Raw genomic sequence first — 234,671 nt, forward strand, 5'->3', positions numbered from 1 at the left:
ATATCAAGTTAGAAATATGGTCGAGCATAAAAAGTCGTATGAAACTCGCCTATAATGGTAATTAAGAAGCTCGTATGAAAATTATGAAACTCGCTTGCGCTCGTTTCATAAATATCCATACTCGCTTCTTAATTACCTTCATTATAGGCTCGTTGCATAATGTACTATATTATGATTGCTATTTGATGAAAGGGCAAAGCCTGGATCAAAGAAGTCCAAAGTGAACAACAGTTAACCAGAAGCTGGAATATTTTTATAAATTCAGAATTTGAAATTCGTTATAAAGCGACACAATAGTGGTAACTGACCATAGGCGCCGAATACGGGCATGCTCGGTCGCTCGGGCAGACCCTAGAAAGAAAGTGGGCGTTCCCAGCATACCCGCTGATGTGATTTCTAGTTCTTGATATTATTATTATCAGTGGCGGCTCGTGAACTTGTGAATTGGGGGAGCTGCAGTAGATTTTGGTACATACAAATTTCACTTCTTGATATCATTACTAATAACTAGACTTCGTTGAATTGCCACACGCAGCATGCAATCAGGTTGCCGATGTACGGTAGTATAGAAGAGGTGAGCGACCGCCCGGTCTTGTAGTATAAGCAGTTCATGTTAAGAGATGTGACCGGTCCAAATAGATAGAGCAGCTACAGATAATGTATACCTACGTAAGCACTTGTTTTTGCATTATTGTGGTTGGAATAGTCAAAACTTAACATTTGTTCAGCGCAGACAAGAATTCAATCAAACATACTACAATGAGAGTGTTGCTGTTCCAAATAATTGCCCCTGGAATACCCTTACCCCCGCAGCCAGTACAACTCTCAGAAGCCCTTAATATAGTGGATAAAGTATCAAAAACCGTTATCCAAAATAACAATTCACTAATTTCAGAAAAAGTGAAATGTAAGTTGAGAAACATTATTGCTAAAAATTCTGCCTATTCACAACTTCGTATTATAAATTATGTACTATCAGGTCACGACAAGATGTCCGAAGTTGGTGTACTAAAAAGCAGTGACTTTCCGTTCTTCAAATATGCATCTATTACATCGTGTGATGTTGAACGTGCATTTTCCCAATATAAAAACTGTTTGAGTGATCATCGGAGGAGGTTCACTTTGCAGTCGCTCAAAATGTACGCAACTCTTCACTTCAATGCACATATTCAAGGATGATGTGAGTATATTACATTAAATTTTAAGAGTTAATATATCTCACTACAAAATAATTGTGTATTTATATGTTTAGACATTTCCTACTTCAATGATCATTCATTATATTTCTTGAATGCAGGATACAGGTTTTATTGTAACCGCAGTATACTGCTCAGTGTTTACTCTATCCTTTGCACGTCCCCTTCTCATACAGTCTATACCGCGTGCGCAGTAAACCTTGCGATTCTCGTGGCAATTCCACGAAGTCTACTAATAAGTATAGGACAAAAATAAGTGCACTACATATCGAAAAATCAAAACTTCCTGACTTAGTTGGGAGATGTCTGTGGCATCATTTGCCATAATCGCTAAAAAAAAAAACTGATACCATCGATTTCAGTCTGAATTTCAAATCGGCAGACACTCAACATGTAATCTACCAGTTCATCCTGAATTGTTTTAGAATTACCTTTAAACAGTGGCATGTTCCAAATGATTTGTGAGAGACTAGTTTAGATTACTTACGAAATACACCAGAGTTCTTCAAATCGTTTTTTCATCGTGTCCCCTAAGGGGAAGTTCATATTGGCCACAAAATTTGATACAATCAATATTTTTTAAAATAATTTCACGATTTTTTTCTCATTTCTTGATTATGTTTGAGAATGTTTGTTCTGTTCATTTCACTTAATTGCACAGCAATATTAGTTTTGTCTAACATAGCCAATGAAACAACATTTTTCAGGTGAGATTGCGAAGATTCGTGCTTTTTAATTTTTAGGGCCAAATGTCCTAAATCTATCACACCATTCCTAGTCCATGCAGCATCACCACCGAAGAGGAGGCAAGGAAAACAAAAATACAGATTTTTTTTTTGTTCACATCCACGTAACCACAAATGCTTAGCGTAAATTTCATTGTTATACTTGCTTACATATATGCACTATTTCGGCTGGATGAAGCTTGAGTAAGATTAAAGTTGGGTAACGGACGAACCTGTAATTTCACTTCATTATATCAGTCTTCTCCGCGAGGGAAAGTTGAGAAAAATAAAATTAATATTCTGTAATTCACACACTCTCATGCTTGCACATTTGCACTGGTTATGTTACGGTACTATGAAGTCACACCAAAGCAACACTCAGATATACTGATGGTCAACAATGTTCTAAAACTGGAAAAGAAGTCTCTTTCGTATTTTACGTGCTATATCAAAAGGATTCTACTCGTGCAATCATTTTGAGTGAAGGAAAATCCTAAGGTTCTACTGGAGACTGGATATATACGTAATAATAATGCAAAAAAAAAAGAATATTAATTTCGTTATATTAACTCGATAAGATTCTACAACAATAAGTATGTGAAGAGAAAATAAAAATGTTGTCATTAAGTTTCAAGGGAGTAGAAAATCCATTGGATGTAGCATTACAATAGCGACGTAGGAGTGGAGGAAAGATCTTCCCTTACGGCCTGGCTCTGCAAGCCACTGCAGCGAAATATGGGTTTTAAACAGCGGCAGTTTCCCTCTGCTTCCCTTCACCTCTCTACCCCCCGACCATGCAAGAGACATTCTCTATGAGCTGCCCACTCTGCAGATCCCAGGACGACTTTGAATGCAGTGTCAATTCCAATACAGTCGTCGCGCAAAAAGATTATACATAAGATAATAGTACATATTCCCGGCCAGATGAAATATAAAGCAATTTACCAATAAAAGCTGTAACAATTCTTCTACAAATTAAAACAAATATTATTATTATTTTCCTGTCAAAGCAGGGAGTGCTACAGCTCCGTAGCTCTTATGGACGAGCCGCCCCTGATTATTATTATTACTTACTTACTTACAAATGGCTTTTAAGGAACCCGAAGGTTCATTGCCGCCCTCACATAAGCCCGCCAGCGGTCCCTATCCTGTGCAAGATTAATCCAGTCTCTATCATCATACCCCACCTCCCTCAAATCCATTTTAATATTATCCTCCCATCTACGTCTCGGCCTCCCTAAAGGTCTTTTTCCCTCCGGTCTCCCAACTAACACTCTATATGCATTTCTGGATTCGCCCATACGTGCTACATGCCCTGCCCATCTCAAACGTCTGGATTTCAAGTTCCTAATTATGTCAGGTGAAGAATACAATGATTATTATTATTATTATTATTATTATTATTATTATTATTATTATTATTATAACTTTACTTATTATGACAATTATTCAAAAAGTTTCACTAAATCATCGCTTAGCTTGTACTTCTATACTGTTTTCGCTGTAAGAAAAATCCTAATGTAAACATAAGCACGTTGCTGTCATACCCGTGATTGGCTCCTAGTCGAAACACTCACACGACGCAGGAAAATATAGTTCGTATTTGGAAACCATAATCTTGTATTATTTGAAAATAAAAAATTGAATTCTAGTTGTCAAATACCATGAAACATATAACTTCACTCATATGTAAAATGCTATGTAAAAGAAAAACTAGTTTTATATATTATTATGTACAATGAACGCGGATGAATACCAAAAGTAACACCGCGGTAGTCTGTTCTTGTAACAAGCTGGCGTCACTTGAGCTCGTAGTTGTCATAGTATGGCTTCTGTATCCTCGGTGTGTGTGGTTATTAATCATAAGAGTGGAAATCCTCTCAAAAGCGGAAAAACAAATAGTCTTAAAGGTATATAATAAGTTATGTGATAATTTAATTGCAGTCATTATAAAGTAAATGTTTCCTAAGCAAACGAATGCATAGTAGTGAGGTTAGGCCTACTGGATGAGTAACGGGAAATGTTTAACAAGAGACAGAATGTACAACAGTAGGCGGGAACACGTACTGACAATCTATGGCGCCAAACAGCGGCCAATGAAGCCTCACTTCAGTCACGTGCTATTGTTTACATTAGGATTTTTCTTACAGCGAAAAGATTATATAGATACTATTTTGTCTTCTATAAAAGAAGCCAGAAATACTGATGCATTTTTGTCACTTTGTAAAGATGCTAATGAAAACTCTCATATACTGCAATTAACCCTGGGATGGTAACGTGGGAGTCCACCAGTCCCCCACATACCTATTTCCTGGAATAGCTCAGCCGAATGGACAGTTTTATTGTTTTTTTAAACCAACATGTTTTCTTTTTTCAATTCTATTGTTGCAAGCATTTTGGTTCTATGTAGTATTAAAAAATATATTACATTTCTTTCATATTTCAGTCTTCAAACTTGAATATAATAAGGGGTCTAATGACACCCCACGTTACCATTTATGTTAGGAAATTTCATGTTACCATTCCAGGGTTAAGTCCCTTTAAACTTTCACAGCCAAGAAAAATCCCATTAAGGTTAGGAAGTGGTGAGACATGTACCTTCTCAGACATTCAGGAAAGGTTCCGCGATTTATATTATGAGGTAGTGGATCAAACAACAAGCTTGAAAACCCGAATTCCACCCGAAACAATGTCACATCTCGTAAAAATGGAACAGTTTTTACTAGTGTGATGTAGTTTATGCTGTGGGCAATTTTATTGTTTATGGTGGCTGTACTGTTTGGTTTATTTTTCCTGAACGTACCCTGATCTTCTCCTCCGCTGATTGGAGGAACGACACGCACCGCCGGTCTCGGCTTGGAGACCGAGCGAATGTTCAGTTGGTGAGAGAATTCGACGCAGTTACGACTTCGAGAGAGAAACGGGCAGTCTCCCGTCTCTGACGAGATAGTCAACTCATCGTATTACGTGGTTCCGGTGGTCAAGGTGACCCCGCTGATTTGGATAGCTGCGACTATCGTCTGTGTGGTATAATTCATCGGTGGAACATCGTTTGGATATCATCGTTTTACAGACTAAGGGATGGTCTGTTTCATTCCCAGCATTCCTGATTTTCATATTCTGCACTACGAGGGATCATTGACGTCCATAAACCTACAGGGAAGTTCTCTGGGGTCGTTACGCCATTAATGCATATAACGGCTTACTTGGTTACCGTGTGCTTTCCGTGGATTTTAACTTTGATTCAGCTAAAGGTTGGAGACTACAACTTTATATGTCTTATTTGAGCCGAGTCTATTCAGACTGTATTTTCAATGAGTGTTCAGTTTGCTCTGTTACACATCGCCATTCTTACATTCATTTTGATGGCAGACATTAATTTTCTCTCTTTCATTATCTCACCACTTTATATTGTTATTAGATCTATAATTCTTTGTTTTTGTATTTTTACATTAATTTATCTCTCTCAGCTTGTTAACATTAAATTGTTATAATTATCATGGTATTTACATTATTTGTGAAAGACAGCCAAAAATACCTAAAGTTACGATCCTTTCCCCTTTCCTGGGTTTTACTCAGGCACGCTGAAACAACACTAGACTTAGAAGGTAATAGTTATGTTATTTATATATTATGGTGACGATTTTGACGGTGTAAACTTAACATCGATAAAATAATTAACGAGTTCATCAGTAAAACAGCTGTCAGGAGAAACACCTTCCAGGTCCTATCATCGTAGGTGAGTGATTAGGCCTATATAATGTTTGCAAATATTTATTGCATATTTTCACAACAAAATTGTATCAATAAATAATAATCCGTGGCGCTACAGCCCTTTAAGATCCCAGACCGACCAGCCGGCTGCTGGCCTCACGTCCACATGCCGAAGCAGAGGTGGATGATCACCCAACTAGAATAGAAATATCGTGTGGTTAGCACGATGATCCCTCCAGCCGTTATATTGGCTTTCATAATCGGATTTTCCTACCTATCGTAGCTCCTCAACTGCATCACGATACTGGGTGAGCACCGGTCCCATACACTAGCAGAAATTTCATGAGAAAATGTCTTTCCCCACGAGGACTCGAACCAGCGCGCATTCCCTAAGGCAGGATGCCTTAGACAACGACGCCACGGCGCGGGACACAGAATTATATTACGAATTTATAAATGTGGGCAGCGCAGTTTATAACATGGACCTCAGATTTTTTGGCTCGTTTAGTGTAGGTTGAAACATACGTTCTTTAATGCACCTAGTTTTAGGCAATATCATCGCTCGAGAGTTTCTCGTGTTGCATACGTTTAGGAATTTTTACATAAAATTGTTGCAACCTATTCTATTCGAGACTAAAAATCCGAGATCTAAACATGAGCGTGTCCCAAGAATTTCGAAAGTCGGCGCCTATGTAACTGACGATTATAGGTCTATATGTTATGTTTCGTTATTAGGGTACTATTTCACAAAATTTCTATATTTTATTGCCTAAAAAGTAACTTTAATGGACGATGTATTCACGTCAAACTTTTCGGAATCAAGGTTACACTACTAACATTTATTATTTTACACATTTAATTTGTGATAATCATGTTTGACAGGAAGATACTCGAAAATGCAGGAATATTTTCTGTATCTCTTCTCAGCAAGTCCAGCAGACTCTCGTACGTACATCTTTGTACAGCAGAGATAACCCCATGTCATGAACTGATGACGTAATATGACAGCAACTTTTATTATCCGCTCAATTCGCCGAAATCGTGAGACGAAAACTAGGAACAACAAAAACTTGCTAGCGACTTATCAACAAAGATTGAAACTTCTGGAGACAGTGAACATTAGCATGTAAACGGTACACAGACTCTCTATGTTAACATCACCAGACAGGGCAGATAAAAATAATCAGAACGGCTTTTTTTCACCTACATACGAAAGTAGAGTTGACCTTCCAAACTCTGTGAAGTACTAGGTGTTTTTATTTTATACTATAGGCCTACTATAATTTTTAATAATTTCCCACAATCCTCAAGGTCAGCTACAGGATAGGCTTACAAGCCGTATGACAGTGACGACCGCTCTCTCTTTACATCAGCGATCTCAAGGTTACGGGACTCGTACCGCTAAGACAGCGAACTCACACAGCCCAGGCGAATACAGAGCCGGCATGCTTCGTATTTACATGTTAACATGTCCCAAATATTTAAAAACAGTTGCAGGTGACGCAATATGTCTAACAATCATATGTGACAGTAAAAAAGAAGAGCTACTCACTAGAAGACTGAGTTAAAAGTATAACAAATTGAGATAAATCCGAACAAAACAAAAACTGAAATATACAAGACGTTTTTAATAAATACAGGGTGTAAAAAGGTATTCAATATTTTAGGAGGTTCTATTATGCATCAAAACAAGAAAATAATGTCTAATAAACATGAGTCCTGCAACATATACTTTCTGAACACTTGTTCATAGGAGGTGCTCAATGTGACGTCCATTCATGGCAATGCATTCCTCTGCCCTTCGGCGTAAGGAATCACGCACTCTTTGAAATTTGTTTTAATACGTTAATAAGAAAGTCCTGATAACGATCCCCAGTTAATCTCAGTGGTAGCACGTATGGCCCTATTAATCTATCACCAAGAACTCCTAACCATAAGTTGATTGAGAATCGGTGCTGATGCCTTGTTTCTTAATTAATAATTATTTATTTATTTATACTGACAGAGTTAAGGCCATAGGGCCTTCTCTTACACTCTACCAAGGGACAAAGTATACAAGGAGTGAAAATTTAACAAAAAGTTAAAGAACAGGATACTAACATATTACAAAAAATAATAGCATAACAAAATCGACACTAAACAACATGAAAATAATACCATAATACTTACTTACTTACAAATGGCTTTTAAGGAACCCGAAGGTTCATTACCGCCCTCACATAAGCCCGCCATCGGTCCCTATCCTGTGCAAGATTAATCCAGTCTCTATCATCATACCCCACCTCCCTCAAATCCATTTTTTAATATTATCCTCCCATCTACGTCTCGGCCTCCCTAAAGGTCTTTTTCCCTCCGGTCTCCCAACTAACACACTATATGCATTTCTGGATTCGCCCATACGTGCTACATGCCCTGCCCATCTCAAACGTCTTGATTTTAAGTTCCTAATTATGTTAGGTGAAGAACACAATGCGTGCAGTTCTGTGTTGTGTAACTTTCTCCATTCTCCTGTAACTTCATCCCGCTTAGCCCCAAATATTTTCCTAAGCACCTTATTCTCAAACACCCTTAACCTATGTTCCTCTCTCAGAGTGAGAGTCCAAGTTTCAAAACCATATACAAGAACCGGTAATATAACTGCTTTATAAATTCTAACTTTCAGATTTTTTGACAGCAGACTGGATGATAAGAGCTTCTCAACCGAATAATAATACGCATTTCCCATATTTATTCTGCGTTTAATTTCCTCCCGAGTGTCATTTATATTTGTTACTGTTGCTCCAAGATATTTGAATTTTTCCACCTCTTCGAAAGATAAATCTCCAATTTTTATATTTCCATTTCGTACAATATTCTGGTCACGAGACATAATCATATACTTTGTCTTTTCGGGATTTACTTCCAAACCGATCACTTTACTTGCTTCAAGTAAAATTTCCGTGTTTTCCCTAATCGTTTGTGTATTTTCTCCTAACATATTCACGTCATCTGCATAGACAAGAAGCTGATGTAACCCGTTCAATTCCAAACCCTGCCTGTTATCCCGAACTTTCCTAATGGCATATTCTAAAGCGAAGTTAAAAAGTAAAGGTGATAGTGCATCTCCCTGCTTTAGCCCGCAGTGAATTGGAAAAGCATCAGATAGAAACTGACCTATACGGACTCTGCTGTATGTTTCACTGAGACACATTTTAATTAATCGAACTAGTTTCTTGGGAATACCAAATTCAATAAGAATATCATATAATACTTCCCTCTTAACCGAGTCATATGCCTTTTTGAAATCTATGAATAAATGATGTACTGTACCCTTATACTCCCATTTTTTCTCCATTATCTGTCGAATACAAAAAATCTGATCAATAGTCGATCTATTACGCCGAAAACCGCACTGATGGTCCCCAATAATTTCATCTACGTACGGAGTTAATCTTCTCAAAAGAATAGTGGACAAAATTTTGTACGACGTCAACAAAAGTGATATTCCTCGAAAGTTACTACAGTTGGTTTTGTCCCCCTTTTTAAAAATAGGTACAATAATACCATAATACAAAAAAATAAAGGAAAATACAGATCTAAAGATTGGAATATAATAAAAGCAACTTAGTTAGTACAGAGAGTTAACGGGGGAAAACGTAAGGAAGGATACAACAAATGGAATGTAATAAAATAATACGAAATTTAAACAGAATCAACAATAAAAAGGGTACGATAATAAATTCATCTGGCGATAAAAAAAAAATACTGTATATATTTTTACAAAACTATCGCAACTGCATGGGGATATTCATCAGCCCACACATGCTGATTATGAAAATTCACAACACCATCTCTGCTGAACCCCGCTCATATCCGCAACCAAACTTTTGTTTTCAGTATTCCTTGCGACGTATCATTATTCTATGCCAGGGGTGTCAACTACGATATGATTATCTGGTAGTCTGCTGTATTGTAGGGCAGAGAAATGCATTGCCATGAATGGACGTCACATTGAGCACCTCCTATGAACAAGTGTTCAGAAAGTATGTGTTGTAGGACCCATGTTTATTAGACATTATTTCCTTGTTTTGATGCATACACCCTGCAGAGGCCTACATAATATAAAATAATTAAGATACCTTAAAGTCTGAGTTCATCGTAGAAGAAAAAATTCTAGTCACTTTCTATTGATTGAAATAGGCTATATCTGGACAAATGAAAAGAATCCTTAAGTGCTCCCAGCTCTGTGCGTCTGTTAAATTGATTTCTAGTCATTCCAAAGTCATCTTAGGAAATTTATTTTGGTTTGCTTATTACAACTTTATTTTTACATCTTTGTTTGCGAAACACCACGCATAATTCTACAGATAGTCTGGGAATGGCACCATGAGTTCTAACACAGGCTTCTAAGCATCGCATCAGAAACTGCCTTACTCTCTCCCATACTTTTTTACTTAGCCTAGTTATTTAACGACGTTGTATCAACTACTGGGTTATTAAATTTAGCTTCGATGGCGATGGTGATAGCGAGATGGTATTTGGCGAGATGAGACCGAGGATTATCTGACATTCGTTTTACGATTGAGGAAAGCAGGTAATCAGCCCAAGCGGGAATCGAACCCACGCCCGAGCGCAGATTTGGACCAGCAGGGAAACGTACCACCACCTGAGCTACGCTATATAGGAATTGATAAAGGAAAGACGTAATTAAAAATTAGTTAACAATTCATTAGTATATCAAATAATGCTACACAAGAAGCATTACACTGGTACATTGACTCACTGAAGAGAGTAATATGCATTATATTCATTTTCAAACAAATGTTGATTGTGTTTTATTTAAAAAAAATACTTACTACTTACTTGGCGGCCGGGTAGCTCAGTTGGTAGAGCAGCTGGCTACGGACTGGAAGGTCCGGGGTTCGATCCCAGGTGGTAACAGGATTTTTTCTCGTTGCCAAACTTTCAGAACGGCCCCGAGGTTCACTCAGCCTCCTATAAAATTGAGTACCGGGTCCTTCCCGGGGGTAAAAGGCGGTCAGAGCGTGGTGCCGACCACACCACCTCATTCTAGTGCCGAGGTCATGGAAAGCATGGGGCTCTACCTCCATGCCCCCCAAGTGCCTTCATGGCATGTTACGGGGATACCTTTACCTTTTTACCTTTTACTTACTACTTACTTACAAATGGCTTTTAAGGAACCCGAAGGTTCATTGCCGCCCTCACATAAGCCCGCCATCGGTCCCTATCCTGAGCAAGACTAATCCAGTCTCTACCATCATATCCCACCTCCCTAAAATCCATTTTAATATTATCCTCCCACCTACATCTCGGCCTCCCCAAAGGTATTTTTCCCTCCGGCCTCCCAACTAATACTATATGCATTTCTGGATTCGCCCATACGTGCTACATGCCCTGCCCATCTCAAACGTCTGGGTGTAATATTCCTAATTATGTCAGGTGAAGAATACAATGCGTGCAGTTCTGCGTTGTGCAACTTCCTCCATTCTCCTGTAACTTCATCCCTCTTAGCCATTTTAAAAAGTTACTGTAGGAAAATATTGCCTGGAATAATTCTGTATAAATATATATTTTTACGTGAATAATTCGAGAAATAAACAGCAATTGGTAATAGTTAAATGACGTAATCCGTCATTACCACACTTTGTGATTTGTATCAGCTACCTCTCCGTCCTCACTCCTCAAACGTAGACTGAAGTCATGCGGGCTGCATTCAACAGTGACTCGGCGCTACTTAGTGCTTTGGACACGTCTGCTGTATACCGTAACTGAGTATTATTATTATTATTATTATTATTATTATTATTATTATTATTATTATTATTGGAGATTTATCCTTCGAAGAGGTGGAAAAATTCAAATATCTTGGAGCAACAGTAACAAATATAAATGAAACTTGGGAGGAAATTAAACGCAGAATAAACATGGGAAATGCGTGTTATTATTCGGTTGAGCAGCTCTTATCATCCAGTCTGCTGTCCAAAAATCTGAAAGTTAGAATTTATAAAACAGTTATAGTACCGGTTGTTCTGTATGGTTGTGAAACTTGGACTCTCACTCTGAGAGAGGAACATAGGTTAAGGGTGCTTGAGAATAAGGTGCTTAGGAAAATATTTGGGGCTAAGCGGGATGAAGTTACAGGAGAATGGAGGAAGTTACACAACACAGAACTGCACGCATTGTATTCTTCACCTGACATAATTAGGAACTTAAAATCCAGACGTTTGAGATGGGCAGGGCATGTAGCACGTATGGGCGAATCCAGAAATGCATATAGAGTGTTAGTTGGGAGACCGGAGGGAAAAAGACCTTTAGGGAGGCCGAGACGTAGATGGGAGGATAATATTAAAATGGATTTGAGGGAGGTGGGGTATGATGATAGAGACTGGATTAATCTTGCACAGGATAGGGACCGATGGCGGGCTTATGTGAGGGCGGCAATGAACCTTCGGGTTCCTTAAAAGCCATTTGTAAGTAAGTAATTTATTATTATTATTATTATTATTATTATTATTATTATTATTATTTTAGTCGCTAAATGGTCGGAAGACAATGGTATGAAAATTAACGTATCCAAAACTAATGTAATAACCTTTTCTAGAAAAACTTCTTCACTGAAATTTAATTATTATCTGAATAATGTTCTAATTAACAGAACAGATTGCGTAAAATATTTGGGAATATTCTTTGGCAGTAAATTGTATTTTCATAGTCACGTTGATTACATTTACAATCACGCAATCAGAATGTTAGGAATAATACGGTCAATAACTTATTCTTTTTCCACGCCCGATTCTCTTTTAATGCTTTACTACACATTGGTACGACCGAAACTCGAATATGCATCTGTAGGTTGGAACTCGATTACAACTACGGACTCGGCTAAATTATAAAATTTACAAAGAAAATTTATATCTTTATGTTCATTCAGATTTCTGCCCATTAATTCCGGGTACAGTTATGAGAGAAAATGTGAATATTATAATTGTCAAAATCTATATGCTAGACGCCACGAGCTAGATTATCTGTTCTTTTGTAAAGTCCTCAAAGGTGATATATCCTGTGACTCTTTCTTAAACAATATTATCTTACGTATTCCAACAAAAGATATGAGAGCCCACAAACTTTTCTATATTAGAAATTAGAAATTTCTTTCACCAGTCTCCAGTTGCATTAAAAATGCCAACATGCATAGCTGCGAATTCGATCCCTTCAATGTATAGACTTAGTTTGCTCTTGGCAACGATTTATCATTTATGTATTCTTTTAGGCATTATACTCAATTATCATTGTCTCATAGTATTCTTAGTTATGTATTTTAAAGTCATCCATTATTTATCCATTCATCGTCATTATTGTCATTAATTGTAATTGTATTTATGTGTACCGGTAATAATTATTTTTGTATTATGTTTTTGTTATATTTGTGCTGAACTGTAATTGGCCACTGGCTGTTGTATAGCACATTAAAATTGGAATATAAATTAAGTTCGTTGTAACTTAGATTTTAGGCTATATGGCATTCAAAATACGTTATTTAAAAAGGGGGTTATAAGGGGCCCTGAATTAAATAAATCGAAATATCTCGCTTATTATTGATTTTTGTGAAAAATGTTGCATAACAAAAGTTTCTTTAAAAATAATTTGCGATAAGTTTTATTCCTTGAAAAAGTTTGATAGGACTGATATTTAATGAGATAAATGAGTTTTAAAATTAAAATAACTGCCATCTAAGGCCGTATAATGAAATAAAAAACAAATGACTTCATCTATAAGGGGCCTTGGACAGCAACAATCGAAAACTATGAAAGATAGCCTACAGAGAATGTTTCTGTGTTTGTATGAAATAATATCGGAAGCTAAATTAACTGATTTGTATAATAAATTATTATTTCACCATTGGAAAGTGTAGTTTCTCTAGATGGACATAATGCTATAATGTTATTATAGTAACTTCTGATATAATATAATATAATATAATATAATATAATATAATATAATATAATATAATATAATATAATATAATATAATATAATATAATATAATATCTATACTAATAATAAATCTGTAGCCGAAATTTTTCTGGTAATTTTCGATTTTCCAAAAATAATTGGTCCTAACATATATAATTAACCACCCTGAAACCGAAAACCGCTTTTTTGAAATTTTTGTTTGTATGTCTGTCTGTATGTTTGTTACCTTTTCACGCGATAATGGCTGAACGGATTTCGATGAAAATTTGAATATAAATTATGTTCGTTGTAACTTAGATTTTAGGCTATATGGCATTCAAAATACATTATTCAAAAGGGGGCTTATAAGGGGGCCTGAATTAAATAAATCGAAATATCTCGCTTGTTATTGATTTTTGTGAAAAATGTTACATAACAAAAGTTTCTTTAAACATAATTTGCGATAAGGTTTATTCCTTGAAAAATTTTGATAGGACTGATATTTAATGAGATAAATGAGTTTTAAAATTAAAATAACTGCCATCTAAGGCCGTATAATGAAATAAAAAACAAATGACTTCGTCCATAAGGGGCCTTGGACAGCAACAATCGAAAACTATGAAAGATAGCCTACAGAGAATGTTTCTGTGTTTGTATGAAGTAATATCGGAAGCTAAATTAACCGATTTGTATAATTAATTGTTATTTCACCATTGGAAAGTGTAGTTTCTCTAGATGGACATAATGCTATAATGTTATTACAGTAACTTCTGATATAATGTAATGTAATATAATATAATATAATATAATATAATATAATATAATATAATATAATATAATATAATATAATATAATATAATATAATAGGGATGTAATGTTATATAATATAATTTAAGTTATTTGAAAGGTTCAGAACCATAGTGGGCCAAGCGCCATTTACTGAATACGTAGAAAACAAGGGTTAAAATTAAGTTCTTACCATAATTCAATGGAAACCTATAACAAGTAAAATAAAATATACACATGAAATCTAAATGATGTCAATGTTCATTAAACTATGGTTGCATGTAATAAAAATTAGAAACATGTTAAAGGAATTGTCATTGCACCAAATGGGTGCTCTCTGGACCAAAATGATCGCATTTTAATTATTTGGATGCAATTTAAATTAAGTAACATATTAAACGATTTATCCTTCTATCAAACACGAATGTTCCCTGGATCAAACGTCCTATTTCAATTATGTAATTACTTTATATTTATTTCTAACGGGTGCAGCGGAGCGCACGGGTACGGCTAGTTAAATATAAATAAATAAAATAAATAAATTATTATTATGTTCTTAATTTTGAGCATTTCCGTCTATACGTGGACTCGTACAGCTTGCACTTGCATGAATCACAACAGGATATGACAGCCATTGCTTTTTATACAAGTTTCGTTTAAAAACTGCCATTTATCGGCTGATGTAGTAATGCAAAGAGGTGAACTGCAGGAACATAATCTTATAGAAAGTATAGCAATTTTCCCAGTTTGCAGGTCGAATATAGAAGTTTTTCGTAAAAATATCGTTCAGGTTCAATTTAAGAGGCCGGATTCAATTCCCGATAAACTGAATCAGAATTTTTGTAAATGAAGATAGCGTCTGAAATAGTTTCTTCGAGAAATATTTTCATTTATCCTGCAGTATTTCACTACTTCTAATAAACAAGATATAGACAGATTAAATATCTTTGAGAGAAAAATACTAAGAGCAATTTTTGGACCAGTACAAGTAACGACGAATGGAGAATGCGATATAATTAGGGACCGGATTTTTATGTAATCACATATTATATTCCTTTCAACCTAACCGTATATAAATAAAAAATCTTTGCGAATCTTGTAATTACCATTAATATATATGAAAATTTGATACTACATATTTTTACATATTTACCCCACATTACATAGCCTATTATGGCTCGGTATTACATTCATCTACATATTTAGGAGTTTTATTCATTTTTACTTCTCTAAACGGAAAAAAAAAAAAAAACTTCTGCTGGGAAAGTTTAGGCCTACAATTTGAAATACACAGATTTAAAAAGCCTTTTTACCTATCAGAGAAAAGATATAATTCGGGACGAAACATAACGTCCTTAGTTCCAGGGAGTAATAGAGGCACTCACCCCATTCCGTCCACTGTAAATATGAGTTAACAAAAGGCAACCTTTCTCATACAACTACCTTGTATTGTAAAAATGACTCAGAAAGTAGCGTTGCCTTCATGCGGTGGAGAGGGACGAGGATGACATGATTTCTCTCGAACTCTAATTGTTCTGCACACGTCTTAACAAGCCGTTGTCCACACCTGCGGAGTAACGGTCAGCGCGTCTGGCTGTGAAACCAGGTGGCCCGGGTTCGAATCCCGGTCGGGGCAAGTTACCTGGTTGAGGTTTTTTCCGGGGTTTTCCCTCAACCCAATACGAGCAAATGCTGGGTAACTTTCGGTGCTGGACCCCGGACTCATTCACGGCCTACTTGATTGGAAGGCCACCGCGCTGTAATTGCGGCAATGCAGCTTGGGGGCTCAGATTTGTGGCAGATTGGGAAATCCTGACAGATGTTATCACTGTCATCAGTAATATTAATTCTTTGTCATTTCAGACATGTTGATATTTTAACGAAAGGTATATGTAATTTAACTTTGTGGAACAAGGATCACATGAGGATGACAATCTTAGTATAATCATTTCAGATGTCTGCCATTGTGACAAACCAGTGTTCGATATTCGTAAACACATTTTATCTACCGTAACAAACTACTCAACAATTACGCCTACCGTAAAATTTAAATTGATCTTGCAAGTATTAGCAACTCTGGCAAGAAGGGAAAATTAGAAACACGAGTAGAATTCCATGATATATTGCAAAATCCTTACTTTCTTACTTACAAATGGCTTTTAAGGAACCCGGAGGTTCATTGCCGCCCTCACAAAAGTCCACCATCGGTCCCTATCCTGTGCAAGATTAATCCAGTCTCTATCATATCCTAGCTCCTTCAAATCCCTTTTTATTATATCCTCCAATCTACGTCTCCCAAAGTTTTTCTCCCCCCGGCCTCACAACTAACACTCTATATGCATTTCTGGATTCGCCCATACGTGCTACATGCCCTGCCCATCTCAAACATCTGGATTTAATGTTCCTAATTATGTCAGGTGAAGAATACAATGCGTGCAGTTCCACGTTGTGTATCTTTCTCCATTATCCTGTAGCTTCATCCCTATTATCCCAAATAATTTCCTAAGCATCTTATTCTCGAACACCCTTAACCTCCGTTTCTCTCTCAAAATGAGAGTCCAAGTTTCACAACCATAGAGAACAACCGGTAATATAACTGTCTTATAAATTCTAACTTTCAGGTTTTTGAGAGCAGACTGGATGACAAAAGCTTCTCAATCAACCGAAAAATAACAGGCATTTTCCATATTTATTCTATGTTTAATTTCCTCTCGAGTGTCATTTATATTTGTTACTGTCGCTCCAAGATATTTGAATTTTTTCATCTCTTCGAAGGATAAATTTCCAATTATTATATTTTCATTTCGTACAATTCTGGTCATGAGACATAATCATATACTTCGTCTATTCGGGATAGACTTTCAAACCTATCTCTTTACTTGCTTCAAGTAAAATTTCCGTGTTTTCTATAATAGTTTGTGGATCTTCTCCTAACATATTCACGTCATCTGCATAGGCAAGCAGTTGATGTAACCCGTTCAATTCTAAACCCTTTCTGTTATCCTGGACTTTCCTAATATCATATTCTAGAGCAAAATTAAAAAGTAAAGGTGATAGTGCATCTCCCTGCTTTAGTCGTCAGTGAATTGGAAAAGAATCCGACAGAAACTGGCCTATACGGACTCTTCTGTACGTTTCACTGAGACATATTTTAATTAATCTAACTAGTTTCTTGGGAAGGAAGGAGTCCATAATTGTACCTATTTTTAAAAGGGGGACAAAACCAACTGTGGTATCTTTCGAGGAATATCACTTTTGTTGACGTCGTACAAAATTTTGTCCAATATTCTTTTGAGAAGATTAACTCCGTACGTAGATGAAATTATTGGGGATCATCAGTGCGGTTTTCGGCGTAATAGATCGACTATTGATAAGATTTTTTGTATTCGACAGATATTGGAGAAAAAATGGAAGTAGGCTATAAGGGTACAATACATCAGTTATTCATAGATTTCAAAAAGTCATATGACTCGGTTAAGAGGGAAGTATTATATGATATTCTTATTGAATTTGGTATTCCCAAGAAACTAGTTCGATTAATTAAAATGTGTCTCAATGAAACATACAGCAGAGTCCGTATAGGTCAGTTTCTATCTGATGCTTTTCCAATTCACTGCGGGCTAAAGCAGGGAGATGCACTATCACCTTTACTTTTTAACTTCGCGCTTGAATATGCCATTAGGAAAGTTCAGGATAACAGGCAGGGTTTGGAATTGAACGGGTTACATCAGCTTCTTGTCTATGCGGATGACGTGAATATGTTAGGAGAAAATCCACAAACGATTAGGGAAAACACGGAAATTTTACTTGAAGCAAGTAGAGCGATCGGTTTGGAAGTAAATCCCGAAAAGACAAAGTATATGATTATGTTTCGTGACCAGAATATTGTACGAAATGGAAATATAAAAATTGGAGATTTATCCTTCGAAGAGGTGGAAAAATTCAAATATCTTGGAGCAACAATAACAAATATAAATGACACTCGGGAGGAAATTAAACGCAGAATAAATGTGGGAAATGCGTGTTATTATTCGGTTGAGAAGCTCTTATCATCCAGTCTGCTGTCCAAAAATCTGAAAGTTAGAATTTATAAAACAGTTATATTACCGGTTCTTCTGTATGATTGTGAAACCTGGACTCTCACTCTGAGAGAGGAACATAGGTTCAGGGTGTTTGAGAATAAGGTGCTTAGGAAAATATTTGGGGCTAAGCGGGATGAAGTTACAGGAGAATGGAGAAAGTTACACAACACAGAACTGCACGCATTGTATTCTTCACCTGACATAATTAGGAACATTAAATCCAGACGTTTGAGATGGGCAGGACATGTAGCACGGATGGGCGAATCCAGAAATGCATATATAGTGTTAGTTGGGAGACCGGAGGGAAAAAGACCTTTAGGGAGGCCGAGACGTAGATGGGAGGATAATATTAAAATGGATTTGAGGGAGGTGGGGTATGATGATAGAGACTGGATTAATCTTGCACAGGATAGGGACCGCTGGCGGGCTTATGTGAGGGCGGCAATGAACCTTCGGGTTCCTTAAAAGCCATTTGTAAGTAAGTAAGTTTCTTGGAAATACCAAATTCAATAAGAATATTATATAATACTTCTCTCTTAACCGGGTCATATGCCTTTTTGAAATCTATGAATAACTGATGTATTGTACCTTTATACTCTCATTTTTTCTACAATATCTGTCGAATACAAAAAAATCTGGTCAATTATAATCGACCTATTACGCCTAAAATCGTACTGATGCTCACCAATAATTTAATCTAAATAAGGAGTTAATCTTCTCAAAACAATATTGGACAACATTTTATACGACGTCAACAAAAGTGATATTCCTCGAAAGATACTGCAGTAAGTCTTTTCCACTTTCATAATAGGTACAATTATGGACTCATTCCATTATTCTGGTACAATTTCTTTCTCCCAAATAGCAAATACAAGCTTATAAATTTCGCTAGATAATGTGCTTTCACACTCTTGTATTAATTCTGCTGGAAGATGATCGATAGCTGGAGACTCTTACTTTTTCAGATTTTCTATCACAATTTCTACTTCAGATAGTGTGAGTTCACGTGTAAATGGCTCAGCAGGTTGTATTTGAATTTCTATTTGGCCTAAGTATACAGTATTTAGTAGTTGCCCAAAATATTTTTTCGACCTGTTCAGGATTGAATGAGTGTCCGAATCCTATTGAATAAAAATGTAAGAATTACGGATAATTTTTTTTTAAATACATTAATGTGATGTTTGCAAGTTCAGTCTGCAGGCCTGCCAAGAGAAGATTTAGACAATAAAAAAGCTTGTGATACCTCAATGCTGTATTATTATTATTATTATTATTATTATTATTATTATTATTATTATTATAGTTTGTAAAGTTCATAACAAAACTATTTCGGACAATAAGAATGAAGCCTAACATTAGCGTGCCTACATGCCGTTAAAAATTTAATTATTTCCTTAATTGTGAGATATTAAGTGGGCTATCTGCTGGAATCGTCTTTTAATTTGCACACTGATACAACATGGTTAATGGTTTATGAATACGTATCCAACAAAATTTAAGAATCTACTTTTATTTCATGATAGAATTTAAAACATTTAAATTCAAGCAGACTATAATGTGACAGATGTCGGCCCCCAAAAATGCATTGTAGCGGTGTTGCCACATTCAGTGCGGTGGCCTTTCATCAAGTAGGCCGTGGGACTCATTTCACCGGCATTATCACCTTCATATCATTCAAACGCTAAATAACCTAATGTTGATACAGCGTCGTAAAATAACCAATAAAATAATAATAACAAGCCGTTCCCATGCAATTTGCAACCTTATCCACCCTCTTCCTAATTCTTCCAGGGAAAACCCGTGTCAAGTCTGGCATGAGCCGCAATAAATTAGCCGACTTTTGAAAAGAAGCTGAAGTAAAGGAACAAACTGGAAAGATGTTGAAAGATTAAAATACTGTAGATAGCTTTTCAGGTTATTGCTTGACCTCTTTACTTTAAATTTAATAGACCTATACGTAAAGGGGATTTTCCGAGCAATTAGAAAGTATGGTTCTCGGTTAGAATAATCCTACCCTTCTGAATGAGCCAGGAATGTCACTTTTCAAACAACAGTTTGTAAATACCTATAGTTTGAGATATAGTAGGTACTTTGTTTCTTACAGAGGGCAACAAAAATGCATGTGTCCCACATCTCTCATTTTCTCCTAATCCAGTAAAGCGAAACAGTGCTTGCAGTACTGTTGTGTCATTCATTTCACTCAGTTCTCTAGTTTTAGTACGTACAGTATAAAGTGCAAGTGAGTTTATCTGTTGTTTTAACTAACTAAAATGGCCCCTGTATCTTCAAACCTAACGACAAAAATAAAATCATGGATTGCGATGGACGAAACTTTCAGTACAGATGGAAAAATAGTAATGTGTCAAGTGTGCGGTAAAAAAGTCGGGCGCTATATGAAATCATAACTGGAGAGTCTTACCTATCCTATACCTGCCAGATATTGATATTAAATATTTTCATGATTTTACATATTTTGGTACATATTCAGCTTATTTTTCTCACATAAATATGTACATATTTCACACCTTGATATTACATAAAAATCCGGTCCCTAGATATAATGCTGAACTGTATAAGGAACCAAACATCATTACAATAATAAAAACTGATCGTTATGATGGCCGGACATTTGGCAAGAATGAAAGACTCACGACCTGCTAAAAGAGTATTTTTATATAACCCAGGAGGACAGAGGACTAGAGGAAGACCGAGAGCTGGATGGGAGGACGACATAGAAAAGGATGCTAAGGCCCGATTGTATAAACCATTTAATCTTAGATCAGAGGTTAAATTGATCCTTGTTTTAGCTGAACTTGGAATTTTGTGTTGTATAAAGTCTAATCTGAGATTAATTTGTCTCAAATTAAAGTCAACTTTGACTGAAGAAATTTCTCCGAATAAGTTAGATGATCCAAGTTCAGTTATTTATTTTCTATTTGAAATATATGAGTGACAGATTGTGCAAATAAAATATCCATTATTATTAATATTAATAGATATGGTAGGTACATTTCATACATTTCTTTCAATTTCTTCCCTTAATACACAAACAATCTTATATTTTATAAGGCTGTATCGTGTTCAGCAGTATCAAATAACATAACCTATAATTATATTATGTTTATAACAACCATTAATTATTAATGGATATGATAGGTACATTCATAAATGTTCAATTAACTGTATTACTAAACGAAAATTGTCGTTTTATAAAGCTTTATTATGTTTAGCAGTATCAAACACCATAACATGATAACAACTTGGAGAACAGTCAGCCTTCTTCTTATTGTCCGCCATTATTTACATTGCAAAAAAAAACAGTGTCTCCAACAGAGTGTAATACGGAAAGTCGCCAAAAAGTAGTTGTAAAGTCGCTAGATTTCTCATTATCAACAAAGAAAGATTAAATTTGGTCACTATGGGGTGCTAAAAAGGTCACTAAATCCCTATTTAAGCAATATAAAAGTTAAAAGAAATTGTTGTTGAAAAAGAGTTAAAGTCGCAGATTGGCAACACTGAACAAACCTGTATAACATTGTCCGCGCATCACGTATTTCACCTGTTTATGCGATGTTGCCAAATCCTTTTCACGTGAACTTAGATTGCATTTGAACCAAGGTAATTTGATCGCAGAAAAGTTTTATACAATAAAAGAAGTGTCTGAACTCGGTTCACTTTTCGATCTTCGATCAAAATTGATCTTTAGTCAGGGAGTTTTATACAATTGGGCCTACAAGTATTGGATTGCCTGACTGGACTGGTAGAACGAAAACAGAGAGGAATGGCGAAAACTTCTTGGGACAGCCAGGACTCTTGATGGGTTGTAGCACTGATGATGATGATTTCACTACTTCATCATTGTTCTTGTTTAGTCAACTGTCCGAAGACAGGTTTGAACCTCTTGAGTAACACCAATAAGGCATCACTCATGAGGTGACTAGCCCAAGAGATAAGTAGAAGGCCAGTTCCTTTCCCCCTCTAATGCATACATCGCCGACTAGTTACATATTACACCAGTGATGTCAAAGCAAGCGCATTTTTCTGACCTTGACGTCGTGCGCGGGCATCAAGCGCTAAGTATTGAAAGAGGAAGGGTTGTGTATATGAATAAGAAACCTGTTGGATTAAGAAAACAGTGGTGCACAAACTTCAAACGGAACGTGAAATTTTATGTCGTTATTTTTATATGGCTTCTTTCTGTTTAATATTATCTATATTGTCTGTAAAACAAAAGTACTAACACTGATTTCTTAATATTGCAGTTGTGTTTTAAATCTTAATAACATAATAGAGAGTTAAGAAGGAATATTCACTTAAATTCCGTAGTAGTATAATATTATACTGTATTAAGTGGATGAATCACACCATTCATAAAGAAAGTGATATTCCAAAGAAAGAGATTGAGTATGACATGATAAGTTGGAATTTATATTGATGGTATCTTTAGCCTTACAAAAGTAATCAATAAACTAATGAAAACAATATTACAGTACAAAGCAAAGTTACCTAGGTACTGTATCTGTTTTAAGTGTAACTAATAGTACATAACAAAACTCTTATCGCATTATGCTTTTACGGTGATATTGGTGCGCAACTTCCTATCATCAGAATATTAAGTTATTTTCTCGAAATCTGCTGAAGCTATAGAGCTGACATTTTTACAACACATGGGCACGTATCTTTTGCTTATGATGTAACAGTAGTTGCTCTGTTAATTCATTTCCTTACAAACAATTTCCATGCGAATATTTTAAAAATTTTCAATACGTTATCTTCAGTAATAGGTATTTACGGTATATTAGATTTACGAAAACATTCTGTAAGGCTACTAAATAAATAGGCCTATACCTGAAAATTTAACTTTTCTATACGAAAAGTTGAGAAAATATTTTTTTGACTATATAAAAATCAAACTTGTGAAAAATGAGCATTAAAATTAAAACTTACATTCTTTTAATGCACTCATACTCTCAGGCAAATCTAAAAATTACCATTGATACAGTTTTAATAAGTTCTCTTCCCTTTATCTATTGAATCATGTGCTGGCCATTCCTGAATATAGCTCGACCAAGCGGCATATACCACCTCTTTCGTCTGTCTCTTTCCTTTCCTCTGTAAAGCGCTCAGGCTCTCCTGGGCTCTAAAGGGCGCGCTTGCTCCTGTGGGCATCAATTGGCATGCCTGTATTACACTAATCGGACTTCAGATGCATACAAACAATTGTTCTTCCTCTGACACATATCGTCAAGTGGGCTGTACTGCCAGATAATAGATGTACATATCAGCCATTTTAATAAATAACCTCCAATGGTGCACCGGGGAAAAATTTTAAACACATGAAAGTGATCCATAGCTAGGGTGAGTGACTCATAGAAGGGACGCTTGGGTGAAATAGTCGAGGAAAAAAATGAAAACTGTTGGGCAAGCGTTGAAATATGGTTCATTTACCTCAGTGTAGATACGTTTCGTTATTGTCAAAGGGGAGTCACTTCTGTCTCTCTTTTCTCCCTCCCACTCTTTCTGTCCCCTCCCCAAACTCTCTTTTTTTGTGTTCAATTACGAAGCACTGCAATAATAATAACTATAACTATAACTATAATAATAATAATAATAATAATAATAATAATAATAATGATAATAATAATAATAATAATAATAACATTATTTGAAGAGTCCACTGCAAGAATGATAGATGTCATCTGCAATACATTTTGCAGGAGAAGCAATTGAAAGTTTGAAATGCTTAGCGCTCAAAGCTTAACTGTAATTTTCCGATCATTACTGGACAATGACTATCAGTGTTAATGCCATATAACTCTCTAAGTACATTCTACTGGGTGTTCATTTCAAAGTGTGTCATGACGTCACTGTTGTTGGGTCACCGATTTGAAGCGAGTTTCACCTTTTATGTTAGAGAAGTTGCCTATTATTTAAGGCGTTCTTCAATCTGAACTTGAGAACGTGTACGGTATAACTTGAACGTCGTAGCAACAGATGGCGGTCTGTACGGTCTGTGTGCTACCATAACCTCTTTCGAACTGTGTTTTGCGCCGGCAAGTCGTACGCAGGGTATTTGTTATCATCGGTTGCGTACGGTAACACTCCACAACACAAATCAAATGCTCCGTGTCCATGTTGACCGTCGAAGTTAATGTCAACCAATACGTAAGTAATCGTCTTAACCCTCTCCCCATATCCCGACAGTACGTATTTCCAAACAGTTCACATTCCTGCCACTACCGGCGTTACCGTACGTATCGGTACGTACTCTTCAGAATGAACGCCGTACTTGCTAGGCAACTTCTCTCGCATTTAGGTAATACGCCTCTGCGGAAGTGTAGGAAGATTGAATTCTCTAGGCTCATCGGCTAGCCACATGACGGCATACAGCGAGCCATGACACACTTTGAACTGAACACCCAGTATATGTCTTAAGCTATGCATTGACAGTCTTGGTTCATTTTCGACAAGAAAGTGACATCCATCATTCTTGCAGTGGACTCTTCATTTATTAACTACCACCACCACCACCACCACTTTGTCGACTCACTGTCGATAAAAATAACGTTCATAATAACAATTAGCATTGTTGACCGACTCGTATTGCAGTTGCGTTCAACTAGGAAGTGTAACGCAAGTAATATCATTAAATTCAGAGGGTTATTCTTTGAGATATTTCAAACACAGAAAAGTTTAGTACAATTTTGCTCGTTTTTGCTTAATTTACGAAATAAAAATTGTTTTATATAAAACATTTCATAGCGTGTTTTGGGAATGCAATTGTTTTAAATCCCAATATGCTCAGTCAATTTAAGAGAGCAGTGTATTATGATAATAAATTATTGAAACAATTTTAGTTTTGATCTTTAAATGTGCAGAAATTTGATGGGAACAAATGTAACCTTGAGAAATTCCTTTGCAGAACGAAAAGTTATATTTGTTCGGATCAAATGTCTGCACATTTAAAGGACAAAACTGAAGTTCTTCCAATTATTTATTTCATCTTCATTTCATTTATTGTATTCCATACATCTTACATTAGCAATGAAGCTTTAAGATGTGTAACAAGTCAAAAATTTTACAGGCTTAAGGCCCATTCACAATGAAAATTAAACATAACCGTAACATAAACACAGAAGTTTGCGCCCAGGCTACCAAATGGGATCTTTCACAATGATTCACATAAGCATTGACATAAACATTACCGTAAGATGTTAACATGAAAGTTTGCAAACTCCAAACTTTCATGCTTATGCTTACGTGATTTGAGAGAGAGAGAAAAAAACTCATCCGGCCTTAATTAAGGATGACCACGAGGATCCGGAAATGAATAGCAAACAAATACAATTAATTAAATATGAATAGTGTTATAAAAATAAAGTGTAGTAATTAAGCACCATTGATTATCAATTGTAAAATAAAATCTTAGAAGATGACTAAATTATACTGATAAAAAAATAGCATATCCTTAATTAAGGCCTTCTGGGTGGTATAAATGAAACTGTATAATCTGCAGGAATCTTTGAGAATTTGCGAGATGATTTTTTGAATTTCAAAAGATGATATTGCTAATTGTTTTAAAAATGATATGTAAATTTTGGTAAAGAACTCCGAGCACCAAAAAATAAACCTGTCACTGACCAATTGAAGAGGGGGATGTTATACCTTGGCACTAAGGTAGGGAATACAAGGTTCATAAATGGCCCTCTTTTCCTGATCAACCTGATGAGCTTGGTTTAGATCTCTCTCCATGCGTATAGTTGGATCTATGATAACAGCCTTTTGTTGTTGCCTGTTTGTTGCTATTATATCCGCTCTTCTGTGAGAGTCGTCTTCAGAAATGCAGTGGACCTCTTCATGAACTTCCCAACCCTTGTTCCGAAGAAGACAGGCGATAGCTCCACGGACTCTATGATGCCTTTTGTTACGCAATAACTCTCCTTTCCGACAAAAGCCCAACACGTGGCCAAGAGTTTCTGTCTCGTTGCAGCCTGGTTGACGGCAACGGGTCGTGCTGAAAGCTCTGCCAGGAACGGAGCGCACTGCAGTAAGGTTGCAGGACATCTTGATTGCAGAACACAATCGTGGAGCGCTGAAATATACGACAGGATATGAGGAAATGGCGTCGTTGTTATGTTTCCATGGTTACCAAGTTTGTTTGCGGTTATGTTTATGTTCCCATCATGAATGATGGTATGACTTCTTGATTTTACCGTAACGTTTACATTCTTAAGTTAACGCTTACGTTATGTTTAATTTTCATTGTGAATGAGCCTTTATAATTACAATATCACAATTTTTACAATTTTTTTTGCGAGATATAGTGAGATGAGGTGAGGCCGAAGATTCGCCATAGAGTACCTAGCATTTGCCTTATGGTTTGGGAAAACCAAACGGGGATGAAGTGAGATGAGGACGAGGACTCGCCATAGACCACCCGGTATCCGCTCTAGGGCTGGGGAAAACTTCGGAAGAAACCAACTAATTAGACCAAATCCGAGCGCAGCTCTGAATCAGCAGGCCAGCGAGTCTGCCGACTGAGCTACTCTCGGCTCCACAAGTAAAGAACCCTGGTCTCACACCACTTCTACACAGATGACAGTGACTGACAGGCCAGTTAGGGGAGGTAAACTTGCTAAAACTTTCAGCTGTTGCCATGTTTGCGCTTGGCTTGACTCTTTAAATGTATTTTCTTTTGCAACTGGTTGGATTCTTTCAAAAATGGAAAATTCACAACACAGCATTCTCGGCGGTCTTCTGGCGGCATCTTTGTCCACAGTTTCACTAATTGGGGGAGCGTGTCAGTCAGATTTATGGCTTCCTGAACCCAACCCTGCAACGAAGTTTCTTTACTTGTGAAATCAAGAGTACATTGGTGGACCTACTAAAAATATGTAGTTATCAACAGTAATCTCACTAGAGGTTTTGATTTAGCTAGAGAAAATCAAAAGTCGAGTGGGATTTAATTGACTATTACACGATTAGAAGAAAGTATATAAAGATTACAAGTAACAAAGTACTCCAATACAATAAAATATTAATTGACTTACGAAAATACAACTGCCTTCAAATGTATTATTGTACCATCTCAACATTACGCTAGATGGCAGTAGCTGTTTTCTTGTCATCAGTTGTGCCAACTATGGAATCTTCATTGAACTCTGTGGACGGTTACTAGTCAAGAAGGCTATGTTGATTTAGTTTCATTTTTATTAAAACAATTGCATTCCACTTCAATCATCCGGATGCCAGTAATCAACGTCACTTGACAGATGATTTTCAATAAATCTTAGTAAGTTATTAAACAATCTCTGATACGTGACTATCCATAATATCATATAGCAGAAGCTATAACAAACATAACCTAAATAATATAAACAAGTGTTAGAAAAGTTTTAATTAGGGATGATGAAATAAACAAGAAACGTTTTAAGTAACGATGATGAAATAAAAAAATAAACATGAATAATTTTAAAAGAAACAATTATTGAAACTACAATTTTCAAATTTGAATGTTTTAGTGGTTGGTGATTCAGTTGATGTTATATTGGACGTGTGCGTAAAAGAAGTGAACTCGTTGATATACATGGTGTATTCCTCAACTTATTCAGGGTTTCCGAATGGTGCTCTTCATTTATTTGTAAATAGGGTTTCAGGGAAGATGCATAGGTATGTCCGGTGATCTTTATTAATTCTTGTTCTTGAATGCCAATGCGAGTCATATTTGAAAGTGCTGTGCATCGACTGGAGTGGTTTGTAATTTTCTGTTTTTTTTTTTTTTTTTTTTTTTTTTTGGCATACAGATCAGTGCAGTTTGAAATGTTGGCAAACAAAGAAACAAATGCTAGGGTAGTGATAAAAATAAACAAATGCTAGGGACGGGATAAAATTGTGCCATAAGCAGTGATTGGTGGAAAGACGTCCTTTCGTATCGTTTTATTGGTCAAAAGTAGTGTGACGTAGTAAAAGTGTAATACTCATAACTAGACTTCGTGGAATTGCCACGAGAATCGCAAGGTTTACTGCGCACGCAGTATAGACTGTATGAGAAGGGGGCGTGCAAAGGATTGAGTATGCCTCTGATGTAAACACTGAGCAGTATACTGCGGTTACAATAAAACCTATATCCTGCATTGAAGAAATATAATGAATGATCTTTGAAGTAGGAAATGTCTAAACATGCAAATACACAATTATTTTGTAGTGAGATATATTAACTCTTAAAATTTAATGTAAGATACTCACATCATTCTTGAATATGTGCATTGCAGTGAGGAGTTACGTACATTTTGAGAGACTGCAAAGTAATCTCCTCCGATGGTCACTTAAACAGTTTTTATATTGGGAAATGTACGTTCAACATCACACGATGTAATACGTGCGTATTTGAAGAACGGAAAGTTACTAATTTTTAGTACACCAACTTCAGACGTCTTGTCGTGACCTGATAGTACATCATTTATAATACGAAGGTTGTGAATAGGCAGAATTTTTAGCAATAATGTTTCTCAACTCACATTTCACTTTTTCTGAAATTAGTGAATTGTTATTTTGGATAACGGTTTGTGATACTTCATCCACTATATTAAGGGCTTCTGAGAGTTGTAGTTTAGACGATTCTAACAGAATGATGCTTTTGGACACGATTTTAAAATTAGAATCAATGAACAGAATATCTTCCAATAGCTGTTCAGAAGGCAATGATTTTATAGCTGCAACAGCGGAACTGTCTGTCCTATCCAATGCATCAATTACCTCCATTATTTTGCTGTAATGTTCTGCATAATAATTAACAGCATCCAACCACTTTCCCCAACGGGTCAAGACTGGCTGCGGGGGTAAGGGTATTCCAGGGGCAATTATTTGGAACAGCAACACTCTCATTGTAGTATGTTTGATTGAATTCTTGTCTACACTGAACAAAAAAATATAAACTTTGACTATTACAACCACAGTAATGCAAAAACAAGTGCTTACATAGATATACATTAGCTGTAGCTGCTCTATCTATTTGGACCGGTCACATCTCTTAACATGAACTGCTTATACTACGCGACCGGGCGGTCCCTCACCTCCTCTATACTACCGTACATCGGCAACCTGATTGCATGCTGCGTGTGGCAATTCAACGAAGTCTACTCATAATAATACATTGCTCTCTTGAACTGACTGGCAAGGAAGGCTCACCAAGTGATAATGGATTTTCACAACGATTTTTCACTCATAATATGTTCCATTTGAAACATTAAATCTCCCTATAAATTTCTAAATCCGGAGAACGCCTATCCTTCGAGATATGAATTTTCAAAATAATTGCTTGATACTCATATAAGTGAATTTAAATGAATTTAAATACTATTACAGTCACAATCATGCCATGGTATGAAAGAAAAATTTCACAACCTCGAGCGGGATTCGAACCTGCGACTTCCTGTACTCCGGTCAGGAAGTCGCAGGTTCGAATCCCGCTCGAGGTTGTGAAATTTTTCTTTCATACCATGGCATGATTGTGACTACAATAGTATTTAAATTCATTAATATGTCACATCAACGGACGTATATACGTCATCCAACATCGTAAGATGAAGATTTCATATAAGTCTCATATCTTCATTGCCATCGTGAAGAAGAAAATGTTTAACGCCTCAAATGTTTATGCATTGCCATCAAAATGAGTTAGCCTTATGAAAACTCAGCTCTATAAGTTGTTTCAAGAAGTATAGCTTACTTCCCAAGTGTCATAGCATTCTTTCGGTGGACTCGTGGACAAGTTGCCGAGGTAGACCGGCTGTGAAAGAGTAACTCCAGAAGGTAAAACGGTGGAAGTGATAACAATTTACAAAGCACATAGCTTCCATTGTTCAGCTTCTTGACGTTTATGGCTTTAGGCCTTGGGAAAATTTCATTCGAAAGTTCGCTGATAGTGTTTTGTTACTTGGCACGAATATTATATTGCATCAGAGAGATAATGTGATGAAATTGCAGTCCTTAACACATAATCAGTTTTCATCTCCTAGATATATGAATATGTTCAAATAACTTATGGCTGGCGTAAATCCGGGTACGTTGACAAAGAAAACGGATAAATTCGTCACTCCTGTAGAATTCTGTTTTCACGTTGATGTATAGAACTGCTCTAAAACTGACTGTGAGAAACTCATTTTTCTGAAATGTTCGTGATGCAGAATTCCACTGTGTTTTGAGCATTTTTACAACGATTTCCACTACTGTGATCAGTACAGTGAGTAATTTCAGATATGCTTATATTTCCTTATTATTTTTTCATAGACTATTCTGTAGTCAATTTCATGAATAATATACAGGGTGATTCACGAGGAAAGGTAAAAAATTTAGGATACGATATCTTAGGCCATTTTGAGTGAAAAAGTTCATATGAACATAGGTCCGTTTTCGAACAATGGCGGAGCTAGATGCATTTTTTTTTTTTTGGTAAAACGTCTCGCCCGAATGTGACTCAGACGTTACCATATGCTGCTGACGTGAGACAAGATCACCGATGAATGACGTAACATTGGAATCTGCATTGTGAGCGATGTAGAGAAGAGAAGAGAAGAGAAGAGAAGAGAAGAGAAGAGAAGAGAAGAGAAGAGAAGAGAAGAGAAGAGAAGAGAAGAGAAGAGAAGAGAAGAGAAGAGAAGAGAAGAGAAGAGAAACAAACCGGGTGGTGGGGCATTACAAATGTCACAACAAATACGCTATCACTTATCGGTTCACAGCAGTTCACTCAGCTACCTACAGTACAGTAGTTATACAGGTACAGTTATCGGAAGTGTTAAGTTGTGTTTTTCAAGATGCCTTATAAATTTTCTACTGCAGAATACGCTGATATTGTGTATGTTTATGGTTTGTGCGATAGAAGTTCCTTGCGTGCCGTCGCTGGATGAAAGACTTGGTATAGCAAAGGAACGGGGAAACGAGAGAGGCGCTAATCGACCTATTTTGGATGCGGCATAAAGACAGCCACGAGCAACTCTGCCGAGCGATGAGCGCGATTCACGCCCGAGCGCAACATTGCATTGAAGCAGAAGGAGGTACCTTTGAAAATGTGCGAAAACATCGACCCCGACTTCTAGAATATTAGGTATTTATGCATACGTGAATATAAACTTTAAATTTGTCCGTTATCTGTGTCTAAATGCGAGTTAGTACAATGGAATCTCAGAAGTTTTTGTGAAATCAAAGAGCCATATCTCCGTAACCGTTCGAAAACGGACCTATATTCATATGAACTTTTTCACTCAGAATGACTTCAGAATTCACATCCTAAATGTTTTACCTTTCCTCGTGAATCACCCTGTATATCTGGTATGACATTTTCATAACTTATATTATTCAAGGAGATTTTGACAGCAATTACGGCATGTAACTAGATGAGGTTTATTGCCTGATATATCTAGCATATAGCACTGTTTGCATTAGCTGTTATAGCTCTGGATTGAAGAATTTGAAAAAATCATATCTCGAAAACTAGGTCTTCTCCGGATGTAAAAATTTGTAGGGAGGTTTGTCACTTCAAATGGAACATATGGGGGGAAAATGGTTGTGAAAATCCATTATCACTTGGGAGCCTTCCTTGTGAGCAAAATGGGAATTCAATCAATAGCTTTCTCAAAACACGCTATAAAATATATTACGTACTACGATGTCCCGAAGTACATATGATATTTCAGTGCAGACTTTCTGCGTCATCATATGGTGATGGAAGAGTGGAACAGAGAAAAATTGTCTCCGGTACCGGGATTTGAACCCGGATTTTCAGCTCTATCCACTAACTAAGCTACACCGGATTCCCATCCCGATGTCGGATCGAATGCTTTCAGCTTAAGTTCCGCATCTTGGGTTCCCTCTAGTGGCCTACCCTCATGCACTGCGTCATAGATGTATGACAGTGGCACAATGTGCAGAGGTGCACTGGTTATGAGTGACTAAGTGGCCGGGATCCGACGGAATAAGCGTCGTCTTAAATCACAAAGTGATGAGTAGGGCTAGGATTTTGATGACCTATAAATCATAAAAAATGTCCTAAAAACAATGCATTTATGACCTACAAATCCTTCAAAAATTCCCTTAAAATGCCCTAAAAATTGATCTTACATTCTAAAATTGGCTTAGTAGGAAAAGGAGTTTTGTGCTACTTAATATTTAGACTAGTAATTAAATTAAATTCTAGTACCAACATTTCAGTTTATTTAATTTTACATAGTTTTTTTTAAGTGAAACACTTTAATTAGTTATTTTACCTGATGCAGTTTCCATGTAGTCTACCACAAGGCCACTCTTATACGGAATTAGCAGGTATAGAGGAGTCTATATTGAAGGGATGGTTGGACTGATCCATTACAGGGGGGGTGTACTACGTTAAAAGGGCAATATTTGTGTAGAAAAGCGATTAAAATATTATACAAAATAATGGGCATTAGCCACCGGTGTAGCTCGGTCGGTTAAGGCGCTTGCCTGCCGATCCGGAGTTACGCTCGGGCGCGGGTTCAATTCCCGCTGGGGCTGATTATCTGGTGGTTTTTTTCCGAGGATTTCCCAACCGTAAGTCAAATGTCAGGTAATCTATGGTGAATCCTCGGCCTCATCTCGCCAAATATCATATCACTATCACCAACTCCATCGACGCTAAATAACCTCGTAGTGGGTACAGCGTCGTTAAATAACCAAGTAAAAAAATAAAGGGTATTAATGGAGAAAATATGTAGACAAAATAGCAAAGGAAATAAACATTATTTTATATTAAAAATGGGGATTTGTGGCCAAAATTAAATGAAAATGCCTCAAAAATGTCCGAATGATAAGTACAAAAGATGCTCTTATGGAAAATGCTATGGAAAAAAAATGCCCTAACAAATACGTTTGAAAACATTCAGTTTTTCACATAACATAAATACTAAAGCAGCAATGTTTCTGGCTTACTAGAAAAAAGATGCAATTTCATCAAAATCCTAGCCCTAGTGATGAGGGTAGGCCACTAGAGGGAACCCAAGAGGTGAAACTTAAACTGAGAGGATCCGACATCGGGATGGGAATCCGGTGTGGCTTAGTGGATAGAGCGTCAGCACGTAGAGCTGAAAACCCGGGTTCAAATCCCTATGCCGGAGAGAATTTTCCTCTGTTCCACTCTTCCATCATCACGCTATGAAATGTTTCATATAAAACAATTTTTATCTCGGAAAGAAAACAAGAACGAGCGAAATAGCATTAAACTTTTTGGTTGGAAATATCTCAGACAATAGCCCCCTGGATTTAGTGGCATTATTTACAGTTCATTGTGCATAAACAAAAATCATTGTTGCATAAGTAACATACACAGTAAGGAAACTGTAAGTTAGGTACCTAACGAACATGAATGGTGTCCCTGGCAGGGATAAATTAACACCATTTCACCAAATTCTCGAAAGGGGACAATCACCGGCCTAGTTCTACATAAAAAAAACCTTCTGTATGAGAAATGTAAAATTCAATGATGGCACAAAATGATAAATATTTAAGCAAATGCTATGCTTACTAATTTTCTTTCATTAAAATGTTGAGCCACACTTGCGTTTATCTCGTTTGGCTAAAATCTTACGAGACAGCACGTGGACGGGCGCCGGGTGGGAGAGCCCCCGATAAGCGGGAAACCAGGGCACGCTCCACTTAAAATGAGGGTGAGTTGCCACAATTGAGTCCTTTGGCTAAACACAGAATGCATGACAAAGTTGCGGGAGATAGCCCAGTGGCGGCTGGTTGACTGAGGCAAGTGAGGCCGGGCCTCAGTCGCTTGGCTTAACTGAAATCAAATTTTGTGTTTTTATATAATGTATTAGTTATTTGAATGAAACATATATCGCTGTAGAAGCATTTGAAAACTTTGTGATGTAGATAGACCTGTTTTGCAGTAAAATTTGTTCCTGAGGTCAGGCCGGGTCTGGCTTGTGATGTATATATGGGTAGACCTGTTTTGCAGTAAGATTTGTTCATTAGGCCAGGATCGCTCGTGCCGGGTCTGCTTCTGCATTTTCGTGTGTCTTCGCGAGCTTTGAGGTTGCGCTTAAAACGCTGTAGCTGAGGCACAATTCCTCTGGCCTGGTCGTGGTTTTCCTAAGGCGTAAGACAAATGTCGGGATGAGCCCTGTAAGAAATGGGCCACGGACCTATATGCCCTTCCCAATATATATTCCCCTTTTCTTGTAAACGACGTATGCCCGTTCAGAACCTATAAACTGTCTATTAATTGTACGAGGTCACTCAATTAGTCGCAATTTGAAAGGACAGGGACCTCTCAAATTGCAGATTTAGATTTCACGGCGCTTCTTCCGACGGCCTTCACATGCCTTGTCATCGAACAACAGATGACAGCGTCTTGCCATCCTACCGGCAAACACCAGCCATCTCCTCTTCGCCCCGTCCCGTGATCACTTGATCAATTCTCCGTCCCCCTCGCGTATGTGGTACCTAAGAGGTTACGTCCAATTTCGGCTTAACCTTCAAAATTTTCTAGAGCTCCTTCAGTGGAGCAGCGTAAACCGGAGTGAGACCAGTGGCCAACAGGCTTGGAGCTCACATATTTAGTTTTGTACAGCCCCCAACCCCTTGCAAGGACGCGTTTTGCGTACCTTTTAAATTTGTCCTCCCAAATCTCTTTCGATTTTTCGTCTCTGGCCTGGTCAGGTTTAACTCCTCCCAACCGTGGGCCGGCCTCAAGGGTAGAGTGGGGTGGGAATAGCAATGGTGACTTATCTTCCTAAATAGGCCATAAATAACAAACATTCCAGCTCTTTGGCAGACAGAGACCCACACTGTTCTCTCCCCTTATGTCTTAGTTTATGACTTAAGCGAAGGTGTTGTACTATTGTACTTCGTAGTACAGTAGTGAATCTGGGCCAATGTCGTTATGTATTTCCGGAAAATATAAACAGAAACAAATGCGAGAAATAATGCCGGTGTAGTTAATTCATTGTTAGAGTGTCCTTTTTCGAGAAGAAATAATACTGAAAGAAAGGAAGTTTAAATAAAAAGAGAGCGTACCGAGATACCTACGACATCGCTGACAATTTTTCTGACACATAATCTTAAAACGCGAGTTTCTATTGCATCCTGGTATGGGCAACATAGATGGTTAAGTGGTAATGTGATGCAAAATAAACTTCAGCGTTGGCCTTGTTTGTTGCTGTCAAGGGAAAAAATAAAAAGAAAAGAAAGAAAGGGAAATTTCAACACATAATATGGGTTGCTTCATCATACTGAAACAATCGCTGAAACTCACAGCATAACAGCTTATTTGGTGAGTGAAATTATTTTTCATTACTAGTAGTAATAATAATAATAATAATAATAATAATAATAATAATACAGTAATCATGGTATCTATACTAATAATAAATCTGTAGCCGAAATTTTTCTGGTAATTTTCGATTTTACAAAAATAATTGGTCCTAACATATATAATTAACCGCCCTGAAACCGAAAATCGCTTTTTTGAAATTTTTGTTTGTATATCTGTCTGGATGTTTGTTACCTTTTCACATGATAATGGCTGAACCGATTTATATGAAAATTGGAATATAAATTAAGTTCGTTGTAACTTAGAATTTAGGCTATATGGCATTCAAAATATTTTATTTAAAAGGGGGGTTATAAGGGGGCTTGAATTAAATGAATCGAAATATCTCCCTTATTATTAATTTTCATGAAAAATATTACATACCAAACGTTTCTTTAAAAATAATTTCCGATAAGTTTTATTCCATGCAAAATTTTGATAGGACTGATATTTAATGAGATAAATGAGTTTCAAAATTACAATAACAACGCCATCTAAGGCGGTGTAATGAAATAAAAAAAACAAATGACTTCGTCTATAAGGGGCCTTGGACAACAACAATCGAAAGCTATGAAACATAGCCTACAGAGAATGTTTCTGTGTTTGTATGAAGTAATATCGGAAGCTAAATTGACCGATTTGTATAATTAATTATTAATTCACATTGGAAAGTGTAGTTTCTCTAGATGGACATAATGCTATGTTATTACAATGACTTCTGAGTGAATCGAGGACAGGTAAGATTAAAATAGTTTCTTATGCACAGAAAACTTGATAGGCTATTCTGTACATTCGTTTCCTGTATTTCCTAAAATAATTTTTATCACCAAATGAGTGGTCTCTGGATCAAAATGATCGCATTTTAATTTTTAATACAATTTAAGTAACATAATAACCGATTTATCCTTCTATCAAACACGAATGTTCCCTGGATCAAATGTCCTATTTTAATTATGTAATTACTTTATATTTATTTCTAACGGCTGCAGCGGAGTGCACGGGTACGGCTAGTTAATAATATAATAACAATAATAATTAATATCATAAAACCACATTTCCTATCTGAGGCACTTAAACTATTTGCATCTGGCCTCACCGAGGATTTCGATCACCGGCCGCTATTGCTATCCAAAGCTTGAGTCATTTATCTGGATAACACAATGAACGACTCCTTCCAAGTCCCTTCCTCTTCACTAAACCGAGACACAGTGCTTACGGATTTTGTTTATTTTCGAATGTTAATTTATAAACAGATAGTCACGTGTCGCAAGCGTGCCCCGACCAGTGACGCAACGCGTTACGCTCGTCACGTGACCCTCCCCCGAGCAATTGCCCCAATCTGCGGCCGGACGCGGCAATCAAGCCGCAGTTTCCGAGCTGGCGTGATGTGGAGCCTGCTGCTGCCGCTGCTGCTGGGCGCCCTGGCCGGCGCCGAAGTCGTCCAGTTCCAGCCCTGTCCGCAGTCAAGTCAGTACCTACCCATACCGTGCAGTCTTTACTGCATGTTTTCCAAACTTCGCTTCAAACGGTGAACATAGTAAAATTTGATTTTTTTTTTACGTGCAATTTTCATTTTTGTATGTGTAGAAATAACATTGCTGCAACAACTTCAATTCCATATTAATTTCTGCAAACAAAATTGGGCCAAATTTTGGAAAATAAAATATAAATAAAATAAAAATTGCAGGAAACAGTAATTCACGAATAGAGATCAGGGTTGGCATGATTTTCCCCGACTGAGAGTGCTTTTTTTTAACTTATAGAACAGAGCTGCAAGTGGTAAAAAAGTCTTTCTTTATTAACAATTCCAATCATTTTTATTATTTTATATTGTTCTCGAATCTTTGCTTCATTCATTTATTTAAACGGTGAACTTAGAAAAATTTGAATTTTTTTCTTAATTTACGCACAATTTTCATTTTTGCGTGTATAGAAATGCCATTACTGCAACAACTTCAATTCGACATTAATTTCTGCAAAAAAATTGGGCCAAATTTTGGAAAATATAAATAAAATAAAAATAGCAGGAAACAGTAATTCATTAATATAGATCAGGATTGACATGATTTTTTCCGACTCACCTGAAAAAACCCGAGGGTTTTTGACAGATTTTTTTTTTATTTTAATTACATAAAGAATTGTAATAAAATTGCAAGTGGTAGAAATCTTTCTTTAGTAACAATTCCAATAATTCTTTATCATTTTATACAGTCTTCGAATCTTCGCTTCATTCATTCATTTAAACGGTGAACTTAGTAAAATTTGAATTTTTTTCTTAATTTACGAACAATTTTCATTTTTGTATGTGTAGAAATACCACTGCTGCAACAACTTGAATTCGATATTTATTTCTGGAAACAAAATGGGTGCAATTTTGGAAAGTGCAATAAAAGTACCAGAAAACAGTAATTCACTAGTATAGATACTTCTCAGCCATTTTTAACAGGGTTGACATGATGTTCCCCGGCTCACCTCAAAAAACCCTTGGGTTTTTGTTTTTAATTTACAGAAGAAGAATTGTAATAGAGCTGCAAATGGTAAAATATCTTTCTTTATTAACAATTGCAATCATTTTTATGATTTTATACTGTTTTCGAATCTTCGGTTCATTCATTTATTTAAACGGTGAACATAGTAAAAATTTTTTTTTCTTAATTTACGCGCAATTTTCATTTTTGTATGTGTAGAAATATCATTGCTGCAACAACTTCAATTCCATATTAATTTCTGTAAAAAAATTGGGCCAAATTTTGGAAAATATAAACATAAATAAAATAAAAATAGCAGGAAACAGTAATTCACTAATATAGATGCATTTCAGCCATTTTTAACAGAGTTGGCATGATTTTCCCCCAGCTCACCTGAAAAAATCCGTGGTTCTTTGACTGAGAGTGTTATTTTTTTATTTACATAAAGAAGAATTCTAATAAAATTTTGTAAGTGGCATGATTTTCTCGGCTCACTTGGAAAAACCCGTGAGTTTTTGTTGACTGAAAGACTTTTTGTTTTTACTTTACATAAAGAAGAATTGTCATATAAGAGTGCAAGTGGTAAAATCTTTCTTTATTAACAATTCCAATCATTTTTATTATTTTATGCTGTTCTCGAATCTTCGTTGCATTGATTTATTTCAACGGTGAACATAGTAAAATTTGAATTTTTTTCTTAATTTACGTGCAATTTTCATTTTTGTATGTGTAGAAATACCATTGCTGCAACAACTTCAATTCCATATTGATTTCTGCAAACAAAATTGGGAAAATTTTTGGGAAATAAAAATATAAATAAAATAAAAGTACTAGAAAATAGTAATTCACTAAAATAGATACATCTCAGCTATTTTTAACATGGTTGGCATGATTTTCCCAGCTTACCTGAAAAAACCCGTGGGTTTTTGTTTTTAATTTACAGAAAAAGAATTGTAATAGAACTGCAAATTGTAAAGAAATATTTCTTTATTAACAATTGCAATCATGTTTATTATTTTATACTGTTCTCGAATCTTAGCTTCATCCATTTATTCAAACGGTGAACATAGCAAAATTTGAATTTTTTTTCTTAATTTACGCGCAATTTTCATTTTTGTATGTGTAGAAATACCATTGCTGCAACAACTTCAATTCGATATAAATTTCTGTAAAAAAATTGGGCCAAATTTTGGAAAATATAAACATAAATAAAATAAAAGTAGAAGGAAACAGTAATTCACTAATATAGATACATCTCAGCCATTTTTAACAGCGTTGGTATTATTTTCCCCGACCCACCTGAAAAAAAAAACCGTGCTTTTTTGACAGAGTGCTTTTTTAATTTACATAAAGAAGAATTGTAAGAGAGCTGCAAGTGATAAAAAGTCTTTCTTTATTAACAATTCCAATAATTTTTTATTATATTATAATGTTCTCGTATCTTGGCTTCATTCATTTTTTTAAACAGTGAACATAGTAAAATTTGATTTTTTTTTTAAATTTACGTGCAATTTTTATTTTTGTATGTGTAGAAATACCATTGCTGCAACAACTTCAATTCGATATTAATTTCTGCAAACAAAATTGGGCCAAATTTTGGAAAATAAAAATATAAATAAAATAAAAATTCTAGATAACAGTAATTCACTAATATAGATACATTTCAGCCATTTTTAAAAGGTTGGCATTATTTTCCTCGACTAACCTGAAAAAACCCCGTGAGGTTTTGACTGAGAGTGCTTTTTTTAATTTACATAAAGAACTGTAATAAAATTGCAAGTGGTAAAAATCTTTCTATATTAACAATTCCAATAATTTTTTATTATTTTATACCGTTTTCGAATCTTCGGTTCATTCAATTATTTAAACGATAAACATAGTAAAATTTGAATTTATTTTCTTAATTTACGCGCAATTTTCATTTTTATATGTGTAGAAATGTCATTACTGCAACAACTGCAATTTGATATTAATTTTTGCAAAAAAAAATTGGGCCAAATTTTGGAAAATGAAAATATAAATAAAATAAAAGTAGCAGGAAACAGTAATTCACTAATATAGGTATTTCTCAGCCATTTTTTGACAAGGTTGGCATGATTTTCCCCGATCCACCTGAAAAAAAAACCGTGCTTTTTTGACAGAGTGTTTTTAAATTTAATTTACATAAAGAATTTAATAAAATTGCAAGTGGTAAAAATCTTTCTTTATTAACAATTCCAATAATTTTTTATTATTTTATACCGTTTTCGAATCTTCGGTTCATTCAATTATTTAAACGGTGAACATAGTGAAATTTGAATTTGTTTTCTTATTTTACGCACAATTTTCATTTTTATATGTGTAGAAATACCATTGCTGCAACAACTTCAATTCCATATTAATTTCTGCAAAAAAAAAAAATTGGGCCAAATTTTGGAAAATAAAAATATAAATAAAATAAAAGTAGCAGGAAATATTAATTCACTAATATAGATACATCTCAGCCATTTTTAATAGGGTTGGCATGATTTTCCCCGAGCCACCTGAAAAAAAAACCCGTTTTTTTTTTTGGCTGAGAGTATTTTTTTTTAATTTACATAAAGAAGTTGTAGTAAAGCTGCAAGTGGTAAAAAATCTTTCTTTATTAACAATTCCAATAATGTTTTATTATTTTATACTGTTTTCGAATCTTCGCTTCATTCATGTATTTTAACGATGAACATAGTAAAATTTGAATTCTTTGTTCTTAATTTACCCACAATTTTAATTTTTGTATGTGTAGAAATACCATTGCTGCAACAACTTCCATTCGATATTAATTTTTGCAAAAAAAAAAAAATGAGCCAAATTTTGGAAAAGAAAAAATAAATAATATAAAAATTGCAGCAAACAGTAATTCACTGTAATATCCCATTATTAAGGAGTCCTTTTAAGTGAAATATTTAGGCGTAATTTTCGACAATAATTTAAAATGGAACCAACACATTAATTACCTTTGTAATAAATTACGTAAAATAATATATTATTTCCTTTTATTGAGAAATTACTTGTCAATAAGTTTATTAAGCACAATATACTTAACTTTATTTCAATCGGTAATTATGAAGGCCTATGGAATTATAGGATGGGGTAGCTTATTTAAAACAAATTTTAATCCACTTTATTTATTACAGAAGAAAATAATTAAAATATGTCTTCATAAACCCATTGATTTTCCATCTTAAAAATTGTTTTTAGACTTCAATGTTTTAAAAATCAAACAAATTAATTTATTATATTGTATTGATAAAATTCATACATAACAATCGAAATAATTTTGAATTTTATTCTCATAGTTAAGAAACAAAGGTATGAATTCTTTCAGATTGTTTGAACCAAAATGCAACACTACTACAGTATTTAATGATAGAAGTAATTTAGGCCCAAGAATATATAACAAATTTATTTTTAAATATCCTAATCTTGTCAGTTCTAATAGTTCTAGTATTACAATTAAAAAGTTAGGTATAGATTTTAGAAATAATGTGAAGTTGTACATTTAAATTTATCTATTCTTATTGTGTAGCGGACATAAGACAAATTCTATTATACACTTCTTAATTTAAATTCAGGAATCCACCACTGAGCAAGAGTTCTACTCTTTCAGGGATGAGCTAAAGTTTTATCTGTTTATATTATATTTTGTTACAATTATTAGCAAAATAAATACATAAATACTAATGTAGATACATCTCAGCCATTTTTAACAGGGTTGGAATGATTTTCCCCGACTCAGGTGAAAAAACACGCGGGTTTTTGACTGAGAGTGTTTTTTTTTAATTTACATAAATAAAAATAAATTGTAATAAAGCTGGAAGTGGTAAAAAATCAATTCCAATCACTTTTATTAGTTTATACTGTGCAAATCATTATTAAGTAAGTGCCTATCCTATAATAGTATACCGGTATCAAATTTAACTTATTGATTAATTCTTGTAAGCAATCATTAAAATGCCTAAGTAATTGTTGTTTGTTTAGTATCTAATTAAACAATCCAGCAACAATTCTTAGAATTTACATAGTAGTAGCCACTGTAATAATTAAATCATATTAAAAAAATGTCAGATATTTCAAACAAGTTTGCAAACAAGAAAAAACCCGAAAAAAAATTAAGAACACCAGATGTATATTGATTTTGTCAACCCTGATTTTCAAGAGGACACATACTTTTTAAAACTTCTACAGTTTTCGTCCAAAATTTTTTAAATTTAAACTACATAACAGGCCTACAATGCTATCATCTGTACAAAATTTGGTGCCGTCAGGGCAAACAGTTTTGAAATTATATATTTTCTTAATATATTTTATATTGACGTCACTAAAAACGCTCCTTGCGACAAAGTTTTCAAAATTTTTAGTTCATATTAGCCCAAGAGCTTGAAAATAGTCATGAGAATAAAAAATTAAATACCTTTTTGAGTTCAGTCTAAATAGAGAGTCGCATATACAGGGTGTTTCCGAGGTGGTGTTACAAACTTTCAGGGATGATGGCAAAGGGCACATGTATCAATTTGAGATAAGGAACCCTGGTCCGAAAATGACTGAGTCGAAAGTTATAAGCAAAAATAGTTGTGTGGGAATGGAATTGTAATTTGGCACCACGTGCACTCCTTCCCTTAACCTTTGGAACAGTCGTGGAAAAATGATATGGGCGGGATGTCTCCTACGTGGGTACTTGTTCCCGATACAATGTGTGAGCTTGTCTACTGTTCCCATTGGCTCATCCGTATTCGAAAATCAGGTCTGCTTATTCCGCTCTCGTGTACTCCTCCATTTCACTAGGACTGATCGACTGCACACTGCAACTTGTACACATACTCTGCTGTCTACAGACGTGCATATCAGGACCGACCATGTCCGTTACACATTACGCCATCTGCATTACTTTAGTGTAGTTTCCTGTCCCCATCCCTCAGACAGCGCACTGAATAGAATACTGTAAGTAGACAACGTAAACAACGTCAGATGAATACAGTATGTGTAAGATGTACAGATAAATACACATAAATAAGGTGTACAGAGGAATAAAATTATTTCATTTTCAGAGAACTGTTTTTGCTTGTAACTTTCGACTCGGTCTTTTCCGGACCAGGGTTCCTTATCTCAAATTGATACATGTGCCCTTCGCCATCATCCCTGAAAGTTTGTAACACCATCTCGGAAACACCCTATATAATTTCATGAATTTATCATTACAGCATATTTTTTGTGCGAGATCGTGCGTATTTGCTTGTTTTCCGCACAGAAACAATACGCGGTAAGTGTGAAATACCACATTCAATATTCCCAACGTAACACATAACAATTTCCCTCTTCTTACCGCTTAAGCGCGACATTCATTTTACTGCTTTAGGCTTTTAACATATTATTTTTAGAGACGTTTAACACAGTAATAATTATAAATTGGAAACTTACCACTGCAATTTCACCTAAATTGCACTGTTAATTATTGTTTTTAAATATTTGCAAAAATTAAATAATCTCTACAACACCACAAAAGTTACTGCATTTGTAATGCAAGTAACATTAAGGAAGCCGTGAAAAAATCAACAAGATTCCAGATGCCGATGTTATTACTGCAATATGTTATATAAATAATATTGTTAAAATATTAAAATGAAAAATAAATCATTACATAACCTTACCGTTTGTTTTAAGTTCGCATTTATAGACTGGGGGCGGGGGGGGGGGGAAAGACAGACGTATGTCACGGCCTGCTGGAGTATAGTAAACACAGAAAACATTTTACAGCAACAATGTTGAAGAAAGATATTTTGGTGTTCCGAAGTTGGCGTCATTAAACAGAAACCAACGTGGAGATTTCATTGCAACTAATTAGAAATTCGTCTTTCAGGTATGTAATAAACGATCTTCGCACAAAATAATGTACGATACACGAGCGATATGTTTGTTTTCATGTTCTCGGAAATTAAAAAAGCTCAACTACGTTTCGCTTTTTCAATCTTTTCCTCGATCATGAAAACGTCAACATACCGCTCTTGTAACGTATATTACTATTATCTAACAAGCAAACGTTCTGATGGGGGCAGATAAAAAAGTTAAATTTTTTTCTTTCACCATGTTAATAATGTTAAAAGAAGTGCTTATACAAATTTTGGCCACTCGACCGCAATTACGAGACCGTCCAGAAAGTGATTTTCCCTGGGGCCGTTTATAGAAAAAAGCAGAATTGCATGGAAATATTTACTGAAACAGATACAGCAATTGTTCCGCTATTTGTCAACATATCCCCCCTGGAATTGAGACATTTGTCATACCATGGGATCAATTTTTGTGTCGTAGAAGTCAGCCGCCTCAGATCTGAACTAGCGTTTGACTGCGTCTGCATCTCTCTCCTGCGAGCCCATGATATGAGAAATGTCTCAATTCCGATGAAAAATATGTTGAAAAATAGCTCAACAATTGCTGTGTCTGTTCCAATAAATTTGTCCAATGAAATTGTGTTTTTTTTCTGTTAACGGCCCCTGGCGTACTTATTTTTTTACGGCCCTCGTAATTGCGGTCGAGTGGCCAAAATTTGTATAAGCACTTCTTTTGACATTATTAACATGGTGGAAGAAAAAAATTTAATTTTTTATCTGCCCCCATCAGAACGTTTGCTTGTAAGTGCAATATGAATATTTCCGGAAGGAACTTGATATTAACACTTCATACGAATGCGTTTAAATTTTCTTGATCAACATTTCATTTCCCTCTGTGAGAAGTTTCAGATCAATCTGATAATAACTGTTGCGCAAGAACAGTTTTTATTCAATAAACTGCTTAGTTGTCAAACAAAGTAAACGCAAAATGTGATTCGATATTTTAATGAAAAAAAAAATAGTAAGCATAGCATTTTCATAAATATTCATCATTTTGTTACATCATTTTATGTTACATTTCTCACACAAAATTTTTGACGTAAAACCAGACTGAGAATTGAACAGGGAATACCGGGGATTGCCCCATCTGGAGAATTTGGTGTTCCCTGCTGAAAGAGTATTAATTTATCCCTGCCAAGGACACAAGATAAGAAAAGAAATTTACATTCACTTCTCCTTCTCTTCGAAATCTTGAACTCTTCTATTCCTTCGTACCTGTCGTCTCGCTTCACTTACTTTTCTTCCCACCACAATCTGAACACACGCTCTCGCCATGAAACAATACTAACAATACCATCCCATCGCACCTCCTCATACTCATCCTCTTTCGCAATAGCCCTGCCAAGACTCTGGAATTCGTTACCTGCTAGCATCAGGGACTGTCGAAATAAAATTCAATTCAAACACAAACTTACTAGGCACTTGGTCAGTAATTGAAACTCGTTCAGACATGGTTTCTTGTAAATAGTTCTCTTAATCTATCACAAAATATTTCAATATCCGGTAATTTCATTACTATAGATTTTTGTTATTGTAGGTTTAATTTGCAATTCAGTAAATACAAAAAAATATTCTTTGTTCTTAACTTCTATGATAAAATGTCTAGCTTTCATTAATCAGGTAATCTTGTCGTACTTTAATTTTTATTGTAATTGTAATTGTAAATTTAATGTTAATTGTAATTTTATTGTTCATATTATAGTTGCAATCCCCTGGTAGAGGGGCAGAGAAGGCCTGACGGCCTTATCTCTACCAGGTTAAATAAATAAATACTAAATACAATTTATCCCCGTTAGGTACGCAACTAATAGTTTCCTTACTGTGTATGTTACTAGTGCAGTGAATAATTATATTTGTTTATACAGGGTGAACTGTAAATAGAGTAATGTCATTAAATTCAGGGGGCTATTGTCTGAGATATTTCAAACCAAAAAGTTTAATGCAATTTTGATCGTTTTTGCTTTCTTTTCGAGATAAAAATTGTTTTATATGAAACATTTCATAGCGTGTTTTGGAAAAGTCATTGATTGAATTCCCAACATTATTAGTCAGTTCAAGATAGCAGTGTATTATGGTAATAAATAACTGAAGAATTTCAGCTTGTCCTTGAAGTGTGCATTTGATCCGAACAGATGTAACTTTTCGTTCTGCAAAGTAATTTTTCAAAGTTATATTTGTCCATATCAAATATCTGCACATTTCAAGGACAAAACTGAAATTCTTTTAATCATTTATTATCATAACAAACTGCTCTCTTAAATTGACTGAGCATATTGGGAATTAAATCAATGACTTTCCCAAAACACGCTATGAAATGTTTCATATAAAACAATTTTTATCTCCTTAAGGATGCAAAAACTAGTAACATTGTATTAAACTTTTTGTTTAAACTATCTCACAGAGTGACCCCCTGAAATTAGTGATATTACTTACGCTTCACCATATATATATATATATATATATATATATATATATATATATATATAATTTGAACTGGTAATGAAAATTACGGGTAAACGGCTGAACAGATTTTAATGAATGACCAGTAGCGTAGCATGAAATTTTGAGTAGGGGAAGCTAACTCAAGTTGTCTTTCATGCAATATGAGAAAACGTATTACAAAAATACAGTCTTAAAATAAATAGTAGTCAATGTCATGTCAGCAGTCGAAGATTGGTTGGAACATCGTAAGTAACACCAATAAGGCATCACCTCAAATGATACGTAGTAAAATATGATTTCATGGTTTACACATATCTCTAACAAATAGACACGTATACGTATAACATTAGCTCACTCCCTGTCATACTTAGAGAAATCACAATATTAGTATCATTACGTAAGTATGCGTCTGTCTTTTGGTTGTGTCCTTCATTGACAGCAAGGGAGTCGGTCATTTGTTTTTTAAATCACACTTTTGTTCGTAAGTCAGTTTTGATAATACAATTGTCCTAAAAATATTCAAGTAAATTAGTGTCAGGAACTGTTATTTCACTCATTATCTATTATATCAGCCACAATGCACACTAACACTTCAACTGAACACAACTGACGAAAAGGGATAACTCGGAAACTACTTATTTTAAATGTTAAAGCTAGCTTCTTGCGAGCCTTGCGACTAGGGTAGTTTAGTTAGAAAATCTGTGGGGTGGATTACACAGAAGAAACCGGTCTGCTTGGAAGCTAGTGTGTGCAGGCTTCTTGTTTACTGCTGCATCACAAATAATCCTGAGCTGCCGCATCACAATATTTAACGCGTAAATATAAATTCTATTAAAATTAATAAATAATTTTCTTCATAAACTGCAGGTTTATTATGAAATTATTATTAACTGGGGCAGCTGAGCTTTTTAGCTTACATTAACGCTACGCCACTGTGAATGACCCGCCATTTTGCAGGTCGGCATCCAAGTATTTTCAGCAAAATAGTAACTTTCGTTGAAGCGTTAGTTTTCCTACATGATTTTCCTATTTTCCAAAATCCATCTTTCGTCAGTTTTGAGAACTAATTGCATTTCAGTATAAAACAAAACACACACTACAATAAATAATAGGCTATTACACGAAGGCCATGACCTGCAGGAATGCTGACATATTTAGAGCTCAAATAAATGCAATTGGTTATTAAAAACTTCACGACTTACTAAAAGTAATTCACAGGTCTGATTCTGCTGTGTGTAATTTTCTGAGTAGAGTTATGTGTTGGATATTAAAATCTACAAAACTTGAGGTGGCTTTGATGACATTATTACGATTACAAATGAAATATTATTATAGTTAATACCATGATGTGACTATTTTTCATTAATTATACATATTAATGCTATATTGATGTTATGAAAGTGAAACGTTTTGGGGTTATGTAATTAGATGTAAAGAATATCTTAAATTAAATCTTCATTTCTATAATTTACTGAGTGGCGGCTATATAGTATATAACTGCAAAACTTACGTAAGATAATAATATTGTTATTAAAAATCGAATATTTGTATAGTTATTAATCAAGTGGGGTTGCGTTTTTTTTTCCATATACTTAATGGCGGTGTGGTGTAGATATTTATACGCGTCATTTTCTTCAGTATTGGCTCGAGAGAGCGCAAAAATTACAGTTTCTAAGATAAGACCATAAGGTATTACTTACTGATAAAATAAGAATTCTGTAGTCTCCCGATCATTTCAGAAAGATCTCTTAGCACAATAAAATGATTTTACCCTCTATATTTCAAGCTCTACATGCAGCAGCTATACCAAGATGCTATCTACGTCTATTGTTCGAAAGCATAGCAAACCTGACTTTTTTTTTAACTTTCATCTACAATCCACAATGACCTGAAATAGCTACTGCATTATTCCCACATGAAAAACCCACTGATGGTCCTGACATTGTTACTTGCGTTTTCGCGTTGAAACTCAAACACTGAAGGTGGATAGATTCAAGAAAAAGTATTTGGCATAAAAAAACCATTCAGAGGGAGTATGTTTCATTATTACGGAAGCAAATAACTTTCAAAATGTCTGGTATTCTTCGTTGAAAATAAATCTGAAAAATTTTTATTTGAATATCTACACTGGTGGCCATAATTCTGGAAATTTTTTGTTTTTGTACTGAATTATTATAACATCTGCATTGATTCACAGATTTATACAATTGAAAATGTTACTCGTGACTGATTCGTTAATTATGGGGTTATAATAAAGGTATTATATTAAATCCTGAATATTTTAACAATAAATAATCAATACTATGTGGGAAACTATGTTCTTGTCGTTTAAGATCTAAATATTAATTTCAGATTTCATAATGATTTTTCCAATATTTACTGAAATAAAAACTAGTCCATTGTTGATTTTAAGATTATTGTTGATCGGTAGAAGCATTGTTGAGCACTGGTAGCATAAAATATGTACATTATTAATTTGCTTCTATCATTAGTCTGACTTAAGATTTCGTTAGGTTAACACCTGATTGCTTTACAACAAACTTTATTGATCATTTTATCACAATGGATCCACGAAAGAACTGAACACCTTCTAGGGCAGTCACACTTCGAGAAGAAGGCTACACAATCAAGGAAATTGCAAGAAAACTTGGTAATGGTGCTACATTGTCTAGCGTCCAGAAGGTATGGCAGAAGTACAAATCCACAAAATCTTGTAAAACAACACTTAGGACTGGTAGAAAACCTGAAGTAAGTCCAAGAGATGTGAGGCAGATTTGTCGAATAGCATTGAAAGATCGAAGGAAATCTTCTAAAGAGATATAGGAAGTTCTACACAACAATTGACTTAGTATTTTATGCTATCAGTGCTCAACAATACTTCTACTGATCAACAATAATCTTAAACTCAACAATGGACCAGTTTTTATTACAGTAAATAATGGGAAATTATAATGAAATCTGAAATTAATATTTAGATCTTAAACGACAAGAACATAATTTCCCACATAGTAATGATCATTTATTGTTAAAATATTCAGGATTTAATATAATACTTTTATTACAACCTCATAAGTAACGGGTCAGTCACGAATAACATTTTTAATTGTATAAATCTGTGAATTAATACAAATGTTATAATAATTCAGTACAAAAACAAAAAGTTTCCAGAATTATGGCCACCAGTGTAATGAACTTAGTTTGCAGCATTTGCTGCACAAGCCACTAGTAAATATATAAGTTGACCACGACTGCAATACGAGTCGCCCAACAATGGTAATTATTGTTATGAACGTTATTTTTATCGACAATGCGGTAGCGAACTGTTGTTTAGAATTTACACTCAAATTTATAGAAGACGACCCAGACGTATCAAACACGAAAAAGAATTTTCTATTATAAGGGAAGAAGTAGAACTAGCGCTTAAGGAAATGAAGAATAAGAAAGCAACAGGAGTTGATGGAATCCCCAGTGAATTGGAGAAATGCTTGGTGCTTGATGAAGACAAGAAGGGAATTCTATCATTATGCAACTACAGAGTGATTTATATAGAACTGACACATTTCTTTCATTAATTGTTTCAAAACGAATTGTGCTAGCGACAACTTATTATACCTAAAATGTAGAGGAATTTTGGGAGATTATTTACCTCTATAGCAAATGTTGTCCGGCGTTGTCAAATCCGGAGATCTCGGTGGCCACAGGTTCCTGGAAATTATTCGGTCGTCACATAACCGGATAAATGGAACCATGCTTCATCTGTGAACCATGTGATGGACAATATGGCAGGATTTTGCGCAATGAACGTCTGAAACCAACGACAATAATTCAATCTTTTATCCTTATCTGGTTCCTGTAGCTGATGAACAACCGTAACCCTATATGGCTTTAGGCTCTCTGACACTTTGAGTAGGTGTACCCTGTCTCCTGCGACAGACGTCTTAATGATTTTTGGGTGACTGCTCCATCAATTACAGCTACTCAAAGGGCATACCAGAGAGAATTTGGTGTTCGCAATCCTCCCAAAAGAAATACAATACTGGGACTGGTAAACAAATTGGAAACAACTGGATCTCTGGTGAGTGAAAAGGGCAAGCATCGTTCATATAGGCTTCCCACGGTCGTTGTTGACGTAAGAGCACGACTGGAGCAGTCACCCAAAAAATCATTAAGACGTTTGTCGCAGGAGACAGGGTACACCTACTCAATGTGTCAGAGAGCTGAGAAAAGTGCAGGCCTAAAACCATATAGGGTTACGGTTGTTCATTAGCTACAGGAACCAGATAAGGATAAAAGGTTGAATTATTGTCGTTGGTTTCAGACGTTCATTGTGCAAAATCCTGCCATATTGTCCATCACATGGTTCACAGATGAAGCATGGTTCCATTTATCCGGTTATGTGACGACCGAATAATTTCCAGGAACCTGTGGCCACCGAGATCTCCGGATTTGACAACGCCGGACTTCTTTCTATGGGGTTACTTAATCTCCCAAAATTTCTCTACATTTTAGGTATAATAAGTTGTCGCTAGCACAATTCGTTTTGAAACAATTAATGAAAGAAATGTGTCAGTTCTATATAAATCACTCTGTAAATATAGCTATGGGAAAGTCGAAGGGCCTAAAGATTTTACAGAGACAGTGTCGCTTCCAATACCGAAGAAAAATAATGCAAAGAAATGCAACGAGTTCAGGACTATCAGCCTGATATTACACTCGGGGAAGATTCTCCTGCGAATACTGAATCGAAATTTATATTCTAAGATGGAAGAACAATTGGAAGAAGAGCAGTTTGGCTTCATGAAGAGAAAAGGTACGAGAGATGCAATTGGAGTGCTACGAACAATCGGCGAAAAATTCTTAGAGAATAATAAAGAAGTGTATGTAGTATTTGAAGACTTAGAAAAGACGTTTGACAGAGTGGATTGGAATAAATTGGTGGAAATCCTAAAGAAAGCTGATGTGGATTGGAAAGAGAGAAAACCGTTCAGTAATATTTATATGAAACAACAAGTCAAAGTCAGGATAGAGAAGAAATGTCTGAAGGAAGTGAAATAGGGAGAGGAGTACGTCAAGTATATCCTTTATCATAGACACTGTTCAACATCTGCTTGGAGGATTTGGTGAAGAACTGTTTACATGTGAGGAGTGTTAGTAGGAGGAAGAAGAGTAATATATATATATATATATATATATATATATATATATATATATATATATATAAAATAAGAGAGTTGGAGTTACTTACGGTTAAACCGGAAGTAGAAAAAAACTCGGTAATACCATTATTGAGTTCTTTGCATATGGTTATCCTCACATACCAAGTTTCATATCACTGAACCGTATGCTTCAAAAGTTATTTAGGTGGTGCGGGACTTTTAACTAACCCTGTATACGATACACGTCAAAATATATCATGAAGATAATATAATATATTTCCTTGCCATGAAGTTTTCGCAATAGTTCATTTCCTTTATCGTGTTGTGAATAATAGTACTGGTCCAGGTCACAGTTCAACTTCTTGAGCTATTATTTAACAAGCGTACACAGACCTATATGAAATCATATAGCATAAACATCAATAAGAAAATGAACTTTCGCTCTCCCGATTTCACGCAAAAGATAATATTCATAATCCCGGAAACGAGTCATTTGATTTAATTTGAATATTTTGTAAACGAAAGCACAGAAAAAAAAAATCTTTATAAATTTGTTTATATTTGAAACTTGAGAAGCAGAAAAATATGCGGTCGTATTTTAGGAATGTATTTTATACATCTTGATTACACAACTTTTAACACTGTATCACTTCGGAATATTTGTGTTAAATTTTAACGTACCTTGTTAACATGTTTCGACCTATTTTGGGTCATCTTCAGAACTGGTCGTTGTTGGTCTTGGCGCCTCTTGTTTCCTGTGAGGGTGCGTTCGTAGTGTAGAGTCAAAGAGTGTGTGTGTTTTGAAATTGAGTTGTGTGTTGAGAACATCGTTGGAGTGTGTTTTCGTGTGTCTGTATATTTCATATTGTTCTAGTGTGTTGAGTTTCTGGCTTTTTGGTTGGATGTGCAGTATTTCCATGTCTGTGTTGATGTCTCTGTAGGTGTGGTTGGCATTTGTGATGTGTTCTGCATATGTGGAAGTGTTTTGTAATTTTGTTATGGCTGTGATGTGTTCTTTGTAACGTGTTTGAAATGATCTGCCTGTCTGTCCTATGTAGAAGTTGTTGCAGGTGTTACATTTGAGTTTGTATACGCCTGTGTGGTTGTATTTGTTTGTTTGTGTTGTTTGTGTGTTGAGATGTTTTTGTAGAGTGTTATTTGTTCTGTATGCGACGTTGTAATTTAATTTCTTGAATGAGGTTGCAATTTTATGTGTGTTTTTGTTTTCGTATGTTAGTGTGATGTATTTTTTGTGTTCTTGTGTTTGTGTTGTATTCTTCTGTTTTTTGTGGTTTTGTTTTGTCTTACGTAGGCTATTATGTTGTCTATTATGTTGGGGTTGTATCCGTTTTCTTGTGCTATGTATTTGATTGTGTTTAGTTCTTCGTTGTAATCCTGTTGGTTCATTGGTTCAATATATTTCAATATATTTTAAGTCGTGAGGTCGGCCTGGGTAGCGTGGTTGGTATAGCGCTGCCCTCCTATGCTCGTGGTTGCGGGTTCGATCCCAGCCCAGGTCGATGACATTTAAGTGTGTTTAAATGCGACAAGCTCATGTCAGTAGATTTACTGAAAAGAACTCCTGCGGGACAAAATTCCGGCACACCGGCGACGCTGATATAACCTCTGCAGTTGCGAGCGTCGTTAAATAAACCATAATTCAATTTTTTAAGTAATGATTTATGACTTTTAGATGCATATTTTTTAGTGCTGTTGATCGATCAAAATATTTAATCGATTAACTATTTGAATTTAATCGATCAATCGACAGATTAATCGAGTTTTGATTTAGTTGAAAAAAAATGTTTTAATACTGTAGGACACAATTATTGTTAAATTTAACTTGTGTTCGGTGATAAGCATTAGTAATAATTAATATTGTATATCTGTATATATTTTATCATTATATTACTAAACAACTATTTTAATTACTACGCTGCGAATTTTTAGGCATTAAAACAGTTTAAATAGGCAGGCAAAATAGGCATTCAAAATTTATAATTTGAATTTATAGTGAATATATGTATTATTGTTCAGTCTCTTAGACTGGCTGATCTCTGTATTACTTCTTGTGTGAGATCGTGCGTATTTGCTTGTATTCAGTACAGAACCAATACGCGGTAAGTGTGAAATACCACATTCAGTATTCCCAACGTAACACACACAACAATTTCCCTCTTCTTACCGCTTAAGCGCGACATTCATTTTACTGCTTTAGGCTTTTAACATATTATTTTTAGAGACGTTTAACATAGTAATAATTATAAATTGGAAACTTACCACTGCAATTTCACCTAAATTGCAATGTTAATTATTGTTTTTAAATATTTGCAAAAATTAAGTAAAGTCTACTACTCCACGAAACTTATTACATTCCTGACACAAGTAACATTACGGAAGCCGTGAAAAAATCAACAAGATTCCAGATGCCGATGTTATTACTGCAATATGTTATATAAATAATATTGTTAAAATATTAAAATGAAAAATAAATCATTACATAACCTTACCGTTTGTTTTAAGTTCGCATTTATAGACTGGGGGAAAAAAAAGACAGACGTATATCACGGCCTGTTGGAGTATAGTAAACACAGAAAACATTTTATAGCAACAATGTTGAAGAAACATATTTTGGTTTTCCGAAGTTGCCGTCATTAAACAGAAACCAACATGGAGATTTCATTGCAACTAATTAGAAATTCGTCTTTCAGGTATGTAATAAACGATCTTCGCACAAAATAATGTACGATACACGAGCGGTATGTTTGTTTTCATGTTCTCGACCATGAAAACGTCAACATACCGCTCTTGTAACGTATATTACTATTATGTATTACTTAAATTAGTATATTTTAACTCCAATCTGAAATGGCAATAAAATTGCTAATCAATTGAAAAACGGAATTTTTGTTAACTTGTTAAATAGCTGATAATTATTAAAACAATAAGAGTTCTGCGTCCATATTTAATACTATAGTTTCCAGTGTTCTACGAATGAAAAATGTCTGCAGTTAACACAATTCCCGGTGTGATCTCAATAATATCACTTAACTTTAACAATCTTTTCCATTTTTGGTGACTGGGAATTTTTGGAAAATATTCTCGATGACAAAGTTCCCAGAATTTACCCATCACTACGTGCTACCCACAAAAATTCACCCAAGTCTTTTTTTTTTAATTACTGCAGATGATAGATGAGAGAAGAAATGGGGGATGTTAGTGGAACGATAGAGGGAAACGGGAGTATCCCGAGAAAAACTATCTGCAACGTCTGCTGTGTCCGCAACGAATTCCATGGCCGGGTACCAAACCCGGATCGCTTGGATGAAAGACCAGAGCATTAGCACTCGATCCACATGAACTGAGAGTGGATCTGGCGTCGGTAAATTGTTGATAGCGAGATATTTTGAAGAGATGGGACAATGAGAATACCTGACATTCGCCTTAAGGTTTGGGGAGAGCCTGGAAAAATCCACGCAGCTAATCACCTATAAGGGATTAGAGATCCTTATCTCATGGCATTACTTATTTTGGTTAGTATTAGCTTGTTGTGAACTGTGTACTGTTAACATTAAGTCTAAAACGTGCTTCTTAGGCCCGATTGTATAAACCATTTAATCTTAGATCAGAGGTTAAATTGATCCTTGTTTCAGCTGAACTTGGAATTTTGTGTTGTATAAAGTCTAATCTGAGATTAATTTGTCTCAAACTAAAGTCAACTTTGACTGAAGAAATTTCTCCGATTAAGTTAGATGATCCAAGTTCAGTTATTTCTTTTCTGTTTGAAATATACGAGTGACAGATTGTGCAAATAAAATATCCATTATTATTAATATTAATAGATATGTTAGGTACATTTATATATATTTCTTTCAATTTCTTGCCTTAATACACAAACAATCTTATATTTTATAAGGCTCTATCGTGTTCAGCAGTATCAAATAACATAACCTATAATTATATTATGTTTATAACAACCATTAATTATTAATGGATATGATAGGTACATTCATAAATGTTCAATTAACTGTATTACTAAACGAAAATTGTCGTTTTATAAAGCTTTATTATGTTTAGCAGTATCAAACACCATAACATGATAACAACTTGGAGAACAGTCAACCTTCTTCTTATTGTCCGCCATTATTTACATTGAAAAAAAAAAAAAAACAGAGTCTCCAACAGAATGTAAGACGGAAAGTTGCCAAAAAGTAGTTGTAAAGTCGCTAGATTTCTCATTATCAACAAAGAAAGATTAAATTTGGTCACTATGGGGTGCTAAAAAGGCCACTAAATCCCTATTTAAGCAATATAAAAGTTAAAAGAAATTGTTGTTGAAAAAGAGTTAAAATCGCTAGATTGGCAACACTGAACAAACCTGTATAACATGGTCCGCGCATCACGTATTTCACCTGTTTATGCAACGTTGCCAAATCCTTTTCACGTGAACTTAGATTGCATTTGAACCAAGGTAATTTGATCGCAGAAAAGTTTTATACAATAGAAGAAGTGTCTGAACTCGGTTTACTTTTCGATCTTCGATCAAAATTGATCTTTAGTCAGGGAGTTTTATACAATTGTGCCTTAATGTAAAAGATCTTTGTCCACACTATATATGGAAGAAAGATTTTGGAATTGACCGTCATATAAAATGCAACCCCTTTTACCTTGTTCGCCTTGATTTCCACTTATCCTCGTCTTCCCTTTGTTTTCCTTGTGTTCCTTTCTTTTCATTGTCTTCCCTTTATTTTCCTTGATTTACACTCTTCTCCTTCATTTCCCCTTGTTCTTCTTGAATTCCTCTTATTCTCATTATCTTCCTATTGTTCTCCTCGGCTTTCCCTCATTCTCTTTGTATTCCCCCCGTTCTCCTTGTATTCCTATTTCTCTCCCTGTTTCCATCTTGTTCTGAATCTTCTCGGTCTCTTTGTATTCCCCTCGTTGTTCTTGTATTCCCGTTGTTCTCTTTATATTTGCCTTGTTCTCCTTGTTTTGCTCTTGACCTCAATTTCTTTCCGTCAACCTCTTCCCCTCGATCTCCTTTTATTTCCCTAGTCGTTTTTCTATTTTCTGTGTTCTCTTTGTATTTTCTTATTCTCTTTGTATTCTCTCGTCCTTCTTGTATGTCCGTTGTTCTCTATGTCTTCCCTTTGTTCTCCTTGTTTTCATCTTGTTCTACTTATATTCATTTTATTCTCAATGTATTCTCCCTCGTTCTCCTTCTATACCCCTTATTCCCTTGGTATTCCCCTTGTTCTCCTTTGTTTTCATTCTATTTCCATTTTATGCTTGTATTGCCCTCGGTCTCCTCGTATTACCCTTGTTCTCCTTGTATTTCCCTTTTTCTACTTGTATCCCCTTGTTTTCCTTGTCTTCCCCTTTGTTTTCATTGTATTTCTCTTTTTCTGCTTGTACTGCCCTCGTTCTCTTCGTATTACCCTTGTTCTCCTTGTATTTCCCTTTTTCTACTTGTATCCCCTTGTTTTCCTTGTCTTCCCCTTTGTTTTCATTGTATTTCTCTTTTTCTGCTTGTACTGCCCTCGTTCTCTTCGTATTACCCTTGTTCTCCTTGTATTTCCCTTTTTCTACTTGTATCCCCTTGTTTTCCTTGCCTTCCCCTTTGTTTTCATTGTATTTCTCTTTTTCTGCTTGTACTGCCCTCGTTCTCTTCGTATTACCCTTGTTCTCCTTGTATTTTACCTTTTCTACTTGTATTCCCTTGTTTTCCTTGTCTTCCCCTTTGTTTAATTGTAGTTCTCTTTTTCTGCTTGTACTGCCCTCGTTCTCTTCGTATTACCCTTGTTCTCTTTGTATTTCCCTTCTTCTACTTGTATTCCCTTGTTTTCCTTGTCTTCCCCTTTGTTTAATTGTATTTCTCTTTTTCTGCTTGTACTGCCCTCGTTCTCTTCGTATTACCCTTGTTCTTCTTGTATTTCCCTTCTTCTACTTGTATTGCCTTGTTCTCCTTGTATTCCCCTTGTTTTCCTTGTCTTCCCCTTTGTTTTCATTGTATTTCCCTTTTTCTGCTTGTACTGCCCTCGGTCTCCTAGTATTACCCTTGTTCTCCTTGTATTTCCCTTCTTCTCCTTGTATTCCCCTTGTTCTCCTTGTTTTACCCCTTTGTTTTCATTGTATTTCCCTTTTTCTGGTTGTAGTGCCCTCGGTCTCCTCGTATTACCCTTGTTCTCCTTGTATTTCCCTTCTTCTACTTGTATTCCCCTTGTTCTCCTTGTCTTCCCCTTTGTTTTCATTGTATTTCCCTTTTTCTGGTTGTAGTGCCCTCGGTCTCCTCGTATTACCCTTGTTCTCCTTGTATTCCCCTTCTTCTACTTGTATTCCCCTTGTTCTCCTTGTCTTCCCCTTTGTTTTCATTGTATTTCCCTTTTTCTGGTTGTAGTGCCCTCGGTCTCCTCGTATTACCCTTGTTCTCCTTGTATTCCCCTTCTTCTACTTGTATTCCCCTTGTTCTCCTTGTCTTCCCCTTTGTTTTCATTGTATTTCCCTTTTTCTGGTTGTAGTGCCCTCGGTCTCCTCGTATTACCCTTGTTCTCCTTGTATTTCCCTTCTTCTCCTTGTATTCCCCTTGTTCTCCTTGTCTTCCCCTTTGTTTTCATTGTATTTCCCTTTTTTTGGTTGTATTGCCCTCGGTCTCCTCGTATTACCCTTGTTCTCCTTGTATTTCCCTTCTTCTCCTTGTATTCCCCTTGTTCTCCTGATCTTCCCGTTCTCGATGGCAGGAGGGGGTTGTATCTTTTCGTGATGATAAATTTGTAATTTCCAACCCTCATATCTAGCTCAGATAATGACGTAATTTTACGTCTAAATTTACAACACTCCATCTTATGTACTTTTCATACTAAATCTGTTCCATCCCGCAACCATAAAATGCGTGTTGACAGATAATATTAGAAAAACTGCCGCTTAGCTTGGTCTCCTAGCCTGCAGAATAGGAGCGGATGCCCTTAACATTAACAGATCCAGCCGGATTTGATTGCTTTGCGCTATGAACAAACTTAAACACCGTCCGTCGGTACGTTTTGGGTGCGTCTGCACTGGGCGAAGTTCGCGACCCGCTTATCAGGGCAGCCAGGGGCGAACCGGGTGGCCGAGGGTTCACAGATAACCCTGACGTCAAGCACAGCTCGGCTTCATGCTTTGGCTGCGTCCCTGCGTATGCGTAACATTTTCCTGTTGCTAAAGGATGACTTTAAGGTGAGGACGTCAGAATATGGTTACTGAACTTTTCTCAACAATCACAGTTAAGAACCACTCATCGTGAAAAAATATGCTAGATGGGTAAAAAAATAAGCTCTTTCGTGTAAAAAAAATAAATTGCAAAATTGAATCGAAATCAAAATACAATTTTTTAACAATGATAGAATATGTAAAAAAATTTTACACGCTATAGTGGAATTCAAGTGAGATTAGTTCCGAAAAGATAATATGACTGTCTTTTCACTGTTGGTAACTGTTACTAGATATAGGCTACCATAGCAGATAAAATTACGAAGCTATAATGGAATAAAAATATTATGATTACGACTACGACGATGACAATAATAATAGTAATAATAATAATAATAATAATAATAATAATAATAATAATAATAATAATCTATTTTTGGCAACTACTAAATGTACATAGGCCAAATACAGTACAAATGATCGGGACGAAATTGAAATACAAACTGCTGAGTAATTTACACCCGAACCCACACTTTCTGAAGAAATTGCGATAGAAAAGCTGAAAAATTACAAGTCTCCAGGTATCGATCAAATTCCAGCAGAATTAATACAAGAGGGTGGGAGTGCATTATATAGCGAAATTTATAAGCTTGTACCACAGTCTACTATATACAGTCGCTAAGCTCAATATGTAGTAAAAATGCAAACATGGGTAGTTGCCCACCACTAGGATCGCTACTATCGCCTCATCATCGCAGATCTCTCTCCTAGCAGACGACAAAATATGTTACACTTTCGTTGTCGTGTTCTTTTGGAAAAATTAACACCTTCCTTCCATTATTGAAATATTAAATGCATAAAGTTAATTTATTATTTTAATGAAGTATATTAAATTTCACCATAAACTCGAAGATACCTGCAAGAAATAGATTAATATTATTTTTGTTTGTGCAAAACGAACTGAAATTTACTATAATCGCTTCACTCATTCAAGATTATAGCGATAATTAACTATGAAACCAATAAATATTAATTTGCATTTCCCTTTACAATAATAATAATAATGGAAATATGAATTAATGGAGTAACGTACGTGTACCGGTACTTGTAGTGTAGGCTTACGTAGTTAACAAAGTGGGATGAGGTTAAGCAATAATAATCACACCAGAATTGGAAATAAAACGTGATCAATAAATTTTATTGTAACAGACTTTTTCTACGTCTCTAGTAAAGTAACAAATAAAAATAACAACAAAATTAACAGCTATAATTAAAAACATATCCTTTGAAAAAAAAAAGTAGGCCTAAGCAATAATAATCCCACCAGAATTGAAAATAAAACGTGAGCAATAAATTTCATTAAAACAAAATTTAATTTTTCTATGTCTCTAGTAAAATATTATTATTCCAATTATTGTATTTTAGCCATTAACATTTTTATTACAACCAATAACGAACATTTCACAAGCATCAATGTGAAATACGCAACGAGCTAGCACTCGATGGAAATACGACACAGTCCAAAGTCGACCGTGGACAGTCTATTGTTTCTAGTTGCTAACCGCTTGGAGCGCTTTGTCACGAGATTTGCAAAAAATCACCTCAAGCTTCGCGACTGTATATAGTAGACTGTGCTTGTACTTACTATTTGGGAAAAGGAAATTGTACCAGAACAATGGAAGGAGTCCATAATTGTACCTATCTTTAAAAAGAGGGACTAGACTAACTGTAGTAACTTTCGAGGAATATCAATTTTGTTGACGTCGTACAAAATTTTGTCCAATATTCTTTTGAGATGACTAACTCCGTATGTAGATGAAATTATTGGGGATCATCAGTGTGGTTTTAGGCGTAATAGATCAACTATTGATCAGATTTTTTGTATTGTACAGATATTGGAGAAAAAATGGGAGTATAAGGGTACAGTGCATCAGTTATTCATAGATTAAAAAAACAGGCGTATGACTCAGTTAAGAGAGAAGTTTTATATGATACTCTTATTGAATGTTGTATTCCCAAGAAACTAGTTCGATTAATTAAAATGTCTCAGTGAAACGTACAGCGGAGTCCGTATAGGCCAGTTTCTGCCAGATGCATTTCCAATTCACTGCGGGATAAAGCAAGAAGATGCACTGTCACCTTTACTTTTTAACTTCGTTCTAGAATATGCCATTATAAAAGTTCAGGAAAAGAGAGAGTTTGGAATTGAACGAATTACATCAGTTCCTTGTTTATGCGAATGACGTAACTACATTAGGAAAAACTCCAAAGTATATGATTATGTCTCATGACCAGAATATCGTACGAAATGGAAATATAAAAATTGGAAATTTATCCTTTGAAGAGGTGGAAAAATTCAAGTGGAGCAACAGTAACAAATATAAATGATACTAGGGAGGAAATTAAACGCAGAATAGATATGGGAAATGCCTTTTATTATTCGGTTGAGAAATTTTTACCATCCAGTATGCTGTCAAAAAAGCTGAAAGTTAGAAACAATTTATTATATTACCGGTTGTTCTGTATGGTTGTGAAGCTTGGATTCTCACTTTGAGAGAGGAACATAGGTTAAGGGTGTTTGAGAATAAGGTTCTCAGGAAAATATTTGGGGCTAAGAGGAATGAAGTTACAGGAGAATGGAGAAAGTTACATAATGCAGAACTGTATGCATTGTATTCTTCACCTGACATAATTAGGAACATTAAATCCAGATGTCTGAGATGGGTAGAGCATGTAGCACGTATGGGCGAATCCAGAAATGCATATAGAGTGTTAGTTGGGAGGTCGGAGGGAATAACACCTTTGAGGAGTTCGAGATGTAGATGGGAGGATAATATTGAAATTGATTTGAGGGACGTGGGATTTGATGGTAGAGACTGGATTAATCTTGCTCAGGATAGGGACCGATGGCGGCTTATGTGAGGGCGGTAATGAACCTTCGGGTTCTTTAAAAGCCGTAAATAAGTAAGTAAGATATTAAAATGTATTTTGTCTTGGCACAATGAAATTCATTGGTTTGACTCTTCGCTTTACAATTTATTCATGAGACCTAACCTAAAAATGTATTGTCTTTGATCAGATGAAATGGTTAGTACGAATTCCGAAAACCGAATACCACTTTAAAATATTATACTATTCGTTTATTACTGGATTATTTATTAATAATATTATTAATAATTATTAATTACGTTCAGATTTGAGTAATATTGGCACAAGATTTAACTATTTGAATTATTTATTTATATTACCAGTCTTCTTCTTCTTCTTCTTCCTCACAAGATTTATGCCTTTAGACCTGTTCCGAAGCTAACTAAATTGGTCGCTCCATCTCCTCCTTTGTCGTCCAACACTTCTTCTTCCTGAAGGTTTATAAAGTCGAGCTTGCCGTGGATATCGTGAAGGGGGCATTCGTTGGACATGTTCTTTCCAGCGTTTTTTATACCTCTGTATTTCTTCGATAATGTTTTCTTCCATCAATTGCTCTCTTATTACAGTATTTTTAATCCTATCTCTTCTAGTAATTCCCAACACTGGTCGTAGAAACCTCATTTGGGATGCTTCCAATCCTGTCCTTTCTCTGGTTCTTAGTGTCCACGTTTCACAAGAGTACGTCAACGCTGGTTTTGATATAATATTGTGGAGTCTCTGTTTTATTTCCGTCCTCATGTTTTTACTTAAATGACGTTTTATACATCCATTTAATCTATTATATATTTAAATATTCTCTTCAACATCTACCTTGGTATTCAAAATCGATACTTTTGACCCCAAATATTTAAATGTTGAAACTTGTTCTATAACTTCTCCATCAATAACTATTTTAACTCTTCTTTGTTCCTTCCCTATCATTGCCATGGATTTAGTTTTCCCACCAGAAATTTTCATATTATATTTTTTCCCTATTTCATTCAATTTAGTTACTGATCTTTGCAGTTGCATTTCATTTTCTGCTAATAATATCTGATCATCTGCGAAGAGTATTGTGGTTATATTTACATTGTTTATGGTTATCCATTTTGGTTTAAATGTATCTTTCCATTCTTCCATAACTTTATTTATATATATCGCAAACAAAATAGGCGCTAGTCCACACCCCTGTCTTAATCCTGTATTAACTTCTGTACTTCTATTTATATTACCGGTATTATATATAAATAAGATTTCCACGAAGAAAAAATTGTTGCGTTTCTATCCAAATATTCGCTGGTTAGTGTCAACTTATTTACAGACGTCCTATCCAACCAGTAAGGTCCGAATTTTAACGTCAACAAAACCACTTCTACGGAGAGACTGAACTGGACTGTCGAGCGTGCGGGATGCGGTTTGCCGCGTGTTGCATGGCCTTTAGTGCCAGTCGCGACGGTTGCAAGACGGGTCTCTGCATTTCGTACGGGTCGGAATGAGACGGCACATATGGCTCGCACAGGTCGCCCGTCCATTTGTGAGACTCATCATGCAACCGTCCGATACGGCAGTACATCGTTGCCAGAAGCTTCAAGTAACCTTTGATGACATTGGCGTGCATTTCTACCACGGGCTACCTCGATTTTTATCAACGATCGCTGCTCAAGTTTAGTAAACATGCTTTAGAGTAGTTAAGAAAGTGGTCTGCATTTAACCACGTACAACAACAACATCTGTTGTCGTAGCAACCAGTTTTATCATTCAATACATCAACAATATCTCCAACTACGAATACCAATTGTCTCGTATCGCATGCAAATGCGCGTGACGCATTTCCGGCAGTGTTGCCACTATTTTATTTACAACGCATGTATATTGTGTAAATTGTGTAGCCTACTACTAAGTCACACACAAAATGTCACACGGAATTCACCCCAATCCACGTACTGGGGTTCTGTAAGAAGGGAGAGCTACTACGTAACAACAGACACCATCGTGCCCGTACAGCAGTTGCCAACCTGCTAAGAAACAGAGGATGGGAAGTACATGAGGAGATTCATTGTGTGTCTGAAGGTGATTCTCATAGAAGAGTCGTTATAATTGCCATCAATAGAAGAACCCAGAAAGCGATGGTCTTAGATCCTACGATTTGCTTTGAACGAGACACGAATCAAGCACTGCAGATAAATGATGACAAGCGAGCTAAATATGTACCTTGTCTTCCATACCTCAGTGAAAAATATGGCATTTCGCTTTACAACTGGGATGTTACAGGCTTACTATTTGGAGCGAGGGGTTGTTTACCAAAATTTACATGTAATATCCTTAAATCCTTTCAAATTCCCTTTTATGAGGTTCAGAAGATTGTAATGGAAATTCTGAAGGCCTCTCTTCAAATTCTACAATATCATCTATATGTTAACACGTAAATTTTTGTTTTAACGTACAAATCAAATCATTATTTTGCTCGTTTCATTTCCCTTTATCTTTTATGTTCGTTAATTCCGGATCTCAGTGGTCAACCTCACTTGAGGACGGATGATTTGAAATAAATCTTAGTAGTGCATCAAATATCTAAGTATGCTTTCGTGATTGTTATTGTGAGCATGGTTAGGATAGTAAGGATTTCAGGATTTGAAATGAAATTTTAATATTTCTTTTAATTTCCGTCTTCATTTTACCAAGGCGAAGCCTTCTTGTTAACTTCATAAACGCTTCCTCATTCCATGAGACCTAGTCTCGCGATAACAATCCAATCGATAGTCGAAACGATTCACACATCAATATGACGCCAGTGAGTTGTTTGAAATTATAATAATAATAATAATAATAATAATAATAATAATAATAATAATAATAATAATAATAATGTCATTACAGAGAATTGGGTTTATTTGGAAATTAATACCACAGTTCGTAATCAACAACCTGATCATTTCAAATAACTTCGAAGTGAAGTATACTCGAACATTCCACAACACACAATACAGTCTTATGCTCAGAGTATTCTTTCGTATTACACGACCAAGGCCAGTGGAGTCCTGCAGCCCGGAGCGCCACTTGTATTTCTCCTGCGTTCGTATAATGTCATCGCGATAGTTCACCTTACGCCCGCGTCTCCACTCGCCTCGGTCGAGTTATACCTCCAGCTCATTCGTTGGTTACGGAGTTCCATTGCTTTTTGGCGTAGAACTATGTCTTCCACCTCAGTAGGTATAGCGGTAACTTCGGAAATGACTGTCACATAGAAGACAACAGCGCTTCTTCTCCATGTACTCCCTTTGTTATCCTTGTATTCCATTTGTTCCCCTTGTATTAGTTTTCTATTCCTCTAGTTTTAATTATATTCCAATTTTTCTTCTTGCCGTCACCTTGTTCTTTTTGCATTCCCTTGTTCTCACTGTATCTCTCTTATACACCTGTATTTCTCTCCGCTTCTATTCCTCTTGCACTCCTCGTCTTTCTCTCGATATCCTTCTTTTCTTTTCTATTGTACTTGTTCTCTCTCTTGTGTTCCCTTTCTTTTGTCTTTATATTTCCTTTCTTCTCCTCGTACTCCCTTCCGTTCATATACCCCTTGTTCTCCTTGCACTTTCCTTGTTCTCCTTCCCTTCCCCTTGTTTTTCTTGTATTCCCCTAGTTCTCCTTACATTCCCCTTGTTCTTATATTCCCCTTGTTATTCTTGTATTCTTCTTGTTCTCCTTGCATTTCCCTTGTTCTCCTTCCCTTCCCCTTGTTTTCCTTGCATTCCCCTTGTTCTTATATTCCCCTTGTTATTCTTGTATTCTTCTTGTTCTCCTTGCATTTCCCTTGTTCTCCTTCCCTTCGCCTTGTTTTCCTTGTATTTCCCTAGTTCTACTACTTACATTCCCCTTGTTTTTATGTTCCCCTTGTTTTCCTTATATTCCTCTAGTTCTCCTTGCATTCCCCTTATTCTTCTTGTATTTCCCTTGTTCTCCTCGAATTCCCTTTGATACACTCGTATCCCCTTGGTTCTCCTCGTATTCCCCTTGACTCCTTGCCTTTCCCTCGTTCTCCATGTATTCCCCTTGTTCTCATATTCTCCTTGTTTTATTCCATTCCCATACTGCTCCATACGTCTCTTTGTTCTCCTTGTATTCACTTTTACTCCTTTATTTTCACATGTTTTCTCTGTATTCCCCTTGTTCTCCCTACATTCCCTTGTCCTCTTTCTTCCACACGCTTTTCGTCAAGCTATACATACCTATCGGTATCTATTTTATTTAGTCTGGATTGCGTAAGATCCACTTTTCATCGCATGTGACAATCTTCTTTGAATTTCAATCCTTGGCTCGTCTTGTGTATTCGTACGAGCTTTGCAAGGCCAGTTTCTCATAAACTGGAAGTGATTGCGAAATGCCACGTGTTGTTGACATTTCCCAGATGTTTGATAATGCTTCTTTCATTGCAATTCGCAGAATTTAGTAAAATACGTCATATGGCCGCCCCGACCGAGGTTGTCAGGCTGGTTCATCTTCACTGAACCTCTCGCATCAGATCCATACACAGTGAAACTTTTCATTAGCTGACACATACCGGATATTTAAAAAATGTTCGATTTTGAGAAGTGCCCGCTACTTGGAAAATAGCATAAAATGAAACTACCACATTTTATCACAGGTTTTATTTACTTATTTTTTAAATTTCTTAGTAACAGTGACAATTTAAAAAACAGAATTTGTGTACAGCAATACTTCTATTAAAAATTTTGTTTTGTATCAGGGATACATCAGTACGTATACTGAGGATCACGTAAGAGCAGTTCCTAAAAAGCTCATTTGCCTGTCTCTTCAGTGTTGCCAACTAATACTAGATATCACCAAAAGAGAATAAAATCACAATCCCATATACTGTAGTAGTAATACTAATAATAATAATAATAATAATAATAATAATAATAATATTAACAATAACGATGTACGTGCGCATAATTCCTTCTTCATTATCTTCTTTCTTCAGTTCCTTATACATATGAACTATAGATTTCTGAAGCTTACTCTGAATGCACACGCTTTCTTTCTTGGAGGAGTCACTGTCATGCTTTTTCCTCTCTTTGACATTATTGTAATAAAAATTCTAAACACGAAAAAAATTAATTAAAATGTGAAATAGTATTTCTATCAATCACCCTAGTGCATGTATCACATTGTATGTTATATTTATTTACACTTATTAGACTGTAATCTTAAATTGTAGGCCTAACCATAACAAAACACACAAATACAGAATATCATCGAAATGATAGCCGTCCAAATCTTGGATTTAAAATATCGACATCCTAATCAATTCAAATGAACAAAAAAGAAAATGTAAATTAATGTTAAAAAAATACATAATGAAATTTAAAAAATAATATGCTGCGACAACATTGGGTAGCTATCAAAACGATAAAAATTTATTGAAAATAAATAATATACATTGAATATTATAAAGATGAATAGAGATGGTGATTGATGATGTTCAATGAATATTTTAAAATGGTTGATGCAATTGTCTGAAGAGTCTCATCTAGAACCTTTAATTTTCTGAGAATCTCCAATGTAAATTTGGGAATTGTTCCTCGCGCACCAAACATAAGTCCAATGACATTCCAATCTTGAATATTATATTTATGACTGAGATCATCACAGCATGGGAGGTAAATAGCGCGTTTCTCTTCATGTACCTGCTTTGGTTGATCTTCATTAATTTCGAACCTTACAGTGGGGTCAAGAATGAGACCAGTTTTTTTTTATCTCGGTCAATTATGATGATGTCAGCACGCCGTGTAGATCCTTCCGTAGAAAGACATTGAACTGTTATGTGTTAATATTAATACTGATATTAATTAATTACTAATATGTTCAAATTTCACTAGCTTCCAGTAATCGAATTAGAAATCTAGAACATTTTAATTTTAAAAACTTTCACTACTGCCAACAGCTGTTACTGCTGCCAACCTAAGTTACAAATTCACTACCAGTTGTAGTATTTCTTAGTACCGAAATTCGAAACGTAGTTGGCAAAAGAAAAAACAACCTTCAAACTAGAAAAATCGCCATAATCCACTAGCATACGTAGTAATGGAGGAAAAATAGTTAGGTTTCACCCTTAGGGTATGAAGTAAGCTGATCCGGTCTACATGGATTGTGACTTGCTAATAATAGAGTTTTAGGTTAACTAACAAAATATATTTAATTATTTAACGTGTTTAATGTTATATGGATCATAATTACGGAACATCGAGGATCCTTCCACGGATTAGTGGTAATGTAAAATCCTTAACAGGCGAAGCCTCCCCCTCAACAGTGTTGCCAAAAGTAGGCTACAAACATTTTCCAAATAAAAATGCAGTCAAAAACAACTAAAATTTTACGCTAAAGAACTAGTAGATTAAATTCCAGAGGGGGAAAATCAAGCAAATCCACCCCAGGAGATGATATAAATTAATCTCAACCGAGCTTTGCCAGTCTTATTAAGTACAATAAATGCCTTTCTTGGAAATAACGAAATTACGTTTTAGCAGGCTCCTATGATTTTCACGTAATTGCCCTTGGCATCGGAAAGGGTCGCAATGTATCCGTCCCAAAAAGGCTCGATTTACTTGGTCATTGCTGCTGTGAGACACCGTGCACTCTATGAGATCACTCCTCCTTGGGGTCTGTTTCACAATGTTTACAATCTTTGTAAATTGTAAACTTTGCTTGTAAATTGTAAACTTCTGTTTCACAATCTTTGTTTGTAATGTTGAACTTTACAAAGGAAATCAAATCTTTACAAATTAAATTTTGCTCACTTTACAAGTATTCTGTTTCACAATGAAGAGTAATTTTACAAACATGTAAATTTTACTTGTAAAATTAGCACATTTTCTACAATACCTCTGAGATGTGTAAAGTTTGATTTTGCAACAAATTATGAATAAATACAATAAAGACATACTTATTAAATTAATTTTTGAGTAACTGGATAATATTAACAATTAAACTAAAGCAGTTTTGATGTTATTAAGGAATTCTAATGACTCAGATAAAGATGTTGAATTTAGGCCTAATCAAACGAAGAGTATACTTAAAATTCTCCGGGCAAGAATTAATAACACTTTCGTATCATTGTATAAATTTAATGAAAGGTTTCGAATGAGTCCCGCGCTATACTTCAGAATACCGCGTAAGTATTTACATACGAAGACTGTATATAATAAATACTCGCACTTAATAAAGAAGTTCCCTGCACCAAAAATAAATAATTCAATAATGCAATAGCGACACTACTTACGCTGTATTCTAAAGTCGTTTCGAGTCCCGTTTCGCTGGAATCTCTCCTACAAGATATGGGACATCATATCCAACATCCAAAAGAGAAAAATGATGCCCTAGCCCCTAACCTCAAAGCGAGAACTGTATTGTTTTGCATTGGATGCATACTAGCTGTCAGTTCCGTGGGTTAGCAGATAAGCACGGAATTTCTAAGATATCAGTGTGCAAAAGTGCCCACAGGGTAGTTGATGTTGTTAAAAGAGTTAAATTCGGGGCAGGTTTTTGATCACCAAAATGTTATTTACTAGGCTATAGCACAGAATTTTTATGCTGCTGATGGGATCACTAATGTTTGAGAGGTTAGGAATGCAACATTAATAAATACTGATGGATCAACACAAAAAATTAACCTGATTTTGTAGTTAGATATCGTAATTATTTTATCAATTGCACATGTGTACGTGAACCAAATCTGTTATTTACTTATTTGACTGAATTTTGTGCTAACTTTGGTTATTTGAGTAATAGACGTATTGGTATACTCGACCAATCACATCACATGAAACTCCATTGTCGCCAATATATAAAAATCTAAATACTTTTAATTTTTTAACAATACTTTATATTTTCTGTTGTTGAAATATGAATCAGCAAGCTTAGAATAATCTATTTTAGTACAAAATATAAACATATGTATCGATAGTAGTAAAAATACAGCGACTTTAGCTCTGCTCCTTAGCGATTTTAGTAAACTGTCGTTGGCGATATTGTGTAACCAATAATGCGTATTTGTAAATTTCTTTAGCTGATTTTGTAAAGTTCGTCAGACTTTACAAACTAATAAAATAGCATTGTGAAACACAATTTACAAACATTTGTATTCTTTTACTTGTTATTTGTAAATTGTTAATTTGTAATTTGTAAGGATTGTGAAACGGGCCCCTGGTCTGTCACCTCTCACCACAGTTCAACTATCGTGTGATTTTGACGCACATAACGTCATTCAAAAATCGTTTCCAGAGATCGGAAACAACCCTGTATTTAGGTCATGGTTTGAACATAAGCTTGGGGTTGAGATGCGCAGAATTTGAAATAGAAGAGAAAGACAATATTATTAAGTTCTACGGTCGTTGAGACGGAGCAAAGAAAAAGATTCGAAAAATGGTGAAACATGATCGTATCGTCGGACAATGCACACATTATCTTATACACATACTATGAATACGTAATTTGTTCTAGAGTTCGATGCCTAAGTCAGTGAACAAAACGTCACAATAGTCCAAGTGCGGCATTACGGTAACTTACTTCTTCTTCTGCCTGACAAGTGTCAGGCCACAAGGCCTGTTACGGTCTGACATAAAATTTTCACGCCATCTCTTAGCAGGACGACCCACAGATCTTTGGCCATGTGGTACATAATCATAAATTGCCTTTGGGAGTCTACTATTACTCATTCTTTCCAAATGATGTTTCCAATTAGACTGATATTGAACAATGTAATCTAAAACTGGTTGAGTTTTTAGTTCCTTTAAAATGTCACAATTTCTTTTCAGATCCCATTTAGTATAGCCCGCTGTTCTTCGCATGAATCGCATTTCACAGCCGTTATTCTGCTTTTATCTGCTTTCCTCAGTGTCCATAGCTGAGCATCGGTCGTGCCAATGTGTTGTAGAGCCGTATGCGGGTGTATTTCTGAACCAAGGATGGTTTCATCACACTATTTATCATGTCCATAGCTCTTGTGTATTTATTAAGTTTCTGTGATATGTCCAATTCTTCAAAAATGGAAAGATTGTAACCCAAATATGGCAAACTATTACATGTTTCTAATATTTTATTATCGAGACAAATTTTACTTTGTATTGGGTATTTCCCACAGAATGCCATAATTTTTGTTTTATCTGTTGAAATTTCCATATTTTATCATAATATGAGCCGTTGAGAGCAGAAGTGGTGTAAGTCAAAAATGGGTAATGAGGGTTAAAGTAAACATTCTGTAAAATACAGCGCAAAGTAGCAATTCATATTCAATTTATTGAAACTATTAGTAGTCAGTAGATAACACGAAGGACACGAGTGCCACTCTTTCAGGGGCGAGCTAAAGTTTCTCTGTATATTTTATATTTTATGTTACAATTATTAGCAATAAATAAATAAATAAATATTAATTGCTACTTTGCACTGTATTTTACAAAATTTTTACTTTAAACCTCATTACCTAACTTTGACTTACACCACTTTTGCTCTGAGCGGCTCATATGTAGGCTACACTAAAAAAACTGAATAATAGTCATTCCTTGGTACTGAATCAGCCTGTACATCTAAAACATCATGCATACGCTACGGATGACTTCACTGTTGTGTGGCTGATATTTCACAAACTGATATTTTGTCACAGGTACTTTTTATCACAGATAAACCTGTGACTGATGACGCGAAATACCTGTGACAAAATATCGCTATCGAAATCTGCTCCGTATTCAATACTCTGTGACTGATATTTTCTCCTCTACGTCGTAGGTTTGCGCGTGCGTATGATACAATAACAGCAATCTGGCGGCAGTTTCTCCATCTTATTATAAACTAGCTGAAAGCACCCGGCGTTGCCCGGGTTTTCCTTTCTGCTTCTATTTTTAATTAAGCTGGTTATTAAATTTTCGGAAATCTCGGAAACCTAACTATACACAACCAAAACGAATTGTCTTTACTAAGCTTTCCTCGCCCATAAAGATGAATCTTTACTTATCGTCATTTACATGAATTTATGAACTCCTTAGCCAAATGCCTGCCAGGGTTAACTCAATTTAAAACAGTTATAAATCAGACACCGAAAAGAAAACATTTCATCATGTGCCTGACAAACTGCTGTTTTAAATTTATATATTTATTTGTTTTTATTTATTTATTTATTTATATTTATTTATTTGTTTTTATTTATATATATGTATTTATTTATTTATTCTGGTTTAGCTAAGGCCATTAGGCCTTCTCTTCCACACCGCCAGAAATACAAATAAAGTAATAGAAAAATCAAACTATAAACAAAGTAAAACCCAACGAAAATCTAATTCCTTCTCCTCTTTCTGATCAGTTTCAGCATCGAATCAATATATACATATATAATTTAATTTATATTGGAAGATTTTTTATCTCTTGACCGCTGTACACCCACTTATATCATATCCAGTTTTTTTTTTAATATACTTAAAACTATATCTCATAAATTCAGAACATATTATATTATTTATAATTTTATATACAGAATACAGATACATATAAACTATCAATAAGTCATTTTTTTTTTACATAAAGACTAATATTCTGAGAAACGTATAGGCTTACTGATATTTTAGAAATTAAAAAGAGTTTTATTTCCACAACGCTTAACATACTAAATTTTCAATATAATTTCGCAGCAACACATTTTCGGACGTGAACAACAATATTTTGAGAATCAATACAATGTTATTTTCAGTGGGCTTATGTACATTCACATATTACATTAACATGACAAAGTATCATTGAATTGCTTGTTGATATATGTACAATATATTTTTTTTAATTTCTTTGTGTAAAATATAATTGAGGATATGAAAAACACGCAGTTTTTAAGTTAACGTCTGCAACTTTGAGCGACTGTCCTTGAGCTTCATTTTAATATGGCTATTACAAATGCTAGTGACATTGAAATTGCAGTTACTTAAAATTGAATGAGTATCCTAGCAATACGTGGAATAAAAACATCTCCATTTATTTTTGCAGTTAATATTGCCAATTCTATTACGTTTCGTATGAGTTTTTCACACCAATTCTTATTCTTGCATAATTTTGGTGGGTCAATATTTCGCAATAGTACTATTTGTTATTCTTTATTAAGTAAATTATGTGGTAGCGATCCTTGTAGTTTCAAAGAATTCTATAATTCAGTTGTATAAACCAGTATGCTCACTATCTACAAAACTGCATCGAGGAATTCATAATACGGTCCTGGACTGCGTAAAGATACTTATTGCTTGAATTATCTAGTTTTAGCCTTCATGATATGTAACAACAATGTAATTTAATTTCGTGTTAAAATTTCCAAGGCCTCGTGAAAGTCGATGTTGAATACAACAGACAATAATATAAAAAAAAACAATTGACTGTAGAAGATTTTGCATTTGAATATTACACATTAATATTTGATCTATTTATTTTTAGTTTTTTACAATTTTAATTAATTTAACTTCCATTTGCACAATTTTAATGTAGCCTATGTTCTTCTCCTGGTTATGAAGGTTAAATGTGCAAACTTTGGCACATATCGGTCAAAGTGTATGGGTTTGTATAGAGAACATACAACACATACATATATACATACATACCTACATTCAATTTTATATATTAAGATGATGTAGTGATTACACTATTTAAATAATAACACCATTGGTTACCAGTACTTAATCTTGTGTAAAATCCTGTCTGAACAACTGTTTTGTTTTGTAATTATTTTCCAATGTTTTTCCGAATAATGATCAACTGGTTCAATATCTATAATATAACCTCTTGGTACATGAGGTTAACTTTTTACGTGTTACTGTTCAGTTAGGTAAGTATTTATTTGTTAATGGTACATGTACATAATTTCTTTGTTGGATTTTCCCATATAAATCACTGATGAGTGGTGTGTATAGAGAAATCGTATTCATATTTCATTGCTCTTCAATATTTCCTGCTAATTTTTATCGGTGTGACAAAATATCGGTGTAATTCATGCTACGTATCGATATAAATTATCGGTGTGACAAAATCACCGATAAAAGTCACAGATATTTAATTGTCACACTCACAATTGTCCAGATACTTGAAAATATCGTTTAAGCTCATCTCTAGTTGTGTACTATAACAATTAAATGGAGAGATTTAAAGAGCACAAGAAACTGAATGACGCACTACATTGATCAACATAACCTCAGTTATCCGGGTTAATGAACCAACAGTAACAGAACTCGAGACAGTAAACATTATCGCAGCTACTTTCACAACGATCATTACAGGTTTTAAATTTCATTGTTATCGCCAACTGAAAAGGTAACTCTTGATAACCTACAGTGCCACTTAAGAGTTCAGGCCATCTTACTGTGATACAAAAATCGTCATATAATATTTAATTCCTGGTATTTACTCATATTTTTTTTTCATTAACTAAATAAAAATAAATTGTTTTGCGTCGTTGAAGTTTCTGATACCGATTAAATTTATTAACATTTTCACATGAACATGTTCTGCATCAACAATGTATCATCTAATAGTACATTATGCAACGAGCCTATAATGAAGGTAATTAAGAAGTGAGTATGGATATTTATGAAACTCGCTTGCGCTCGTTTCATAATTTTCATACGAGCTTCTTAATTACCATTTTAGGCGAGTTTCATACGACTTTTTATGCTCGACCATATTTCTAACTTGATATTATTAATTTTCTTTGTATCTGACCTTGACCAATGTCCCGTATGTTGTGAGATGTGCGCAGACGCGAAAGTATTGATTTTTTCCGAGGAACAGATGTTCACATTGACCTTGCTAGGCCATAAGAACCTACAGAGATAACATTGAAATTAAATTAGACATTGAAAAACGGGATGACAAATTGAATTTATTTGAATATTATTTACAATTAACGCTAATTATTATAGTAACAGAACATAACCTTCTGCGACAGTATTGGATTTCCAGCCTCCGTGACTTTTCGCTAATTCTCTTTCGATTGCATATCCGAGAATAATCGATACTTGCGGTTTTATAACGGTAGAAAGCTGACCTGTCATTGGCTGAACAGTTGTAACCTGAGTCGTCATTGGCTGAAAGATCTGACCTTTAATGAGTAGGTGTACTTTAATGACATGCATTAAAGGTCTGCTACCAGGTGTATAATTACTACATTTCGGCATGGTCGAGCATAAAAACCTTTTAAAGCCGGCGACTGACTCGAGCCGAGCATTTTTATGTAATGCTCACAGTGAGAAAATGTTACAAAGCGAAGGTTCGCGTGTACGGAGAATGCTCGCTTCAAATATTCGACTCAGAATTCTCCATATTTCATTCTCGTTTGAGATGTCGGATATAAAAGTCGCGAGTACTGCTTTCATTGTTATGGGATGGTGCTATTTACAGAAGAAAAAGAAAAAGGAAAATCAGAAGTGATGGTGGCAACCGAATAAACAGAGGCAAAACTGTTAATGCAGCATCGAACTTACGGAATATTTTGAAAAATCAATGAATCAGTGGTCAATTTTAAAATTCATTAGAACGTTTTCTACAGATTTCGAGTACCTACTTGAAATAGGTAATTGAGCCAAGAGTTTCAAAATAAAAAAGACATTGCGTTCAGTCTCATGAAAATTTGTTATATCAGAGAGAATTTATTAATTATCTCCAAAACCACCCCATATAAAAGGACAGTTCCTCTTACATAAAAGTGACAAGAGTTTGCACATAAAAATATTACACCAATAACCCCTTTAAACAGTTTAATACATATCTGTTACATAGGAGAGAAGCTGTTAATTTTGTCTAAATGCACCCCTGTAAAGGGGTAGCTAATCTTATACATACGTAAACAGAGTTTGTACACAAAAAATGCATGCTAGCTGTAGCGCCTGTACAGTGTTTGATACAAATCTGCTACATTCAGAAGTTACTAATTTTGTCTAAACGCACCCCTGTAAAGGGGTAGCTTATCTTATAGAAACGTAAACAGAGTTTGTACACAAAAAAATTCATATTACCTTTAACCCCTTGTACAAAGTTAAATACAAGTCTGTTACACAGAGAAGTTGTTGATTTTGTCTAAATGCATCCCTGTAAAGGGGTGGCGTATCTTATACAAACGTAAACAGAGTTTGTACACAAAAAAAAATGCATGCTAGCTGTAATCCCAGTACAGAATTTGATACAAATCTGTTACACAGAGAAGTTGTTAATTTTGTCTAAATGCATCCCTGTAAAGGGGTGGCGTATCTTATACAAACGTAAACAGAGTTTGTACACAAAAAAATGCATGCTAGCTGTAATCCCAGTATAGAATTTGATACAAATCTGTTACACAGAGAAGTTGTTAATTTTGTCTAAATGCATCCCTGTAAAGAGGTGGCGTATCTTATACTAACGTAAACAGAGTTTGTACACAAAAAATGCATGCTAGCTGTAATCCCAGTACAGAGTTTCATACAAATCTGTTACACATAGAAGTTGTTAATTTTGTCTAAATGGATCTCTGTAAAGGAATGGCGTATCTTATACAACGTAAACGGAGTTTGTGCACAAAAAATGCATGCTAGCTGTAATCCCAGTACAGAGTTTGATACAAATCTGTTAGATAGAGAAGTTGTTAAATTTGTCTAAATGCACCCCTGTAAAGGGGTACCTTATCTTATATAAACGTAAAGAGAGTTTCTACACATTAAAATGCATGCTACCTGTAACCCCTGTACAGAGTTTAATACAAATCTGTTACATAGAGAAGTTGTTAATTTTATCTAAATGCACCCCTGTAAATGGGTAGCTTATCGTATAGAAACGTGAACATAGTTTCTACACATTAAAATGCATGCTCACTGTAACCCCTGTACACAGTTTTATACAAATCTGTTACATATGTAAGTTGTTAATTTTTTTAATGCACCCCTGTAAAGGGGTAGCTTATCTTTTAGAACGTAAAGAGAGTTTCTACACATTAAAATGCATGCCACCTGTAACCCCTGTACAGAGTTTAATACAAATCTGTTACACAGAGAAGTTGTTAATTTTGTCTAAATGCATCCCTGTAAAGGGGTGGCGTATCTTATACAAACGTAAACAGAGTTTGTAGACAAAAAATGCATACTATCTGTAATCCGAGTACAGAGTTTGATACAAATCTGTTACACAGAGAAGTTGTTAATTTTGTCTAAATGCACCCCTCTAAAGGGATAGCTTATTTTACAGAAACGTAAACAGAGTTTGTACAGAAAAAAATGCATGCTAGCTGTAATCCCAGTACAGAGTTTGACACAAATCCGTTACACAGAGAAGTTGTTAATTTTGTCTAAATGCATCCCTGTAAAGGGGTGGCGTATCTTATACTAACGTAAACAGAGTTTGTACACAAAAAAATGCATGCTAGCTGTAATCCCAGTACAGAGTTTGATACAAATCTGTTACACAGAGAAGTTGTTAATTTTGTCTAAATGCATCCCTGTAAAGGGGTGGCGTATCTTATACTAACGTAAACAGAGTTTGTACACAAAAAAATACATGCTATCTGTAATCCCAGTACAGAGTTTGATACAAATCCGTTACACAGAGAAGTTGTTAATTTTGTCTAAATGCATCCCTGTAAAGGGGTGGCGTATCTTATACTAACGTAAACAGAGTTTGTACACAAAAAAATGCATGCTAGCTGTAATCCCAGTACAGAGTTTGATACAAATCCGTTACACAGAGAAGTTGTTAATTTTGTCTAAATGCATCCCTGTAAAGGGGTGGCGTATCTTATACTAACGTAAACAGAGTTTGTACACAAAAAAATGCATGCTAGCTGTAATCCCAGTACAGAATTTGATACAAATCTGTTACACAGAGAAGTTGTTAATTTTGTCTAAATGCATCCCTGTAAATGGGTGGCGTATCTTATACTAACGTAAACAGAGTTTGTACACAAAAAATGCATGCCAGCTGTAATCCCAGTACAGAATTTGATACAAATCTGTTACACAGAGAAGTTGTTAATTTTGTCTAAATGCACCCGTGTAAAGGGGTAGCTTATCTTACAGAAACGTAAACAGAGTTTGTACACAAAAAATGCATGCTAGCTGTAATCCCAGTACAGAGTTTGATACAAATCCATTACACAGAGAAGTTGTTAATTTTGTCTAAATGCATCCCTGTAAAGGGGTGGCGTATCTTATACAAACGTAAACAGAGTTTGTACACAAAAAATGCATGCTACCTGTAACCCCTGTACAGAGTTTGATACAAATCTGTTATATAGAGAAATAGGTAATTTTGTCTAAATGCACCCCTGTAAAGGAGTAGCTTATGTTATAGAAACGTAAACAGAGTTTGTACAAATAAAAATGCATGCTACCTGTAACCCCTGTACAGAGTTTGATACAAATCTGTTACATAGAGTAGTTGTTAATTTTGTCTAAATGCACCCCTGCAAATGGGTAGCTTATCGTATAGAAACGTAAACAGAGTTTCTACACATTAAAATGCATGCTACCTGTAACCCCTGTACAGAGTTTGATACAGATCTATTACGTAGAAAAGTTGTTAATTTTGTCTAAATACATCCCTTAAAGGTGTAGTTCCTCTTACAGAAACTAAATCAGAATATGTGCAGAAAAAATTATATGCTACCTGTAACTCTTGTACGAAGTTTAATAAACATCTGTGATATCGAATGGTTATTAATTTTATTCAGTTAGATTTGCGTTCTGACCCTTCGTGCGACTGTTTGATGTCGATGTGATGCAACCGTGCTCGCTTGAACGGGTCGCTTAATCTGTACTGACTTGTAATGTAACACTCAAAGGGATTCGCGAAAAAGTAGACAAGCGAATGGAGCAATCATGCTCACATTGAGCAGCTCGACTCAGCGCTCGTTTTCCTGCACTGACTAGCAAATGCTCGTGTTACATTACAATGCCCGTGTCAAGTCAGTCGCCGTTTTAACTCTTCATGATCGTCTGTACACAGTACAGGCAATCACGAAAGTCTAATCTGAAAATCCATGAGAACGATCATCCTTACAATCCGACGAATCCGATGAATTTTTGCCCTGATCTTAAGATGGATTCCTGATTACTTTAACAACTGGACAGAGTGTTAGCCAGGAAGCAGTTAAGTGTAGCTCAAGTAAATACAGTTGGTCTTACTGCTAACAGATCGATCGCGACAGTCGAGGGAGTAGTATCTACCAGAGTGCTGCATTGGAGTTAAATCGCTCGCTTGAACTCGGTCGAATGTCGCACCCTCGAGTGAGATAAGATCGGTCGTGATACGCTCGTAATAAATAGAAGCACAGTACAAGGTCATCTCACCGACATGTCTTATCTTGTATGGAAGGCGACAGATAAGATACACATATGTTTTGCCCACACGGTAAAAATAAGGCTTTATTTTCTGCGTTTATGACAAACGTTTAATGGAACGTACCAAAACAGTAACATGAAGTTATAAATAAAATATTATGAAAAACTTCGATATACAGTTATTATTGCTAATTAATAAATATCCATTTTTTAATTTACCACATATATAATATGATAGGTCCATACATAGTGTTCCGTCTATATACTGCGACAATGTAGAAACGTTTTACAAAATATTATTGATATAGCAGTAGATTAATAACAATATTAGTACAGAGATAACGTCACAGAAAATATAATAAAACGAATAATCATGCAGCACAACTGTTACAGACGCAAAGATTGATACACTAATTATTAGAGATTATTATTATTATTATTATTATTATTATTATTATTATTATTATTATTATTATTATTATTATTACTAGAAAACTTGATACGGTTCTTGCATTATCGTGATTGTGTTCTCCGTTTATAATAATTATATTTACATCCAATAACATCTATCAGATATGGCAAAAACAAATTATCATCATCATCATCATCATCATCATCATCATCATAAGTTCAGTACATCTAATTGTAATTTCATCTGCTTTGGTGATATCTAGTAACAGTTGGCAACATTGAAAAGACGGCTATATTAGCTTTTAGGAACTAACCATAGAGTTAGTACTGTATATAGTGTATATACTGTACATAAAACAACCCAATATTTTATGTAATTTGTTTTAAAAATAAGGTAAATCACCAACATAATGTTATTAGCTGGAGTGTACAATCTGTCATGCTACAGTGCCTGTCCTTCCAACCCCCACCCATCCATCCACAGACTCTGACCATCTCTGAATTCACTGTCTATATCAGTGATGTCAAAGCAAACGCATTTTTCTGACCTTGACGTCGTGCGCGGGCAGCAAGCGCTAAGTATGGAAAGAGGAAGGGTTGTGTATATGAATAAGCAACCTGCTGAATTAAGAAAACAGTGGTGCATAAATTCAAACGGAACGTGAAATTTTATGTCATTTTATATGGCTTCTTTCTGTTTAATATTGTCTATATTGTCTGTAAAACAAAAGTACTAACACTGATTTCTTAATATTGCAGTTGTGTTTTAAATCTTAATAACATAGTAAAGAGATAAGAAGGAATATTCACATATATTCCGTAGCAGTACAACTATACTGTAAGTTACTAAATGGATGAAACACATCATTCATAAAGAAAGTGATATTCCAAAGAAAGAGATTGAGTATGACATGATAAGTTGGAATTTATATTGATGGCACCTTTAGCCTTATAAAAGTAATCAATAAACTAATCAAAACAATATTACAGTACAAAGCAAAGTTACCTAGGCGCTGTAAAAATTTTAAGTGTAACTAATATTCCATAACAAAACTCTTATCGCATTATGCTTTTAAGGTGATATTGGTGAGCAACTTCCTATCATCAGAATACTAAATTATTTTCTCGAAATGTGCTGAAGCTATAGAGCTGACATTTTTACAACACATGGGGGCAAGTATCTTTTGTTTATGATGTAACAGTAGTTGCTTTGTTAATTCATTTCCTTACAAACAATTTCCATGCGAATATTTTCAAAATTTTCAATACACTATCTTCAGTAATACGTATATACGGTATATTATATTTACGGAAACATTCTTCTAAATAAATAAATAAGCCTATATCTGAAAATTTCACTGTTCTATTCAAAATGTTGAGAAAATATTTCTTTTGAACAAAAAAATCAAACTTGTGAAAAATGAGCATTAAAATTAAAACTTTCATTCTTATAATGCACTTACACTTCTCAGACAAATCTAAAAATTAACATGGATACAGTTTTAATAAGTTCTCTTCCCTTTATCTATTGAATCAGTGCTGGCCATCCATGAATATAGCTCGACCAAGAGGCATATACTACCTCTTTCGTCTGTCTCTTTCATTTCCGCTGTAAAGCGCTCAGGCTCTCCTGAGCTCTAAAGCGCGCGCTTGCTCCTATGGGCATCAATTGACATGACTGATCTAGAGCATTCACCAACCACTGAACAAATATTGCACACTTTTGTCACTACCAATGTGGCGCTATAAACCAATTTTCAATACTTTCATCACAACCACAACACATTTAAAATCTTATTGAATCATATATAGAGATTTATTATTACTACATTGACACATTTAGTATAGCCTATCACGAAACATGTAAAATGTAGTTATTATGAAAGTCGCTATTGCTTCTTCTTCGAATTAGTATTCTTCCACTAGATGGAAACCAACACGATTGGCAGAGCCGGCAATACGTGAAAACGAAATGATACTAATTGAGAGGAATGTCAATACAGATGTGTAGTATTATGTGACAGGTTAGGTTAGGTTTGATTAGGTGTGTATTATGTGACAGGTTAGATTAGGTTTGTAGTATTATGAGAAAGGTTAGGTTAGGTTAGATTAGGTGTGTATATTATTACTATGTTGGCAACACTGAAACCCACTGTTACATTAAAGAAATATGGCGGTATTCTTCGTTCACGCATGACGATTTTCGTATATAAGTAAGGTACGTATTTAGGGCGGGTTGGGTGAGCTTACAGCTCTCCCAGTGATCACATCAGTTTCTACCACTCAATACTTCAAATCCAACGTATTTTTTATTTATTTATTAGTAGCTGGGACATAAAAAGATTCACCCCAAAAAAATACAACTAGATTTGAGAAATAAATACTTTATAACTTGACGTGGTATTTAAAGATCCTTGGCACGGTCATTTAAAGGCAACCAGGGGTATTTAAAAATGTCGGAACACAGATGACAAATTTAATGGAGGATTTTAGAAGTTTTTTATTATCAATTTACGATGCAAGCAGATGTTTTCTAAACTGATTATTGTCATATCAGTGACGCGATAAAAAAAATAACGGACAAGCATCTTACTTCTTTGTTGCGATATTCTACAAATTTAAAATCCCGATATACATACAATAGATAAACTAGAGGCAAAAGAAGGGTGCTCTCCCAATGATCACATCAGTTTCTACTACTCAATACTTCAAATCCAACGTATTATTTATTTATTTATTTATTAGTGGTTGGGACATAAGAAAGATTCACCCAAAAAAATACAACTAGTTTTGAGAAATAAATACTTTATAACTTGACGTAGTATTTAAAGATCCTTGGCACGGTCATTTAAAGGCAATCAGGGGTATTTAAAAATGTCGGATCATCGATGACAAATATATAAAACCACTCAGAATTTAATGGAGGATTTTAGAGAGTTGTTTACTAGCAATTTACGATGCAAGCAGATGTTTTCTAAACTGATTATTGTCGTAACAGTGAGGCGATAAAAAATAACGGACATGCATCTTACTTCTGTGTGTTGACGTTCTACAAATTTAAAATCCCGATATACATACAGAGATAAACTAGAGGTAAAAGAAAGGTGCACATAATGTGACATAACCTATTTTTAAGTTCAATTGGATAGATAGTGTCTTTTCTTTAAAGAAAATTTAAAAATCTACTGCTGCCAGAGATCTGTAATAAAAAATAATAATAATGTAGACCGAAAAGAAACTTTTTCGTTAGCCTAAATGTTTAACGCGTTTCGAAAAAAAAATTATTTATTACGTTAGCAATCATACAGAGTCCAAGAGGAACTAGTCTCAGCGAATGTTCACGTGATATACGTACGTCGGCCGATCAGCTGTAAGTCCGCTCCACGCTACTGCGCGTGTTAACCCAGCGAAAGCTAAGCTAAGCTTCGGCGGATTGAAAATCAAGTACTAAATATTAAATAACAGATTTCGGTACTCACCCTCCTTGTAACAGAGGCTGGAAATGTTTTCCATTTTCAAGTCTTCTATGCAAAAAATCTCAGAACCTTCGAGAACTACGTTGCCAGACAGTTCCTATTTCATCAAGTACACAGGATTTACGTTGACTTTTCCGACTATTCACAGAATCCATTTTGTTAAACCTAAACACTAAATTCAATATCGTGCTTCTACACGGAACTGGGCTGTTAACACATTTACGTTTAAATTTTCGTCATCTTTTGTCAAACGATTGCTTAATCTTTGTATAAGTTTCCAATGTATGTATATACGTATATATTAACTATATCACAACACAAAAGACTAACAGGAAAATAAACACTGAATCACTTCCGCTTCATCATTGGCTTGGGCCAAGACCGTCTCCAATATTGGAGACGGTCTTGCTTGGGCGCACTTATCCACGGCCATCTAAAGGCTTAAGAATAAAAATGATTAAAGATGGTCATGGCTCGTCAAAACCAAGATGCACCTGCCGCCGACAAACAGGTCACATCAACGGAAACTGTATATGCAGCGATTCAACTGCCACCCGACGTACATTGCGTCAACTTTCGCCCAGATTTTGTATTAAGTAGTTTATTTCTATGAACTAGGCTATCATTAAAAACCGCACAAAAATGAAAATACTATGTAAAGGAGTGAGACGATAAAAAATTCCATATTCAACCTATATTTTTAATCCCTAATATAGGCTATATCGACGGCCCAGTTTAAAAGGAAAACAACTAAACATTAAGTTTTGAGAACACTGCATTTTAAAGTTTCGTGTTAGTAATAAGCCCGCCATCGGTCCCTATCCTGAGCAAGATGAATTCAGTCCCTACCATCATATCCCACTTACCTCAAATCAATTTCAATATTATCCTCCCATCTATGTCTCGGCCTCCCCAAAGTTCTTTTTCCCTCAGGTTTCCCAACTAACACTCTATAAGCATTTCTGGATTACCCATACGTGCTACATGCCCTGCCCATCTCAAACGTCTGGATTTAATGTTCCTAATTATGCCAGGTGAAGAATACAATGCGTGCATTTCTGCGTTGTGCAACTTTCTCCATTCTCCTGTAACTTCATCCCTCTTAGTCCCAAATATTTTCCTAAGCACCTTATTCTCAAACACCCTTAACCTCTGTTCTTCTCTCAAAGTGAGAGTCCAAGTTTCACAACCATACAGAACAACCGGTAATACAGAGTGGGGCATAGGAACCAAGTGTTTTTAAAATAATCATAAAACAGTTAGTGTTTGTCTTCAGCGGCGGTTCCTCTATATGAGCACAGGAGCACGTGAACACCTTAAAAACCAACAATAATCATACGTATTACTGTATTAATATTACTACCGGTACATCTATTACTTTCCAATACGCAATGACGTTCCTACATTTTTCGTCTCGAGAGAATGTCCTGTTCGTGCGTCGTGTGTCTTTAAATCCCCATTGGATTGCAAGGAACTTAGAATATTGGACCGGTTGACAGCAGTTCGCACAATTTTTCTCTAGCAGGGTAAAATAGCCTGAGGCGAGAATATTTTCTGGTTTGGTACAATGGTTACAACAGCTCTGGCTCGCACAGGTCTTAACGTGCTAGTGACAGAGAAAGAGACATGCTCCATCTCTCTTGGGTCTGGCATCCTGTTCCTTTCTCCCTCTTTCCTCGTTTTCTCTCTTTACTTTTTCTTTTCAAAATACCATTATGCGCGGGGGCTGATTCTGTTGTCTTTTGTTCATCAAAGTAAGGACAATACAAGCTGCATTGGTGCGTATTGAGAGTTGAAAGAGTAACATTTCAAGTTTGGAAACGGACGTGTGTGAAATTGTGAGTGTGTGGAATTACAAGAGGATTAAAACATTCCTCCGCAACACCATGGCAGAAGACCGATTAAGTACATTGGCTATGTTGGCAGTGGAAAAAAAAAAACTTGCTAACATGATTAGAGACTTCAATAATAAGTTATCGATAAGTTTCCATCTCTCAAAACTAGGCACATGGAGCTTCTCTACAAATAAATCCAGATCTTCAACACTATCTACAACAGCAGTGAAGATGAGTCCTATGAATTAATTTTACTCTACTTTTGTTTAATGGTTTTAATTTTGGTTTCATATGCGTAGATTTGGTGCATGAATATTAGAACTCGTTTATCTCTGACGCGTGATTCAGCTATATGAGGATATATCAGTGTGTTCATTACTCATATTATTTGTGAACACCCATTCAAGAAAGGCACGAGCCGCCACTGTTTGTTTTCAACACATTTTATTGATAGAACAACGTCTGTGAGAACTTCAATTATGAGCGGAAAATTACATCTGGCACGTGATGTCCGTCTGTGTTGACGCATTGTTTAAGGCGCTGACGAAAATTCACCTCTATTCTTTCCAGGGGATCTCTGTTGATTCGGGTGATGTGTTGACGTACTGTGTCCTTTAATTCTTCTAATATTCGGGCTTATCCTCGTAAACACGTGCCTTTAGGTACTCGCATAGAAAACAAATCACGTGGACAGGTCAAGGGACCGAGGGAGCCATGGAACATCACAAAATCTCGAATTGAGACGATTGGAAAACAGGAGGCAAAGAACTGCCATTGACGCTCTGCAGATATGCGCCGTGGCCCCATCTTGCTGAAACCGCCTATCTTGTTTGGGTGTAAATGTAAATCGCCATGCAAAATCCGTCTTACCGTACGATTGGTGAGCGGCCTGGGCTGCGCATTATCGCTTGTCTGACTGAAAATTTTCTGGAGTACGCACTCTGTGTTGGGGGCCGGGAGATTTATTCTTCAGTACTGCGCCTTTTTTTTTTAAGATTTTTTAAAGCAACATAAGATTGTGTCACGCACGGGAACAGAATCATTGCGATTAATATTGAATCTGTAGCAAAACTCACGCCGTATCGAGCTCACCGACTCGCCATTTCTAACAAAACAATCATACTCAAACATGCGTCCACTGCTCCATGATGCCGACTGCAGGTGAAATGCTATGAGCCACGGAATGGAATGTCACATGCCGCACGTCTCTCCCTTTCATAATGACCGAGTACAAGCCATTTCAAAAACACTTGGTTCCCATGCCCCACCCTGTATAACTGTTTTATAAATTGTAACTTTCAGATTTTTTGAGAGCAGATTAGATGACAAAAGCTTCTCAACTGAATAATAACAAGCATTTCTCATATTTATTCTGCGTTTAATTTCCTCCCGAGTGTCATTTATATATGAGTCGTTCAGAGCAGAAGTGGTGTAAGTCAAGAATGGGTAATGAGGGTTGAAGTAAACATTCTGTAAAATACAGCGCAAAGTAGCAATTAATATTCAATTTATTTAAACTATTAGTAGTCACTGGATAGCAAGAACGACGTATTAATTGCTATTTCGCGCTGTATTTTACAGAATTTTTACTTTAAACCCCATTATCCAATTTTGACTTACACCACTTTTGCTCTGAACGGCTCATTTGTTACTGTTGCTCCAAGATATTTGAATTTTTATACTTTTCAAAGGTTAATTTCCAATTTTTATACAGGGACATAACTTTATTTTTATCAACATTTTTAATATTAACCTGGCTATACTCGGAAACACTGTTGCCCCCTTCCATTTCAGGAGTTTGATGTTACTAGTGCAATATGTAAACAAATCATTTTACTAGGTATAGGAGGAGAGAAAAGTAGTGTATCCATTTATGTTGTAGGGAAATATGATATTACGATTTTCAGTTTGATCATCACTTTTACGGAATTTATCAAAATACAGTAGAGTAGTAACATTTTTTTTTTTTAAAAACTCAACTTTTCAGGCGGCTATGTTCGTTATGTAATGTCTACTATATTTAGCATATTAATTATTGATGTTAACATACAATATAGAGAGTGCATTTAAATTGAGAGGGTCATAAGTAAAGGGCTGGAAGTGCACTTAAGTTACTTTTGAGAAAATGAGGTTTAAATATTTAAGCTTTCGTAAAATCGGTGAAATTTTTATTTAAATTTTAATGTGTGATGCGATTAAAATATCCCTTTGCCACTAACATTTTAGATACTTTTGCTTACACTGGATGCACTTAACTCATGTTATCACTAGCATTCCTTTGCTTCTAGCCACCTCAATTCAAAATAAGCTAATATGAATTTTTAAACAAGTTGCTGAAAATGGTTGCCGTTCATTACAATGCAGGCTTCAATTCTTTACGCATATTATTAAAAACATTTTGAAGCATATTCTCTGAAATTTAATTTATCGTTTCTTCAATATAATTTTTAGTACGATATTATTAATATAGGTTCTTTCTTCTATAGAAAACGCAATCATATTTCTGAAACACACTATACACTGCAGTGTTTACTTCACTGCTTGAAGACTTCGAATGCAACAGCGGCTGTAAGTTTGTGTGTCTGACGGGAGCAAGGACATTAGTGAAGGGGTGAGAGTGAAGTACATTCAGAAATGCAGGTACAATAAAAATGCAAGTAAAAATAAAATGATGTCCCTGTATTTCCATATCGTACTATATTATGGTCACGACACATAATCATATACTTTTTCTTTTCGGGATTTACTTCCAAACCTAGCCTATCTCTTTACCCTAGATTATAATACTCAGATTGCTCTGCGTTATAGGTAAAAACTTTTGTCGGGTTTACTATGCTGCCATCTAGTTGTTATATAAGGAGTCACGTCATACTGTGATTGCATTAGCGACTGTACTTATTTGTTTATTTATTTTTGTAAAAGGCAAGGGTCCAAGAGACCTGGTACTTTTAATAAAAACATCTTTAAAAAAAGCGATTGTACTGCCATCTCGTGTTCGTTTACGGCGGGCGGGTGGCGATCCTGGCGGTTGTTCTCTTCAAAGTGCAGCCGATTTTAACATAGGAATGAGCAGTCTATATGTGATCTGGGATCTTTACTTGCTTCAAGTAAAATTTCCGTGTTTTCCCTAATAGTTTGTGGATTTTCTCCTTGGATTGGCGCGTCCTCAAGTTGCGGATAGAGGAGACGGCCTCCAGATATGGAGGATAGCTGCGAATATATTGAATGTTTAAACAACAATTCAGTTGAGTAATCTTTCTGCTTTTTTAAACATATTTTTAATACTTTTTTCTGTAGTAAAATTAACGGCTAAAGATTGGATTTATAAGTTCCACCCCAACCTATAATGCCATATACAAATATAGATTGAAATAATGCTAAATAAATTATATGTAAACAGTTAATATTAAGCTATGATAGTAAATTATTGAAAGAATTTTAATTTTGTCCTTTAAATATGCAGAAATTTGATCTGAACAAATGTAACTTTTCCATCTGCAAAGGAATTTTTCGATGTTACATTATTTTGTTGGAATCAAATTTCTGCACATTCAAATGATAAAACTAAAATTCTTTCAATCGTTTATTATCATAAAACACTGCTGTCTTAAATTGACTGAATATACAGTGAATTAAATCAATGGCTTTCCCAAAACACGCTATGAAATGTTTCATATAAAACAATTTTTATCTAAAAAAGAAGCAAAAACGAGCAAAACTGTATCAAACATTTGAGGAGCTTGGTAACAAAGTTGGACGACTCCACTTTTGCGTTTTTTTTTTTTTTACAGGAGAGGCGAAAAACTAGATCCTTGGAAACCAATGTCATTGTTATACGTACTTTTTTTTTTAACATTCTTATGGGTCATAGAAACATTTTTTCAGTCTCAAAATGTGAATAAAATTAATATTCAGGTCGCAATTTAAGTTTAAGAAGTGGAGTTGTTCATCTCTGAAACTAAGTCATGGAGTTATCTGTATTTGAAATCAAATGAAGTCATATTTAAAGTGGAGTTGTCTGTTTTTGAAATCAAACGAAGCCATATTTAAAGTGAAATCGTCTACTTTTGAATCTAAGACTCTTCTAACTCGGTTTCAAAGCAAATTCACATAAAACTGTACTTAATCATCCACAAATCGATTACATAAACAATCGGCCATATTGGATTCGCGATGGGTGATGGGTAAAGATAGTACGAATCTGGGCTTCTCATTGGCTACTGAAGGAATTGTCCTAATTTGAAACCAAGCCACAGTGGAGTTGTCTACATTTTGCACAATTAAGTGCTATTTTCGCTCTGTTCTGCCCGTTTTTGAACCTAAACAGTTCCAGAATCGCATTCAGCGCACAAAATTCTATGAGAAACAATCGATATCTCGAAATCGCAAAAAATGGAGTTGTCTAACTTTGATATTATGTTCCTCATTTTTGTTTGAAATATCTCAAACAATAACTCCCTGAAATTAATGACATTCCTTAAGATTCATCCTATATTACATTTTAATCAAATGAATTTCTTTGGCGTAATTAACTTTAGACGCAGCATTTCTGTCGTACCCATAACTTGTGTCTGCAATGTGCGCGTTTCTGGGATATGATTACTTGTAGAGTCATTGGTCTGGATTTGATATCAGTAGCAACTGTTCAATGTCCACTTCCTTGATAATACTATGCTGTTATATTTTTCTCGAAAAATAAAAATAAAGAAAAAACAGAGACAGCTCAGCTGATAACACTGCCTACTAGTCTGTGTAGATAAAGGCTGTGACAACACCACCAGATGGAAGTTCACTTCTGTTTCACGAGATATTGTTCCAAAAAGATATGCCCTAAAGATTTACTTAAGATATAGTCCTGCAATTATTGGGCTTCGTCCTCTTATTTTCTAGAATTCTGCCGGCATACCACACCCCTATCTCTTTACCATACAATGGAACCTCATTCACGATTCTTGGCTTGCCTGCTGGCCAGTATCTGTTAATACGTGATGCAACATGGCTAAGCAATTGAAATCAAGCTTCAGTGGAAAAGAAAATCGATCTGAGATCGATTTCCCCGTTATTAAAGTTTTCTAACAAAAGTGGCATTCAAAACAAGTGCCATTGTCATATTTGCTTAACCATAACATCGATACTGATTAACGTACAAGCGCTGACGAATATCATTTTGTAAGAACTTTGATGATCTATAGCTCGACCAACGACAAAAAGATCTTCGACTTTTCCAATACTCACGTGACCATGGAGGTGGAGACGTCATCACTATACCAGCAGCTCGGTAGGCCGGGTTACACTAGTCGGACTCCAACTGTGGTAGACAATGACACTGCTCCTTCCTTCAAAACGTTTTTTATCAAGTTGGCCGAAACTCCCGTAGCTTCCTTGTTGATGTGACAACATTATATTTCAACTTAAATTCATATGTTTTTCTCTCTTTTAAGGGGTTACGTACATCTTACAGCAGTAAAATTTTGGAAATATTCAACATTTTTTTCTCCATTACTGTATCTTGTACAATTATGAAAATTGGTATGTGTAAAACACTGTCCTTCTGCTATATGAAAAAATATATATATTTTTTTGCGATTAAAAAAAATTATTTACATTTTTTTCTTTTCAAAATTCATTTCCCTGTGCAGTGATGAAGCATTTCCCACATAACTAAAAAAACTACCAACATTCTGTGATGAAATTTTTTTGTATTTATGTATGTTATATCTACAATATGATGTCCACACCTGTGGAGTAACGGTTAGCATGTCTAGCCGCGAAACCAGGTGGCCCGGGTTCGATTCCCGGTCGGGGCAAGTTATCTGGTTGAGGTTTTTTCCGGGGTTTTCCCTCAACCCAATATGATCAAATACTAGGTAACTTTCGGTGTTGGACCCCGGATTCATTTCACCGGCATTATCACCTTCATCTCATTCAGACGCTAAATAACCTAAGATGTTGATAAAGCGTCGTAAAATAACCTACTATAATAAAAAAAAATAAAATCTACAATATGATTCAAGATCACTTCTCTACCTTTGATAGATTGTCTGATAAAAAACAAATTCATTTTTAAAAATGGTCAAGTATCAGAACTTTCTTCTAAAACAAAATAAAAAAAATGATTTACTGTATTAAGGCCGTGTCTCAAAGCTACATTTTCAGCTGAAGTGAACTAGATTGTTGACTAAATAGCCGGATGTGACGTCAGAAGTTATAATCCAAAGCTACATAGTGAATAGCAATCAAGTCCGTAGTAGCTAGTAAACGAAAATGCTTGCTTGATTGTTGACTCGTTCACTAAACAAACATGGATACCTCATCAGTAATTGGGGTTATGAAATCTGAAAATGCTTCGGAAGTGAAATAATGTAAATATAATGTAGAATAACACGTTAACTTTGAACACTGACATTGTTAGTACCTTCTGTACAACGTTTTAAACATTATTGTAATATATTAAGCCCTTATCTTTCACACATAACTCGTAATGAAACTGCATTAGGACACTGCCTTCTTATTCAGTTCTGCACCATGATGTCATGGTTTTTAGAAAAATAGTCTATGAAGAAGGCCATGTTTCAAGCATACATGTCCAAAGCTCCCTAGTGTGTAGTTTACAAGTCACCTAGTTGCTAGTCATTAGTGTGTAGTATAGACTTGAGCTTTGAGACACGGCCTAAGGAATGTAGTTGAAAGAGCATGATATTGTAAACATGAGTTTCAGTAATAAAATAAAAGAGAGAGAACGTGAAAAAGTTAAAAAGTGTATGAATTATGAGGGAAACGCTTCATCACTGCACAGTGAACTGCAACCATTTTGAATTTGTAAAAAAAAAAAATATAAATAATTTTTTTAAATCGTAAAAATATTGTTTTAATATAGCAGAAGGACAATGTTTTACGTGTACCAATTTTCATTACTGTACAAGATACAGTAATGGAGGAAAAAAATGTTGAATATTTCCAAAAATTTTACTGCTGTAAGCTGTACCTAACCCCTTAAATACTTCGCAACGTTACAAATAATTTTACGCGAGTCACTTTTCAAAAGTCTGCCGCGCACATTTGGTTCCCCTTCCATTATTATAAATTACGATCTGTTTCAACTATATACAATACGTCGAAATGGAATATTAATAACTGATTGAAAAGTGAAAGATTGGACGCGGACACGAGTGCTGTTTCGAATAGTTTAGAACAGTGGCCGGCAGATGCTGCAGTTATGACGTAAGAGCCAGTCAGGCCTCAAGAGCTTGGAAGCGCGAGCAGTTGAGTCGTATTACTGTTAACACGCACCAGCGCAGTGGCGCCAGTGCAGCAATGATACGACAGTTCTTGGAGATAAATTGATGGAATCACATTCCTGTATTTTGCTAGGGGATAACTACTCTGCGGTCATGATGGCAACATTCTTGGAAAATTCCCCGTCATTAAAAGAACGCATGTTCTTTGCAATGGCTAATGAAATCCTATATCTTAAGCCTTACGCTTACCATTGATTCACTGACAGTGTGTTCCCTAGCTTCACTTAACAATTTATCTTTCAATTGCTGCACTAGTACTTGTCGATAATCATTTGTGTGGCATAGAGAATAATGGCGTTGTATATTGAATTTCTTTACATGCTGAAACAGCTTGCCACAAATCAAACACTTCGCCATTCCTCCATACTCCATAACACAGTTTGATCTCGACAAAGCATTTAACTTGGGCACGGTAGTAACACAAAGTGATGGTGTGTTTCAAAAGTTGAAATATACTTTGCATACTACTCACCAAGTTAGGGCCTATATAGTTCAATCTGTATATTGTGTAGGAAAATGTCTGTTAAAAACACTTGAACTGTTTTCAAGTTTCTGAGTAGACAAAGTGTTGTAGTACTGCTTAAATTATTTTTTCTATATTTGTATATTTACAGCAGTTTCGGAGCCTCATTTACATAATGCGAACGCTTCTGCAGCTGGCTGTATATGCTACGAAAATGATAAATTTGCTTTCGAAGGGAACAAGAGTAAGATGGTCCGCGGAAATGTTCTGACTTAAAAAAGTGGTCCTCACTTCTAAAAAGTTTGAGAAACGCTGGCAGAGAATCTGTGTACTGTTTACATGCTAATGTTCACTGTCTCCAGAAGTTTCAATCTTTGTTGATAAGTCGCTAGCCAGTTTTTGTTGTTCCTAGTTTTCGTCCCACGATTTCGGCGAATTGAGCGGATAATAAACGTTGCTGTCAGTATTACGTCATCAGTTCATGATATGGGGTTATCTCAGCTGTATAAAGATGTACGTACGAGAGTCTGCTGGACTTGCCGAGAAGAGATACACAAAATATTTCGAGTAGCTTCCTGTCATATATATTTGTATATTGACTCAAATGGTAACATTGTAAACATAGAGGTAACCCGCGGAAATTTATGGTCTGTCCAAAACAACTTCCGACCTGACATATGGCGCCTTTAGCATGTTACCATGGCAACCATTCAAATCAACCAATCACGAGAGACGCGTAACCATGGTAACGGGACTGTGTTGCCGTGTCTATGTTTACAAGTTGCACGTGCATACCACGGCCCGGAATGACTGAGTTGGCTGGTTAGCGCGAGCTTTGTGTGAATTAAAAATATTAATTAGTTATATTATTGTTTTAGTATATCGATAATCATTGTGTTTGAATTTTATTACACGTATTATCTTCGTTGTCATTGGCGGAGTGTGTGGTTAGTGTGTGATTTCTAGTTTCTACAAGAATTTCTAAACAGGTGACTTGTGCAATGTCGGAAGAAAGGAAAGGCAGGCGGAGAACAAAGAATATTGTAGAAGGTGCCCCGTTAAAGAGTTAAGCGTGAGATGGTGTGTTATGTAAGAGAGTATTTTGAGAGGGAAAAAGATAATGGCGGGCCTCTTTTACCTTTGGCGCAAGTCGTAATGAGAACTGCTGCTTGTGTCAAAATTAATAAGAGCACTGTTATCGATATTGGAAAAGAAAAAGACCGTGCAGATTTTTAATCATAAATATAGGCTATTTATAGTTTACAATTTTTTCAACGTCTTTCTAACAATATTACATAAAAGAATACCGACGTTCATAAAAGTAGAGGCTTCGTATTAAATTTAAACCTGTTTTTACAGCTTACAGTCCTTTCGACGCTTTATACTACTACTACTACTACTACTACTGCTACTGCTACTGCTACTGCTAATAGATAATAGACTAATAAAAATAATGTACACAAATTTTAATGCCTAGTATTCAACAAATGGTTAGAAATGTATGTGTTCATGTCAGCCGTTCATTACTGCACTCTATCGGCAGCGCGCTCGCTTACACGAAATATGGACAACATGACAACACTGCTCCCCCTTCTCTGTAAACTGTCAAGTCGGAAGTAGTTTTGGTCAAGGTATAGTAAGTCTATGAGGTAGCCCAGCCGATTGCCGTAAGACAACTCTACTCGCAAGATAATAGTTCCCCTAGTTCTACCGCATTGTTGATTAATCCGTTTCGGTACCTAGTTGCTGCTCTCGCAATTAATAAACATCGTGTGTTTTAGGTGCGTTGAGTGACACTAAAGATACCGTTTTGATATCGTACTTTATACTAATAACAGACATATAAAATTGGTGCGTTTTATAGTTTAGTAAACCATGTTTAAACATGGATTCATCGTCAGATGTACTGTTGCAGTACCGGTTCCGGAAAATAAAAGTTGCAAAGTTAATTTAGTAGCGAATGGTTAAAACATATTCGTGGTTAATAAAAGAAAAATCGATTAGCCTATAGTATTCACTGTACTGTGTGTCCGTATTTTAGTGTTTCTCAAGGAGGCGAATATTACATTAAAAGCACGCGAACACTACATTGCAGAAAACAAAATAAATCTGCAGCGATATTTCGTCAGCATCTTTATGGTGTACATTCAATTTAAATTACACTTGGTTCTATTTTTTTTTTCTTATGTCTTATTCACTTTTGTCTGAAACCTGTTTATATAATTTTTCATTTAAAATTTTATTTTGAGCTATTCTGTGTCGCAGGGCAAACCCAAAATATTGGGTCAGACTACTAAATTAAAATTAAAGTTTTGATAAGTCTAACATCTTAAGTTAGCTTCTGATATCCCGATTTCCCTCGCAGAAAACCTAGTAACTCTGCTGACAGCAGAGGTATATCGCAAAGGGAGTATTGTTCCTTTAAACAAAAACATTTAGCTCTCGGACACGCAATACAATTCATATTCAAATAGTGGTTTTGAAATCTCGCCCGTTTCCTTCCAAACAAATGGCGGCTTTCCGCTGCTTCAATTTGGGAATATATTTCTCACTTCTCCGCTACGGCGTGGTAGGGGCTCGGACCTAACCTAACATAACCTAACCTACAATCTGTAACTGAGCAATGCTTGCCTTCTTGTCTACTCGTATCGGACCAAAACATTACATTGTATTAAAAAAAAACAACAGATAAAATTAATATCCATAAATACCGGTAGGCCTACCTGTCCATTTCATTAGACATGAATATGTTTCGAATCACAATTGCTTTATTTATCTTGTCTTGAACTTTGAAAGTCATTAATGTTTGAAGTTGCATCTTGCGTAAATATAGACTCCTATATACTTCTGCCTCAGTGTATTCATTAACGAGAAATCAGTAAAATATCTTAATATGACGATGCACTAATTTCTCTCAATTTTTATTATTGAGAAATTCGATTTTCCTGATATATATATTTTGGGAAGTTCACACTTTCTTATGCCTTCAATTTTCATAACCTCTTGCAGGATCTTCGTGGTTTTCCAGGTTTATATCATTTAGTATCATTCGTGTTTTAATTACAGCAGGATATCGAACCATTTAGTTTTTGTTATTTCCGCTTAGTTTCACAACAACCTTCAATCATACATTGAGATCTTCTGGACTGCAATTACACATTTTGTGAATTAATTTCCGTTTTTAATTGCTGCAAAGTCTCTGTCGCATGTCAGAAAAGAAGTGCCAGAACTGCTCTGGACCAAACTATAAAACGTCTTTGCTCTCGACATTCTGAACTTTTTGAAAGCGACAGGAGTTCCGAACTTTTACACCATGAGGCTGAGGCGCTGGAGAACGGCACTATGTACTCCTGCCATCTTGTGCTGTCTGTAGTAACTACTACGAACTTTATTATTTTCTGAAACTTCGAATCAGTGGCCTCGGCGAAGACATTTTTGTTCCATATTTATGTAAGGTGCTTTTTGTTCAAGTTTTATAATTTATATCTGCTAGCCAATTTATCTGCAAAGTGAGTGCACGAAATTGAGGTCTATTTAAGTTTATTCTAAAAATAATAGGCTGCGTTAGAATATAAATTCTGTGGAAAATGAGATACAAATTTATTTTTGTAAGAGTAGGGTTGCTTGGACCAGGACATGAAAACCATATTGATTACCGCAAAAGGAAAAATTGTTTTTTAAGTAATTAAACTAGTCTATGTTTAATACATTTTGCAAAATTTTAGCAAATTTTCATATACAGTAGTCCAATTGAAATAAGTCTGCCTATATTTATTCCTAATTAATAAATTGGAATGATTATTGCATTCTTTAAATTATTTGAATAGTTACCTTGAGATAAACATAGATTAAAAAATAAAACAAGAACACCAGACCTTTTGACAATATTATTATTAATAGGCTACTAGGAGTCATTGTAACAAAAGAAGACTCTGGAAAGGAACCATGTTCTTAAATTCGTCAATGACTTTATCTATACCGATGGATGGAAACCAGTCTGCTTAGCGGAGGGAGAAGGGGAACCGAGTTTGTTGAAAAACACATGAGCTACCGATCCGGTCCAGAATTAGTCTTCGTGCGTAACTAAATTTCAATTAGAAGAAAAACAAGGTTATTTACGGAATATGTTTCTTTCAGTTTGTTACATTTTCGAGGCGTGTTCTACACGCCTCCATTTTCAAGAGTCCGCAGGTTCATTAGGGGTGCCCAGGCACAGCTGCTACCCTCCGTAGCTCTGTCTGTGAATTTAAATATAGATATTGCAGACCAACTTTCATTTGTTCATATTCGTTATAACAATGTAACTTCTAACGGTCTTAGAAATTCTATATTTGCCTAGCTGAGAAATGTTCGTAAATTATTAGGGACTGTATTCATTCGCGAAAAATGAAATAGTTCTAATCATTTTCGTACATTTTACAGTTTTCCTATGAATTTCATTAGCAAAATGCATCGACAAATAAGCATTCATTATTGAACATTTCGAAACACATTATATGTCAAGGATATTTTTAAGAATAAAGAGAGTTACTGTTACATAACATTGATATTTACATATTTCTGCCTGCTTCTTCACAATAGGCGTATGTGAATGTATGTCACCTTTCTCTCGCTTATGAGTTTATATCAATTTTATCAGCATGACTATTTTTGGTCAGTCCACTGTCCGAAGAGAGGCCTGAACCTCACAAGTGATACCAATAAGGCGATACCTATGTATAATGTTTATTTTTTACTCTATGTTTAAACTCTGATTACTACATCAATGACCGGCGGTCATGGAACTTCGTACAGTGGCTCTGTAGAACTCCGGAACGCATCTTGACATCTACCGGTAAAGCTCGGAACTAGGCGCTTATTTGCCCTGTAGATGGCAGTGGCGACTTTAAGTATATTTATGTGAAATTATAATTACAGTAACTAAGAATTTTATGTTAATTGTGTTAAATTATAGAAAGACGCATTTCGTTCGTGAAAAAGTATATTCCACGCAAATCTTATATCAGAAAGTTTGAGTCTAATTTTAGTAATAAATTACATTAACATGTTTTGTGTAGAGAGCTCCTGTGAGTAGTTAAACAGAAGGCAGGCATAAGAGGGCTGAGTGACGTATGAACCCTTAGCCCTCTTAATGTCTGCCTTTTACGGCAAACATACCTAGCGTGGGGGTTATCGTGATCATGAAGGCGGTGCCCCCAGGGGTTTGACCCCCTGCGATTGCTCTATTAGTGAGTAACTCGGACGCGTAATTTTTGGTAGTCGGGACTACAAATGGTAGTCCCGGAATTATAATGACTAAGAGAGTATTGCGTACAAACGTGGATAGATGTCACTGTAGTAATGATGGGAAATTCAATTAAATTTACAGATTCGTTCGCGGCGAACTAGTTCGACAGTGAGATTTAGGGATGTGACAAGCGGTTATTTTCTTGTAACTGTTATAAGTGTCTCCGTTACTTTTGTTCAGTAGTTACAATTTCCTGCCGGGGACAAGATAGCAGTCACATAAGAAGTTATATTTAACGGTTAAATAACTAGCAGAGGCATAGAAGCAGTTAGTTACCCACGAACAAGTTATACTTGAATGTTAAATAACTTATATTGTAAAAATGGTTGAAAACGTTGACAAGTACATTTGTAGCAGAAATACTGTACCATAAATATAAAACATTGGTTTCATTGACCTTTCAACACTCGTAACAAACACTATTATGTACATTATGAATTTATTTATTATAATAAATACGCATATAGCGTAGATCAGTGATTTTCTAGCAGAGGTCCGCGGCCACCTGAGTATCCGCACAGCTATTAATGAGGGATCGCGAACAAAATAATAATAATCAACACGCCACAGAACCGACTGCTATTTAACAAACACAATCATGAATCATATTATACCTCAAATATTATGTATATTATGAATTTATTTATTATAATAAATACACATATAGCGTAGATCAGTGATTTTCAATCAGAGGTCCGCGGCCACCTGAGTACCCGCACAGCTATTAATGGGGGATCGCGAACAAAATAATAATAATAATAATAATAATAATAATAATAATAATAATAATAATAATAATAATAATCATCATCATCATCATCATCAACACGCCACAGAACCGACTGCTATTTAACAAACACAATCATGAATCATATTATACCTCAAATATTATGTATATTATGAATTTATTTATTATAATAAATACACATATAGCGTAGATCAGTGATTTTCAATCAGAGGTCCGCGGCCACCTGAGTACCCGCACAGCTATTAATGGGGGATCGCGAACAAAATAATAATAATAATAATAATAATAATAATAATAATAATATTCATCATCATCATCATCAACACGCCACAGAACCGACTGCTATTTAACAAACACAATCATGAATCATATTATACCTCAAATATTATGTATATTATGAATTTATTTATTATAATAAATACGCATATAGCGAAGATCAGTGATTTTCAATCAGAGGTCCGCGGCCGCCTGAGTATCCGCACAGCTATTAATGCGGGATCGCGAACAAAATAATAATAATAATAATAATAATAATAATAATAATAATAATAATAATAATAATAACAATCAACATCATCATCATCATCATCATCAATACGCCACAGAACCGACTGCTATTTAACAAACACAATCATGAATCATATTATACTTCAAATATTATGTATATTATGAATTTATTTATTATAATAAATACGCATATAGCGTAGATCAGTGATTTTCAATCAGAGGTCCGCGGCCACCTGAGTATCCGCACAGCTATTAATGCGGGATCGCGAACAAAATAATAATAATAATAATAATAATAATAATAATAATAATAATAATAATAATAATAAATAACTCTTGATCTTCAAATTAGCTCCACCGATGCGATGATTTCTCAAACAGGATAGCACAAACTGGAACCTGTCCCATTATTTCATAGATTTGCCGATAGTTTAATTGTCATTAAACTGGACAAGTGGGAGATTGTAAGCTACTTCTTTCACAAGTGACAATGTCATTCATTACACTGAAGTCTCTTACAGCTTCCGCACTGCTAATGGTGATGTAATTCGTGGCTTTGGCTGTAGTGAATGACAAAAGGGCAATTTTTTACTATTAAGTTATCCACGAAATCTCGGAAATCATAATAAGCTGTAGAGAGTCTCCAACAAGCAGTGCAAAAGCCACTAAATTTCTGTATTTTCAATGGATCGCTTTAGCAGAATGTAGAATAGTAGCTGGTTACCTAAATTAGAAAAATGCGTTTATTGATTGATTTTTCCTTGCGAGTTATTTTAACAAAGGGCTTGCGCGAGCCTTTGCGAGTGCCCTCCACACATCCCCGGCTGTGGTACAATGTTGGTGACGTCAGAACGGCGGGGGGGGGGGATAGTAACTGAATAGTATGGATTTGTGTCACATAGTTTCATTTTAATATTAGACAGGTTTTCTAAAATGTACCTTGTTATCAGTTTACTTTTTGTATTTATTCAATGCTAACATATATTTTTTAAATTTTCTTTTGAGATTGAGGAAGCCAAAGCCTCTCCCTGACCTACCCAATTGCTTACGCCCATGAAAGCATTGTAAAAGGATAAGATATGACGGCTTTATAGAAGTGTAGACAAAGTCTAAGAAATTATTTAAAGTATTTTTATCGGTACCTATATAAACAAGCTCAAACTTTCTCCCCCCCCCCCCACACGATATTGAAAGGCTAGCTCCACCTATGAAATTAGTAGGCCCCTAATGCGACAAATCATGCCATAATGGTTTATTTTAAATATTTGAAAACTTTATATTATTACGAAGGACATCAATAGCTTATGATATATAATAAACTAAATTGATTTATTCATCATTACTAATTTTTGTGATGCTTTAGCTTGCATATACACATTCCACTTCTGGTGGAAATATTTTATGAAGAGTATAGAATTTTTAATACATTTTCTTACAGATTTAATAACAGTAATATTGTGAAATATCACATTCTCGGCTCTGATCGAAACCGTGCTCTGTGCTCTGCTTTAGGGAACAGACTTAGTTGATATTTTTGTAACCAGATGGTGAAACACATTAGTAATGCCGCGCTATCTCGTGGACCGGTTGAACACTACGTAATGACGTTATTATAACTAGTTTCTTTTGCAGAAGTTACATCCAGACGAAAGTAACAGTGTAACAGCGAGTAACTAGTTATTTCGTGTCCAAGTTATTTTTGTAACCGTTACAATTAAGTAACTGTTACAAAGTAACTGCTACGTTATTTTTCGCCCATCCCTAGTGAGATTAGTTCGTCTGAGAAAAACTGACGCATATAATCATTAAGTTCGCTTAGTTTCTTTGAGAAAAGCTGATGTAATTTAACCATTTAGTTCGCTTGAGATGGAGAGGAAAGCCGACGCAAAGATATAATCAGAAAATCAATATTATTTTAACTTTGAGGAATATATACTTATGCGATAATTGCTTCCTCTTAAAGAATAACTGATTTTAGGGAAATATGATGTTATATTACTTACTGTAGGCCAGTGTTTATTTATCACATTTATTTTGTGAGAGAAAGTAACAGCAATGCAGTATCAAAATATTTCAGCGTTGCAAACGTTGATTATTATGATTAAAACTACGGTAAAGTGAAAGCTTGAAAGAAAAGAAATATTATTGAACTGTAAACTGTATAATCTAAATCCAATCCTCAAATTTCTTAATAATAATAATAATAATAATAATAATAATAATAATAATAATAATAATAATAATAATAATAATAATATAAAAGCAGAAAATAAAATAATCTCTTTTCAGACATACACATTTGGGGGACCGCACAAAAAATAACATATAATTGAACAAAATTGTATTGTCAGCAGAGGAACAGATGGAGTCTCTCATTAAAAGCATATTAAAAATATGCTCCCTTATCACATCTGTCATGCGGAGGGACGCCATTAGCAATGGGGGCACAAAGAGGGCGTGTCCCCCAATATTTGGTCTAATTGTTTATTATTATAATTTTTTTATTATTAACCTGTTTACATGTGTTTAATAAGATGTGTTGTATTATGCAATCAGCAGTACAGATTTAAATAAATAGCGCCCTTAAACTTTATGCAGTCTTAAAGATTTCAATTTTCTTTAGTTTATAATATCCCCCCCCAATAGCTAACGGCGCCGCTGAAGGGAGGAATACTCTATATAACAGATATTATTAAGAAAACTTTTTCCATAATTCATTCCCTCACTTAACCAATGTTTTACCTCTCAGCCTTAAAAAGAACCTGATCCAAACTTTAGTGATGCCCCACTTCGATTATTGCGATTTTTTATTCACAAATCTAAATACTGATCTTGCCCATAGACTACAGCGTGTTCACAATATCTGCGTTCGTTTCGTTTGTAACATTAGAAAATTCGATCATGTAACACCGTCACTAGAATTGTCTTGGAGTCCACTTAAAGAAAGAAGATTCTTCAACTCTCTCTTATTACTATTTAAAATCATCCACACCTCCACAACCTCTTACCTAGCATCTCGTTTTGTTTACGTTTCACTACCTCGAACCCGGAACATGTACCTTCTCTCTATTCCTCTGCACAGAACATCCTTCTACTCATCATCTTTCAGCATATCTATTCCACGCCTCTGGAATTCTCTCCCTGACCACGTCAGAGACTGTCGGACAATATCAAAATTCAAATTTAAATTAAAAAATCACATTGTAGTTCATGGAATTGCTTGTTGAACACATGTCAGGTTGCGCAACTTCACCTTAACCCATGACATATAGTAAATATTGTAACTATGCTGTTGTAAAATTGAAAATTAATATGTAATGTATTTATTATTATTATTATTATTATTATTATTATTATTATTATTATTACTACTACTACTACTACTACTACTATTATTATTATTATTATTATTATTATTATTATTATTATTATTATTAGTTATCAATATCATCATTGCTATCTCTGTTTTCTTTCTTTTTGTTGTATTAACTCGATGAGAGCTCTATAATGTACTTTTGACTCTGTTGACCCTCTATAGGGCTTTAACTTAATTTGTATCATTTTCATCAGTGTTTGTATTTGTTTTTTGTATTTATATGTGCTATCTGGTAGGATGGAAGAGAAGGCCTTATGGCCTTAATCCTGTCAGATTAAATAAATTATTATTATTATTATTATTAAATTATTATTACATTCGAAAAATAGATCGAATGAAATTTAGGACATGAAAATCCGTTCATTAACTGTTTTCAACATGAAGTTTCGAGTTACGAATTCGGGACCCCAGTGCAGTGGTAGAGTTCGAACATGCTAATTATTCGTACACAGTATCAATCTAAAAAACTGTAAACTATTACAGTTATATTACTTTTAAAGAGAATTTCAACTCACATTTAAAGGAAAATGTACGTAATTGGTCACTAACGTAGCGATTCTGAGTGTAGAAATTAGGAATGTGTGTTGGAATGCTTACATCCTGAATCCTACTACTTACTTCAATTAATTAAAGACAAGTGAATAATGTATTTGCGGATGTAATATCGGAGAGCATTATAGTCGACGTGAAATTGTGATTTTGTAATGCATTTCCAAGAAACGATAACGGATAATATATAATAATAAAATTTTATTAAGGGCCAGTATCGCTTAATGTTTGTCAGACTTAACCTCAAACCATATCTTAATATTGGCTACGAACGATATAAACACAATGTAACCAGACTGAACCACTCTGTGCTCTTAACCTCAAATAGAATCTGGTTGCGAGGGTTTCATCACTCCTGAAGTCCCGAAGTCAGGCAGCCTTGAATCCCAACAATTGTTTATACAGGGACATCATTTTATTTTTACTTCAATTTTTATTGTACCTGAGTTTTTGAATGTACTTCACTCCCACCCCTTCTACTAATGAAGCTCAACCGTCCTCCATACAGATCCAAAACCGTATATACAGTCAAAGTAGCTTTATGTTCAGCGTAAACAGTACGTTCCAAAAATATGTTCGCGTTATCCAGTGACGAAAGAGCTTTCAATATTGAATCATTTTCGCACAGGTACTGTCGTCCATTTACCTACGTCGCATCCCGGTTTCCCCCACCTGCTTCTATTCACCTTTCTGTTAAAGCTAGTAGCTGGGCTGTCTTAGCTCTTTTCTGAGAACATTAATTTCTGTTAGGAATTGGAAGTGTACGTAATATTATGCCCATACAATTGTTTAAAATAACTTAAATAAAAGGACCTCGTTAAGTAATTAACTGTCACGTGATTTCCTCCCTTTCTACGACCCTACGACATAAGCACTTGGACGGACAGTAGATAGTATGTCTGAGTAATTTTATCTTTTCGGATCGGGCAGAAGTGAAGATTGAATTTACAGTACGTAAGGTATTCTTTTATAGAGTTGGTACGGAATTATTTCAACATGAGTTACTAGTTACGAAGGACGAAACTGGTAACTGGAATTAGGTACAATAGTCTATAGTGCGATAACATGCACATTAGAACTGAAGCCTGTATCGAAATGAACGGCCACCATTTTAAAAAATGCGTTTAAATATCCATATTATGATTATTTTTCAATTTAACTTCATTCTCTATATTGTACGCTAATGTGCTGTAGACAGTATAATATACACTGCATAATAAATACGTCCACATGGACAGCTCAGTTCGTGAGTAAAAACACTCATTGTTAATACAGTACTGTATTTTGATTAAACAAAAACCTAATGAAAATGATCAAACTCAAAATCGCGATATTTCCTAGTTTACGTAAATGGATGAACTACTTTTCTTCCCTATTATGTTTTCGCGGGATATCAGCCGAGTTAAGATTTTGGAATGCTCCAAGCTTTCGACTGCTATCTCCGCAGCCATCTTCAGGGAAGTGATGTCCGAACAGAAAGTCGAAAGGTTATATAGATGTGGCTGTCTCAGGCGAAACGGGATTGGTTGGCGGATCGGCCAATCCGGGGCCGGGAATTGTCATCGCTCGTAAGCTCCGCCCCTCCCGGGATTACTGCGTGAAGTTTGGCGGGCGGCGAGCCCTGTTCCGCCGGTTGGAATCGGTTGCCGTCCTCGGTCCGTGATCTTCATGACCTTGATTGTAAGAGGGCCTGAGTTGGTCTAAGGCCGGTGTCCATGCCTGACTGAGCTGGAGTCCACTGTCTCTGTTAAAGTTGTTTTTCTCCAGCTTGATCTCTATGGCCTCCTTGATTGTACGATCCCAGTAGTGGCTTGATTTGTTAATGACCTTGGTGTGGTCAAACAGTATTTTATGCTCCTTTTCTATGCTGTGTTGCGCCACTGCAGATTTTTCCGGGTAATACAGCCTCAGGTTCCTCTTATGTTCTTTGATTCTGTCTTCTATTGTGCGGCCAGTCTGCCCTATGTATACTTCGCCACACTCGCATGGAATCTTGTAAATCCCTGGAGTCCTTAAGCCCTGACTGTCTTTAACCTGACGTAGATGACTCCGGATTTTGCTCTGTGGTTTATGGATGGTTTTGATATTAACCTTCTGGAGGATTCTGCTTATTTTGTGTGACACGCTCCCGCAGAATGGAATGAAAGCTTTCTTTGTCGGTTCTTGCTTGCTGTCTAAGTCTATTGTGTTACATCTCGTGGTAACTTGTTTGAGGGCTTTGTTGATGTCTCTCCGGCTGTAGTTGTTTTGTTGTAGTGTTCTACGAAGATGGTCCATTTCTGCAGGCAAGTTGTTGATATCGGAAATGACTATGGCGCGATGTAGTAGACTAGTCAGGACGGACTTCTTCTGCGAAGGGTGGTGGAGGCTGAGTGCATTCAAGTACAGATCTGTGTGCGTCGGCTTTCTATACACGCCATGTCCGAGAGTACCATCTGCTTTCCTGTGTATGTGGATATCCAGGAACGGCAGTGAGCCCTCTGACTCCACCTCCATGGTGAACTGGATATTCGCGTGGATGCTGTTGAGATGTTGTAGGAACTCTTGTTCTGAAGATGGCTGCAGAGATAGCAGTCGAAAGCTTGGAGCATTCCAAAATCTTAACTCGGCTGATATCCCGCGAAAACATATTAGCGAACCAACGCCGAGAAAGCCTCAAATCATACATACTTTTCTTCCCTCCTATACCTAGTAAAGTGATGTGTTTGTACATTACGACAGTATCATCGAACTCCAGTCGTGGAAGGGGGGTAGCAAACGGCGTTGATCCAAAGGTATAGCCAGGTTAATATTAAAAATGTTAGTAAAAATAAAATGATGTCCCTGTACCTGACTGAACTTTTATCTACTTTGGCAACTGTTTTATATGTATGAACAATCAAGTAGCCTATTTGAAACATCATCTCTACTTTTCAGTGTATAATAATCCGTTCCCCAGTCTTTATTTAATTACTAGGCCCTTATTAAAAGGCTAGGAATTTTCTTTTCATATGTTTGAGATCAAGTGTGCAATCTCAAGTAAAAAGATATTAACGTATGTTTTATGTTTCTTAAAAATGCAAATATGTTTGAGAATTTTTTCTTTCTATTTATATAACCACTGGTAATATTATATAATAGAACCACAACATTTTGGTAACTAAGATACTGTTCTGTTTTGTCTTTAATGGCCAGTTTTTCCAAGTAATGTTTAATTTGGCTTAACAAATGTTAAATTAACAGCTGGTTTATTTTTAACGTTTTGTTAAGATGTTTTCCATTTTGCCAACATAATTTTGTTTAAAATAACCAACACTTAACTTTAACTGTCGTTAATACTATTCTAACTAATCAACAGCAGTTGGTAATGATTTTTCATATATAAGACAACTTCTTATTGGCTGATATTATTATTTAAATTCTGTACTGTAGAGTAAGTCATGAAACCTGTGTAAAATCGTAACCTGTTACAGTAGCCATGATTCATACAGTGTAGAGAGTTGATAAATGAAAGTTGCATTGACTACTATTGAATAATAATTATTATTATAAGTATGGTTATATTTTATAATGACTATTACACTCTTACTACATCATACTATTTTTGACCAATAAAACGGTACGAAAGGACGTATTTCAACCAATCATGTCTGCTTATCGCACAATTTTATCGCGTCCCTAGCATTTGTTTAATTTTATCGCGTCCCTAGCATTTGTTTAATTTTATCGCGTCCCTAGCATTTGTTTAATTTTATCGCGTCCCTAGCATTTGTTTAATTTTATCGCGTCCCTAGCATTTGTTTCTTTGTTTGCCAACATTTGAAACTGCGCTGGTCTGGACGTCAAAATATATATATATATATATATATATATATATATATATATATATATATATATAATTACAAACCACTCCAGTCGATGCACAGCAGTTTCAAATATGACTCGCATTGGCATTCAAGAACAAGAATTAATAAAAATCACTGATCATACCTATGCATCTTCTGAAATCCGATTTACAAATAAATGAAGAGCACCATTCGGAAATCCTGAATAAGTTGAATACACCATGTAGGCCTAAATCAACGAGTTCCACTTCTATTACGCACACGTCCAATATAACATCAATTGAACCACCAACCACATTCAAATTTGAAAATTGTACACTCAATAATTATTCCTTTTAAAATTATTCACTCGGAAATTCTGAATAAATTGAATACACCATGTGGGCCTAAATCAACGAGTTCCACTTCTATTACGCACACGTCCAATATAACATCAATTGAACCACCAACCACATTCAAATTTGAAAATTGTACATTCAATAATTATTCCTTTTAAAATTATTCATGTTTATTTTTATGTCATCGTCGTTAATTAAAACTTTTCTAACACTTGTGTATATTAGTTGGGTTATGTTATAGCTTCTGCTATATGATATTATGGATAGTCACGTATCAGAGATTGTTTAATATTAAAATTTATTGAAAATCATCTGTCAAGTGACGTTGATTACTGGGATTCGGATAATTGAAGTGGAATGTTGCATTTTAATAAAAATGAAACTGAATCAACAAAGTCTTCTTGACTAGTAACATTGCCATCGTGTATAATAGATCGAGAACTTCTCGACTCACTACTGCCATCTAGCTTGCATCTAGCGTAATATTTGTAATATTGAGATGGTACAATAATACATTTGAAGACAGTTGTATTTTCGTAAGTCAATTAATATTTTATTGTATTGGAGTACTTCGTTACTTCTAATCTTTATATACTTTCTTCTAATCGTGTAATAGTCAATTAAATCCCACTCGAGTTTTGATTTTCTCTAGATAAATCAAAACGTCTAGTGAGATTACTGTTGATAAATATGAATTTCTGTTTACAAAAATCTCAGCATTATGACCACCAGGTGACAATAATTACAGGAATGTGTGTGTAGTCAACTGTACACAAAACTCCGAGGAGAATTCCTTATCATATAAAATTCTCTAATTCAGGTCCATGTATAAATTATATGTAATTTCGTCCTTAAGAAGCAATTGCTGCTGAAACATTTTATTATTTACTCATTGCGTATTTTGAAGCACTATTGACATCGGCTATAGTTGAAGAGCCAGTAACATAGAATCTAGAGTTAATAGTAGCTGGTGAATTGAAACAAGTGGCCTATTTCAACTAGGTAACATACAACTGAGTTTTATTTTAAGACATGAAAGTGATTATTATAACTATATACCGGCACCTAAGAAATATTAGTAAATTAATACATAATGTGCATTCAAACAACGAAACTTAATTGGTATATTAACGTTCACTTATTAGAATTATATTATAGCTAGCGATAAGATATGTTTGCACTGGCTTTAAAACAGAAGCGAAAGAGCTGGATTCTTGGAATTTATAATCTTTTTCTTTCCGATGGAAATTTAATTTTCCAGCAGGATAATCACCCCGCGCACACCGCCATAAACGTTCAAAGACGGTTCACGGAAAAGCATGAAAAAGAGGAGGATTGACAAATATCGAGATATTCCACCTCAAAATCCAGATCAGTTCTGGGATTAAGTTCTGATTACCCGGGAAGATTTCGCTAAGGACCAGAACTATTTCCGCGATCTGGTGGACTCAATGCCCCGAAAATGCCAGGCAGTGATAGACGCCGGTGGCATGTGGATGAAGTATTAGATCCAGATGTGTATTTCTTTTATTTTTCTTTAATTTGTTTGTTTATCTTTGTTTTATTTCGGGAAGAAAATTGATCTCCCAAGAGTTTTTTAAATTCTCCTAGTGGAGCCAGAGTTGCGAAATAATTCGTTCCAGTACACAAAATTAAAAAAAAGAAGAAAGGTAACATGTATAAAAATTAGTTACGTTAATAAAAAATAAGTTATCGCCGAGAATCGAACACGGGCCCCTAAAATGACAAGCCAACTCGCTACTGACTGCTCCAACGGAGAGATATGACGCAACCAGCGCGACGAGGCAGATATAGTTGCTCGGCTTGAAGTCTACGGAGACAACTCACATCAAAGAGAAACATTACATGTTATTTTCACAACTTTTGTCTGAACAGCTGTTGTGGTGTTATCCGCCATGTTTAACTATTTGTTAAATGAGTTAACGGCCTGAAATCCTACATTTAAAGTTAACAAACGGTTAAGAATCTGTTAAGCCAAACTGGTCCCTATCCTGAGCAAAATTAATCCATTCTCTATCATCATATCCCACCTCTCTCAAATCCATTTTAATATTATCTTCCCATCTACGTCTCGGCCTTCCTAAAGGTCTTTTCCCTCCGGCCTCCCAACTAACACTCTATATGCATTTCTGGATTCGCCCATACGTGCTACATGCCGTGCCCATCTCAAATGTCTGGATTTAATGTTCCTAATTATGTCAGGTGAAGAATACAATGCGTGCAGTTCTGTGTTGTGTAACTTTTTCCATTCTCCTGTAACTTCATCCCTTTTAGCCCCAAATATTTTCCTAAGCACCTTATTCTCAAACACCCTTAACCTATGTTCCTCTTCAAAGTGAGAGTCCAAGTTTTACAACCATAAAGAACAACCGGTAATATAACTGTTTTATAAATTCTACTTTCAGATTTCTCGACAGCAGGCTGGATGATAAAAGTTTCTCAACCGAATAATAACAGGCAGTTCCCATATTTATTCTGTGTTTAATTTCCTCCCGAGTATCATTTATATTTGTTACTGTTGCTCCCAGATATTTCAACTTCTCCACCTCTTCAAAAGATAAATTTCCAATTTTTATATTTCCATTTCGTACAATATTCTGGTCACGAGACATAATCATATACTTAGTCTTTTCGGGATTTACCTCCAAACCTATCCCTTTACTTCTCCCAGTAAAAGTCACGTGTTTTCCCTAATCGTTTGTGGATTTTCTCCTAACATATTCAGTCATCCGCATAGACAAGCAGCTGATGTAACCAATTCAATTCCAAACCCTGTCTGTTATCCTGGACTTTCCTAATGGCATACTCTAGAGCAAAGTTAAAAAGTAAAGGTGATAGTGCATCTCCTTGCTTTAGCCCACAGTGAATTGGAAACGCATCTGACCTATACGAACTCTGCTGTACGTTTCACTGAGACACATTTTAATTAATCAAACTAGTTTCTTGGGAATACCAAATTCAATAAGAATATCATATAAAACGTCTCTTTTAACCGAGTCATATGCCTTTTTTAAAAGTATGAATAACTGATGCACTGTACCCTTATACTCCCATTTTTTTCTCCATTATCTGTCGAATACAAAATATCTGATCAATAGTCGATCTATTACGCCTAAAACCACACTGATGATCCCCAGTAATTTCATCTACATATGGAGTTAATCTTCTCAAAAGAATATTGGACAAAATTTTGTACGACGTCAGCAAAAGTGATATTCCTCGAAAGTTACCACAGTTATGGCCAGTTTGTCCAAGTAATGTTTAAATTTGCTTAACGAATGTTAAATTAACAGTCTGTTTATTTTTAACGCTTTGTTAATATATTTTCCATTTGTTCAACATAATTTTGTTTAAGATAACCAATACTTAACTATAACGTCTGTTAGCACTATTTTAACTACTCAACAGCAGTTGGTAATCATTCTACGCATATAAGACAATTTTTATTGGCTAAAATTAATCTCTAAATTCTATATTACAGAGTGAATCATGAAACTTGCATAAAATGACAACCTGTTACAGTAGGCCACGCTCCATAAACAAACAGTTGACAAATGAAAGTTGTAGGTGACGTGCTGAATAATAATTACAAAGTAAGGTTATATTTCCACATTGCTATTATGGATACGAAATACGAAAGAAATAAAATAACACTGATGTATTTAAACAGCCCAAAATATTTTTTAAGTATTATATTACCAGTCATATGCTAAACATTCCCTACAGAGAGACACAAAATATTAATTTCGCAACTTCTGTTCGAACAGTTGTGGAGACATCGGCCATATTTAACTGTTAAACGAGTTAAACTGCCCAAAATTCTACATTTAAAATTAACAAACTGTTAACAATCTGTTAAACCAAACTGGTGTTGAAAACATACAATTTTATTAATTAACAAACTGTTTAGAATTTAACAGTCGTTAAATTTTCTAACAATACTTGGAAAAACCGGCCATTAGTCTTGTCCCCCTTCTTAAATATAGGTACGATATAGAGTATTTACTATTTATATTATTACTTTTAATGTACATGCGGATTTATTCCTATAAATAATGCATATATTATTATTATTATTATTATTATTATTATTATTATTATTATTATTATTATTATTATTATTATTATTATTATTATTATTATTATTATTATTATTATTAGAAGAGTATTCTTTTAAACCTGCACACCCCTCAAGTTTGAACGCGGTGCGTGGTGCATTTGTTTTGCCTCGTGCTCGAATTTCAATTCCGCCTATCTTTCAAAACTGAACATTCTGCGTCCCGCGATGGGTATGAGCGGGACGGGGAAGTTTCGAGAAAATCGAGACATCTGGTGACCCTGTCTTATAATGGGTATTTCAGAAACAATAATTAGTTCATCCACCGATGAAAATAAGAGATGGGTACAATTAGGCTATTATAAAATCTAGCAACGACAGTAACCTAAAAAAAATTGCTTAATAAGTGGAAAATGTTCATCACTACCCACGGGTTCTGAACCACGCTAGATGTTGTGGATAAGCTCCCTTGTGAGATCGTTCTTAGTGAAAGAACTTTGGACAGAATTTTAATACGCAGTTACAGTCTTTAGTCTTCTGAGAAATACATCGTTGAGAATCAGACGTTTGCGCCAAGACACACGAAACGTAGTCCTGCCCAGATATGGCCGCCTACGATCAGCTGATTGGGTCGTGAGTCTTTCAAGGTCGCTTACGACTTAGGCTCGTGCGGCTAGGTTGCAATGAAACATTGGCATTCTTTAATATGCAGTGAACGTTTTACACTGAAGTAGAATCTATCTAATAAGTACTGGTAATTCATTAAATCATTAAACATTGATTATTCACTTATCGTGGATTTTCTCCTAACATATTCACGTCATTAACAAACGATTAGGGAAAACACGGGAATTTTACTTGAAGCAAGTAAAGAGATAGGTTTGGAAGTAAATCCCGAAAAGACAAAGTATATGATTATGTCTCGTGACCAGAATATTGTACGAAATGGAAATATAAAAATTGGAAATTTATCCTTTGAAGAGGTGGAAAAATTCAAATACCTGGGAGCAACAGTAACAAATATAAATGATACTCGGGAGGAAATTAAACACAGAATAACTATGGGAAATGCCTGTTATTATTCGGGTGAGAAGCTTTTATCATCCAGTCTGCTGTCAAAAAATCTGAAAGTTAGAATTTATAAAACAGTTATATTACCGGTCGTGCTTTATGGTTATGAAACTTGGACTCTCACTTTGAGAGAGGAACATAGGATAAGGGTGTTTGAGAATAAGGTGCTTAGGAAAATATCTGGGGCTAAAAGGGATGAAGTTACAGGGGAATGGAGAAAGTTACACAACACAGAAATGCACGCATTGTATTCTTCACCTGACATAATTAGGAACATTAAATCCAGACGTTTAAAATGGGCAGGACATGTAGCACGTATGGGCGAATCCAGAAATGCATATGGAGTGTTAGTTGGGTGGCCGGAGGGGAAAAAGACCTTTGGGGAGGCCGAGACGTAGATGGGAAGATAATATTAAAATGGATTTGAGGGAAGTGGGATATGATGATAGAGACTGGATTGATCTTGCTCAGGATAGGGACCAATGGCGGGCTTATGTAAGGGCGGCAATGAACCGTCGGGTTCCTTAAAAGCCAGTAAGTAAGTAAGTAAGTGAGTAAGTAAGTAAGTAAGTAAGTAAGTAAGTAATAATAATAATAACAATAATAATAACAATAATAATAATAATAATAATAATAATAATAATAATAATAATAATAATAATTCACAAGGAGGAAAGCAATGGCAAAGGAAGCTTTTAATAGAAAAAGGAGCATCTTCTGCGGACCTCTTGAAAAAAAAAACTAAAGAAGAGACTAGTGAAGTGCTTTGTGTCAAGTGTGACGACATATGGGGAAGAAACATGGACAACGACAAAGTGAAGAGAAGCAAATATAAGCATTTGAAATGAGGATATGGAGAAGAATGGAGCGTGTGAAGTGAACAGACAGAATAAGAAATGAAGATGTGCTAGAAAGAGTGGGTGAAGAAAGAATGATGCTGAAACTGATCAGAAAGCGAAAAAGGAATTGGTTGGGTCACTGGCTGAGAAAAAACTGCGTAGTGAAGGATGCGCTAGAAGGAATTGTGAACGGAAGCAAAGTTTGGGGCCAGGAGAAGGTATCAGATGATAAGACAACATTAAGATATATTGATCGGAGACAAAGCCCCGGTTCACACGAGCGGAATGTCTGCGGAGCGGCGGCCGCACCATTTTCTATGGCTATCCCTATTAGGGATATCTTATGCGAAGTTTTACCGCTAGATGGCAGGAGCGTTCCATGCGGCGCAACATGTAGGGCATATGTTATGTCATATGCTACAGTTGATTACGTTTTCCCGCTTTTTGGTTTTCTGTGAGTGACGAAATTATATTTACAATTATTTTGTATGATTTAATATTTTCTTACCTCATAATTTAATACAATAAATAATAACGTAAACCTGTATAATATTGAGCGATTCCCCGAGATGGGTGGAGAAATCTGCAGTATGCAGGATATAGATTCGAGTAAATTGAATGTTCATGAACCTAAACGAGAACTTTGAGAATGAGATGAATGAATGAAAAAATATGCACTATGTCGAAGGTGAATATTGCCCTCTTTAATCATTAGTATTTAAGAACCGTACGCTGAAAACAGGATATGCAGCCACCAATGTGTTTTTTATAGGGAAGGGTCTATCGAGATTGAATTCCTTGCATTTTTTCTGTACTTGCAGAAAGATCAAATGCAATTTTAATAAGATATAATATGATCGCAATAGTATCACGATTAGTAGTGTGTTTTGTAGGTTAAGGACATGCATTTTTGAATACTGTGTGGGACGATTTTGAAAATTTGAATTTAAAACACGGCTTTAATAATTAGGGTACAGTACATTAAAAACATTATTCACGAAATGGATTTCACTAGGGATCGTCCTGGATAATAAACATCTCAGTTTATCGAGAGTTTACTGCAGGCGTAAACTTCGGAGACTCCTACAACTACTGCATAATATAATATAAGCTAACATAGCTCGCTGTCGAGGTTGCATATGTTTTTATTAATTTTTCTTTTTCCTCTTCCAAAATGAAACTATAGTCAACAATTCCTTACTTGAAGTAGTTACTTTTATTTAATAGCTAGCACTTTCGAGGCGCAATTTAATTACTTATATTTTTTAAGGTTCAAAGCATAAATTCAGAATATTTCGGGACCTGATTGAAGACAAAAAGCTTCCCCTGGTTTTTACACATAGGAAATTTGCCATTTTTAGTTGTTTTTAAGAGTATTTAATATACTAATACACTACGTATATCCTCAATGTTTATATACAGAAAAAGAAATGCACACGCAATGCCCATCCCTCATAGTACACGTGCGCTATCTGTTGGTGCTAGTTCAGGATATCCATATTGCTAGCTTTCATCAGCTGGCAGCATGGTAGTCCATATTGGCAACACAGCACTGTAGTTCCAAGGTCGGCCGCTTAACTGTCATGTCCCATCTTTAAAAAAAAACAAGTATACTCTTTCCAATAGAGTCTCCCTCTCCATCTACTTGCACGATTGTATTTGATTTCATTTTATTAATACGATTATCAACCAGTAGTTTATCAAAGAATACATATTGCTTTGCTTTCTGATGTGATGTACACAGAGTGCAAATGGACCGATGCACCATAATTTAATACGTGATTCCATATGTTGAATATAACGAAACTTTTATTATACATTTCCTTTGATCAAGCACCGTTAAGCAGGAAAAATATGTCTTTGCCCAATGTTTGTAGCGCTCTATTGTGGTAACAGCCCCAGAGAAATGGTTACTATACAAGCAGATAGGTAAACGTAAACTGAATAGTGCGTGTCTTCCATTTTTTTTTTTTGCAAATTAAACCGTTTAGTTATGATTTTAAATCAAATAATTGCGAAAATCGTTCAAATAAATCTTGCAACGCAGCGCACAGTCTTATGTCACCGACTGAGTATAGCAGAGGGAGAGAGGAAGGTAAGGAGTGTAGGACGCACTTACTAGAGTGTATTTGGTAATACTGCAGTGGGCGCGATGTTGCCAAATGCTTCATAACATAACGATTTCCTCTGAAACGGTGAATGTTAGAAAAAGACATTTTGATTTTTCAGATCTCTTCTCATGATCTGTTGCCAGTTTCATTTTGGTGGAGAGATTACCATCCATTCTGTATATGACTGTGTTTATTGTACTTTTTATTTGCATTGTAAGTAATGTTTTTTTTTATATCAATGCAAGGAATACAGGCTCGACTCCTATTTCGGTACACTAGTAAGTGATTATATTTGTCTACTTTTTTCGATAGTAGTTCAAAAAATGAATTGTAACTAGCAATATCATTTCCAACATAAAAAACAAAGAAATTCTCACGAAACTTAAAAAAAATGAATAAGAAAAAAATATGTGTTACGATTTTGAGCATATGTAAATATATTTTTATCCTATTGTTCACATAACGAAATTTGTTTCCTTACATAAATGCCGATTATATGTTATGTGAATTAATAAAACAGTTCAGACAGAACGCTATTTGTTACTAAAGAGCAAGGACTGTTTAAAATGTAGGCGTAATCCTTGTAATGCGGAATTGGTGATAGTATTAGCATTAGTTTTTTAGTAGGTTATTTTACGATGCTGTATCAACATCTCAGCTTATTTAGCGTCTGAATGAAATGAAGGTGATAATGCCGGTGAAATGAGTCTGTGGTCCAACACCGAAAGTCACCCAGCATTTGCTCATATTGGGTTGAGGGAAAACCCCAGAAAAAACCTCAACCACGTAACTTGCCCCAACCGGAATTCGAACCCGGGCCACCTGATTTCGCGGCCAGACGCGCTAACCGCTACTCCACATTAGCATTAATTTGTATATGTGTATCAGTTTTAACATAATTAATAATGCAGCTCTTCGCTTGTTTCATTCTCTATGAACTGAAACAACCCAGAACTCACCACGTGGAGGTGGCTGCATGTCGAGTTCCGCCCTGCCCATCCCAACCTCCCTACCATGTGGACAGTGCATCTTATTATTCACTTTATTTTTCAAGTATTGTCAGTAAACTTTCTCATTTCCTTGCCAAAATCATTTTACTTTATCTTTCTTTCTTTCCTTTTCTTTTCTTTCCTTTCATTTTCTTTCTCTCCTTTTCTTTTCTTTCCTTTCCTTTTCTTTCTTTCTTTCTTTCTTACCTTTTCTTTTTCTTTCTTTCTTTCTTTCCTTTTCTTTTATTTCTTTCTTTTCTTTTTTCCTTTTCTTCTTTCTTTCTTTCTTTTTCATTTCTTTTCTTTTCTTTCCTTTACTTTTTTCTTTTTTCTTTCTTTCTTTCTATCTTTCTTTCTTTCCTTTTCTTTCTTTCTTTATTTATTTCCTTTTCTTTTCTTTCCTTTTCTTTGTTTGTTTCTTTCTTTCCTTTTCATTCCTTTCCTTTCCTCTCCTTTCCTTTCTTTCTTCTTTTCTTTTCCTTTTTTCCTTTCTTTCTTTCCTTTTCTTTCTTACTTTATTTCCTTTTCTTTCTTTCTTTTTCTTTTCTTTCTTTCTTTTCTTTTATTTCTTTTCTTTCTTTCTTTTCTTTCCTTTTCTTTTCTCTCCTTTTCTTTCTTTTTTCTTTCCTTTTCTTTTTTTCTTTTCTTTCATTCTTTCTTTCCTTTTCTTTTCTTTCTTTCCTTTCCTTATCTTTTATTTCCTTTTATTTCTTTCTTCCTTTCTTTCATTCTTTCTTCTATCTCCTTTTTCATTTATCTTTTCCTTTTTCTGCTCTTCTTTTCCTTTTCTTTCGTTCTTTTTTTCCGTTTCCTTTTTCTTTTTTACTTTCTTTTTCTCATACTTTCCTTGTCATTTTTCTATTACCTTTTTCATTCCACCTTCTTTTCTTTTCCATCTTTTTTCATTTTGCCTATTTCCTTTTCCTTTTTTTCTTTTTTTCTTTTCCGGTTTAGCTTTCCCTTTTTTTCTCTTTAATGCTTTTGTTTTCCTATTTTCATTTTTGTTCCTTTTTTATGCTTTCCTTTTCCTTTCCATTTTATCTTATTTATTTTTTTATATGTTCGTTCCTTCTTTTCTTTCCTTTTTGTCTTTCATGCTTTTCTTTTTCTTTCTTTATTCTTTTCTATTTATTTTAGTTTATTTTATTTTATTTTACTTTCTATATTCTTTCTTTTCTTTTTTCATTTTATTTTATCTTTTCTATACTTTTCCTTTATGTCTTTTTCTTTTTTATGTTCCTTTCTCTTTTTTCTTTCCTTTACTTTCTTTTTTCTCTTTGTGCTTTTCCCATTCTTTCTTCTTTCTTTTCCTATTTTCATTGCCCTTTTATTTTGTCGTTTCTTTTCTTTCTTTTTTCTTTTCTTTAATTTTTTCTTTTCCTTTCTTTTATCTTTTTCATCTATCTTTCATTTTTCTCATTTTACTTTTGTCCTTTTGTTTTTTTCTCTTCTTTACTTATGTTTATTTTTCTTTTCTTTTCATTTTTCATTCCACTTTTTCTTTTTCCTTTAATGCCTTTCCTTTCCTTTTTTACTTTACTTATTCCTTTATATTCTATAATTTCCTTCCCTTTTCTTTTTCTCTTGTCCTTTCCTTTTTTATTTTGTTTTCTTTTTTTCTTTTCGTTACTTTCTTTTTTCTTTACTCTTTTCATTTTACTTTTCCTTTTCTATTTTCTTTGTTTCCTTCTTGTCGTTATACTTTTCTTTTACTTTCTTTTTTTACTTGCATTTTTATCACTTTACTTTTTTTCTTTTTTCCTCTATTTCTATTTCTTTTATGCTTTTTACTTTTCCTTTTTCATTTCACTTTTCTTTTTTCTTTTCTTTTCTTTTCTTTCCCTTTCTTCTTTATTTTTCTCTTTCTTTTTTCATCTTAATTTTTCCTTTTTGTTTTCTTTTCTTTCCTTGTTTTTGTTTTTTGCTTTTCCTTTCTTCGTCTTTTTTCAATTTGTTTTATTCATTTCAAATTTTACTTTTCTTTCTTTTCTCTTTTATGTTTTTCTTTTCCTTTTTTCGTTTTACTTTTTCTTCTCTTTCGTCTTTCTTTTCTGATTTTCTTTTTTCTTGTTTCCTTTGCTTTTCTCTTTTTCTTTAATACCAATTGTTCCTCGTGCGTCAAAGCCTGTTACTGCATGTTGAGGCTTGTTAAAATCGTAATCTACTGTAATAACGTGTAAGAAGAGCATATAGAGCCCGAAGGGAGTATTTTTAAAATTCAGCAGTGCCAAAGCTAAAGTGCAAATACTGGATACACTGAACAAATGTGCTTACCTTTTTATTTTCATACAACAGATGTTTCTCGGCTTTTCTATCAAAGTTTGTTTGTGACACTGACTCTAGAAGCCGATGGTGACCACTCGTTTTATTTTCCTTTCTTTGTTCTTTTTTCCTTTCCTTTTCTTTTCTATTTTTTTTAATTTTACTTTTTCTTTTCTTTTCTGCTTTACTTTTCTTTTCCTTCATTTCACGTTTGCTTTTTCTCTTTTATTTTCTACTTTCCTTTTCGTTTCTTTTTTATCTTTGCTTCTTTTAATTCTCTTTTATATTATTTTTTCTTATTCTTGTTTTTTTTCTCTTTTACTTTTCCACCTTTATCTTTTTTAATTTTTATTTACATAGATTTTTCAGAAAATAAACATAACACTTACTTACTTACTGACTTCTAGGGAGCCCGGAAGTTCATTGCCGCCCTCACATAAGCCCGCCATTGGTCCCTATCCTGAGCAAAATTAATCCAGTCTCTATCATCATACCTCACCTCCCTCAAATCCATTTGAATATTATCTTCCCATCTACGTCTCGGCCTCCCAACTAACACTCTATGTGCATTTCTAGATTCGCCCATATGTGCTATATGCCCTGTCCATCTCAAACGTCTGGATTTAATGTTCCTAATTATGTCAAGTGAAAAATACAATGCGTGCAGTTCTGCGTTGTGTAACTTTCTCCATTCTCGTGTAACGTCATCCCTCTCAGCCTCAAATATTTTCCTAACAACCTTATTCTCAAACACCCTTAAACTTTTTTCATCTCTCAAAGTGAGAGTCCAAGTTTCACAACCATAAAGAACAACTGGTAATATAATTGTTTTATAAATTCCAACTTTCAGATTTTTTGACAGCAGACTGGATGATAAAAGCTTCTCACCCGAATAATAACAGCCATTTCCCATATTTATTCTGCGTTTAATTTCTTCCCGAGTACCATTTATATTTGTTACTGTTGCTCCCAGGTATTTGAATTTTTCCATCTCTTCAAAGGATAAATTTCCAATTTTCATATTTCCATTCCGTACAATATTCTCGTCACGAGACATAATCATAAACTTTGTCTTTTCGGGATTTACTTCCAAACCTATCTCTTTACTTGCTTCAAGTAAAATTTCCATATTTTCCCTAATTGTTTGTGGATTTTCTCCTACCATATTCACGTCATCCGCATAGACAAGCAGCTGATGTAACCTGTTCAATTCCAAATCCTCTCTGTTATCCTGGACTTTCCTAATGGCATACTCTAGAGCAAAGTTAAAAAGTAAAGGTGACAGTGCATCTAGTACATTAGGTAAAACACGGGATTTTTACTAGAAGCAAGTAAAGAGATAGGTTTCGAAGTATATCCCGAAAAGATAAAGTATATGATTACATCTCGTGACGGGAATATTGTACGAAATGGAAATATAAAAATTGGATATTTATCTTTTGAAGAGGTGGAGCAACAGTAAAAAATATCATCCAGTCTGCTGTCAAAAAATCTGAATGTTAGAGTTTATAAAACAGTTATATTACTGGTTGTTCTTTATGGTTGTGAAAATTGGACTCTCACTTTGAGAGAGGAACATAGGTTAAAGTTGTTTGAGAATAAGGTGCTTAGGAAAATATTTGGGGCTTAGAGGGATGAAGTTACAGGAGAAAGGAGAAAGTTACACAACGCAGAACTGCACGCATTGTTTTCTTCACCTGACATAATTAGGAACATTAAATCCAGACGTTTGAAATGGGCAGGGCATGTAGCACGTATGGGCGAATCCAGAAATGCATATAGAGTATTAGTTGGGAGGCCGGGGGGAAAAAGACCTTTGGGGAGGCCGAGACGTAGATGGGAAGATAATATTAAAATGGATTTGAGGGAAGTGGGATATGATGATAGAGAATGGATTGATCTTGCTCAGGATAGGGACCAATGGCGGGCTTATGTGAGGGCAGCAATGAACCGTCGGGTTCCTTAAAAGCCAGTAAGTAAGTAAAGACAATAAGTAAAATTAAATTTAAACAGAAAAATGTCAAAAATATGATGGATGCAATACTTACAGATTTATTTCGCCTTGCAGATATATGTTGTAGCATCTTTTAATCAAAGGATATGGAGAAGGCAGAATTTAATCTTCCGTCCAGTCCTTCCGTGTTTTGTTTGCTGTTGCTCCTTTTTTAAATTTACACCCTGTGATGATCAGTTGCCATTTAACAAGAACGTTATTTGCAAAATTATTAATTGTGGACAACTTCAGTTGTGTATATTCATATAAAGATATAAACATTAAACGAAATCAATTGTGTCTTTCTAAACTTAAGCCTGATCACATGTCTAATAAACGAATATTGACGATATGCCAGAGCAGACTATGTTACTAAGCAACGGATGACAATATATTTAACAATAGTAATATTGCAATGCCATTGTCTCCTATGTATTGTAGACTGCTGCATCTTGTATAGTTTAGTTTATAGTAGTAAGATATTCATGATTCACTCATAAGCAGAAAAGATTGAAGGCTTGAGGATCACACCCATGACTGATTCAGGTAAAGCACATAACTAACATAATTGTGAACAGTATGATTATTATTCAGGCATGAAGTGACTCGTGAAATCACTGGTATTATGACTTAAATATTTATTATGCCTGGGAGCAACAGTAACAAATATAAATTATACTTGGGAGGAAATTAAACGCAGAATAAATATGGGAAATGTCTGTTATTATTCGGTTGAGAAGCTTTTGTCATCTAGTCTGCTGTCAAAAAATCTGAAAGTTAGAATTTATAAAACAGTTATATTACCGGTCGTGCTTTATGGTTGTGAAACTTGGACTCTCACTTTGAGAGAGGAACATAGGTTAAGGGTGTTTGAGAATAAGGTGCTTAGGAAAATATTTGGGGCTAAAAGGGATGAAGTTACAGGAGAATGGAAAAAGTTACACAACACAGAAATGCACGCATTGTATTCTTCACCTGACATAATTAGGAACATTAAATCCAGACGTTTAAAATGGGCAGGACATGTAGCACGTATGGGCGAATCCAGAAATGCACATGGAGTGTTAGTTCGGTGGCCGGAGGGAAAAAGACCTTTGGGGAGGCCGAGACGTAAATGGGAAGATAATATTAAAATGGATTTGAGGGAAGTGGGATATAATGACAGAGACTGGATTGATCTTGCTCAGGATAGGGACCAATGGCGGGCTTATGTGAGGGCGGCAATGAACCGTCGGGTTCCTTAAAAGCCAGTAAGTAAGTAAATAATAATAATAATAATAATAATTATAATAATAATTATAATAATAATAATAATAATAATAATAATAATAATAATATGTTGCCAAGAATTCAAGAGGAAGAGAGCAATGGCAAAGGAAGCTTTTAATAGGAAAGGGTGCACCTTCTGCGGACCTCTTGAAAAAGAACTAAAGAAGAGACTAGTGAAGTGCTTTGTGTCAAGTGTGACGACATATGGAGAAGAAACATGGACAACGACAAAGTGAAGAGAAGCAAATAGAAGCATTTGAAATGAGGATATGGAGAAGAATGGAGCGTGTGAAGTGAACAGACAGAATAAGAAATGAAGATGTGCTAGAAAGAGTGGGTGAAGAAAGAATGATGCTGAAACTGATCAGAAAGCGAAAAAGGAATTGGTTGGGTCACTGGCTGAGAAAAAACTGCGTACCGGTACTGAAGGATGCGCTAGAAGGAATTGTGAACGGAAGAAAAGTTTGGGGCCAGGAGAAGGTAACAATGATAAGACAACATTAAGATATATTGATCGGAGACAAAGCCCCGGTTCACACGAGCGGAATGTCTGCGGAACGGCGGCTGCACCGTTTTCTATGGCACACTAATTTAAATGTAGCAGTTCACACAGGACGGACAGTCTGCGGCGAGTGTCCAGACGACGTATCTTGGCTTTTACGAGAGCAGGACTCGGTGGCTGGTATTCATAGTCGACACTTTCGATTAAAGTGTCCTTTGGAAGACGCAAGGTATCACTTTTCCGTTGCACAGTCGACACTTTGAGCCGAAAGTGGCACTTTGTAGAAAAATGGCGGACGTCTTGGAAGTTGTCGAATTATTTATTAGAACGTGCGGAAGAGATGGCACAATTAGTGGACAATGTACGAAAGCGCTACATTAGAGATAGGCCTAAAGACAATCCCGTGGAATTTTATAATGATATAGAATTTAAGACAACGGTTCCGATTTGATAAAGAAACTTATTGAGACTGCTTATATTTTCGATGACTGGTTGACAAAAAGGAATAATAGACGTTTGCCAGTGCCTCCAATAATACAGTTATTGACTGCATTAAAATTCTATGCTATAGATATGTACCATACATTAATAGTGTATATATAATATTATAGTTCAGGTATTTCTGTAGTAACATTCGTATATTTATAACTTCAATTTGATGAAGTGATATGTAGGTAGATATGCCTGTATAACATATTTTTTATTACTGAAACGAATTTTTTTACTTAAATAATATTAAACTAACTTCTATCTAATGTAGGCATAACTATCTTAAATTAGCATTGGGAGACCTCGCGTGCCTGCCTTCTAAGCAGATTCCATAATTATATTGGGTTTAAAATGATTTTGATTTTTGTTGACTACCTGTATTTTGTGATAAGATTTATCTTGATGCTGATATAATCATTACTGTTTTGATACCGGTAATATATATTTTCACGCCGGTAAGCAATACATCTATTGTCTCTAGTTCATGTGGTCATAACCTCACCATGAAAAGAGATCTCATACTATTAGGCCTATTTTGTTTTGCATTGTAGAAACATTTGGCATTCAAAATATTCCTAAACAGCAGGCAATAATGGAAACGAGAGAGAGAAAATAGTAGTAGTAGTAGTAATAATAATAATAATAATAATAATAGTAATAATAATAATAATAATAATAATAATAATAATAATAATAGCATTAGTAACGTGTTTATTTCATTCTTTTTTTACTTCTATTCACTATTCACGAAAAAGACAAAAATGAGAAAATAAAGGAAATAACACGATATATCAATGGAGCAGATACGTATAAAACCTAACCTAACGATATAAATTTAATTATATATATATATTAATTATATATATATATACATACTTACTTACTTACTTACTTACTTACTTACAAATGGCTTTTAAGGAACCCGAAGGTTCATTGCCGCCCTCACATAAGCCCGCCAGCGGTCCCTATCCTGTGCAAGATTAATCCAGTCTCTATCATCATACCCCACCTCCCTCAAATCCATTTTAATATTATCCTCCCATCTACGTCTCGGCCTCCCTAAAGGTCTTTTTCCCTCCGGTCTCCCAACTAACACTCTATATGCATTTCTGGATTCGCCCATACGTGCTACATGCCCTGCCCATCTCAAACGTCTGGATTTAATGTTCCTAATTATGTCAGGTGAAGAATACAATGCGTGCAGTTCTGTGTTGTGTAACTTTCTCCATTCTCCTGTAACTTCATCCCGCTTAGCCCCAAATATTTTCCTTAGCACCTTATTCTCAAACACCCTGAACCTATGTTCCTCTCTCAGAGTAAGAGTCCAAGTTTCACAACCATATAGAAGAACCGGTAATATAACTGTTTTATAAATTCTAACTTTCAGATTTTTTGACAGCAGACTGGATGATAAGAGCTTCTCAACCGAATAATAACACGCATTTCCCATATTTATTCTGCGTTTAATTACCTCCCGAGTGTCATTTATATTTGTTACTGTTGCTCCAAGATATTTGAATTTTTCCACCTCTTCGAAGGATAAATCTCCAATTTTTATATTTCCATTTCGTACAATATTCTGGTCACGAGACATAATCATATACTTTGTCTTTTCGGGATTTACTTCCAAACCGATCGCTCTACTTGCTTCAAGTAAAATTTCCGTGTTTTCCCTAATCGTTTGTGTATTTTCTCCTAACATATTCACGTCATCCGCATAGACAAGAAGCTGATGTAACCCGTTCAATTCCAAACCCTGCCTGTTATCCTGAACTTTCCTAATGGCATATTCTAGAGCAAAGTTAAAAAGTAAAGGTGATAGTGCATCTCCCTGCTTTAGCCCGCAGTGAATTGGAAAAGCATCAGATAGAAACTGACCTATACGGACTCTGCTGTATGTTTCACTGAGACACATTTTAATTAATCGAACTAGTTTCTTGGGAATACCAAATTCAATAAGAATATCATATAATACTTCCCTCTTAACCGAGTCATAAGCCTTTTTGAAATCTATGAATAACTGATGTACTGTACCCTTATACTCCCATTTTTTCTCCATTATCTGTCGAATACAAAAAATCTGATCAATAGTCGATCTATTACGCCGAAAACCGCACTGATGATCCCCAATAATTTCATCTACGTACGGAGTTAATCTTCTCAAAAGAATATTGGACAAAATTTTGTACGACGTCAACAAAAGTGATATTCCTCGAAAGTTACCACAGTTGGTTTTGTCCCCCTTTTTAAAAATAGGTACAATTATGGACTCCTTCCATTGTTCTGGTACAATTTTCTTTTCCCAAATAGCAAGTACAAGTTTATAAATTTCGCTATATAATGCACTCCCACCCTCTTGTATTAATTCTGCTGGAATTTGATCGATACCTGGAGACTTGTACTTTTTCAGATTTTCTATCGCAATTTCGACTTCTGAAAGCGTGGGTTCAGGTATAAATGGCCCAGCAGTTTGTATTTCAATTTCGTCCCGATCATTTCTATTTGGCCTATGTACATTTAGTAGTTGCGCAAAATAATTTTTCCATCTGTTTAGAATTGATGGAGAGTCTGCAAGCAAGTCACCATTCTCATCCTTGATCACGTTTACCCTTGGCTGATATCCGTTCTTAAATTCCTTTATACCCTTATATAAATCTCGAATGTTTTTATTCTTACTATTTGTTTCTACCTCATTCAGTTTTTCCTTCAAGTAACCTCTCTTTTTATTCCTAAGTGTACGACTTGCTTCCCGTCTTTCATTGAAATAATTATCTCTCTTCTCCTCAACTGGATCCTGTAAGAATTTCAATTTTGCCTGTTTCCTTCTTTCTACTACCATGCAACAATCTGCATCAAACCACGGTTTCTTTTTCTTAGTTTCATAATAACCTATGCTCTGCTCAGCTGCAATTTTGATACTATCTCTGATATTTTCCCACACGCTATTAACATCTAATTCTTTCTCAACTTCGTCGGAACTTTCTAAAGTGGCAAACCTATTCGAAATTTCGACCTGATAATTTTGCTTAGCTTCCTCGTCCTTTAATTTCAAAATATTGAATTTAGTAATATTAACTTGTTGCTCTACTCGCTTGGCTACTGATGATCTTTCTCTTAATTCTCCAATCACCAAATAATGGTCAGAATTACAGTCTGCACCCCTGAAAGTTCGAATATCTACTATACTAGTATGTCTCCGTTTATCTATCAAGATGTGATCTATTTGGTTGTGTGTCAATCCATCTGGAGAAGTCCAAGTATATTTATGTATATCCTTATGGGGGAATGTTGTACTTTTGACAATTAAATTTTTCGATGTGGCAAAGTTGACTAATCTAACTCCATTGTCGCTACTAATTGCGTGTAGGCTCTCTTTTCCAATAGTTGGTCTAAAAATATCCTCCCGTCCTACTTTAGCATTGAAATCCCCCAATAAAATTTTCATGTGATATCTAGGGAACTGATCAAAAGTATGTTCCAATTCCTCATAGAAGCTATTCTTTATATGGTCGTCTTTCTCTTCTGTAGGGGCGTGAGCATTTATAACTATGATGTCGCACCATCTACCCTTAAGTACTAAATATGATAACCTGTCACTGATAAATTCGACCTTTTTTACTGCTGATTTTATTCTTTTATGAACAAAGAATCCTGTTCCTAATGGGTGATTATTGTTTCCTTCCCCATGATACAACAAGTAATCTCCTATTTGTGATATGCCATTCCCATCTAACCTAACCTCTTGTACTCCCACGAAGTCTATTCTATATCTAGCTAGTTCTTTTGCTACTAATGTTACCCCTCCTGTTCTATAAAGACTAGTTACGTTCCAAGTGCCAAATCTCAAATCCTTATTCCTTTGCTGTGGTCGTGCCAGAGAATCAGTCCTATTCCGAGGCTTATTATAGGGATACGTAACAAGCTGTTTTTTTACGGTGATGGGTTGTTAGCCCTTCGCCCAACCCCCAAGCTGGATATATATATACATACACACACAAAACTTAACCTACTCAGTCCAACTTAACCTAACTATATAAACTAATAGAAGATATATACAAAATCTAACTGAACTATATAAATCAGTGGAATGGATACATACAAAATCTAACTTAGCGACATAAATCAATGAAATAGTAATATACGTTACAAGAGCGGTATGTTGACGTTTTCATATTCGAGGAAAAGATTGAAAAAGCGAAACGTAGTTGAGCTTTTTTAATTTCCGAGAACATGAAAACAAACATACCGCTCGTGTATCGTACATTATTTTGTGCGAAGATCGTTTATTACATACATGAAAGACGAATTTCTAATTAGTTGCAATGAAATCTCCATGTTGGTTTCTGTTTAATGACGGCAACTTCGGAAAACCAAAATATCTTTCTTTAACATTGTTGCTATAAAATGTTTTCTGTGTTTACTATACTCCAGCAGGCCGTGATATACGTCTGTCTTTCCCCCCCCCCAGTCTATAAATGCGAACTTAAAACAAACGGTAAGGTTATGTAATGATTTATTTTTCATTTTAATATTTTAACAATATTATTTATATAACATATTGCAGTAATAACATCCGCATCTGGAATCTTGTTGATTTTTTCACGGCTTCCTTAATGTTACTTGTATCAGGAATGCAATAAGTTTCGTGGAGTAGTAGACTTTACTTAATTTTTGCAAATATTTAAAAACAATAATTAACATTGCAATTTAGGTGAAATTGCAGTGGTAAGTTTCCAATTTATAACTATTACTATGTTAAACGTCTCTAAAAATAATATGTTAAAAGCCTAAAGCAGTAAAATGAATGTCGCGCTTAAGCGGTAAGAAGAGGGAAATTGTTGTGTGTGTTACGTTGGGAATACTGAATGTGGTATTTCACACTTACCGCGTATTGGTTCTGTGCGGAAAACAAGCAAAAACGCACGATCTCGCACAAAAGATATGTACAAAACCTAATCTAACTATATAAATTAATGGATCAGCTATGTACTGTACAAAACCTAACCTAATTTCACCAGCAGTATCACCAACTATTTAATAAAATGTTGTATATCTGAACTGACTGAAATAATCTAAACTATCGGCAAAAAAAACTATAAATTGAAATAAAACAACTTTAAATATATATTTTCTTTCTCGCGCGATCAATTAGGCTCCCAATTCGAATCACAAGCATTGTAATTTGTAGGTTATACGTCATTAATTTGTTATTGTTTGTTCACTTGTTTTGAAAGGCATTGTGGGACTTCTGTTACCAACCAAATTGTAACTCTACACTTTGCTGGCGTAAAGTGACACTTTGTGAAGTGCACTTCTTCAATCGTCTATGAATACCACTAATATGAAAGAGCCACTTTCGTCAAAAGTGTCACTTTGCAAAGTGGTGGTATAAAGTGTCGACTATGAATACCAGCCTTAGGCATGCTTTGGCCCTTTGTGTGTCTATAGGCCTATATGCGACGATTGTCCAAATCTGACAGGTGACCTGAGTGACATTCGTGAATCTGATGCTGAGAGGTGGGCCATCCTGCATCAGTCCCTAATAGAGCTAGGTCCCATTTCACGGCCTAATAAGTCTCAGGAGCCGGAGTCCCAAGCTCTTCCTGTCATCGTCGATGAAAGATAGGCATCCTATGTGAGCCCCAAACCCTTCCTTACATTCCAGACCCAATACGATCAATGAATCGATTGACAAGTTAAATTGTGATCTAGCCACTGTCTCCACTTGGGCGGCCAATTTCGGACTCGCACTTAACCCAAGTAAGACTCAAGCTATAATTATTGGACATAAGCGTTTAGTTAACTCCCTTAATAACAGTAATCTTTCAGTTGTTACCCTTAACAACACGCTAATCCCTCATTCATCTGTCGTAAAAAATCTTGGCTTCTTTTTTTATAATAATCTAAGTTGGAATTTTCAAGTTAAAGAAACGATAAAAAAAAATCTGTTCCTCCATTCACTGTTTGAGTCGCTTGAGAAACTTCTTGCCCCAGCAACTAAAACTTACCCTAGTACAAACCCTAGTAATGCCGCACTTCGATTATTGTGACGTTTTGTTAAGTGATCTAAGTACTGAACTGTCAGTCAAGTTACAGCGAGCTCAGAATATGTGCGTCAGATACGTGTGCAACATCCGACGATATGATCACATATCACCGTCCTTCGCAAGTCTTTCGTGGCTCCAATTTAAAGAACGCAGAACTTTACACTCTTTGTCTTTACTCTATCGAATTCTGCACACCTCAACACCAAATTACCTTTCGTCTCGTTTCTCTTATCTATACTCTAACCACGACGTAAATACCAGATCACTTATCTGTGGCACGTTAAGTATACCTCTTCATAGAACATCTTGTTATTCATCATCTTTTACAGTATCCACCTCGCGTCAATGGAATTCCTTGTCACAAAGTATTAGGGGCTGCAAGACAATAAACATCTTTAAAAACAGCTTAAAAGATAACCTTATTAGCATTTCACTCCAATCTTACTGATTTAAACTATCACTGACTACATTGTTACTTCATTCTTTAGACATCATCCTGATAGTGCTGTATTTTCAAAATTGTCTCATAATAATCTCTTTCTATTATCTAATATTATTTGTAATATATTAACATTCTATGTATTTTAGCATAATTCTGCTACACAGTTTATTTCAGTGTTTAATTAATAGTTCATAGTATTTTGTTGTTTAATTCGTATATAATTCTTGTATACATGTAACTCTCACTTAATCAAATTGTTGAATTCTTTGTAAGTTCATGCATATGTATATACACTTTTTGCTGGTTGAGTGGAAGAGAAGGCCTTACGGCCTTAACTCTGCCAGCTAAAATAAATTATTATTATTATTATTATTATTATATCAGCGTCGGATATCCGTAAGCCATTTTACTATTGCAGATGATAGATGAGGGGAAAGTGGAGTGTGTTGGTGGAATGATAGAGGGAAACGGGAGTACCCCTAGAAAAACCCTCTGTAACGTCTGCTTGAGTCACAGTCGACATGTCACACCTGTATTGCAGTACTGGCTGTTGCAATTTTTTTTAACTTGTAGTGGTGCATTGCACATTGTGATTGTATTCAATGAGTGATATGGATGTATATAAAGTTGACGTTGAGGTGATCGAGAATGAGAAAAGATTATATATTTAGGACATTCAAAATGAAGAGTACAACGACAGAAACAAAAAATGTTCAGCATGTTATGAAATTTGTTGTGTACTGTTTCTCACTTTCTTGGAACATTGTGACGCACAAAGGAAATGTGTTAATAAATAGTCCTTGTCAAATATTTCTCGCATAAGCCTACACAATAATATATAAATTATTTTAATTTATGACATTTATCTTTTACTTCATTAATTTCTCTATTTATGTTTTAATAAAAAGTGATAACATTTCAGTTTCTGAAAATAAAACAAACGGTAACCTTAACATATTTCGCTGCACTAAACTTTATTTGTGCGAGATCTTGCGTATTTGCTTGCTTTCCGCACAAAACCAATACGCGGTAAGTGTGAAATACCACATTCAGTATTCCCAACGTAACACACACAACAATTTCCCTCTTCTTACCGCTTAAGCGCCATATTCATTTTACTGCTTTAGGCTTTTAACATATTACTTTTAAAGACGTTTAACATAGTAATAATTATAAATTGGAAACTTACCACTGCAATTTCACCTAAATTGCAATGTTAATTACTGTTTTTAAATATTTGCAAAAATTAAGTAAACTCTACAATACCACAAAAGTTACTGCATTTGTAATGCAAGTAACATTAAGGAAGCCGTGAAAAAATCAACAAGATTCCAGATGCCGATGTTATTACTGCAATATGTTATATAAATAATATTGTTAAAATATTAAAATGAAAAAATAAGTCATTACATAACCTTACCGTTTGTTTTAAGTTCGCATTTATAGACTGGAGGGGAAAAAAAGACAGACGCATATCACGGCCTGCTGGAATATAGTAAACACACAAAACATTTTATAGCAACAATGTTGAAGATAGATATTTTAGTTTTTAAAAGTTGCCGTCATTGAACAGAAACCAAGATGGAGATTTCATTGCAACTAATTAGAAATTCCTCTTTCAGGTATGTAATAAACGATCTTCGCACAAAATAATGTACGATACACGAGCGGTATGTTTGTTTTCATGTTCTTGAAAATTAAAAAAGCTCAACTACGTTTCGCTTTTTCAATCTTTTCCTCGACCATGAAAATATCAACATACCGCTCTTGTAACGTATATTACTATTATAGCAACAATGTTGAAGATAGATATTTTAGTTTTTAAAAGTTGCCGTCATTGAACAGAAACCAAGATGGAGATTTCATTGCAACTAATTAGAAATTCCTCTTTCAGGTATGTAATAAACGATCTTCGCACAAAATAATGTACGATACACGAGCGGTATGTTTCTTTTCATGTTCTTGAAAATTAAGAAAGCTCAACTACGTTTCGCTTTTTCAATCTTTTCCTCGAACATGAAAACATCAACATACCGCTCTTGTAACGCATATTACTATTATTATTGATAATTCCTTCTAATCCCCCTTCTTCTAAAGTACCGGTAATATACGTACAGATATATTTTTTCTCCAAAGTGAATACGAAATTAAATACACTTATTACTTAATCATTTCAACAATTAAATGCATACAACTATTGGCATTAATTTGCCACAAATTTTATAGAAAGCATTTTATTGGAGGTATAGCCAGTGTTACGTTAATATATTCTTTCTGAAGGCATTTTTCAGAGTATGATTCAATAAAATTAATCAAAGCTGGGAAATGTCATTTTGAAGTTAATTAAATTCAAATTACAGTGCTTTTCTAATTATATTTTTTGTAGACAATCACAAGTAACTTATAACAAATTTTATGTATTATTGATTCATCGCTTGCCTGTTAGCAGTGCCCATTATAAATAATGGAAAACTGGCTTCGATCCGGATCTTTGAAAAGAAAGGAACGTAATGATACGCTTCATTTAGGCAGTGCTAATAGTTCAGAAGCTGTGTGTGAAGATATTAATATCAGTGATTTTAGTGCCATTAAAGAAATATCTACAGTAGTTCTAGTGGTACCTGTTCAAAGAAAAAATACTTTCGTAAATATGACAAGAGTTATTTGGAACTTGGATTTACTTGGTGTGGCAATGAGCGTGAACCAAAACCTCGGTGCGCTGTTTGTTACTTACGTCATTGCAAAGTAATGAAAATATTCTGCTATTCAAAGGCCTTGCCTTAATAAAGTTGATTACCTTAATGCCGTCTTGTAACACGAGCACAAACAGGTTCTTATATTAACATTATATTACTAATATAAATTAATTGAATTAAATTAATTTTAATTAATTAATTCTATTATTGGGGTGAAGAATTTGGTCAACATCTATAATGCACTAGTAGAGTCAAAAATATTATATAATATTGAGATCTGGGGTAGTAGGTTATCCAGCAGAAACATCGATAAAGTAAGAGCCAAAATGTGTAAAAAATTTCTAGGAATACCGGAGAATGCTTCTAACCTGGCAGCGTTACTAGAGATGGGAATCGATTCGAGTCTGGGAATTATTCTAGAAAGAAAAATCAAATATTTAGGTAATATTCTGTGTAGGAATGATTCGGCTGTTATGAAAACATGTATCTTTTGTATGAAAGCCGCTAATTGGAAATCGAATTGGCTGAAGGAGCTGGAACGAGAAATAAGCAGATTAGGTCTAAATTGGCTATGGAGAGAACTAGGGTCTATAAACACGAAAACTATTGGAAGAATAGTAAAAGAGAGGGGAAACGAAATTTCGAGACAAGATATTTTTAGTAATATTAAAGACCTAGGATCACTAAAATACTATAGGGAGGTTAAACAGTTTTGGGAACAGGAAGAATATGTTAGATTAAATTCAAGCGAAGAGAGAACAGGAATGGCATGGTGGAGATTAAGTATCTGGAGACTCAAGGATAGGAGAGGGAACGTAGAGAAGGATAAATGTCCTTTGTGTGGACTAGCTCAAGACGCAATGCATATTGCGCTAAAGTGCCAGGCAACGAATGATTTGAGACACAGATGGGTGGATAAAAAATTAATACAAATAAACGCTATAGTAGCTTATAAAAAAATGAATGGTCACCTAAAGCCAGCAATTTGCATAAATTAGGAAAATTTCTGTTTAGAGTTAAAATTAGATGGGAAGAGAAAGTCAAAGCTCTAACGGAGATGGAATTATAAATGTTGAGTAGTCACACGATAAGAAACTACGAAGAGTAGTCAATGAAGTTAACAGAATAATTCTTAAGAGATTGAGGATAAAATGAAAAAGCTAAGGTAGGAGTTGTAAATACAAGAGTTATACTTATTATTAGTTGTGTATTATTATTATTATTATTATTATTATTATTATTACTTACAAATGGCTTTTAAGGAACCCGAAGGTTCATTGCCGCCCTCACATAAGCCCGCCATCGGTCCCTATCCTGTGCAAGATTAATCCAGTCTCTATCATCATATCCCACCTCCCTCAAATTCATTTTAATATTATGCTCCCATCTACGTCTCGGCCTCCCTAAAGGTCTTTTTCCCTCCGGTCTCCCAACTAACATACTATATGCATTTCTGGATTCGCCCATACGTGCTACATGCCCTGCCCATCTCAAACGTCTGGATTTTAAGTTCCTAATTATGCCAGGTGAAGAATACAATGCGTGCAGTTCTGTGTTGTGTAACTTTCTCCATTCTCCTGTAACTTCATCCCGCTAAGCCCCAAATATTTTCCTAAGCACCTTATTCTCAAACACCCTTAACCTATATTCCTATCTCAGAGTGAGAGTCCAAGTTTCACAACCATACAGAACAACCGGTAATATAACTGTTTTATAAATTCTAACTTTCAGATTTATGGACAGCAGACTGGATGATAAGAGCTTCTCAACCGAATAATAACACGCATTTCCCATATTTATTCTGCGTTTAATTTCCTCCCGAGTGTCATTTATATTTGTTACTGTTGCTCCAAGATATTTGAATTTTTCCACCTCTTCGAAGGATAAATCTCCAATTTTTATATTTCCATTTCGTACAATATTCTGGTCACGAGACATAATCATATACTTTGTCTTTTCGGGATTTATTTCCAAACCGATCGCTTTACTTGCTTCAAGTAAAATCTCCGTGTTTTCCCTAACCGTTTGCGTATTTTCTCCTAACATATTCATGTCATCTGCATAGACAAGAAGTTGATGTAACCCGTTCAATTCCAAACCCTGCCTGTTATCCTGAACTTTCCTAATGGCATATTCTAGAGCGAAGTTAAAAAGTAAAGGTGACAGTGCATCTCCCTGCTTTAGACCGCAGTGAATTGGAAAAGGATCAGATATTATTATTATTATTATTATTATTATTATTATTATTATTATTATTATTATTATTATTATTATTGTAAACAGAGGATGCTTATAGGTTCATTATGTATTAGTTTGTGTTATATTTGTATTGAGAGTGATGGCGGATGAAGAACTGGAATACATCTAATCCGCCATGACGTGATGAAATAAATAAATAAATAAATAAATAAATAAATAAATAAATAAATAAATAAATAAATAAATAAATAAATAAATAAATATTCTCTGTTACCGTTCTTTAGCGATATAAATAATATTCGAGTTATCATTTATATTCTGTTATACTTCTTTAGCGTTATAATAAATTTCCAACCACAACTGAAAGATAGTAAAGTAAGTTTCGGTGTCTTTTTTTGCAACTTCTTCGGAAAACACGCACGGATTAAAGCATGTCGCAAACAGATATCGCAATGGCCTACTGAGCTGGGATAATAGTGTCAAGGCAGCTGTGCTTTAATAGGTCGGGTGAGGTCACGTGGGTGTCTGAGACGAAGTGTGTAACTCAACTTAATAGCGATAGCAAAGAATGTGACGCATTTCAATTATCCGTCTAACTATATGGAAGACGAAGCTTCCTTACTTGGAGTCCTGAGACAACTTCAAGTTCAATAAATTAACAGACACTTGGTGGCTCTCAATAGGGCCTATCGATACAGTAGTTTGTAAAATTTGTTAACAGAATACCGGAAGTTTTCAGCTTTGCTAAAATACTGCGATTCAAAACTTTACCTGTAGGCCTACGTGTTTTATTTAAGCCAGCCTTTCTCAATCTTTTCTGAAGTGGGGACCACCTTTTTAAGTCATAACAGTTCCGCGGACCACCTTACTCGTGTTCCTTTCGAAACCAAATTTATCATTTTTTGTAGAATATTTTAATACCAGTATACTTATATTTTGAAATATAATTAATTAATTATAATACTTTTATAATTATATTTTTGTAGCCAATCACAAGTAACTTAGGCCCCATAACAAATTCTGTGCAGTGTTGATTCATCGCTTGCCTGTTAGCAGTTAGTTGTTTGAAAACCTTCTTATGTGGTACACGCTAGTAGTTGTCCATGTCTCTGTTAAATAGTGACCATTATAAATAATGGAAAACTGGCTTTGATCCGGATCTTTGAAAAGAAAGGAACATGATGATACGCTTCATTTAGGTACTGCTAATGGTTCAGAAGCTGTGTGTGAAGAAATATATTAATTAAAGAAGTATATAGTCCTAGTGGTAGCTATTCAAAGAAAAAATACTTTCGTAAATATGACAAGAGTTATTTGGAACTTGGATTTACTTGGTCTGGCAATGAGAGTGAACCAAAACCTCGGTGCGTTGTTTGTTACGAAGCGCTTTCAAACGAGTGTATGAAACCCGCGAAATTGAAACGGCACTTAGAGACGAAACACGCAAGTGTAAAAAGTAAACCTGTTGGATTTTAAAATAGGCGGAATCTAAAATTTCTTATATCGTCATCTGGAAAAACAAATAAAAAGATTAATGCAGAAACATGCCCGATTTTCAACAAGTAAAGATGCAATTTGGCACGTTTTATTATTGGTGTACGACGTACAGTACGTGCCCATTTCAATGTGCAAACTGGGTGTCGGCAAAACTATCAAGAAAGTAATCAATACGTGAAAAGGTTCCTCTGTTATGAATTCGGGTGGTCCCTGGCTGGGTTACAGGCGCGAAACCAGATGTGCAGGGATAAGTTGGTGAGAAACATCACGTTCATTGTTCATAGTGCTTTAAATCCCTCTTTTGTTGCTGAGAGTAGAGTGGGAAGTGGGTAAACGTGTAGGGTAAGAAATTTCATAAAATATTAGTTACTGGGAGAAAAAGTGAAAGGCGATTGTCTTGTGTGATTGTCAAACTCTCAGATTTTCACCTATAGTGTGATACGCAATTCGTTTGAATTTTATTTCTTCTTCTGCCTTTTTTTGAAGGACCACAAGGGCAGAACTCGACGACCACATGTGGTCCGCGGACCATAGTTTGAGAAACGCTGCAATACTAAATCTAGAGACTCCGTCGACAGTGTGCTCATTTCATAAACTTTATAGTTTAAAAATTTCAGGGTTATCAATATTGTAAAAAAGTCGTTGTGGATAAAATATATGGTTTGCACTAATTGTGAATGTGGACAAAACACGGTTTGCAACAATCGCTGTTTTTCACCATTGAATTATATAGGGATAGAACACGACTTGACACAAACAGAGTTCACAGCACGAAAGAGCACACTCAAAACTATGCGACACCTAGGGGACACTGCCCCCTAAACCCCCATATCTTGGCCTATGCCTCCAGAAAGTAAAATCACATATCTGTCAATTTTTTTATACAGGACTTTTTCAAAAGTAACGCATAATTGCATTTAAAATTGATTGTAGGGATTTGGAAAAAAAAAGCTCTGACACGTCACCCCTTAGATTTAGAAAAGAACATTTTTTTTACTTGGTTATTTAACGACGCTGTAACAACTACGAAGTTTTGAGTCCATTTTTGAAAATTCCAACAAGTCGAGTACGAATTCAAAAAGAATGGTATTCAATCATATGACTTATTTTAATGTAAAATATTGCTTTAGCTGTACTCTTTGACCAAAATATAGCATGGTAATCGATCAGGCCCAGTTATACTATCGATACTTGCGCGGTACACTAGTGCACACTATTGGATGCAACAGAGAACTTCAGATATTCTATTACCTTTCGTAATAAAATAATGACGAAACTATGACGTAGCTGTGTAATAGTTGTACTGTTATGCACGACGTATGTAGTGATTATTAGTAAGGAATTTACACACGTAAAGCTGAAAACCCGGGTTCGAGTCCCTGTGCCAGAGAGAATTTTTCTCTGTTCTATCCATCCTTCATCATATGATAACGCAGAATTTCTGCACGGAAATATCATATGTACTTCGGTACATTATAATAATATGATAGGCATAAGTAATTGCTTAGTGATTCAAGACGGCGCTCATCCTGTCGGATCCTGGCCACTCAGTAACTCGTAATGAGTGCACTTCTGTACATAGTGCATTGGACATTGTGCCACTGTCACATATTCTATGACACAGTCCATGAGGGTAGGTCACCAAAGGTAAAACTGAGAGATAGAACTTAAACTGAGAGGATTCAATCCAGCATCGGAACTGGAATCCGGTGTGACTTAGTGGATAATGTGTCAGCACGTAGAGCTGAAAACCCGGGTTCGAGTTCCAGTGCAGGAGAGAATTTTTCTCCGTTCTATCCATCCTTCATCAAAAAATAAAATTGGTTTTACTCGATTATTCTTCGTTCGGAAAGCAATGATACATGAGAATTTCTTAAATATGATGTATCAATAAAAGCATGAACTTTCATACAAATTCTCTGTCTAGAAATAACCTATAAGAAAATTTGTAACTACCGGCAATTTTAATGAACTCTCGAAACAAAATATTACTACAATAAAATGGTTTAAATAGTAATGTCTTGATAATCATTAGGGAGCGGATTTTTATGTGCTAAAAATTTAAATATATTTATTTTTTATGTGCTAAAAGGTACGAAAATATTTGCTAAAATAAAGAAAAATATTTTTTTTTAATATGACAAAAATACCTTACTTAGCTTGAAAAAAAAAATGTTACTAGGTACTCACCAACCACACTTGAGTACTAGTTGGCCGAGAATTGCAGTGAACAACAAAGGCCATCTCCAAATTTTCCATCACAAATGCATGCCCATTATCTCTGAACAAGACTTATACTGTGAAAACTATCCTTCCACATTACAGGACGTCAGAAGTGCATATTTAAAGAGAGGAATGTCACAAACACCTACACCGTCAATTTCACCTACAGGCACATCCTCCAATACTTGAGCAACTTTACACATTTTTTTAAATCCACTGTTTTTCCCAAGCACATTCTGGAATTTGTCCCTTAGTAATTGTGCTTCTGAACATGGTAGCGAGTCTAGTTTAATTTCCACGGCATGCAACAGGTTTTTGAATGTTTCGAGTTTTTTATGGTGTCACACAAAAAGCTTAGATTTGCTAATAGGAAAGCCAAATCGTTTTTTAAATAACTATCTTTCAGTATATCTTGAAGGATATCGATTGACGAAGCCTGATAACAGGGAATCACAACAAGACATATTGCCTTACTTGATAGACATGAGCGAGAGGCGAGAGATTTGTTTAAATTAAATAATGTTCATACCCGAGCTCTTATCTGTTGTTTTTCACAAACGAAGCATGGAATGAAATCATCTTCAGCAACAATAAACATTCCTAATTATGTGTTGCAAGATCTCTCCTCCTTGTCCATGTTAGTTTATTCTCTAATAATAACATTGATATGCTGCCTAGCAGTTCTCAGAACTTGATGCAATACTATTACAAAAATGGATCACGGATACACCACACAGCGCTTAGAAACACGAAGCAACCAAGAATTCTTAAAAAAGATAACGTACTTCTGAGTGATATAATTGACTTAGTTTTAAAATGTTTAAAAGTTCTTGTAAAAAAATTATTTAAGTTAAAAAAAACTCCAAGATTTATGTGTTTAAAATAAATTTTCTGAAAATATGTATTTACATAATTTTTTGTGAAAATATGTGTTATGTGAAATAAAATTCGGGTTTTAAACTTGAAACTTAATGTTCGGAATTTTTAACTTTGTTAATTACAGTAGAACCTCTATTATCCGTGGTAATGAAGGGGGTGGAGTGAACGGTTAATCGAAAAAATCGGATAATCCGTACTATAAAAAGTTTTCATAAACAGAGTACAAAATATTTTCGTAATTTCCTCCATGGTCTTTTCTTTTAATACGCTAGGTAGTGGATCAGAAGTTCACCAATTTAAGTCTGATTTTTTACAATTCATGTTTGATTTTCCGATAAGTCAGTTATTAAAACATTATTTATTGTACTTGAGTCGGGTTTTCAACGACGGGTTTTTAGTGGCCAAGGAAACTCCTTATGACGATTGTCTGTGAAAGATTGGAATAGTAGAGGTCTCATGTTGTAGATTTACAAATTTTATACAGTTTATATTTTGTTTTTTATTAGCCTAAATCGCGCACAGTTTTAATTCCTATCTCGTTCTGTGATGTGAGATGAACTACATTTTCTCTTTTTCCAAACCACTCAATCACTTGCATTTTTTCCTGTAGTACAACATGTTTTCTTTTGACACATGTAGAAAACATTTTGCATAGAAGTTAAACAGTACGGCCACTCGAAGAGTAGGCCATAATGGGTAAGAGTAAAGGTTTATAAAAGCACTCTGTAGAAAAAATTCGTACTAATATAATGTACAGTATTTCATACTTTTTTCTGCGAGTTAAACCAAACCCTTTAACTCTATTAAATATAGAATATAATCTAAATTTAACAGAAGAAATACTGAAATCAGAAGTAAACACTGAAATGCTGAAACAATTGTCTTTAGAGACAATATTAGGTACCCTCCACAAAACTGGCTTCATTTATACACCGACGGATCCTTGATCTCCAGAGAACAAGGTGCCGGTGCAGGTGTTACGTGCTGTCTCTTCTCACTTTATAGATCTCTTGGATATGGAACAACAAGTTTTGATGGAGAAATCGTTGCAATAAGTGAAAGTCTCAGGAATCTTCTATTTCACATCAATAAATTTAAGAATGCAGTTATATTGTCAGACTCCAAAGCAGCTATTCTATCAATAGTCTCTAAACACACATCTTCATCTCAAGCAGCAGAAATAACTAAAATGTTCTCTCAATTATTATCACTCAATAAAAGAATTGTATTCGAATGGATACCATCCCATTGTGGAATCCTGGGAAACGAGAATGCGGATGCTTTAGCAAAGAAGGGCAGCACTGCTACTTACAGACCTGTTACTAAATCTACGTATTACTCTGTGAAGAGATTTATTAAATCTACATACTTAGACTTCAACAAACAAAATTTGATAACTCAATCCCAAGGGAAAAAATGGAACTCTCTGCATCAAAATCCACAGTTAATTCCCGATTTACCACGAAAATCGTCTGTAGCTGCATTTAGATTGGCAACAGGCCATGATTTTTAGGCCAAACACCTGCATAGAATTGGAATATATCAGTCCCCTAACTGCCCATTGTGCAACTCAAACCAAGAAATGGATTCGGAACACCTCAAAATCTGTGCTTCAGTGGCTGGTCATGATAATATCTTTGAAAAATATTGGAGTGCAAGAGGTCAAATGACTTTACTGTCAAATGCCTGGCATTAGAAAACAACAACTTTTTTCTGCGAGAGGCAAAGATAGTCGGATAATCCACCAATCGGTTAATAGGATGACGAATAATCGGGGTTTTACTGTATGTATGTATGTATGTATGTATGTATGTATGTATGTATGTATGTATGTATTTATTCACACTGCAGTGGGTATATACCCGGTGGCAGTGGTAACTAATTACACTCAATAATGACAATAATAAACTTATTAATTAAAAATACAATTAATAATACTAATAATTAACACTAATAATAATAATAATAATAATAATAACAACAACAACAACAACAGGGAATATACTAAATTAAATGAAACGATCACTTAAAATAACATTTGAAATAAATCTAATTTGTATCTTAAAACTAAGATCGAACTAAAACCCACGAGTATGATATGTTCATATCTGTACAAGTACCTTTCAAATTACACTCATTTCGCTGTCAACTCACTCACTGCAATGTAACTACGACACATTTCACTGATTCTATCCTGATTTCACTAACACTTCAAAAACATTTCACTGTTCAAATACTTTGCACTGCCACTATAAACTATAAAGCTTCACTGACAGGAACACGTTTCACTTACACAGCACACTTCACTGACACAACATAATTCTTCACTGATACAACACTTCAATAACAACATATCATTTACACCCTTTAAATACTGTGCATAATTACCGTCTATTAGTAAGGTCCTTAAGCCTATTATTAAATACATTTTTGGTTGTTGGTAAAGCCTTTAGTAAGTCTGCAGGTAAAGCATTCCAGTCCCTGATAGTACGATTGAGAAAAGAAAACTTTCCAGCGTCCGTCCTCTGCCTTCTTTCCCTCAATTTATATGAGTGGTCGTTCCTTGAAGAGTAATTTGGCGGCTGCAACCTATTTTTTATTTCTCTCCAGGCAGGCTCACCTGTTTTATCACACGCAAAAATAATATTTAATTACATAGGAATCCGCTTCTTAGTAATCATTTTGGGCCATATTCATAGACATTCTTAGCGCGAGCTTCTGGTGGATGATCAGCGAACTAACGTTTTTCGTATTCATAAGCCAGTGTTGTTGTTGTTGTTTTCTAATGCCAGGCGTTTGACAATAAAGTCATTTGACCTCTTGCACTCCAATATTTTTCAAAGATATTATCATGGCCAGCCACTGAAGCACAGATTTTGAGTCATAAACCAGTATTAGCGATATGATATGATATGAATGCTGTTTACTATGTAATGTATTTTTTTGTTTAGCATAACTGATGAATTGTATGTACTGTAAATTGAATAGTATACTGTATAGGTCAACTGATGAATTGTTTAAGCTTATAAATTGAATTAATCTACTTCATATGAATTGTATAGCTTAACGAAAATAAATTTGTAAATTGAACTAATTTGATTGTATATGTTTGTATAGTTTGGCTGATGAATTGTATATAGACCTACTGTAAATTGAATGGTAATATGTATAGTTCAACTGATGAATTGTTTATGATTGTAAATTGAATTAATCTACTTGATATTAATTGCACAAATTTGTATAGTTTAATGAAAGTATGCTACTTTGTATTGTATATATTTGTATAGTTTTGGCTGATGAATTGTATATGCTTTAAATTGAATAGTAATCTATATAGCTCTACTGATAAATTGTTTGTGTTTCTAATTTGAAGTAGTTTGCATGATATGTATTATCAATTTCTGTATATCACAACTGGTTGAATTGTTTATGGCTTAAATTTAATTAACTTGTTTTGTATTATACATATAGCTCAACTTATGAATGATCGTTTGCATTTGTAAATTTACTAATCTGATTGGCTATGTATTGTATACTTTTAGCAGAGCCATCGATGTAGCTCAGTCGGCAGACTCGCTGGGCTGCTGATCCGGAGCTGCGTTCGGGCTTGGGTGGGATCCCCCTTTGGTCTTTGGTTTCTTCCGAGGTTTTCCCCAGCCGTGGGACTGAAGCCGGATGGTCTATGGCGAGTCTATGGCGAGTCCTTGGCATCAACCCCTTTGATTTGATTACCCCCCTTTGATTTGATTACCTGGTTGGGTTTTTCCGAGGTTTCCCCCACCAAAAGGCAAATGCCGGGTAATATTTTGGCGAATCCTCGGACCTCATCTCATCTCACTACATCTCGCCAAAAAAAAAAAAAAAAAAAAAAAAAAAAAAAAAAAAAAAAAAAAAATGCACAAAATTGTAGAAATTGTAGAAAATTACTAAATTGTAAAACTATAAAAATTTGTAAAAATTGTAATTGTAATATTGTAAAATGTTGACTTGTTCCACATCTTAAAGCTTCATTGCTCATGTAAGATCTATGGAATAAAATAAATGAATGAATGAATGAATGAATCAGTCGATAGCCGGGGATAGTTTAGCACGCTCGTAGCACCCTTCAGTTTTATGTAGAAACCAACTGACAACAATAAGCAAAGATCTATGGATATTAAAACATGAACTTAGCTACAAATTCTGTGGCTTCCAGGTGAGGACAGCACACCGCCAGCGCCCAACTGCACAGTCCACGAGGTGCGGATCTCCCCGTGTGCAGAGGCTGCCGAGAACAAGCCATGCAAGATCAAGCGTGGGCGCTCTGCCTCCATCCAGTTCGACTTCACGCCCACGGTGGCTGTAGATGCGCCCACAGGACGGGCCTTCTGGACCAACCAAGTGGGCGACCTGCCCTTCGTGGGCATGGACACCAACGCCTGCAACTTCACGACCTGCCCGCTCGCTGCCGGCACCCGCCAAACCTACGATTACCAGCTCAGCATCTCAAAGAAGTTTCCTGTTGTAAGTACCGCAGCGAATGGAGCATGAAACAATATCTGAATACATACGAAAACCACCTTCAGAGGCATCATGTTGGATGCTGCAAAGAAAAGATTGAGGAATTATCAGAAAGTTCAGGTGTGGATTCTATTTTTTTAATAGCTGCTTATTTACAATCTGTTCTTTTTAAGAATAGTTAGTAAATGTTATGACGTGAATATGTTAGGAGAAAATTCATAAACTATTAGGGAAAACACGGGAATCTTAATTGAAGCAAGTAAAGAGATAGGTTTGGAAGTAAATCCCGAAAAGACAAAGTATATGATTATGTCTCGTGACCAGAATATTGTACGAAATGGAAATATAAAAACTGGAAATTTATCATTCGAAAAGGTGGAAAAATTCAAATATCTTGGAGCAACAGTAACAAATATAAATGATACTCGGGAGGAAATACAATGGAACGAGTCCATAATCGTACCTATTTTTAAGAAGGGGGCAAGACTAACTGTAGTAACTTTCGAGGAATATCACTTTTGTTGACGTCGTACAAAATTTTGTCCAATATTCTTTTGAGAAGATTAACTCCATATGTAGATGAAATTATTGGAGATCATCAGTGTGGTTTTAGGCGTAATAGATCAACTATTGATCAGATTTTTTGTATTCGACAGATATTGGAGAAAAAATGGGAGTATAAGGATACAGTACATCAGTTATTCATAGATTTCAAAAAGGCGTATGACTCGGTTAAGAGAGAAGTTTTATATAATATTCTTATTGAATTTGGTATTCCCATGAAACTAGTTCGATTAATTAAAATGTGTCTTAGTGAAACGTACAGCAGAGTTCGTATAGGCCAGTTTCTATCTGATGCTTTTCCAATTCACTGCGGGCTAAAGCAGGGAGATGCACTATCACCTTTACTTTTTAACTTCGCTCTAGAATATGCCATTAGGAAAGTTCAGGATAATAGACAGGGTTTGGAGTTGAATGGGTTACATCAGCTTCTTGTCTATGTGGATGATGTGAATATCTTAGGGGAAAATCCACAAACGATTAGGGAAAATGCGGAAATTCTAGTTGAAGCAAATAAAGCGATAGGGTTGGAAGTAAATCCCGAAAAGACTAAGTATATGATTATGTCTCGTGACCAGAATATTGTACGAAATGGAACTATAAAAATTGGAGATTTATCTTTCAAATAGGTGGAAAAATTCAAATATCTTGGAGCAACAGTAACAAATATAAATGATACTCGGGAGAAAATTAAACGCAGAATATATATGGGAAATGCCTGCTATTATTCGGTTGAGAAGCTTTTGTCATCCAGTCTGTTATCAAAACATCTGAAAGTCAGAATTTATAAAACAGTATGGTTGTGAAACTTCGACTCTCACTTTGAGAGAGGAACAGAGGTTAAGGGTGTTCGAGAATAAATTGCTTAGGGAAATATTTGGGGCTAAGAGGGATGAAGTTACAGGAGAATGGAGAAAGTTACACAACACAGAACTGCACGCATTGCATTTTTCACCTGACATAATTAGGAACATTAAATTCAGATATTTGAGATGGGTAGGGCATGTAGCACATGGGTGAATCCAGAAATGCATATAGAGTGTTAGTTGTAAGACCTGAGGGGAAAAGACCTTTGGGAAGACCGAGACATAGATGGGAGGACAATATTAAAATGGATTTGAGGGAGGTGGGATATGATGGTAGGGACTGGATTAATCTTGCTCAGGATAGGGACCGATGGCGGGCTTATGTGAGGGCGGCAATGAACCTCTGGCTTCCTTGAAAGTCATTTGTAAGTAAGTAAACATATTAAATAGAGAGAAAACTTTTACGGTCTTACTAATAAACAGTGTATAGTTTTTATACCAGACTTATGCCGAGTTGAGACAGAAAATGTTACTAATAAACCATGCATAAGCGATGGATGTATAAACAGTCTGTAACTATACATGAGAATTGCTTTGCAGTAGTATTTTCCCGTAACCCCTTGTTTAAGCATTGCATATAGAGAAAAAAATGGTCGCCCCTTTAACAGCTGTTCATATCGACTGTCATTTTATGATGATGGTTGCCTAGTAACCACAGAAGAACAAACCAAACAGTACAGAATAATTAAAATAATATTGCTGTAGCTGTACTCTTGACCAAAATATAGTGTGGTAATCGACCAGGTTCAGTTGTACTATCGATACTTAGCTCGGCACACTAGCACACACTATCGCATGCAATACAGAACTCAGTTATTGTATTATCTTTCGTAATGAAGTAATGACGAAACTATGACATAACTATGTAACAGTTGTACTGTTATACTGTACACGACGTATGTAGTGATTGCAAATCAAGCTTTCAGGTGCACACTGTAAAGTTGATTTGAATAATTTCGAGGGAAAAATTGTTCCGGGGCCGGGCATCGAATCCGGAACCTTTGGTTAAATGTACCAACGCTCTCCTAACTGAGCTACACGGGAACTCTACCAGACATCGATCCAATTTTTCCCTCTATATCCACAGACCTCAAAGTGGGCTGACAACCGTCAAGCAACCAACATTGAGTGCACACTAACTCTGTGTGACTTAAATTGTGGTTTTCTGTTAACAAACAGTGACGTGTATTATGCAAATCAAGCTTTCAGGTATAACTCTCTGTAAAGTTGATTTGAATGTAGTGATTATTATTAAGGAATTTACACACGACCTATACATGAACTATTCATTATGTAAGTATAAGACCATTAAGTATATATAAGAGTTTTTATTAGTAAGGACCGATTTCACCAAACATATTTAACTTTATCACTTAAAAAATCTTTTTAATTAACACTTAAAGAGACACTGCATTTCACCAACACAAATTGGTCTTTAAGCTCTCATTAAACTAAATTTATATTAATTGGTCAATATTTGGCCATTTAAATAATTAATCCTGCATGAACGACAATAATTCTCATCATGGCGAAATGAATGATGGACGTGATATTTGAAAATGATGATTTCTTACCAAGACAAGTGAAGATTATTTTAATACAACGGGCGAAAAAGATTTGCAAATGCGGTTTAGACTAAGCAAAACATAAACATTGTATATTTTGAATAGTACAGAAGGTGATTTAGAATTTTCAATTGATAGTTAAATACCTACTTCATAATATTATTTAAATGATACATTTATTGAACAAACGTTGAATCAATCTTCGGTTGGCTAAAATACGGCAACTAAAGTAATATTAATAACAAATTTATCATGTAGGCCTAATATTACATTTGAAGGAACTGGAATAGCGCAAATCCATGAAGTTTTTTTCCATTTTGCTTATTGCATGATATTTCCTTCTATCGCATTTTGTCTTGAATATTGCTGAAGATATTGGGATGAGGTTTTCTTTGCATTGAAATCTATTTCTACTTATTTCCAATCTTTCGTCTCTTCTTCTAAATTCTGCCCATCCTTCTTTCTTGTTTTCGATTATTTTAATATGTTTTGAGGTTATCTCTGTATGTGACGTCATTTTATTGTCCTAATATAACACTATATAGGTCACTGCTTACATTAACAAGGCACATGGCCTTCGAATTTACAATTTTACTATGATTCCAAAGGCTGTGATGACTTAATTGGGAATTAAATTGACTTTATTTTCAATGTGTATTAGTTTGGTGAAATGCAAACGAATTAAATATGATTTAACTTCCGTATTTAAGTTAAATTTCAATTAATTTTTTGTGGATTAGTAACATGTTGGTGAAATTGATCCTAAGACCGTTAATCTTTAAAGGCTCATTTTGTAAATAATGATGTAAACATGCTCCAAACGGTTTAGGAACGAAGATATTTTTATCGCTGAATATTTATTTCATATTTTGGCAAAATTTTCTTCATATTGTGCCAATCAGAAGTTGGTTGTCATATATAATTCCATTTGGGCTCGCTATGATTTGAACTTGGGATCTCCAGTATGAAAAATGGGATCTCCAGCTGTTTGCCTATTAGCCTGCCCCTTGCACAAAATACAGGGCTATTCAAAAAGAAGAAGCAGATTTCAAATATTTATTTCTTCCAAACTACAAAAGATAGAAACACAATTCCAATGTTCTGGACAGACGAAAGTTTAAATTTTGAACAGTCCGGGTAGAAGTTCCAATCATGGCCGCATTGGTGCTGTTGATTGTCTGTAGTAAAATGGCGACATAACAGGAAAAAGCATTTTGTGTGCTGCACTTAGCAAAACTAGAGTCCATTATCGAAGTTCAACGTGCTTTCCGCCGTCAGTTTAATAATGACTTCATCTTCACGGAAGATGGTGCTCCGCCTCATTTCTCTAACCACGTCCGACGTTACTTGAATGACACCATTCCAGGACGTTGGATTGGAAGAAGAGGAGGAGAAGATCAACTTCATCGCCGGTGGGCCTCCCAGGTCTCCAGACCTCACTCCTTGTGATTTTTATCTGTGGGGTTACGTAAAAGTCCGTGTTTTTATCCTCCCTATACCTGACACTCTTGAAAGTCTGCGACATCGAATTGTTGAAACTGTGAATTCGATAACTAGAGACCAGCTGATTCGTGTGGGGCAAGAAATGAGCCACTGTTTTGATATCTGTCGTGTAACACATGGTGCTCATATTGAATGCATACAACATTGAATCTTTCTCTGTCCAGGAACGTTGGAATTGTGTTTCTATCTTTTGTAGTTTGGAAGAAATAAATGTTTGAAATCTGCTCCTTCTCTTTGAATAGCCCTCTATGCAGACGACCTTCAAATATACATAAAATTCCACACCGACGAAATAAATGATGCAATAACTAAAATTAATGACGATCTGGACTCAATCTGGACATAGACACGGAAATTCCGACTTAAACTAAATCCAGAAAAATCACAGTCAATCATTGTGGGCCATTCACGTTTGTTAAGCACTATTACCTTACCAAATTTGTCCCCGATTAAAATATACGGCACCAAAATTCCGTTCAGTGAATCAGTAAAGAATCTAGGTATTTATATGGATAAAAGTTTAAATTGGAACATTCAAGTTGCAGAAACCTGCAAAAAAGTAATCTCATTAATCCACTCGTTTAGGCGATTGAAGAATTTTCTACCCTTTTCCTTGAAAAAAATGTTAGTGCAAACGCTCGTGATGCTCCACTTCGATTACTGTGATATTCTGCTTAAGCGTTACTTCGGCGCAGAGACTACGTGTTCATAATATGTGCGTCCGTTTCATCTGCAATATTCGCCGGGCTGATCACGTAATACCATCCCTCAAAATGTTGTCCTGGCTCCGTCTAGAAGATCGTAGGAAAATCCACTGTCTTTCCCTTCTCTTTCACATATTACATTTCACCATTCCTGTCTATCTCGGGTTTGTGTTCAAAATTTATCCACCCATCATAACCTAGACACACGATCACAACACTCCTCAATATTATGCATTTCCTCCCACCGAACATCCTCATATTCATCTTCTTTCACTGTGGCTGTTCCTCGGCTTTGGAATTTCCTACCGAGTAATGTCAGGGACTGTCAGACATCAAATCAATTTAAGAATAGACTAACGAAATATTTTTCTAACAATTCTTGTTAACAATAATAGCTGTTTCAGGTTTCTCAATGTTTAATGGTTATATATGTCACAGATAAATATCTAAATTATTTCATTATTATTATTATTATTATTATTATCATTATTATTATAACTATTTCTTACCAATGTTTATTATTCTCACACTAACATTACTTATCCAACTTTCATTATTAACTTTCATATTGTTTTATGGTCTAGATCATGGATGGGCATCATGCCTCACTTGGGAAATAGTGCCTCACTGACCTTCACAGAGCTTATCACTCTGAGTGACATCACCTTCACAGTCCCCGTCCCTCCCTCAAGGAGCTCCTAGGCGTGGACAAGTTCTATATCAGTTTCATAAGCAATATCAGTGGTGGCATAATGGCATTATCAAAGCAGTGTGTACGTGTTAGAAAACGATTATTTCATGAGAAATGGAAGAGTTTTTTGCTATTTAGAAGAGGAGAACATACGATGTATGTTATGCTCGAAAATCCTATTGGGCATTGATAAATTTAATATACAACGACATTACTCCTTATGTCATAAAGAACATGCTGAATTAGAAGGTAAGACAAATTAAATGTTATTTTTCGTACTATTCCGAAGAAAATGTATGATCTTAACATTTGCATAGTATACTAAATACGACATTATACCTTAAACACGCTGCATTAAAAGGTTCGAAGCATTAAATGTTGATTGTACGTATTATTTTCAAAAGAAATTTATAAAAAAATATATATATATATATATTAAATGTCCGTAGAAAACGAAATATGATTTTCTGAAATTATTTTAGGTCGAGAACATGCAAATCTATTAAGTAATCTTGATAAACACCAGAATATTCAAGAAAATAAACGTAGACAACGTGATGGAATATTATTGGCTAGTTACGCAATCTCTCGCCTGTGATTTAAATCAATTCAATGATGGAGAAATAGTAAAGACATTTATGATTAAAGCTGCCGAATTAATTTGCCAAATTGAATAAAAGTTTTTGAGTCTCTCACGTTAACCAAGCGCTTTCCTAATAATTCGCCACTGACCGCATTAACAATTACGATAAGGTGACGCAGGTCACAGCAGTTTATATTTCCCATCCTACTCTGCAGTTTCCTATCCTAGTAAACAAACTATTTCAAATCGAGTGCCTCACGTAACCGAAAATTGTGCCCATGTATGGTCTAGATATTAATGTAATAACTGTGTAAGCAATTGTATTCAATTAGAATTAGAGTCTGGCTGGGCGGAAGAGAAGGCCTACTGGCCTTAGCTCTGCCAGATTAAATAAATAAATTATTATTATTATAAAAATGTTTGTTATTCTAAAAGGAAGTGACTTATGGAAGATCAGTGGGTGATAAATTGAATGCTGTAATTTTAACTCAAGATTTTACTTATGATATTGGTGAAACATTTCATGCCATACAGACACAAGATGCTCTAAACTCATACCCCACGCACTCACAACAATATCACCAGTAATCCAGTTGCCTGTCCTGTTGCAGAGGGCGTACGATGTGAAATGGCGGCTGTGGAATGAGCAGACGGACGTACTGGAGTGCTGCTTCATAGCCAAAATCAAACTCACCAAGTGAGAACCACCTCAACGCGTTCACTGCTAAACTGTATTGTCAAGCTTATGTGAAAGTGTTTTAAAAATATTTTTCCAAAAACTTGTAGTAGTGTTCACTTATATTCTACCTAGGAGTGCACCCTCCTCCCCTGTCCTAACTGAGCACTAGCAAGCACTAGATAAAGGCACTTGGTTCACTACGCTGGCGAGGCACTATGATGCTTGCGACTCATCAGGGACGAAGCGATGCAGTGCGGAGGTGAGCACCAGCAGCGAGCTCTGCAGGCCGGCAGGCAGGTGGCGCTGTAGCCACGTGCCTTTGTACTGTTCAATGTGCGCTAGCAACCTGCAACAAAGATTCCAGCAACTGCCTCAAAACGACAGACAATGGGGAACTGTACTCTCACAAAACATATGTACAGGACGAAAATTCCATTTGTAGGCTCTACAGACTCTAGAACAGTGACTTCCAATTCACCAAGTTATGATGACTATTACACTTTTACTACGTCACACTACTTTTGACCAATAAAACGGTACGAAACGTAGTCTTTCAACCAATCATGACTGCTTATCGCACAATTTTATCGCGTCCCTAGCATTTGTTTATTTTTATCACTACCCTAGCATTTGTTTCTTTGTTTGCCAACATTTCGGGTTTACTTGATTATACTTATATTGTAGAATGGGATATCGTTAATTTTTTTTTTTAATTTTTTTAGATAGTTTTATTGGTTTGCTGATATCGTATTTTGGATAAGAGCGGATGGGCTCTGTTCCAGTATGGGATATCGTGAATTGTTTTGGTGATATCGTATTTTGGATAAGAGCAGTTGGGTTATATTGTAGAATGCGATATCGTCAATTTGTTTTTTAAATTCTTTTAGATAATTTTATTTATTTATTGTTTTGGTTTATGTCGGCCATGTTGTGACGTCAATGCCGCCATATTGTGACGTCATAGTTTGTGCAACTTGACGAAAATTAAGCGATATCATATACTACATGAATCCCAACATTTCAAACTGCACGGTCTGGACGTCAAAAAAACAGAAAATTACAAACCACTCCAGTCGTTGCACAGCACTTCCAAATATGACTCGCATTGGCATTCAAGAACAAGAATTAATAAAGATCACTGGTCATATATGAAGAGCAACATTCGGAAATCCTGAATAAGTTGAGGGATACACCATGTACATCAACGAGTTCACTTCTTTTATGCACATGTCCAACATAACATCAACTGAGCCACCAACCACTAAAACATTCAAATTTGAAAATTGTACTTTCAATAATTGTTTCTTTTAAAATTATTCATGTTTATTTTTTATTTCATCATTGTTAATTAAAACGTTTCTTGTTTATTTCATCATCCCTAATTAAAACTTTTCTAACACTTGTTTATATTATTTAGGTTATGTTTGTTATAGCTTCTGCTATATTATATTATGGATAGTCATGTATCAGAGATTGTTTAATACTAAGATTTATTGAAAATCATCTGTCAAGTGACGTTGATTACTGGGATCCGGATGATTGAAGTGGAATGCAAATGTTTTAATAAAAATGAAACTGAATCAACAAAGCCTTCTTGACTAGTAACCGTCCACAGAGTTCATTGAAGATTCCATAGTTGGCACAACTGGTAACAAGAAAACATAATCATAACACACTACTGCCATCCAGCGTAATGTTGAGATGGTACAATAATACATTTGAAGACAGTTGTATTTTCGTAAGCAAATTAATATTTTATTGTATTGGAGTACTCTGTTACTTCTAATCTTTATATACTTTCTTCTAATCGTGTAATAGTCAATTAAATCCCACTCGAGTTTTGATTTTCTCTAGATAAATCAAAACCTCTAGTGAGATTACTGTTGATAAAACAGTTTCCTCTCTCAAATCACTTATAGCTTGAGCTCGGATGTTTGACAAAATGCCTTTTTTACTGGGTGGAAGTAAATCATTATTTGCATAGTTATAAATGTGATTTGGAGTAAATCAAAGTGATAGGGCCAATTTTTATTTTGCCTATTTTGCTTTTTTAAGGTGTTTTTCTTAGTAATAAATGCCTTTTTTTTTTGTCATTGTAAAAGAATATTTCTTGTTTATTTGCAATTTTCTAATTAACTGTAATGTAATGTGTATGAAATTTAAATATTTGAAACAATGACTAACTTTACTAACTTTACTACATCAACACAGACATGGAAATACTGCACATCCAACCAAAAAGCCAGAAACTAAACACATTAGAACAATATGAAATATACAGACACCAAAAACACACCCCAACTAAATTTTCAACATACAACTCAACTTCAAAACACACACACTCTTTGACTCTACACTATACCACAGGAACACGCCCTGACAGGAAACAGAACAAGTGGCGCCAAGACCAACAATGACCAGTTCTGAAGGTGACCCATAAATAGGTCGAAACATGTAAACGAGTACGTTGAAATTTAACACAGGAAAGTCTTACCATACATATTCCGAAGAATATTTTTGTTAGAAAATATGACGAAATCAGAGACTGAACAAACAAGAACATGGTGTGAAAGAAAGTGTGTAACTGCTGAAAATTTAGCCAAAAACGAAAAAGAGTGCATTGGAACGAGTACCGGAATGCAGGGCAAGGAAAAAGACATTTTCTAGCCTTTCTTCTGTAGTTGTTAGAAACTTTCAACGATTTAGTGAATGTTCCTACATCACCAACAATCAACAAGTGCAATGCCTGATCCATGGTGTCAGTGATTTAGAATTAAATTGTCGTTCACCATATAAAGATTTAAAATCAAACAATAGTGTTCATTAAATATTTGAAAAGCAATTTATAAACAATCTAATCAAATAAAAGTGCAAAAGTGTTGAATAGAAATTTGAAAAAAATTCATAAACAATCAAATCACATAAAAGTGCAAAAGTGTTCATTAAAAATTTTAAAAACAATCAAATCAAATGAAAGTGCAAAAGTGTTGATTAGAAATTTTTAAAACAATTCATAAACAATCAAATCAAATGAAAGTGCAAAAATATTGATTAGAAAATTAAACACAATTTAGAAACAATCTAATCAAATAAAAGTGCAAAAGTGTCGATTAGCAATTTAAAAAACAATTTATAAACAATCAAATCAAATAAAAGTGCAAAAGTGTTGAATAGAAATTTGAAAAAAATTCATAAACAATCCAATCAAAGTGCAAAAGTGTTGATTAGAAATTTTAAGAACAATTCATAAACAATCAAATCAAATAAAAGTGCCAAAGTGTTCATTAAAAATTTAAAAAACAACTTATAAACAATCAAATCAAATGAAAAGTGCAAAAGTGTTGATTAGAAATTTTAAAAACAATTCATAAGCAATCAAATCAAATGAAAGTGTAAAAATGTTGATTAGAAATTTAAAACACAATTTATAAACAATCAAATCAAATAAAAGTGCAAAAGTGTTGATTAGCAATTTAAAAAACAATTCATACACAATCAAATCAAATAAAAGTGCAAAAGTGTTGATTAGAAATTCAAAAAACAATTTATAAAAAATCAAATCAAATGAAAGTGCAAAAGTGTTGATTAGAAATTTTAAAAACAATTCATAAACAATCAAATCAAATTAAAGTGCAAAAATATTGATTAGAAATTTAAAACACAATTTAGAAACAATCTAATCAAATAAAAGTGCAAAAGTGTTGATTAGCAATTTAAAAAACAATTTATAAACAATCAAATCAAATAAAAGTGCAAAAGTGTTGAATAGAAATTTGAAAAAAATTCATAAACAATCCAATCAAAGTGCAAAAGTGTTGATTAGAAATTTTAAGAACAATTCATAAACAATCAAATCAAATAAAAGTGCCAAAGTGTTCATTAAAAATTTTTAAAACAACTTATAAACAATCAAATCAAATGAAAAGTGCAAAAGTGTTGATTAGAAATTTTAAAAACAATTCATAAGCAATCAAATCAAATGAAAGTGCAAAAATGTTGATTAGAAATTTAAAACACAATTTATAGACAATCAAATCAAATAAAAGTGCAAAAGTGTTGATTAGAAATTCAAAAAACAATTTATAAACAATCAAATCAAATGAAAGTGCAAAAGTGTTCATTAAAAATATTTAAAAACCCATTTATAAACGATCAATTTAGTTTTGTATGCTTTTTTTTTTTCATATCTTATTCTAGCTATCATAAACCAATTATTGTTTTCATTTTTAAATTCTGAAGAGAAACGTCTCTCATTGCACAGACATTTACAAATATTATTACATATTTACAGTTAAGGAGTTTCACTTCTACTTTACATTTTTTTTTTTTAATTTACCTAGCCATGTGTAACTTAATACTTAGAATTCTATGTGAAAAACTCAGACTAACATAAATGGGAGAGGCCACCAAAAAATAATTAATAAAAAATGTAATACTCTATAAAAAAAACCTGTAAGTTTGTTTTCTATACTTCAAGATGATCTTAAATATGTGGGGAATGTTTGGAATGCCAAAAAAGTTTTGTAACGGATATTTTATAATTTCAGAAGTAAATTAATCTATATCAGTGCAGAAAATTGAACAAAGTACAGTGAAATCTCTCATATCCGGCACCCAAATACCTGACAATATCAAAACAATGGCACTTTTGGTTAGGCCAAAAAAAGTCATTCATGCGAAAGGGAAGAGTCAGATGAAGATGTGAGTGGTTCTCGTGGATAGCACATACCGCATATTGTTTACTCTTTACATTGTTCACGCGTGAAAACATAGAGAGAAAACCCCGTTATGTTGCTGGAGTAGATCAGGTAGCATCTGTAAGCTGTCACTCGGGCCTTGCAAACAATGTGCAGAGATGATATCTTTAAATTTACTACTTGAACTCGCCCGTTTCGAAGGGGTGTTGGATGAGTCTAAATAGGAAAGAGTGAAATTCTCTGTTCCTACAGCGTGTAAAAGTTCCATTTGAGTGATAGATATATATATAAACAAGAAGACGTTAGAGGTATGTTAAAGAGGTTCAAATCATCGAGCGCTACTTCATTTTCATAGTTGCGACATTGACTACACTGCTCTTCATGTCACATGGCCACCATTTAAAATTGTCATAAGGTTACGAAAATCTTACGTTATTATGTATTACAATAATTATGAACTGAAGTACATTACCGTATTCAGTACTAAATATAAATATTGTACATATTTCAAAACTTTACTTTTAAATATCTATATGAAAATTTAAATTTCAACATGGAAAAAAAGTTTGTGCAGTACAGTATGTCTTTACATAACCTATAAACGTTATTTCCAATTATCCGGCAAAATCAGTTATCCGGCACTAGTTTTGCCCCCACATTGCCGGATATGAGGAATTCTACTGTATTGCTTTTATTTATAGGGTTTTTCAAAAGTAAGAGGTAACATTAATTCTTCTTATCTTCTACACAATATTAGACATTCTGGTTTCGATTGTTCTGGTGGTCGTGTTAGCAGCAGGCACTTTCCTGTAACTTGGCCTGCAAGATCGCCAGATATTAAGCCAGCAGATTATTAGTTGTGGGCTATCTGAAGGAAAGAACGTTCTTCAGCAAACCTATGCAATGGATGAGTTGAAGGACTCCATAGTCTGACCGCGAAACCAGGTGGCCCGGGTTCGAATCTCGGTCGGGGCAAGTAACCTGGTTGAGGTTTTTTCCGGGGTTTTCCCTCAACCCAATACGAGCAAATGCTGGGTAACTTTCGGTGCTGGACCCCGGACTCATTTCACCGGCATTATCACCTTCATTTCATTCAGACGCTAAATAACCTAGATGTTGATACAGCGTCGTAATATAACCCAATAAAATAAATAAATAAAGGACTCCATCGCACACACTGCGGCAGATATTCCAGAACACGAACTCAGGGCTGCTGTATACAGCATTGAAGAGAGGTTGTTACTTGTACAAAACAAAATGGCGGACCATACAACATCCACAATGGGTGATGATGCAAAAAATCCAGTGTGTAATATGAAGTGTGCCAGAATTTTTAAGACTGTGTAGAAAATATAAGTTACGTAATTTACTTTAGTTTCATAAATGACACAGTCTTGTGCATTAATTTCTTTTTTGAAAATCGTACAATAATCATTAAACCATAAGAAAAAGAATTGAAGTTCTGGTAGTATAATGAATCAAAGAATCCTTCTAGTTACGAAAATGAAAAGTGTGTACCACTAATGCAAACTATAATTTTTGGAGACTGGAAAGAACAAAAAATCAAAATACACCAAAACCCACAATTTAAATCCAAACTCTCATTTCAAGGGTCTATGAATACATAAAGCTTTACAGATATCAAATACAGTAAAATCCCTCGTATCTGGCACCCAAATAACCGGCAATACCAAAACAACAGCACTTTTGGCTAGGCCAAAAAAAATAGTCATTCATGCAAAAGGGAAGAGTCGGACGAAGATGTGAGTGATTTTCATGGATCACACATGCTGCATATCATGTTTACTCTTTACTTTTGTTCACGCATGAAAACATAGACAGAAAACCCCATTATGTCCCTGGAGTAGATTGGGTAGCATCGGTAAGCTGTCACTTGGACCTTGCAAACAATGTGCAGAGATGATATCTTTAAATTTATCACTTGAACTCGCCCATTTGGAAGGGGTGTTGGATGAGTCTAAATAAGAAAGTGTGAAATTTTCTGTTCCTACAGTGCTTAAAAGTTTCATTCAAGTGGCAAATAGTATCATGGCTATTACTGCTAAGCTCTGCTGTTGCACAATGTTCTTATGCTCACATCATCAAGTGATACTTCGTCTTCATAGTTGGCTACACTGCTCTTCACGTGACATGGCCGCCATTTAAAATTATCATAAGATTACGAAAACTTTTAGGTCTAGTATTTTTTATGCTATTATGTATTACTGTATTAAAATAATTATGAACTGATGAATGTACATTACTGTATTCGGTACTAAAAATAAACATTGCATGTATTTCAAAACTTTATTTTTAAATATCTATATGAAAATTACTAAATTTCAATATGGAAAAAAATGTTTGTACAGTAGAGTATTTTTTTTACTTGGTTATTTAACGACGCTGTATCAACTACGAGGTCATTTAGCATCGATGAGATTGGTGATAATGAGATGATATTTGGCGAGATGAGGCCGAGGATTCGCCATAGATTATCTGACATTTTCCTTACGGTTGGGGAAAACCTCGGAAAAAACCCAACCAGGTAATCAGCCCAAACGGGAGTCGAACCTGTGCCCAACGCAACTCCAGATCGGTAGGCAAGCGCCTTAGCCAACAGAGCTATGCCAGTGGCTACAGTAGAGTATGTCTTTACATAACCTAAAATTGTATCATAAAATCAGTTATCCAGCACTGGCTTTGTCCCGCAGTTGCCGGGTATGATGAATTCTGCTGTATTTGGTATCATACTGTATGTATGAGGCAGAAAAATAAATATCTACAGAGACTATGAGTAAGTTTCTAAAGCCAATCAGGTATTTAGTAGGACTGAGTGATTAAATATATCCTTAGAAAATACGTGGACATAGTTGCCAACTCTTTTAGAAGGGAGGAGAGAGCTATACAAATTTATTTTAGACAAGTGACATACTTGTAGACAATGGCATGACAAAATTTTACTTCCTAATGAATATATGTGCTCAATATAATAATTGACAATATAAAGACGACATAATGTTGGTAGAAAATTGTAATCTCTAACACATGTCTATGATTAAGTAAACTACACTACCAACACATATAATCTTAAGTTTTACATTTCTAGGAATGTTTATTTTCTAAATCAATTGTCATTCTTGTCTGTTGTTTATTTTTAAAAATGTTTGATCTCAATGATAAACTGCCAAACTGTAAATCATTCCTGTTACAAATTTAAAATACAATAAAGTTTCCATTTCAATCTGAGTTTTAATTAAAATATACACAGTGGAAAAAAAATATGGGACAAAGCTTAGAAATGGATTTCTCATAATATGTAGTTAAGAAAAACAAGCTATAACAGCAGTTTACATACAGATACAATGCCTTTAAAAAAGTTGTAATTTCGGTGGACTCACAAGCAGTATCATCACTAACGACGACAATTAACATCAGACAAGTGACTAAAAATCTCAGCGCTTTCAAGAAAATCGTGTCTTCCAGTGGGTTCCTTCTCATGTCAAGTTAGAAGAAAAAAGACTGCAGACACATTAGCAAAAAAAGGGGTACCACCACAATGGGTGACCATACATCCAATTTTCACCAGGACAGTCCCATTCTTTTACATTGTCCTGCCTGTCCCACTAATTTTCTCATTTTGTCTCGTTTTCCAAACACTTTTGCAAGTTGAAGAATTAAACATTTACAAAATGTGTAGTAGTAGGTTATTTTACGATGCTTTATCAACATCTCTGGTTATTTAGCGTCTGAATGAGATGAAGGTGATAATGCCGGTGAAATGAGTCCGGGGTCGAGCACCGAAAGTTACCAAGCATTTCCCCATATTGGGTTGAGGAAAAACTCCGGAAAAAACCTCAACCAGGTAACTTGCCCCAACCGGGAATCGAACCCGGGCCACCTGGTTTCGCGGCCAGACGCACTAGCTGTTACTCCACATGTGTGGACCATTTACAACATTCTGATGGCATATGACAATGTAAAGTTGAATGATCTTGTATGTATGTACACTCAATTGGAAGACCAAAGAACTTCTAAGCTCCATCCATTCTAATCCTACTCTTCTTGGTCCCACTTGTCACGTCCCAATCCCCTCCAAGCACGCGCAATCTGTAAAATATCGGTACTTTGCTATCTCTTCCGGCAGGGCTGGATTTAGGTATAGTGCCACCCCTAGGCAGTGCTAAAATTTGAACCAAAATACATGCTTCTCACTTGTGAATTATAAAGATCTCCTTCACACTTTCTTCACAGAGGAAGCAATGATGATGTCATCAAGTCGATCTGACGAAGCACGTCAGACTCGGCACAAAGAAACATAGGTATTATTCATGGTTGAAACAAAACTGATTTGTGAAAGGCAGGCTGTGGTTTACTTTAACCATTGGTTTTGTTGGTTGTGTAATTATTACGAGTATTTCTTAGGAAGTATAAAATAAATTGGCTGCAAAAGGGTATCTGTCGGATACAGGGGGGAGAGCCATTAATCCTTCCATTGAAGGCTTTAAGGAACCAACCTGGACAAATACCCAATGTCCCATCCCTACCTTCCCGTGGTGCAGCTGTTAGTAAGCATAATTTTACAGGCTGAACTAAAGGGAGGGGCTACTCATCAATTAGCACTGGTCAGCTTGATGAGTTAATGACTGAATTTGGTATAATTTTTCTCTATCCAATACCTAATTCCCTCTTTACCCTTTCCTATCCAGTCCTCTGACTGAAATCTTACTTTCTTCGACCCCGACGGCATTAGAGCATTCGAGGCCTAGGGGTTCATTTCCCTTTCCTTCCTCCTCTTTCTACTTTTCTGTTCCTAGTGCTGACCTGCTATGGCATTAAAATCGTCCTCCAGTGGCTTAAGGAGGGAAAGCTGGTGATCAACAAGATCTCCCAGCTAGATCCAATGGACCCGTCGACCAACAGCAGGTGTGGTCCTCCAGACATTCTGGGGGTTGTGTGTGAATGAAGTAGCCACCAAAACATTAAAATATGGTGTTCACTTAAATCGGCTACAACTTGCCATTTAACCTCAAAATCTGTGCTTCAACATAAAATAAATTGAAAAATAAACTCCAACTCTTTGCAGAATAAACCTTTTATATCGAATTATATAGTGCACATGCTGGAAAGTGATTAAATAGTATTGTGGATGATATAATTATATTGGAAATTGTTGTTATTGTTTTCTAATGCCAGGCATTTGACAATAAAGTCATTTGACCTCTTGCACTCCAATATTTTTCAAAGATATTGTCATGGTCAGCCACTAAAGCACAGATTTTGAGGTGTTCCGAATCCATTTCTTGGTTTGAGTTGCACAATGGGCAGTTAGGGGACTGATATATTTCAATTCTATGCAGATGCTTGGCCAAACAGTCGTGGCCTGTTGCCAATCTAAATCCAGCTACAGACGATTTGCGTGGTAAATCGGGAATTAACTGTGGATTTTGATGCAGAGAGTTCCATTTTTTCCCTTGAGATTGTGTTATCAAATTTTGTTTGTTGAAGTCTAAGTATGTAGATTTAATAAATCTTTTCACAGAGTATTACGTAGATTTAGTAACAGGTCTGTAAGTAGCAGTGCTGCCCTTCTTTGCTAAAGCATCCACATTCTCATTTCCCAGGATTCCACAATGGGATGGTATCCAATGGAATACAATTCTTTTATTGAGTGATATTAATTGAGACAGCATTTTAGTTATTTCTGCTGTTTGAGATATATTGGAAATGTAACTGATAGTTGTGATTACTATTCATAGCAATAAATAAACACACATCCAATTTGATTTTCAACGATGTATTCTTGTTTATACAAGCTGTTTCATAGTATAATAACGTGATACCATACCGGCATTACAATATACGGTAATTATGCAGCTGCACACTTTCCTTTTACTCTCGCCACTATCGCGACAATGTGGTAACAAAACAATATTCGACTTCCACAAGGTGTTCAAGAACAAACTTCAGAAAAGATTCACTAATAAGTGTTTTAAAAACAAATTTCACTGTAAAGAAAAGAAAAGGAAAGAAGAAAAAAAAAAAGAGAGAGAGAAAATGCCGCCCCTCTGAAAATTGCCACCCTAGACAACTGCCTAAGTTGTCTAGGCCTAAATCCAGCACTGTCTTCCAATAGCTGTGCCATTCTCGGATTCTGTGTTGGTCAGCATGATAATGTTGCAAGGATACCACGTTTGCAAGCGATCTAGTAATTGTTAATGTTAATCAGTTATTTTAAAATGTTTTCAAAACATTGTCCCCACTTCTGAATGTTGGGTTACTACCTTAAAAAAAATGAACAATAAAAATATTCCTTTTTATCTACTATCAAAAGTTGTACAAGTTGTTTTGTGTTTGCTGGACACATCAGTAGCTATTAAACAACTATTTTCCATGATAGACAATGTCTGGATCTCTGAAAAGTCTTAGTTAATTGTTTATACTCTCAATCCATGTTGATAATTGGAACAAAATTTAATCGCAAATGTCATTAATTGTACGAGTTCTTACAAAAAACAAACATGCATTAAAAGATTGGCAGTTTTGAGAAGTACTTCTGGAGCAGAACTAATAATGAGTACAGACTTGTCTGTATAATGAGGTCCCAGGTTCGATTCCCGGTTAGAGCACAGGAATTTTTCTATAAAGGGGATTATTCCTGTGTTCGTCCATGGTCTGGAATTTAGGTTAAGTTTAGATTTAAGACCTCTCCTGGCACCACATTATCATAATCATCCTATCACATCATCGGGGTTATGTAACTCCGCCTTCCAGGCGCCCCAACCTCAGAAGTGAGTTACAACTAAGCCACGGCCAGGAGAGAATACCATAAATGTCGAAAAGACAACCTGGTGGCATTGGATTAAAAAATAGTTTTATAAAACTTTAGTAGAGAAAAATTCATCTAGGCTCATTCCTTTTGTTGAGTAAAATAAATAACAATAATATAAATGAAGACGACAGAAAAAGTGACTTAAATAATGAAATATGTCGTAATTCATAACTAACTTTTAATTTTCAGTAGTTTGTATTTGTGATTTCAATATTAAAAAATCAAAATCAATGTGTTAAGCTATTTTTGTTGCATCACATCAATAAATGAATGTTTGAGAACAGGTGTCCTGTTTTTCCAACCTTCAGAAATATGATGAAAGAGTAATGGAACGGAGAAAAATTCTCTCCGGCGCCGGGATTTGAACCCGGGTTTTCAGCTCTACGTGCTGATGCTTTATCCACTAAGCCACACCGGATACCCATCCCGGCATCGGACAGAATCGTCTCAATTTAAGTTCCAACTCTTGGGTTCCATCTAGTGGCCACCCTCTGCACTACATCATAGATGTCTATGAATGTAGGACTGAAGTCCACACATGTGCTGAGGTGCACTCGTTATGAGTGACTAGTTGGTCGGGATCCGACGGAATAAGCGCCGTCTTAAATCACGAAGTGATTTACGCATATCATATATATATTATTTTAATGTACCGAAGTACATATGATATTTCCATGCAGATATTCTGCGTCATCATACGATGAAAGAGTAATGGAATGGATAAAAATTCTCTCCGGCACCAGGATTTGAACCCGGGTTTTCAGCTCTATGTGCTGATGCTTTATCCACTAAGCCACACCGGATACCCATCCCGGCGTTGGACAGAATCGTCTCAATTTAAGTTCCAACTCTTGGGTTCCATCTAGTGGCCACCCTCTGCACTACGTCATAGATGTCTATGAATGTAGGACTGAAGTCCACACATGTGCTGAGGTGCACTCGTTATGAGTGACTAGTTGGTCGGGATCCGACGGAATAAGCGCCGTCTTGAATCACTTAGTGATTTACGCATATCATATATATTATTATTTTAATGTACCGAAGTACATATGATATTTCCATGCAGATATTCTGCGTCATCATACAATGAAAGAGTGGATAAAGCATCAGCACATAGAGCTGAAAACCAGGGTTCAAATCCTGGCGCCGGAGAGAATTTTTCTCTGTTTCATTACTCTTTCATCGTATGATGACGCAGAATATCTGCATGGAAATATCATATGTACTTCGGTACATTAAAATAATAATATATACTTCAGAAATATGGTCATCCTGTATCACAGTACACACAAATGATGATCAATTGCGATGAGTGAAATGAGAAAATGGATAGTTCGGAGAGCAATAGAAAGATATACAAAAAAAATAATAAAAGAAACCAGGCTGAAAATAAAAGTAGTATGACATTGGAAAAATGTGGATGAGAACAAGAGGAAGCATCGAAAGGAAGCATTAAGCAAGATTCAAGATGAATACTAGTCATAACTGCTTAGCGGCTCCATAGAATGAACATCTATCTCTCCAATGAATGTTCACTATGCCAGACTCTGGGGTCCTTTATTAAAATTTCACATGATTTTGAGTACCTACATGACCCCTTTTCCATTTTAAATTTCAAATTTTCATCCAAAATGGCGGCTTTTGAGATAGCTGAGGGCTAGAATCGAATATGTCACTGGTAGAGCATTTGGCAGAGGCGGCTCGTGAACTTGTGGACTGGGAGAGCTGCAGTAGATTTCGGTACATACAAATTTCACTTCTTGATACCATTACTAGTAAGATAGGACAAAAATAAATGCACTACATATCGAAAAACCAAAATTTTCTCACTTAGTTGGGAGATGTCTGTGGCATCACTTGCTAATCCCTAAAAAAAACTAATACCATCGATTTCAGTCTGAATTTCTGATCGGCAGACACTCAACTTGCAATCTATCAGTTCATTCTGAATTGTCTTAGAATTACCTTTAAACAGTGACATGTTCCAAATGATTTTTGAGAGGCTCGTTTAGATTACTCACGAACTGTAGCAACCCACGAAACACATCAGGGTTCTTCGAATCGTTTTTTCATCATGTCCCCTAAGGGGAAGTTCATATCGGCCACAAAATTTGATACAATCAATATTTTTTTAAAATAATTTCACGATTTTTTCTCACTTCTTGATTATGTTTGAGAATGTTTGTTCAGTTTGTTTCACTTAATTGCGCAGCAATATTAGTTTTGCCTAACATAGCCAATGAAACAACATTTTTCAGGTGAGATTGCGAAGATTCGTGCTTTTTAATTTTTAGGGACAAATGTCCTAAATATGTCACACCACTCCTAGTCTATGCAGTATCACCACCGAAGAGGAGGCAACCACAAATACTCAGCGTAAATTTCATTGTTATACTTCCTTACATATATGCACTATTTCGGCTGGATGAAGCTTGAGTAAGATTTAAGTTGGGTAATGAACGACCCTTTAATTTCACTTCATTACATCAATTTTCTTCGCAAGGGAAAGTTGAGAAAAATAAAATTAATATTCTGTAATTCACACACACTCATGCTTGCACATTTGCACTGGTTAAGTTACGGTATTAAGACGTCACACCAAAGCAACACTCAGAGATATACTGATGGTCAACAATTTTCTAAAACTGGAAAAGAAATCTCTTTCGTATTTTACGTGCTATATCAAAAGGATTCTACTCGTGCAACCATTTTGAGTTAAGGCAAATATTAGGTTCTGCTGGAGGCTGGATATACTGTATACGTAATAATAAGGCAAAAGAGAATATTAATTTCGTTATATTAACTCGACAAGATTCTACAACAATAAATATGTAAAGAGAAAGTAAAAATTTTGTCATTAAGTTTCAAGGGAATAGAGAATCCATTTGACGTAGCATTACAATAGCGGTGTGGGAGTGGAGGAAAGATCTTCCCTTGTGGCCTGGCTCTGCAAGCTACTGCAGCGAAATATGGGTTTTAAACAGCGGCAGTTTCCCTCTGCTTCCCTTCACCTCTCTACCCCTGACCATGCAAGACACACTCTCTATGAGCTGACCACCCTGCAGATCCAGGACGACTTTCAATGCAGTGTCATTTCCAGTACAGTCGACGCGCAAAAAGATTATGCATAAGATAATAGTACATATTCCCGGCCAGATGAAATATAAAGCAATTTACCAATAAAAGCTGTAACAATTCTTCTACAAATTAAAATAAATATTATTTTTATTTTCCTATCAAAGCAGGGAGTGCTGCAGCTCCGCAGCTCTTATGGATGAGCCGCCCCTGGCATTTGGTCTTACAAATACTGGTAACACCTATAGTAATCGAAAATCAAGCATATGGAAGGTATTTATATGGTTCCAGACTTTTGATTCACCCTGTAGAACAACTAATGTGACTTGATTCTCCACAACTCACTATACTCACTTGTTTGCGATATCTGTCCTGAAGGTGGGGGGAAGATTGCACACCCCCAGGTTAATGACAGCCAATCCCATGTTGCTATTGGGGTTGGCTCCCACGCCAATAAGCGTCCTGCCAATCCTGCAAGCCAACAAGAAGGTTTTATTTTTTTTGCATATATGTACAATACGTCCTATTTCAGTTTTGTAATATACAATTTCTGCTCCAAGTAATTTAAAATGAATCATAAATCCTATGTCAGACGCAATTCTCCTTTTTTAACGAACAACAATTTTAATAAAATACAGTAGCATGCAAATTAATCCGAACAACGTAATTACTTACGCAAAAACACTCAAACGGGATAAAAAAAGGATCTAAGACATACCTCAGTAATCTATGTGGCCTCCCTTGTTCCTAATAACAGCTCTGAGACGATTTGGTATGGATTCCACTAATTTCCCACAAGTATTATCGCAAAACCATACACCAATGAGGGCAGAAATCATCTTCTCCTTTGTAGAACAATCCATTTTTTGCATTCTTCTTTTGCAAATTGACCACAAGTTCCCAATGGGGTTGATGTTGGGTGAGTTGCCTGGCCAGGGGAGTACCTGAATATTCTTCTTGTTGAAGAATTCTGTAGTTTTTCGAGACGTATGGCATGGTGCCAGGTCTTGTTGGAACACACCTCTGCCATCCAGAAATGATTTTTGCAGCTGGGGTATGATTCTGGTTTCCAATAAGAGAATATATTTGTCAGAATTCATCATTCCCTTGATAGGTATTAATGCTCCAGGCCTTTCATGTGTAAAACAACCCCAAAACATTACTTTAGGGGGGTATTTGGGTGCTTGTTGGAGATGAGCTGCTGTTACTTTTTCGGATCCTTTCCGTACGTAAGAAACACGGTGGCCGTGGACCTCGAAATGAGACTCATCGGAAAAAAGTACATTCTTCCAGTCATTCACTGTCCAGTGTTGATGTAATTTTGCCCACATTAAGCGTTCTTTGCACATAACAGGGGTTAGCAGTTGCTTCTTAATAGGCTTACGAGCCCTTCGTCCAGCTTCCAAAAGCCTATGCCGCACTGTTGTGACGTGAATATTCGCCCCAGTGGTAGCCATTAACTCGCGGGTTAAATCGACAGCAGTTAGTCTAGGATTTAATTTACTTTTCCTCACAATTAAACGATCATCTGCAGGTGAAGTCTTCCTTTTCCGGCCACAGTTTCCTTTTTTCTGGGGTGTGATGGATCCAGTCTCCCTGTATCGTTTTATGATCGAATTAACAGTAGCCAAATCGATGTGACATTCTGCAGCAATTTGCCTCTGTGTCATAGAAGAATGCTCTGCTAATGTTATAATTTTAGACCGTTTTCGTGGAGTTGTATCCATTTGTGAAGACGACAGAATGTACACAGGATTGCAGTATTAAGTCTTCAACACAACTGAAATGCTTATAAGTACAAAACGACAGGCAAAATGTCACATATTATAAAAAAATAATGACAGACCTTCAACAATGGAATTACACGTACTACAGATGTCGATTAAAGCGGTATGAGCAGCTGTGAGGCCAACAATGACAGAAAATGTAAAAATATGTCATGTTCGGATTAATTTGCACGCTACTGTAAACCAGCTAAAGGAAAGAAGAATATTTTATTACAGACATTTGCCTGCTGCAATACAAACACTAATAAAGTCTGGATCTCACAAAAAAATAATGGCTGGAACAATATAATTAGACAACTACACAAAAAAATCCTATTTCAGAGGATTCAAATATATTGTGGCATTGCTAGTAGCGACATTGCTGATCAACTAGCAAATAATAATGTGACCAGATTTTCAAGTTCCAAAATCAGGACACCTTGAAAAGTGGGAATAGTAAATGAATGATTAATTTTTATATAAATATTCGTGAGAAATATAAATACGTAATAAAAATAAATAAACATGATAAAAAAAACCATATTTCTATATATGGATGCAATAACCCCATTGAACAGGATGATGGGAGCATTTACATGCCATTCATATCATCTTGAAACATTTATCCATACAATATCTGCAACCAAGACCTCTTCAAGTGATATCTCTATCCAGTGCTTTTGCTTCAGTAAAGTCTCATTTTACAAACCTATGGATCAACAATTTACCAGAACAATGGAAGGAGTCCATAATTGTACCTATTTTTAAGAAGGGGGACAAAACCAACTGTGGTAACTTTCGAGGAATATCACTTTTGTTGACGTCGTACGAAATTATGTCCAATATTCTTTTGAGAAGATTAACTCCGTACGTAAATGAAATTATTGGGGATCATCAGTGTGGTTTTAGGCGTAACAGATCGACTATTGATCAGATTTTTTGTATTCGACAGATAATGGAGAAAAAAATGGGAGTATAAGGGTACAGTACATCAGTTATTCATAGATTTCAAAAAGGCATATGACTCGGTTAAGAGGGAAGTATTATATGAAATTCTTATTGAATTTGGTATTCCCAAGAAACTAATTCGATTAATTAAAATGTGTCTCAGTGAAACATACAGCAGAGTCCGTATAGGTCAGTTTCTATCTGATGCTTTTCCAATTCACTGCAGGCTAAAGCAGGGAGATGCACTATCACCTTTACTTTTCAACTTCGCTTTAGAATATGCCATTAGGAAAGTTCAGGATAACAGGCAGGGTTTGGAATTGAACGGGTTACATCAGCTTCTTGTCTATGCGGATGACATGAATATGTTAGGAGAAAATCCACAAACGATTAGGGAAAACACGGAAATTTTACTGGAAGCAAGTAAAGCGATCAGTTTGGAAGTAAATTCCGAAAAGACTAAGTATATGATTATGTCTCGTGACCAGAATATTGTACGAAATGGAAATATAAAAATTGGAGATTTATCCTTCGAAGGGGTGGAAAAATTCAAATATCTTGGAGCAACAGTAACAAATATAAATGACACTCAAGAGGATATTAAATGCAGAATAAATATGGGAAATGCATGTTATTATTCGGTTGAGAAGCTTTTATCATCTAGTCTGCTGTCAAAATATCTGAGAGTTAGAATTTATAAAACAGTTATATTACCGGTTGTTATGTATGGTTGTGAAACTTGGACTCTCACTCTGAGAGAGGAACATAGGTTAAGGGTGTTTGAGAATAAGGTGCTTAGGAAAATATTTGGAGCTAAGAGGGATGAAGTTACAGGAGAATGGAGAAAGTTACACAACACAGAACTGCACGCATTGTATTCTTCACCTGACATAATTAGGAACATTAAATCCAGACGTTTGAGATGGGCAGGGCAAGTAGCACGTATGAGCGAATCCAGGAATGCATATAGAGTGTTAGTTGAGAGACCGGAGGGAAAAAGACCTTTGGGGAGGCCGAGACATAGATGGAAGGATAATATTAAACTTGATTTGAGGGAGATGGGATATGATGATAAAGATTGGATTAATTTTGCACAGGATAGGGACCAATGGCGGGCTTATGTGAGGGTGGCAATGAACCTTCGGGTTCCTTAAAAGCCATTTGTAAGTAAGTATGGATCAACAATTGCTCTCTTCTGACAAAGGAAAAATTTTACAGTCTGTACAAAAGAAACCAAATGACCTGGAAATGTATAAAAACTTGCCCAGACATGTTCAAACATTTTTAACAAGAGCCAGAACAGGTCACATTTTCACTCAATTGTACCTACACCGATTTCACATTTCTGATAATCCTACTTGTCTGTGGTGTAATAATCATGAAGATCTGGAACACATTCTTCTATACTGTCCATCCATAAACCACAAAAGAAGTAAATTAAAATCATCAGTACCAGTTGCAGAAGACACAGCCCTGCAATATATATTGACTACACCCCACCTCTGGCTACTAGCAACAGGCATGTATAATGAACACCGATCAAAATACCCCTCATTTCTCGTGAAAAACAACAACTGAAGGGGCTACAGTGGACTATAGTGGACTTCATATTGTCGGCAAACAGCTGGATACATTAAGAAGATTGATCAATGGCTGTGATGTGTTCTTTGTAATGTGTTTGAAATGATCTGCTTGTCTGTCCTATGTAGAAGTTGTTGCAGTGTTGAGTTTGTATACGCCTGTGTGGTTGTATTTATTTGTTTGTGTGTTGAGATGTTTTTGTAGAGTGTTCTTTGTTTTGTATGCAATGTTGTAACTTAATTTCTTGAATGAGGTTGCAATCTTGTGTGTGTGTTTGTTTTCGTATTTTAGTGTGATGTATTTTTTCTGTTCTTGTGTTTGTGTTGTATTCCTATGTTTTTTGTAATTACGTTTTGTTATTTAAAATTTGAATTTGTTTAATCAATGATTGGATTTCTTTTATTTTTCTCCATTTTTGATTGATTTGTTGATACTATTGATTGTATTATGGTTCTAAAGTCACTTAATTCTTACAATGGTGAATCCATAGAAATAAATTTTGAAGGGATATATAAATAGCTTCAATTCCTCCATCAAATTTTGTGGTATTTTCTCCCATGTTCTTATAGAAGGAAAAGAATTCACAAGCATCATCTGCTCCAGCTTCTTCCTCAGGATTTTGAAATGTCCAAATTGTATACAATGTTATAATTTAATTTCCTGAATGAAGATACGATCTTATTTGTGTTTGTGTTGCGTTTCTATGTTTTTTTGTGATCATATTCGTCTTTTCGATGATGTTGTCTATTATGTTTATTACCTACTTTAGTTACTGTGGGGTGTAGGAAGTTTATGGATTTGTTGTCAATGTCTAATTTTTAATTTAAATGTTGGTTTAATTCTATACTTCCTTGCATGTTTTAGAGACAAAAACTAATAGATGCATGTGCCTTTTTTTACGATTTATTTAATATGTGCAAGATAGCGAAATTCTGGTTTTCGAAAGTTAAATATACAGTATTAATAAGCCCCACCACGTAAGTAAGCTACCAGCCGCCACTGATGACTTGGCTCACCTGCACGCAGTGAGCATCAAGTCAGCTGCCAATTGCAGCTCCTGTACCAGCATCTCACCGAACAAGCACTGCACCTTTGCACGAAAAAGATTGTTCTGGCACTTCTTCACGAGCTTCGTGACTTTCTGCAACACAGAAAAACAATAAACCAAATAAGAAATAACTCTAGTTTAAAGTAAAGGCATCAAGAATTGAGGTATTCACGAAAAAAAGAAAGAAACAAAATAACATAATCGTGAACAAATAGTTATTTACGATACAAGTGTTAGAAGCGGCATTTTACTTTGTGAGTAGGAATGTTAGTAAAATAAATTCAGTACTAATCAAGACATTCATCATTTTAATACAAGACATAAATCAGATCTTCATCTACCCTCTGTTAGTCTAAGCTGTTTTAAAAAAGGAGTTCGCTATTCATGTATAACAGTCTTCAATGCACTGCCTAATAATCTTAAAGATTTGAAGAACAACGAGAAAAGGTTCAGAAAAGAATTAACCAAATTTCTACATACTCATACCTTCTACACAATTGAATTGTTTATGCTTGTGAATTGAATTATTCTACTTAAATGACATGTACAATTTTATATAGCTCAACTAAAATATGTTTTTATATTGACTTAATCTGTATTGTATTGTATTTTTTGTTTAGCATAACTGATGAATTGTATGTACTGTAAATTGAATAGTATACTGTATAGGTCAACTGATGAATTGTTTAAGCTTATAAATTGAATTAATCTAATTCATATGAATTGTATAGCTTAACGAAAATAAGTTTGTAAATTGAACTAATTTGATTGTATATGTTTGTATAGTTTGGCTGATGAATTGTATATGTTCTTAAAATGATTACTAGTCTGTGTAGCTCTACTGATGAATTGTATATAGACCTACTGTAAATTGAATGGTAATATGTATAGCTCAACTGATGAATTGTTTATGATTATAAATTGAATTAATCTACTTGATATTAATTGCACAAATTTGTATAGCTTAATGAAAGTATGCTACTTTGTATTGTATATATTTGTATAGTTTTGGCCGATGAATTGTATATGCTTTAAATTGAATAGTAATCTATATAGTTCTACTGATAAATTGTTTGTGTTTGTAATTTGAAGTAGTTTGCATGATATGTATTATCAATTTCTGTATATCACAACTGGTTGAATTGTTTATGCCTTAAATTTAATTAAATTGTTTTGTATTATAATATAGCTCAACTGATGAATGATCGTTTGCGTTTGTAAATTTAATAATCTGATTGGCTATGTATTGTATACTTTTAGTAGAGCCATCGATGTAGCTCAGTCGGCAGACTCGCTGGGCTGCTGATCCGGAGCTGCGTTCGGGCTTGGGTTGGATCCCCCTTTGGACTTTGGTTTCTTCGGAGGTTTTCCCCAGCCGTGGGACTGAAGCCGGATGGTCTATGGCGAGTCCTTGGCATCAACCCCTTTGATTTTATTACCCCCTTTGATTTGATTACCTGGTTGGGTTTTTCCGAGGTTTCCCCCACCGAAAAGGCAAATGCCGGGTAATATTTTGGCGAATCCTCGGACCTCATCTCATCTCACTACATCTCGCCAAAATGTAAAAAATGTAAAAAAAAAATGTAAAAAAATTGTACAAAATTGTAAAAATTGTAGAAAATTACTAAATTGTAAAACTATAAAAATTTGTAAAAATTGTAATTGTAATATTGTAAAATGTTGACATGTTCCACATCTTAAAGCTTCATTGCTCATGTAAGATCTATGGAATAAAATAAATGAATGAATGAATAAGATCACAGCCAACTATAGCAAACCTACAAACAAAATAAAATCCCTTTTAACATGTGTGTCGTACACTATTTTCCAGACAGCCATTCAGTATTTATAAGCACATTACTTAATTTAATAATAATTTTATTTACATCTTTTACTTGAAATTGCTGGATCAGCTACCTGGCAAACAGCAAATTCATGAATTGCAATTTACAGTATTGAGTGACATGTAGGGTTGCCAACCCTCCCGTATTTCCCAGCATCTCCTGTATTTGGCAGTAATTTTCAATAGTCTCCTGGTATCCGTATTTTTCTTCCCTTTGAGCATTTTCCTCCCTTATTTTTTTCGTAACGTGGAAGTTTTATTTCAAACACCAGCGGTACCCGTGCGCTACGCTGCACTTATTAGAAATAAATATAAAGTAATTACATAATTTAAATAGAACATTGGGTCCAGGGAACATTCGTGTTTGATAGAAGAATAAATCGTTTAATATGTTACTTAATTTAAATTCTATTTAAATTTAAATAATTAAAATGCTATCATTTTGGTTCACAGATCACTCATTTAGTGCAAACATAATTCGTTTAACATTTTTCTAAATTAGTCTTGAATGCATCCTTTAATAAATCACTCCAAATTAATAGAGTTGATTGTGTACGAAGATCATTTTATGTTAACCTTACTGTGCATCTTTTTTTTTTTTGTTAAGTTTATTTTATTCACGCCTTAACATCTGTGGTCTTGTCGCGTGTTTAGAATGTGTGGGTATATCAGTAGGCCGTTTTTACTCTTGTTGAGTTCCTGTTTCTATTGTGTGTTGTAGATGGCTTGTGTTCATGTAACTGATTGTAGACTTTGATTAATGTTTTTGGTATTGGTAATTGAGGCTGTGATGAATAATGGCATGTATCTTTCCCAGCCGGCATTTGGGTATACAATCTACTATATATAACTTAATTATATTTCTTTCTTTCGAAAATGTAAGAATTCACGATCTCCTATGCACTACTGCCATAGAATGAATAAATTTGTTTTTCTTCCTACTAAAAAATTTAATATTTTGCACATAGAAGTTATGGAACAACGACACTATAATCTGAGGTGGCAGTGGAAATGTATTGTATTGTTATTTTAAAACTCTTGTATAGCCTTAAATATCAGTTCTATGAAAATTTTGCCTGGGATAAAACTTATCTAAAATCATTTTTAAAGAAACGTTTGTTATGTAACATTTTCACAAAAGCAATAATAAGCGAGATATTTCGGTTTATTTAAATCGGGCCCCCTTATAATCCCCCTTTTAAATAAAGTATTTTGAATGCCATATAGCCTAAAATCTAAGTTACAACGAACTTAATTTATGTTCCAATTTTCGTCGAAATCTGTTCACCAATTATCGCGTGAAAAGGTAACAAACATCTAGACAAACAGACAGACTTAAATATCAGTCCTATCAAAATTTTGCCTGGAATAAAACTTACCGGAAATCATTTTTAAAGAAACTTTTGTTATGTAACATTTCACAAAAATCAATAATAAGCGAGATATTTCGGTTTATTTAAATCAGGCCCCCTTAAAAATCACACTTTTAAATAAAGTATTTTGAATGCCATATAGCCTAAAATCTAAGTTACAACGAACTTAATTTATGTTCCAATTTTCGTCGAAATCCGTTCACCAATTATCGCGTGAAAAGGTAACAAACATCTAGACAAACAGACAGACTTAAATATCAGTCCTATCAAAATTTTGCCTGGAATAAAACTTACCGGAAATCATTTTTAAAGAAACTTTTGTTATGTAACATTTCACAAAAATCAATAATAAGCGAGATATTTCGGTTTATTTAAATCAGGCCCCCTTATAGTCCCCCTTTTAAATAAAGTATTTTGAATGCCATATAGCCTAAAATCTAAGTTACAACGAACTTAATTTATGTTCCAATTTTCGTCGAAATCCGTTCACCAATTATCGCGTGAAAAGGTAACAAACATCTAGACAAACAGACAGACTTAAATATCAGTCCCATCAAAATTTTGCTTGGAAATCATTTTTAAAGAAACTTTTGTAACGTTTATCACAAAAATCAATAATAAGAGAGATATTTCGGTTTATTTAAATCGGGCCCCCTTATAATCCCCCTTTTAAATAAAGTATTTTGAATGCCATATAGCCTAAAATCTAAGTTACAACGAACTTAATTTATGTTCCAATTTTCGTCGAAATCTATTCACCAATTATCGCGTGAAAAGGTAACAAACATCCAGACAGACAGACAAACACACATACAAACAAAAATTTCAAAAAAGCGATTTTCGGTTTCAGGATGATTAATTATACATGTTAACACCAATTATTTTTGGAAAATCGAAAATTACCAGAAAAATTTCGCTTACAGATTTATTATTAGTATAGATTTAATTTTGCCGTGAATGAAGATGATCAATTTTGTTGTTCCAGAGATGCATTAAAATGTGCAGTCTCTGTAGAAGGTAAATGCTTGGCAGAAATGGGTTTCAATGCTGACAAGGTTAAAATAAAAAATGTTAATATTTGAAATTTGGAAAAACTGTTGAGTTTTGTTCTAAGTTTGCCAGATAGTAAAGCTGACAGAGAGAGAGGTGGTGTTTCCTCTCATGAACAATAAGTAGCACGACACATCTAATCAACTGAGAACTGCAAATTGTAATCAACTTCAATTACGGAGAATTTTTCACTTTGTAAAAATAATTGTAAAATCATTACGCGAGACAAAACTTGTCTTGAAATACTCTAAATTTAAGTTTAACTGTCAAAGTGTAGCATGATGTCTTTTTTTTTTTTTTTAATAACTGAATTGAATAATTTGTCAATTTTCTTTGTGAAATTCTGCCGATTAGTATTTAGACTCCAGTATTTTCTTAAAAAGAAAACTGACAACCCTAGTCACATGATAGATATGAGCAAATGATGGATAACTTTCGGTGCTGGACCCCGGACTCATTTCACCAGCATTATCACCTTCATCTCATTCAGACGCTAAATAACCTAAGATGTTGATAAAGCATTGCAAAATAACCTACTAAAAAAACTCGCAAAATAATGGGAAATTTTGAGTATACGCAACATTTTTGTTTTAAGCACGAATTTATTTGAAATGTTGTGTTTTCAGGCGATTTATTTTACAAAATTTTAATTCAGAGTTCCTAAAAGATATACAGTATTCATATGAAGTCACATAAGTATGTGTGAATTAAGTACAACAGACCTAAGCGTTGGTGAAGCTAAGTTCCCTGCATGCTGTATTATTGGCAGGCAAGACAGTGATTGCAGTCAGCTAGATTTACGATTTTGCTTTTATTAGGTAGTGGAATTTTCTTAAAAATCTTAAGTGATTAAATTACAATCTGTTGTGCATTGACGTTTTTTGTACACCATTTTGAATTTAATATTTAAACGCTATTTCAATACAGAATTTTGCATCTAACATTCAAACCCTGTTTCGAGTGATTTGATTTTTAAATATACAATAGAAATAGGCTAGCCTGAATATTTTGTGTGCCTATTAGTTTACATTATTTACACACAGGCTGAGAGAACTAATTTTTCTACATAACAGGTATGTGCCGGTAGAAAACTGTAAGTATTGTTAAAATGTACAAAGAATCTCAAGATTCCCTCAATGATATAGACCTCTAGTCCTTGTAGGAACATTCAGTAATGTTTTTTGCACAACGAGAGTCAGAAAGTGAAGTTTTTTAAACCTCAAATAACACTGAATTAATTTCTTTTTTCTTTCTACAAAATAACAAAATTAAACAAATTTTTATACTGAAATTTAAAATCTTTATTCACTGTAAAATATGATCCAGCTTTTTATCGTCATTATTATTATTATTATTATTATTATAAATGAATAAGGGGAATACACATGGAGAACAAGGGGAATACAAGGAAAAACAAGGGGAGTATAAAGAGAACATGGAGAATACAAGAAAAACAAAGGAAAATACAAGAAGAACAAATGGAGTACAAGGAGAATACCAAGAAAACAAAGGCAATACAAAGAGACACAAAAGGAATATAAGGAAAACAAGGGGGATACAAGGGGAACAAGGTGGATACAAGGGAAGACAAGGAAAACAAAAGGAATAAAAAGGGACACAAAAGGAATATAAGGAGAAGAAAGGGAATAAGGAAAACAAGGGGAAGGAGGGGAACACAAGGGGAATACAGGGAGAACAAGAAAGTACAAGGGGAAGGACAGTACAAGGAATGCAAGGGGAAATACAAGGAAAGTAAGGGGAGTACAAGGAGAACAAATGAATGAATACAAAGAGACACAAATGGATATAAGGAAAACAAAAGGAATAAAATCAGAACATGGGAGATACACAAGAACAAGGGGAATATAAGAACAAGGGAAGTACAAGTAGAACAAGGAGAATACAAGGAAGACAAAGGGACACAAAAGGAATATGAGAACAAAGGGAATACAAGAAGAACAAGGGGACTACAAAGAGAATAAGAAGAATACAAAGAGAAGGGTAATACAAGGAGAACAAGGGGAATACAAGGAGAACAAGGAGAATACAAGGAAGACAAAGATCAAAACAAGGAGAATGAGAGCACAAGGAGAAGACAAGAAACAAAAGGAATATAAGGAGAACAAAAGGAATACAAGGAGAACAAGGGTACTACAAAGAGAACAAGGATAATACAAGGAGAACAAGGGTACTACAAAGAGAACAAGGAGAATACAAGGAGAACAAGGGTACTACAAAGAGAACAAGGAGAATACAAGGATAACAAGGGTACTACAAAGAGAACAAGGAGAATACAAGGAGAACAAGGGTACTACAAAGAGAACAAGGAGAATACAAGGAGAACAAGGGTACTACAAAGAGAACAAGGAGAATACAAGGAGAACAAGGGTACTACAAAGAGAACAAGGAGAATACAAGGAGAACAAGGGTACTACAAAGAGAACAAGGAGAATACAAGGAGAACAAGAGTAATACAAGAAGAACAAGGGAGTACAAGAGGAAGGAACATACAAGGATAAGAAGAATACAAGAAAAACAAAGGGGAATACGAGAATTTAGGGGATTACAAGAAGAACAGGAAGAATACACGGAAAACAAAGAGACAGGAAAAAAATATAAAGTGACGAAAAGGAATACAAGGAGAACGAATGGAGAACAAGAGGTGCTTGCATTTTTATGTGTAAGTTATTTTCCAAGTTATCCTCCTTGTCCCATGCCTGGTCAGAAGAAATAAACAGTTCCATGTCAAAATAAATGTTAATAAAACAACAGAATGGTTAACATTTGTAAGCACAGAGATGTGGTCCAGTGGTAAGCAGCTCTGCATTTGGCCAGACTCACTGTGAAGGTGTCCAGGGTGAGGTTCTCCAGGTTGACATTGTCGGGGTCGGTGAGCAATTTATACAGGGTGGATCCATCCTGAGCAGGCAGGTCTGTGAGATCGCCGGGTTCCTGCCCCCTGCACGAGCGCAGCGCATACGTCTCAGCATAGCCCAGTTCCACGACAACACGCCCCACAACGTTCTCACTGTCCAGGAACACGTGCGTGTTGAGCAGGTCGGCCAGCGAGCCGTGCAGGTAGTCCCAGTGTGTGGCAGGGTTCCAGCACAGCCCGGCACCCACCACGAAGCCGGGCCAGCCGAATGGATGCGGTGTGAGGTGGTACGAGCCAGACCAGTGCGCAACCACCACACCCAGCGACGACTGCTCCCCCACTGCCTGCACCGCACGGTAGATGTTGCAGATGGAGGCCTCAGGGCAGCCAGCAAGGCTGCAACAACAATACTGGGTTCAATTACCGTTTTAAAGAACAACTGATGGCGCACAGATATTTTCAAAGTCCCAGAAAGGAGACACTGTGCATGATTAGAGGACGAGCATCCAGGTTCACAAGCAAAACACTAGTTGAGGTAATAACATTTGTTCTGTTTCGTTGTATGTCGTCCCTAAGTAGCTAGAACAAGTGCCAGGGAAAGGAATTTAGTGCAAATAAGTAATGTAATAAAGACTGTAAATTAAACGAAATGAAAGAAAAAAGAAAAACAAGATAATTTCCACAACTAATGCAAAATGTGTCTCATTAATTTAAACCAAATTAAGTTAATGTATAATTACTTACTTACTGGCTTTTAAGGAACCCGGAGGTTCATTGCCGCCCTCAGATAAGCCCTAAATCGGTCCCTATCCTGAGCAAGACCAGTACAGTCTCTACCATCATATCCCACCGCCCTCAAATCCATTTTAATATTGTGACAGCGACGTGAGATTCGAACTCACGACCAGCGTCCCGCAAGAGAGCAGATCGCGCGTAAGTCGACACGAGCCCTACGGAGCACTGAGGGACGGCGCGCGGCAGAGAGGGGAAAGGGCCTATGCGGCGAGGGAGTTTGCGCGCGCATCTTCTGCTTGCCTAGAGAGGCCGAGAAATCCGTCGAAGTGGAAAAATCGCGAATTCGAACTTTCTCGGTTACGTCGCTGTGGTTATAAATTACGGACGCGAAGGAACGACAGATTCATTCATGATTAGTTCAGTCAGTAAGCCAGTGAACAGAGCAAGCCAGTCAGTCTTGTGTACCGGAGTTCGACTCGAGTGTGCGTCCGCAACTGTGTCAGCATCCGAAGGCCTGAGTTCGAGTGCAGTGGACCGCAGTTGGGGGGACCTGAGTTCGAGTGCAGTGGACCGCAGATGGAGGGACCTGAGTTCGAGTGCAGTGGACCACAGTTGGGGGGACCTGAGTTCGAGTACAGTGGACTGTCTCTGAAGGTCTGTGGTTCGAGATACTGTGAACTCGAGTGACTGAGCTAGAAGAACTGTGAACTGAGAACTGACAGTTCTGATTTGTAAATAGTGCTTTGTAAATATTACTTAAAATTAACAGTTCATTGTTGTTCGTAATAGTCCAAGTAAATTGTCATTGTCGTCAGTGGAGTGCTATAACGAATACTGTGTTGAGTGAAAATCCTATTGTTGACGAGAGCGTTGAATTTAAATTGTAGAGAGTGAAGAGTTTTATTGTTGTGACAATAAAGTTACATTGTTGTTAATAATAAAACGTTACAATATTATCCTCCCATCTACGTCTCGGCCTCCCCAAAGGTCTTTTCCCCTCTGGCCTCCCAACTAACACTCTATATGCATTTCTGGATTCGCCCATACGTGCTACAAGTCCTGCCCATCTCAAACGTCTGGATTTAATGTTCCTAATTATGTAAGGTGAAGAGTACAATGCATGCAGTTCTGTGTTGTGTAACTTTCTCCATTCTCCTGTAACTTCACCCCTCTTAGCCCCAAATATTTTCCAAAGCATCTTATTCTCAAACACCCTTAATCTCTGTTCCTCTCTCAAAGTGAGAGTCCAAGTTTCACAGCCACACAGAACAACCGGTAATATGAGTGTTTTATAAATTCTAACTTTCAGATTTTTTGACAGCGGACTAGATGACAAAAGCTTCTCAACCGAATAATAACAGGCATTTCCCATATTTATTCTGTGTTTAATTTCCTCCCGAGTGTCAATTTGATGATTTAAGTCAGTCCTGGAGTATTGCATCACTTCATGCAGACCATTTCTATCATGGACAGTTTTAGTCTAGTGGAGACAGCACCTGCTTCCCATGCAGTTGGTCGACTCTATGGCCCAAAGATGCCAGGCCGTGATAAAAGCCAATATATGTGTATATATTTGCATTAAAGGACAATTTGTTGGCTTTCTCATTTTCTTTGCCTTATTATAGATCATTTTGCCGCAAAGCATTGTCCAGTGTGCACCACGTGGAGGTAGGTCTATGTCGATGGCTCAAAAACAGACCCTCAAGGAAATGTAGGAGCTGGTATTTTTAGTAATCTTTTTTGCTTCTATCTCCCAGTTGGTTATAATCTATCTGCCTATGATGGAGAAATTGAAGCTATACATGTTGCCTTAAGGGGAGACGATGGTATTTTTTGATGAAAAATGAGTAAATTAAAAAAAAAATCTTTATAAAATACTATATGATATGTGTGGAATGCATAGCATAGCATTTTGTGGGTATTTGTGCCCTTATCGGATGTTGAGTCGCCATTTTTAAACTTCCTGCGTTATGGACTTTTAAATCACTCGACCTCTTTTATTGTTGTTTCCGGTAAACTGAATTTAAAAAAAAAAAAAAAAATTTTTTCTTTAAAATACTCTTTAATATGTGTGGAATGCATTGCATAACATTTCGTGGGTATTTGTGCCCTTATCGGATGTTGAGACGCCATTTTTAAACTTCCTGCACTATGGCTTTTTAAATCATTCGCCCCCTTTTATCGGTTTACGGTAACTTCATGTTTTTGCTTCATTGCCAGACAAAAATGGATATAATTTCTGAACTATTAAAGATACATGCATGAAATTTAGAACACACATTCTTTAGACTATTTGGAAACTTTTGTCTGTAACAAAATTTTGTTAATTGATTTCATTTTAAAACTTCGCCTGTTTGTTTGCAAGAAAGGAAATCGGAAAATTGTTATTAAAATTTAATTGTTTATTTTACAAACGTAAGGACTAATATCAAAATTCTGTTACAGACAGTTTGTAGAACATGCTTTTCTAAATACACTGCAAAAAACTGTTTGAATCTATCTTTAAAAACAGTTTAGATATATCAGTTTTAGTACAATCCTGCATTGGGTATATTTTTTTCAAATTTGGACCCCCAAATAATTTTTTTTTATTTTTTTTATTGGGTTATTTTACGACGCTGTATCAATATCTAGGTTATTTAGCGTCTGAATGATATGAAGGTGATAATGCCGGTGAAATGAGTCCGGGGTCCAGCACCGAAAGTTACCCAGCAACAAATTATTTTCATTTTGTTGAGTTGCCACAGCTATGAGCTCTCTACATACAAAAAATTAATATTTTACACCAAATAGGAAACAAGTTTTAAAAAATACCATCCTCTCCCCTTAAATCAACTTTTATTCCATATGGATAAATTTACAAATGCCGTCATCCTCTCGGACTCAAAAGCAGCCATTTTGTCTATAAATAAAACTGATCACCCCTACACAGAACAAATCAATAACTGTCAAAAAATACTTGCAACTTTAAAAGAACGTGGCAAAACAGTTGTGTTACAATGGATCCCAGGACATTGCAATCTACATGGGAATGAACAGGCTGACACATTAGAAAGAAGGGTGCCAATCTCAAAATAAACCCACGGAAACCTTTGTCATTCAGCTCAGTAAAACAATATAACAAGCAACTACAAAAAAATAACCACCAACAAGAACTGGACATAAACATTTCGTAACAACGTAGGAAATTACTGAAGGAAATACCTCCTGAACCCAGAAGACTAGCAGTTGCAAGCTTTCGTCTTAACACTTAACATGACATCCTGGGTAAACACCTCAATCGTCTTGGCATCCTTCCATCAGCATCCTGCATTTTGTGCCATCAACAGGAAGACATGGATAGACAACATCTTGCAAAATGCCCTGCTCTGAAATCCTCCATGGAAGTCGACCGCTACTGGGAAGCCAGAGCCCGAATGTTTTTGATTACTTAATCCGTAGCTTTGTTCATCACTTTCTTGTTTTTCGCGAAGTCAATGATCGTAAATATCATGTACTAGTCATTAGACAAATAAATAAATATTTGCATTAATTTGTTTATCTTTTTCATATTGTTTGCCAAATACATTGAGGTTTTTTTTCACCTCAAATATTACAATATTTATAATACTCTAAAGTTTGACAATGCCTTAAATCATTGGTTCCCAAACTTTCTGAAGGTGCGACCCACTTTTGGGCGACTTCTTTTGCGACCCCACCTCCCCACTGTCGTACCAGTACTAAACCCCACTCAAGAAACATAAATCCTTGTACAATCAAAAATAATGATAATTTTACTCAAAATCAAACTTCAAACCATTACCAGTGCGGTAATAGTTCAATACAAAGTGGTAAATTCCATGAAAGGAAGTGTGTTTCAAATTCGTATTTTCAGCAAAATCAGTGAAGGTAAGGATTCGTTATATGAAAATACTCTTTGTGTGAGATCGTGCGTATTTGCTTGTTTTCCGCACAGAACCAATACGCGGTAAGTGTGAAATACCACATTCAGTATTCCCAACGTAACACATATAACAATTTCCCTCTTCTTACCGCTTAAGCGCGACATTCATTTTACTGCTTTAGGCTTTTAACATATTATTTTTAGAGACGTTTAACATAGTAATAATTATAAATTGGAAACTTACCACTGCAATTTCACCTAAATTGCAATGTTAATTATTGTTTTTAAATATTTGCAAAAATTAAGTAAAGTCTACTACTCCACGAAACTTATTGCATTCCTGATACAAGTAACATTAAGGAAGCCGTGAAAAAATCAACGAGATTCCAGATGCCGATGTTATTACTGCAATATGTTATATAAATAATATTGTTAAAATATTAAAATGAAAAATAAATCATTACATAACCTTACCGTTTGTTTTAAGTTCGCATTTATAGACTGGGGGAAAAAAAATACAGATGTATATCACGGCCTGCTGGAGTACAGTAAACACAGAAAACATTTTACAGCAACAATGTTGAAGAAAGATATTTTGGTGTTCCGAAGTTGGCGTCATTAAACAGAAACCAACATGGAGATTTCAGTGCAACTAATTAGAAATTCATCTTTCAGGTATGTAATAAACGATCTTTGCACAAAATAATGTACGATACACGAGCGGTATGTTTGTTTTCATGTTCTCGGAAATTAAAAAAGCTCTACTACGTTTCGCTTTTTCAATCTTTTCCTCGAACATGAAAACGTTAACATACCGCTCTTGTAACGTATATTACTATTACGGCAGATGGCTGTTGGAAAGAGTTTTACAGTTAAGAATAAAACTTTTAATATACAAGACGAGAAATGGGAATTTATGCAAACCTATTTTCCAAATGAAGAATATGATCCCAAAACTGACTCATTGTCAGTACATTTGGCCATTTTTATTATTTCTACATATATGATTTTTTTTTATAGATTTCTATCATTATATTTTAAGTTTCTTTTCTTCCAAAACAACGCCAATCCTTGTCTAAAAGTTTGTGTTATTGTGTATATCACTTGAAAACAAGCTCAGTCCATATACCGGTAAACAAAAACTGCTAGCCCAGTCCTTTCTGAATGGACTGAATGTGTTTTGAATAATAGTTTGCAAGGCCAAGATGTTAACATTAATAACATCCATGGATAAAATTAACGGGTTTAGAAAGAAACTTGATTTCTGGTCAACATCATTTGACAAAAAGATATTTGATTCATTCCAGTGTATTAAAGATCTCATGGAAAATTTCGCTATATATGATAGGTAAATACTGTGTTTTTGCGGACATGCAACTAAATTTTCACAATTTTAATCAACAACTTTTAGAGTACATTCAGGTAGAAACTCAAAACAATTACGACTACCACAAAGATGTGAATCCGTTTTTAGGCAGTTGCATTCAACTGGTTGAAATTTAAAAAACTACGAAGGAAAATCTCATTCAAATATGTACTAGAAATGGAATGTCTAAATTATTCTTTTATTTCGCAGAGCATAGACCAATTTTGGATCAAAAGAATGCACGAATACTTCGAGCTTGCAAAAATACGTAATTTTTTAATACAGTGAAACCTGTTCAAATCGGAACCTGAATAATCCAGAATCCTGTCTATTTCGTAACAATTTATTGGTCCCGGTGAAATTCGTATGTATTATGTGTAATTTTTCTTGAATAAAACGGAAACTGTCCAACACAGAAACGGAAACTGCCTGCTACTGTTCAAAACGGAAATAATACTTTGGGCACACTGCTTTAATGTAAACTATATTTTTAAAACAGCGTGTAATTTCAAGGAATGTACGAAATATGTAGGTCACTAAGATAAAAACAAGTTTTCTTTGCAACATTTTAAAGGGTACGAGGGTGTGTTGGCCTGTCGGTCATAAATTTTATTACCCTGTTGACTAGGCAGACGAGTCCCTTCAAAGATTTTCACACCCGTATACTGTCGTAGCTAGACAGAGCGCAAGTGTAGTGATGTTCTGGTAAAAAAAGTTGCATAAAATGTGACATTAACATTAAGTGATGAAGTAAAAGTTATCGAGTTAAAGGAAAATTAGAAACGAAGTGTATGTGAAGTAATGTAAAACTCAGGTGTGAGACTTTAAAAAATAAAGATCATAACAAGTGAGTGGCTTGTGGCGAATATTGGTAACATAAAAGGAACCAGAAAGCAAATGCGTATGTGGAAATAAATGAACTGTTGTGGCAGTGGGTTCTTCTTGACCTTTCAAGAACAAGCCAATTTCTGGATCTTTTCTGCAAAACAAGCCATTGTACTGGGAAAGAAATTAGATAAGTCAGAATTCAAGGCTTCTAATGGATGGCTCCTAGTCCAATTAATTAATAATGTGCAGTGATATACAGTGCAGTATTATAGTATAGTGTTGGGTATTAAATTGAATGAGATTAGTAAACTTTAGTAATGTTTAATGACTAATGAGTGAGTCAAGATAACATTTATACAGAAAATGAGATTTTAATCAATATAATTCACCAACGGAATAAGCGACAGAAGGCTGATTTAATGTGAGTAGTGTTAAACGGAATATTTTGTACTTCTTGCAGTTTGCGGCATGCTTGTTGTTCATGTATACCAATGATAAAATATTCCATTTTAATTTCACATCTGAATAATAAGGAAACCTGTTACAACGGAAAAAAATTGGGACCATGTCACTTCCGTCTTGAACAGGTTTTACTGTATTTGCAATCTTGTATTTATGCAAAATGAATTTTTCATCTATATTCACCACTAAAATAAAAGTGAGAAATTTCCTTGAACCTTAAAATGACATCAGAGTCATTTGTGTATGGAATGCTGAGTCCAGATTTAAGAATCTACTTCTGAAAAACAGGCACAATAATCACATTAATTACTTTTTACTTTATAACTACTGAAACATTTTTTATTCTTATGTTTAATGTTGTTTATGTTTCTAAATACAAAATAATTGTTAATAAGACATTTTGACTTATTTTGTAAATCATCTTGCGACCCCTTTCAATTCCTTACACGACCCGTCAGGTGGTTTTTCTTTCATGTGTTACATATAGCTGTATGATTTAACAAGCATAGTTCTGTAACAATCAACTTTCTCCTTACTATTGTTTCTCCAATGGGGGGATAGCTCTATTTTGCATATGTATGCTAGGGCTATAATTTTACACAAAAGAGATAACCATAAAGACAAATGGAAAAGAAAAATAAAGTAGTCTACACAATGAAAACAAAACACAAGCAATCCGTAATTTAGACATTGTGATAACAAAGCAAACACCAGGCATCAATTTGAGATTTACAGAAAAGCAGTTACAACACACATACGTAACACTTCTTAAAAGCTGTCCTCTATAACACAAATATGCAGCTTTCCGTACCATACATCATGAATTAATACACAATTGTCACAGAACACAATCAAACCCTAATAAAATTAAGATACTGTGATAAAATCAAGCATCCCATAACTACGACTCACATACATAACAAATCAAGCATCCACTACAACACACATAACTCAACATAATAGCCACAGTTTTAAAAGTTACTAAGTTCACTCCCAGACAGGGGCGGCCCGTCCCTATGTGCTACAGCACAGTGATAATTTTTGCTCAAATAATGTATTCGTAACACCACAGTATCTGATCTGTCATTTGACAATTTCCCGTGGTTATATTCATGCCACATTATCGAGTGTTTAGTCTTCGCTCTTCGCTCTTTGGTGCCTCAGGGGGTTCGTTGTGCTACTCTGAACTTCATATGAGAATGTAGACATTTATGCGCATGTGCGAAGCTGAAATCACTGCTCTGATTGGCTATTTTTACGCGGGAAAGTGCTGTAGTCAGCTTCAGCACAACACAGCTTGGAGATTGCAAACGTAAAGCGTAACGAAAGGATGCTTGTTTGTGGAAGAACTCGGAACTATTTACAATGTATTTGGTAATTCAAATATCAGACTGCTGCTGCCATCTACCTATAGGCCTATGAGGTTCCTCCTGAATCAGCTAGCAAGCGACGGAAAATGGAATCCCAGAAAATTGAAGCTAAGGAAGTATGTGACCGTATCATTCAGGAAACTACTCATCGTTTCCAGTCTTTAAGCTACCTAGACGCAACAAAATTGTTAAACAGAAAAAATTTTTGAGAATTTTTCGTATAATTTTCGTGAGCGCGAACTTGAAGTTGCTGTCAACAGTTATACTACACTGAACAAAAGGGTGTTAAAGACACAACTTGGAGTTCTGTACGGAAGACCCGACTTCCGAAATATAGATGTCTGTTCAATTGTTACAATACATAGTCTCCAAGAATTTACAGGATCCATTCCGTGAAGTAACGAAGTTGTTAAATATTTTGGTTACAACACCAATGACCACTGCTGAGTCAGAAAGATGTTTTTCTTGCTTGAAACGCATAAAAACGGTTTTTAAGGAACACTATGTCTCACTGCTCTTGCAATACTGTCAATAGAAAAGAGAATGATGTCCAAGATGGAGGGGTTTAACACCAGGGTAACTGACAAGTTCTGCAGTAGGAAGGAACGTCATATGGACTTCATATTTCGTCACTAGGCGAGTCTCAAATTAAGATAAATATACACTTTTTGCTGGTTTGAGTGGAAGAGAAGGCCTTATGGCCTTAACTCTGCCAACTAAAATAAATCATTATTATTATTATTATTATTATTATTATTATTATTATTATTATAAATGTATATAGTAGGGAGATATAGAGATTGTAGCACACTCATTATTTTGACCACCAGCCGCTACTGCTCCCAGAAGAATAAATAAGACACTGTTACTTACATTGAAGAATGTTATTTCCTACAAGGTCTTAAACACATTAGCGAGAAATTTGTGAAACTCCTTTAAGCAACATTGCTTCAGAAGAACTTTTGTTATAGGTGGTGTGAAAGTTATACTGCACATGCTAAGATGGGTTTCTAGCCGGTATCTCTTGCGTTCTTGTAGCAGGCACTCAAATAATAGGCGGTCGACTGTTTGTGTGGGGTGTTCAGAGGGACATGAAGAGCTATTTGGGTTTCTCTTTGCACCACAGGCTGTGTTATGCTCACCTGTTCCAGCTGGCAGTGCCGGGGCACAGACACGTCATCACACCTTGCTGGTGCAGGTCTCGCGTCCACTCTAAGAAGTCATAGTCTGCCTGCACACACAATCATGCATTTAAATGTACTTGCAAACATATTTAAACAAATAACTAGACAACAGCGCAAGATATCTGGAATTAGCAGGTCAGTCAGGTTTGTATAGTAAATGACAATAATCAATAGGCAGCGCATTTTCGTTCCCAAACAAGTTAGGAAAGTTATCGGTTAGTATATCCTGGAGTTCTAGGGTTCAAACTCCGACCCTAAATGCTTACGTCAGGACACTACAAAAGATATAACCTAGTTTGGCACATAATAATAATGGATCATGACAACTTAAAGTGGCATTGCTACTAAATTGAAATGTTCTGTCCAGCTACACTGCGAAACTAGCACTGTACAAAATATTAGTGCTACATATGACAGGAAATATAATTAGATCTAATATATACAATATATTGTGACAGCCACGTGAGATTCGATCTCACGACCAGCAGAAGGAAGTGCAAGGTCGGCCGGCACGGAGGTTGCGCACGCATCTGCTTCCTGTGGCATGTGCTGTGGCTTAGGGAGTAGAGTGGAGTGGGGAGAGAGCGACCGCAGCAGAGAGGAGAGATATCCGGATGATTCGAGAATGGACACGCGTGGAAATCTCTAGATCACGAACTTTCTCGCAACTATGGTTTAGTTATAAATACAAGACGCGAGTGAACTTGAGTCAGTCAGTCAGTTAGTTAGTTAGTTGCAGTGTTGTAGTCAAGCCCCTACAGTCTCGGCTGCGCGGAACGAGGAAACCGGGGCAAATTGAACGCTGCGCTTGCCGCCATATTGTTGGAGAGCAGACGCATAATAGTAGTACATAAATCACGCAATTTAACGCTGTAATGATCTAAAATTGACAGATTATGTCCACTTTCGACGTTTAACGTAAAATTAGGACGAAATAAATATATTCAAATTTTCATTGATATGGGTCAGAGCATTAAAGGAAAGAAAATACGTACACAGCAATTGATAGAAAACATGCTCATACATCCATAAATAGGCCTACGCAATACACATTATAGAATGTATAAATTTATGTTAATTAGCATGTTGTTAGGTTTCAGAGAATGGAAAATTATATTAGCATACATTACGCTTAGATCACAAGACGTAAATAATGCACCTTGATTACACAAGTTCTTATTATAATGAAATTCTTAAGTGAAATAAATATGTGATGTTGTTAAGTTTTTAGAGAATCGAAAATTATATTACCGGTACTTTTAGACCACAGGACATAAGTAACCACGCAAAATGTAATGCGCAAAGGTAGCAAAATTACACCGTATTTATAAGTAATTCTTCAATTAATAAAGGGAATGCTATCAATTATAAAAAATAGCCTACCTGTATCTAATACATTGCAAATAATAGGTAACATGAAGACCTAAAAACTAAACATAATCATATTATGTAAAAAAACATACCTTTTATGAGTGGATTTCTTTACATAATATATTGTTATTTTAAATAAATATATATCATTGCTTGCGGAGTGATAGTACGTAATTTTATGCGCATATGTTATATCAATAAGATGATATTCCTTGCTTTTTTAATAATATATATCCGGCAAAATATAAACGGATTATTTGTATGTGAACTATATGCATTTATAACCCCCCAGTGAAAAATAATGCACTAGGAATATCTACAAAAACAAAACAACAAAGATTGCTGTGCAAATGACAGCATAGACCTCTCACAAATATAAAGTAATTTTAAATAAGCACTTTAACCCAATTTGAAAAGACAACAAACCTCTTGATTCTTGAAAAGGGGGTGGGGGGTAAGTAAATGCTGCGGCAGATGATGACTTAAAATTTGACACATTAAAATGTAAGATATTATAATAGGCCTTCATATAAGTTAGGTAACTATTTACATTTATAACCACAATGAAAGATAATATTGGGAATGCCTGCAAAACAAATTCATGTGCAATTGACAATATAGATACCCCCCAAAAAAACATTTTAAATGAAAAGATAACAACACAGGGCTACCTCTAAATTCTTGCAAGGATGGTTTCTAATAGATGCTGCCAGATGACGTAGAGATTAACAATTACATTACAATTTAATTTATGTTATAATACTCATAGGTTTTTATTTACATTTACAATCCGAATGAAAAATAGAACTGGGAACCCCTGAAAAGAGTGGAATAAATAAAAACTACATAGAAAAAAAAATGAACGGTAACTAATAAGTAGCACAAAAAATGCACATGTTAATATAGTTACATACCTATCGATCCATGAAGAGGATGGATTTTGTTAGATGCTGCCTGACAATTGTTCTATGTAAATTAACGTTGTAAGATCTTGCTGTGTGATGGCATCTAATTTTAGTGTACATTTCAACTGTTAAAGATACAATTCTTACAATGTGATTGTCAGGATAATACATGTTACTGCAGTTCAGGGAATATTTCATTTAGGCCTATGTTTATCTGTTCTAGAATAGTTCTCTTTATCTTTAGATCTACAGGACCTTTAAGTGGCATGCCATTTGTTTCCTTTAACAACTGTCTAATGCAACATTCACATAATCTACAAATCTTTACGATGTCTGCTGATGGAATTGCCAAACCCCCATTGTCTTTTCTCAATAAAAACGCTATGTGTTTGATGGATTTGTTGCCATACAGTGATTCCTCACATTGATGACAATGCTGTTTCTACCTATTTCATGGCGGCGTGAACATGCGCAGACAGGTTTCAATTTTGGACAGCACACCAGCACTCCGTGTGAGTCTAGTATACTATATAACGTCTTTGGTTGTAGTCAGCAAGCCAGCCAGTCTTGTGTAGCAGTGAAGCCAGCTTCGAGACCAGAGTCCGACTTGAGTGTGTCCGCAGCTGTGTGAGCATTTGAAGCCCTGAGTTCGAGTGCAGTGGACCGCAGTTGGAGGACCTGAGTTCGAGTACAGTGGACTGTCTCTGAAGGTCTGTGGTTCGAGATACTGTGAACTCGAGTGACTGAGTTAGAAGAACTGTAAACTGAGAACTGACAGTTCTGATTTGTAAATAGTGCTTTGTGAACATTAGTTAAAATTATCAGTTCATTGTTGTTCTCAATAATCCAAGTAAATTGTCATTGTCATCTGTGGAGTGCAATAACGAATACTGTGTTACTATGTGGAGAGCAAATCCCATTGTTGACGGGAGCAGAATTAAATTGTAGAAAGTGAAGAGTTATTGTTGAGATAATAAAATTACAATATTATAGAACATAACAGTTAAAATGATACACATTAACTGTAAATATTCCATATATTATAATATTGTGACAGCGACGTGAGATTCGAACTCACGACCAGCGTCCCGCAAGAGAGAAGATCGCGCGGAGCACTTTGGGATGGCGCGCGGCGGAGAGGGGAAAGGGCCAACGCGGCGAGAGAGTGGAGAGAGAGTGCGCGTGCATCTGGTGCTGGTAGAGAGGAGAGGGCTCTGGATTTTTCTGGAGTGCCATCTCTAGAGACGCGTGGAACTTTCGAGGCTACGTCGCTGTGGTTATGAATTAAGGACGCGAAGGGACGAGAGGAGAGTTTTCAGTTGATTAGTCAGCCAGTCAGTGAGAAAGCCAGAGCAAGCAAGCCAGTCTTGTGTACCGGAGTTCGACTCGAGTGTGCGTTCGCAACTGCGTCAGCATCTGAAGGCCTGAGTTCGAGTGCAGTGGACCGCAGTTGGAGGGACCTGAGTTCGAGTACAGTGAACTGTCTCTGAAGGTCTGTGGTTCGAGATACTGTGAACTCGAGTGACTGAGATAGAAGAACTGTGAACTGAGAACTGATAGTTCTGATTTGTAAACAGTGCTTTGTAAATATTAGTTAAGATTAACAGTTCATTGTTGTTCGTAATAGTCCAAGTAAATTGTCATTGTCGTCGGTGGAGTGCTATAACGAATACTGTGTTGAGTGAAAATCCAATTGTTGACGAGAGCGTTTAAGGCGAATTATAGAAAGGAATTATTGTTGTGACGAATAAATTACATTGTTGTTACTAATAAAAATTTACAATATACACAATTCATTTAACGAAATCAACTCCGTTACGGCAAACAAAAACATATATTCTGAGATTATGAAATTCAGCCATATCTTTTACTCTAACTGCCAGTAACAATTTGTTTAATCTAAGAAAATGTCCTTCCTATGTCACATGACGTTACAAGGGGACAATAATAATAACAAAAATCAATATACAAATTAGCAATATTTACATTTTACACAATATATACAAATAATTCATTTATCAAAACCTATCCTGTTGCAGTGAACGAAAACATTATATTCTGAGGTTCTGAAACGCAAATCTTTTACGAACATCACTAAAATTTGTTCAAGCTAAGAGAATTTTCTTTCTATGTCATATAGCATATTTATAATACATTGCATCATTGTTATTTAATGATCCCATGCGTACCTGCTTGCAATTCTACCTTGCTTATGCATCCACGTGACGTAATAGATGCACCAGAAGAAACTACTCGATCCGCTGTATGTTTGAGAACAAAAATGTGCTGCCTGTTAATCAGAAGTCCACACCTGTGATTTTAATTTAGCACATCTACCTTCCTTAATTGTAGACAAAAAATTTACCATACCACTCCTATGAAATTAGTGTACGTACGATTGTGTTACTTCGTCTCTTAGTAGATAAATACAATAATTCAGTATTCAATTGTAGTATTAAAATACAGACAAATAGAATGTGACGAGTGTCATACATGACATTATGTTTAATTATAATGTATAATTGCGAATATAGGAATATAAGTTAAATATAGTAAACAAAACCTGTAATTTCCATATGACATAACATACATATGTAGTGGCAGGGCATTGGAGACCACTAAAATTAGACAGAAAGGGGCAACTGGTACAGCAAACATAACCTATAATTTCAACATATCTAAATATTTGTACGGGGAGCAATGCTGATATAACCTCTGCAGTTGCGAGTGTTGTTAAATAAAACATAACATTTTTTATTCATACGGTGCAACTGAAAATTACTGAATCGTGCATAAATGAATGTACAAGAATTTTACAGTATTTAATCGAAATAAAGGCAGGTATTACACATATGAACAACGTAATTTTCACACCAAAAATAATATTACATCTTAACTCGCAAGGAATTATGTCTGAAGTGTCTCCTAATCATTGTTTTAAATTTTATTAACGCAACTAGCTGTACCAGTGCGCTCTGCTGCACCTATTAGAAATGAATATAAAGTAATTACATAATTAAAATAGGACGTTTGATCCAGAGAACATTCGTGTTTGATAGCAGGATAAATCGTTTAGTATGTTACTTAATTTAAATTGTATTTAAATAATTAAAATGCGGTCATTTTGGTCCAGAGAGCAATCATTTGGTGCAATGACAATTCCTTTAACATGTTTCTTAATTGTTATTACATGCAACCATAGTTTAATGAAGATTGACATATCATTTAGTTTAAATGTATATACTTTATATTACTTGCTATATGTTTCAGAAGTTACTGTAATAACATTGTAGAATTATGTCCATCTAGAGAAACTACACTTTCCAATGGTGAAATAATAATTAAACAATTAATTAGCTTCCGATATTACTTCATACAAACACAGAAACAGTCTCTTAGGCTATGTTTAATAGCTTTCGATTGTTGTTGTCCAAGGCCCCTTGTAGACGAAGTCATTTGTTTTTATTTAAGTAAAGCACCTTAGATGGCGTTGTTATTGTAATTTTAAAACTCATTTATCTCATTAAATACCAGTCCTATAAAAATTTCGTATAGAATAAATCTTATCGGGAATTATTTTTAAAGAAACTTTTGTTATGAAATATTTTTCATAAAAATCAATAATAAGCGAGAAATTTCGATTTATTTAATTCAGGCCCCCTTATAACATCCTTTTAAATAGAGTATTTTGAATGCCATATAGCCTAAAATCTAAGTTACAACGAACTTAATTTATATTCCAATTTTTATATAAATCGGTTCAGCCATTATCGCGTGAAAAGGTAACAAACAAACAGACAGACAGACATAGAAACAAAAATTTCAAAAAAGCGATTTTCGGTTTCAGGATGGTTAATTATACATGTTAACACCAATTATTTTTGGAAAATCGAAAATTACCAGAAAAATTTTGGCTACAGATTTATTATTACATTTTAGAGAAATATATGTTACTCTTTATGCATTCCAATTAATTTATATGGTTGAAACGCCGCCTTCGTGATCGGGTTAAGCGAGTCACAAGGTCTGCCTTACGGCCTGTATTAGATCACGATGGCAGTGACACAGTCTATTGTTCCTAGTACTCACAGCGCTCCACGCGGCTAGCAACAATCGCGAGAAGTGCAAGAAATTATCCCAAGCTTCGTGACTGTATATAGTAGACTGTGGTGATATATTAAAAATTAAAAAAACCGTGAACATAACTCAATTTCTGAGGACAGTGAACTTGAATCTCTTTGAATTAATTTCTTACTTACTTACTTACAAATGGCTTTTAAGGAACCCGGAGGTTCATTGCCGCCCTCACATAAGCCCACCAGCGGTCCCTATCCTGTGCAAGATTAATCCAGTCTCTATCATCATAACCCACCTCCCTCAAATCCATTTTAATATTATCCTCCCATCTACGTCTCGGCCTCCCTAAAGGTCTTTTTCCCTCCGGTCTCCCAACTAACACTCTATATGCATTTCTGGATTCGCCCATACGTGCTACATGCCCTGCCCATCTCAAACGTCTGTATTTAATGTTCCTAATTATGTCAGGTGAAGAATACAATGCGTGCAGTTCTGCGTTGTGTAACTTTCTCCATTCTCCTGTAACTTCATCCCGCTTAGCCCCAAATATTTTCCTAAGCACCTTATTCTCAAACACCCTGAACCTATGTTCCTCTCTCAGAGTGAGAGTCCAAGTTTCACAACTATACAGAAGAACCGGTAATATAACTGTTTTATAAATTCTAACTTTCAGACGTTTTGACAGCAGACTGGATGATAAGAGCTTCTCAACCGAATAATAACACGCATTTGCCATATTTATTCTGCGTTTAATTTCCTCCCGAGTGTCATTTATATTTGTTACTGTTGCTCCAAGATAATTTCTACTCTACTAAAACTGTACTTGGTGTCTACATACTTGGAAGCCATACTGTACGAACAGGACGTTGGCAGGGAAGGCGTGGGCGGTGGGCTGCTGCAGACTGTTGCTGCACAGCATCAGCGTGACGTCGGGAGGCAGGGCCAGCAGGTGCCACAGCTCCTGCAGCATGGCGCCCTCCTCGTCCACGACGTCGGGCCGCACCAGCAGGCTGCACAGCTTGGGGCCCACGTGCACGTAGCGCAGGTTGGGGAAGCTGGCCAGCGCCTCCTGGAAGGCAGGCCACATGTCGGCCAGGTCCTCGTACGACACTTGAGCATCCACGTCCAGCACGGGCACCAGGTCCACGAAGCGGTCCTGGCAGTAGCGGTCCAGGGTCACCATCTCGCTGCGCGTGTAGCAGAGCTGCCAGGCGGCGCCGGGACGCAGCTGCGTGTACAGGTGGAGGTGGCTCACTTTCATGGAGGCCCACAGCCCCACCATGTGGAACAGGAAGTCCAGGGCGGGCACGCGCCCCCGGGGCGACACGTCCAACAGCACCGCACGGTGCTGCATTGCTGGGCGATCCTGAATCAGCACCGACACCAGGGGCTCCGCCCCGCACAGCCGCAGCAGCTGGGTGAAGGTACAGAGGGCGTAGTGCAGCCCCGCGAGGCCACCGGCCGCGATGCGCACGCGTGTGGCGCTCACGTGGATCTGGTACGAGCTGCTGCAGGGGAACAGGTGCGTGCTCACCACGCACTCCACCTGACTGTCCGTCCACCGACCGCACGCCGGCTGCACGTCGCCGATCTTGACGTCGAAGCCCAGCGCAAGCAAGGACGGGCGACACACCTCCCACACGTCCAGGATCCGGTGCACGGGCACGGCACTCTGCACCACAGAGATATGCAGCTCCTTGCGAGGCATGAATGGGGGACCATCGAGCTCCACGATGCGCTGCGGCTGGGGCCACAGGAGGTGCAGACTGTGGTGCGTCACCAGCGGTCTGACGGGAGTGCTAATGTGTGTGCGCACCAGGTTCTCGATGGCCTGCAACAGAAATTCCATGGACATCTCCCCAACAAACAGCTTCATCTTGTGGTCATGTGATACTTACCTGATCAATGCGTGGACTCAAGTCCAGGGAAGAGGCCTGCGATGAAAACAGGGTCTTGCGGTCGGATGGATAACTGTTACCATGAACACTAGCGGTGGAGCCATTCCGGACCTGTGCACCGTCACCTCGTCCACAGCTGCTGAATGACTCTACCTGCAAGTTAAATACATACAGTCTTGAGTGTTGGCAGTGTTTCTATCCATTAGCTAATTAGATTATTATTGCCGTGAGCATTATTTTCCAATTAACCTTCGAGCATAAAACTTCCATGTTAAAATAAATACATTGATAAAATGTTAAAATAAGTGAGTACATGAGTAAAAAGTAAAAGATCCTAGGTAAGTAGATAAATAAAGAAATACCACGAATGAATAAATAAATTAATACGTAACTAAGAAAATGCATAAATTACTAAGTAAATAAGTAAATGTACGAGGGGGATCCAGGAAATAACGACCGTTTTGTTGTAATAATTAAAAAAATATATTTATTTGAAAAAACAAAGTCTGTTACATAACTGAAGCTTCCTTTACTTCTCTACATAATCACCACCTACATTTAAACATTTGTCGTATCTGTTCACTAGCTTTAGAATTCCCGTGTTATACTCCTCTGCCGCCAGTTCATTAAGCCAGGTGTTCACTGTCTTCTTCAACTCTTCATCACTTCCAAAACGCGTACCACACAGAACGTCTTTCAGCTTAGTGAAAAGGTGAAAATCGCTAGGAGCAAGGTCTGGACTATAGGGCGGATGATCAAAGATTTCCCAACCGAATTGATCCAGCAATTCTCGAGTTGAAGCAGCAGTGTGCGGGCGGGCGGGCGTTGTCGTGAAGAAGCACAACTACTCTCAAAAGCATTCCTCGCCTCGTGTTTTGGATGGCTCGCCGTAGTTTTCGTAAAGTAGCACAATAACGATTTGCATTGATTGTGGTGCCTTTTGGCATGAAATCCAGCAAAAGAACACCTTTGCGATCCCAAAAGACAGTAGCCATGACTTTTTGTGTTGAGAGAGTCTGTTTGAATTTTCTCGGTTTCTTGGGTGATGAGGGATGATGCCACTGACGTGATTGACGCTTGGTCTCTGGGGTGTTGTGAGACACCCAGGTCTCATCACCAGTCACAATTTGATCAAGAAAGGCGTCTCCATCTGTGTGATATCGCATCAAGAATGTCAATGCTGAGGCCATTCTCTGAGTTTTGTGTTGGTCACTCAGTTGCCGTGGAACCCATCGTGCACAGATTTTGTGGTAGCCAAGATGTTGCGACACAATTTCACCAAGCAAAGAACGAGAAATGTCAGGAAAGGCAATATGCAATTCGTCGAGTGATGTGCGCCTGTCTTGCAAGATTCTGTCGTTCACTTTAGTCTTCAGGTCTTCTGTGATGAGTGATAGGCGTCCGGGTCGAGTTTCATCGTGGACATTTGTTCGCCCATTGTTGAACATTTCGCACCATTTTCTCACATTTCTTTCATTCATTACAGCATCACCATACACTTCTTTCAATTGCCGGTAAATTTCTGCAGGTTTCAAATGTCGGGCATTCAAAAATCGAATCACACTCCTCACCTCACAGTCGGCGGGATTATCAATCACGTCGTTCATTTTGAAGTAACACGAAATGCACAATGGCGACTTGTTGCAACCAGTACTCACAACATTATGAGAACACATGTTAAGGAAGCCAGATGACCTTCAAACAAGGAAGGGGAGTCAGCTGCGCGGTGGGTATGCGCGAACGGTCGTTATTTCCTGGATCCCCCTTGTATAAGAATAAATAAGTAAAATATTAAATAACTTAAATAAATTATTTACAAGTTGTTCATTTTAGCTATTTCATGTTTATATTTTATGTCTTAATTGAGGCACTGACATGGGAAAGCATGTAGGCCTAAGTCACAAAAAATCTAAAATCCGTTTTTTCACAGATAAGATAGTACGAACTCACGCCAGTGGCATGGTAAAGCCAGTATGTCACTAGCAGAAACCGTTTAGTTTCAACAGCTCATAAAAGATGGCATTAGTGTTAAGTAGCGTCCTTTGTAACAGATCCACAAACGTTTTTTGCTTGTCCTGTAAAATTTCGTTTTTGTGGCTTACATGCTTTCCCATGGTAATGCCTCAATTATCTTATTTATGCTGTTCCTTACATATATTGGATTACATAACTTATTAATTAGTAGATAACAATTTTAAAGTTTAAGAAGAAAAAAACTAATTACTATGATGTAATGTATGTAGTTGCAAAATCAGATACATCACTTTTTTTTCGAAGTCCGCCGAATTAGCTCTGTGGTAAGCTGTCTGCCTCCAGACTAGCCGGCCCGGGTTCGATTCCTGGCGGGGTCAGAAATTTTCATGTAAAATTTTTACCTCGGGACTAGGAGAGATGGCAGTGCACAACTTTTAATCACTAGATTGTACACCAATATGCATGGGTTAAATCCTAAAACTCTCCGCAGTGCATATGAAGAGAAGGCAAATTATATCACTGTTGATTGTGATTCGTCCGTCGAATGGGGACATTAAGCCTGGCGGCACCCTTGGTGATATTGACAGGAGTAGGCTATGTGCTGGTACCGGGTTTCCCCTTCTCCCTTCCTCATCTTCTTCATCACTCATTCCAGACACTACACTTACACGAACACTTAAACATACTCTCACCCTAGTACACGACATAACTATCCACAGATATACGTCATGGACAGTGTGGCCCGCCGAAGTGGTGTACAACTAGAAAAATGGGTCACGGGCCTGCCATCTATCCGCAATATATGCGGAACCCGAATCACGCAAGTGAAGTGGGTAGGCATTGGAGACACACACACACACATTTTTTTTTTTTTCGAAAATGAGTTAATGTTATATTTCATATCTTCATATGATTCTACAACTGCTATAGCACTATTATGCTCCAAACCCAGATACATCACATGGATTTGCATGATGAAAGAATAGTATTGGTTGCAAATCCTTGGTTCCTTGCAAACGTTTTTCCTTCATACTGAAAAATTATATTTTAGTGATGTATCTGATTTTGCAACTACACCTCATATACCGAAGTACATATGATATTTCCGTGTAGAATTCTGCATTACCATATGGTGAAGAATGGGTAGAACAGAGAAAAGTTCTCTCCAGCACCAGGATTCGAACCCAGGTTTTCAGCTCTACATGCTGACGCTTTATCCACTAAGCCACACAGGATTCAAATTCTGATACCCGATCGAATCCTTCTCAGCTTAAGTTCTACCTCTCTGTTCCTCTTTGGTTTCACAATACATGAGAGTAGAGAACAGAGAGGTAGAACTTAAATTGAGAAGAATTCAATCTGGCATCGGAATTTGAATTCGGTGTGGCTTAGTGGATAAAACGTCAGCACAAAGAGCTGAAAACCCGGTGCCGCAGTGAATTTTTTTTCCATACTACCCATTCTTCACTATTTCAGAAAAAAACTAAGATAATGAATGGAAATATCCATTAACAAAACAAATATAACGGCCTTTTGTGGTAAATACCCAATACCAAACAAAATTTGTTTAAATAACACAATTCTGGAAAGAGTTAATGATTTTAATTATTTAGGATATGAACTTTCTTTTGTTGAAAATTTGGATTTATCAGAGAAAATTGTAAAATTCAACAAATCAATGGGGATCATTAAGAGAGTTTTAAAACCTTCATTAGTACAAAAATCAACTCGTACTCGTCTTTATCAAATAATAGCTCGACCAGTCTTATGTTATTGGAGTGAAGCATGGACTATAAGGACAAAAGATGAAAGCAGAGTAACAGCTTGCGAGATGAGATTCATGCGCCGAACAGCTGGCTACACTAAATGGGATCGAAAGAAAAATGAAGATATCCTTCAAGAACTGGACTATATCTCCAGATATCAGTTAAACTGGAAGGAACACGTCTCAAGAATGGTTTCATCCGGATCCCTAAGGCAATAATGAAGTATCGTCCAAATGGGAAACTGTCACTTGGTCGACCTATGAAAAGATGGCAAGAAAATCGCTTTTTCAGGCCGTAACCATAACAGGATGGGGTAGCTCAGTTGGTAGAGCAGCTGGCTACGGACTGGAAGGTCTGCGGTTCGATCCCAGGTGGTGACAGGATTTTTTCTCGTTGCCAAACTTTCAGAACGGCCCCAAGGTTCACTCAGCCTTCTATAAAATTGAGTACCGGGTCTTTCCTGGGGGTAAAAGGCGGTCAGAGCGTGGTGCCGACCACACCACCTCATTCTAGTGCCGAGGTCATGGAAAGCATGGGGCTCTACCTCCATGCCCCCCAAGTGCCTTCATGGCATGTTACGGGGATACCTTTACCTTTTTACTTGACAGGATGATGATGATGATGACTAAGATAATGGCTTTTTTAAAATCACATATATTATTTATTTACCGAAGCTTCAAAATTTACAAATAATCCTATTTCACGAAAGTATGTTAAGGTTGTAGTTAAAATGAATAATAAACTTAGTATAATACATAACAATGCAAATAAGTTTACAATCTTAAAAATCTAGTAAGTGAAACTGAGAAAATATTTACAACAGCAATGTTTAATAAATATTTTGAAAATAGGAGAACAGTATGTAATGTTACATTCATATAAATCTGCATAGAATTGGAATATATCAGTCCCCTAACTGCCCACTGTGCAACTCAAACCAAGAAATGGATTCGGAACACCTCAAAATCTGTGCTTCAGTGGCTGGGCATGATAATATCTTTGAAAAATATTGGAGTGCAAGAGGTCAAATGACTTTATTGTCAAACAATTCATTTTTATATTTCAATATGCCTGGTGAATTATTAAATAAGTATATAATAAATTTTCAATCTTAAGACATATCAACTTGCAAATGTTTATTTGCTATTTTAGTTTATCAGCGAACGTTTTTCAGTAAGTAGTCTTATAATAATAATTATCTGTGTCTCTATATAATAACTCGCATATATTTTGCACTTATTATCATTTCTCCATCTCAATTTTCAGATGAAACACATACATAACACACGAACATCAGCTACGCAAATTATCATATATCCTACGACAATCCTCAACTAATGATTACTCTTAAAATATCTATTTTATCAATCATCATTATAAATTTTAAAATTTTAACAATATTGACAAATTTTAATCATAATTGTATATTTTATTTGTAACATGAGCTATATGTATAAAAAATCCGTCCAATTCAATTTCAAAATATAAAGATTATATCAATAATTGTTCTGTATTGTCACATTTTACATAAAGCTCATGAATTTCATGTATTGCATACATACATTGTTCTTTATTCTTTGTTATTTGCATAATTATTATTATAGGTCCAGATTATATGATTTTGTTATATCTGAAGATGCCCCAAACGGCGGAAACGTTCATATATCTTATTAAATAGCAAATAAACATTTGCAAGTTGATATGTCTTAAGATTGAAAATTTATTATATACTTATTTATTGTCAAACGCCTGGCATTAGAAAACAACAACATTCATATAAATTAAAAATCACATATAAAAACAAAAATAATTTTAGAATATAAACCTTTAAAACAAGTTTTATATTTTATATACAGTCCTTTTCTTTTGGACAAAAAGGAGATGGAACCCAGTATAGAATATATTATAGCGTATGTGGATATGATTAGGGCTATTGTTCAGTGCATGAGACTTTTTAACTTTCAAGGTCTACACTGAGTTTATGATGTTAAAAACATAATTAACAACACATGTATCAGTTTCATTATGAAAAATACAACAAAAAGGTGCCAGAATGCCATTCCAGCATGTTCCACCACAAAAAGAAGGCACAAATATATAACAATTCCTACTATACTAAAAGCCAGGTTATGAACTGACTAAACAGGAAGTAGTTGGCAGGGCGAGAGGAAAGTGCGGGTTAGACGAGTAGCCTGTGCAGTGATGACATGTTGAGTATTGCGGGCGGAGGGGGGGGAAGGAGAACGGAGCTTTTCATTGGATCTCACGTGAAAATGTCGTCTGCTAACGAAAATCTGGCAACGGAATCATGGAGACAGTGTAGTCAAACTTCCCAGTTCATTTGCAGTACCACGTGTATTACAAGCCGCATTTCATACCAGCGTCATTAGCTCGTGCTTTCTTAAAAACAGTAATTTTAGTTACTAATATTGTTGATAGTGTTATCGAGAACTATATACAGTAGTTATTTTAAACATATCGGTGACAAACGCTGAACACACTTTGAATCTCGCGCCACTATGTGGCAACAGAGCTCAGAAAGAGAGCAACAGAACGTTGCTTCCGGTTTAGTCGGTTCATAACCCGGCTTTTAGTATAGTAGAGGAGAGGAATAAGGTGCTTAGGAAAATATTTGGGGCTAAGAGGGATGAAATTACAGGAGAATGGAGAAAGTTACACAACACAGAACTGCATCAATTGTATACTTCACCTGACATAATTAGGAACATTAAATCCAGACGTTTGAGATGGGCAGGGCATGTAGCACATATGGGCGAATCCAGAAATGCATATAGAGTGTTAGTTGGAAGGCCGGAGGGAAAAAGACCTTTGGGAAGGCCGAGACGTAGATGGGAGGATAATATTAAAATGGATTTGAGGGAGGTGGGATATGATGATAGAGACTGGATTAATCTTGCTCAGGATAGGAACCGATGGCGGGCTTATGTGAGGGCGGCAACGAACCTCCGGGTTCCTTAAAACCCAGTAAGTAAGTAAGAGGAGAGGAACTAGAAAAGATCTGTTTGGAACCAAGTCCAAAAGTGAAGTCCCCAGCCTTATTTGGTACGGCCAGTAAAGGAGGATCAAAAAATTAGGGAAGGAGGGATGGTAAATGACGTCATGAAGGAAAGAAGGGGAATGGAGTAGGGGAAAATATGCATGCTCACACGAAAGAGGATACAATGAAGAATATAAAAAGACTCACCGACACACTGCGCACACGGCTGACGTTGTGCTGCAGATGTTCCTGGTGCCCATTCACAGACGGAGAAAAGGACGTAAACCTCTTAACGAGGGACAGCAGTTCCGGCTTCTGGGAGGCCAAGTCCAGGGGCGTCTTCCCACCGAACTTCCTGTCGACAAGTAACACACACATGAGCACGCCTGGCACGCTCTGCCCCCACCATGTGCTGCGGAGCACTCACCCCTTCATGGCCTGGATGAGGGGGTTAGCACCACTCTGCATCAGCTCCTCCACGATGTCCTCGTCGGCCCGCAGCACGGCGTCATGCAGAGGTGTGGCCCCGCACGCGTTCATGGCATTCACGTCGGCACCCCGATCTGCACACAGCAACACACACAGCATCAGCTGGAAGTCTAACCTAGTTCATCAGTCTTCTGTGATTTTTTTCCAAATGCCTAAAATACTGTTTCTGGCCTAATCTAACGACATTACTCTGTCATATCGAGACTATGATACCAGAGCATCTGCAATACTATAGATCAGGCCTGCAGAACTCGTAAGAAGGGGAAATATGATGTCAGCCTCACTCCACTTCTATTGGGGATGATCGACTTCCGCGTAGAGTTGTTTACCTTCTCCTGTCGTCAAAGGTCCATCAGTGGTGGCATGTAATTTTCAAAAAGGACTGTAATGAATTCATTGTTTTTATAATGCGTTATCTCGTTTCAAGTTTTACAATTATGCTAGATTTTCTGTCGGTAGTTTCTTTGAGATTTCTTTGCACCTAACCTGTTTTAGATTTTCGAAAACTTTCCTCCTATCATCACCTATGGAAACATAAATTTATAGCATTTAAGTAATGAACCTTGAAAGTCACTATTAGTTTCAATTCAAAATGAACACTACGAGTGACGTCCTTAATTTTACAGTATATAAATAAATAATCAATATACAGTTCGTAATAATGAACTTACCCGAAAGTTTGTGCATTCCGTAATTCTTAATATGGACTTTGTTGAAATGTGGTTCAATATTGAAGTGACGAGTAGAAATAAATTGGATGGGACACAGTAAACAAGCAATTCTTTCGTCTTCAACAACAAAATAATCATATTACTATTTCCTTTGGAAGTAATATTCCTTCACGGGTTTAGATTTTGCCATGTTCCAGTTCTCTTTAAACTGCAGTACGCGTATTATTTGTTTGTTTACTTATTTACTTATATATATATATATATATATATATATATATATATATTTACTTATGTATTTATTTATTTCTTTACTTATTTATTTATTTAATAATAATAATAATAATAATAATAATAATAATAATAATCCGTGGCGCTACAGCCCATGACGGGCCTAGACCGACCAGCTGGCTGCTGGCCTCACGCCCACATGCCGAAGCAGAGGTGGACGATCATCCAACCAGAATGGAGGTATCGTGTGGTTAGCACGATCATCCCCCCAGCCGTTATAGCTGGTATTCGCAACCGGATTCCGCTACCTATCGTAGCTCCCCAAGTGCATCACGATGCTGGGTGGGCACCGGTCCCATACACTGGCCGAAATTTCATGAGAAAAATTTCTTCCCCCATGAGGACTCGAACCAGCGCATTTATTTATTTATTTGAGTAGCTTAATATCAAAGACGGACATCTGTCATCTCCATAGTTTTGATCTAGAGGCAATTTTTTTAATTCACAGTGTTCTTTGTAATATTTAACACAATTTATTTTATAAATGTAGTGTTAGAATTTGCATATGGTTTCACTATAACTGGAAAGAGCATGAAAAATTGTACAAAAAACCACAGCTACCTAAATTTCGATTGAGGTCAGATGTCCGTCTTTGATATTAAGCTACTCATTTATTTGCGTATTTACTTAATTTCTTACTTTCTTACTTATTTACTTATGTATTTACTTATTTATTTATTTATATATTTATTTGGCTGGAGTGTGTTACAATGTTGAATGACAGCATTGACATCCGGTCATATAGCTATCACTTATCAACGTACAATTTATTTATCGCCCTATTATTAGTAAAACCAGTAAAGACCAGTAATCCGATTTTTTCGATTAACCATTCAGTCCATCCCCTTCATTACCACGGATAAGAGGTTATACTGTATGCAGAAATTTGATCCAAACAAATGTAACACATTAAAATTCCTATACAGAATAAAAAGTTACAGTTGTTTGGAACAAATTTCTGCACATCTAAAGGACAAAATTTAAATTCTTTCAATCATTTATCAACATATCAGTTCAGTTTTGAGTTCTAGTTCAGTCTTCAAATTGGAGAAAAGTAAGCCTTAAAGCTGTTAACAGGGGAAAAGGTACGGAGCCCAGTTTAGGAATGGCAAGGACAACAGGACGAGAGCAGAATGGCGCCAATAGGGATATCCTGAACTAGCACCAACAGATAGCGTGCGTGTACTTTGAGGGATGCGCTTTGCGTGTGCATTTGTTTTTCGGTATATAAACATTGAGGATTTACGCAGTGTATTAGTACATTAAATACTCTTAAAAACAATTCAAAATGTCAAAACAACTCAAAATGTCATATTTTTGTTGTGTTCTTATATGTAAAACTCAGGGAAAGCCTTTTGTCTTCATTCAGGTCCCAAAATATTCTGAATATATGCTTTCAATCTTAAAAAATTTAACCAATTAAATTGCGCCTCGAAACAACAAATATAACTACTTGAAGTAAGAAATTGCTAGCTACAGTTTCATTTTGGAAGAGGACAAAGAAAAATTAATAAAAACATATGCATCCTCGACAGCAAGCTATGTTAGCTTAGATTATATTCAGTACTTCTAGAAGTCTCCGAATTTTACGCCTGTAGTTAACTCTCGGTTAACTGGGATGTTTATTATCCAGGACGAACCATAGTGCTACTGTAAAAAACCTCGGCATCTATTTCGACTCTAATATGAACTGGAATACGCAAATCAGATATATCTGTAGAAAAGTTTTCTCTATCATGCATTCTTTGAAATGCCTGAAAAATTTCCTTCCTACTAAACTCAAACAAATTCTAGTACAGACCCTTGTAATGCCTCACTTTGACTATTGTGATGTTTTATATAGCGACCTAAGTGCTGAACTTTCTCAAAAACTTCAACGTGTACATAATGTCTGCGTCCGATTTACTTTCAATATCTGCCGACATGATCATATATCGGAATATTTTCTACGACTCTCCTGGCTCCGCTTGCAAGATCGACGATTAGTACATTCTCTTTGCCTGCTATATCGAATTATACATGATTCCACACCCAACTACCTTGCCTCTCGGTTTACTCTCCTAGCTTCACATCATAATCGTAATACACGTTCACAGCACAATCTGTTGCTATCGATACCACGTCATCAGACATCTCTGTACTCAAGTTCTTTCTCAATAGCCATGGCCCGCTCATGGAATTCGCTCCCGCTGGAAATCAGGGGTAGTCTTAGTCCTCAGTTGTTTAAAATTAGGTTGTTTAGAAATATTTTAAATGCACAGAACTAGTTTTTAGGTATAATTTTTATTTATTTATTTATTATTACTATTATTATTATTTTACACAGTCATTACTTTATTTTTCCATTAACACTAATATCTAGGTAATTGTCATTGTCTCAATGTAACACGTGCTGTGCTAATCATACTAATTGTACTATTCCTTTAGTTGTGAGATTATATTCATATGTATTAATTTTTTTTTTTTTTCTTTTAAGTTAATACTTGTATACTAGAATGTATTTTTCTGTTTGTGATTATGTATTCAGTCTCCTTTTTTTTTTTTATTACATATATATTTTTTTATTGTTGTTATTTCAAAGTTAATACTGATTGTGGATATGTATTCAATCTCTCTTTTTTACTCAATTATGTTTATTATTATTTTTAAGTTCATATTTGTATACCGGTATGTATTTTTTCTGTATGTAATTTGATCGTGGTTGAGTGGAAGAGAAGACCTGATGGCCTTAACTCTCCCAGGGAAAATAAAACTATTATTATTATTATTATTATTATTATTATTATTATTATTATTATTATAGTGAAATCCATTTCGTGAATAATGTTTTTAATATGTTGTAGACTAATTACTAAAACCATGTTTTTACTTCAAATTTTCAAAATCATCCTACACAGTATTCAAAACTGCATGTCCCTAACCTACAAAATGCATGAATAATCGTGATACTACTGCGATCATATTATATCATCTTATCAAACATTGCATTTGATCTTTCTGCAACTAGAGAAAAAATACAAGGAATTCAATCTCGATAGTCCCTTCCGTATAAAAAAAACACATTGGTGGCTGCATATACTGTTTTTAGTATACGGAACTTACAATACTAGTGATTAAAGAGGTAATATTCACCTTCGACAAAGTTCCTATTTTATTTATGTATTATTCGTGCATCTCGTTCTCAAAGTCCTCGTTTAGGTTCACGAACATTCAATTTACTCGTTTCTATATTCTGCATACTGCAGATTTCTCCATCCATCTCTTAAGAGGAATCGCTCAGTATTATACAAGTTTACTCTATTATTTATCGTAAATTAAATTTAACTATAAGGTAAGAAAATACTGAATTATTTTTTTTTTAGTAGGTTATTTTACGACGCTTTATCAACATCTTAGGTTATTTAGCATCTGAATGAGATGAAAGTGATAATGCCAGTGAAATGAGTCCGGGGTCCAGCACTGAAAGTTACCCAGCATTTGCTCATATTGGGTTGTGGGAAAACCCCGGAAAAAACCTCAACCAAGTAACTTTCCCCGACCGGGAATCGAACCCAGGCCACCTGGTTTCGCGGCTAGACGCGCTAACCGTTACTCCACAGGTGTGGACTACTGAATTATAATAAATTATACTAGGTTATACAAAATAATTATAAATATAACTTTGACACACTCAGAAAACCAACAAGTGGGAGAATGTAATGAATTGTAGCATATTACATAACATAGCCCTACAACATGTTGTGCCGCATGGATCACTCCTGCCATCTAATGGTAAAACTTCGCATAAGATATCCCTATAAGGGGAGAAGCAGCAGACTCACCAATGAGGCAAGTGACGATGTCCTTGTTTCCATAACAGGCTGCCCAGTGAAGAGGCGTATTCTTGCTGTCGTCACTGTCCCACGAGTTGATACCAATGCCGGCTGCAATCAGCTGGCATACCCGCCCCACTCTGTAGCAAACACACAATGGAAAGCAATTAGCTGTTGCATATCCACTCTAACCTGCCACATATGCCTGCACAGTGGCGCCAACTTTTAGAAAACATTGGGTGGGCTCAAACACGAGTTATAAGTTAAAGTAAATAAATTTCATAAATGATAATAATAATAATAATACTTACTTACTTACTGGCTTTTAAGGAACCCGGAGGTTCATTGCCGCCCTCACATAAGCCCGCCTTTGGTCCCTATCCTGAGCAAGATTAATCCAGTCTCTACCATCATATCTCACCTCCCTCAAATCCATTTTAATATTATCTTCCCACCTACGTCTCGGCCTCCCCAAAGGTCTTTTTCCCTCCGACCTCCGAACTAACACTCTATATGCATTTCTAGATTCGCCCATACGTGCTACATGCCCTGCCTATCTCAAACATCTGGATTTAATGTTCCTAATTTTGCTTGTTTTTGCTTCCTTTTTGAGATAAAAATTATTTCATATAAAACATTTCATAGCGTGTTGGGAATACCATTGACTGAATGAAATTAATAATAATAATAATAATAATAATAATAATAATAATAATAATAATAATAAAATAATAATAATAATAATAATGTTATGTTTTATTTAACGATGCTCGCAACTGCAGAGGTTATATCAGTGTCACCGGATGTGCCAGAATTTTGTCCCGCAGGAGTTCTTTTACATTCCACTAAATCTACTGATATGAGCCTGTCGCATTTAAGCATACTTAAATGCCATCGACCTGGCTCGGGATCGAACCCGCAACCTTGGGCATAGAAGGCCAGCACTATACCAACTCGCCAACCAGGTCGAATAATAATAATAATAATAATAATAATAATAATAATAATAATAATAATAATAATAATAATAATGGTTTAATTAGACCGCAAAACTCTTGCAATCATAAAAGACACACAAACAAATACAAAGTCTAAAGTTAAGTTTATGGGGGAAATTTCAGAACCTTTCGAAGTAAAAACAGGAGTAAGATAAGAAGATGGACTCTCTACATTACTTTTCAACAATACTTGAAAAACTAATACAAGAGTGGCGTAAACAAAAAACAATCCTCAAAATTAATCAACCAATCACATTAGGCAGAGGAAAACTAAAGACAGATGCCTAGCATTTGCAGACGACATAGCAATTTTACCTCATGACGTCATAACAGCTGAAAAACAGACTGAACTGTTAAAAGAAAAAATAAACGCCAAAAAATAAATCGCGGAGAAATTGGTCTCCAGATATCTTTCAAAAAAACAGAATACGTTACCTGGAAGCACCGAAGTATATGGAAACCAAATATGGTACAATTAAATAAGTCCCACAATGTAAATACCTCGACGAAATGATTAGGAAAATGGAGTTGAAACAAAAGTGAATGAAATTAGATGCCAAAACAATGGAGGCAGCATTTCGACTCACTGAAAATATTTACCATAAAAAGTGCATATCCAAACATACAAAATTAAGACATTATAAACACTCACTAAACCAGAATGTCTCTTGCAACGTAAATTTTGAATAGAAAAGCAGATGTCGAAAACATTGAGAAAAAAGAATGCAAAATCTTACGAAAAATTTTAGGCACAAAAGTTATAGGTGAACAATACAGATTGAAAAAAAAAAAAAAAACACGCACGCACACACACACAGACACACACACAAAAATTCTACAAGTTGTCACGCTTTTCCTGACTTACTTACTTACTGGCTTTTAAGGAACCTGAAGGTTCACTGCCACCCTCACATAAGCCCGCCATAGGTCCCTATACTGAGCAAGATTAATCCAGTCTCTATCATCATATCCCACCTCCCTCAAATCCATTTTAATATTATCTTCCCATCTACTTCTCGGCCTCTCCAAAAGTCTTATTCCTTCTGGCCTCTCAATTAACACTCTATATGCATTTCTGGATTCGCCCATACATGCTACATGTCCTGTCCATCTCAAACGTCTGGATTTAATGTTCCTAATTATGTCAGGTGAAGAATACAATGCGTGCAGTTCTGCGTTGTGTAACTTCCTCCATTCTCCTGTAACTTCTTCCCTTTTAGCCCCAAATATTTTCCTAAGCACCTTATTCTCAAACACCCTTAACCTATGTTCCTCTCTCAAAGTGAGAGTCCAAGTTTCACAACCATAAAGAACAACCAGTAATATAACTGTTTTATAAATTCTAACTTTCAGATTTTTTGACAGCAGACTGGATGATAAAAGCTTCTCAATTGAACAATAACAGGCATTTCCCATATTTATTCTGTGTTTAATTTCCTCCCGAGTATCATTTATATTTGTTTCTGTTGCTCCCAGGTATTTGAATTTTTCCACCTCTTCAAAAGATAAATTTCCAATTTTTATATTTCCATTTCGTACAATATTCTCGTCACGAGACATAATCATATACTTTGTCTTTTCGAGATTTACTTCCAAACCTATCTCTTTACTTGCTTCAAGTAAAATTCCCGTGTTTTCCCTAATCGTTTGTGGATTTTCTCCTGACAGGAGGAATATTTTATGAAACAGAAATTTGGCAATTTGTAGAGTCGTCATTTGTTATTTGTCAGAAGGGCATATTCACAATAAATTGTCAAGCTTCATGAAATAGATCCCGTGTCCACACATGCATCACACAGTGCTGTGCACATGCTCACATGCTGGCACATACTCGGAGTTGGCCGTGGCTCGCAGCAGCTCCTCCACGTAGATGAGTCTCATCTGCTCAGAGGTGGCCACATCCACAGCGTTCAGGCCTCGGGCATTCTGCACACCGGGATCAGCACCGCACGACAGCAATGTCCGCACCACATCACCCTGGTTCATCTGCAAGCAACATCACTATTATTACAGTTGGTACAATGTATCGTGAGGTACTAAACTGAAACTTCAACATTTTTCCCATTACTTGAGCACTACTTAAATTTAGTGATTTTTTTAGCTGTTAGGTTCACTTTACCACTGATAACATGTTAAAAATATCATGATAGTCATTTTGTAACTGTTGAGTTGCCACAACTTCAGATGATTTACATACAAGCTATTGTAAGAAACTAAATTCACTAATTCAGATGGCACATCATGTGTATATTTTGTATCATGATTAATAACATATGAATGTAATTTAATGTAATGTAATATAATTTTGTGTGAGATCGTGCGTATTTGCTTGGTTTCCGCACAAAACCAATCCGCGGAAAGTCTAAAATTCCACATTCAGTATTCCCAACCTAACACACATAACAATTTCCCTCTTCTTACCGCTTAAGTGACATATTGATTTTACTGCTTTAGGCTTCTAACATATTATGTTTAGAGACGTTCAATATAGTAATAATTATAAATGGAAACTTACCACTGCAATTTCACCTAAATTGCACTGTTAATTATTGTTTTTAAATATTTGCAAAAATTAAGTAAACTCTACAACTCCACTAAAGTTACTGCATTCGTGATGCAAGTAACATTAAGGAAGCCGTGAAAAAATCAACGAGATTCCAGACTCATCGTGCAATATGTTACATAAATAATATTGTTGAAATATTAAAATGAAAAATAAATCATTACATAACCTTACCGTTTGTTTTAAGTTCGCATTTATGGACTGGGGGAAAAAAAAAGACAGACGTGTATCACGGCTTGCTGGAGTATAGTAAACACAGAAAAAATTTTAAAGCAACTATGTTGAAGATAGATATTTTTGTTTTACAAATTTGCCGTCATTGAACAGAAACCAAGATGGAGATTTCATTGCAACTAATTAGAAATTCGTCTTTCAGATATGTAATAAACGATCTTCGCACAAAATAATGTACGATACACGAGCGGTATGTTTTCTTTCAATTCTCGGAAATTAAAAAAGCTCAACTACATTTCGCTTTTTCAAACTTTTCCTCGAACATGAAAACTTCAACATACCGCTCTTGTAACGCATATTATTATTACGTACTTACTTACTTATGGCTTTTAAGGAACCCGGAGGTTTATTGCCACCCTCACATAAGCCCGCCATTGGTCCCTATCTTGAGCAAGATTAATCCCGTCTCTACCATCATATCCCACCTCCCTCAAATCCATTTTTATATTATCTTCCCATCTACGTCTCGGCCTCTCCAAAGGTCTTATTCCCTCCGGCCTCCCAACTAACACTCTATATGCATTCCTGTATTCGCCCATACGTGCTACATGCCCTGTCCATCTCAAACGTCTGGATTTAATGTTCCTAATTATGTCATGTGAAGAATACAATGCCAATACTTTAAAATTTCTTTAGTATTCTAATATTTTTCCTTCTAATGCTCTTGCCGCTCTACAAAAGACTTTCCCAAATGTGTTCAAAGTAAGTCATTTGAAAACAGAACTAGAGCTTCTCTATACAGATCATGAGTACCAGAACATTTCCCCTGATACAAGCACTAAAACTTATAAGAGAAAACAAAGACGTATTGAAGAAACCTATAGGCTCTTTTCCTTTATTGTGACATTACAGTCAGCAAGCATTTCAGTGGAGCGAAGTTTTTCTGCACTCAACAGCATAAAGACAAATCTTCGCAATTCAATGGCACAAGGGAGATTAACATCATTGGCGTCCATCTCCATTCACAAGGACTTGCTACATGATCTGATTGAGAAGCAGCCATTTCATGACGACATCAGTGACAAATTCTCCATCCGTAGGGACAGATGAATCAACTTAATCTACAAAAAATAGGTAAGTCGTACATCATGTCCCTTAATAAAAGAGCTTCACCAACTTTTGAGGTTGCCAGCCGCCACTGAAGTGAGGTAGAATGAGTCTCTGTACCAGCATCTGTTTTAATTTAGATGGATAATGATGCAATCTTTTTAGTGAATGGAGAATAGAGAATGCCTTCTTACATGTATATTTAATATGTGTATCTTGCTAAAAAGGGTTGTGGTATTATTCAAAACCTACTACACAATTATCCTATTATGCAACAAAAAGAATAATTACTTCACAATACCACAAAATTATAATAAATCATCATCTCCAAATTTCCAAAAATAAAAGATAGGAATCTGTCTCAACCCAAAACATCCCTGGATACCCAAGGAAGAATGCAGTTGCAATTTTTAGACTGTTTACTGGCCACGACTGCTTGGCCAAACATTTCTACAGGATTGGAATACAGTGAAACCTCTCCTTACGGACACCTCCAAGATACGACACCCCTCATATATGGACAGATTTTTATGTCGCAGCTGAAATAATACAGAAATGACAAATTTAACTCTCGTTTACGGACACTCTCAGACACGGACACGGACAGTTGTTTCACAGTCCTAAAGCTTGCTTTACCTCCTGACTGCGGACAGAACTTGGATTTCAAGACCTAATGAGTTACAAAAATGAAAAATTTAGTTTTGAGAACTGTACAGAAATTCCTTAACATGAAAGAAGACAATAAGGGTCTCGTAGGCTATCACTAGCCCAGCCGGCTACCCCTTGTTAGCTGGAAGGGGGTGGATAAACAAAGTCATAAAATTTAATCTGTCTGATGGGTCCAAGGCTTCTGCGATCGTGAAAATGTATTCGACACATGATACGGTTAGTAGGATTATTCTCTTCACTTCAATCAGTTGTTCTGTTTCGAGAGACATGGCACCTGAACGTAAAGGTTAATTTGAAAATTGTATATTACGGTACTGCATAACTGTAGACCTAGAATAAAATTGCATGGCACAGTACTGTATTTTCCATTTTCGGTCTTGTTCTATTGTAGTTCAAAGTTGCAAAGAATTTACTATAGTATACTGTCCTATTTAGAATTAAATTATAGTAATAGATTTCATTTAAAGCGTGAAGGGATACATAATGCGTATTATAAATTTACTGTTAGATTGGGGAGCCTCCCTCCCAATAAAGGACACCTCCCAGATGCGGACAGATTGTTCCGTCCGTTCAATGTCCGTAAATGAGAGATTTCAGTGTATATCCTTCACCACTCTGCCCCTTAAGTGATCTTCAAGAGGAAATGGATCAAGATCATCTTCAACACTGCCCAGCCACTATCAACTTGGCGTTCTTGAGTGAAAAATGCTGGAGGGCAAGAGAATTAATGATTTCATTGTCAGAAATTCAGCATTAGCAAAGAACAACAAATGTACGGTAGTGGCAAAAAAACCGGACTGACCCTTGTAGCTGATTTCACAGCCTTGTTCACTCCAGACTGGTAACTAAGACTTTCGTGGTTCGAATCCTGCCTGGGAAGGAAACTTTTTTTTGTTCCTTATTCAAATTTATTCCCAATACTTTTCGATCCATGCATTGTGGGTCCCTATCACCACGGCATGGCGTGTCCTCAGGTTGCGGATAGAGGAGACGGCCTCCAGATATGGAGGGTAGCTGTGAATATATTGAATAAGCAGTCATGGACAGGCGATAAGGGGTGGTCCTCCAGCTTGGGGGTTGGGTGAAGGGCTAACAACCCATCACCGTAAAAAACAGCTTGTTACGAACCCCTACAATAAGCTTGGACTCTCACTCAGAGAGGAACATAGGTTAAGGGTGTTTGAGAATAAGGTGCTTAGGAAAATATTTGGGGCTAAGCGGGATGAAGTTACAGGAGAATGGAGAAAGTTACACAACGCAGAACTGCACGCATTGTATTCTTCACCTGACGTAATTAGGAACATTAAATCCAGACGTTTGAGATGGGCAGGGCATGTAGCACGTATGGGCGAATCCAGGAATGCATATAGAGTGTTAGTTGGGAGACCGGAGGGAAAAAGACCTTTGGGGAGACCGAGACGTAGATGGGAGGATAATATTAAAATGTATTTGAGGGAGGTGGGATATGATGATAGAGACTGGATTAATCTTGCACAGGATAGGGACCAATGGCGGGCTTATGTGAGGGCGGCAATGAACCTTCGGGTTCCTTAAAAGCCATTTGTAAGTAAGTAAGTATACTTTTCGATTGCTAGTAAAATTCATGTTCTGGGAATAATAAGTTAATTAAGTAGTAAAATATCACTGCAATCGAAAAGTATTGAGAATAAATTTGAATAAAGAATAAAAAAAGTTTCCTTCCCAGGCAGGATTCGAACCACGAAAGCCTTAGTTACCAGTCTATTGTGTTCTGGAGTGAACAAGGCTCTGAAATCAGCTACAAGGGTCGGTCCGGTTTTTTTTTTTTTGCCACTACTGTACACAATATTTCCTTGCCAATTGTGCTTTATCTACAACAGTAAAAGGCTGACGGCATTTATCTGAGCAAAACCTGACTCATGTACCTATACAGAGTAATCACAAATATGTAACATACTTCTTTGTACGTTTAGTAAGCACAGAGTATTGTCTTAACTTTTCTTTTGTGTCACTATGCTTTGTTCAGAGGCCCCTTCAATAACATCATTCAATTCTTATTGCAGGAGACTCTATTCACTATACAAATGAAACATCTGTTTCAACATTTCGATTGTCTCTCCAATGCCAACATCAGAACCTATGTCTTGGCTTGTTGCAAAATAGTTCATGAACACTTGAGAGTATATTCTTACTCTATAAGACAAATTAATAAAATTAAACTTTGTTTAAATTTGGAAGAGGCACTTTCTTCCTCAGACGATTTTAAGCACCAATATCAGCAAACTTTCCCAGTAGTTTATTTTTACATGCCCCCTGCATCTTTCCACATTGCATGCTGAAGATTATTTGAACAATTCATGTTGAATTATCGTCAGCAGGCCGCATTCTACTTGTTTCCCCATAATAAGCTGAGACCACACAAATATGAGTAGTGAATTTGACACATCTGCGGTAAACAGAGGTTAATTCAATATCACGTAATTCGAGTTACTGGATAATTCTAATAAATGTTTATTATTTCTCTTAAAATTTCTATCTAAACCAATGTTAAAAATTCTCACTTAATTCGAATTTTCAAAGCTTACATTTAGATAAGCCGAAGTCAGGACTTCATTCATTTCGACGAAAATAGTGTCCAATCGGAAATTTCGTCAGAAGTTCAAAATCATTTCCATGTAACCTCGGTTAGGCCTAGTTGTGACCCCAAGAAATTCAAATTCTATTCTTAAACTTTGTAATAATCACGAAAATAAGGTTCGGGCGCGGGTTCGATCCCAGCTTGGGCTGATTACCTGGTTGGGTTTCTTCCGAGGTTTTCCCCAACCGTAATGTGAATACAAGGTAGTCTATGGCAAATCCTCGGCCTCATCTCGCCAAATATCATCTCGCTATCACCAATCTCATCGACGCTAAATAACTTTGTAGTTGATACAGCATCGTTAAATAACAAACTAAAATAAAAAAAAACGAAAATAAGGATCTCTATGAAACACTGCCTCAACCTATGCTGACATAAGGCAGTGGAGCATGGACCAACAACAGGAGAGGCCAATACGATTCCTGAGAAGAACTGCAAGATATACTAGACCGGATAAGGATAGGAATGGAGATATATGGGAAGAATTAGAAATTCCACTCCTTTGGACCACATACAGCATTGCCAGGAAGTTTAGGGACTCCTTATTATACTTATAAAATGTTACCCTGGCCTTAAATTATTAGAGAAACTAACAATGTTTTCAAATGTTGATTAACAATAGGAAAGACTAATTTTTAGTGCAATTTCGGTATTATGTGGTGACTAGGATTGCCAGATTTTGAGATGGGAAATAAAGAACACCTTTCAACCACATTCGGTTTTTTAGAAAAAAAAAAAAACATTGAGTGTATAAAAAGAGAATTAATTTATTCATTCGTAGTTTTCTGTCCAAATGCAGGTCTTTCACTGTAAACCCAGCATTCTCCAATCTTTCCTATTTTCTGCCTTCCTCTTAGTCTCCGCAAATGATCTATTTATTTTAATGTCGTCTATCATCTGATATTTTCTTCTACCCGAAACTTTTCTCTCTTTCACCATTCATTCCAGTGAATCCTTCAGTAGGCAGTTTCTTCTCAGTCAGTTACCCAACCAATGTATTACGTATTAATTAATACAATTAATGGCATTATGATTTATCCATTCTATATTGTAATTATTTATTACATCATATAATTTACATTGTGAACTTATTCCTTCATTTCATATATTCCTATATTTAACCTGGTGCTTAGGAAAATATTTGGGGCTAAGGGGGATGAAGTTACAGGAGAATGGAGAAAGTTACACAACACAGAACTGCATGCATTGTATTCTTCACCTGACATAATTAGGAACATTAAATCCAGACGTTTGAGATGGGCAGGGCATGTAGCACGTATGGGTGAATCCAGAACTGTATATAGAATGTTAGTTGGGAGACCGGAGGGAAAAAGAGCTTTAGGGAGGCCGAGACGTAGATGGGAAGATAATATTAAAATGGATTTGAGGGAGGTGGGATATGATGATAGAGAATGGATTAACCTTGCTCAGAATAGGGACCAATGGCGGGCTTATGTGTGGGCGGCAATGAACCTCCGGGTTCCTTAACAGCCAGTAAGTAAGTAAGTATATTTAACCTGTATTTCCCACTTGAATATGTTGTATTTAACTATTTATTTATATAACAAAATCTTCTTGTAAAATTCACAATTTTTATTATTGTTGAATTATACAAAAAGTTAATTTTTTATAACATTTACAGTGGGGCCTATCCTATGTTTTCATCTTTCCATTTTGTAGCCATTTCTAAAAATAATCACCGTAAATGGGGAAAAGCTTAACAAGAACTTTATTACAAAAACAATATTTTTCGTTTTTTTTTTTTTTTGCATCAGTTTAATCTATGAAATACACCAATTTTTCTGGAATTGTCACCAACCATACTGCAAATGTGACATAGGTAATGCGCGCAAGATTTGAAATTTGCAAAAGGAACATTTAGCATACAGTTCAAGACTCGCACCATACGCGGAATAAAAAGAGCTAAAACTATATTCTTCCAGGTAAAACCGTACATGTGGCAACCCTAATGATAACTATTTGTCCTTATAGAGAACTTATAAGTTTTCAAACAAAATAAAGAATCTTACATTTTCAGTATGAAAGTTGAAAATAAACGAGTTAACTAATTGGTGTACGATTCTCAACTGTTGCTGGATGATGTAATTACGATATAGGCCTATTACTCTTTAAATTGGTAAAGATAAAATATTTTTAAAAAATTTTCTTTTTGAATGGCCTAGTAGTTTCTATCGTTTAAAGTTAAAAAAAAAATGGAGAAATTTTGTTATTGGTCGGTTCATCTGTAGGCCTAACTGTTCGAGGCAGTTATACCTATGAGATTTGCACAGCTGGTCCCTCTATCACTGAGATTCCAAGGAACGCAGCATCTCTAGGATGTGACCTTAGTATAGTTAATTCTTAGATAACTGAAAATTTTGATCAGATTGACCTCGTGTTATGGTACATAACTTTGGTAAATATCAACTTCGTTAATTCTAGTAGTCCAGTCTTTTGTCATAGCTATGTTTTCTTGAATATTCTCGAATGAAAACAGTGCTGAACACTTCAAAGAAATAAATATTAGACCTGGGCTATCTATGGAAAGAGGGAACTGTTTCCAATAATCAATAAAACAAACAAATTTTAAATATAATGAAATCCATCTGTTACTCTCACGGTGAGTTGGAGACAATACTGTAAAATTATTGCCTAGACTGTAAGATTTTATTAAGTAGGCCTACCTAATTCAGCAACCACTTACCTTGGTAGCCATGTACAGAAACGTTCCATCTTCCATCAGCGGATTGTTCAATACATTCTCCTTCCGCAATTTCGGGTCAATATCATCAGCTTCACCTGCAGCACCATATTACACACAGAAGGTTAGATTAGTTCAGCTAATGACAGTAATTTTATTATTGCGGCCATAATGTCTCTTATTTAATGTTAACACGTCAGCATTGTTCCACCTTGCTACAAAGGTTAATTCTTAAATGCATAAACGTACACGTTAAAGAGTTTGGAAATTTAAATGTAGGCCTATAAATCTTCAACTTTCTGGGTGATAGATTAGTTAGCAACAATAAAAGAAGTAAATATTTACAGAAAAAAAATATAGCCTATATTGTATCAGTGGGAGAACTCAAAATTAAAAATTTAAACTAACTTTAAGTAATCAACTGTTTCCCTAAATTGTCATCTGTAACTGAGTCCTATCTCGCACAAAAAAAAAAAATGAGCGAAAAAATACGGTCATTCTTAAACATAGAGACCGTAGCTAAATTGTTATGTTTTAGTATTTATTTCTTGCATCAAAACTGGCAAAAACAGGGACAGGTGAAAACTGAAAATCATTAAATAATGTATAGCATGACACACAACCTAACCTCACCTGAGTCTCACCGGCATCTAATTAAATCTAAATACCGGACATTCGATCTATTACGTAAATAACATAACTGTTCCAGAAATTAATTAAACAAAAGAATGTTTCTTACATGCCTCAAGCACGGACCTAATAATATCGGTCCTGCCTTGCTCAATTGCACTTTTAATGTTGTCACACACTTCTTGTAGCATTCTCGACGACACTTCATCCAGGTTATTCATGGTACACGCACACTTTGTTTTATTGCTCGCACTACGGTTCAATCCTTAACTTCAATCATAATTGAAATAGTAGTATAATTATCTTGTCGCAACTAGCAATTAATGTTATTTTCCCAGTCTTTTTAGGCTTTCCAGCATTCATGAGGATTCTTCGCCGGCTTTAATTTTCCAGTGTTCTTGCGCAGTCTGACATCGACATCTATTAACAAACTACAAAAACACCTGCTCATCATAAACATGTGTCGGTATGCGCGCGCATATGGAAATGCCAGTCTCTGGAATAATCCGGAAATAATAATACATACTGCACACGTTTTGTTGACGTGCATAACAACACAATTACAAATAATAATAATAATAATAATAATAATAATAATAATATCATGATACAATTCATATCACTAGCAGAGGTGTCATTTAGGGGAGAGAGTAGAGAGGGCAATTACACCAACCCCCCCTTCTGAGTTTTTATATAAAAAATAATAATCGAGTATTATTAAGCAAAGGAAAAAAATGTGAAAACTATTAATGCTTAAGAAAAAAAGATGAGCTAATTAAGGACTTTGCTGAAATTAAAACCAAGCCCCTACACTTTGCTACTGGTACATTAGTGGTTTTTACCAATTTTTCTTTTTTGTTAATTAAAATTAAAATATCTATATCCGTAAAACTGTGTGTACCGGTATGCATTTGTCATATCAACAACTAGTCCATGTAAATTACGTATTGTTTTGTAGGATAAGTTAAAAAAAAAAAGATAGTTCTATGTGTAGAAACTGGTAATGTACTAGAGCACTGTAAAGTGGGGTAAACTTAACCATAAAACAAAATATAAAACCTAATATGAATACTATTTATGCCTTAAGAATAATTTTAAAATGGGGGGGGGGGGGAATATTAACTTTTAAACATGTTCATTGCATCTGATATCATGGTTTCAATAATTTTTTTTTCTAATGCTAAAGAAGTTTACCCCAGTTTATAGTATGTAAAATAGTTAATTTCATAGGAAATAGCGAAGAAATATGCCACGCGATAGTACATCAGTACTAAAAAAAATTTGCGCCCCTCAAAAAAAATAAAACTTAAATGATCATATAATGCCTCTGATCATTGACACTCCCTTATGTTGAGTAAATTTTTCTTTCTGTTTTATGCATTACCTTCTAGACATGTAGCCATTTTTGACATGATCAGCCTCTTACAGTTTCATTAAATTTGTTACACATTACATTTTATACACATAATACAGTAGTTTATTTCAAATCCTAAAGCAACAAACTAAAAATGATATTGAATTACTTGCCTTTAACTTAAAAAATGGCACTCCAAAGTTGTTTCATAAGTATTATGCCTCTTAATAATATTCACATTCTACACCAGTTTTGGATCAAAAGAATGTGTGTGTACCCTGAGGTTGTAAAAGCTGCTCTTAATTTTTTTTATTTTTCTCATCTCTTATTTATGAAAAATAAGCTCTATAATTGCCAACAAAACAAAGAAGAGAAATCTCATTGAAATCACTATGTGTGTATTGAATACAGAGTCCGGATTTGAGAGATACTTTCTGGAAAACAGCATATTTGTCACATTAATAAAATTATTTTTTAATTTAGTGTATAACTTATGCTGATGCCTTTCCAATTCACTGCGAGCTAAAGCAAGGAGATGCACTATCACCTTTATTTTTTAACTTTGCTCTAGAATATGCCATTAGGAAAGTTCAGGATAACAGAGAGGATTTGGAATTGAACGAGTTACATCAGCTGCTTGTATACGTGAATATGTTAGGAGAAAATCCACACACTATTACGGAAAACACGGGCATTTTACTTGAAGCAAGTAAAAAGATAGGTTCGGAAGTAAATCCCGAAAAGACAAAGTATATGATTATGTCTCGTGACCAGAACATAGTACGAAATGGAAATATAAAAATTGGAAATTTATCCTTTGAAGAGGTGGAAAAATTCAAATATCTTGGAGCAACAGTGACAAAAATAAACGACACACGAGAGGAAATTAAACACTGAATAAATATGGGAAATGCCTGCTTTTATTGGGTTGAGAAGTTTTTGTAGTCCAGTTTGCTCTCAAAAAAGCTGGAAGTTAGAATTTATAAAAGTTATATTACCAGTTGTTCTATATGTTTGTGAAACTTACTTTGAGAGAGGAATAGAGGGTAAGGGTATTTCAGAATGATGTGCTTAGGAAAATATTTGAAGACTAAGAGGGATGAAGTTACAGGAGAATAGAGAAACTTACACACTGCACACATTATATTCTTCACCTAACAAACAGGAACATTAAATCCAGATGTTTGAGATGCGCAGGGCATGTAGCACATATGGGCGAATCCACAAATGCATGTAGAGTGTTAGTTGGGAGGCCGTAGAGAAAAAGACCTTTGGAGAGGCCTAGATGTAGATGGGAGGATAACATTAAAACTGGATTTGAGGGAGGTGGGATATGATGCTAGGGACTGGATTAATCTTGCTCAGGATAGGGACCGATAGTAGGTTTATGTGAGAGTGGCAATGAATCTCCGGGTTCTCTAAAAGCCATAAGTAACGAAGATAGTTTTGTTTTCATTTTTTGTTAAATGTGGTATTGATTAAATGGCGATCTTACTAGTGTTAATTACGTAAGCATGTGCGGCTTACAGCTGTTTCGGTGCTACTTGACACCATCCTCAGAGCCTACTAGATCTTGGCGCTATCTCAACTTTGCTGCCTGTTGTGTGGGTGTGTTCGTGTGATGAAGAGTTGTGTCAAATAGTGTGTGTGTTCTGAAATTGATCTGTGTGTTGAGAATTTGATTAGGGTGTGTTTTAGTGTGTCTGTATATTTCATATTGTTCTAGTGTGTTGAGTTTTTGGTTTTTGAATTGTATGTGTAGGATTTCTATGTTTGTATTTATGTTATTGCATGTGTGGTTAGCATTAGTTATGTGTTCGGCATATGTAGATGCATTGTGTCCTCTGGTTATTGCTTTAATGTGTTCTTTGTATCGAGTTTGGAATGATCTGCCTGTCTGTCCAATGTAGAACTTGTAGCAACTATTGCATGTTAGTTTGTATATGCCTGTGCGATTGAATTTATTTGTTTGTGTTGTTTGTGTGTTGAGATGTCTTTGTAGTGTGTTTTCTGTTCTATATGCTATGTTGTATTTCTGTTTTCTGAATGAGGATGCGATCTTGTGTGTGTTTTTGTTTTCGTATGTTAGTGTGATGTATTTCTTGTGTTTGTGTTGTGTTTTTGTGTTTGTCAAGTTTTTATTTTGTCTTCCTTATGATGTCTATTATGTTTGGGTCGTAACCATTTTCTTGTGCTATGTATTTGATTGTGTTCACTTCTTCATTGTAGTGTTGTTGGCTTATGGGTATGTTGACTAATCTGTGTACCATTGTCCTGAATGCAGCATGTTTGTGTTGTGTATGTGTGTGGTGGTGGTTGGTTTTCTGTATATTTTGAAGGTGTGTTTGTTGTCAACTTTTGTTATGGTGATGTCTAGGAAATTTATGGAGTTATTGTTTTCGAGTTCCAGTGTGTATTGGAGTTTTGGGTGTATTTTGTTTACGTATTGGTGTAGTTTGTGTATTTGTCGTTTGTTTCCTTTGTATAGTATGAGTATGTCGTCTACGTATCTGTGCCAGTATATTATGTTGTCTGCATATTTGTTGTGTTCATTGTTGAGTATGTATGTTTGTTCTATGCTGTGTAAAAATATCTCTGCTAGTATGCTAGATATGGGTGATCCCATTGGCAATCAATCCTTCTGTTTGGGTGTAGTATTTGTTGTTGTTGAGATAGCACCGAGATCTAGTAGGCTCTGAGAATGATGTTAAGTAGCACCGAAACAGCTGTAAGCCACACATGCTTACGTAATTAACACGAGTAAGATCGCCATTTAATCAATTATTTATATTCAAGTGTTAAAAGTAGTGTACGAAAGTTTCAACATGAATTCAATTGTATGTTCACTATGTGTATAGAATATTGGCTTTCTGGATCTTTTGGTCACCCCCCCCCCCCCCAGATATGCGATTTATTTTTAATAAATCTTACTAGGACCATTACTACAACAATCGTCCATTTTTCTTCCTCACCTACATAGTGTAGTGCTTCATTGGCACCAACGTACTGTATATCATCTGGAATAATTTTCACTTACCTTGTTTACAGCAATTTCAATTACTTTTAGCTGACTACAACTCAATTGTTGTCTCCATATTCAGGGCTGCCGATAGGATTTATGGGTCCCTGTGCAATATTGTGCTCGGGCCCCATTGAAAAAAAAAAGTTAAAAATGATAAGTTACCAATTATTCCGACAATAATAATTATTTGCAAAATAAATAAAAGATAACTCCATACACAGATACGAATCTAAAATATTCACTTCTGTTACATTGAAAACTTTTAGCAAAACTTCACATTAGCACAATATATTACGCTTATTTTTCAGTAGGGCCTACATAGTATGTTTCGTGACAAAACTTTCGTCTTTTCATTGTCGTTTGTTTCATTTCGTTTTCATAAAACACTCACTATTCGTAAACAGATGTAATTTCTGACTTGCGGGCTGACAGGGGTTGATAGTTAAGAGGACAAGCCAATTGAACGTGTTCAGTACAAGTGACGGGAACATATTTCAGGCAAATTCCAGAGCCTTCAAGTGTCATGTCGATGATTGTTAATGTGGGAAACTGATATTCTATTACATAAAAGTTAAACATTTACACAATGAAGCGGTAATTTGTATTAATTCTACTATTGTTGGTTAATATGTCAGATTCATGTAACAAATGTTCTTACAAAATTTTATAGTACCCGTATGTATCTGTGAATAATTATTTGTGATAATAAAAAGTAATCAGACTCACTTAATCTGACGGGCCCTTACTGCTCACGGGCCCATATGCACTTGCCCCCTTTGCCCCCCCCCTTCTCGGCGGCCCTGTGACCATATTACTATACAGCAGAGGTGCTCAAACTCTTTTTTTTTTTTTTTGGAGAGCCAGTAACTACGAGAGTCACTCCAAAAGTAATGGACAACATTTATTAAAAAAAAAAGTTATGTTTTATTTAACGACGCTCGCAACTGCACAGGTTATAACAGCATCGCCGGATGTGCCGGAATTTTGTCCCGCAGGAGTTCTTTTACATGCCAGTAAATCTACTGACATGAGCCTGTCGCATTTAAGCACACTTAAATGCCATCGACCTGGCCCGGGATGGAACCCGCAACCTTGGGCATAGAAGGCCAGCGCTATACCAACTCGCCAACCAGGTCGACTATTTAAAAATTACATTTTTATCCTACAGCTTTACCCATTTCACATGCTCCATATCCACATTTCATATGCTTCCAGTCACTTTTCTTCACTTCCGTCATAATGTCCATGTTTCTGCCCCATACAATGTTACACTCCACACAAAGCACTTCACTAATCTCTTCCTTAGTTCTTTCTCCAGAGGTCCGTAGAAGATGCTCCTTTTTCTATTAAAAGCTTCCTTTGCCATTGCTATCCTCCTTTTGACTTCCTGGCAGCAGCTCATGTTACTGCTTATAGTATATTCCAAGTATATGAAGCTGTCCACTTGCTCTACTGCCTCATTTAGAATTCGCACGTTTACCTTCTTTACCTTTCTTCCTATGACCATGGTCTTCGTCTTGTTTGTATTTATCTTCATTACATATTGCTCACACTTGTCATTTAACTTCACTAGAATATTCCTTGCTAACATCTCCTCTTCAGTAACAACACCATATCGTCAGCAAATCTTAAGTACTTTATTTTTCTTCCTCCTACTATCACTCCTCCCATGTTCTGAAAACAGTTCTTCACTAAATCCTCCAAGTAGATTTTGAACAGGGTAGGTGATAAAGGGCATCCTTGACGTATTCCTCTCCCTATTTCACTTCCTTCTGACATTTCTTCTCCTATCCTACTTTGACTCGTTCTTTCATATAAAGGTCACTGAACTCTTTCCAGTCCACGCCAATTTTCTTTAGAATCCCCATCAGTTTATTGTTCTTTAGTACCTCAATAACTTACACAAAATAATCACTTCTGAGAGATATTTCAGGATACTGGATTTGTAGATTATTACTGGTTTTACCAAGGTTTTATAAAGATTACATTTCGTTTGCCTTGTAAGAAGCCTCAACTTAAAATGTCTCAATAATTAAAAAAATGCTTTTATTGGCATTTTGAATTCTTCTTTTAATTTCTTCACTTAAATTCTGAATTCTTATTATTTTGACAATATAAAAACAAACTTTATAACAAAATGCTTAGTTAATGAATGATATTTCATGAGCTTTTATACATCTTATTACAATAACTGAAGGAGAGAGTAACGCCTTATTACTTACATACAGTTTTTTTTTTTTTTTAATTAAAGATTTTGCTTCTATTATTTGAAGTGTAAAATCCACAATTCGTTCATTATTATTTACACACAGAATACTTAATAAATTTTACAGAAGAAAGAGTTCGTCCAAAGGGCTGGATTCGGGAAGAGTACCCACAATGCTCATTGCATTTCTGTGTTGAATAGCAATACTTAAACGTTGACGCAAATAAGTAGTGCAACAGCAATCACCAGTAATGGAGATCAAAACTTGGCCGATTTGAGATACCAAAACTTTAGCGTCATGACTCCAAGGAGTGAAGGTCTCCACAGCAAAGAGGATAAATATATAATTGTCTAAAAGATGAGCATATTTATTGACTTTCTTCTTCACGGCTAATTCAGCAGCAGACGCACGTCTGGAGGTATTCAGCAAGTGAGATGGAGCTAGAGTGTCAACGCAAGTGGAGTCCCAAATTAAAGATTTTTCTACTGGACCATGGAATTAAGGTAAGACCATCAGGTCGTTTACCATCCACGCAACTAATACCTGGTGGTTCCAAAAGGCACGGGATGCCACAAGAAGTCAGAGATCTTTTAATAATATCATTGAGTGATGTATGTCTGGGAATGCGACCCTTCCTCCTCGCACAGCTGAGTGCATGATGGCCGTAAATATCAGCAATTCCTCCGCAAATAAATTAAAATTAATATTAATCTCATTAATTTTTAGACCATTTTACAGAAAATAATAAAAGCACAAAAATTTTCAGTTTAGATAGTAGCCTACATAGTCAATGTTTTTAGCATTCATACATCTGTAGGAAAGTTAGAACACAATTTTCCGATTTATCAATCCCACACAGAGAAACCGTGCGAAGACTTGCAAACAAATTTAGGGAAACGGGGAAGATTCGCAATAGAAAGCGAAGAGTAACATGATCCTGATTTAATCAATCAATCAATCAATCAATCTCCTCAATGTATCCAGTTGTTTGCCGACAACATGAAGTCCACTATAGTCCACTGTAGTATATTCAGTTGTTGTTTTTCACGAGAAATAAGGGATATTTTGAACAGTGTTCATTATAGATGCCTGTTGCTAGTAGCCAGAGTTGGGGTGTAGTCAATACATACTGCAGGGCTGTGTCTTCTGCAACTGGTACTGATGATTTTAATTTACTTCTTTTGTGGTTTATGGATGGACAGTATAGAAGAATGTGTTCCAGATCTTCATCATGATTATTACACCACAGACAAGTAGGATTATCAGAAATGTGAAATCGGTGTAGGTACAACTGAGTGACAATGTGACCTGTCTTGTTAAAAATGTTTGAACATGTCTGGGCAAGTTTTTGTACATTTCCAGGTCATTTGGTTTCTTTTGTATAGACTGTAAAATTTTTCCTTTGTCAGAAGAGAGCCAATTGTTGATCCATAGGTTTGTAAAATGAGACTTTACTGAAGCAAAAGCACTGGATAGAGATATCACTTGAAGAGGTCTTGGTTGCAAATATGTTGCCTGTTTTGCAATATGATTGATTTTCTCGTTTCCAGGTATACCACAATGACTAGGTAGCCATTGAAATGTTATTTCCTTTTGGAGTTCTTTTAGTTTACTTAGTTGTTTCTGAATTGGAATAATTCTATGTGCATATAGGTTTGGTACATATTTAATTATATTAAATATAGCCCCCTGGGAGTCGGTAAGTATGCAAATAGATTTTTCAGAAATTTGAATAACACACTGAAGAGCAGTATCAATAGCTATCAATTCAGTGTCAAGAGTGGAGGAGGATGAACATGGTATGAAATAACTTTCTTGATATTTTGGAATATAATACCCTGCTCCTGATGTCCCATTATTAGGGTTTAGAGATCCATCTGTATAAATTTGAAGGTGATCCTTATATGTGCTGCAGAGTAGTTCCATGAATCTAACTTAAGAATGTATGGAGGATCATTTTTGGAATGATTTTCTGGAATTTGTATGCTATGTTCTGGAATCACCCATTTCCATGGAGGAATTTCGTTCACATCCTGATTTAACTGCATGCGATTTTTATCTTAGGGGGGACTTGAAAAATAAAGTGTATTCAACAAACCCCCATACATTTGAAGAACTGAAAGAAAACATCAAGTGAGATATTGACTCAATTTCGGATACTGAACTCTCGAGTGTGAATGAAAATTTCCTGAGATGCCAGAAATGTGTGTATGAAGGACAACATTTCCAACATCTCTTATGATAAGGTATTTGCTTATTATCATTGTAATTGTAACTGTAGCTATGAGAATGTGAAGCGTTGGCAGGAGTCCCAGCTGCAGAGATATTACAACTTTTGACGGCAGTCCAAGCTGCTATTACTACAGCTGGCATGTGAGCCGCTGTGCACTGGCTGCAGTGTGAAAGAAAAGCTCTGTACTTCTGGCACTATCGCCTTCTAATGAGAAAAACATTTGCAATTGCCAAGAATCATCCAGACACAAAAATATCACAGTGACAAAATCGCTATTATCTATCACAGCAATTTTTCCGGAGCTATCACGGCAAATTGGTGTCACACCCTACCTCTACTCAGGTTCAGTAAAAGTTTCAGCAGATCTCTCCATGGATAAGTATCTGCTTTCCTTATTACTTTCTTATGCCCTGATACTCAATTGTTACTTTGTGTTCAATGGGAAGAAAAGCCAATCAATGATCTGAAATGAAAGGTCGTAATACAGGTGGACCGCTCGAATGTACCTAATTTCAATTGTATGTGACTGGTAAACGGTTGAAGATAGAAACCTACAGTAACGTTTATATGAAAGGAAAACTAAACAAGTTTCGATATGCACATCACCATATCTCTACGTGAGCTCCAGCTGTCACTGTGACGATATCGAGGCGATGAACGACTTCTTGCCAAGCACGTTGGAGCATGTCTCCTGGAATGCTCTCAATAGCCTCTATGGTGCGCTCCCGAAGATCACGAAGGTCTCTGACTGGGGTGGCGTACAATTTATCTTTGACGTAGCCCCAGAGAAAGAAATCGAGTGGTGTTAAATCAGAATCACCGCCAAGACGGTCTAGCATCGTATTGGCGAATTTTACTCATTTGGGTTTGTCATCCGGCTCCAGACGTTGCATTAACTGCACTTTGTATGCATACAGTTTGAGACGTTTGTGGACAATTCGTTACAATGTTGATTTTGGTACTTGAAGTTCCCGCGAAGCTCTTCTTAGTGACTTCCGTGGGCTTCACTCATATGCGGCTTGAACATTTCGTCGGATGTTCTACGACCACCACCATGCTTCTTCAACACCGATCCTGTAGCTAAAAATGTATCATGCCACTTCTTAATGCTTTTAGCAGTTGGAGCATCATGGTTAAACACTCGCCGATACTCTCTTTGAACTAACAATTGATTTAAACTCCGCATACCACAACACAGTTTGCGCTTTCATCTGCGGTGTCGCCATTTTGACAATCAATACAATCTACGAAAAGAAACTGTGTCTGCGCACCATCTACCAACAGGATTCGAAACTTGTTGAGTTTTCTTTTTACATAAATGTTACCGTAAGGTTCTATCTTCAACCGTTTACCAGTCACATACAATTGAAATTAGGTATATTCGAGCGGTCCACCCTGTAGTATATTACAATACAATATTGAAAAGTGCTTTTTACAAAATCGAAAAAAAGTCTGAAAAGCGAGCAGAGCGAGTTTTTGAATTTCCGAGATTTTGTAATGCACTTTATAAACGTGCATTGTACAACATTTTTTGCACTATAGTATATTTTTAAAATAATATTCTTAAAAATCTTAATATACAGTACATACATTACACTATGAACAGCTGACTGATGTTAGCAGTCTGGCCAACGTACAAACTTCACCATCGACTTCAATGTGAAGAAGTAAAATCGATTCAGGTACTTTTAATATTTCATGTTTAATTGCAGTAATTTTTATTTCTTTTTGTTAAGTGAAGTTTGAATTGTTTAAATAAAGTTCAGTATTATTACAATGATGTACTGAAGTACATACGATATTTCCGTGTAGGAATTCTGCCTTACCATATGGCAAAGAATGGGTAGAACAGAGAAACTTTTTCTCTGGCACTGGGACCCGAACCTGAGTTTTCAGCTGAGAAGTCTTCAATCCGGCATCAGAACTGGAATCCGGTGTGGCTTAGTGGATAAAGCGTCAGCACGCAGAGCTGAAAACCCGGGTTCGAGTTCTGGTGCAGGAGAGAATTTTTCTCTGTTCTATCCATTTTTTACCATTTGGTAAGGCAGAATTCCTGCACGGAAATATCATATGTACTTCAGTACATCATAGTAATATGATAAGCGTAAGTAATCACTTGTGATTCAAGATGGCGCTTTGTTAAGTCGGATCCCGGCCACTTAATCACTCGTAATGAGTGCACCTCCATACATAGTGTTGGACATTGTGCCACTGTCACACATACTGTGACACACTACATGAGGGTAGACTACCAAAGGGGAACAAAGAAGTAGAACTTAAACTCAGAAGAATTCAATCCGGCATGGCTTAGTAGATAAAGCTTCAGTACATAGAGCTGAAAACCCGAGTTTGGATCCCGGTGCCACAGAGAATTTTTCTCCCTTCTACCTATTCTTCACCATAAAGTTCAGTACATTTCAAATGCAGTGATTTTTTTCGTATAATGTATATTAATTAACACTGCCTTCTGCGTATGAGTTTTATATGCATTGTAGTTTTGTAGCATACATAGAAGGCAGTGGTTTTCACTGCAACTCTATACTTGCTTTTTTGAAAGATGGAACATGACAGTGAATGTCACATGGCGTGGTAGGTCTGTTGCTATGGTAACAATGGTTGAGTCGTCAAAGTGGCAAGTGCTTAATAGCTCTCTTGGCAGTCGGCCTGGATAGTGTAGCTGGTATAGCGCTGCCCTGCTATGCTTGAGGTTGCGGGTTCGATCACAGGCCAAGTCGATGACCTTTAAGTGTACTTAAATTCGACAGGCTCATGTCAGTAGATTTACTGGCGGGACAAAATTCTGGCACACCGGCGACGCTGATATAATCTCGGCAGTTGTCAGCATCCTTAAATAAACCATAATTTTTTAGCTCTCTTGGCGACATTTATTGTGCACACAACGTTAATATTGGTATGTTTCGTGTTTGATTCTTTATCATCGATTTTTGTATTTTTTTTTACCTTCGCGTCAATTGTCAATTAATGTTTTAACGTCAGCCATCTTAACGTCAATTGCTAGCTTCCATCAGCTGACAGCATGGTAGTCCATATTGGCAACATAGTGCTGTAATTCCAAGCTCGGCCGCTTAACTGTCATGTCCTATCTTTAAAAAGACAGTATAGAGCAGTTATTTGTAATATTTCAACTATTTATCTAGGTTGGCAACTCTGAATTCAGCAAAATAAACTTTCAATCGTGGTGTCCGTTTGCTGTAATGACGAGAAAACACACTATCGTGCTAAAACAAATGTATAAATTACATTTGATATGATACTATTAGCACCATAACCTATAACTGAAATTTAATTAATATAATATATTAATTATTGTTAAATATTATTTCAGTATTATTGTATTTATCCTAGTAATAATGAACAGTTTGACTCGTGGATACTTCGTTTTCCAGGATCAACTTCTTATGGTTGTATGTCAGAAGAGTCGAAGAGAACATTAGGACGTACACCATCGGCTCCCCCCTACCCCCCCCTCCCAAAAATGCATAACACAATATCAATATGGCGGTTGCTGTCGTCTGCGATACAAGGAACTTTTAGTTGATTTCGAGTTCATTATTTTTTTTCTGGTTATTATTTATGCTTTTATAAGTTGTGTTAACTCTCGCTAAGTGGTTTTTATATTTTATTTCATCAATCTTACCGTTATTATTTTATTATTGTTAATATTTTTATTTTATTATTATTAATTAATTAATTAGTATTACTATTTTTGTATGTGGGGTGGAACTTTAATAGTGGCAATATTACTGCAAAAGCGAAACGAGATGGAGTTTATTGTTGTCACTTCTACCACATGTTAGTCTTGTCTGCCCTCCCCCCTCCCCCCTAAAAGGACTCTTACGTCCGACTCACAGTGCATGCACTGTGGAGAGTTGAAGTTGGTCTCTTGTAAGTTACAGCTCTAAGCGGTTGTGTTTTGCCATGTTTTCTCATCCTAACACATACTGTCCCGCAAAGACAGAATGTTAATGCACAGTATTTCCATCATTTTTTGGAGCATAATCTGAGACCAGCATTACGAAGAAAACGCCCACACGCTTTTCAGAACCCTCCCATCATTTTGTAGGATAACACAAGGCCGCACACGGCACACTCTGTAGCTGATTTGTACCGTCGCTGGGGATGGGAAGTGTTTTTCCATCCACCACATTCACCGGACTTAAGTCCCTGTGATTATGATTTAATCCCAAAGATGAAGGAACCACTTCGTGATGTTCGATTCCGGACTGTTCCCGATATTCTGCAGGCAGTAGGGCGGTCCATCAGAAACATCAACAGAACAGGAGCTGCTACAGGGATACTACGACTTCCTCATCGCTGGCAACGAGTTGTAGACAGTGCTGGTTACTACATTGAAGGACTGTAGAAGTTTCACATATGTATCACTTGTATATTCGTAACAAATAAATAGTTTCAAGGAAAAATTGTTCCGGAGCCGGGTATCGATCCCGGAACCATTCGCGTAGCTACTCCAGGAACTATACACGACACAGTCACAATTTTTCCTTTTTATATCCACACAACCAGTGTCGTATGCTGAACCTGGAGTTTGGGTGTTCTGTTAAAAATATATAGTTGGTCTATCTCGCACAATTATTATAGGCTTAAGTGAAATATTGGGTCAACATATATATAATTTAGTATTGTTTATAAATAATAACTACGGGGCGGATGTTGATGACCTAAAAATCTACTTAAAGTGATCATTAAAATGCGCTTAAACTAAAGGAAAAATGACATTTAAATATTATTCAAAGTACTCACACTGCAACGTCTTAAAATTAATCACTTTGTTTCAATGACTGACCTGCAAATGCCGGAGAAAGGAGGCAACTACAAATAACGTTATTCAAAATTGCATTATTTATGATCGAACAATAACCATGGCCAGCATAACCTGTTTGAAGTTCCACCACCCGCTAACTATTCTACATTTTCATATTGTGAAATAGAAAAATGTCTAGTGTATTCTTCGCTTTTTGTTTTATATTGTTGCACTAAATTCGGAAGTGGCGGGGTAGGTCTATCCTTATTCACTGTATGTAATTTCTCTCCTAGTGGGCGAGAAGAGAATGATTTTTGCAAAAGATCTTTTACAGTGTACATTTCCAAGAGCTATTATCATTAAATAAGTAATTTAAATTGTTCACCTGCGCTGGCACACAGCTATGAACCCTAGTAAAACCTAAACACAGTAAATTCACTCGCACAAGCAGTAAACACACACGTCAAACACAATATTTTGTAATGCTACAATTGACAAGTTGAGCTGCCTGTATACAGGACGACCTGCGAGCTTGAGAGAAGCGAGTATCCCCACCACTCCACCTTGCACGCAGAGAATTATAGCAGTCTCTCAGCAGGGGATGTTCTTTTGTACGGACAGGACAACCAGACCAGAACTCATCCCACTTCGTCAGGCAGAGCGTACGTTATAAAACGAAAGCCGTTCTGGGGATGGTGTGCACATTCAACCAGCCGGCATTTAAAATATTTAAATGGTAATGAATTAAAATTAGTCTTGAACTATATACGTCAACTTACAATGAGATTGCCACGCATTTAAATTCTGATAAATCAAAATTATTGCTGCATTATGTAAAACAACTTAAAATAAAAAAATGAGATTACCGAATTTACAGGGTGTCCAGCACACACCTTGAACACCCACAATATACGCCCCTGCACACTACTCAAATGAGCTGACAAGACGCCAGAACTCAACTATGAGTGCACACAATACTGTGTGACTTAAATTATGGCTTTCTGTTAACGTACCTCCAGTAACGAATGTATTATACAAATCTGGCTTTCAGGTAGAAGCTCCCTGTAAAGCAGGTTTGAATAATTATTGTCTGCACTCATAGTTGAGTTCTGGTGTCTTGTCAGCTCATTTGAGTTGTGTGGATATAAAAAGGAAAAATTGTGACGGTGTGACGGTGTCGTGTATAGTTCCTGGGGTAGCTCAGTCGGTAGAGCGTTCGCGCGCTAAGCAAAGGGTCCCGGGATCGATGCCCGGCCCCGGAACAATTTTTCCTTGAAATTATTCAAACCTGCTTTACAGGGAGCTACTACCTGAAAGCAAGATTTGTAAAATAAATAGTTGCCATTATTAAAGTTACAACCTGTGTATTATCTCCGTCACTGTTTTTCTCTTATTATTATTATTATTATTATTATTATTATTATTATTATTATTATTATTATTATTATTATTATTATTATTATTATTATTATTTCTCTCATCAACATTATTATTGTCTGTAAAAATTTATGTAGACTCTACTGAACTGTACCCGAGCAAGAGCATATGCTCATTTTGGGTATCTATTCAAATGTATCATTTCAAATGTAAATTGAGGCGCTGACATGGGAAAGGTAGTAACTGCCAAAAACAAAATTTTTCAGGAGGAGCAAAAAACAAATTTATGAACACTTTCTCACTTACATTATTACAGAAACTGCTTCAAATGAAAGGCATACACTCATGTTTGTGTTACATATGAAATTTGAAAAGTCTGGCACAGATTTATCTGTGAAGTCCTATTTTATGAAAATATAACATTGAAATCACTACTTAGCCAAACTGAGAATTAACGTTATTTATATATTATGCACAAATTTTTCGGTAAAATGCATGATACTTTTCATCGAGGAAGTCTAATATAGATAACAAGTCTCTCTTTTCGGCATCAGGGACAACTGGTCT

General features: G+C 35.6%; 2 protein-coding genes and 1 pseudogene across 5 annotated transcripts; 2 read left to right on the plus strand and 1 right to left on the minus strand.

Moving 5' to 3' along the window:
- The first annotated feature begins 37,093 nt into the window (after nucleotides 1–37,093).
- LOC138692242 (MD-2-related lipid-recognition protein-like) lies at nucleotides 37,094–150,607 on the plus strand. The gene is made up of 3 exons (XM_069815378.1): nucleotides 37,094–37,251; nucleotides 143,051–143,358; nucleotides 150,440–150,607. The coding sequence occupies exons 1-3, from the start codon at nucleotides 37,170–37,172 to the stop codon at nucleotides 150,527–150,529; spliced, it is 480 nt and encodes a 159-aa protein (XP_069671479.1). The 5' UTR covers nucleotides 37,094–37,169; the 3' UTR covers nucleotides 150,530–150,607.
- Nucleotides 97,790–97,924, plus strand: LOC138692315 (U1 spliceosomal RNA; annotated as a pseudogene).
- LOC138692241 (uncharacterized) lies at nucleotides 150,307–219,550 on the minus strand. Of its 4 annotated transcripts, none has more exons than XM_069815375.1 (14): nucleotides 219,255–219,550; nucleotides 218,502–218,596; nucleotides 210,499–210,653; nucleotides 207,679–207,809; nucleotides 202,837–202,972; nucleotides 202,617–202,764; nucleotides 197,936–198,010; nucleotides 195,672–195,824; nucleotides 194,612–195,604; nucleotides 187,379–187,467; nucleotides 177,559–177,988; nucleotides 170,420–170,544; nucleotides 165,463–165,579; nucleotides 150,307–150,853 (listed from the first exon to the last, which is right to left on the minus strand). In XM_069815375.1, the coding sequence occupies exons 1-14, from the start codon at nucleotides 219,334–219,336 to the stop codon at nucleotides 150,721–150,723; spliced, it is 2,862 nt and encodes a 953-aa protein (XP_069671476.1). In that variant the 5' UTR covers nucleotides 219,337–219,550; the 3' UTR covers nucleotides 150,307–150,720. The 4 variants fall into 4 exon arrangements, with proteins under 4 accessions (XP_069671476.1, XP_069671475.1, XP_069671477.1 ...); XM_069815374.1 differs by having other exon boundaries at nucleotides 219,238–219,550; XM_069815376.1 differs by lacking the exon at nucleotides 197,936–198,010 and having other exon boundaries at nucleotides 219,238–219,549.
- Nucleotides 219,551–234,671: the final 15,121 nt, after the last annotated feature.

This window comes from Periplaneta americana, chromosome 16 (genome assembly GCF_040183065.1).
Source record: "Periplaneta americana isolate PAMFEO1 chromosome 16, P.americana_PAMFEO1_priV1, whole genome shotgun sequence".
Classification (NCBI taxonomy): domain Eukaryota; kingdom Metazoa; phylum Arthropoda; class Insecta; order Blattodea; family Blattidae; genus Periplaneta; species Periplaneta americana.

Coding starts and splice junctions, on each gene's coding strand:
- LOC138692242 (XM_069815378.1), top strand. CDS start 37,170: ATGTGGAGCCTGCTGCTGCCGCTGCTGCTGGGCGCCCTGGCCGGCGCC. Junction 37,252..143,050: donor CCAGCCCTGTCCGCAGTCAA/GTCAGTACCTAC, acceptor TGTGGCTTCCAG/GTGAGGACAGCACACCGCCA. Junction 143,359..150,439: donor TCTCAAAGAAGTTTCCTGTT/GTAAGTACCGCA, acceptor GTCCTGTTGCAG/AGGGCGTACGATGTGAAATG.
- LOC138692241 (XM_069815374.1), bottom strand. CDS start 219,349: ATGAATAACCTGGATGAAGTGTCGTCGAGAATGCTACAAGAAGTGTGT. Junction 207,810..210,498: donor CGAGCCACGGCCAACTCCGA/GTATGTGCCAGC, acceptor TGTTTGCTACAG/AGTGGGGCGGGTATGCCAGC. Junction 187,468..194,611: donor TCGTACAGTATGGCTTCCAA/GTATGTAGACAC, acceptor TTGTGTGTGCAG/GCAGACTATGACTTCTTAGA.